The following is a 288,358-nucleotide window of genomic DNA, read 5'->3' as shown; positions in this document are numbered from 1 at the left end:
ACCAAAATAACTAGAGGAAGTGTAAATCAAAAATAATTGTCATGTTGTGTCTGGAAAATACTGCTAAGCTCTGCAAAAAGGCAGATGTTACGAGGTTACCCCAACCCCCCTAACACTGATGCAACCTCCCTTGAACACTGATGTAATTGTGGGGTTTATGGTTTTTGTCTTTTAAAAAAAACTGTACCCCTGAGCTTCAGCACCAAGAGACACTTTGGGGCGTTTGCCTACTCTTGGTCTGGCTGTCATTAAAGGATTCTTAAAATCTTAATTGGCTTAATTAGCGTGGTTGTCAGTAACTATCTCATGTGGATGATTTCAGGGTCTGGGACAGGGAGCCAATAAATTTGAAAGACAAAAGAGTGATAAAGACTTCAAACCATGGAGTCAACACGAAGCAGTGATGCAGCTGACCACACACTGCTTGGGGTCAGCACTTTGGTGGAGTCAGCTGGACGGATGAGGGACTGGAGCTAGAAGCTGGGAAGTTCAGCTCACTTCTTTCTGCTGCGGTGTCTGTAACTGAGGGCCATCTGGCACCCTTGGGGAAAGTGGCTGACGGTGCTTCAGAGACATACTCCCACTCCCAGAGCTGGAAACAGGGGTACTAGGTTTGGGGATATGTGCCCCAGGACCCTGCTTTGACTTCCATCAGCAAATGATAGCTCCTAACCAATGCAGCAACCCCAGCCAGCCAGCCAGCACTTTCCTCAGAACCCAGTCCACATCTGCCCTCTTGGTCCAGAGGGACCCAGCCCTGATAAAGGAGCCAAAGACATCAATTGAAGGGCCAGTGGGAAGTCTCAGTGGGTAAAGGCACTCGGGACCCACGCAGTGGGAGGAGAGAACCACGTCCCACAAGTTGTCCTGTGACCTCCATATGTATACTCTGACACTGACCGCCCCATCCCATCACAAAGGAAATAGAAGTGAGGTTTTTTTTTTTTAATGAAACATATTGAAATTTGCTATTGAAATTGACACCAAAAGAGAACTTCCTCTCCTGCCTCCCATGATTCCCGAGACAGCTTTGGGGGGATCACAGAGGTAAGTCTGGGATGCAGGAACAGTGGGCCCTGGGACACAGGAGCAAGGAGTTCTGTCTTTTGCTGGCTTTGGTGGGTTTCAGACTTGGGGAGAACTGTTCCAGTCCACACTGGAAATGTCGTACAGCCTAGGGGGACCTGGGTGAGGCCAGAGGACTTTAGGTGTGGCATCTGAACTATGAGGACCAGAAAGAGCCACAGCTGGGTCTGGCTGAAGCTGAGATTAAAGGTGTGTGCCACCATGCCTCCCTCCCTCTCTTCCTCCCTCCCTCCTTCCATCATCATCATCATCATCTATCAATTCCTTTTTTTTTTCCCGAGACAGGGTTTCTCTGTGTAGCCCTGGCTGTCCTAGAACTCACTCTGTAGACCAGGCTGGCCTTGAACTCACAGAGATCTGCCTGCCCGTGCCTCCCGAGTGCTAGGATTAAAGGTGTGCGCCACCACACCTGGCAAGAGTGAGACTTTTTAGTGGCTGCTGCTGATCTCTGTGTGTGGTTCCTTACTGCAGTGCTGAACAAAAGACCTGACAAAAGCCACGTAAGGCAGGAAGGATTGCTTTTGGCTCAGTTTGAGGTCCAGTCAGTTCAGCATGGGGGTCTCAGCAGTGGCCATGTGGTGGTTGGTCACAGCAGTTGCAATCAGAAGGCAGAACGGCACGTGCTGGTGCTCAGCTGCTTTCTCCCTTTGTATGACGTCTAAGACCCTGGAAAGGTGCTGCCCACGTTTAGGGTGGGTCTTTCCATCACAGTGAACCCAATCTAGATAATTCCTCCTAGACACGTCCAACGTTCGTGTCTCTTCCTAATTCTGTAGAGTTGACGGTATTGGCCTTACACTCGCCTTCTGGGAGGGTGAGTGGGCACACATTTCCTTATTCCACACGCATGCACAGATGTTATTCAGTTGTGCCTGTGTGGTGTGGACGTGCTGCTGTCTCTGTGTCCTTGTACGTGCAGTGCAGATCATCGCAGCAGCTCCTGCATGCTCTGGTGAGGGTTAAACACGCTTGGAACACTCACAGCAGCACCTGACATATACCGAGTGCTTAATAAATGTCAGCCTCTATTATTAATAGCAGTATTAATGCAGATAGTCAAAAGTACTAGCAGGTGGTATCAACACCTGCTACATGAAAGCCCGTGTCTGCTGTATCCCTAGAGGGAAGGCTGATCACCCCTCAGGAAACTCAATCCTGGAGACCCAAATGCTCCAGCAATGTTCTGAGGTGCTGGCTCCCCACCGCACAGCAACCCGTAGCCGCATAGCAACCCGTAGCCACTCAGCCTGACCCGGCACAGGGTGCCAGCGTTCCCACCAGCTAGTCTCTGTGCTTGAGGAGGGCAGGCTGCACAGGCCTCGGCTTCCTCTTAGTGACTGGACTAGGTGATTCAGCCACAGTCCAATGGCTCAGGAACAGCAAACACAGGACGGGGCCCAGGGTCTGATGTCCTTAGTATCTAATGACTCTGGGCATCTGGGGCACTCTGGGGATCTGGCAAGTCCCTGACAGCCATTTCTGACTTCCAAGCGCTTCCCGTTTGATCACAGCTGCTTCTAGACAGGGAGACAGAGCACAGGGAAGCCTAAGGCCACCCTTCCTTTCATCTGAGGCTGGGAAAAACAGTTTCTTCTCCTGATGACCACAGGCTAGAGGCCACAACAGCCTAACAAGCAAATGATGGGTTCGCATTTCTCTTTGGCAGCCAGAGGGATGCTTCAGATTTGCGTCTCAAACACCAGAGGCCCCAGCCGAGGGACCAGAGGAGAACGGATAGACTCTGGCATTGATTGGTACCCTGAATAATACATCAAAAGCCTATGACTTTACCATAAAGGCAAGTCACCTTCTGCACCCAGACTCCCTGGGGACCAGTGAGGGAAGAAAGAGGGACACCACTGGGCAGATTCTCAAACCTGAGAGAGGAATAGAAATTATGTCTTCAGCCCCACCTCCACCCCATCATGCACGCTGTGGCCTGGGGAGAGGCCCCCACCCTACCAATGACAGTTCCCTGGGAGGACAGGGCTGACCCTGCACTTAAGGTCAGTCACTAACCTCCTTGCGGTCTCTCTAACGTCACCCTTCCCGGAGAAGCACGAAGTTAGAATTATATAGTACATACCCTTTCCAGCCTGCATGTCTCGACTTCTTTTTTTGTTACACATGTAAATTATTTAAAGGGTAAATTCTGTGTCACCCTCACAGACAGGGATTCAGATTCAGGAAGTCACAGGAATATCAGCAAGAACGGGTCGCTCTCCATCCCACAAGTCATGACAAAAATAACAAACTGCCCAGATCAGCGTTTCCAGGATTCTGGAAATCCCGTTCAGGTTTGCAGAATGCCAGAGAGTACGCGTTTGTGGGAGAGCCTAGCAGCATTTTAACTCAGTGTATTTCCGTAACTCCTTCATCAGCTCGGGTTCCTTTGAAAGCCCACAGCCTAGAGTCTCCCAAGAGACTCCACCCAGCATCCCTGGAGGGGACAGAGCCTCAGCTTGGGAAAACTGTCATTGCTCTGTTCCTGGGTGACTCTACTTGCAAAGCTGTCTTCATTTGACCTTGCCCAGTGTGAAAAGTCTGAGTTTTTTAAAAAAATGATGGACTCGTTCACTGAATTCCAGTGAACCACAGCTGACCAAAAGCCTCAGAGAAAACCTGGAAGAGAATTCTCCTGAAGTAGGCTAAGTAGGGCAAGAGAGAGTTGTCCATGGCGGCATTTCAAATTACAACAGGCTCCTGGCTTCTTGATGGCTGTGTGCCTCTAAAGGCTTGGGCACATGCTACGAAGAAACCCAAGAAAGCCCTGCGCTCTCACTTCCACCTGACCCCCAGAGTCTACGCTAGCAGGAAGTAGAGGCAAGCAGGAAGACAGAACCAGTCACTTCCTGGTAAAGTACTGAAGATGTACTCAGCATAGACAGACTCCCTGTCTCTCGGGGACACTTCTAGGCATTTAAGCATCATTTTCCAATAATCAGTTTGTAATCTGAGCAGATATCACAGGGTCCACTGAGAAAAGCATTATACAAGATAGTAATAGACTCAAAGGTAGAACAATAATGCCACCTGAGCGATTCCCTCAACAGAGAAGACCACACCTGGAGGCTGGAGAGGTGGCACAGGGGAGAAGACTGCCTGTGGCTTTGGCAGAGGAGCTGGCTTGGTTCCCAGCATCTGCACCACGGCTCCCAACCCCTGACAGCACAGGCCGAGACAGAGAAAGGGGGACCAGAGCTCAGGGCGTCCTTAGTTATGTAGAAAGTTTGGAAAGGGCATCAGGACCGGCTCAGCATACACCGGCCTTCGGAGTGCTAAGGAGCAGCATTCCCGCGTGTTTCATTCTCCCGTCTATGTGTCCACATCAACAACCCTCCTCAAGCTTAGGCACCTTGCTCTGAAAGTGATGGGGGAGGGGTCACGGCAGAGAGTGTGAGTCACTTCTTCCTGGCACAGACCAGCTGTGTGATATGGGGGCAGCCTCATGTGCCCCTCTGGTCTTAGTTTCCTTCTCTGAAGTACCCATCCTGCAGGTCACCAACAGCAGCCACTAAATAAGGTGGGAGGCACTGTTAGTAATTGTGGTTTGAATGAGAAGGTCTCCCCATGTTTAAAGGTCCCCAGTTGGTAGAACTGGTTGGAGAATTAGGAGGTGTGGCCTTGCTGGAGGTGTGGCCTTGCTGGAGGTGTGGCCTTGCTGGAGGTGTGGCCTTGCTGGAGGTGTAGCCTTGCTGGAGGTGTGGCCTTGCTGGAGGTGTGACTGTGGTTGGGCTTTGAGGTTTCAAAGGCTCAGGCCAAGCTCAGGCTGGCTCTCTCTCTCTCTCTCTCTCTCTCTCTCTCTCTCTCTCTCTCTATCTGGCTCTGCCTGAAGATCAGTGATGGAGGAAGGTCATTGGCTAATAAAGGAACTGCCTTGGCCCATTTTGATAGGCCATCCCTTAGGTGGGTGGAGTAGGCAGAACAGGATTCTGGGAGGAAGAGGAAGTGAGGTCAGTCTCGACAGCTCTCCTCTCAGGAGCAGACGCCTGAGAGAGACGCCATGCCCTGCTCCCGGGATGAAGCTCCGACCCAGGATGGACTAGGCTAGAATCTCCCCAGTAAGCGCACCTTGGGGTGCTACACACAGATGATTAGAAATGGGCTAAATTAATATGTGAGAATTAGCCTAGAAGAGAATGGGCCAAGCAGTGTTTAAAAGAATACAGTGTCTGTGTAATTATTTCGGGGCATGAGCTAGCCGAGTAGGCAGCTGGGGTGCTGGGAACACAGCCCTGCCGCCCTTATTACTACAGATTGACGCCCACGTGGACAACTGAATCCACAGAAAGCCTGAAAAAGCTTGGCAAAGAGTAAAGCATGTTTTCTTGATAGTGACAATTTCTTGGATCTACTCTGCTTGCTAGAGGCAAGCAAGCGCCTCTTCTAAGAGAGGCTTCCTGACTCAGCTTCAGCTGCAAAACCCTGCAGCTCATTAAGAGTTCCTGCCACGAAACACTTAAATGGTGTTGACGGAAAGCTGAACGCATGCTTTTCGGTTTTCAGCCGTAGCAGGAAAAAAGCTGCGCCGTTTAAAAATGCCGGCTTTCTGGGCCATCCTGCCAGGGCAAACTCTGACTGTTTGAGGCAGGAGGGCCGGCTACCGAGAGAGGACTTGAGTGTTGTCTGTTGTAGCTCACTTGCTGGCAGGGACCTTGAAATGCCACACAGTTGTTGCAGTAAACATGGCTACAGCCTGTATATCCGCCATGAGGCTGGAAAGCTAAGGAATGGACTGGATCTAGCTGGCAAAGCCACGCCTTTAATCCTACTGATATTGCTTAGTAAATTAAAGACTCATGTGGTCAGAAAAACAGAGAGAGATACAGTAAAGAGAATGTCAAAGACAAAGAAAATTTTTAAATGGTTTACAGTGTGTTAAAAATATATGCAGACTAAAAGTTGAAGTTCTTAAAGTAAAAAACAAAAAAAAGGAAGAGAGTTGTTGTGTGTGGTAGCACATGCCTTTAATCCCAGTGCCTAGAAGGCAGAGGCAAACAGATCTCTGTGAGTTCAAGGTATAGTAGCTTACACCTTTAATCCCAAAGCCTGGGAGGCAGAGACAGGCGGATCTCTGAGAGTTCAAAGACAGCCTGGTCTACAGAGTTACTTCAGGTCAAAGATACAGAGAAGCTGTCTCAAAAGCAAAAAGTTAAAAGTAAAAAGAAACAAAATAGAGGTTAAAACAAAGCTGTACAAAGATGGAAAATACACAGAGAATCTTGATACTGTATGCTATTATGCTCTCTTTGAATTATTTGAATGCTGAGGAAGGAGCAACAGCTGCTAAAAGATATTTATTTATAAATGCTGCTGAACTAATCCAACATAGATATTTTGAATTTGGATCTAAGGATATGATACTTTGGAAAGGAGTTTCTTATTTTGTTTTCACAGAGGATGAGATGCTGTTCATTTCTTCTATTCCGATTTGGTATGATGGACCACGTCCTCCTGAATGGTTCCTGTGCACGCCTTCAAAAAATTGCTTCGCTCAACTGCCAACTGAGATGAAACTAGCACACAGGTTATACCATGTAAGACCTAATTAACGACGCCCCCATTCAGCAGGAAGCAGTTTGGAGAGAAAAACCTGCGCCCATATTCCCAAATATGGTTTATAAATGTTCTTTTACATTTTAAGGGGGCTATGATATAGATATGAATAATTTACATTAGTATAGATTTTGCTTTATTGATAGAGATTTAAGGTCAATTTTGTTATATGTATAAGTGTTTCTGATTTTGATTAAGGTATTGTGATTGTGTAGTTCATTTAAATATGTACTGTATAATTAAGAAATATAGGTTGTTAATGGGTAATCATCGATAATAGTAAAGCTTGTAGTCATGTTAATTAGATTTTCTAGATATATAGAGATATATTTTAGATAGACATTCTTCATGTCTTTCAAAGATTACAGAATAGGACTTTTCATGACAATGAGACACTCTGCTCCTGGCAGCACCAATCTACTTCAAGAGGAAGATGGGCATCGAAGAGGCTCGTTATGGAGTTTGATAGCCATTTGGGCAAGAAACTGCTCTTGCCTGGACTATTGCATAAACTGGACACAGAGAACCCGCAGAGAGAGGACTACTGAACTTGCCTAAGGTGAGATGATCTTTTGGGGTTCCTGATTCATGAAAGAGTCTGCGAGACATTCTGCAGGACACAACAGATAGTGACTGAACTGACTTTGAATTTTCCTGCTTTATGGAAATGTCTGCTGGATACCATGGGCCTGAAGGCTGAAGATGGATGCCCCAACGGTACAGAGGAACTTTGGATGACTGTCCAGGCAGCAAGATGTCTCTGTCATTTCTAGAGTTTTAAAAGTTGCTTTTTTCTTGTTTGCTTAGGTAGTATTGTATCTTTCTGGAGTCTTTGATGGAGTTAAGAATAGTTAGTTATAGTTATAGTTTTCCTTAGTTATGATAAAGATTATTGTAACTTTTACTTGATAACTGTTTTGTTATATGTAATTTTGCTATGTTAAAGTTAAAGCTTTTTTTTTTGTTTAAACAGAAAAAGGGGAAATGATGGAGGAAGGTCATTGGCTAATAAAGGAACTGCCTTGGCCCATTTTGATAGGCCATCCCTTAGGTGGGTGGAGTAGGCAGAACAGGACTCTGGGAGGAAGAGGAAGTGAGGTCAGTCTCGACAGCTCTCCTCTCAGGAGCAGACGCCTGAGAGAGACGCCATGCCCTGCTCCCGGGATGAAGCTCCGACCCAGGATGGACATAGGCTAGAATCTTCCCGGTAAGCGCACCTTGGGGTGCTACACACAGATGATTAGAAATGGGCTAAATTAATATGTGAGAATTAGCCTAGAAGAGAATGGGCCAAGCAGTGTTTAAAAGAATACAGTGTCTGTGTAATTATTTCGGGGCATGAGCTAGCCGAGCAGGCGGCTGGGTGCTGGGAACACAGCCCCGCCACTCCTATTACTACAGATCAGGATGCAAAGCTTTCAGCTACAGTGCCAGGGCCATGCCTGTCTGCCCCTTGCCATGATGACCGTGGACTAACCCTCTGAAACTATAAGCCAGCCCCCAGTTAAATGCTCTCTTTCATGTGAGTTCTCTCGGTCTCTCGGCCATGTGTTTCTTGTCACCAACAGAACTGTAGCTCAGAGACAGTAATGGAAGTTGTTGGAAAAGCCAGTCATCTCGAACAAGCTGGTTTGCAAAGGTCCTGTAAGAATCCCGTGGGGATCCTGAAACAGTCCCTTGAGATCAATGGGTGTGGTCAGAGAAACTCTTCCAAGGTCCTGGAGAACAAAGGTGTCACCATGTGCATTGGGAGCAGGGAGACTGCCCTAATCACACAGTCCTGTTTCCCCAGCCCTATCTGGGCTGTTGGGTTCAGCCACAAATGGTGCCTGTCAGTGTGGATCCCTGTCTCTCTACCTCCCTGGGCCAGAGGGTGAGGGAAAGGTGAGCTTGGCTACACAGTGAAGGAAAGACCTGGAAAGACCCTCATGATGGAAGCCTCTGGGAATGTGTGGAAAGAAGATTCAGTTCAACAAGGGAGAGCTGGCCTTGGCTGAGGTGGCATGTCTCTCTCCAGCTGTGGCTTGGATGCCTGGGTACTACATGTAAGTTCTAGAGCCTCTAAATCTTAGCTTTCTCCAACAGCAGCCAGAAGGTACCCAAAGGCCAGGCCTGTCCTCGCTGCAACCTCCCAGGCAGATGCTGCTTCCTACAGGAACCAGAAGCACCTTGGAACTGTCATCTAGTGAAGACTGCACGTTCAACTGCCTTAGCATTACTGTTCCTCCGGCTCTGCTGCCGAATCCCCGCCTCCACCAGCAGAGACCCTGGGAGTCAGTTTCATTAGCAAGAGTCAACTTAATTCCAGCCCAGCCAGGCAGCACTGAGCCACGCGGAGTATCTTCAGGAGACCCCCAGTGCCTTTTTGTCGGGGATGAGATTGGATAGCCAGCGGTTATTGACAGCGATGGCAGACGGACATTGATTAGGTGCAGGGAGAGAGTTGCCTTCATTACCACAGACCAGCTACAAGCAGTGATGGACGAGTCCCTGGCAGGGTAGATCCGCCTCTTTCAGTGCTGCTGGCTGGTACTGGAGGCCTGCCTCTGTCTCAGCCTGTCCCTGACCTTTAAAGGGAATGAGACGATGATAAAACTCGGCGGCATCCCTGACGGATGGGTGTGCAGCACTGGAGATGTGAGTCCTCAGTGATGAGAGGGGCTGGCTGGCTGCCTCCTTGGCAGTCTGTGCCTGGACCCCTCTGCAGCCTGCTCTCCTGGCCAGCCAGGGGCTGGGGCTGGGGCTCCAAGGAAGTGCAAGGCCGATCTTCCAGTCCACAGCCTCTTGCTTTGAACCTTCCATAATGTTAGCTGGGAAGTTCTGGGATGGGATGGGAGTGGGTACTGGCACCCCTAAGCTCCTTGACGCCTGCAGTGAGGTCCCTGCGTCCTTCTGGTGGCATAGGTACCCAGACTTGCCCTACATCTGTCACTTTTGGGGGAAGAGCTGTACCTCTATGTCATGAAACCCCACTGAGAACACATCCACTGAGCTTTCTAGAAAGTTCTGGAGAGATCCCAAGCCCATGGCTACAGAGAGGCTTGCCAGTCCTGGTTTCCTTCTGCAGCATTTGGATGCTATTCTGGCCCCTACAAAGCCACCATCCGCTTCCCTAGGGGCTCACACAACCTGTAGGATGAAGACCCACCCAGGGACTCTTCCATGAAGGGTGGAGGCGGACACCTATCAAGACTCCCCTAGACAGTTAGAATCCCAGAGCAGAAAAAGGAGTCTGGGTTACACACTGGAAAATACCCGAGTTTCTGGAAACCTAGAACTGGCTGCTGTTTCCCCTAACTCTGAGTCTTGTCCTGCCCAAAAAGATCATGAACTTTGCATCCGGGGGAAAAGCCACATACTCCTGCATAGCATGTGTTCCTAGCTAAGCAGAGCTGAACGAGTGAATGAATGAATGAATGAATGATCACTTGCTCCATTCTTGCTCAAAGACTTCTGAGAGTCTGAATAGGAATCCCCCGCCCCCGACGGGGCTCCCTCATTCAGCTAAAACAGTTGGTCCACAAAGCCTGTTTCTGCCTCTTTGACACTGGAATTACAAGCTCACACCGTGGTGACAGGCAAGCTCTTTGCCGACTGAGTCTTCTCCCGTTTCAGAGATGAGGTGACAGATCTGTCCACTGAGTGAGGAGACACCCTCAGAAGGCACACACAAACACTTGGGGCCCACACCTACTGGGCTCAGGCTTCTTTCCAGGTGGAGACAATGGTGGCCACTGTGTCATGCAATTTGGGACCCCTGGAGATGTGGCCACGGGCTGCTGTGTTTTCAGGCTGCTCAGGAAGGAAGGGTCTGTCTTTGGGCAGGTTTATTATCCTTGGCAGGAGATAATGAACAGTGTCCCTAAGTCAACAGCGCTGGACGAAGCCTGGCCTCGGCTGCTCTCCATGAAGATTATTGCCATGTATGAATATTTCATAAGCCTCTCCTGACAGCCCTCCCTGCCCACTCCGTGGTCATAAATGTCATCCTGCAACCCAAATCTAAACTCAGCCGTGTCCCCAGTGGGTGGGAGAGCTTTCAGATCAGTCTGGGGCCCACAGCACTCACTTCAAACACGGAAGAGGGAGAGAGGGAGGGAGAGAAAATATACATCATCTCTCAAAAGCCGCACCAGGCACAGGAGTGGATTAAATGGTGCCCCCTCCCCACTCCCCGCCATATTCTTGTCTACAGAGCTTCAAGATGTGTGCTTACACGGAAATAACGGCTTTGGGAAAATCCGGGTATGGTGAAGTCACACTGGGGTCTGTGGACTCTAACTGGCTGATGTCTTGGTAAGGAGAAGTGGCACCCAGGAAGAGGAGGGAAAGCCACATGCATATAGGAGTGCCCTAAGCCAAGGGACAGTTGAGCCTTCAGAGCTGGAGGCGCTCTTACCCAGAGGCTCAGAGATCCCCACCCATCCTTGACTTTGGACTTTTGGCATAAGGACTGGAAAAGAATGGCTTCCTTTGTTCTCAGTTCTCAGTTCTCGCAGTTTGTGGCTGAAGCCCAGGGATTTTCCAGGATGTGGCCTCTGCAGGAAAACAGTCTTTGGAGGGACTGGAGAAGTTCACTATCCTACACACACACACACACACACACACACACGCACGCACGCACGCACGCCATCCTCAGCCTTCCTTGTTTTCTCATTTTTTTGTAACAAGCACCATGGCCAAAGCAACTTGGGAGCAAAGGGGTTATTTTATCATACAGCTTCCAGTTCATCACGAAAGGGGAGAGTTAGGCAGGCGCTCAGGGCTGGAGGCAGACACTAAAACAGAGGCGGGAGAGGGGTGCTGCCCACTGGCTTACTCTCTCCATGGCTTGCTCAGCCTGCTTTCTTATACCTCCCAGCACGGCCTGCCCAGCGATGGCACCATCCGCCATGGGCTGGGCCCCCCACATCAACCACAAATCAAGACACAGTCATGCCAGATATCCCACAGGTCAATCTGATGGAGCAGCTCCTTAGTCAAGGTTCTTCTTCCCAGGAAAACTCCAGTTTGTGTCAAGCTGAGGGAAACATAACAAGCAGCCTCCTTTTCCACACCAGAGATGGCCCTCCCTGCAGGTCTGAGGCAGCAGTTAGACAGCTGAGGTGATGTACACAGAGCTGTCAGGAAAGTGCCTCAACCTTCTGTAGGGTCAAGGTCACACTGGGGCCCGACCTCAGCCGAGACTTCTTGTCTGTGTGACCTTGTAATCCAGTCCTCCACACGGGAAGGGCCCTCTTCTATGATAGAGGGGACCCTGGCCCCACACACTGGGTGAAGTGGATGCTGCTGAGAGTCAAGCTATTCTGACACAGAACCCAGTGTAACTGGACGTTCTGGGGAACCCTAATAGGGTTGTCACATGTTTGGGGGGAAAATGGGTCCTCTCTGGAGTTTTTTTGGTTTGGTTTTGGTTTGGGTTTATTTTATTTTATTTTTGATCTCATTAATAAAAGATTTAAGAACTGACTCAAATGGAAGCTTAAGGACAAGCTTATCAGGTTTGAAAGAAAAATCTCAAAGCAGGCAAAGTGTGAACCTCAGCAGCTGCCCCGAGGAGCGAGATGGAAAAGAGAGAGAGGGACAGCCATGCCGTCTGAGTTAAGTATGAAAGGCAGCCGCATGGCAGACGGGCCCTTGAGAAAAGGTGAAGCTCGAAGGGCTGGGGGAAGCATGCTTAGAAAAGCGAGAAAGAAGAGAAGGGAAAGCTAGGCTTTTCTGAGTCTTCCAGGAAACTGCATGGTTGTGGCTGGTAGAGACTGCAGCAGGGGCTTGGAGAGGGAAATGACATCTCATTAAGGGATAATTATTCCTCCTATCTCTTTAGTATGGCTCAAAGATCCTACCTTGAGTGTGGTCCCTTGGCCAGGTGATTAACAAACCCAAACAGATTGATTCTTCCATGTTTTGGGCAGTTGAGAACGTTAGGTCTCTGCCCAGCTCAGAAATGCAGGTTCTCACTAATGGTCCTCGGCAGAGCCCTTTGAGAAGGCACTGAAACACCAGGACAGCCGGGCACAGCTAAGGGCTTTTTTTGATTTTGTTCCTCCCCTACCTGATTTGGGGTTAACTCACCTGTCCCCAACAGATAGTTAAGTGACTATCATCCCAATCCATGAAGGATAGGTGGACAAGCCAAGCAGAGGCCTCTAAAGGACCCCTCCATGAGGTGGAGCCCCCACCCATGCCCCAGTGATCCCATCTGCCTGGGCCCTCCCCCCATGGATTCCTGCAGTTTCCTTGCCCAAGACTGGTGCTCTCTCATCTCCTGTGCACTAAGTTGTGGACTGGAGAGACGGTCCAATCAGTGACATGATTGCCAAGTACCTGAACCAAAGGTCAGGGACAACCTCCAGTTTGGAGCCCATTGCTTGGCAATCTTGGTAGCATCTGCAACACCGTGAAAGCTAAAGGACTTGCAGGTGGACATCTTTGCAAGTGTACGCTTCTCACAGCACCCATAGGCTTGTGGCCATCTCATCATGGAAAATGCATTCAGTTCAACTTCAAAAGTCGTGGTAGTCCTTCACAGTCTCAACAGTCTTGGTCTGGAGAGACGGCTCGGTGGTTAAGAGCATTGGCTGCAGAGCACCCAGGTTCAATTCCCAGCCCCCACATGGCAGCTCACAATTGTCTGCAACTCCAGTTCCAGGGGATTTGATACCATCACATGGATACAAATGCAGAATTGTTTTTTTTTAAGCCCAAAGTCTCTTCTGAGATTCAAGGTAATCTATTAGCTGTAAAATCCAAAAGCAAATTATATATTATCATTCCAATAGAAAGGGGGCATAGAGAGAAGATGTTAGACCTAAACAAGATTGAAAATCAGCAGAACAAACAAATCCAATAGCTCCATGTTTGCTGTCAAAGGGCTTAGCTGTGTTTGGCTTTTCAGCTTTGCTAACTGCAACACACTTCTCTCTCTTGCTTCCACTCCCTGTACACAGCTTCCCCTGCCAGACATCCCACAGCCTCCGATCTCTGACGTCTTGAGACCTCCAGTGCAAACCCAGGCTTTTCTGTCACAGAGCCACACAACAGCCTCTCTGTGCCTCCCCTCAGTGTCCCCTCCCACATCCTGGCCTCAGCAGCTCCCCTAAGCAGCAAAGGACGATTCCACAGCTCTTTACTCAGGAATCTTCTGTGCCTTTAAAGCCAGGACCACGCAGAGAACACTGCCTAACCGTGTGCTTGGGTTGGAGCCTAGCTCAAGTCACACGTGCAGGAGTCTTTCCTGTGTGTCATCACGTTGTGAGAGCAGAACTTTCCCAGGCTTTCCTCTTTACAAGTTGGAGGCTTAGCTGGGTGGAGACACTCCCTTTCTTTCACTTATGATCAGGCCTCTTGCTTACAATACACTTTCTCTTTATTTAGGCAATATCATATTTTTCTGGGGTCTTTGATGGAGTCGAAGAATAGATAGTTATAATTATATTTTTCTTAGTTATGATAAAAGATAAAGTAGATATGAATATGTTAACTATAATTTTTGCTTGATACCTGTTTTGCTATATGTAATTTTACTATGTTAAAGTTAAAGCCTTCCTTTGTATTTAAACAGAAAAGGGGAAATGGTATGGGAAGTCCTGTATATGTGTTGCTTTTATTGGTCAATGAATAAAGAATCTGTCTTGGCCTGTGACAGGGCAGAGGAGAGCTAGGTGGGGAAAACTAAACTGAATGTTGGAAGAAAGAAAGCAGAGTAGTGAGACGCCATGGAGCTGTAGAGGAGAAAGACACGAGTCGCCAGCCAGAACCTTTCTGATAGGTCACGAGCCTCATGGTAAATAAAATAATAGAAATGGGTTAATTCTAGATGTAAGAGCTAGCTAGCAATACACTTAAGTGATTGGTCAAGCAGTGATTTAATCAATTCAGTTTCTGTGTGATTGTTTCGAGAGTCTGGGGAAATGAACGAATGGCCTCCTATGAGAGAGAGAGAGAGAGAGAGAGAGAGAGAGAGAGAGAGAGACTGAGAATAACAGGAGTCTTGAAATCTCAAAGCTTGTTCCCAGTGACACACCTCCTCCAACAAGGCCATACTTCATGTATTTGAGCCTACAGGGTCCATTCTCGTTCAAACCACCACAGCAGAGCAAACTTTTATGCCCTCAGTTGTTTCTTGTCAGGTATCTGGTGACAACAATAAAAATAAAAAAGACACTAAAATACAAAGTGAATGAAAATGAGGACATCATTGCTCCTAAACTAATTGAGAGATTGAGAAGTTTTTATTGTAGATATGAGAGAGAGAACAGTCAGAGGCATCTGGAAGGGTCCAGACTGAACCGGGTCATGGAGGTGGGTACAAAGAGAGCACATGAGAACCAAGAGACTAAGAGCAGATCCAAGAGGGAGAGAAGAACCAAGATGCCAAGAGAAGGCGAGCCAAGACCAAGAAAGGAGCCAAGAGACCAAGAGACAGACATCCAGGACCAAAAGAGGCGCCAAGAGACCAAGAGACAGACAGCCAGGACCAAGAGAGGCGCCAAGAGACCAAGAGAGCTCATGGGAACCCGGAGAGTTTGTAGCCAAACTGGCTGGGTTATACAGGAATCAAACTGCCCCTGGGCTGGGGAGGTTTAGGGTAGGGGATGGGTGAGAATTGCTGGAAGGAGCCACAGGCACTGAGTAGACCTGCTCTGGGTTTCTTTGGGACCTGATAGTTAAACACAGGAAAGTTTTAAATATAAGATAGAGGAGGCCTGTGAGTGCCAATGGGGCAATGATGGGGATGCAGATCAGAAACCAAACCAGGACCAGAGAGCACATGAGGAAGGAAGGCTTGGTTTCACCCGGAAACAAAGTTACACAGTGGACAGCACCGACAGACACCCGTATGCAGCACCCTAAGAACCTGCAGACCGGTTCCCTCGGGGCAGTCAGAAGGAATCAATGAGGTAAGTCAGTTAAAGCCCAGAAGAAGAGTCCAGTGAAAACTAACAAACCAGTGTCCAGCTCGGGCTGCAACACTGGGAACCCACGCCCAGACAAAGGCAAATCGTTTCAGACGGGCAGGTGACTCCTTATCATTCCGGTTTTTAAATTTTGTTACAATATAAAGAAAAGACGGTTTTAATTGTTTTTATTGAGCTATATATTTTTCTCCGTTCCCCTCTCTTCCTTTCTCCTCCTCTTCTACCCCCTTCCATGCTTCCAGTTTACTCAAGAGATCTTGTCTTTTTCTACTTCCCAGGTAGATTAGACCCATGCATGTCTCTCTTAGGGTCCTCTTTGTTGTCTAGGTTCTCTGGGAGTGTGAATTATATAGGCTGGTTTTTAAAGAAAGATTTTAAGGGACATTTTGCAAAAATAAGTTTGAAATCTTCAATTAAACCAGCAAAACCCACTGACCCTAGAATTTAAAAAATTTCTGAAACTATCAAAGATCAGCTGATGGATAATCTGAAAAACTGAATTTACTCTGTTATACCTACGTGAGTAGACTACCAACCACCATGAATACCAGGCCAATGTGGGTCGTTTATTTAAGCTGGTAGCTCCCACGTGAGAAAGTTCTTCTGGGGCTGTGCTCAGTGGGGGCTGGGGAGCGGCTGGGGGAGTTTAGCTAAGCCTTGAATAAAATGGAGTTACTTCGGATGGCACAACTTTGATTTAGCTTTGGGTTGGACTCTGCCCAGCACACTTTTCTCTTTATTTTTGGGGTGTGTACGTCTGTGTGTGTGTGCACATGCATGCATTTGGAGGCTGGAGGAAAGTGTCAGGCATCTTTTTCTACTATTCTCCCACTTATTTCCTTGAGACAAAGGGTCTCACTGAACTTGGAGCTGTCTGTTTTCCTGGCTAGACTGACCAACAAGGCCCAGGGATCTTCCCATCGCCGTCTCCTCCCTCACAGTGCTGGGGTTAAAAGCAAACCTGGGATTTTACTCCAGTGTTGGGGAACCTGAGGTCAGGTCCTCACGCTGACCTGGCAAGCACCCTCACCCACTGAGCCATTCCCTAGGTTCCCCACAAGCTTTTCCAAGTACATATTTAACTAAAAGGACTCTCAAATCTGCAAGGAAACTGCAGCTCATAGACTAAAGAACTGAACTCATGACATAAGTAGTTTTGAGTCACCCACTTCGTCAAGAGAGACTTTCAGCTAAAAGAGGAAATTCATTTCCATCGAGACAGACTTGACTTCGTCGCTGCTGGGTAATCTAGATGCTGTGGGATACGAAACAAGAGGCTGAGGTCTCGCTCAATGCCAGTCTGCATCATGCGATGCACAAGGAAGATAATAGGGTTCAGTTTCTGGAGTGGACTGTGGGAGTGCCATGGAGACAGTGTAAAATCAACAGACTTTACCACACGAGCCATGAGCCATCCTGAGTTGCTGGATGTGATGAGCCAGAGACAACGAACTCAAGTGTTCTTGTTCATTGGCTGAGTCATGGAGGAATCTCACCGAGATTTTTCTGAAGCACTGAGTCCTAGTTAAGATTTCCCCAGAACAGAAGACAGACATGCCCAAGGGGCAATGATCAATAGCATGCCCAAGAGGCAATAATTAATGACAGACGTGCCCAAGAGGCAGTGATCAATGACAAAGAACCTAGACTCCATCTCTAGGTCTCTCCTTGAAAAATTCATGATGCAGACTTAAGAGCTGAGCCTGAATTCTATCAGCGACCTTGATAGAGGGGGCAAAATTCTTACCTGACAGCTCATGCCTGTAATGCCAACACTGGGAAACCTGAGGCAGGAGGACTGCTATGGGCTCAAGACCAGCTGAGACTACATAGTGAGACAAAACAATAATATCTAAATGTAAATCTTTTATCATACAAACCAATAAACACAATTATTCAGTTTTCCCCATGCAGATTTAAGTTGCAACCAACAGTATCATGCAGATTATCTAAGAAGTAAACAGGAAGTTGGCAACCCCTGTGTTGATGTTGGTACATTCAGAGTTGTTTTTGGATCTATGGCATGCCCCTTTGATTTCCTCCACCGGGACCCTCGATTCTCATATCTCACAGGCTCTGGTTTCATCCAGTTCCTGTCGGCATCTCTTTAAAAATCTGTTTTGTTATTCATTTGTGTATGGAAGGGGTGTGCACAAGGGTAGCTCCTGTGGAGGCCAAGTCTGATCGCCTGGAGCTGGACTCGCAGACAGTTGTGAGCCGAGTGATGTGGATGTCAGAAACCAAACCTGGGGTCTCAGCAAGAGCAGGAAGTACTCTCTCTTAACCATGGAACTCCCTCTCCAGCCCCCTCACTCTAGCTTTTCCTTTAAAGATGAAAGAAATAGAAAACGAAACAGCTTTCTCAAGCAAAATCCAGTTATTAAAACTTCCTGGAATAAAGTGGACATGGTTATGTATTTCTAAAATTGCAAATTTTTATCAAATATTCCTATGGGTTCAAGCACAATGAAATGCAAACAGCTAAACTCAACTCTGCTGTTAAGGATCAAGCCACGCACTTGAATTAGAAGATTTAAACAGAACAAAACAGTGTAAAATATTGCATCAATAACTGTATTCTATGTTGACATGACAGTGCCTTGAACATTAGCACATTTTAAAGTTAACTTCACTGGGTTGCATGTTTCTTTATGTTTCTTTTTCATCATGACGGGGCCTCCCCATGCAGCTCAGGCCAGTTTCAAATTTGCAGTTCTCCTGTCTCGGCTTCCCAAATGCTGGGATTGCAGGTGCGCATTCTTCTGAAATCACGGTGGTGAGCAAGCTTGAGGCTCTGCCACAAGCAGGGAATTGCCCTTGCTTTTGTTTCCAGACATAAGCTTGAGTCCGTTTCAATAAAAGCTGCAAAGTCCGATTAGCCAGTCCACTTTCAGCCAAGTTTAGTGCTGAAAAACACATTTGTTTCTGGTCGCAAACGCCAGGAAACCACACAAGCCTTGAGATCTGGTCGACTTTCGCAGGTCGGTCCTTCCCGGCTGACACTGTCTGTCCAAGCGGTGACACCTGGCAAGAGGACCCACTGCCAGTGTGACCTCATGTGACCCAGGGTGGACCTGTGGGAGAACCAAGTCCTCCGAGGTAGGTGCAGACACTTAGTTGGGAGGAGGGACTTTCTTTCAACAGTTTGATACAACTCAAACGGAATTTCTTCTATGAAGACTAGCTCAGACTCATTGCAAAGGGGGACTTATCTAGTTAACATCAATCTTTGATAAAGGTTAACTAGGGTCATACATACATTTTTTTTTTTATTTACCAGCGTGGCCTTGAACTCAAAGATCCATCTGCCTGTGTGTCCGGAAATAACCAATTCTTTATCTGACCATTCACATGACTGTTCTTCCTAATGGATTTTTTGCTTTAATTTCTGACGATATAGCCCTTTATTGTTTGGCCTATTTATAGTCCTCCTTTCTGATATTCTTCAGTTGACTTACTAGACATTCATATCTCCTTCTTCTTTTTTATATGCGACACAGAACATTTAAGTATATGGGTTTTCCTCTGAACGTGGCTTTGGCTGCCTCCAAAATGCTGCTGTCATAGACTGCTATCTAAATAAATTAAAAATCTATGGTCTTGTTATCTCCTTGATCTAAAATTTGCCGAGGAGAGTATGTTTTTAAAATTTCGCCCTGCAACTTCTTATCGACTGGAAAAAAGTTATGCTTTGACAAATTCACACAAACCCTGTACGGTCAGAAGTGAGAATTGGAATGACGCACACAACACAGGCGGGTGCCCCTGGCATGGGTGAAGAAAACCACAACTTCGGGGAGCTCCCTTCTGGAGCTGTCTCCCTGGCCGCTCTGGGGGTGTCCTCTGGAGAAGGGTGCTGGTTGTGATGCAAGGCAGGTGGCCTGCGGCCGCACATCTGTGAAAGTGTCCTCTGGTGTGCACAGACCATCTTACACTACGTGGTGCTCGGACACACATCCTTTCCCTAAGGGTGAAGATCTGTCCTCACGCGCATCGCAAGGCGTCTAATGTACGTGTCTCAGTTGCTTCCTGCATGGCAGTGGCCGAACAAACATCAAGAAGACTTGAGCAAAGATTTAAGCTGATACTACTGTCTGCCATGGCTCTCAGCTGTGAGTTCTTAGCTCACACCCTCCTGGAATGAGTTCTTAGCTCACACCCTCCTGGAACTGGAAGCAGAGGCCATACAGGAAGCAGAGCTGACCTATGACTCTCGATGCAATACCCAAGTGATTCAAGTCTGCGGTGAGGCTCCACCCCCTAGAGGTTCCAAAGTTTCCTAGAACAGTGCCATCATCTGAGGACCGAGCATTCAAACACACAAGCCCATGGGGAATGTTTCACCACCCCATACTGGCATCATTAGCAGAGAATCCGGCATGTCAGCTACCTCCTTTCTGGAGGTTGTGAACGTTTTCTTCCTGACTGGAGTTATTGCCTCCGTGGGCTCCCCAGGAGGGTATTGCCTTCTTCACCCCGACCTAGACTCAAAAGTTTGGATGGATTTAAATAGGTACCACTCCCAGGGGAGCTGCTGACCATCCCAGTTCCCAGGGCAGGGGGTGGAGGGGGTGAGGGCTCATGAGTGGTCTCTGCCAGTTTTGATGACTTCCTTCCTTGTTCCACATTTAAGTCCACCTGGCATGCTCTCTGTAAACTCTGTGGGAAAGAGACATCTGTTCCCAGGGATGGGAACTTGGGGCTTCTACTTCAGTTGTACTGGCTCCCAACAGTTGGCCTGAAGATGGGAGGACGGTGTCCTGGAAGGCAGACTGAGGCAAAGGGCCCTTTGAGATAGACCACCCTGTACCTACCTTTCCTGGTCTCCCGGAGATGTACCCATACACTAACTCCTACTTTTCCCTTAAAAAAAAGATTCATTATACGTTTTAATTGTGGATATGTGTGTCTGTACACAGGTGTGTGTACCTGAGTGCAGTGCCCACAGAGGCCAGAAGAGGGCGTTGGATGCCCTGGAACTGGAGTGACAGCCTGGCATGGAAGCTGGGAACTGAACTCTGGTCCTCTGTAAGGTCAGCCAGTGCCCTTAACCACAGAGCCAGCTCTCCAGTTTCATTTTGAGTTATGTGATTTTTCTTTTTTCTTTAACTCCTGGTTTCATGCCCTCCAAAGGGAGGCTTTTTGCTTGTTGTAGTCAAACACTCCACCCATGAACCAAGTGGGAAGTTCTATGCAGAGGCTGTTCTATGGGCTGAGGGATTGCAGTGTTTGGATTTGTCCTTAGGAGGCGGAGCTCATTACTGCCGTCTCCTCCCCTGCTTGTGTGATCTATGGAATATGAGAGGAACACTGAAGGCTGGTGCTGCAATTGTGGATTGGCAGAAGCATCACATTAGAGCCTTTCTCCTAGAGGAGATAGTCAGAGTTAGGTTCATAGCCATCATGTCTTCATGGGTAGTGGGTTTGACCAGGGTTGAACGCTGCTGATTTTGCTGGTGGTGCATATTTATCTGCTCATCCTGCCTGTTCTGCCCTGAGTCCCTCCTCACTGCCCCACTTATCCTCTCTCACTCCTCTGGGTCGTTGGGGTGTGTCCCTGGTTGGGTGTTGGTCTCTGTAGGCTCCGCCTCCTGTGAGGAGCACTTGCCATCCCATCTGACATTCTGTTCATCCTATTTTGGTTGTGGATGATGTTTTGGGTTTTGCTCTATTGAATTAATCTTGCCTTTTCTCCCTATTTCCCTGGACTTGGATATTTGAGAACCATTTCCCTTGAAGGGCTACACCAATATCTCTGAGCCTGGATACATCTGTTACTATCAACACTGCTCAGTGGTCAATTTCTAGCCTGCTGCCCCTGCCCAGGCTAGCCCTCTGGCAGCTTTCTACAAAGTCAGCTGTGCTGCCTTATCCATGGCCAGTCTCCTCTGCGAAACCAGCCAGCTCATTACTGAGGATGCCTCCCTTTGCTGCGTCTCTCTACACTGGCCCCACAAGGGCAAGGACTTATCTTCCTCTCACAGCCTGCTGTGGCTGGCCCAGGACCAGGTCTCAGGTGCAGATGCTGGACCTTCACCCCATCTCCTGGGTTAAGAGAGAGCTGGAGTTTCAGCTCGAACCCAGCAGTGTTTTGTCTTCGTTTACACAATTTGTCCACAGAACAAGCTGAGGACAGTTGCATAGTCTCAAGACAGGTGCAGCAGGGGCTGGAGAGATGGCCTGGTGGTAAGAGCGCTTACTGCTCTTGTAGAGGATATAAGTTCGGTTCCCAACACCACACTGAACAACTTACAACTGCCTATAACTCCAGCTCTGAAAGACCTAACATCCTCTTCTGGCCCCCACAGGCATTGCACTTGGGTGAACAAACCCACACTCAGACACAGACACGTATACACATTTTTTAAAATGTTTCAGGATCAGGGGGGCGGAGCCAGCTACTAGTTGACAAGAATTATCCATAGGAGAGGATGGAGGAGCCAGGAATATGGATAGAGAGGCACACAGGAAGGAGTTGGGAGGGACTTAAAGATTCATGATCTTTTTGCTTTGACACTCTCTTGCTGGGTCTCCCACCACAAAGGAAGGGCTGGCTGGATGCTGGTTGCTTCTCGGATTCTTTGATCTAGCAGGTTTTCACCCAACATTTGACTCTGAGTCTTCACTGGCAAATAGAGCAACTCAGCTAAAAACAACATAAAAACATCAATGAGCAGGTTAGACTTGAACTCGGATGAAGTCTCCCTTCTCTATTAGTTCCCTCGCTGCCATGACAACACAGCCGGCTGTAGCAAGTGAGAGGAGGAAGGGTTGGTTTTGGTCTGAGAGGACCACAAATCATGGCAGAGAAGCATGAAGGAACTGGTCGTGTTCCATCTGCAGTCTGGAAGCAGAGGCATGAACGGAAGGAGCTCAGCTGCTTTCTCCTCATTCATTCTGGGACCTCGTCCTATGGCGTGGTGCCACCCACATTCAGGATGGGTCCTCCCTCTGCGGTTAACACGTTCTGCAGGCTCTCTTACAGATGCACCAAAGCTCATTTCCATGGTGACTTTATAACCCATAAAACTGATAATCCAGATGAGCCATCTGACCTTATTATTGCCCCCTCTGCCCCAGCCCCCCTGCCACACACACACCACTGTGATCACTTTCCTTACATCAGCTCAGGAGGAGGCTGCTCTGAGTGAGACCTCTCATGCTGTCATGACAAGCCACCAAGGTTATGGTCCCCATCGATCTGAATGCATCTGGCCCCCCCTTCTCCTCTCTATCACCATCACCAGTTCCATCTTAGGTGACAACTCTAAGGGTGTCCCCTTCTGTTGTGTTAGGAGCGGCGGGCTACTTTCCCGGCACCCGGCCTCCCGCACGGCTAGCTTTACCCGAAATAATTACACGGAAACTGTATTCTTTTAAATACTGCCTGGCCCATTAGTTTCAGCCTCTTAACCCATTTCTAATAATCTATGTAGCACCACGAGGTGCGCTTACCAGGAAAGATCTTAACCTGTGTCTGTCTGGAGTGGGAGAACCATGGCGACTCCCTGACTCAGCTTCTGTCTCCCAGCATTCTGTTCTGTCTACTCCGCCTACCTAATTTTATGTCCTATTAAAGGGCCAAGGCAGTCTCTTTATTTAACCAATGAAATTAATACAAAACAGAAGACTCTCCCCCATCACCCTTCACTCCCAACTAACCCGTCTCCCTTTAGGGCTATTCCATGCCTTTCTTGACCCCTGCACCTCGGGCTGTACCTGGCACACATGAGTTGAGTTCAGTCTCTGTATGTGCATTCTGAACTCGCCTTGTCTGGATGAACGGTCCTCATCCTTCCTAATGCTGGCAGCCTTTAATACACTTCCTCATGTTGTGGTGACCTCCAACCATTAAATTATTTCATTGCTACTTCATAATTGTAATTTTTCTACAGTCCTGAATTGTAATATGATACACCAGAGAGCTGATACGCGGTCCCCCAAAGCGGTTGTGAACCACATGTGGAGAACCACTTATCCAGACCAAGATCCACTTCCTCCAGGTAACCTGCCGCGAATCCTCGCAGGGTCTCTTTTCCATGCTCACCTTTCCCAACTGAGAGACTTCAGTCTGAGAACTGGATGGAATCATGGGAGCCCCTGAAGAAGAGAGCATGCAGGTCAAGACAGCGCCTCTCAAGGGCTGCCCTTCTGTGGTCAGGGTGAGAAACTCCAGCCAGAAGACCCATTGCAAATCTGAGTTCTTTACTCCCTGGTCTGGTTTCTTGCTGTCCTCCCCAGCACTGCTCCCCAAAGTCACTACCCCGCTGCTTCCACGACGGTGCTGCTCAATCACAAGCCAACACCCGCTACCTTCCAGCAACCTCAGGTTTGCGACAGGTTTGAGATCGGCTTGTGTTCAGGAAGAGTGCTCTGCTTTGCTTTTTATTGCTGTGTTAACACACACACACACACACACACACACACACCATGAGCAAAGGCGACCTGGGGAGGAAAGGATTTATTTTCTCTTGCAGCTTACATTCCACCATGAAGAGAAGCCATGGTAGAAGCTGAAGCAGAAGCCACAGAAAGGCGCTCAATGGCTTGCTCTTCATGGCTCTTTATACAGCTTTTTATACAGCGCAGGACCACCTGCCCAAGCATGGCACTGCCCACAGTGGGCTGGACCCTAACATATCAGTCATAATTGATATCACATAATTGAGAAAATGCCCCTGAAGACTTGCCCTGATGGAGGTATTTTCTCAGATGACCTTATCTTGTATCAAGTTGATTAAAATAAGAGACCCAGCAGTAAGGGACGATATGGTCCCTCTACTGTGGCTCACACGTTTGTGGGAAGCAGACCTGGATCCACAAATCCAAGGAGGCACCAAGCCTGTCACCACAATGTAAAACCAGCCACAGAGCACAGCAAGCCGTGGTATCCCAAGCAGCCACTCGGCACTCGCTTTTCAGACCACAGGAGACTGAATCTTGGCCAGAATTCACCGAGAGGCCAGACCCAGGGTTCACAGCCCAGGCTTGAGATTCAAACCGATTCTTGGTCTGTTGCTTGTATGTATTTAACCCAATTAAACACACGCTAATCAAAAGAGTGTGTGTTTCCTCGTGTGAGTAATGAAGGCAATGAGAACAGCCTCCCGACAGTGGGTGTATCGTGTTCGGTGAGCACTGGATAGCGTCAGACCCAGAGACATCCCGAGTGTGTGATGTGTGCAGCCGGCCTTCCTGAGAGTCTGCAGCATGTCTGCACTAATGGGTTCTCCCCTGCACAAATCTCACATCCCCCACCTTTCAGAGTGAGTGCTGGGACAATGTCTAGTCAGCTTCCTGCACAACACCCAACCTCCTTCCTCCCCAAGCACAGACCCCAGGCTGCATTTGGGCAGCACAGGCCCAGATGTGGTTCATGATACACTCAAGCCCACCTGTGCTACTGAGACCCACTTTCCCAGCCTCCTTTGCAGCAAGAAGCAGCCCTATATTCTCAGATGCAGCCTGGCGGTAGGTTTTCTGGGAAACATTCCTTTTTCCCCTAATACATGAATCACGTGGTGAGTTGCCTCTTTACTCTTCACGCCTTGAACGCAGATGCGATGTCTGAAGCTGGAGCCATTGCTGTAAAAGCACGAGGCATCGGGCAAAGGTCAATACACTAAAGATGACGAGACGAAGTGAGAGCTGGATCCTGGGGACGTGATTGACATATGGGCCCAGAACCAACAGCCTGCCTACCCGAGGCTTGGTTGTGTGAAAAACTCCGGGCAGACCCAATGTCTGCAAGCTACAGCTGAATGAATCCATGAGACTCAGCTTCCTGTGGCCAGGAAGAAGCAGCTCTCGGCTCGGGGACATTCCTCAGAATGGCTCATCCCTCCCAGGACACAGAAGCCAATTAGAAGGCAGATACCTGGATCTGCCCGGGCAGTAGGTGGACCCCTAACACAGGGTCCAGACCTGATCAGCCTGGAGTCTGTCTACCTCTTCAAGCCCCGCATCGCACCAAGCTGAAGGAAGATTCTGGGGCAATCAGGTAAACTGCCGCAAGCCTGATCCCCGCCAAGACTCATGAGTAGAGATATAGCCAACCCTGGGACCCCAGAGGCAATCCCCACCTTTTCTGGACGCCCCTTTTCTCACTGCAGGGCTCTCCGCCTTCTGCTAAAGGCTTCTGAATGTTGTTAGTAAGAATTGTGGTCATTAGTCAAGCATGTGGGTTGTAAAATTCTGGGAGCTGGGACTGCAGGGTGAGGGAGAGCGTGCTAAATAATGGTCCTGCTGTCAGGAGAGACAGGGGTGACCTCCTTCTTCCAAAGAGCTCAGGGTCCCACATGCACGATGACCAGGATGTCCTCCACACACAAGCCACCAAAGTTGCTTTGCTCCTCATGTTCCATGTGGCATCCCTGGCTGGAAGGAAAGAATTCCTGAGCTCCCCCATTTCGGTCTCAAACCTGCTCTCCCTAGCCCTTCACTCTGGTCATGAGTAGCGACATCTACCCCGTGATGACACTGAGCAGCCTATGACCTCATTCCAACTTCAAGTGGAATGTCATTCTTTCTCACCGTGTCCCAAACACCTGATGAACAGGTGTTAAGATATCATTACAGAAGTTTAATGCAAATAAAATACCTAATGAGGTGAAATACCTCCACAGCAAAATCTTTAAGTCACTGAAGAAAGAAGTTGAGAAAGACGCTGCAAAAGTGGAAAGACATCTGTTGTTTATGCATCAGCAAGATTAATATCATGGAAATAGCTGCATTGCTGAAAGCAGTGAACCCATGCAATGCAACCCTCACAAAAGTGCCAACACTATTCTTCACAGAAATAAGGGGGAAAGTCCCAAAATTTACATGAAAGCACAAAACACCCAAATAATCCAAAGAATCTTAAGTAGAAAGAGAAATGCCAGGTAAACAGCCGACCATTAGCATCCAGAGTATACTAAGAGCTCAGAACATTAAACACCCCCAAAACAACACGAATCATCTAATAAACAAATGAGTCAATGAATTAAGCATAACATTTCTCAGAAGAAGAAGGAGGAGGAAGAGAGGGAGAGGGAGAAGAGGGAGAGGAAGAAGAAGAAGAGAAGGAGAAGAAAGAAAGAGAGAGAGAGAGAGAGAGAGAGAGAGAGAGAGAGAACAGAGCCAGTTCTGATGGCGCAGGTCTTTAATCCCAGCTCTCAGGAGGCAGGGGCAGGCAGATCACTGTGAGTTCAAGGGCAGCCTGGTCTACACTTCAAGTTCCAGGACAGCCATCGCTACATAGAGAGATTCTGTCTCAAGAACAAAAAAAAAGAAGTGCACAATGTCAATAAACACACGATAAGTGTGAAACATGGTTAGCCGTCAAGGAAAGAGAAATCAAAACTATGTTGAGATGCCGTCTCACTCCAGTCAGAATGGCTGTCATCAATGAAACAAAGGACAAATGTCAGTGAGGATGTCAGTGAGGAAGCTGCGTTGATTAGTTTTAACTTGGCAAGACCTAGAGTCACCTGGGGAGGGACTCTCAAATGAGGCGCTGTCTAGATCAGGCTGGATTGTAGACACGTCTATGGGGGATTGTCTTGATTGTCAATGTAGGAAGACTCAGCCCACTGTTGGTGGCACTAGTCTCTACTCAGGATACCCTAAACTGTACAAAACCGGAGAAAACTTGCTAAGGCACAGTCAGCAAGCAAGAAAGGGTCCATCTGTTCATCCCCTCTGCTCTGGGCTGTGGCTCTGAAGGAACTAGCTGCTTGAGTTCCTGCCTTGACTTTCTCTCAGTGATGGACAGCAATCTGGAGTTGTGGGCCAAGAAACCTTTCTCCCCTAAACTGTTGGTGTTTATTACAGAAAGGAACAACAACAACAATAAAAACAACAATTAGAACAGACCCTTCTACACTGTTGGTGGGAATGTAAATGAGTGTAGCTACTGGGGAGAACAGTCTAGAGGGTCACCAAATACTAAATAGAACTACATTATAATCCAGCTACATTATTTAATCATATACCCAAATGCTGTGTTCTCTGGCAGAAAGGGTGGGGGCAGAGCTGGATGTACGGGACTTTCCCTGGGGATGAGCGGGATGGTAAGTGTTGATGACTGGGAGAACACACACACTGAGTTGGGCGTCTGTTAAAGCAGGATCTCGTTTAGTTGCATCAGGCAGGAACTTATAAAGGCTGAGATGGGGGGGGGGGGGGGTGCTGGGATGGGCTGAGGTGAAGGAGGGAACAAAGGCCAATAATATTCTACCATGTTAGCGGCAGTTGGGCAGAGGTGGGCCTAGGATGGGTTGTGCTTAGTCATTTCCTGTGTGGAAGTTATAGCCAGAGACAGGTCTCCAAACTCGAGCCAGGCTTAGGAAGTTACATTAGACCTCACGCAAACTCAAGTTAGGCTCAGGAAGTTACACTGGGCTCATGAGGCCTAACACCCAAAGGTCTCCCAGTCAACAGTCCACAGAGATGCCCAAACAGCCATTATTACTGTGGTTCTTGTCATTTTAGTCAAGGTACAAGAGAATTCAGTCTAGATACCCATCAACAAAGGCGTGCATAAAAGAAATATAATGTGTACACAGGAAATACAATTCAGCCATCACGAAAAATGCTGTTATGCAGAAAAACGAAGGAAACTGCCTTAAGTTGTATGACATAAGGCAGACTCAGAAACACAAGACAGCATCTGTAAAATCTAGGCCGAAAATACAGAAAAGCAGAGGAGCAATCATTTGTTAGGGAGACGGAGAAAAGCAGGGAGTAGGGAGGGGCTAGACGGGGTGGTGAGAGGTGAATATGGGTGTGACAGGTGATGTGTAAGAACGAAAGCCGTGTGACCATTGCTGCTGTACCAGTTTTCAAGGCTGATGTGAAAAGGAGCAAGCAATAAGAAACCAGAACCACCAGGCTTGGTAGAGTTCAGTCTTCAGGGTTTTGAGAGAAAAGCAACCAGCTGCTTCAGATATGGAGGACGTTGGACGGCTATGATTGTCACAGCATTAACCAAAAGAAAGCCCGGGTTCTAAGCTCTCAGAGGTCTGAAGCCATCACTGGGCTCACACTCTTCATTGGGGGACATTAGGGAGTGAAGCCCTCCAGGGACACACCAGAGAGAGTCTCTTGCTGCCCCAAACATAGTAACTCCAAGGAAAATCCGAGGTGCTTTAAGTAGGCAACCCAGCAGGCATGTTGTAGGCTATAGCCAGTAATGCTAACCCTTCTCCAGGAGGGGAAGTGTACAGGTCACTGGAGTGCATTTGAATGATCAAAATATGGATGCCGGATGGGGAAGATGGTTCAGTTGGTAAAGCACTTGCTACTCAATCACAAGGACATGACTTTAATCCCCAGAACCCCCCTAAAAATGCCAAGCATCGAGGTACACACATGAAATCCCAGTGCTGGGGAGGCAGGGAGGACAGGATCCCTGTTGAGGGAGTTTTCCTCTCTGGGCAGTACTCCCAAATAATCACTCAGAAAGTTAATATTAATTATAACTGCTAGGGCAATAGCTCAGGCTTATTACTAACAAGCTCCTACAACTTAAATGAACCCATTTCTATTCATCTGTGTGCTGCCCTGAGGTTCTATACATCTATGTGTACGCCCTCACATACATACACCCCATCCTGCTGGCTCTTCATCTCCTGGTATCTCTTCTGACTCTGCCCTTCTTCCCAATATTCCCTATGCCCTGAAAATCCTGCTTAGCTATTGGTCAATCAGCTTTTTATTAACAATGAGAACAATGCATTTTTACAGTATTCAAAAGAATGATTTCACAGCATTTCCCCCTTAGAAACGTCTGTCTACAGATCCCTACTTGCTAGCCAGCGGGCCTATTTGATAAGCTTCACTGAGAGACCTTGTCTCAAAGGAGGAAGATGACACACAAGATTGTCTTCTCTCAATATGTGTTCATACAAGTGTGACTATGCGCACGCACACACACACATACACACATACACACACACACATTTAAAAGGAAAAAGCCAAGAGTGACTAGGCAATGCTGCCTTGGAACCCACCAGCTACCACAACGCTTCTGAGTACAACAGTTCCAGCTCCCCAGCTTGGGCCAATGGGCAGCCTGTGCACACTTCTAACATGACCTACCAGGGACATTTCCTGTCCCTCGTAGACAGCTATCTAGGCTGATTATCTGCCTTGGTCCTTGTGAATCATGTTATGACATCTCTGTGGCGTGTTGATGAGTGTCTTCTGTGTAAATAGCCAGGGATGGTACAAGTGAAGTGTGTAATCATCCTCTATTTCATTTCTGAAGAACATTTATGCAGATTTCCTTGCTGACGTCACCTGCTTCGGCCACTTGACCTCAGGCCGCTCTGTTCCCACCCCCACTTACTCTGAGGAAACCAAAAAAAGAGCTGCCTTATACTGACTGCCCCACAAAGCCTACACAGCTCCGGACCCCACAGAGGGGTCTGGGCCAGGCCACATGAAGGGATGCTTCTGCGCGTGGTTTGAAAATGCATGTTTCCAAAAAGCTCAGTGTCCCCAGGAAGCGCAGCTCAGGGCTCCCAAGAAGCACAGTACTCAGTCAGTATGGCTAGAACCCACCAGGAAGAAGACAGGAAAGGCTCTCGCCCAAGCAGGTGGCTAAGGACACCCCAGGCTGTCGCCAAGTGCTGGGCTGGATATGGATTGCTCTGTCTGAGATCTGAATCGTTTGATTGATGAATTTTCATCAAGCAGCATTCAGATGAAAGGGTTTTATTGGAATGAATCAAATGTTCAAGGGAGACGGTACGTACCCTGTGTCACTTGGAACAGAACCTGCCAGCCAGGCAGGAAATAGCAGGAGGCAGGTGTTGATCTGTGTTCCCAAGGGACCTCACATAGACCTCCCTCAGAGCAGCTGTCACCCTGTGTGGCCTTGAGTGAGTGACAAGTTTATCTCCCACCAACTGGTGACCTCAAGAAGCAGGGCCATGTCTCCCTGCTCTGTAGTTCCACTGATGTCCAATGCAGAGCATGAGGCCAGAGTGCTGGAGACATGTGAAGGAGGGAAGGAGAGAGGGAGGGAGGGAGTTCAGAGAAGAAAGAGGAGAGGAGGACAAGAGGAAAAGAGAGGATAGAATGAAGGGACAATGGAGAGGAGCAGAGTGGAAGCCAAGGAAGGAGAGCGAGGCGTGGTCTGCCTACAGACCTAACAAAGCAGCTATGCCTTTGCCCACTGCTCACATGTAGCCCTCCTGTGGCTGCAATTTTCTTTCACCTTTCTGAAGACAAAATCAGCACTTCCTGAGGGATGGGTTCCACCTCAGTGGGATGGTGGAACAGCCAAGGTGACAGGGTCACACACTCTGACCTCCCGTCCTAGCTCCAAGTGACCTCACCCATGCCATTTGCAAATTGGGGTGACTTTACTCCTCTCATTCTGAGAACAGATGTGCATAGAGGCTCATGACACTCAGATCTGGATACCTGGGGGCACTGTGAGAAACGGAGAGCCCTGTGGTCATCAAAGCTCAACCTGGAGACACCAGAGCAGTCACATGCCACCTCCTCCCTTTTGGGACTTGGCATCTTCTCTTTGTCTCAGAGAGAATATTTATGGAAGTCATCCAGGATGGGATAGGGCCAAGTCAGCCTCACAAGGCTGTGAGATGCTCCTTTGTTGTTTTTGGAGGAAGCTTGCTACTCACTACTCAAAAGCCCAGCTCTGAGGAGCCAGCTTCTGGGTCTTGCCACTGTCAGCTGCCTGTGTCCCAAGCAATGTCTCTCCCTCCCTTAGGTGGGTTCTCCATCACTTCCTTTCAGGGCTACCTTGTGCACTGCTCAACAAAACACCTGCAAAAAACCAACATCAGGGAGGAATGGTTCACTCTGTATCAGTGTGAGGGTCCAGTCCATCATGGGGGCGGTGCATGGTGGCAGGAGAGTGACGCAGCTGGTCACATGACATCCACAGGTCAGGAAGCAGAGAGAGATGAACACTGGTGCTCAGCTCACTGTCTCCATCTTACATAGTCCTGGAACACCTACCTAGGGGATGGTTCCACCCACAGATGAGATGGATCTTTCCACATCAATAAACATAATTGAAATAATCCCCCAAAGGCAAGCCTACAGGCTTCTGTCTGCAGATCTAACAATGCAGTTATGTATCTGCCCCTAAGAAAGATCATCTCTTGCATGATTTGAGATTCTGTCTCATCTTATCCTATCCTACCAGACTGGCATCACCAACCATAACATGTGCATGAACATATACACAGACATGAATGCACACACATGCACACACACATGAACACACATACACCCATACACACACATGTATACACACATACACTCATGTAGACCCCCATGCATGCACGTACATGCACACACTTGCACAAACGCACGCACTCACACACACACACACACACACACACACACACACCTGCAGTCACACGAGGCAGGTTGGCTCCAGGATATGCACTGAAGAAAAGTCAGAGGTCCTGAAGATGAGGATAGGCGTGCGTGGTCCTCAGACATGATGCCCTCGGGAAAGAAAGGGTCAGTGGAAAATGAGACGGGGAATGCCCAACTCCTGGTCCGGAGGGACGGCTTCAGATCCATCCTCTGATGAATGGCAGAGACTCCGCACCAGACTCCAGGTTTCACAGACCAATTAGATTCCCCTGGTGAAACCTGCTGAAGCCTCTTAGCCTGGTTCTCTATCCCTTCACTTAGCATGTGACTGTGAACTTCAGGTGTCCAGTCTGCTAAGTGGACATCATATTAATAACGCCTCCTCCGGGCTATGGAGAGAGTTGAGAACAGCTGATTTCTAAACATTTAGTGAGGATCTCCTATAAGATGCTTGCGAAGGAATAAAATGCACCAGCATGGGTGGTGTGTGCCTGTGTGTCTGCTGCATTTCTGGAGACATGCACGCTCACCTATGAGGAGGCCGGAGCTTTCTGCCATATGTCTTCCTTGATCTCTCTCTACCTTATTTCTTGAGACAGTCTCTTGCTGATTCTGGACTCACCAGTAGGCTTTAGCACAGAGGCGTAGGGACCTTCTTGTCTCTGTCCCCAGGTGCTGGGATTAAAGGCGTGCACTGCCATACCCCGCTTTTCATACGAGTACTAGAGATCTGGACTTGGGTTGTCACATTCCTGCAGCAAACATGCTACCAACTGAGCCATCCCTCAGCCCCTAAGATGCACCTGCAAATGCAGTTGTTGGCCCTACCTGGCATTGACACCTGTGGGACATAGAGCATAGCTAGGTAAGGGGCACCATGTGGCAAACCTGCCCCTACCTGCTTTTATGCCAGTTCAGTTGGCAAGGTGTTTTATTATTAATGATTAAGGAAAACAAAAGAAGAATGCTATTCTGTCACCGGGTATATCTGTAAACACAGGTGCGCCACCACAATGTCCCTTCCACACTATCTGTGCTTCTGTGACACAGTAGGAACATACAGCTGTGACAAGCCACGGGACCCGGCATCTTCACCATTCCTCTTTTACAGAAAACTTCCTGGTCCCCACTAAAGGGGGTAAAACCAATGTTGAAGTCTTCTCTGTCCCTTTCCCATTGTGTGTGGGGGGGGGGAGAGAGAGAATGTGCTGGAGGGGAGGGTCTGGTTGTCATGGAGATTGGCACCCCCAAAGAGAGGCCAGATCTGCATTGGAATAAGGGGAAGGTACCCTTAGAGCCAGACCCTACTTGTGGAAGGAAACAGTCTATGAAATGTTCTGCTTCTAGAAAGAAACAACGAACAAGAGTTTCTGCCAATGTCACTCAAGGGGCCAGGAATCTATCTTGAACTGTCAGCTGAACGTGACAGTGTCATCTGTATGATTCTGACTTTAGAGTCATGATGGAGACACTAGTTAAAGAGTAATAGAATCTTCCTCTTCAGTTACAGAAAGGCCACCAAGGCCAGGTGTGTGACAGGGGAGTCTCTGCCTGGAAGCCCTGAGAGGCCATTGTGTGACACTTGGGTTGCACAGACCTCAAGATGTTGGGGATGCCAGAGTTGTGAGCTATCTGCCAAGGAGAGCTGAAGGCAGCTATAGAACCAGCCCAAGAGAAAGAAGGGTGGGGGGAGGGCTACCTACGCCCTTTGACATCAGACATGGAGATACAGGCTATGGAGATTACCCTGTTGCTTTTTTAAATCTTGCTTTGATCCAGTATTTCCTCACTTTGTCTCCTACGAATATGCTGTGCCATTGTATATTGGAAATGTGTAATCGATTTTGTGAGTTTGCAGGGAGTCACAGTTAGAAGCCCGTGTTGAAACTTAGAAAAGACATTGAAATTTTGAACAGTGTTGAGACTGAGAAACTATGGGGACTTTTGAAGTTGCACTAAAGTTATTTTTCATTATGTGGCCTTGAGTCTAAGGGGACCAGGGCATGGAATGTGGTGGTTGTTCAAGACGTGAACCTTCTGCTCTCAGCTTCCATCCCCAAATACCAAGTCTGCTGTCCCCATTATCATGGACCCTAACCCTTTGGAATTTTAGCCCCATATAAACTCCTTCTTTTTTTAAGCTGCTTTGGTCATGGTGTTTTATCACAGCAATAAAAAAAAAAGAAGCCATTATATTCACAGCTAAATTAGACCCTGTCTCAAAATCAAAAGTGAATGGGGAGCTGAGGATATAAGTTAGTAGCTGAATGCTTGCCTCGCATAGGCAAGCCTCTAAGTTTAATCTTCAGTGCTGGAAAAAAAAAAACTTGTATGAGATGCTGTTTAGTCAGCGAAGGCAGAGAAAGAAGTCTCTGGTTACAAAGAGAAAAGTGTTAGAACCACAACTGCGGTTTCTCAGGATAGACCACAACCACTTTAAATGTGAGTGGTTTAATCACATCAACCAAAACCAAATTACCAAAACGGACAAGAAATGGGAGCCAATTGTGCAATAAATTGCATATTAGAAGTATATTTTAAATATAAAAACATGCTGTCCCTAATTTTTGAAAAATGGCTCCAACAATCATATTAATTTTAGGCAAATTCAACTTCATGAGAAGGAAAATTATCACCATAAAATGTTAAAAGAGATCAGCTTTCCAAGAAGTGCAGCAGTCCCGAGTGTGCAGGCAGCAGTCTGAGTGTGCAGGCAGCAGTCTGAGTGTGCAGGCAGCAGTCTGAGTGTGCAGGCAGCAGTCTGAGTGTGCAGGCAGCAGTCCTGAGTGTGCAGGCAGCAGTCTGAGTGTGCAGGCAGCAGTCCTGAATGTGCAGGCAGCAGTCCCGAGTGTGCAGGCAGCAGTCCCGAGTGTGCAGGCAGCAGTCTGAGTGTGCAGGCAAGCAGTCCTGAGTGTGCAGACTGCAGTCTGAGTGTGCAGGCAGCAGTCCTGAGTGTGCAGGCAGCAGTCCCGAGTGTGCATGCAGCAGTCCTGAGTGTGCAGGCAGCAGTCCCAAGTGTGTAGGCAGCAGTCTGGGTGTGCAGGCAGCAGTCCTGAGTGTGTAAGCACCAGTCCAGAGTGTGTAGGCAGCAGTCCCAAGTGTGCAGGCAGCAGTCTGAGTGTGCAGGCAGCAGTCCCGAGTGTGTAGGCAGCAGTCCCAAGTGTGCAGGCAGCAGTCTGAGTGTGCAGGCAGCAGTCTGAGTGTGCAGGCAGCAGTCCTGAGTGTGCAGACAGCAGTCCCGAGTGTGCAGGCAGCAGTCCCAAGTGTGCAGGCAGCAGTCCCGAGTGTGCAGGCAGCAGTCCCGAGTGTGTAGGCAGCAGTCCTGAGTGTGTAAGCAGCAGTCCTGAGTGTGCAGGCAGCAGTCTGAGTGTGCAGGCAGCAGTCTGAGTATGCAGGCAGCAGTCTGAGTGTGCAGGCAGCAGTCCCAAGTGTGTAGGCAGCAGTCCTGAATGTGTAAGCAGCAGTCCTGAGTGTGTAGGCAGCAGTCTGAGTGTGCAGGCAGCAGTCTGAGTGTGCAGGCAGCAGTCTGAGTGTGCAGGCAGCAGTCTGAGTGTGCAGGCAGCAGTCTGAGTGTGCAGGCAGCAGAGCATGGAGACACATGGCAAAGGCAGACGGCACTGGAAGGGGGATGAAGAACACTATGACAGTCGGGGGCTTCCACACCCTCTGTCACTAACTGATAAATCAAACAGACAGGAAATCAATAGGATGGGGCTGACTGGGACAGTGCGGTTGTCAGCAGACATTTGCAGAATTCATCATCTTCATCACTGGCAGCAGTGGAGGCAACGGTGGCCACAGCACACACCCCAGGCTCATATGAAACACAGCACGACAGACCATGTTCTTGCCCATAAAGCACATCACAAAAAAGCTGGAAAGAGGGCTCAAGGAGACAGCTTAATCTGTGACTGGTTTGCTGTACACACATAAGAGCCTGAGTTTTATCCCCCAACAACCACGGAAAAAGCAGGCACAGCAGGACTTGAAATCCCAGTGCTGAGGAGACGCTATAGCTAGCCTGGCCAGTCAGACAGGTTCAATCAGAAACCCTGTCTCAAAAAATAACGTGGACAGCAACAGAGGCAGACACTCAATATTGACCTCTATACATACCACACACATGAGCTAACAAAAACCAGAAACCACACAAAATATTACTGATATGATAAATTAAACTGGAAATCATTAACAAAAGGATAATTAAAAGAGTTTGCAAAAATCAGTTTGAAAAAATAATAAAGACATCAAGTGTTTATATTACTTTAGCATACATATATTAACTGGAAATACCTTGCCCGTGAATATGTACCAATTCTTATTAACATTGGTTTTGGTTGTAAGCCTAGCCTTTAATGGCTGAGCCATGTCTCCAGCCCTCTTACTAATGCTTTTGAAATCTATTCTGCTCATAAAGACTTTAAATAAAATAACAAAGAAATATAAAGATAAACAAAGAGATATTTTAAGTGTTTTGAAGGAAGTGAGACCAGAACAAACTCGTGAGGTAATAGCAAAGGAGAAGTCCAGAGAAAACCTCCTAGAACCACGTGCACACTGGGAAAGAAGGACCTTAGATGAATAACCCAGGCTTGGCACTACTGAAAATTCCAGAAAAATTGAGCAATTTAAGTCTGGTGCAAGCAGAGGAAATGGAAAAACAAAAACAAGGACAAAAATCAATGGCAACAAACACAGCAGAGCAGGGGCTTGAAAGATGGCTCAAGATGGTTCCGGGCCCTGACTGCTCTTGCAGAGGACATAGGTGCAGGTCCCAGAACCCACATGGTGGCTCAAAACCATTGATAACTCCAGTTCCAGGGCATCTGACCTCCATGGGCATTGGGAACACATGTAGTGCACACACACACACACACACACACACACACATATATATATATATACTTTCATGTAAAAATACTCACATAAAGTAGAGCTGTACATAAAACACATGAAATTGAAAGGTGGTTCTTAAAGACGATTATTTTAAGTCAATAAACTTGGCATCAGACTAAAATCTATGAGGACACAAAACACCCAAATCATAATGAAATAAATGGTCATCGCCACTAACTCGGTACATACTAAAAGGCATGACACAAACAGTTCCATCTCAAGGCCTGGGGTTTTTATTATGTAAATAAAGTTAAAAAAATTCATCAAAAGGTCCAGCTACCAAAATTGACACAAATAGAAACAGATAGCCTGAGTAGCCCTGTGTCTGCACAATTAGTTAAGCCAATAGTCAATAGCCTTAAAAAATAAGTCACCAGGTACAGACTGTTTCACTGGTGAGTCCCTTCAAATATTTAAAGGAAGAAATAAGAAGAGGCCTACACTCATTCAGAAAACAGAATCAGGGCCAGCAAGACAGCTCAGTGGGTAAAGACACAAGCTGCCGAGTATGATCACCTGACTTTGAGCCCCAGCACCTCAGGACCAGCTGGAAGGAGGAAACAGACTTCTGCAAGCTGTCCTCTGACCTCTGCTTGTACACCATGGCACATGACCCAAATAGACAGACAAAAATGTTATAAGATTTTAAAGGAAAATAGAATCAGGGAGATCATTGTCTGGTTTACTATACGAGTTCAGGGTCAACCCAACACCAAGTCAGAAAAAGATCTTACAAGAAGGAAGATTTGCAGATGAATGGCTCTCATAAAGACAGGTGAAAGACAGGTGAAAGTGTTCAGTGATCCCAGGGGACATGGCTGTCTGTGTACAAAATGTGTAAAGTTAGACAAGAACACTAACAGATGGAATCTTAAAGAGCATGCACGATCGACTGAGGTTCACTCCATGAGAGCAAGGCTGGTTAAATATTCAAAACTACGTTGATGTAATTCACCCCTGCTAGAAGCCAAAGGTGAATAATGATGCAATCATAAGATTAACTCGGAAAGCATTTGACAAATGAAACCCACACTCGTGATACAACCTCACAGCACACCAGGGACAGAGGACATTTCTTCTCCTTGTGAAGAGCCACATTTTATACCCCAGTTCATATGAATAAACACATTCTCCTATCAGGACCGGGTACTGTCATAAGGACAGCCCATTGCCAATCTTATGTATCATCGTACCAGACATCTCAGCTTGTGCCATAGGGAATCACATTGGACCGAACGGCAAAGCATAAAAAATAATTGCATCATCTTGCATGGAGATGGCACAACTGCCTGTGTGGAAATATCCAGATAGTGTCCCCAAACTTAATAGGATTGTTTGGTAGATATGTCATGTCCTCATGATACAAGCAATTATGTGAAAGTTAACTGCTTTCTTTAGGAACAGCAAAGAAGGGTGTAAATGAAACTTCTGGGGAGAAATACCATTTATAACAGAACCAAGTACTCTTTTAAAAAGTTGAACTCTGGCGTGGAGGTGGTAAAAATGGATGCTGGAGGCTGAGGGCTGGGGACTGTTAGAGTTAAAATCTGATGGCTTGTTTCCTCAGGTGCTTTGAGCCAGCTTCTGTCCAGCTACAAATAAACAGAAAACACCAGAGCTTGTCATCTCCTGCTAGTCTAACTATCCACCCAAACTGCTGAGCTTCCCTCCCGCCCAAACTGCTGAGCTTCCCTCCCGCCCAAACTGCTGAGCTTCCCTCCCCAGCAAAAGTCAATAGCATAAAGCCTACAGAATGAGAAAATATTTTCACCAAGCCCACATCTAGCATAGGGTTAATTTCCAAAAAGAACTCAAGAAACTAGGCATCAAAAAAGAAAACAAATAATCCAATGTAAAAATGGGGCACAGATCTAAACAAAGGAATCTCAAATGGCCGAAAAACACTTAAAGAAATGTTCAACATCCTTAGTCACCAGGGAAATGTGAATCAAAATGACTCAGATTTCATCTTATACATGTCAGAATGGTTAAAATCAGAAACACAAGTGACAGCTGAAGCTGGTGAGGATGTGGAGCAAGGAGAACTCTCCTCCACGGCTTTGGGAGTGCAAACTTGTACGGCCACTTTGGAAATCTATATGGCGGTTTCTCAGAAAATTGGGAATTAATCTAACTCAAGACCCAACTATATCACTCTTGGACATATATCTGAAAGATGTTCCATCCTACCACAAGGACACTTGTTCAACTATGTTCATAGCAGCTTTATTTGTTATCGCCAAGAAACTGGAAACATCTTAGGGGTCCCTCAGTCAAAAAAAGGATAAAGAAAATGTGGTACACTTACACAATGGAGTATTACTCGGCTGTTAAAAACCAATGGCATCATGAAATCAGCAGGCAAATGAATGGAAGTAGAAAAAAATCATCCCAAGTGAGATAACCCAGACCCAGAGAGCAATCGTGGTATGTACTCACTTGTAAGTAGACATTAGTAAACGATAGCCGTGTTACAGTCTGGAGACCCAGAGAAGCAAAGCTAACAAGGAGTCCCCAAGGAGGGGAAAGCTTAGATATCCCTGGGAAGGGGAAACATGATAGAAATTGTGGGTTGACTGGGGGCAGGTGGGGCTGAGAACATGAGCATCAGGAAGGGAGGTCAACTGGAAAAGGGAGTGTTTCAGGATAAGATTAAAAACCTAGCACAAATCCCAGAAATCTTCAAAGATGACCCCAGATAAGACTCTTAGCAATACGAAACCGGAACTCCCCATCTCCTGTCACCACGCAAGACTCCCAGTGGAGGGATCAGGACACCAACCCAGCCACATAACCTTCGACCTACTGTCTGTCCTGCCTATGGGATGTGCTGGGGTAAGGTTGGCGTGGAGGTTGTGGGAGTGGCCATTCAATGACTGGTCCAGCCTGAGACCTATGGGGGGAGAGTGAGCCCACCCCTGACACTGCCTGGAGCACCAGGACCCAAAGGCTGGATGCCCAGAGAGCTAGGATAGAACCCAACATGAATGAAGAAAAAAAAATGTCATTTTAATGATGCCTAATGATATTCTGCGGTACTTAAAGATCCGGGCCTAGTTAATTGTCATTAGGGAGGCTTCATCCAGCAGCTGTAGAAACAAATGCAGACACTCACAGTCAAACATCAGGCCGAGCTCAGGGAATCCTGCTGAAGAGAGGGAAGGATTGTGGGAGCGAGAGGGGTCAAAGTCATTAAAACAAAACAAAACCACAGAATCAACTAACCTGTGCTCATAGGAGCTCACAGACCGAACGGACAACCAGAGAACCTACATGGAATGTTAGACACACAGGGCTCTTCCTTCAATGGAAAGGAAACAACCTGCCATCTGCCCAGAAGGCTGAGAGCAATGTGGCTAATAGCCTGGTGACCTTTGCCCTGTCTGTGTGTCTGGAGAGCACAGCAGAGCCCTATCATAAGCTGGTTTTCCCGGTAAACCTGCAGAGCCCTCTTCATGGACGGCATCATGGGTGCTTTACGTCCAATCTCTGTTTCTTTGGGCTTTATCGTCCACACAGAGCTGTGCTCTGCTTAAATATGCCTAAAACGAGCTACTTGGGGTCAGACTCCCCCAAGTTTGAGCCAACACAGGCTGCTTATCATGTTGACCCAGTTTGCCCTCTTGCCTTCCTGGGATTGTTACTCTGCTGGCTGTGGCGGTCACGGAGACCCATGCACCAGAGGTTCACTACCTGGTCAGCTGCTGACACAGTATACTCAAGAATGGGTGGGAGATTCCGCCTCAAAGACAAGATGTACAGTAATATAACGTCACTCAGTGTCAACCTCTGACCTCCATACCCACAGGTACACATGTACACACGTACACACACATAAACATGTACACGCATACACACACACTCTTCAAGAATAACTCATTTAGGGAAGTCGGGTGCCTGGGGCAGCTGGGAAGGTAGGCTCCCTTCCCAGCTGAAAAGACCTTGACCTCTGTAACCATGGAGATGTGTGGAATCTGCAGCGTGAGGCAAGCAGAGCTGCACCAAGACCTGTGCTCCATGAAGCTCCTCATGCCAAAGTGTTTGCCAACAAACGGAAGAGAACAACGGGGGATGGGGAGGGGAGGGAATGACGGCGAGCTCCGGGCTTCACCCTGCTACAGTAGGAGACGGTGCAGGCAGTCACGGGTTAAATTAGGAGACATCAGCATGAACTTATGTTTGGCTTAGTGTAGACATGGACAGGGGCATGCAGAGGTATTTAGATGTAAGCATTATGGGAGGGTTGCATCTCCTTTCTATCAGCTGAGAATACATAAATGGAATAATGCAGTAACAGAAAGCCCTCCTAGCTTCCAGATATGCTTTATTTTCTTTCCTTTCCTTTTCTTTATTTTATTTTCTTTCCCTCCTTCCTCCCTTTGTTCTTCCAGTACTAATGGCTGAGCCTAGTGCCTCGCACATGCTAGGTAAGTATTCCACCACCAAGCCCTCTTTTTACTTTTTTATTTGAGACAGAGTTTCATCAAGTTGCCCAGGCTGGCCTTGAACTCATGAACTCACTGTATACCCAGGCAAGCCTTGAACTTACCATCCTCCTGCCTCAGCCTCCTGGGTAGCTAAGATGGCAGACCTGCTCCTCCGGTCCTGGAACATACTATAATTCCAGTGTGTGAAGACGGGGTGGGAGGAGAGGGTAAATATGAATTTACCTTGAAGGGCTTTCTGTTGCCAAAGCTGAAATAATTTGAGAAATAAAATAAAGTCGTTAGGGATGAAGTGTTAATGTCCCCCCTTCCAACATGGCTACAAAACAAGACCTGAAAAAGGAATGACATCAACAGACATGCTAACATACATGGTAGGAAGCTCAGGAGTCTCAGCCCTAGACAAAGAACTACAGGCAGCTAAGGAACACTGAGAGTAGGGAATCTTCTCAGGGAAGGGCACACCTGTTGACGGAGATTTCTGTCCTGCCCAGTCCTGCAGCTGTTCAATCCCAAAGAAACACATAGAGGCCTGCATTAATTATAAACTGGTTGGCCTATTAGCTCAGGCTTTATTAATTAAGTTATTAACTAATTCTTACATCTTACATTAACCTATAATTCTTGTCTGTGTTAGCCAGGCTTGGTACCTTTTATCAGTGAGGTGTTCTCCTCTTGTTTCCTCTGCATCCGGGTGTTGACTGCAGACTGAGTCTTCCCTCTTCCCAGAATTCTCCTGTTCTGGTCAACCAACCTATACTTCCTGCCTGGATACTGGCCAATCAGCATTTTATTAAACAAGTACAAGAGACAAATCTTTATAGAGGACAAGAGCATTGTCCCATAACACACACTGATTGGTTATCCAATACCAAATGGTGGCCAGCCTTGGAAACTTGAAAACTTACATACAGTTAACATTATACAGATTGAGTAGGTTTATTTAGGAGTGTGTGTGTGTGTGTGTGTGTGTGTGTGTGTGTGTGTGTATGTGCTACTAAGGAGGAGGAGGCCACAAACTTGAAAAGAGTGAGGGTTTGGGTGCATGGAAAAAGTTGGGGAAGGGAGAAATGATGTAATTATGTTATAATCTCGATCTTTTTAATTAAAAGATGATTGTATGGTTCCCCCTTTCTCAATCCTACCCTTCCTGCACTCACCATCTCTTCCTCCCAAATTTATGGCCTCCTCTTCTTTAACCATTACTATTATACATAATAAAATTAATAAACACTTACATACAAAATAAACGAGCCAGGAACTGAGCCATGATTCTCACTTCAGAAGGTGCCCCACACTCTGGGGACCCAGCCGGTGGTTCCTATAGAGATCATGTGATGTGACAGGACGGGAGGCAGGCTCGTCCTGAGCTAGAAGCTTCCAGATGTGTGGGAGAGTCAAGGCTCTGCTTTAAAGGAGGACCTGGAAGATGGCACTCCCTGGGTGTGGCAATTTCTAGCCACTGCCTCAGCTCTGGTCTTCTTGAGCCCGACCATCAGGAACAAGCTGTGTCCTTACCTTTCCCAATCCACCTCTCAGTGTTTTCTAAAAGCTCTCTAAGGACCCCTACCTGTCTCTGAGCTGCTGGACCCCCATGCTATGCCCCCAACATACACATTCTCCACTTATTCTTAAGGATATTGGGGCAAGATCTTAACGTGATCTCCTTGGCTACGTTTGAGTGGGGCTGGGCACCTTTCCCAGCTCTCAGCTGCAGCCTTGGCCACTGGAAACACTTTGTCTATGTGGTGAGCAAACCTCACTCTCCGCCTGATGGGAGCATGAGATGCAATTCTGACAGGGAATGTGTGAGGCCCATTCTGATGGAGGCTTCTGGAAAATCCCCTCCCCTGCACCCCCATTCCTCCTGTAGGAATTCTTTTCTCTTCATCCCATTCTCTGTGGCACCTAGAGCTTCGGTCGCCACACACAGCGCGTGTCTGAGGCTCGTTCATCGATCTTCTGCTGTGTCAACCGAAACACAAATGTGTCTTAGCTGTCACATCCCACTGTTGGCTCCAGACTCCCAATGGCCCTGGACCCTGTGGGCACCTGACAGATTCATAGTGAATGAGTAAATCACTTGATGGGGCTTCTGGCCTGGGGTGGAAGAAAAATGAGTAAAGCAAATGGAAGAGGAAGAGTCCCTAGCTCGCTTGGAAAGGTGTAAGGCACCTACGGCTGGACGATGTGCTGAGAAGGGGCCGGGGATGAAGGGACACATGGGTAGTGTCTTAGTTGGGGGTTCTATTGCTGCAGTGAAACACCATGACCAATAAAGCAAGTTGGGGAGGAAAGGGTTTATTTGGCTTACACTTCCACATCATTGTCATTGAAGGGAGTCAGGATGGGACTCATGGAGGGCAGGAACCCGGAGGCAGGAGCTGATGCAGAGCCCATGGAGGGGGCTGCTTACTGGCTTGCTCCCCATGGCTTGCTCAGTCTGATTTCTTATAGGACCCAGGACTGCCTGCCAAGGATGGCACCACCCACACTGGACTGAGCCCTCCCACATCAATCACTAATCAAGAAAATGTCCTACAGGCTTGCCTACAGTCGGATCTTAAGGAGACAGTTTCTCAATTGAGGTTCCCTCCTCCCTGATGACTCTAGCCTGTGCCAAGTTGACACAAAACCAGCTAGCGTAGTCAATGGGGTGAGAGCAGACAGAAGCAGTCTGAGAAGATGCCGCTAGGAGGGCCTTATGGGCCTGGGGACAGGAGCTAGGGTTCTGTATCAGGACATTAGCCCAGGAAGCTGGGGACTGTGACTCTGAGTGTAAATGATGCCATCTCGTGCATGGGATCTGCAGGAGGTGTCTGCACCTGTTTGGGGCAGGCCTGATCCTTCCCTGTATTGGTCTCGGGCCACTTAAAATCCCCAGATCAGAGACTCCCGGGTCAAAAGCTTCATGACAAAGTGGCCAGCTGAACTGATGTCTCTTCCACCTTGATGCCTGCCAATAGCTCATTAGAGCCCTCCAGGGTGTTTCCAGATCGCTTTCTGTGTCTCAGCATAGCCTGAGGGACCAACATGTGCATGGCTGGACAGCGATCTAGACCTTCCCATTTGGAAATTCCAGCGATGAAGGCCAGCTCCTCACTTCTTCAACAAATGTCTATTGTGTGCTGTGTGTTAAGCCCTGGAGATAGAGAGGAGGGCAGATGTCCCCAACAGGGGAAGGGCACATGTAGATTGCCTTGGGGTGGGCTACTCAGTCTAGGGGTTGTAACCCACCCGGCAGTCAGTTATTCCAGGGTCCCGGAGAGGCACTACCTGTAAGATATGAGCTAGGAGACAGGAAGGAGGCTAAGCGAGAGTTCTTGTCAAAGCCTCCGTTTATTAGAGATGGGGTACAGCTTTATATAGGGTAAGGAGTTGGGGGATGGGCACAGGGGCCTGGGCTCTTGCTGCGTGGTTCACGTTGGTCACATGGTCTGAGTTGGTCACGTAGGCAGGAGGTTATCTTCAGTCAGGTCACTGTAGGCCAAGAAGTCACGAGTTGACACACCTAGATCCCTAGATAGTTTGGAATGTGGGGTGGGTTCTGCTAACAGATAGCTCCCATTAACAGCCAATTTGGGTGTGGGGTAGGCTCTGTCAATAGAACTATTCCTAACACAATTAAGGGTGTGGGGTTCTCTGCAGACTCCCCAGGGTGATGGTTCCTGTAATGATTTTAGGAGGAAATTGGCTCCTAACAGGCACATAAACAAAGCATGTATACACACACACACACACACACACACACTCACGTACACACACTCAAGCACACTCACACTCATGTGCACATGCACACTGTCACATGCACACACACTCTCATATGTGTGTGCACTCACGTGTGCATACACACTTGTGCACACACTCGTGCACACGCACACACACACACGCACACACACACTAGAAGCTTCTGGCTTTGTGTACCAACCTGAGCCTCTGAGGCTGACAGTGCTGTGACCCCAAGATTCTGAAGTTTGTCTTTTCTTTCTTTGGGTTTCTGTAGAATGCTGCAGCCATCCCTGTGCAACTTAGAGCATACACAGCAGGACCAGGGTCCCTGCATCTTCCTCAGATGAAGCTGTGGTGATGTGAAAGCCTAGAACTGAACTACCTTTTGGAGTCTGGAGAGCTGGAGTTTCCTTTGGCTCTGACAATGAGTAAGTTAAAAGAATTAATGGGAAACACAGTGTTCGTGATCAAATAGACTCCAGAGAGCCAAAAGCAAATTATCTAAAAGAGCCGGGTGGAAACTCAGAACTGAGATATTAGAACGGCTGAAGCTGAGACACACAGAGTACTTAGCATCATGTTGAACATGGCCAAGGAGCTGGAAATTTGAAAGTCTTCAAGCTTAGACAACCTAAAGGACAAAGAGAGGGGGCTGAAGAAACAGGGAGGATGTCACCCCTGGCTCTGAACAGCTGTGCAGAAGTATGGAAAGTAGGAAAGTATGTTTGAGGGGCCCTCATCCTCAAGAACCCAGGTCCCCCCCCCCCACACACACACACACTGCATTATCTCCTCCCTCCATTTCTTCTTTTCTGTCTTCTGACTTTTACTCTGAGTACGTCTGAAAACAGGGCTATTCGGCACCACAATTATAAAAACAAATAAACATCATTGCTTTTTTTAAAACCACAGTTTTCTGTCCTGAAGCTTTCCCAATGGCTGTGCAGTGGGAGCCAGCCCTTCCCTTCAGGGCTTCCTGGGGGCAGCCACAGGTGGACATCCTTCCTAGCTGTCTGTCTGTTTTTCTCCTTTCCCCTCCCCACTGGTCCACCCCACATTCAGACTCTGACAGATCTTTTGGCTCAGGGCTTTGAAGCTGGACTTCTTGGTGGGCTTGCATGAGAAAGGGAAGCCGTCTTTCAGATGGATTTTGTCCCTTTGGGGACTTCTATTTCCAGCCTCTGAATTCCTATGCCACAAACCGCAGTATCACTCCCTCCATTGCCTGAGCTGAGTCACCTTAATTCGGACCCTTGATGCGACAATGTGGGAGATTCTTCAATGTTGAACTCTCCTTTGGAGACCCCAGATGGGATGCCACTGCTACGCTACCATCTCTGAAATACCACCTGAGACCCTCAGATCATTCTGTGCATTGATGTCTTGGGGATGAATATCAGCGACTTCTTGAGTTTTGCCACTTGCACCAAACAGTGAGTTAAGCAATGTAGGACAAGCTAGGCACCTGTCCTTGAAAGTAACTAGGAGAGGGAATTATACCACACAGAAGGGACTGCAAAGACAGCTCAGTCGCTGGAGTGTTTACTACAAGGGTACAAAGGGCTTGAGTTCGAACCCCTGCACCCACAAAAGAAGTCAGGTGCAGTAGTGCATACCTGTAACCATAGAGACAGGCAGATGCCAGACACTTGCTGGAGACCCATGCTGGCCAAATTATCGAGGCCAGGTTCAGTGAGAGACCCTAACTCAAAAAATAATTGGGGGTGGGGGCTGGACCAGCAGTTAAACACATTTAGTGATCTTGCAGAGAACCTGGATCCGTTTTCAGCACCTACTTTGGGTGGTTCAAAACCACCTGCAACTCCAGTTCCAGGGAATTCTACAACTATTCTGACCTCTACAGGCTCCTGCATGTATGTGGTACACACACACACACACACACACACACACACGCATGCACTCACACACGCACACATGCTTGCATGCATCCAGGCAGGCCATTGTAGAGACCGGAAAAATGCCATAAAGAATCAGTGCTTTGGGGGTGGAGAGGTGGGTGAAAGTACTTGTTATGCAAGCTTGAGAACTTGAGTTCAAACCCCTGGCATCCACATGAAAGCCACACTGGGCGCATGCCTGTTACTCCAGGTTCAATGAGAGACCCTTTCTCGAGGGGATGAGGTGGAGAGTGTTGGAGTTGGACACTTGGCATCTGCCTCTTGCCTCCTCCACATGTCCAGGGAGGCAAGGGCAGCATATATGCACACACACATTACACACAAAATATTAATAATAATAATTAAAAATTATAAATAATCAGGACTGTGGACCCTGTCACTTCCCTTGGCATTCTTGGAGAGACAACTCATTGGAATGCACCATTAACACCAAGAGCAAGAGTCACATCTCCAAAAAACCTCCTGTTCAAAGCTCAATCTATTCTACTTCAGCATCACTGAGAGTTCCAGGAGTCCCCTGTTCTCAGCACCAACTCACCCTGTGCTTCCTAGGTGCCCATGTCTGAAAGGTACCAGGCTCACTTGAGGTCACCTCTGAGCAGCACTCAGGTGCATCTGTCATGGTTGTGCCAATTTATGCCAATTTCTGCCTCCAGCCCCACTCCCTTCTGCAGTGACAATGGGACAAACATTTTAGTGTCTGGAAGTCAAGTCCTGAGATGCAAGTAGAGAAGAGACTTTTGATGTTCGGATCCCTGATCCTCCATTCTGCATCTGGACTTGCCTCAACTTCACTAGGTCATTAATCCCTTCCTTTATTCAAAAAAAAAAAAGATAGTGAGAAAGAATGGAGGCGCTTAGGAGGAAAAAGGATGGAGGGGGGAGGAAGAAAGGGAGGGAGAAAAAGAGGGAAGAAGGAAGGGAGGGAGAGAGGGAGAGAGGGAGGAAGACAAGGAGAGAGAGGGGAAGGAGGGGGAGAAGGAGGGAGAATGGAAGAGAGGGAGAGAGGGAGGGAGGATGGAAGGGAGGGAGTGAGAGGAGGGAGGGATGGAGGAAAGGAGGAAGGGAAGGAAGGAAGGAGGGAGGGATGGAGGAAAGGAGGAAGGAAAGGAAGGAGGGATGGAGGAAAGGAAGGAGGGAGGGATGGAGGAAGGGAGGAAGGAAAGGAAGGAGGGAGGGATGGAGGAAGGGCTATTTAGCTGTCATTGTCCACAACTGAACCTCTCTACACATTTCAGACCAGCTCCAAACACTTCACTAGCATGCCCACATAATTAAATCAGAACTGGGAATCTGGGGAGTTTGGCAGAGGAGCATGCAGGTTTGCTTGGATCTGAGGCTCCTCTGAGGGCATGGCCACTGGGCAAGAAGAAGACTGGAGGTTGACTTCTAACAGATTTTGGAGGGGACGACAAAGGGGTATGGCCATATGACTGTTCAGGAAATGTACACCAAATGTCGTATGAGGTGTGATGCCCACATTCATAATCGTGGTACTCGGAGGCCAGCCTGCACCACATATATACCTAAACACAATCTCAAAAGCAAACCAACTAACAAGAGGCTGGGGGTGTGGCTCGTGGGTGGCGGGGCTTGCCTAGCATGCACAAAGCCCTGGGTTCACCACGAAAAGAAAGAAAATCTCAGAAACACTTGAAGCTGTTCCTGCTATACCCAGTCCATGGGGACCCCAAAAGACCACCAGGGAGACGATTCACTGAATGCAAAAAGCAAGGTTTATTGTGTGCACAATACAAGCCAGGAGGAACCTCGTCAGCACAGCAGAGAGAGGAGGTACCCGCCCTTCTAGAGGGCACTGTTTAAAGGAAAAAAAACCAGAAAAGTTAACATTAGCAGGGTGTGTGCTGGCATACCATAGTCAGAACTTAGGAATTTCCTTTGAATGGTCTGTTCCTGGGTGGTGCCTGGGTGGTCTCAGTTTGTGGTCTTTATCAGAAACAGGTATTGCCTCAGGGTAAACTACTGAGACTCAGGTCTCTGTCGAGCTTATCAAGGCTGGGTCCTACAGTTCCTTCCCATTCCCTGTGACTGAGAACAGTCTCCATGGGCGTTGGCCCAGCAAAGGCCTCGCCTGGGGGTCCGTGAACCCCAGCCTGGAATGTAAGAAACCCTAGACTTTTGGCTAGAAGCCAAGGATAAAAGTTCCTCTCTGGATACAAGAAGCCGGTACAGAGGGCCAGAATCTAACCACGCCAGGCTTGCCACCTCTGTTACCACAACATAGTAATGGCTTTACCCTTCCTTTGAAATAAGCATATTTTAAGGGGTTTAAATAAAAGTTTTGGAAAAGGTCTAAGTCAGTAATGGCCCCATAGGTGGGTAGAGTGTGAATGACAGGTTTTCGGAAAGGCATGACAGATGCAAGAAAAGTCAGCTTGGCCCTCCTGCTTCCTGGGTTTCAAAACTGAAATCCCCTCTGCAGTGTTCAAAGAAGGAGGAGGAATGCCCAGAGGTTCATCAGTATCATAAAGAACTCCTCAGAGGGATCTGGGGGGGGGGGGGGGGGGGTATCGGGAAGGTGGAGGTAAATGTGATCAAAACACGCTGGGTACACGCGTGAGATCCTCAAAGAGTTAGTCAGAATCAGTCTCAATAAAACCAGGGGTGGGGGAAGATAATTTCCCAGGACTGGGGAGACAGCTCAGTGCACTTGCCGAGCAATCTGAGGACCCAAGTTTGGACCCCAGCCCCCCAAGTCCTTGTAAAAGTTATGATAACACGTGCCAGATTGCTGAGAATCTCTGGCAAGCCCTAGTGAAACCCAGTGAGCTTGTGGCTCAGTAAGGAATAGCGAAGAGACTGGAGAAGTTAAAAAATGTGACATCTTCATCTGGCCTCTGCGTGCAGACACCTAGGGCCTGTGCCTGCACACACACACGCGCACACACACACACACACACACACTCATAAGCTCACACCCTCACTTACACACAGTGACCCTTTTGGGGAGAAAGACTATGCATCTACTATATTGCACTATGTCATTATTCTAGCGCTTTTATCTGTCTCCAGGAGCGCAGGGTTTTCATCTCTCCCTGTGCTGGTGTTTGTCTCTAACCCTGCTGCATTCTGGAGGTCTGCGGTCATGAACAGTGGAGGTTAAGTTTCCAGTCTTGCTCCAGTGTACTATAGCTCCAGAGGTTTCTCGGGGGCAGGGGTGCATGAAGCAAAGAAGGGCTCTGGATGCTTTTCCTCCTGGGACTTTAGAAGCTGTTTAGTGTCCAAGCGTCGACAGGCCTGGTACCTCACAGTGTTTTGCATAGAACTCGGGGATCAAAATATAATTTCAAAATAATATATTTCCTGACATCCCCTAAGAAAAAAATAATTACTAGTTTCTTCCCTCTAAAAGGATTTAGATGGAGTAACACCTGCATTGAGAATTCTGCAGATACGTTAAACTGACAGGCGGTCTCCCAGGCACTCTGCTCATTAATGTTCTGTGCATAAAATTAAAACTTGAAATATATTTTTAAATCCATTTTGAATCATTTAAGCAATTCTCCCGCAAAGAAACTATTGTACTAAAATAATATATTTGGAGAGAGGAAAATGAAAGGCATTAAAATGTCTTAAGACCCCCTGCCTTTCGCAGGCAGGAGGAGCGGGAGGGGGACCCCTCTTTCTCCTGTGAAACATGCCCTGTGCACAGCGTGCCTGCCTCGGAAGAAAACGACTTCCAAGTAGAGCTTGACTTGAGCCTGCAGGAGCTGAGGGACTTGAAGTTGGATATTGGTTATTCTGTCTCTGGTCTGCAGCTGAGGTGGGGGTGAGGGGACGAGGGAGGTGAGGGTTCATCCAGGTCTCCCCAAAGAAGAGATAAAGGCATACCTCAGAGCCTTGCTTTGCACCAACCTGGGGGGACTTCTGAGATGTCTGTGTTTGTGTGCTTCAGTGCAAAGGATGGCCTTGAACTTCTGACCCTCCTACTCTTCTTCCAGAGTGCTGAGACTACAGGTGTGCACCATTGTACCCAGTTTGTGTAGTGCTGGGGCTAGAACCAGGGTTATGTGTGTGCTAGGCAAGCACACTACTCACTGGGCTACAGCCCAATCCTCCGATTTGGATAGTTGCTTTCAGCGTGTTCAGGACACCATGGGCTGGGTCTTTGTGTAGTAATAAGGGCGCAGGCTGCGTCGCCAGCACCCGGCCGCCCCCACGGCTAGCTTTACCCGAAATAATTACACGGAAAACTGCATTCTTTTAAACACCGCTTGGCCCATTTCTATCTAGCCTCTTCTAGGCTAATTCTCACATATTAATTTAGCCCATTTCTAATCATCTGTGTAGCGCCCCTAGGTGCGCTTACCGGGAAGATTCTAGCCTATGTCCATCCTGGGTCGGAGATTCATCGTGTGCGTCTGCCTGGGAGCTGGGAGCTGGGAGCATGGCGTCTCTCTGAGGCGTCTGCTCCAGAGAAGAGAGCTGTGGAGTCTGAGCTCACTTCCTCTTCCTCCCAGCATTCTGCTCTGTTTACTCCTCCCACCTATCTCTAACCAATGAGAGCCAAGCAGTTTCTTTTTATTTAACCAATGACCTTCCTCCATCATCTTTGGAGCACACTGGCCCTTGTATGTAGCTGCAACAGTGGCCTGATGCACCCAGCCCCCTTCTCTCCCTCATTGCTGCTTTAGCCCTTTTATCAATTCTGTATTAAATGCTAACCGAGAGCCAACTCAGCGAGGACTCTCACGATTCCATGTTGGGGAAGACTGTTCAAACTCCTCAGGGGCGAGCACCATGGGAAAGAGGCACCCGAGCAGGAAGGCCTACCTCATTGCAGTATAGGAATGGGGCCATTAAAGAGGAAGAGCCCAAGGATAGCACCAGATGCTCCCTGGAGAGGGGTGTGGCCATCAGGGTATCCCCAGAGTCCTCCCAGCTAGGAGGTGAGCTAGAGGATGCGCCTTCTCCGTGAGGCTTCCTTTGGACTCTAACCAAGTCTTGGCGTAAAGTACAATGCAGCAAATGTCCGCGGGTGAGACAAGTCAAAAGTCTAAGCAGCTGGGGGACCAGGACTAGGCAAACTAATGACCCGTGGGCAAAATGGATCTTTAGATGTTCAGTTACTCACATGGCCTTCCAAAGGCGGAGAAAGAGGTTCGCTGGGAAATGGTCAAGACTCTGACAGACACCTGCTACCTACCAAAGAAAACTACCTGGGACCAGGAGGCTGCAGCACCCTAAGACCCATCCAGTCACGCTCCTCCTCTCTGTCCCCACTCTTTCTCTACACACAGCTTCAATTGTTCCTGAAGTGTTTGAGCTTCGATTGAGTGGCTTTTCCCGGGAAGGGAGGAATAGGTGTGTCCTTGTAATGATTTCAGCCACATAAGATGATACTTCCAGGTTCTAGAGCCATGCACATGCAGACAAGCCTTCAGACGGAAGTGCCTGAATGTTAAAGGGCCCTGCGTGACCCACTAGAGCACGTTTGGTTACATCCACTATGACACAGCTAAGCCCTTGTGCGCATGCGTGATTACATCCACTATGACCCAGCCAAGCCCTTGCGCATGTGTAGCCCATCTTCTGCGTCATCTGCGTATGACGTACTCACACCAACCCGCGTGCACATGCACTAGGCAGCCTTTATAAAGCTGGGCGTGCAGTCTTTCTCTCTGCACGCGACTCCCCAGGCCTGTATACCCTCTCTAATAAACTCCTAAGCAAGTTTGTTGCGTGCTCTGTGTTACCTTCTCACTCACTCTGGGTAATTTCATTTCTGCCTGAAGGCTTGTCTGCACGTGCATGGCTCTAGAACCCAGAAGTATCAGCCTTATGTGGCTGAAATCATCACAGTCCTTACTCCAGATAAAACGCCAAGGATAGACCAAAGAAACGAGTCCACCGAAGTCCAATCTGGCAAAGCAGTGAGTTTACTGGAGCTACTTACAGGAGTATGAGGGAGGGCTGACTTCTAGGAACACGATGGCATCGGGAACACTCAGGCATGGTCGTAGACTAATTACAGATCATAGCTAACTCAGGCAGGTGCATCAGGGAAAACCCACCCCAGCAAGAGCAGCAGCTCACCAAAGCTGCATCCCTGGAGCTCCCTACCAGAGTTGCAGGCAGCTTAACAGGTAGGAAAGTCTCCCCCATCCTAGCAGCTCTTACTGCTTATATAACCCTGGGGACAGAAGGGCCTGGGGAGTCCTATAAGCTTAGTGACTTCTGAGGCCTTTGAGATGCTTGCTTCCTGGGTCTGAAGGAGCATCCCCCAGGACAGGATGTTTCATTTGGAGCATCCTACACACTGGAGCTTCCAGCTCATCTGTGCTTTAGATGAAAAACATCCTCCAAAGCTCATGTGTTGAACATTTGGTCCCCAACGTATGGGAAGGTTCTGGAACTTTTAGGAGGCACAGTCTTGCTAGAAAAAAAAAGTGTATCACTAGAGGACCTTGAGACTTCAAAACCAGCTTCCTGTTCCCGCCACATCCTTTTCCTTCTGCAGCCATTGTTGCTCACTGTGGTGGCTTGAAAGAGGCAGGCCCCCATAGGTTCATATCCTCAAATGTGCAGTCCCTAGTTGGTGGGCTGTTTAGGGAAGGCTTGGGCAGGCGGCCTTGTCGAAGGCACTAGGGGTGGGCTTTGGGTCAGGCCCAGTCTCTCTCTGCCAGCTCCCTGTGAATTAGGACGCAAATCTCTCGTGGTTACAACTCCAGTACCATGCGCGCTGCCACGCTGCCTATCATGAAGAAAAAGGACTGACCCTCTGAAATTGTAAGCAAGTCCCCAATGAAATGCTTTGTCTTGGTCATGGTGTCTTCACAGCAATAGAACAGTGACTCAGACACCCACTGTGATGGAATAATCCCCTAATTTAGAAGCCTGAAGAAACCCTCCCTCCCCAGTTGCTTTTGTCAGAGCACAGGTAAACTAATTCTGGGCCTGATAGAAGGCAGCTGGGCCATGGACGGGTGTCCCCCTGGGAAGGGACCAGTGTAGCTCTTGCAAATCATAGGTCAGTTCTCCCTTGAGACCCGCTCTCCCTTTCTCTGTCCTCCAGTGTTGTCATGACTTCGGTTACACTCCACTACCGTGACGTCATTGTCCAGGGTGACCTCACTGGAGCTGAGTGGAAGCCAACACTATACTCCTGAAGTTCAGGAGCTATTAGCCAAATGGACCGTTTTTCTTAACAGCTTCAGGCATTTTGTTATAGCAATGAAAAATGGACAAACATACTACCCAAACTGCAAGGCCTGCCAAGCCTAGATCTCGCAATATTCCTCTTTGTTGTTTCTGGGAACAGCCTCCCTGACCAACCCGTAAGAGTTGGTGTAACACTAGTCCCATATAGAACTCTTTGACTGTGCTGTTTTCCTGGGCTGGAAGCTTCTAGGAGGTTGGAACAGGGTCGTTCTGGGCACTGTCAGATGCCAGAGGCCCCGCACATATAAGAGACTCAGTAACATTTGTTGAGAAAAGTATGACGAAGGCCACCTTGAGGCCTCTCTGTGTCACTGAATACAAGACAAAGCATGACACTTTGTAGGGTAGAATGGAGGTGCCACCCGCCTTCTCCCCTGCCAACCACATGACCCTGCTTCCCTTCAAGCATGTCTAACCCTTTGTGGGAATCCCCTCTCCTTGGACTGCCTGGGATGATGAGAACTCATCATTACACAGCCCTCTGGGAGGGCTAACATCATCAACTAAACAAAGTCTGGACTCACCTCGGAGCTGAATCACAGGGCAACAGGTGCTCAGGCAGATGGTTTCCCCAGGACATGGAGGGTACACTGTGTCCTGTGTTTTGGCCTGTTCAGTCTTGCCACCCTGCTGGAGGGTGCCCTAGGTTCCTGCACTCTTTCCTGCCACTAGGACAAATACTCTGACCAAAAGCAACATGGGAGAGAAGGGTTTATGTCAGCTCACACTTCCAGGTCACAATTCCTCACTAGGGGAAGTCAGGGCAGAAACTCAGGCATGCAGACCCAGCTCCTACCAGGGAAGCTAGCTCACTGCACAGTCAAGGAAACGCAGCAGGGCTTTCTAGCTGGCTTGCTCCAGCTGACACTTAGCTAGGACTCCCTGTCTAGGGAACGGTGCTGCCCACAGTGGGCTGGGCCCTTCTACATCAATTAACAAAACAATCTCTCACAGACATGCCCATGGGGTAATTTGATCTGGGCTACTGGCTCTCAACCTTCCTAAAGCTGTGACCCTTTAATACAGCTTCTCATGTTGTGGTGACTCCAGACATAAAATTATTTTTGTTGTTAATTCAGACCTGTACTTTTGCTACTGTTATGAATTGTAATGTAAATACATGTGTATTTCCATGGTCTTAGGCAACCCTGTGAAAGGGTCATTCAGCCCCCAAAGGGGTTGTGACCCACAGGTTGAGAACCTCTGATCCTGCATTTCCTCAGTTTGCAGCTCTCCTTCTAGGTGGCTCCTAACATCAAACCTAACCAAGGTAGAAGGATTGGAATCCCAGGAAGAGTGGCTCACTGCTGTGGAACAATGGCTTCACCCTGTAAAGATTTGTTCCTTGTACTTGTTTAATAAAATGCTGATTGGCCAGTAGCCAGGCAGGAAGTAGAGGTGGGGCGATGAGAACAGAGAATTCTGGGAAGAGGATTCAGTCTGCAGTTGTCATCCAGACACAGAGGCAGCAAGATGTGACTGCCTCGCCGAAAAAAGGTACCAAGCCACGTGGCCAACACAGACAAGTATTATGGGCTAATATAAATTATAAGAGTTAATAAGAAGCTTGAGCTAATAGGCCAATCCATTTATAATTAATGCAGACCTCTATGTGTTTCTTTGGGGCTGAATGGCTGCGGGATCAGGCAGAACAGAAACCTCAGTCAACAGCTCACTAGTAGGGGTTAACAGATGTACCTGACCCTACAACAAGTGATTCTGTCCAGGGAAAACAAGTCCCTAGTCCCGTAATTAAGACGTTTCTTCCACCAGGCAGTGGTGGCGCATGCCTTTAATCCCAGCACTCGAGAGGCAGAAGCAGCTGGATCTCTGTAAATTTGAAGCTAACCTGGTCTACAAAGCAAGTTCTAGGACAGCCAGTGCAGTTAAACAGAGAAACCCTGCCTCGAAAAGCCAAAAGGAAGGAGGAGGAGGGGGAGGAGGAAGAGGAGGAGGAGGAGGAGGAGGAGGAGGAGGAGGAGAAAGAAGGAAAAAAAGGAGGAGGAGGAAGAGGAGGACTTGAAGTTTTTTCCCCAGTCAGCATCAAGGGTATCCATCTTCGTGGGCTTCAGCAGCTGGGGCTAGCCTGAGACGGGAAGCCTAGATATGTAGGGATTGCCCCGCAGCTGGAGGTCTGGACTAAACAAAGAGAGGAGGCGAGCTGAGTGCCAGCCTCCATCTCTCTCTGCTTCTGACTGTGAATGAGGTGTGACCGGCTCCACACTTCTTACCGTGTCTTCATGCCCTGATGGCTGGAAACCACAACAAACCTTCCTTCTGGCAGGTATTCATCACAATCATGGGGAAAACAGCTAATCCACTTTCTTCCTTCCAGTCGTTTGAGTTGGGGATTCGGATCTCAGTGATGAAAAGTGGGGCCAGGAGCTGGCCCCACAGAAGACTCCCAAGCCTGTCCATGGCCACAGTTCCTGCCTATTTCTAGTCCTGGATGTTCCTTAGGGTGCCCTGTGCACAAGGCCACTTCTCCCCGTCTCCACAGAAAATGCTTTGATCCTTGTACATGAGTGGGCAGCTTTCCACATCAGCCCAAGCACAGCAGCCATGGGCTGTGCTTATTCTTAATGTCACAGAGACATCTAGAAGCTTCCCGAAGCAGGAGCAGGGTTTGCCTGACTGCACAATGAAAGAAACGGGTCTTTTTTTCCTAGTCTCCCTCTTCATCCCTCCCATAAAGGCTTCACCAGCCACAGAACAGGGACCTGGGAGAAAGGTCAGGGACAAGACCCGAGCCTACCTGAGAACCCACTCACCCAGGAGCAAGGACACTGGCGGTACTATCCCTTCTCATCTCAGCATGAATACAGGGCAAACCATCGCAGACCCGCTGTCCTTGGGCAGGGGTGGGTGGAATACTGAGCGGGAATAGAAAAGCGAACGGGAGGACTCTCAGAACAACACCAATGACTTCCCACAGACCTCAGCAGACTAGAGAAGCCTGGCTAGACAAGCCAGCCTGTACTAGATCCTGTGGAGGCCGGATAGCTCTGCAGGGAGGTGCAGGGAGGGCTCTAACCTCCTTGCTTGAGGCTTAAGTTTTGAAAAGGGCCAGGGACAAGAATTGGTGGTACAAACCAGGCCATCCAGACTACTCAGGGGGCTGAGACAGGAGCATCTCAAAGCACAGGTCTGCTTCGGTTCCAGAATGAGTTCGAGACCAGCCTGAGAAACTTAAGGAGACCCTGTGAAGGCTGGGTCAGTGGTGGAGCGTGTGCCATGCCCTGGGACCAACTCCCAGTATCAAAACAGAAGTGGGGATGTTGGCGTTAGGTCTAGAGGTCACTCAGAGGGACACGTGACAGGGTAACCACCGGGTGCTTCAGAGGGCAGAGACCAGCAGCAGCAAGTTCCAGGGACCCACCTCTCCTGTAAGTGTACATTGGTCTCCGCCTAAGCGTCATGTGTTACCTGGCAACCGGTCTCCCAGCAACGAAGGTCGAAGGACGCAGAGTCTAGGGCGAGAGATCACAGGTTTGCGGAGACCCCAGGAGCCATGGCGCAGAAGCCGCTCAGCACCACGGCCGCAGAGCGCATGAACCTTGTGGCCCAGGACGAGATCTGGTAAGACCCCTGGGCCCGGCCCTTCTCACCTGCCGAGCGCACACCTTGGCGGCCGGCCTTAGTTTCCCCCGCCAAGACTAGATAACAGCCAATCTCTAGGCACAACAGGAGTGCTCTTATGATGATCAGGAACGTGAAGGAGAGGGGGCAACGTTGGGGACACAGGGACACCTCAGTCTGTACACCCCTCCTTCCTGCCCGCCGCGGGGACTGGAAGAATTTTTTTTTAAGATTTATTTTATTAAGATTTATTTACTTATTTATTTATTATGTATATAACATTCTGCCTCGATGTATGCCTGCATGCCATAGGAGGGCGCCAGATCTCAGTACAGATGGTTGTGAGCCACCATGTGGTTGCTGGGAATTGAACTCAGGACCTCTAGAAGAGCAGCCAGTGCTCTTAACCTCTGAGCCATCTCTCCAGCCCCCCAACAGGGAATTTTAAAAGAGGATAAAAAAATTAAAATGCTAATATTTGACAAACATCGAAGGTTTGGCCTTTCTTGGTTTTCCTTGATTCTTTCAAACAAGAAGAAATGTTAATTTTAAAAGACCCAGGGCTGGGTTTGGTTTCCCACATCTTTAACACAAACACTGGAGGCGCAGAGACCAACAGGTCTCTGTGAGTTCAAGGCCACCCCAGTCTTCGTAGTGAGACCTTGACTCCAAGAGCAGCGACAGGCTATTCTCTGAAGAGTCTGGTGCAGGAAACATTGGTCTCTCGTCCACCCCCACCCCCCAGCACGGGGTATGACTCTGAGGCTTTGAAAAGCAGAGTGCTCCGCTGCTGAGCTGCAGCCCCTCCTCCCTTCCCCCTCCTCCTCTCCCCACCTCTGCTTCAGCCCTGGGTAGGACTCTGGCCAAGCCTCTGCTCTGCTACTGAGCAGCAGCCCCAGCAGCAGCCCCAGAAGCCCCAGAAGCCCCAGAAGCCCCAGCTTTGTTTTTCTGACTTTTGATTTCGAGTCGCCCAGGCTGGTCTAAACTCACTCCTCCATAGCTCAGGTGGGCCTTCAACTTACCATCCTCCTGCCTCAGCCACCGAGTATCTGGGATGACAGGCCCCTGGCTCTCCTCGTAAGCTCCCTAGTAACCATCTCGGTGACTATTCACACCCATGGGGACAATTGATGATGAAGCCTGATGAAGAACCTGCTTCATCTTAGAACTGTTGCTTTGTTTTATAGGAAACTGTATAATTCTCCCAAGTGAAAAACATCATTTCCACGAACCACACAATCTCAGTGTTTTAAAGGTGTTTATTACCACCCAAGAGGAAACATTATCCTCTCCCCCATTCCACTAGACAAACTCCTATATATCCTTCGATACCCAGACCAAAAGGCCCCTCCCCTATGAACTGACCCTCTAGAGCCTCCAGATTCTGGTATCTAACGTGACTTCAGAGTACGGGCAATGGCCATGGTCAAATGTGAGGTTAACTAGAAATGGGAAATTAATAAGTTTCAAAAATTCACCCCCAAAAAAGTATCATGAAAATTCATGAGAGTTGGCAATTTTTACTTCCTTTTTGAGATGTGGCCATGGGAAATTTACAGCCATGTTTGTGGCTCCTGTTTGAGGTTCATGTTGGTTACATTTTTATAAGAGATAGACTCTGGGACTCGGAGGGACAGTTCAGCAGGTGGGAGTGTGACAGGGAAAGCCTGATGACCTAAATTCAGATCCCTAGAACACTGTGAACTGTCCTCTGACTTCAACACACATGCACACATGCAAACACTAAGTGACTAAATGTACTCAGGCATGCACACACTCAAACACTAAATGTACACATACGTACACACTTAAACACTAAATGTACATACACGTACACACTCAAACACTAAATGTACACACATACACATACGAAAAGAAAAACAAAAAGGAATAGACTTTGTCTTCCAGGCTCTGGGCCTAGGTATGTAACTTGGCCAGACCCCAAACATGCAGAGACTGGGGAGGGGTGTAGGTTCTGATTCCCAAGTGAAGGATCAAGTTGAACTCAGTGTTTGCAGAGCCTGACACATCACCTCACCAGCTGCCCCTCAACTCAGCTCACTCGTGGGCATCTAGGAACTGTGTTTAATGTGGAATGAGCAAGGGTGGGGCTGGAGGGGGGATCTGAGGACAACACCCCAGGAAGGTCTGGATGTCGAGTTCATGCTTTTTGCGTCCATACTTGCAGGACTAAGTGTCTTTTTCAACTCACTACCCCAGTCCATGGGTATGTCTGCCTCCGGCTGCTCTTCCTCCAAGGGTAGTGGGGCACCCACCCTAAGAGGGCTAACAGTCACATGCCCCTGCTGTAGTCAGCTCCAGTCCCACCTGCACCATCTCTCCCCACCCCCTCCCCTGCCAGGGTCTCTTCATAAGTTAAGGGAGACTCTGTTGAGGGCACTGACCTCTCTCCTGCTCCAGCCCCACTCAGATCCCCTGCAGACCCACTAGTCAGTGTGCAGGACACAGAGGCAAGCCACCAGGACTCCACAGGTTTAGAGGTTGGCACGGTGGCCTTTCTGAGAGCATCACCGCCCACTTAAGTGTTTCCGTTTCTCAGGAGATACCGTCTGAAGGCTGAATACGAAGCCCAGGAAAACTGGCCGACAAAGTGGGGCTATTTAACGACCTCCATGGAGAAGGTAATTGAGAAGTTCACCAGGCCCCCCACTTCCCCACCCCTGAGTCCAGGCTGTAGCCAGTGATGTCAGGAAATAAATGGCTACCTTCCGATAATCGGCAAGAATGAACTAAAAGAGAGAGACTGAGGAGATGACTGTGTAAGAGTCACACAGTAGGATAGCTGTGTGTAAGAGTCACACAGTAGGATAGCTGTGTGTAAGAGTCACACAGTAGGATAGCTGATGTCCGCTTTGGGCGTTCACATGTGCAGGCATGGGCGGGCACACACACACACACACACTCACAATTTAACTAGCTTTTTTCTGCTCCCCTGAATCCAGAGGTTCCTTTGAGGGGTTGCAGAACACTCTCAAGGCTCAAGGCATGTGCCGGGCATTTCCTCTAAACCAACATTGTGGTTTGCACAGCAGCCAGGCGCGTGGGGCTGCCGCTGCATGCCCACTTTATTAAAAAGGCCAGTGAGTTCAAAGAAGGATGGCTGGGTACAAGACTGGCAAAGCAGGCACAAAGACGAGGAGCCAGCTGGCCTCAGCCTCACCTTGAGGCCACCTGACCCTCTCCCTTCTGTGAAGTGGGATGGTAGCTCTCACGTGACTTGGGGTGTAGGTGAGACAAAGGTCTGTGGGCCCCTTTGCAGGCCTGGAGACAAAGAGTAACTGAGACAGTGCCTTCCCCAAAGCGTGGGTCAAACATTCAGAAGTCTGCTAGGGTCCAGACAGATGATAGAATGAGAGGGGACAAGCATCACAGCCGAGCCATGGTGACATGGGCAGAGAGACAGTGCTGGTCACAGAGGCGGCCACCATAAGCTCAGCTTCTAGAGGGAGTGGGTCCTCATTATAAACAACAACAACAACAAACACTATGCAGACACTCATAGTACCCACAGGGCTTCTGGGCTGGCCTGTTTGTGACATAGCTACCTCTGGCCAGACCCCAGGCAGGTCCCCTTCCTTTGCCGGAACACAGTGACCAGAACCGCATAGTTCAAAATCCTCTAACTCACAGCATCGCAAGCCCCACCCACAGCCCACCCACTGCACAGCTTTAAAATTATGCCATTTGTAATGAGGTTTTTAAAATTCTTAGACAGTTATACGGTTTGAAATTCGATGCATAAAGTAGGAGCCTTAATAATGTACTGTTCGTGAGTGATTCGATATTAATATTGCTCGTGTGTAATTAAATTGGGTTTCCAGGGAGTTTTAAATGGCTCTAAAATCTCCCAGGGTGTGGGGCATTCATTTCTGGTTGGAAAGCTTGGTCTTGGAGTCAGCACAGGCAGTTTTTAGTTTGAGTTCTTGACCAGGGATGTCTCCTCTGGTCCCATGATGGGGTGTTGATTCCTAGGCTGGAAGACTAGTAGAAGGGGCCTCAGGAAGGGCCACTCAGGACTAACTTAGCAGCTCGAATCCGCTTTGCCATCTTCTGCTTGTTCTGGGGCTGTAGCATCTCTACTTAGAACCCCACGAGTGTTCTCGGTCACATGTGAATGAAGGACCCACACCCTGAAGCCTTGGCCTGATGTTCCTGTCTCTGGGGTTCCGTTTCAGCTGCTTGAAGGTGAGGAAGAGCCACATACCCCAAAGCCTAAGATTGAGCTGCCCAGCCACTTCCGTGTCCGGCCGGTGAGCCCCTTGGACAAATATATCAAGGTTTGCAGGCTGTTTTTATACCATTTTCTTAGAAAGAAGCAAGTCCCACTGCAAACTGTGGTCTGTCCACTACCAGGGGTGAGGACAGGGCCATGCTGTCAGCCACAAGAACCCCACAGCCAGGTTGGGAACCTCGCTGGTAAGACACCTGCATGGACATGGTAATCACAACCACATACCTGCACATATCAACACAAGCAGGCATGTGCGTACACACACATGGATTTCTAAACATGCTCATAGAAAACACAGGCACATACAAACATGCATACATGTAAGTATAAACACAAACACGCATGCATGTATGAACACACATATATATACACACATGCGCGCAATCTATGGGAGTAGGTGAGTAAGGGAGGTTCAAGATTTACATTGAGATCTGAGCCTGAGTCCCGCTTTACTGTTCAGCACCTATGTTGTCTTGGACAAGTGGCCCAGAGTTTGTGTCTCCATTCCTTCCTTCGTCACTGTATCTCAGGGTTACTGGAACACCTTAGGGAGCGGGGTTCTATGGACAGTGTGCTTGCAGGACGGGGGACAGACGCCAGCATTTCCAGAGTGGTGACCGCCAGTCATTGCTGCTGGGTAAGCAATCGGAGGCAAACAAGGAAGGGAGTGGGCAGGAGATGTTCCACAGGGTGACCAGAGCCCGTGGGCAGACCCCTCGTGGCAGGCTGTTCCCATTCGAATGTCCCGGACTCATGAGCCACCAGTCTGTCTGAACCAGTGAGCTACAGACTCCGTGAGACAAGGTAGGGAGTCCTTGAGGAAGACACACAACAGTCAGGCTAGTTTTTAGCAACTTGACCCAGCTAAAGTCATTTGAGAAAGGAGACTGTCAACTGAGAAAATGCCTCCATAAGATTTGTCAGTGGGTAAGACTGCAGTGTAGTTTTTAAATTACTAATTGATGTGGAAGGGCCCAGCCCATGATGGGTCCTGGGTTTTCTAAGAAGGCAGGCTGAGCAAGCCATGAGCAACAAGCCATGGGCAACAAGCCGTGAGCGACAAGCCATGGGCAGCATCCTCCACAGCCTCTGCTTCAGCTGCTCCAGCTTCCAGCCCTGTTCTGCCCTAACTTCCCTGGATGATGGACTCCAAGCTGTAAAATGAAACCAACCCTTACCTCCCCAGCTTGTGTTTGATCATGGTGTTTTATCACAGGACTAGAAACCCTAAGGCATGTGTCTCAGCCTCGTCAACTTGTCACAGCCTATAGTCCTCTGGAAGGAAAGCCTAGTTCAGGCTAGCCCGTGGACGTATTTGATTATAAACTGATGTGAGAGGCCTCGGCCCACTGCAGGCAGCGCCATCCCTAGGCAAGTGGCCCTGGGCTTTAGAACAAAGGCCTATAACCCTGACCCTATGAGTGAGCTATGGGTGCACCAACAAGCAGCATTTCTCCGTGGTTTCTACCTCGGCATGCGGCGGTGAATGCCTTCGCTGATGAGCTGAGACTTGGAAGTATAAGTCAGTTTCTTCCCTAGGTGGCTTTTGGTCAGTGTTACCAAAGAAGCAGAATGGAAACTTAACAAACACACAAAAGCCAAACTCCAGCCTTCACACACACACACACACACACACACACACACACACACACACTTCTGCACACACACACACACACACTTCTGCACACACACACACACACATTTCTGCACACACACAATTTCTGCACACACACATACACACACACATTTCTGCACACACACACACACACACACACACACTTCTGCACACACTGTTTAATATTGGTTTTCCTGTCTTCTCTATCCTAGGCCTCATATGGCAACATGGGCACCTTGCAGACACTCCCGTGGCACGTATGACCATTTGCCCCACCATGAAATGCAGGCCTTCCTCCTGTCAGCACCTGTGACTCACCCCTTGCCTTTCTCCTTCAGATCCATCCATCACCTCCAGTCCCACAGACCACCCAGGGCTTCATCGGGTGGCGATCTGGGGTGCCAGGCCTGAACAAGTGCTTGGAGCAGGACACAGAGATCCGCAGCTGCAAAGGGGCTTACGCCCGAGAGCTGCACTGGCCTGAGCAAGGCGTGTACTGAAGGTCACCAGCCTGCGCATCAGGTGGGATGCGCCCTGTACCTGGGCGAGGCTCCCTGAGGACAGCTCCCCCATATCAACGGATGTGTTGAAGAATAACAGTCGGCCTTGGGCATTGCCATTTAGTGGGCTTCCAAGAGTCTTGGCTTAAGTGAGCTAAAATAGATACTCTGGTTTATTTGTCTGTTTGTTTGTGTGGGAATTCTTCTCTATGACTTTGGAAAACAGTCATTTAACTCTTAAGCACACTTGTCTATATCTGGGGATGTTGCTCAGTTGGTAGATGACTTATATACTTGCACCAAGCTCTAACACCTCAGAATACTGGCTATGGTACCAATCACAACACTTGGGAGATGGAGGCAGAAGAAATAAGTTCAAGGACATCCTTGGCAAATCAAGTTTGAAGCTAGTCTGAGTTCTGTGGGATCTTGTCTCAAAAAAGAAAAGACTTTAACACACCTGCCCAGCTTGAGGCACAGTAGTGCAGGCCCGTCATTACACAGAGACTCCAAGATTACCTGGGGAGCAGAGTGAGCTGGGTAACCCAGGAAACCCAGTAAGACACGTTCTGAACATAGAAAGAAGGCTGGAGGTAGGTCTGTGGTAGAGTGCTTGCCTAGCCTGCACACAACCCGATGCTCAGTCCCAAGGAACCTCCTGTGAAAACCTGTGTCAGCTCTCATGGCCTCTCCCAGCCTCCTCTTGCTGGTGAGATTGCTGGTTCGTGGCTTCTGTGTCCAGACACCAGCTTCTCTTCAGAAGGAATGAGATAGCTTGAGGTTTCTTCAGGAAGTCCACAGCTTCAAGGGCAGAGACCAAGCCAAAGCCACCTGGTGGATTTCCCAGAGTCCCTTCCTGAGTTTTCTGAGCACACCTGACCCATTCAACAGCCTGGCCTCCCAACCCAGGTTTTCTGCCATTCTCACCTTGTGGACAACTGTACCTCAGCTAACAGTTCCTTCCTGCCATCCCCTGCTCAGTTCTGCAGCTTTCCACCGGGTCCTCCAGCAGCAGGTGGGAGCAGTTCCCAGGTGACCAGAGAGGAAGAGTATCGTGTGGCAGGCATCACAAACTGTACACTCCAAAGCAGGCAGGCAGATCTTTGGGACACTGTGGGAGCTGTTCCTGGTCTCTGCTGACTCTGAGATAAGATTTTGTGTAGTCTAGGCTGGTGTGGAACCGATAGATATCTGAGGATGACCTTGAACTTCTGATCCTCCCGCCTCTGCCTCCCAGGGGCTAGGATTACAGACATAAATTACCAAAGCAGGTTTCTGTGTGCTGGGAATAAAGCCCAGGCTCCTGCACACTAGGCAAGGACTCAGTCATAGCTCCAGTCCTGGGGTTCAGTCTGCAACTTCTTCAGATCTGGTCTGAGTCCGTCGTCTTCTCCGCAATGAATGACTCTTCCTCCTGTCTATACTGTGGGCAGGAGGTTTTCCATGACTGGCTGATGGGCTTGGAGAGCCTTCATTTGGTGGAGCCATTGCTGAAGCTAGAGTCCCTCCTCTTAGGGAGATTCGAAGACCTCTCCCAGTTCTGAGCACAGGCCTTTACCCCTTCACCCCTCTACGGCCCCCCAAAAAGGGATTTCATGGCAAATAGGAGTCAAACACTGATGGAGGAAGGTCATTGGTTAAATAAAAAGAAACTGCTTGGCCCTCATTGGTTAGAAGATAGGTGGGAGGAGTAAACAGAACAGAACGCTGGGAGGAAGAGGAAGTGAGCTCAGACTCGACAGCTCTCCTCTCGTGGGCAGACGCCTCAGAGAGACTCCATGCTCCCTGCTCCAGGGAAGATGCACGCGATGAAGCTCCGACCCAGGATGGACATAGGCTAGAATCTTCCCGGTAAGACCGGTGCTACATAGATGACTAGAAATGGGCTAGTCCAGGTGCGAGAGTTAGCCTAGAAGAGGCTAGATAGAAATGGGCCAAGCAGTGTTTAAATGAATACAATTTGTGTGTTGTTATTTCGGGGCATAAGCTAGCCGAGCAGGCGGCCGGGGTGCTAGGGACGCAGCCCGCCGCTCATATTACTACAAAACACCAGGGGACAGAATCCCCTCAGCATCAGGGCATCCCCTTACCATCAGGGCTGGGAGACCAGCAGACAAGTTCCTGCCACATGGGGACTCTCCCCTCTCTGAGAACCTCTAGGTGGAGATTTGAGCCAGCATCTAACTGAGCTCTGTTGTGCCAGGGCCAGGCTTCCTCTCAGAAACCTCATTCACCTCCTGGTGGGATAATTGCGACAGTTGTGCCTATGGTCAGGTTTAGTCATCCCAGCTGCTCAGGAGGCTGAAGCAGGAGAGTCACAAGTTCAAAGCCAGACTGGGCAACTGAGAAGACTGCCCCAAAATAAAAAAACTGAAAAGAGATAGCTCAGTGGTGAGCCATTTGCCTAGCATGTCCAAGGTCTTCGCTCTGTCCCCGGTCCCTACAGGAAACAAGCTACATTCTCTTCTGCTCCATTTGCTCCTGTCAACATTTAGATGACTTCGTGTGTTTGTGTGGTGTAGAGTATGTGTGTTATATTTGTCCGTGTGCACATGTGTGTATGCATGTGGAGACAAGAGCTGGAGCTGTATTCCCCTATTGCTATTAATTTTACTTTTTGAGACAAGGTGTCTCACCTAACCTAGAGCTCACAAATTTGGCTGGGCGAGGTGTCAAGAAGGCTCCAGGAATCCTCCTGTCTCTGTGAGTGCCATTGCATCCCAGTTCTGGGTTTACAGATGTGCACCACTGTGCCCTGAGTTTACAATGGTCCTGGATATGAACTCAGGTTCTCATGGTCGCATGGCATCTTCCCAGCCTCTGCTTAGATAGCTTTAGCTAACATCCAGGAAACCCTCGCAGTGGTGGGAATGGTCTGCCTTAGAATTCTTTCTTTGCCCTGTTAAACACCATGACCAAAAGCAACTTGGGGAGGAAAGGGTTTATTTCTTTACATATCCTAGGTCACAATCCACTGAGGAAAGCTAAAGTAGGAACTCAAGCATGGCAGGAACCTGGGGGCAGTAGCTAATGCAGAGGCCACGGAGGGGGCTGCTTTACCGGCTTGCTCCCATGGCTTGCTCGGCCTCTTAAAGCACCTAGGACCACCAGCCTGGGGATGGTGCCATCCACTGTGGACTGGGCCCTCTCACATCAATCAATAGGAAAATGCCCTAAAAACTTGCCTACAGCTGGATTTTATGGAGGCGTTTCTCAACTGAGGTTTCCTCCTCTCAGAAGACTCTAACTTGTATCAAGTTGCCATGAAACTCGCCAGCACACTGTCTGTCTGCAGTAACTTGTTCTTCGACTAGCCACATGTGTTCTTTGATTTAAAGAACTGAGCATGAGATGTCCCTCCGGGTGCCTTGTTTCACTCCTCCGCCGTCTTCACCCACTTGCTTCTCCTTGATTCTTGGGTGACCTCTGGTACAACACAATCTGCCCTGTGCTCACTGGCACCTAACGAGACCCAAGTCCCAAGTCAATGGCCCAGTTGAGACTTGAAGTGGACACCCTTCCAGGATTCAATTCCCTATAACCACTGCAAACTTGACATTTAATCTACGGAAATCCACCTCTTTGTGGGTGTCCACGAAGGCCTATAAATGTGACTACATTTATGTGGTGTAAAATACCATAGCATTTCCAAGGTCAAGACGCAGCTGGGGAACCCACGTGCAGGATGTCAACATCATCTCAATAACGAGCCAACAACTGGGCTCAGTCCAAACGAACTGACCCAGAATGCTGCCACACAGGACTGGATCAGGGACCCAGAACAGACCCAGTGCAAGCATGCTTGAGTCTAACACAAATTAGAAACACCTGTGCCGAGTTAACAAAAACGTATAATTGAATGCAAGCTGAAAACTAGGGGGACCAACTCATAAGCTTTTAACAAGGAGGAATGTGCCCAGGAACTCAGCGTCTCAGGATCCCAAAGCCCCAGAATAGATTGCTTGAGAGATTATAATCAACATATTTCAGAGATTACACATTCTGTATATGCACTCTATAATCCCACTGACAAGGCCTGGGTATCCCCACAAAGCTAAACTCATTAATATTTTAACTTTTTAAAAATGTGTATAGGTGTTTTGCCTGTGTGTCAGTCTGTGCACCATATGCCTGCAGTGGCCCCAGAGGCCAGAAAAGAACAGCAAATTCCCTGGAGTTTCAGATGGTTGTAACCAGCCATGGGGGTGCTGGGAATTGAACACAGGTCCAGCGGAAGAGAGCAGAAGTGCTCACACTGCTGAGCCGTCTCTCTGCCCACCTCCCCCTTTGCTCTGCTGAAACCTAAAAATAAGTACACAAACTCAGACGGAGGCTCTACGGGGTCAGGTGTCAGTTTCGTGGAGTTTTGTCCTCAGATGATGGCTGGTGTCACACTAGATGGACGTCCCTGGGGTTTCGTGGAGTTTTGTCATCAGATGATCGCTGGTGTCACACTAGATGGACGTCCCTGGGGGTTGGTGCATTTTAGAGCTTGAAATCAATGGAAAAGTTTTGGAAATAAAATCACTATTGCCACAGAAGACATTGTGGGAGTCTTTTGTATCTGCCTGCCTTTATGAAATTAGGCAGGGATTCTGTTGGTTGTAAAAGGAAGTAACCCACCCCAAGCCAGACAAGATACAGAGGAATTTATAAACTCATAACTGGGAAGCCCCAGGGGTAAGTAGGCTTCAGGTGCTGTTTGTTCAGGCTTTCAGAGACTGTCTCTAGGACCCAGGATCTCTCCTCCCTGTTCACTTGAGCTTGGTCTGGCTCCAGCTACACGAGACGTATCTCTGCATCGTTAAATCATGGGGAAGTTTCTTAGATCCCAAAGAGGAGGTACAGGGGCACTTGGAGTAACGAGCTAGTCTGATAGCTTGCCTTCAAAGCTCTGGATTTTTTTCTCTCTTAACTGTCCTGATGGCAGCCTCCCTTGGGGATGTAGTGTTGGTGCCCCCAGCAGAGAGGGTCACACACTCTCTGCTCACCTGTGGTGGTAGAAAAGGAATTTGCTTACTGTGTATCTCTGATAAGCCTACCTGGGGGTCTCAATGACTGGGGTAGTGGTTTTTCACTTGTATTTTAATAAATAAAGCTTGCCTGAAGATCAGAGAGTAAAACAGCTGCCCTGGCCAGCCTTACAGACCAGGCAGTGGTAACACACACCTTTAATCCTGGTAGCCACACCAGTTTGCCATAGAAACCGGGCGGTGCATGCCTTTAATCTAGGCCTAGAGAGAATTATAAAATGGAAGGAGACAGTTCTCAGACACAGTCTCATTCTGAGATTCCTGGAGGCAGGACCACCATTTCAGATTGAGGTCGAGGTAAGAGTCAGTGGTTGGCTGCTCTGCTTTTCAGATCTTCAGGTTGACCCCCAATTTCTCTCTCTGAGTTTTTATTAATCATGCTTCAGCTGGGGTGGCTTTTGCCCCTGTTATAGGTCAACCACTACATTAGTTCCTTTGGGCCAACAACCCCTTCCCATGCAACACTGTGCCTGCTGGTAGGAGAGCAGAAAGAAAGACGTAGGGATAAGTACGGTAGTCCCCATGCTGTCACTCTCAGACAAGCTCACAGTCCTCATTGTCACAAGAGGGTTGCAACTGCTCCTGGCTTTCCTTAGTCCGTGTCCAAGGCTATTTCCCAGGATTCCCAAGTGTGGTCTCACTGTGTCTCATCCACTCCAATCTGGTAGCATGTCCATTCCTGAGTCAGCGTGGCCCCCAAAATGTTCGTCAGTGTTAGGTCTCGAGACCCCTTCTCACCCCTTCCCGTCTCTCTCGCTCTCATATTCATCCTCTCAGAGAAACCGTTTGCCATCATGTGTGTATGCTCGGGGCGTCTCCACAGCTCTGGGACGGAAGGAGACCACCATCCAACAGCCAAGGAGGAATGCGGCCTTGGTCCAGTTGCCTGCTGGGAACTGAGTGCTTCAGACAGTGGAGGCGGGGGAGGAGTCAGACCACAGAGCCCTCTGACTGTACCAGTGCACACCCACAAACACAATTCTGGCTGCACACCTCCCACTCCCATGAGAAAAGAAGTTCCGCTTCTATGTATTTCTGGGGCCACGTAGACAAATGGCATAACTTGAGCCCCCAGCCTACAGGCGTTTCCCCCCCCCCCCCCCCGCCGCCCCCTGCCTCAGCTGTCCTCTTCTGCATCCTGGAGAGATCTTATGATGGGTGTTGTTGCCAAAACCAGGCAGTGTGGATGTGGTGGGTCAGATGGAATTCTGACCCTCACAGCGCCTGGGAGCTGCCTTCACACCCACTTCTCCCCAGAAGCCAGATCCCAGCTAACAGCCCTTTTCTGTTCCCTGACAGAAACCTGCACCTCTATCTCTGTCTACTTTTTATTAAGTTGGGGGAGGAAAATGTTTGGCTTAAATTTCCAAGTCCAACTCCATCACTGAGGGAAGCCAGGGCAGGAACTCAGAGCAAAGGAAAGAACCAGGGAGGAAATCCACTCCCAGTCGCTAGTCCCATCTCTTAGACAAGCCAGGATCAGCCACACAGACCAGTGGGGAAGGGCTGAGCCCTCCCACATCAGTCATTAATCAAGAAAACGGCCGGTGGACATGTCCATGGCCCAGTCATGGTGGCAACTTCTCAGCTGAGCTTTCTTCTTCTCAGATGACCCCAGTTTGTGTCAAATTGGTACAAAAAAGCAAACAAACAAAAAACCCAAAACAAAAACCTAACCCACACAGGGTTTGTTAGGCTTATATTTCTGGTTCACAGTCCATAGTGGAGGAAGCAGGATCCAAACTCAAGGCAGGAACTTGAATCAGAAACCATGGAGAAATGCTGTGCGCAGGCTTGCTCCCTGGCCAGCTCACAGACATAACTAGCAGCCTGGGACCAGCTGTCCATAGGCGGCTGCTGCACACGGTGGGCTGGGCCCTGCCGCGTGGAAACACGTCCGTAGGCCAGTCTGACCTAGACCGTCCCTCCATTGAGACATCCTCTTAGACATCTCTAGGCTGTGTCAAACTGACAAGGCTAACCAGAACACCCCACCCCTTGTCCACTTGACTCACAGATGCATTAATCCAGAGCCTCGTTTGTCACCAGGGTCTCATGTTAACATCGTACTCTAGAATAGAATACAACTTTAAAAGTCTTAGCCTTTAAAAAATTCAAAGTTTTAAAAGTTCAACATCTCTTTCCAAGTCCAGAGGCTCGACTATGTTTTCCTACAAAATAAAATACAAGTTACAAATTTTCTCACTCCAGAAGGGAAGAACCAGGGCACAGGAGGAACCAGGTAAAGGTGAAACCAGATTCCAGTAGGAGATCTAGGTCCTGTCGCTGTGTGCAGCATCTCGGACTTGCTCGTGACCTGTCACCAGGGCACGGGCATCCTGACCTCTCAAGTTCTGCCAACCACAGCACACACAGTTTGTCTCGTCAGCTCATTTAGTTTTATTCCTTACCTGCTTGAGATGTAGCTTTGGCCCCCAGACCACAGTTCCTGTGTTCTGACCCCTCAGAGAGATACTTCCCTGAAGATTTCCCCTGAGTGGGGCTGGTGTCTTGTTAATCACAGCTAATTCTTCAGTCCAGGCATGACCAAGCATGCACGGATTATCAGTCAAATATCACACGAATGGCCCTGTCCCGAGTCCTAATTAAGCCCTTGTGTAACCTCACATTTCTCTCACCAGTTTTGTCTTACAAGCTTCCACAATAATGGTCCACTAAGTTCTGAGCTCTCGATGACTTTCCCATCCCAACGTTCCAGAATCCTTGAATAAACCACTCTAAAGGCATAGGAGGAAGCTGTACGCTCAACTCTGTCCCAACCACACTCCACTCCCTGGTACCATGTTCTGTCTCCTATGACAAAGCGCCCGATCAAAGCGCCTCAAGGCAGACAGAGGCTCATCTGACTTTTATTTCCAGGTCACACACTCCATACCTGAGGGAAGTCAGGACAGGAATCAAGGCAGGAACTTCAGACGGAACCAGATGCAGAGACTGTGGAGAAACGCTGTTTGCTGGTTTGCTTTAACGAACTTGTACAGCTCAGGACCACTTGCCCAGGGAATGGTGCCGCCCACAGTGGGCTGGGCCCTCCTGTGTCAATTAATGATAACGGCAATCTCCCTCAAACAGGGCAATCTGACTCAGGCAGTCCTTCCGCTGAGTCCCTCTCAGACGACTCCAGACTATGTCAAGTTGGCCACAAAGGCTGATCAGATGAATCTCCTCCTCACTTTATGAAATAGTTAGAAGGAAGGATAGGAGCATATGGCCTGGAAGGATGGTTCAGGTGTGTCTAGCTTGAGAAAAGGTGCTTGCCACCAAGCCCGACAACTGAGTTCAGTACCCAGGACCCACATGGAAGAAGATAACCACCTCCCCCAAACTTTACTTCTGACCTCCACATGCCTGCCACATGGTACTTGTGTGCCCACACACACACACACACACAAAATAATAATAAATGTAAATCATATGAGCATCTTCAAAACCTGAACCAACAAAGCTAGGCAAGCCACAAAGACGGTGCTGAGGCCTCACATGACCTCTGGCTGATGGAGCAGAACCACCCTCCGCCCGCGTTGTGACTACAGTCTGTGCCCTGGGATACTCAAACTGGAACTTAGTCTCACTACGAGATATTCAGAGTGGAAACATAATCTCTCCATGGCATCTCAAAGCCACAAGGACTACACAAAGTCATCAGCCCCGTGACTGACTTTGGGGGCTTTGTCAGGGGAGGGAGAGAGGCTGACAGACACCACAACACCCTGTGCACACTGTCTCTAGTGTGGTGCCCTGAACAGCCCTAAGACCTGTCATCTAGAAGGCTGTCCCCAGACACAGACCTCCCACCTTGTGCCCCAGATCGGGGAACTCAATAAACCTCTTTTTCTATAACATACCCCACCTGGGTTATTGTGTCTCAGCAACAGGAAACAGACTGAGATATCTCAAACTAAGAGACAAGAAAACAGGGCCGGACCTCGTGGTGCACACTTAGAATCCTAGTTACTTGGGAGGCTGAGGTAGGAATGTTGCAAGTCCAATGCCTACCTGAGTTCTAGAGTGAATTCAAGGCCAGGTGTGGTGCACGATTAATCAAAGCGTTATTAATAAAAACTCAGGGTCAGAAATTGGGGTTCAACCTGAAGATCCAAAAAGTATAACATCTTACCTTGACCTCAGTCTTAAATAGCGATCCTGCCTCTTGGAATCTCAGGAGACTGCGTGACCGAGAGCTGTGTCCTCCCATTTTATAGTCCTCTCTAGGGCTCGGATTAAAGGCATGCACCGCCCAGTTTCTATGGTAACTAGTGTGGCTACTGGGATTAAAGGAGTGTATTGCCATAACCTGGTCTGTAAAAGTGACCAGTGGGGCTGTTTTATTTCAGATCTTCAGGCAGTCTTTATTTATTAAAATATAGTTGAAATGCTACTACGCAGTTGCTCCTTTTTTCTCCCCTAAAGGAAATTGAACACCTTGGGTTTTCAAAATTAAAAGAAAAAAATCACCCAGTTGTTCAATGTTTTTACATTTTTAAATGTTCCAATTCTTATTGAGTGTGGCACAAATGAGATACCCCAGAAACAGCAGCTTAGACTTTCTCAAAGAAACACATTTCCAAGTGCTTTCCCGATGTCTCCGTGTGGGTCAATGATAGCCTTTGCTGGAAAGGCTGTGGAGGAAGGGGTACCCTCATCCATTGCTGGTGGGAATGCAATCTTGTGCAACCACTTTGGAAATCGGTGTTTCAGTTTCTCAGGAAATTCGGGATCAACCTACCCCTGGACCCAGCAATACCACTCCTGGGAATATACCCAAGAGATGCCCTATCATATGACAAGAGCATTTGTTCAACTATGTTCATAGCAGTATTATTTGTAATAGCCAGAACCTGGAAACAACCTAGATGCCCTTCAATGAAAGAATGGATGAAGAAAGTGTGGAATATCTACACATTAGAGTACTAAGCTGCGGTAAAAAAAAAAAAAAAATGACTTCTCAAATTTTGCATGCAAATGGATGGAAATAGAAAATACTATCCTGAGTGAGGTAACCCAGAACCAAAAAGATGAATATGGGATGTACTCACTCATAATTGGTTTCTAGCCATAAACAAGGGTCACAGAGTCTACAATCGGTGAACCCAAAGAAGCTAAGTAAGAAGGTGAACCAAAGGAAAAACATATAGTTGTCCTCTTGGCTATGGGAAGTAGACAAAATTGCTGGGGAGAAAATTGAGATCTTGGGGGTGGGGTGGGATGGGGGTAAGGGGAGATGGGCAGAGAAAAGGGAGAAGGGGGAACTTGGGGAAAAAGGAGGATTGGGATAAAGGAAGGTTGGATAGGGGAGCAGGGAAGCACAATTCTTAGTTAAGGGAGCCACCTTAGGGTTGGCAAGAGACTTGAACCTAGAGTGGCTCCCAGGTGCCCAAGCCGAGGTCCCCAGTTAGTTCCTTGGGCAGCTGATAGGGAACCTGAAATGACCCTATCCTATAGCAATACTGACGAATACCTTGCATATCATCATAGAACCTTCATCTGGTGATGGATGGAGATCGAGACAGAGACCCACACTGGAGCACTGGACTGAGCTCCCAAGGTCCCAATGAGGAGCAGAAGGAGGGAGAATATGAGCAAAAAAGTCGGGACCACGAGGGGTGCACCCACCCACTGAGACAGTGGAGCTGATCTATTGGGAGCTCACCAAGGCCAGCTGGACTGTGACTGAAAAAGCATGGGATAAAACTGGACTCTCTGAGCATGGCGAACAATGAGGGCTGATGAGAAGCCAAGGACAATGGCACAGGGTTTTGAACCTACTTAATGTGCTGACTTTGTGGGAGCCTAGCCAGTTTGGATGTTCACCTTCCTAGAAATGGACGGAGGGGGGAAGACCTAGGACTTACCACAGGGCAGGGAACCCTGACTGCTCTTTGGACTGGAGAGGGAGGGGGAGAGGAGTGGGGGGGAGGGGGAGAAGGGTGGGAGGAGGGGGAGAAGGGTGGGAGGAGGGGGAGAAGGGTGGGAGGAGGGGGAGGGAAATGGGAGGCTGGGAGGAGGTAGAAACTTGTTTTTTTTTCTCCTTTTCTCAATAAAAAAAAATAACAAAAAAAAACAGCTTATCTTAGGAAGAGTGGGCCTGTTGTGTGGTGTTTTACTCTTTTGACTTTTTTTGGCTCTTTTGGAGGGCCCACCACAAGTTCCCAAATAAATCACACATGGAGGTTTATTCTTTCTTATAATTGTCCAGCCTTAGCTCGTCTTGTTTCTTGTCACCTTTTCTTAACTTATTAACCCTTCTGCATTTTCCCTCTGGGCTTTTATCTTTCTTACTTCTGTGTATCTTACTTTCCTTCTTACTCCATGGCTGGCCGAGTGGCCGGGTGGCCGGGTGGCCGGGTGACTAACCCCTGACATCTTCCTCTACTTGTTCTCTCATTGCTTTTTCTCCTCCTCATTTCTCCTTCTATTTATCCTCCCTGCCTGCCAGCCCCGCCTATCCTCGCTCCTGCCTTGCTATTGGTCGTTCAGCTCTTTATTAGACCATCAGGTGTTTTAGACAGGCAAAGGATCACAGCTTCACAGAGTTAGACAAACACAGCGTAAACAAAAGTCACACACCTGAAAATGCCTGGCCACTGAAGGCCTCTGGCTCGTATCTTATCTTGAGCACCCTTTCTTTCACGTGCACTGACATCACTGTGTGTGTTGACCCAAACAAGGTGTCCTCCCCAAAGGCTGCACAGGCAAGGCCATTGGCCTTAGACATCCCTCTCTGGACGTGAGTTAAATGAGTCCTCTTGGTAAAGTGTCCCCCCTGATGACCACAACAGCAGACACCTAAACCTCCTGACCTACAGGTTCCGTGAGGATGGCAGTGGGGACAGACACTAGCCTGATGATGCTAACCCTCAGGGTGGCACACATGACCCGGCTCTCAAGTCATACTACAGAGCAAGTCACCTGGAACTACAGTCTCCTACGCTCAAACAATTCCCCAGTCAAAAGCAAAACACCAAGGAAGACTAATTCTCAGACAGTTTCCCCCTAGAAGGGGGGTGGGGCGGTTTGGGAAGAGAACAGAGGCGCTCCCATGGAAAAGAGGCCTCCTCGCCACCATCGCAATCTTCATGTCTTTATTTCAGAAAATGCCTTGAAGACCAGAAGCCAAAAGAGGAAATGAATGTGACAGCTGTGTCCAGGCGGGCAAGCACCTGAGACAAGAAGCCAGAAAGCACGAAGGCTTCCTTCCTGTCATCTGGCCTCCGTGGTGGGAAACGCTCAGACTAAGCCAGTTCATAGGAACATAACAACAACTGGGGAGGGGGTGGCAGGGCCACCTGGGCACGGGGACTTCTGACAGGGTCTCCTTTCAGGGTGACAAACCAGTTTGAAACTGAGGTGGTGAGGGCTGTACTATAAACACCTAATGATGAGTCCCTCCCTGTCAAATGGCCACTTTGTGTAGTGCAAACTTCTAAAAACGGCTGGGGTTGGTAAACTGTCAATTCTGTGTTCTGTGTTATGTGCAGGCAACTTTTCCCTCGCATATCCTCCCAGTCTCTGGGATACATGTCACTTAATCGTGTGATAGAGGCTATGGTGAGTCCTAGAACCCCTGATCAATCCTCCAGGCTGTGTGCCTGTGTGTGTGTGTGTGTGTGTGTGTGTGTGTGTTTTCTTGTGCTTGTTCCTGTGTGTGCCTGTTCATATATGTACACTTGTTCTTTTATGTGCATATTCTTGTGTGTGCCTGTACATGTGTGTGCAAGCATGGAGACCAAAGAACAATCTTGGGTGTTCCTTGGGTGACACACACCTGGGTTTTTTGACACAAGGTCTATCAGGGACCTATAACTTACCAAGTGAGTTAAGCAGTGGACTTCAGGGCTCCACCTGGCTCCTCCCCGCCACTGGGGTTACAAGCACCAAGGGCAGCTCTTCCCATGGGTCCCAGGCACCAAACTCAGGTCCTCACATTTTCATGGCAAGCATTGTCCTGGCTCAGCTGCCTCCCCAGCACCAGCCTCCAAGCCCTTCCTCGAGTGTCCCTTGAGGCCAGCCGGTCAGCTGGCCATTCAGTCCCTCCTGTTAGCTGTTTGCACCCAAAGGCTCTGTGTGGGAACCTTCCCAGCCTTGGAAAACCTGCTTTGGTGGGGCTGAAGATAAAAATAAACCCACAGAACATGGGGCCAGAGACGCCAGACACTGAAAAGAACGCGCTGTCTGCTTCCATTTATATCAAGTGCGGAGACAGCATCGATCCAAGAGTCAGGCTGGGGTCTCTGCGGGGTGGCAGCCGGGAGGGGCTCAGAGAGAGGGCACCTCGGGTCACATTCTATTCTTAATCAAGACCCTGGGGACCCAGCTGTGTCGAGCCTGTGAAAATTCGCCAGGCTGCACATTCAGGACACTGCACTGAGCTGTTTTCTCGTGATCAGGAGTTTTCAGAGAAACGATTTTGTGTGTGTGTGTGTGTGTGTGTGTGTGTGTGTGTGTGTGTGTGTGTTGGCCATGTTTGAGTGCCTGCCAGACTTTCCTCAGGGGGTAAGATGCCTACAAGGTGAGTCTGGGATCCAAACATCCACTATACGGGATGTTTCTCCAGCAAGCGGCCCGGAGTGAACCCGGCGTAAGCTCCTTCTGGGGATGAAATGCCTAGGGAAGACCGTGCAGGCAGTTGTCACTCCAGACAGTGGACGGAGAGCCCAGAAGCATCCCTCCCCTTCCTGTGCGCTTTGATTTCTGTTCTGTGATGAAATGCCACAATCAAAAGCAGCTTAGGGGTTATTTGGCTTAGAGGTTACAGTCATGGGAGGAGCTCGGGGCAGGATCCTGAACACTGATGCAGAGACCACGGAGGAGTGATGCTTCCTGGCTCAGCCTGCTTCCCTGTCCAGCCTAGAATTACCAACCCAGGGAAGATACCTCCCACAGGGAGCTGGGCCCTTCCACATCAATTATTAATCAATCAATCCAGAAAATGCCCACTGGCTTGCCCGCAGGCTTGCCCGCAGGCAAATCTCAGGGGGGTGGTTCTCAATTGAGGTCCCTCATCTCAGGTGACCCTAGCTTGTGTCACATCAGCACACCTAACTGGCACACTGAGGACATTGTGTTCGTAGGGATATGGGTACAAGCAGCCCAGATAAAGGTTGTTAACCCACTTAAACAGCAAGACACTTGAAGAGAACTGACTTTTCTATAGCGCTCCAGAAAGAATTCCCAGTCACCCCCAAGGTGTTCCTGATTCCTCGAAGAAGCCACTGTCCCCACCCGCCCCCTCTTCCTCTGCTGTGGCCCTTCTGGGGGCCTACTTCTCCCTGAGCACAGCCAGTACTACATGTCCACCCTTCCAACACCCTCCACACCAGCTCTGGGGTAGGGGTGTCAGCTATGAGCAGCACAGCCTCACCTCACCCCTTCCAGGGTATGGAAGGAAAGATGGGGGGGGTGAGGAGAGAGGGAAGGGGGGAGGCAAAGAGGCAAGAAACAGGCAATTGTGGAGATGCTAAACACACACACACTGCTGGACAGAGATGGGAGGAGGAGGCTAGGGGAAAAGGAAGGGAGGACCCAGTTGCTCTTCTGATTCCTCCAGTCCAGAGGAGAGCGAGGATGGGGAAGTCTGAGCGTAGCCACCATCCTACGTACAGGGGAATGGGCCAGAGAGCCAGGCTCTATGGGTTCTCATAGCCACGCCCTCCAGCTCTCCCAGGTGGATGAGCTGCCTCGGTGGGCCTAAGTTCCCTCCACTCCTCCTGTGGAGCACCACACCAAGCAAAGACAGTGCCACCGAGACCCTGCTCCGTGAGGGTCTACGAACACAATGTCCCCAGTGTGCCGGTTAGTTGTGTTGATGTGGCACAGTGATTCCTGTATGTAGCATCCATCCAGGGCAAAAGTGTCCCAGTTGGTAATGGGTCCCCGTCCTGGGCAATGAGAGAGCTGAGAGTGGAGGTCACCAGCCGGGAGCTGGCCGGGTTCATATGACCCCTCCACCATTTATTCAAACGAGGCTGGGTACTGAGGGGTCAGGCTGGGCTCAGGCACTGGGACCTGGAGCTAGGCTCTGCACATAGAGACCCAAGGCTGGTGCTCCTGGAGAGTCAGTTTCCCTAGAAGGACATCTGGGTAGAAAGTCCCTACCCAGCTCCCTGATCAGTCATAAAGGTTGCAGACCCAACTAGAGGCCCTGGGCCTCAGTTTCTTTAAAAAAAAAAAAAAAAGTTTCTCTAACACACGGCAGAGCACTCTAGGATTAACTCCTGGGATGACTGGGTGACTCTCCTCAGGTGACAAGTGTCCCCATGATATCCTTGGTTGAAACACGGGGTCTCACCACAGCTCTCAAATGTCCCATCAGTGCTTCTGCACATCTCCCCCAAGGGCCCGGGGGGCTGGTCCCCTCTGACTCCTCTAACTGGCTTCTCCCCGAGAGTCTCAAGGTTTTCACAGGAGCCCAGCCTCCAGGAACGCCCAAATCTACAGTGCCCCCTGGTCAGTCACTGTCAATACAGACAGCCAGGGCCAGTGCTGATTGCACACCTGCTGCATAAGAGCTATTGCTCGAGGCACCCCGAGCTTAGCCCTTGCTTCAGATGGCAGGCAGGGACTCGGCAGCCTGAGTTTACACAGCAGGACAGCAGGACACAGTGGGGAAGAAGGGGGCACACTGGGGAAGAGGGGGCACACCGAGGCCCCAGCAGGCTGAGCCTGTGGCAAACCCAGGTGTGGCAACACTCTGGCCCCCAGGCTTCGATCTGCAGAATCAAAGGGCCTTGGGAGCAAAGCTAAAAGGTGATGTGGATGGGGCTTTGGAGCAGTGGGGCCTTGGAGCCCAGAGCCCAGCCCCTCAGGTGGTCCCGCAGGCATCGTAGCCACCTAACCCTGGGGACCCTACCCCAAGTTGGTGCCTTTTCCCCTTACTGTCTGTCTCTTACTGCCCCTCCAAAAATGTGCTTTTGTGTAGAAACTCATTGAACTCTGTTTTCTACTCTATCCATTGCCACAAAAGCCTGAGGTAGGAGTCCAGGGAGGGGACAGGCAGCATGCATACACGGGCCCACATGTGAACAGGTACACACATGTGTACACATTCACACGTGCATAAGTGCAGGCACACTGGTACATACACACATAGTTACAGGTACATACATGCACACATGCTCACAGGTACACATGAGCGCGCGCGCACACACACAGGTTGCTGGATAGCCTCTCAACAAATAAGCAGGCACACAGGCATTTTCTGAGGACACTTCCTCTGGAACCCGTCAGGTCTCAGCTTGCAGCCGGCTGGATGCGCTTTTCACATCCAGGGACAGCAGGGGCCTGACATTTCGCACAGAGGCGGCAACTCCATCTGATGTCTCTGAACTGCGCCTCGACAAATAGCAGGCACTTCTGAATCCACTCCCGACAAAAGGTCACCAGCCAGACACCCACAGAAAACCCAGCCATCACTGTCACCTGCCTGGTGCCCCCACCCCAAGGTCTCTCCAGATGATTTCCTTCCTCACTCTGCCTTCTTTGCAGAGCTATGCAAAGGGAAAGAGGTGCCAGCCAGCTAGGAGCCCCGCCTGCCAGGGCACGTCACCTGCTGCCTCCCGGCATCCTCTCTCCCACTCCTGCCACACATGCAGGACCTGGGTCGCATCTATAGGATTGCCTCAAAGCTGCGAGCCCCAAGTCTGTGCTGAGCCTGCAGCTGAAGCCCTGCCCTGCTGAGAAAACACAGCAAACCCAGTCCCTCCCATGCTCTAACTCCAATGTCCCTCACCCATCCTCAGCCTTCAACAGAGATCTCAGGGCCATGCTCCCAAGCTCACGTGACCCCTTGGCTTGGACAATCTTCAAAGCTCTGGCCTCCGTTGTGATGTAGAGCAGTACCTGGGGCCTGGGCCTATGAAGGAGGAGGGCTAGACCTCCAACCCACCAGGAAAGGAAAGGTCTCAGAAACAGATGGGACAGCCAGCTCAAAGACCCCAGCTTATCTCCCTGTGCTATGAGAGGCGGGGCTCTGTCCATGAGTTCAAGCATCGTCCTTCAGCTGGCAGAAAGCTCAGTCCACCAGCTGAGAGCGAGCTCAGGCCATCTCCCCTCCAGGAGGGACACCTATATAGGTGGGACTGGAGGCCAGACCTGTGCCTGCTTCTCTGTTCGTTCCTCCTCGTGCCTTCCCCACTCTCCCAGAACAAGATGACAACAGAGCTGATGCTCCTTTGAAGACAGGACACCAATAGCCACAGACACCGAGATGGCCACAAACTGCACCACACCCTAAGTAAGGGAGAGCTGCAAGAAGAGAAAGGGCCCTGCTCTGGGAAGGAACCTCTGAGGACCCCTGCTGAGGTCACTGTTGAACTGAGAGTATATCAAGGGACAGAGACAATGACAAGCAGAGAGGAGTCTGGGAGGGTGGAGGGTAGAGAACCCCTCAGAAGAGAAGTCAAGGGTCCCACAGTGTGCCCCACTTCAAAGCCTGCATCCTGCACACCTATCCATGTGGAACATGGCCAGGGGCCAACACCACACTGAGGGGTTGGTGACTTAGCCTCTCTGAGCTTCAGTTTCCCTGTCAGAGATGGCACAGGAGGGAAGGGCAAAGCTAGAAGCCTGAGTCTCTTCCCCCATCCCCTGAAGGACACTGCTTGGTAACCTCAAAGGTTCTGGCTCGTCAGCAGTGAAGACAAGCTGGGGAGAGTACCAAGGAACCCTGAGGGCAGCATCCTGAAGGGCATCAAGAGCTGGCTCTGGGACAAATTTTGAGTCTAGTGTTTCTGTGTTGTGTGACCTCAGTCTGCTTATCTCTGGGTCTCAATTTTCCTATCTGAGAAAACACAAAACCAGTGACTTCCCTCGCAGGCTGACCGTGAGGATCAAATGTGTCAAAGCCAGCAGGACTCTGGCTACAGTCACTGCAACAAACTGTGTCGCTGCCGTGGGGACGGGGGCAGACACTAGATGCCAAGCTCTGTCACCTGCAGGTCATCAACACAGAAGCTTCTTGCAGCCTCCTGCTGAGAACTCATTTATGTCTGAATGGGTTTTTTTTGTCCAAGTATCTTACCTTTTCATGACTTTCATTTCAAATTATCAAAGAATGTGCTCTTGCCGACTGCAGAAAATGAGGAAAAATGTGCCCTGCACAAAGAAGATGAGGTCCTTCCCCGGAGTCAGGATGCCTAGGCAATGGCCACTTTCAGGGCATCGTGGTTCCCTAACGTGCCATATCCACTCCATCTGAAGCAATTACCCTGAGAGGAACTCAGCCCTGAGGGAATTCACCCCACTGTTCTCCCACCTTCATGAGACCGCACCCTCCAACCTGGGCTCACAACCCAGCAGCCCTGTGTAGCCGCTGGCTCGCCGTCAGACATGGCTCTGGAAAGGTGAGCCCCACAGAGTCTTTTCCACAGCTCCTGGCTCATAGTCGGCACCCCACGAACACTGTGGCGGCCGAGTGCCCTCTGTGCCTGTCCCTTGTGAGGCAGAAATGTCATTTAGTGGGGAAGTGTATCAGCAAGGAAGACCCAGGAGACTTACGCTGGCCCAGGTCACGGCATTGTGCTCCATCATGACCCCAGAAGAGGCAGCAGGCCCCTGGGTGATGTCACCTGCCACCTGCTTGCTAGGGGGCTAGAGGGCTCTGTTGAGGGCTTGGCAACTCTTGATCCCCACTGCTACACACAAGGCAGCTCTGAGAGACAGGGAACAGTGCCACCCCAGTGGATAACAGTGGGCAGAAGCCAGCCCACACCAGCCTCTATTCACGAGAGACTGTCCAGTCCAGAGTGGCAGTGCCGAGCCTGGTGTGGCCCTAACAGTCAATCTTACACAAGGGTTCCTTCGTTTTGTTTTCAATTCAAATGCAGTAAAACCACACAGCTCAGTGGGACTAAAACTTGGAGCTCTGCCTCCCACCCCCGGATGCAGAGGTTTTCGGCAGCCTTCTGCCTCCCTCGCTTGTCTGCGGGACTTTTGAGGGAAGGATAAAACCCCTGGCCCAGGCTGGACTTGAGGTGCCATGCTGCCCCCTGCTGGGCACTTGTGGCACCGATCGAGCCAGAGTCCTGAGGTGAGGGGGTGGAGCCTGGTAGGGAACGCTAGCTACCTACAAGACCGCCAGCGCCACTCCTGTGGGTTACTGGTCCCCCAGTCTGCCATCTACCACCAAGCATGGGGTAAAATGGGTGGAAAATTAAAGCAGATGCAATAAAACGTCAGCACTCAGATAAATAACATTTTTTTAAATCCTAGAATCAATGTAAATATCTCCCCGTTCTATAAAAATATCGAAGCTTTCAGTAAACATGGGATCCTATCACTGATTTCTTTCTGTCGCCTCCAGCTCCGGTACAGCTGAGCACAACACTGTAATTTGTCTGTCTTTATTTAAAGTAAAGCCCTGATGATTTGTTTGCATGGCTTTTTGGCTTTAATTTTGATTTTTAAAAATTGCATTAAAATGTCATTTATCTTGATTACAGGTATGGTTTTCTGCTTAGGTTCCTAGTTGTTCTTTTATTTCATTTCAACCTTTTCTTATATTTTGAGCCCAAGGCACGAAGTCCCTTCTCTGTGGTAGCCTTGGCTCTGTCCTGGCCCACCTGGCTTTCTGCTCTTCTCCCTGTTACCCAGAGGAGTCTGTCCTGCTCCTGACCAGGGGGTAGATCCTTCTTCCCACCCTCTAGAAAATGGAACGGACAGAGGATGGGCAGTTGCTAATATATTATGATATTATATTATAATATCCCTTCCTAAGGGGAGATATAAGCAGTCCCCCTTCCTAAGGTCCCAATGGCAAACTGGGACACCATTTTACCAAAATTCACTCCAGGGAACCAATGATTTTTTATTAGACTTTCTTATACAGCATGAATGAGACATTACTTACAGGAGTGTGGGTGATCCCCCCAAAAAAGGCGACTCTGGGAAATCTTGGCCCAGGGGATGACAGCTGCCTATAGCTACATGTATGGAACCCCCTTTCCTATTCTTCTTGGCCTGTAAACTTTAGACCCTCCCTGAGGCCAGGAGCAGTTAGGTTTGAGTTGCATATGACAGGTGGCGTGGAGACAGCAACTGGATGACTGGGTGACTTACAACCCTTCCTGTCCCTCTGAGAGGACTATGTCGGCAGCCATTCACCAAGCCCAGCTGGGCTGGTCGTTCGCAAGCAAACACAGCTGAACTCCCCAAGACAGCAGTTGTTTCACTTGGAGAATGGTCATATGTGACAGGGGCTGTCCCCTGGAGCCTCCAGGAAGGAACACAGCCTTGCCAAGACCCAATCTAGAGGAGCTCCCAGATGGTACCCTCTAGAGCTATGAGGCCATGTATCTTGTCTAAGACCCTGAGTTGGTGGCAGTTACAGCATCACAGAAGCCCAATAGAGAGATTTCCAATGTCCCCAAGGAATGTTGGAACCCCCAAGATGGCTCCAAGCAATTGCTTCATCCCTTGCTGGGGTGGATTTCCCCCACAGCTGTGTGAGAAACATCGAAACTGAAGGCTTAGGACAGCAGAACCTGACTCTCATAACACGGGAACAGAAGCCGGGAGCCCAGGCCACAGCGGGGCTCTGCCCTTCTTACAGCCCTGGGTAGATCTTGCCACATTCAACTTCTGGTGGTGCCAGGCATCTCTTGCTTGACTCCTGGCCTCATTGTTCCTGTCACCTAGGGTCATGTCCCTCCATCTTCCTGTATATATGAGATCTTTCCTCCCTTTTAAGGATTCTTGCAATGGTATTGCAGTCCACCTAGGACACTCACCCCATCTCTGGATCCTTGACTTATCCAAATCCAACCTTTCCCTGAGTAATGGAATTGGGGCATGCGATCTTTGGGGCCGTCACCCTGCCTTCCATAGGCTCTATGACACAGTAGCTACCCTGTGGGATGGCCAAGGGGTAGCCACTTAACCCAATGATGAGGTCCAAGCAGAGCTGAGAACAATCCGGTTTCAAAGCCACTCCTTAGCCCTGCCAAGCCCTTACAGCAGGTGCCAGCAATTCTGAACCTGCTTCCTCCTTGATCCCGGGAACACTAACCATGTCCCACTAGTCGTCACAGCAACAACTTACAGAGTCCCGCCTTCCCTAATGCCATCCTCAGTGACATCACCACTCGGGGCCTGGAGTTAGGTTGCTCCTGATCAGGTTCCCACTGCTCAGCTGCCTGGGTGTACCCCCGACATGCTCGCTGAAAGTTCAAAGCAAGGCGATTGCTGTTCAACGCTTAACCTGCGGGCCTGGGGAGTTGGCCTTTCTCTCCTGGAAGTTGATCTCTCCCGGCTCCCTGCAGCCTCCGACAACACCACATCATTGTCCCTTATGTCACATGGTCAGCTGTCGGGTGATTTCCGGCGTTGGGAGCCAACCCCACAGGACTGCCACCACTCTTGGTGGTTTATCATCCCCGCAGATGGAATTAGAGCTCTGGCACGGGTAATTGGCCACATATTATCCCATATTTTATTTGTATTTATCATTACAGCTAATTATATGGGCCAAGCCTTGTCACCGGGAAAGCATATAAATTATGTCTAAAGCATTTGTGCAGAGCCGATTTCCAAAGAAAAGAGTCAGCAGACCCATCTGGCTCCAGGATGGGGGGTATGGTCATGTGACTTCTGCAGTGTGACTTATACATCTAGCTCACCTATTAATCACACATGGGCACAGACACTGAAGCCTTATGTACTAGTGTCTACATATAAGCATATATATGTACAGTGGATCTCCATGGATCTTGAGGTACATCTTCAAAGGAAGACAGAAAAAGGCTCCTTGAATGTCAAGTTGGCACCACTATGGCCCCCATCAGTCAATCAAACAATAAATTTAAAAGTGTTGAGCTGTTATTTAAGCCCATCATCTGCTGACCTTATGGAGATTGTTCTGGATATCCTGGGTAGGCCAGGTCCAACCAGGTGAGAGGCCTTACATGCCTCGACTCCCCTGAAGAAGCAGAACTCGCCCCTGCGGTCACAGTGGCAGTTAGACCAAGAGGCCAGCTTGCCCTCAGGGTTGGCTCTGTGCGTTTCATACTTGTCCAGGTGGACCACACCTGCCCAGCCAAATCCCTCGAGACAGACTTCCTTCTGCCTTGTTCTTCTGGCTGAGCTTGGCTTAGACAAGGATGCGGAAGTGTCCTCCGTCAGCCAACCAGCCAGGGTACTCATGAGACCAGAGCTGGTACAAACATGTTTAGTGACCTGTTGGGTCCTTGGAGCCAAAATGTCTTTCTAGGTCCAAAACCATCGCAAAGGGACCCCAAAGGTCAAAGCTTGAGGAACAGCCCACAGGATTCTTTGGTTCTTTCTCTTGGTAGGGAAACTGAGGCTCAGAACGGGTGCTGCAAGAGAGGTCAGTACTGCTGGGCCTCCTATGGTCCCCTCTCCCTCCCTTCAGGGTTCTGGCAATGCATCCAAGGAGCAGAGTCCTTCTCAGAGTGAGGCAGAAAGGAGCACAGCTTCTCTGAGAGCATTGGCAGGGAGGAGGGGGAAGGCTCTCTAGATGGTATATTCTTTGTATTTTAATAAATAAACCTTGCCTGAAGACCAGAGACAAACCTAAAGCCACTAGAGGTCAGGCAGTGGTGACACACACCTTTAATCCCAGGTTTTGGGAGACAGAGGCACAGTGATCTCTGTGAGTTCAAGGTCACCCTGGGCTACACAATATTTCAGTGCAGAAACAATTCCAGGTGGTGGTGGCTCACACCTTTAATCCCAGCACTAGAGGGAATATAAAATGGGAGAAGAGAGAGGCAGAGTTTAGTCTGTGGGTACCCAGCCTTGGTAGAGGTTGAGACTTCTTTAGTGGCTAGGCTACCTTGTTTTCTGGTTTTCAGATTGATTTGTTTATTAAAATACAAATAATATACCACTATGGTCCTCTGCCCTGGCAGATGTTGCCACATAACTGGGCTCCTGGTAGCCAGGCATATGAAAGTCCTATGATGCAGCAGTCAGGTACCTGGGTCCAAGCACCTGGGAGAGCGGGCAGGGATCAGTAGCTGGCCTATGGGGTGATACTATGCTATAGGTGTCTGAGGGATCTCTGGGTCTCCAGATACTCGAATCCTGGGCAAGGCAGTGACCTTAGACAGAGGCTAGGCAAACACAGGAAGGTATCAACTCAGAACATTTTATAAGTTCTTCACAAAGACAAAAATCTATTGACATTTTTAAAGAATTTTGATTTAAGTGACTTATACAAAGTTGGCACTAAATTAATAAGAAATGTATTAATTTTTAAGTATTCAAAAAAACAAGAAAAATGGTAGTTATGAACCCAGGGGAAGCACAGTTGGTCAATAAAACAGAATCTATGTGCTTTTTACATGCCCCAAGGAAGTTACAAAGTGACAGTATTGAAAACGCTCTAACTCGGTCATCCTCCATCCTGGAGTGAAACACCCAAAGGCAGCTAGAATGTACACAGGGAAGGGTTCTTGGGCTGACAGATTGGCAGGTTTGAAGTCCAGTTGAGATACCTCATTAGCCTATCCTCTGGTAACTAGGGAGAAATGGTGGCACAGCATAGTAGAAACCCTTGACAAAGCAGAGAGAGGGCTGTCCCACACACCCGTCCAAGGGCACGTCCCAGTGACAGGATCTCTCCCAAGGCCCTGCCTCTTGCATAAATTCTCTGTTCTCTTTCCTCCCCCTCTCATTGTGTTCTCTCTCTCCTCTCCCCTCCCCCTGACCTACCCTCCCTCCTCCTCCTCCTTCTTCTTCTCCTTCTCTCCCCCCCCCCCCCGCCTCTATCCCTGTGTCCCCTGCTAGGTGGAAGCAAGCTGTCAAGACAATGAATTGTGTCATTGCGCAAGCAAGCAAGCACAAGACAAACCCTCCCTGGTCTTCAGATGAGGACCCTGCCCTGACATTGACTCAGCTTCTGAGACCCTGGAGCAACACCAGCCCAGATGAGCTGCGTCCGCACGTCTGATCTAGGAGTTACAGATGACAAATGGGTGTGGTTTTAACCCACTAACTGATATAATGAGCCTATTAAAACCTCTTTAAAATGCCATAAGGAATGCGATTCCCAGTGACAATCACCGGCTCATACCTAAGGACAAATGGGGAGCAAACCTCACAGGAACAAACTTTCTCATGGGGTAGTCGGCCAAGGTTCTGCCTCCTGTACTCTCCTAGGAGCACGGGGACCCAAGCTGCCATTGCTCAGCCCCCGGAGGAGACAGCTGTGATGCTGCTGGTGGGGAGGGCAGTGGAGGACGGACATGAGTTTCCAGACTCACCCTTCGTGCTGGACATTAAGGGTTTTTAGGGGTGTGTGTGTGTACACGGCATGGCTAGGTGAATATTGTAAGTGGGTCTTTGGCTGTTTCAGCTACATCTCTTTGTTTTTAGACCTTATTAGGCCAGCAATAGAGTCTTCTTCTGTCTAGGATCTCCACATACGGTGTTAGCTTCTGGTGACTTGGGGTGAACCCATTACCTGGACTCAATGGAGAGGTACAGAGGACTCAGTCACCCCTAGACTCACCTGTTAAATTAACCCTAAACATATCTGAGTGTTTCCAGAATCCCACGAGCCGGTGGATGACAGGGACTTCAAGGTAGTCCTTGAGCATCACGGAGGTTGAATAGTGGGTCAAAAAAGACATGTCTGCTGGAAAGGTATCCACCTAGAGCCAGGGCCCTCACACAGACTCAAACTCATGTGTCAGAGGGGCTCACCCCTTTCCCCAAGGCGCCTACCCTTGCAGATTAAACTGACTCTCAGCGTTTTCCGCCATGGTAATGAGAAGTGGCTCAGCCCAGGCTTCGGGAGGAGTCTTATCAATACTGCCCTGGTGCTACATGGGATTGTGTCCCTAAGTCTCCCTCCCTAGTGACCGAAAAGTCTACTGGGGTGATGGTCAGAATTAATACTGAACCTCCTGTGAATAGGCAGCTAAAAGCTAAAATGACGTGCAAGGAAATTACTGTCCGGCTCTATCCTTTTCTGCTCTAGTTTATTTTGCTCTAAGACCCTAACGCTACAAGATCTGTGCAGGTTCTCGATGTTTGGTGGGAGCTACAAGCCTGATTTCTGGAGTAAGCCGAGCAAAGTGACACACAGTGTGGTCTGTGACTATAAAACAGTGTAATACGAGGGGAAATGCATTCTCTGCTCCTCCCCTCTAGGGCTCCTACTGTTGGGTCAACAGTCAATCAGGATACCCTATCCCTCAACCCACTACATACACAAGGGAAGGCCATTAGCCAGTGGCCAATCAGAGCAGCCCGTCCTGCTGGGGCACAGCACTGTTTTGTGTTTTGAGTTTGGGTCTCCTTAGGTAGCCCGAGCTGAACTGAAAGTCACAATCCTCAGGCTTCAACCTCCTTAGTGCTGACTGGGATTGAATCCAGGATGAGCAAGTGACCCAGGCAGCTCGATGGAGACACGTCTGAGATCTGATGGAGAGAGAAAGGGGGTCACTCTGGGTCTTGGGCTCTGAGGACCACCTGCTGGAACTTCCTGAATCAGAGGTTCAAGAACACATCTGCCGGAAAAGAGCACGGATGAGCATAGGAGGACAGGGATACCCAGTAGTATCAGTTATTCCCTGGAGCCCTGAAAGCCCAGGGTACCCCTGAAACTGTCAAAGTTTCCAAGAGTCAACAGTAACCTCTTTATACTTTAGCAAGTTTACAAGGATTTTCTGCCAGTTATACCCAAAACTGTCCCAAGTGACTCAGGGGACTTCTGTCTTTTCCCATGCATATATACATACGTGCATATGCATACATTCACTTCTCACATAAGAAGGCTGGTCCTGGGCCCACAGAAAAGGGAGCTGAATAAGGACAATAGCCATTAGATAAACACACTAAGAAACAGACATGGGTGATGTATCCCCCATGGGAACATATTGGGGACTACACTGAGATTCCCCCAGATAGTGCACAGTAAACTGGTCAGAGATGCTCTCACCCCAGCTTCTTGGGTCCTGGGGGTTTGCTTTGTCCCTCATGTTCCTAAGTGGTAACTGGCCTGTCATTCTTCCCTCCAAAGAGCAGGCAGGAGGACACTGGCTGCCAAGCCTCCATCAAAAAAAAAAAAAAAAAAAGTCCCTCAAGCTCTGGCTCACCTGGCCCACTCCCTCTCCCCCAGAACCTCCCAGTGGAGAAAGAGTCTATAGACAGTCCTCATTCTACTTGCTGTGGGTAACCAGCCTCACAAGTGCCCACACTAGCGGCAGCCACGTGTGAAAAGCCCACGAGGGAAATCAGCCTGCAGGAGCAACAGAGCCAGCAGCTCTGGCAAGCTGGAGAAGTGCCTGGGTCCTGCTTGCCACAGCAGCTACCCTGAGCTTTTGTGGGAACATCTGAACAGAGCCCTGCCACTCAATACCAGGCCCTTGCCAGACATCCTCCCAGCCCTGCCCTACCCTCCAGTCCCTCTTCCCTCACTTGAGGAGGAGGAGAAAGAAGACGGGTGGAGGAAGAAGAGGAAGGGGAAGAGCAAGCGACCATGACATAGGAAGAGCACCCTCCCTCTGAGCTAAGCAAACCCTACTGCAGACCCCTATGCTACAGCCCAGTGACCTTGGGCCATAGCAGAATCTAGGGACACCAGCAGAGGGCAGTGGCAGCCAATATATCCACCCTCTCAGAAGCATGTATGTGGCAGACAGGAAGCCCTAGAAATGTCTGCGGTGGAAAAGGTCTGTGGGTTTTTCTCGGGCTCCAGGAGGACCAGTAAAGAGAGCAGGACTTGGTGGCATCTGGGCTGTGAGTGTGGGCCCCACTCGTGCCCACTGACTGGTGAGCAACTAGTGGCATAGATGTTATTGGCAACACTACTCATTCCAATGGACAGAAGAGGTAGGAGAACCTAGAGGGGCTTTGCCATGGGAGTGGGCACTCCGCACCCTCACAAGTATATCCTGTGCAGGAATAGTGGCAAAGGACCCAGAGAAGATCTGTCTCCGTCCAAGAGAGCTCTATACGCTGCTAGCCTAGTGATAGACCCTGGCATTCCTATCCTCCCCCACCAGGCCTGGACACACAGTTTAGCACAGGGGAGATAAGGGCTGAATAAGGACCACAGATGCCTGGGGCCAGCATCTCCTGGAAGCCCTAGTGTGGATGCAGAAACTGTGTGACATCATCTCTGTGTTGCTAGAGGTCTTGGAATCCACCCGAGGTGTCTTCGAGGTGAGAGGCAGGAAGAGGAGAAGGGCGCCCTGTCTGTGTCTGACCACTATCCTAGGCCACACCTGCCCTGGAGAGCAGTGGCCAGGGTCCCAGCCAGGCTCTCACACCAAGGACTCAGCACCAGCCACCGTGCGGCTGCTGACAGGTGTGAGAAGCTGGGAACATGGTGCCTCTGCCCCAGAGCAGCTGCAGGAGTTGATGAAGACCCTGCCCCTCTGGCCACAGGCACGGCGACGTGTCTGGGAGGAGGGAGAGCTGAACACTACACTGGTCACATGCCGGGCATTTGCCTGAATCGCCACCATCACTCCACTGCCATGGTAAGGCTCTGGTCAACCCTGAATGGCTGTTTCCTCCAGGATGCTCCCTGAGCTGAATTCAAAGCACCTCACTCCTAGCTGCTGTTAATGTTCTCTGCCCATAGCCCCTTAACAGTAAGTACACCTGGGTGCAGGCCAGGCTGTCTTCCTCTCCGCCCCCACTACAGCAGCCACCAGTTGCTGGGGCCTATCACAGACCCTCCTCCCAAAGTCCTCCTGCCTCTTCTTATCTAGTTAGTCCCAGCGTACTCTCCCCATCTGCAGACTCTTGTTGTCTTCCCAGCTGGTTTCCCATCATGCTTTGAGCTCAGATAAGATGCCTGGAGACGAGGCCGTCGCTTTAGCAGATACGTCCATAACTGCAAGGATCCCCACACATCCGTAGGTTGTTGAGGATTCTACTAGCAGTAGCTGGGTCTGAGGGTTCCTGTTCCTACATCTCTTTCCCTTCCTTCCTGGGCGGTCGCGTGTCCTTCGCACAGCAACAGCAATGACACTTGGAGAAATAGGAGAGGAAATGAGGGTTCTGGAGTCCAGACTTAGGACAGGTGTGTCGCCCTTTTCACCTCAAGCTGGAGCTACACACAGCATGATGCAGAGGCTGGAAAACAGGCTCCACCCTCAGGGAAACCTGCAAAGTCAAGGGTAAACGTAGGAATTCGGGGTACAGAAGGAGCTGACACCAGTCATCTCCCCATTTTCTTGAGCTCTGTCGCTAGCTCATACCTCTCGCAGGAGCCTTAATGAGATGGAGCAATGTCCATCATAAAATAGGGAACACAAAACCACACAGCACAGGTGAAGTCTTGAACATATCTATGAAGATATTTGTGTAGAAGGAATATCTATAAAGAAAAACTAGGGTCATTAGAATCTGGCTGAAAATAACAGAAGAACCTACTAAGGTGACTTTCGGAAAGCGTAAAAAGGCCACTCCTGCTGGATCACAGTTCCTTTTTTTTTTTTTTTTTTATCTTGAGACAGGGTTTTTCTGTAGCTTTGGGGCCTTCCTGGAACTAGCTCTTGTAGACCAGGCTCGCAGAGATCCACCTGCCTCTGCCTCTGCCTCCTGAGTGCTGGGATTAAAGGTGTGCTCCACCACCACCCAGCGGAATCAGAGAGTTGGGATAGCTGTAAATTCCTTTGTCCTAAAGAGAACAAGATAGCTGCTCTGTCTGCAGCCATCACTTTTGAGCTGAGGGTGACAGCAAGCAAGCTGAGAAGGGAACAGAGACGTTGAAGTTGGGAGCAGTTAGACCGGGAGAGGCAAGAGAACCCAGGGTAGTCAGAACAGCCTGTGGAGGGGCTGATATAGGAAAAACTCGAGAGTGCACCTTCCTGAGATCCAGAGTGAAACCCACAGCGACGTAGGGTAGAGAGATGTAAGCTTCAGTGCTGAGTTTAACTTTATCCAAAGGGCAGCTGGGAGTCATGGAAGGTTCCAGGCAGAAGAGAAACATGCTCTCACATTTCCACAGAACAATCATTCTGTTGGCGAGAGGTGAAGCACCAGGGTCCCCCAAGGTTTCCTGAGAGACATAGGGCAGAAAAAGCAGGGAGGCTTCCCCAGCCCTGGGAAGCAGCTTAGACACAGGAAGGGGCCCTGAGATGGGGCGAGTAGTAGGTTGGGTAGCCTGAGGTAACGGGGCTGGACTCTGGCAGGTCACTGGGCTACCTGATCCAGGGCCAGAGCAGACCATCACTCCCAGAGCAACTAGCTTCAGGCTTCATAAGCCAGGCTCTCTCCAGTCACCGGCCTCCCAAGGTGATTGTGACTGAGAACAGAGATTCCTGCCACGACATGCCCCTCTTCCAACATTCTACCCGTCCAACACATTCCACTTAAATGTTTGCTAGAGCCTGCGTGCCCTGGGCTTGCTTTAGATCCCATCTGACTTGTCTGCCTGATTGACTCCTAGGCCTCAATCCACTCAGCTCTGGTTGACAGGCTTATACAGCAGAGAGGCGCCTCGGTGACTTGAGAACTCAATGTTGCCCTGTAAGATCCCCCCACCCCAATTCGTGGGTTCAACCTCTCTGAAGAACCAGGCCACAGAGCCTCTCTCTAGACAGTCCAGGGCCCCAAACCCCGCTCCCATGTGCCGCAGGCTAGCCTTGACCTCTGAGCGCTCAGGAGGAAGGGAAGCTCTACAAAGCCCCAAGTTCGCACGTCCATCTGGCCACCAGCTCTGGGAAGAAGGAAGAGATGCTGGCGCTGGCTCTGCGAGCATGTCTCATGGCATCAGGGTCACTGTCTAAATTTGATCTTTGTCTGTCTTCTGGACTTGTGAAAACAGGACGCTGGGATTCTTGTTCCCAGGGAATTTGCAATTCTTTGCTAAATATATACATAGATCTATAATATATACAGTAAACGACATCAGGCAAGATATTTTTCTCCTCAAAGGGATAGTCACAGGGTCTGAAGGGACCCCAGGAGGTCAAGAACTTCCCTCTGGAGATGCCTCTGGCAGCTTTCAATGGTCATCTCCAGTTCTAATTCTACACTTCCTGGAGGAGGGAGGGCGCCCCCGCCCCACCCAGAGCATCATCGAGAGCCTTTCTCAAAATAAATCACCCCCGCTCTGACGGCAAGGGTTGGGAAGATATTAAATCATTTGGCATCCCTGTGTTCTTCACTTCCTCCCCTTATGGACTTGGAAGCTTGTGGAAGGAGAGGCTGGAAGCACTTGACCCTTCTTCAGTCCTTGATGCCTTCCGAGTGGAGTCCAGGGTATGGCCTGGGGGATGCCAGAGGCACCAGCAAGTGTGTTCAGGACTACCTCAGCCATTGGAGTAGTCTTGAGATACCAAGGTTGGCACACATGTCCATAGGCCATGCAAGAGCCAAGTGCGGAGACTTCACCTCCCAGACTAGAAGGTGCCCAGTCGTCCTGGCACTGGGCACAAACCCAGTAGAGTCTGGATTCCTTCTGCTGTCCTTGTCCCTCTGCCCTGTGTCCTCCTGTGAGACAAGCATCAGTCATTGGCACACACCCACACACACCCCTCTACATGAGCACCCAGGAATACAATCAACTAAACAGAACTCTGGCTCCATTGACACGCAGTTGTTCACTTACAGGGCACTTTTGTTCTCACCCGGTTCAGTGGCCGCCCCTTAAGCAGTTGCTGTCCTAAGGAGCAACTGCAGCCCCACAGCTACGCAGCTGTTCCACCGCGAGGGCTGTCATCCACAGCGGGAACTCTGCTCCCTCGTGCACCGGCTGTCCCAAAGACACCAAGGGAAACTTCTTCGACATCTCTGCCCCTCTGTAGAACTCAGGATTCAAGGGTTGAGGTGAAATCCCGCTCGCTCAGAGAGGCTGAGGAGCAAGTACCTCCCCTTATCTCCTTCCTCACATCTCCCAAAAACCCACGAGACCGGCCGTTCCGCTCCCACTGAAGAACCCTCGCTATACCTGGTTCCTCCCTGACACTTCCTATCAGCCAGTTGCTGACACAGCTTCCTGCCCACAGGTTAATTTTATTTAATCAAATAAGTGGAACATGATTTTGCATTGTAAACAAAAGCAGTAGGAAGAAATGTAACACACCTTAAAATAATACTCCACAACAGGGCACAATCTAAACCAGTCACTTCCATCAGAAGCCCTACAATCTGCACCCTGTCCACAGGCTACTCCATTTCACTTCCCGTCTTGTCTCCTCTGGCAGCCCCTCCCCACTGGCCACCAGTATTAAGGTCCTGTTGAGGGTTTATCTGTACCTAGTAACTGGATTTGACCCACTCACTTGGGTTGAGTTAAAAATTGTTGCCTTTTCGCAGGTGAGTAATATTCCTCTACCGAGTGCCTCAGATTGGGTGGCTAAGCTGCCCTGCTTATGTAACCAAAGCTGCCCCAAGCATGTCCATAGATGCTTTAGGTTTGGGAGTATAGTTCAAGTTCTCTCTGGGCTTGCAGGGCCTCACAATCACTTTGTGTGTGACATCCGGAGATCTTCCAGGTTCTTTCCCAGTGTCTCACTGTTTATTCTAGCAGAGCCTGGCCAGATTTCCTGACCTTTCCCACCAGCACTTGCTGCCCTCATCCTGTGACCCAAGCCCTCCTCCATACCATGCTTCGGTGCCTTGCTTTGGCTTGCTTCTCCTCCGGGTCATGTCCATCCTCCCCGAGCCTACTGGGGTGGGCTTGTGTAGTGGTGCCTTTCTGTCTCTACTGTGTGAACATTAGGTTCTGAGCTCGGATCCATAGTGCCCATGTAAACTGTGTGTGACAGCACATGCCTGTACACCAAGCTCTGAGGAGACGGAGACAGGAGAATTCCCTTGTTTGTCAGCCACTGGAGCTGAGCCAGTAAGCTTAGGGTTCCGAGAGACATTCTTTTTAAATTTTTATGTTACATTTTGTGTGTGTGTGTGTGTGTGTGTGTGAAAGAGAGAGAGAGAGAGAGAGAGAGAGAGAGAGAACAGCAAAGAGAGAGAAGAGCAGAGAGAGAGAAGAGCAGAGAGAGAAGAGCAGAGAGAGAGAGAGAGAGAGAGAGAAGAGCAGAGAGAGAGAGAGAGAGAGAGAGAGAGAGAGAGAGAGAGAGAGAATAGCACATGTATGGAGGGAGATGCTCCTCGGAGGACAACTTGTGGAAGTCAGTTCACTCCATGTACCATGTGGGTACCAGGGATCAAACTCAGACCACTGGGCTTGGCAGCAAGATCCTTCACCTTCTCAGCCATCTCGCCAGTGAGAAAAAGATAACCTGGGCCTCCATGCACGCCTGCACATACTAACACTCACACATAAGAACACACAGAGGGCAACACAGAAAGACCAAGGCAGAGAAGACCATGTGGGAGGTAAAGCGGGAACCTGAGAGGGTCAGAGATGATTCAAAGAAGCCAAATGGCTAGTTTTGTCTATGAAAGAAATAGCTGGAAACTAAGGAGGGTAACAGAGCCCCAGGAAGGCCCAACATGCCAGCACTGAGGTCGGTACATATCTTTCATCTGTTGAATAGCAATCTGTGAGTTGGACGCCTCCTTGCCCAGAGTTCAGGGCGCATGCCCACCTGCCTGGGCTGCGTTGTCTCCAGGTGGGATGCATTCCCTTTCAAAGCCCGCTTCTATTTGCGGGCTGGAACACACACTATGGGCCCATTTCAGAATTCCATCTGGATGCTGTTCCTAAATCTTCACACACTGGTGAAAGCAGTGGTTCTGTGGGGTGCGTGCCTTAGACCCCAGCCCTTTCCTGCCCACACGGTTTACACTCTGCTGAGAACCATGCTCGGCTGTCGAGACGTCTTTCTTGTTGCACTAAAACGTTCACTGTAGTTGAAAAGTCTTAGCCAGCCCTCTGTTCGGAGGTCAAAATTTGGATTTATGAACCTGGCATGGTGGTGCACGCCATAACTCCAGCACTTGGGAGGCAGGGGAAGGTAGAGTCTGTAAGTTTGAGGCCAGCCTGGTCTACATGTTGAATCCCAGGATAGCCAAAGCTACATAATAGTGAGCTAGCTACCTCTCACTCTTGACCCTGAGACCATGATGCCTAAGCCCCTGGAAGGCCATTGAGCTGGAAGACATGAGTCTGGGAGTCAGGTTGCCTGAACTACATGAAACGCTATCTCCAACAATAATTTAAAAATACAAAGTTACATGCTTTTAAAAATATTTTTCATCTATGCAAAGATGAAAGACGTAGATAAGAATCAAGTGGGGAAACCTGGGGCAAAAGGGTCTAATTTAGGAGACAGCAGCTAACTGGGAATCCATTCATGGTCTCCAGGCGACACCTGGTGGTGGCTCCATTACGTGTCTGCAGTAGTGGTTCCCAACAGCGCCACCTATCAGAATCCAACTCCAAGCTAGCCTGGGAGAGTTTCCTTTCGAAATCCAGGAAAGGGGCTTTAGGTTCTGGGACCTTTGTGGGCTGGGTCTGTAACTGTCTTAGAGACCCAAAGGGAGTGTATGGAGTCTGTGCGTCCGTTCATCCACCCTTCAGTCTGCATTGCATGATGATGCATGACTGCAGGCATGTTTAGGGTACCCTGGTTGACTGGGACACCCTTAATGCTTTCAAAGACTATGCCCCCTACCTCAATACTTTGAGAATACTCATACAATAGTCCAATCAGAATATCTTGGAAGGGCTCAATGAACCACTGACGACAAAACTCTCCAGCTTTGGAGAGCTATGGTGGGAGGGGGTCTTGTTCCTTTCTTCCCCTCTGTGTGTGTGTCTGTGTGTCTGTGTATGTGTGTGTGCTCATGCAGGTGCACACACTAACATACATTGTGTGTGTGTGTTGTGTGACTGTTGTGTGCATGTGTATATGCTTGTGTGTGTTTGTGTGCATTCACGTGTGTTCAGATGTATGCACCTGTGTACCCTGTTTGTGCATCTACGTGTGTACACTGTGTGCATGTGCCATGCACGCACCTGTGGAGGGTGAATGTCCACAGTAGGGTTTCTCCTCAGGTGCCATCCGTGTTCCTTTCTGAAACAGGATCTCTTACTGACCTGGGACTCACATAAGCAGTCCGGACTGGCTGGTCAACAAAGCTCGGGGGTGGGTCCGGTCTCCACTGCCCAACTCTGGGATCACACTCGGGGGTGGGTCCGGTCTCCACTGCCCCAACTCTGGGATCACACTCGAGGGTGGGTCCGGTCTCCACTGCCCAACTCTGGGATCACACTCGGGGGTGGGTCCGGTCTCCACTGCCCAGCTCTGGGATCACACTCGGGGGTGGGTCCGGTCTCCACTGCCCCAACTCTGGGATCACACTCGAGGGTGGGTCCGGTCTCCACTGCCCAGCTCTGGGATCGCACTCGGGGGTGGGTCTGGTCTCCGCTGCCCAGCTCTGGGATCACATATGCTACCGTGGCTGGCTTTTTACTTGCTTTCTGGTAATCAAAATTGATCCTCAATGCAATACTGATGGACCTGACTCTCCAGCCCTCAGCTTCTTTGACATCATTCTCTGTGCTCAAATCAACATGGAAGGCTTGAGCAGAGTGTCTGTTTACAACTGTAACTGGGGGATCGTGTGTTTATTTCCAACCCTCGGGCCACAGCCTGGACAATCTTGTGACTACCGCTTGGCCTGTACTTACAGCATACAAGGTAAGATCTTCTTTAAAAAAAAAATACAATGAAACAAAACAAACAGAAAACCAGGGGCTTGTGTAGCTCAAGATAAGTTGGAGCTCACCACGTAACCGAGGATGTCTTTGAACTTCAAATCTTCCAGCCTCCACTTCCCGAGTGCTGGAATTACATGTGTGAGCATCCACCCCAGTTTTAGAGTGCTCGGGATCAAACCTAGGGCATTATGTAAGCTCGTCAATAACTCAATCCACTGAGACCCTCAAATGATTTTTTTAATAAAAGGTGTGTGTGTGTGTGTGTGTGTGTGTGTGTGTGTGTGTGTGTGTGTGTGTTTGCGTGTGTGTAGTTCGGGGAGGCTGTGAGGATTGGGGAAGTGTTTGCGGGGTGTGTTTGTGGGTGTTATGTGTGGGGGTGTGAGCTGTCTTTTTTAAACTGCGCAACACATGCAGTGACCTCAGAGCCCGGCAGAGGGCAGCAGATCCTGAAGAGTTGGAGTTACAGGTGGGTTTGTTTATTTTTTTAACAGTTACGCAATGAATTCTGGCTCCTCACGTCCCTCAAACCCATGATCTTTCAACAGCTGCAAAATGTGCCCCCAACATCCCTCCTAGTAGCACAGGGACTACTTCTAAGGTCTTACCATCATCTTAAGCAGCTGTTTCAACATGTCCTGTACCCTGGGACTTCTACAAAAGTGGGGTGGCTGGGTCCAGGTTGGGCATTTGGACAGGAAATGGTCAATTATAACCTTCAAGGATATGGAATTCTCTAAACACCCGTGACATTCACAGGCGCGCGCGCGAGCCCCAGATGTTATCGGTATTTATTTTTTCCATTTTAAATTTAGAACATATAGCAATCAAACAGGCAGATGACGACTGTACGGGGATACAATGCCATGTTTTCCTGGGCAGCTGGGCCCCAGGAAACTGGGCCTCCTTGTTCCACGACCAGATGTGGACTCCAGGAGGAAGGGAGGGGTACAGACCCCTTTCCGGTTGTCATGAGGGCTATACACGTGTTCCCTAAGCCTGTTATGCAGAAGGTTCCAGAGCTCGGGCAGAAACGCCACCCTCGAGCCCCCCAGATTGAGCCCCACTCTTGAAATCAGGAGTGACGCAGTTAGCAGCATCCCTGACATTTCCGCAGAACACAAACCCCGGGTTTTTGCGCCCTCTGCTGGCTGCTTCTCTATTCAGTGCGCACTGCAGAGGAAAGACATAGCGACTGGAATTTCCCTCTGCCTGAGCCTGCTGTTCCCCTGTGGCAGCTCTGGCCTGAGGGCGCTCTATGAGTTGCTGAAAAAGCCTTCCACTTAATGTCCAGACCAGCAAGTTTACGGGAAATTATTAATCTCCCACTTTGGGAATTATTAGTTCTGGATGGAGACTCTTATTGTATAAGGTTTGCTGAGAATTTATGAGTCTCTCTGGAATCCAGGAGGGGATCGATTCTCAGCGAGTAAACACTTTAAGCAAATTAAGTGCTGGTGGTATAATAATACAAATAATGCTTGCCATTTTTCAAGTGTCTGCTTCATGCCAGGCGTTTCATCTCTCTGGTGGTGACAGGGGCAGGTTTTATTACCCCCAAACACTCCACGTGAGGCAACTGAGGCCCCAGGAACTGCCTCTGATAGGCCTACTGCTACCCATTTAAAGGCAGAGGTAGTCTGCAAAGCACATTTACTAGACCACAAAGCCAGCCCTCCTGCTCATCAAGGGATCGGTACGGCAGGCAATTCCCACGGGCCATTTCTTCCACCAGCGTGACTGGTTGTGTATGGGAACAAGATCTCTGTACAGAATGAGTGGAGGGAGCTAAGGGTATCAGGAAGCAGCCATTGGTCCACAGCTGATGATGGAGAAATGGCTTCATCAGTAATGTCTACTGCACAAGCAAGAGGACCTGAGTCTGAGCCCCAGAAGTCACATGAAGGAATCCTGTATGGGGACGGGAGACACAGTTCAGTGGTTAAGTACACTGGCTGTTCTTGCAGAGGACCCAAGTTCAGTTCCCAGCACCCATATGGTAGCTCACAACCGTCTGTAACTCCAGTTCCAGTGGATCCAACACTCTCATCTGGCCTCTGCAAGCACCAGGCACACATGTGGCATATATGCTTGGTGACAGCAAAACACCATATACGTTAAATTAAAAAAAAAAAAAACCATCGTGATGGTAGGCAAAGCACTAGCAGTCCCATTGCCAGGGAGGCAGAGCCAAGCAAATCTTGAAGACTTGCAACCAGTGTGGCCCTATTTGGTGAATTCCAGGCTAGTTAGAGACCTTATCTCAAAAAATACAAAAGTGAAAGTAAAAAAAAATAAATTTAAAAAAAAGGTGTATGGTCCCTAAGGAACCACACATAGAGGCTGTGCTCTGAGTGTGGTCCCAAACCACCCACACCTGCTTGTGTATACACACACACACACACACACACACACACACACACAAAGGGTTGGGGTCGGGGGAACCACAATTCTAGCCCATGGCATGCAGAAATCAAGGCAATGTTAGAGCTGGCAGAACACTATTGCCTGTGGGAGTCAGCTCTTCTTGGGTCTCAAGGGGAGGCCAGACAGGTTTGGAGGGCTCCATGTAGCCTAACACAGAGTAAAGTACTTTAGGTCTATACTGCACAACTTGGAGAAGCTGGAATGGGGTCAACCTGTTCACCTAGTGCTCAGAATAACCCCTGGCAGGGTCAAGAGGGACACTTTCCCCAAACTCTAAAAACCCTGGACTAGTAAACACAGAGGGAGCATCCAGGTGTATGATGCAGGGTATTGGGAGGTCAAGGGACCCAAGTACACAGGAACAGCTGTGCTCTCTACTCATGACACTTGGGATGGGGACACCAGAGGCTGGAGTCAGGAGACTAGGTCCATCATCTCAGTCCTGAGTGAGCCATACAGGCTATACTCTTTAACCTATAGCTTGTCTTGCTGTCTTTAAACTTTCCACTGTGTTGGCTTCCATGACAGACACCAGCTGCAATGAGCTCTGCAGGGAGGACCCAGGAGGAGAGTCTGGAGCCTCTCTCAGGGAGGAGAAGGGAGGAGAGAGCACACTGGTCACTGGACACTGACTTTGAGAGCCCTCATAGCCAAGGCAAATGGAAACACGGTGGTCAATGCAACCATCATTTTTGCAGTGTCATCCTGGTGGAACTGGTTTTTCCAGAGCTGTTTTTTCAGGCTGCCATGAGGCTCAGCAGTGAACAAACTGAAGAGATGGGAAGATCATTTTGCTGTTGCCTCAAATGTCATCAAGGACACATAATAGCACTTCCCCAGAGCACTAGGGCCCAAGGGCTAGTTGATCATCAGAGTTTGGTGGCCAGGACTGAAGAGTGCCCAGAAAAGACAGCAAGAAGGCCTTCCTGTTTCTCCTACCCTCCGTGGTCCAACCATCGTTTCTTGTGCTTCAGCAATGCTTGCAGCCAAGATCTCAAACGACTTGCTGGGTGCTCCTCAGTGGGGACTGGGTACAGGAATGGCCTTCCTTCCTCTACAGGAAACACTTGGCTCAGAGAAGCAAAGACCCACCCAGAAACACGAGCCTGGAGTGCCGAGTGGGGGTACTCAGCCTCCAATTCCACACAAGTGAGGTCCCTGGAGAATGGAAGGTCAGTCCTATGAGGGTACAGAACAAATGTCCTCTCCGTACAGAAAGCGTCACATCATCAGGATGTGGCAGACCACAGTTCCCTCAGCATTCTAGACTTGCTCCAGGGCATGGGGCAGCAAGGATCTTTTTTTTCTTTTTTGCTTCTACAGGAATACTGAAGATGAACCTTCCCTTGATTTCCCTTTGTTAGCTCCTGATTATGAACAGCAAAACACTCTTCAAAATAATCATGGGAAAAAACAGCTTCAAATGTAACCGTCTATTGACCAGAGGCAGATCTGTTGGCAAAGCTGCTGACATACCCCCACACAGCCCGTGATGTGGGGTTGTTTCTATGTGATATGCAGGTGTGGTGTGTGTGTTCACAGTAATGGGGAGTGAACCCAGGGCCTCGTGCATGCTACGCAAGCCTTCCACACCTACATTGTAACCCCAAGACTCAATGCAAGGTACTGAGATTTTCTCTAGTGAAGTGTCCTCAGAACCCAGGAGAGTGTCCAAGTGGCCCTGCCCCAAACTGAAGAAAATGTTACCACAGAGAGCTTGACACTGCCAGATGCCTAGCCAAGTGTCTAATTAAATTGGGGGAAATGGAGTGCTCGTCCCCAAAAGTGTGGGTCTTCATGCCAGGCCGTTGACTCTTCCAGGAAGAAAGACAGCTTAGCAAGCTCTTGGCAAACACAATACTTGGAGGGGCTCCACTTGTTAAGTTAAAAGGGTATCCGTAAGCCAACCCCCTCCACGCACCTCATTAGCTAAGTGACCTGACCCCATGTCATGTGGGAGGTCCTTCTATATGTGTTGCTTTACTGGTTGATGAATAAAGCTGCTTCAGCCTATGGCAGGGCAGAAAAAAAGCCAGGCAGAAAATTCGAACAGAGATATAGGGAGAGAGTAGGCAGAGTCCGGGAGATGCCATGTAGCCGCCAAAGGAGACAGCTGCCCGGAACCTTTCCAGTAAACCACAGCCTCGGGGTGATACACAGATTAATAGAAATGGGTTAATTTAAGATATAAGAGTTAGGGTGGGCTGGAGAGATGGCTCAGAGGTTAAGAGCATTGCCTGCTCTTCCAAAGGTCCTGAGTTCAATTCCCAGCAACCACATGGTGGCTCACAACCATCTGTAATGGGGTCTGGTGCCCTCTTCTGGCCTGCAGGCATACACACAGAATATTGTATACATAATAAATAATAAATAAATATTAAAAAAAGAGTTAGGGGTTGGAGAGATGGCTCAGAGGTTAAGAGCACTGGCTGCTCTTCCAGAGGACCTGAGTTCAGTTCCCAGCACCCACATGGTGGCTCACAGCCATCTGTAATGAGATCTGGTGCCCTCCTCTGAAATGTAGGCTTACATGCCAGCAGCACAGTGTATGCATAATAAATTTTTTTTTTAAAAAAAGCAACAAAACAAGAATACTTTTTGAAAAGATATAAGAGTTAGTCAGGAATATGCATAAGTATTAGCCAAGTAGTGTTGTAATTAATATAATTTCTGTGTAATTATTTGGGTCTGAGCAGTCGGGAAACGAAAGAGCAGTCTCCGCCTACACAGTGGATGGGGGTTGTTTGATATCTGCCTATTGACTTTGGAGCTTGCCTGCCAAAAATAAGATCTCAGTTTGACATCCTCGATGCTGAGATGTCTTTTCCTAACTCTTATTTGTCAAACAGATGGCCGAGCCCAGGCACAGCCACGTAGGCTGGTGTAAGACCATTGTCAACAAAGGTCTTACTTGCTGTGACACCAGGAAACACAGGCCATTAATTTTAAAGGTCTAGTTGTTGGGACATTGCGAAGAAGGGCAGCCAGGGTACGATGCCACTCTGACCAGCTCCCACCCCAAGCAACGTGATGAGTGACCAAGAGACCTTTGACGTATACATGGACTCCAGAACTTGTGTTGTGGTTCAGGGCTTCAGGGAAACATATGGCCCACCAGGAGGAACATTATGTGTCACTACAAGATTGCAGTTGTAGAACTGGGGATCATCCTAATGAGATCCAGGTTCCTTCTGGCACTTTCCCCCGAAACAAACAGTTGAGTGGTTAGCAGCTGTCCCTCGGGCTTGCTTTCTGCCTTTCTACTTCTTCAGAATTTCAAGGCAATATTTTAAAGCCAGGAGTTAAACTGTCACGAAAGTCATGTTTTAACTCTGGAACATCCTAGAACAATCTAGAAACTTCTGCCTTGCCTTTCTGATGGAGCTGAGTCCCCACGTCCTTTTTCCAGGCACCGGGCCTCAGCTTCAGCTTCTCTGCTTGTAGTCTACACTTGGATCACTAACCCCCACTGCAGGGTCTCAGGTCTAGACTCAGGCAGCGTGTTGCATGGCACCAACAGCAGGGACTCTGAGCTAGTCAGCTCCCGGGGAACGGAGGTGCTTAGGAAAGTGGGAAGGAGCACAGAGGTTTGTGGGTACCACTGGATTGGGACCATAGGAAGAGGCTGCCAGCCTCTCTCTCTCTCTCTCTCTCTCTCTCTCTCTCTCTCTCTCTCTCTCCTGTTTGTCTCTTCAGCTGTTTCCTCCACCCCTAAGGCCACATGAGCCCTTGCCACAAGGATACGAAAGCAGCCCCTTGACAGTCCCCTTGTTTGGAGGCTTGTAGGCCCTGCTCCCAGCTTCACCTATGCCTCATACTCAAGAAGCAGACCCCTCCGAGCTGGCTTGACCAAAATCGTGTCACTCCTGGCCACAGAAATGACAAATTCACAACCTACGCTGTGCACGACCTCCTGACGCAGGCCAGTGCTCTCTCTGCATGATAACAGGGGTGCTATTATCATTCCTGCTATTGCTCCTATTATGCGGGTGCATTAGATGGCCTCAAAAGGGAGAGATAATTGGCTACCATCACCCCAACCAGTGTGATTGGTGCCACGTACAAAGAACTGAAAATTAAAGGCTGGCATTGTCGGGCCTGGTGGGGACAAAATGGATTACAAAAGAGACAAGCTCACCTGCTCCATTACACCCTCCCAGAGACATTGGTAAGAGGACAACCAATTTGGTGTCTGATTTAGATCTGTTCCTTCTTTTGTTGCCTAATGAGTGCCATGGGGGCCACTGTGGGAGCTGCAAGGTTGCCTCAGAGCAGGGTAAGGGGCAAAGGCACTCAGGAGAGCATTAAGCTCTTTAACACGGCCCCATGACCCCCTGGAGCCTCCCTCATGACCAAGTCGGTGGGGTCCTTGTTCCCAGACTTGATCATCCAGTAGAGGAGGAACATCCTGCGTTCAAAATTTCTGCGCTTCAGGCGCCGGGCAATGGTGATGGGTGTTTCCCCCTTGGCGTCTCTGTCGTGAATGGAGGCACCACGTTCCAGTAAGGGCCTGATGCAGTCCATCCTGCCCATGGCTGCAACCACATGCAGGGGCGTCCTGCCCAGAGGTGATTTGCCCAGGCAATTTGCTCCTGTAAGATAAAAAAAAAGACCCATTGGAGTAGTCTGCTCTCCCAGGCGGGAGTCCCACCATCTGACCCTGAGGTACCTCAAGAAGGGGCCAGGGACTATAGTAGGGATTAAGGGAGTGTTGACACTGCTCCCAGGGACATGGTGGCAGTCCTTATCTTATCATCTCTCCCATCCAGTCTCCTGTTCCAAGTCTATCACTGAATCTTGCTGTCTGGGGAGCACTCTTTGATGTCTTTGTCTGCCTCTTACTACACTGCTTAGTCATTCCAAAGCTATCCCCACCCCTTCTTGTGCTTTCTACTGATTCCCTTTGCTCCCAAGGCTCCAGGTCCATGCACTTCCTGTCTTTACCCATAACTACATCATTCTGCACCTGCCCCAGGCTCTTTGCACATACTATTCCTGTTACAGACTACACTTGCATTTTTTTTTCCTTAGGATTTCCGTAATTTCCTTAGCTCTTCCTCTCTACAACCTTTACCCCAACCTATACAAGCTCAGTATGCACAATGTTTAATGCATCCCATATGTGGCTAGCTATGGAATTAATCATTTGTAATCCCTGGCTAGCTTTCCCACCTAAGATCCATGCTGGCTTTTTGTCCCCAGCACACAGCTAGAGGTTCTGGGGAGGTGACAGGGGATAACAGCCTATGCATGGAGAGATCTGGGTTCTCTCTGCCTCCTGCAGACAGATGGGCTAATGACAAGAGTCCAGCATGGACTCACGGGGTAACAAAAATCATGACACAGAACTTGGCAATTCAATTCAACCCAGTCGGCACTGCGGCTGCTGCCACAGTCCGACTGAGCTATGGCTGGCTGACGAGGCGAAGCTCAAGTAGGCTTCCAGAATGCGGGCATGACTCTGTACCTCCCTCTGTGGTGGCTGCAGAGGATGGAAAACTTTGCAAAGCTGGCTGTCATTTTTTAACTGGTGCCTTCAAATACATCACGGCTCTATCAGAGCGAAGATGACTTTTTATGAGCTTGAAGGACTGCTGGGCTGTGAAAGGCCATCTTTCACTGTACAAGAGAGTGCAGAAAGGCAGTGGGGAATGGCAGAGAACATGGTGTTATCACCCAGCCATCCCTGAGCTCTGTAGCAGAGATGTGACATGCCAGGCTTCTGCCCTGGAAAGTTGAGGTGTCTCCCACCCTTCCTGGTAGAAGGGGGGTGATAGCCAGGACTGAGCAATACTGCAGATGAAAACGACAGGGCTGGAGGTGGCAGCTTAAAAGGCCAGAGGTCCTTGCTAGTCCTTCCTTTTCCCAAGGAAGTCAGAGCTCTGGGTGGTCTGAACCTGCGGCACTGTTTTTAGTGGATTGTCTTTCAATCAGGGGTGCCATTCTCCCAACCAGGGAGAACAAAAGATCCCCTGACATCTGTCCAGACACAGTGCTGACTACAGCTTTAAACAGAGGGACAGACGGACAGATGGACAGATGGTCACCCTCAAGGGGAGACAGGAAGAAAAGGAGGAGCGGTGAGCATCTTTCTGAGGATCTAATTTGAGAGGAACCTCCAGCCAGCCTGTTGGCCACTCCTTGTGATACCCAAGGTGAGGTCCACTGCATTTCTGTGGGGCCAGGATGAAGACAGACTATGGGCTACTCGGAAAGGACAAGTTTGGAAGTCCTGGACACCCCGTGTCTTACTGTCCTATAATTTTGGTCCTGCCACAAGAGAATGTTCTAGAGATCCAGTCCAGAGATGTGCAAACCTCCATAAGAGCCCCGCAGGAGACGTGTTTGGTGGGTGAGGACTGGGGTCTAGGGAGCCACTGCTGAAGAAACAAGATAGATCACTGTGTCCTCCCAACCAGACCAGGTAGTGCTTTCTGCGGAATTACCAAGTCCTAGGAGATACTGCATGGCATTCACGTGGCCTCTGTGTGCAGAGATGTACAAGGCCACAAACGCCCTCTGGGCGGTCCACTGCCTCCACTGCTCCCCCTTAAAGTGCTGTGAGTTCGCCGTCCGGTAGAAGGTGTCCTCGCTGATGCCAAGACAAGACAGCTGGATGAGAGAAACAGGTCAGGGTCATCTCCAGAGCGTGACCCACACCCCAGGGTGCATGAGGTCCTACTTGATCCAAACCAGGGAGCACAGTGGGAGGAGGGAGATGCTGACAGGGGACACTGTTCGGTGACCTGCATGCCCTCAGGAAGGGCAGCCACCCCTGGTCAGGCAGGGGACACAGGATGGCCTTCCTGTCAGGTGTTCTGAAGGGAGAAAGTAACTTTGCTAGTGTTCAAAGGAAGATGTTTGTGGCCCTTTGGAAATAACAACACAACACGGTATCCTGAAGGAGCTCAAGAAGAGGGAAGTCCTCTTGGAGCTGTGATGGATTCTGCATTCCTTTCCAATCTACTTCCGTGCCCACTGTCAACTTCTTGAAACTTTCCGAACTCTGCTGGGAGGTAGCTAGCGTGCCATAGAACCTTCTTGGGGATGGGAAGAGGGCCATGGGTTACCACAGTGAGGACCGTGCTTCAGAGGTCCAGGGTCAGGGAGGGGGTGGGATGAGGAGGGGCAATGGGGTCAGGAGCACAGGGAGCAGAGGGCAACAGTTACCTCCTCAGGCAGGAGGGGATAAGCCGAGGCAGTGGCTAAATTTCCAGGAAAGAAGAGAAAAACTGGGAAAGGAGAAATTGGGGATGTAGAAAAATGCCTGGAAAACATACTACGGGTGGGGTTGGATAGACCTCCCTCCTGTGTCTCAGGCCTGGGGTCTGTGATACAGAGACTACCACCACCCTCCTTTCCCCAGATGCACCCAGCACTCAACCTTCCCTTGAACCCTGTCCCACCAGGAAACTGCCTCTTCCTCCCCAGAATCTCAGAGATCTACCCCTCAAAGTCTTCAGAAGGAAGAGCACACACTTGTCCTGGAGCCAACCATTCATCTTCACAGAGGGGGTGAGCATTCCTGTCCTGGTCTTCCTTCCCATCCCCCCCCCCCCCAGCAGAGACAGCGGGTTGCCCAGCAGGGGGTCTGGCACACAGGCTGCTGTCCAAGGTGACCCCATCCCCCTAATCAGACAGAACCTCCTAGGATATTTCTGCTCAGTTGCTCTGGCACACAAGTCTCCGAGCATGGAGCTACAGCCCCGTTCTTAGTATTAAAATTTCATTGTCAACTTGACCAACACGTAGATATTCGGAAAGGCACCCCTTGAGCTCCACCGCGGGTGAAGTAAACACATTTCTAAGCTGTAAAGAAGTGAACCCAGGGGACTCAAGTCCAGAGTGGCTGGAGATACGCTATTTTTCTTCCCTACTCTGAGGCCTTTATTCAAATGCTCATGTTAAAGATGGGGGGGGGGGGTCCCTCAACCCCTAATATTGAAAGAAACATGAAACCACCTTACTGGGGTCCCCTTCCACGGCTGCCAAGACCAGTTCTGTCCAACCATCGTAATGCCATATACATAATGAAATCACTGCGTCAGGGATGACATCGTAGAACCTCAGGGTGGCATCGTCCATCAAAATCCCTGTGGGGAACAATTTTTCCTTTTAACAAAATTAGGATTTAAAGAGAAATCACTGTATCAGTTGAGATAGTGTCTGACCTTGAATCACGCAAAGATACATTTAAGATCTTGAGCAAAGGGGGGGAATGTCTCTCCCTTGATGGCTGCACAGGAGCCCGTTTGCTGCTTCTAATGCTCTTTAGAAAATTAATTTGGCTCAGCTCAGATCGAAGCTGGACCCAGAAAGAAAAAAAAAACATACACAATAGCAATGATTTATAAAATTTTGTAATTACAGCTTGTCCTGTTGGGGAAAAATACATGAGTCAGTGAAATCGTTTTATGAGGCAAACTCTACAAATAGAACTACTTAAATTTGAGCTATACATCACAGGCCCGACAGTGTACTTAGCAAGTTATATACCTTCGACTCAATACCGAGTTCAGGGAATGCTGCCATTAGCTGGCTAAACAGATGACAGTGACGCACGAAAGGCCTTGCAGATGACAGATAGCCCTCGTCAGGGTTTCTCCACGTCGTCTTAACTGACACTCTCAACCAGGTAACTAACCCTCTCTACCCCACACACCACAGTCTCCATGGCTTCTGTCGTGACACATCAGCCACACCCACGGCTAGCTCTCGCAGTGAAGGACGTCCCCCAGACATTGCCCCTGGTGGGGACACATTGTCCCCATATAAGCCTATGGTAACATCAGAAGCAAAATATCAACACTCACTGTATTTGGACCTGAGTGTCAAGAGTTCTCGTCTGACCCAGCTTGGCGTCTTGAATAAAATGGATACGTGAAGAACAGAGGACCTAGGTAGGCCCCTAGGCCCACATACATAAACCAGCCAGGCTTAGTGGCGCACACCTGTCATCCCAGAATTTGGGAGCTGGAGACAGGAGGACCAGGAGTTCAAGACTACCCTGAGATATATGAGAGCCTGCCTAAAAAATAAATAGATAGATAAATAAATATATAAATAAATAGTTATAAATAAATAAATAGTTGAAGGGGCCTTATGTAGGGAATGTTTTTTGAAATGTGGTGGTATTTAGTTTCTCTTAAAGAAACACATACACATGTTTCTTTCTTGGTCACCTACCATCTTAGGGACCACAGAAGACTTGGGTTGTCTATAAGCAATAATGGTCTACCCAAGCTATACCGGGACTCTCTCAATTGAGCAGAATCCGTGAATGTTCTGGTTTCTTGCCCCTCCAGCCTCTGTGGCTCTCCCTCCAGGGGAGCAAAGTGAGGCTGGGCCCCCGCTAGGATGTGAGTGACAGAGCAGACTCCCCCCAGGCTCGTGGGTACCACTTGATGACCAGACTCTCAGGAGGAGGAAGACAGAAAACTCTGGCCAGCAAATCTGTAAGTTAGGGTCTTATTTGTGGCTTGAACATGGGAGCCAGTCTGTCACTAGCCTAAGACAACTTGACTTTCTAACCTCTTTGTACATGTCCGGGAAGAGATGGGTTTCTTCACTCACAGTCATTCCTATACAATCGCTAGCACATTCCCTCTGCAGACAGTCAGCCACTGAGACAAAAGCTACTAATTATCAACAGACACATAAATGATTGGCAGGGGCACTGCTAGCCCATGAATTCACTTGACTTGTTTTGGCCTGGCCATCGAGACACTCTCCCGCCATGATCTCACTTGCCCTTCCTTCCCTCTGCCACCTTGGAGGTGGGCAGATGGGCCAGCCAGTTATTTATAGGCAGGGGCCCAAATGTCTCTTAGCGACAGATCGGCACCATCTCCACCGTGCCAGCCGCAGTCAGCCCAGCCCAGGGGTCAGGCCTCCAACAGTTGCTAAGTGACTGCTGAGTCTCAACACTGTGACATCAGTGTGAAGTCACCCCACCTCTCATTCCCTCTTCAGCTTGCTTGAATTTCTTGCTCATTGGTGAAGACAAAAGAACCAGCAAGTGTCCAGAGTTAGGAGGATACATAATTTTCAAATTCCTTGTTCCCCCGACTATGCCTCATCTCTTTCATAACTTGTCAGCTATAGAATGAGGCTCAAAACACAGCTTAGAGCTCCATAAAGCTTCAAGAATATCGAAAGCATCTTTACACAACTCTAAGGAAATATATGTGCCATGGAAAACACTTAGCCTATTTTTTAAGAGCAGCAAGGAAAAGTGTTTTGGCCTTGCCTGCACACACTGGCAAACTGCAGAGTCATTCCTGTCCACCGGGGAACAGCACAGAGAATTCTGGAGCTAATGGGGCTCTGCTTTCCGGATTAGGAAACTGAGCCCAGGAAGGACAGCTAGAGAACGCTGAGCTGAGCGTGGGGACAGACTGCTTTCAGAGCTGTCTCCATCGCTCCAGGCCCTGCAGTGCTCTGCAGTGTCTCCGGACTACCGGCTGTTCGTTCCCCAGGCAGCCTAGAGACTCTCTCTCTCTCTCTCCTCTGTCTTTCTCTCTCTCTCTCTCTCTCTCCCTCCCTCCCTCCCTCCCTCCCTCCCTTTCTCTCTCTCTTTCTTCATTTTCTTGAAGGGTTTTGCGTTGATTTCCATCGGGTGGGAGATGATGGAGCCCAAGGGGCTTTGATCCTGTTCTCATATCCTAAACATTGTAGGGAATGGGGCCAGGGACAGCCGCGTCCTCAGGCTGAGGGAAGGATCTAGATGGAAGGTGAGCCTCTCACCTCCACTGGGTGCCTCCCCATGGAATTTGTGTAGACCAGGGTTTATGGGGGTTCTGATTCAAGAGAGCTGTAGGTATTAGGTTCTAATTTCGCTGGGCTCCCTTTGAGCCCCCCCCCCCCCCCAATATGGGAAAGGACATAGCTTGGACCTTGGGGTTTAGATAGACTAGTAGTGTCAGAGTTAGGGGTCCTGATGCTTTGAGTTCTGGGGTCCTGATGAGGGCAGGATTTACTCTGGACTTGGGGTTCTCATGACAGCAGGGGTTGCTGGCTGCTTAGGGGTCCTGGTTTAAGAGCAATCTATGGCCGAATTTAGGGTCCTTTCATGGACTGGTTTAGGCAGCTGAGAGTGAGGAGTCAAACAGCTCTCCCCTGAGAGTTAGGGTCCTGCTACCAACAGAGTTTGCCCTAACTTTGGGGTTCTGCTATGAGTAGGTTAGGCTAAGGGATGTGTATTGAGTTTTGGGGTCCTCATGAATAAGGGTTACTTTAAACCTTTGCTTCCTCACTGGCACACAGCCACATCAGCTTTGAAATGCTCCTAACACATGATGTTGGTGGGGGTGGGAAATCGAAGAGAGGCAGGCTTGGCTTCACTCTGGGGGGTCCTGCTGTAGGCAGGCTTTATTTAATCCTTGGAACCCTTAGGAGACACTTAGCTTGGACTGGGATCCTGCTGTGATCATGCATAGTTTGAGGAGTGCCTTTCAGAGGTGCACAGAATTGGCTTTGGGTTTGGGGGTCCGGATGTGGGCAAGGTCCTTGTGTAGACTGGAGTTTGGCTGCACAGATGAATGGTGAGCTATGGGGGGAGGAGTGTCTCAGAATTGGGTACGTAGGCTTGGTGTTGATACTTACGATGTGGGTGGAGTCTGCTCTGGGATTTAGGGTGCTGGAGTGGCCGGGGGCAGCTTTAGAGCATTTGAGGTTCAAACACAGCAGTGTGTGGACAGATTTTGGGACCCTGAGTTTGTCTCAGTCTTCAGTATCCCTTTGTGGACACAGCCATGGAGGATTCCAGGTCCTGAGGATCATGTGGTTAGCCTGGGGACTTGGGGCTCATATTTGACCAGGTTTGTTTTGATTTGGGGATCCTAAGGTGGGTAGGGTTGGTTTTGAGTTTCAGTCTCTTTATGTAAATGCAGCTGCTGGAGGATCTGGGGTTCTGAAGGAGTGACAGCTAGTCTGGAGACCTGGGGTTCAGTCTTGGGTAGGTATATTCTGGATTTGGGGATACCAGGGTAGGAAGGAAGCATTTGGTTTAATTTTGACATTCTTATGTAAATAAGTTGTTGAAGTAGTTGGGGTTCTAAGAGTGATGGCTAGCCTAGATACCTGAGGTTCAAACTTGGGGTTCGGGTTTGTTCTGAGTTTGGGGTCCCTGGATAGGCAAGGTTTGTTTTGCATTTTAGCATCTCTATATGCACACAGTAAGGGTTTGGGGGGCTACAGTAGTAGTTATCCTGGGAGAGTTGGGGGTTCAGCCTTGGGTAAATAGGTATGTTTGTTCTAGGCTTGGGGTTGTAGGATGGGCAGGTTTTATTTTAAATTTTAGCACCGTTGAATGAATATATACTTGGTGTGAGTTGGGGGGTGTGTCTGTGTATTAGTGGCTGATGGGGGGCGGATTTGGACATTCAACTTTGTTCTGGGTTTGGGGGTTCCAGGATGGGAAGGTTTCTTCTGAATTTTAGCATCTGTATGTAGATACAGTTGATGGAAGCATCTAACAGTCATGGTAAGTCAAGATTTGGTCATGTTTGCTCGCATTTGGGTGGGGGGTCCCTGACGTGGGTAGGATTTAATGTTTAGTTTCCTTGAGTGACCATTGGGGGTAGAGGAATTGGGTTTCTGAGGCTATGATAGATAACTAGGAATCCTGAGACCTGGAGTTTAGTCTTGGCTAGCTTTGTTCTGGGTATTGAGGGTCCTGGGACTGGCTGGCTTCTTTTGTGTTTGTGCAGTCCTGTGTGGATACAGTTGATGGAGTTTTAGGGTTTTGACCTAGTTATTGCTGGCTTGCAGATTTGGGGTTCAATCTTGGGCAGATGTGCTCTGAGATTGGGGTTCTAAGACCAGCAAGGCTCATCTCAGCTTCTGGAATGCTTGCACAGATAGCCTGGCTACAGAATTTGGGGTTCACTACTTAGGGTTGGTTTTGGATTCAGGAACTCACAGGGAAAAGGCCTGTCCTTGATTGGGGGGTGGTCTGTTGAGGTCTAGTTTTGCTTCAAGTGATGGCTTGCTTGTGTTCCTTATAAAGACAGAGGATCTGGGCTGCCAGGAGGGTCTTGCTGTGGATTGAGAGTTGAGATTCTGAGTAGCCTGAACTTGCTCGAGGTTGGCAGACTGGAGTCAACAGACAAAATGTTTATGAACCAGGTCCACCTTTACATTTGGGGTCTAATGAGAAACCTGTGTGTTTGGAGTTGGGGGCTCTTGAGTGGCCTGCGCTCCAAGGGGCCCTTCTAGATGGGGTCCAGGGTGATTGGAGTTGACTTGGTCACTTTGGGACCTCTGGTAGTTAGATATATTTTGGAGACCCAGGGCAGGAGTGGGCCGGGGCCCTTGTGTGGAAGGAGCTCGTGGGTGCCGGAAGGGACTGGGCAGGGGCCACCTTGGTCCAGGAACTGCAGCCGCTGTAGGTTGAAGGGGATGCCGACCATCAGGTCCAGCTCCTCTTTGAGCTCCCGCACCGTCATGTCATTGCGGCAGTTGGCCACGCGGAACAGCTCCCCAGTCTCCTCCAGTTTCACCCGCAGGAAGAAGACGTCAGGGGCCAAATCTGGCGATACAATGGAGGCGCGCGGGTCCCCTGATTGTCCCTTAATCCGCGCGCGGGCATGGCTCGTGGGATGAGCGGTGCGCGCGCCCGTCTTGGGGTCGTGCCGAGGGGTACCCCCCTGCGGCTTCCGCGGCCGCACGCCCGCCCCCGCCACGTCCGCCGACCTCCGCATGGCCCGCGTCATCCCGCGCGTCATCACCGCCCCCGCTTGGGCCCCCGAGACGGGAGAGGGGGCGCCCACGCTTCCGGTTCCCCGCCACCTCCCGCCGCAGCCCTCGCCAGCCTCCTAGCGCTGTGGGGAATCGACTTCCGTCTGTCCAAGGCAGAATGCAAAATCAGGGAGAACCATCCGGAAACGCTAGGCCCACCGTTTCTAAGGTGGGCTCCAGGACTAACCCCATGTGCTTCCAGAACACAGTAACCCAAGCAGACCTGGACCACAAAGGAAGTGACCCAGGCCTGCGTGGAAACGGCATCAAGCCCATGCATCCTGACACTACAGCATCCTCGAGGGAGGAAAGTATGGAATACATTTCATGGGACAGGCTAGGCTAAAACCTTTTCAAGTAGAGCTCACACGGGGGGTGGGGGTGGGGACCTCAAATATCAGACCCCAAGTAAGGTCTTCAGGGGTTGAAGGAAGCACCAGGGAAAGGGCAGGAGGCCAGAATACCTTTGGAAAACTCTGTTGTTACCAAAATAAAATATAGCTTGAAAAAATGCATTTGGTACAGCAGTTACAGAAATATGGGCTGAGAGGCACAGTGGTCCAGGCCACCCACGCACCTGGGGACAGGGGTAGGGTTCACGATGACATCCTTGACTACACAGTAAGCCAGTAACACAAAGGGGGAGGGGCTTAATCCTTTTATATCGAAGAGAGGTTCATTCTAAACAACAGATAACTCATTTGTACAGCGCCCAGGGTGGCCCTTTTTCCTGCAGAACTGGGATCTGCAGAACTGGATCCCAAGGCTTCACCCAGGCAAGGTTAGCTCTCTACCTATCACAGAGCCATAGTCTACACAGGAGGCTGGCCTTGTTACCTGAAGGAAGTGTTCACAATGGATCTCAGTGCCCAGATTCTACCTCAGAACACCGGTCTTTGTTCTTTTATTTTTGTTTATTCAAGACAGGTTTCTGTGTAGCCCTGGCTGCCCTGGAACTAGCTCTGTAGACCAGCTGAGCTTAAACACAGAGATCGGCTTTCCTTTGCTTCGGGAGTGCTGGGATTAAAGGCGTGTGCCACCACCGCCCTGGCTTTTTGTTTTTCTTTATAGAAAATTATGCTCTGTAAAGAATCCAAGATTCCAGCTGATTTTAATAGAGCTATCTTCATTCACTTCGTAGGCAATAAAAGCTTGCTTGCTGTAGAAGCCCAGCAGTATGGTCTGTCTATTTGCTGTAGGCACACAACCTAGACTGTTCTTGTTTTTTTTTTTAAAAATCTTTTGCCTCTAACTTTGATAAATTAACTCTGCCAAAGCAGCCCAAACGTCGTCTGTGCTTGCTGAGTTCTTTACACATTTCCCATTCTGTTTGGCAGTGTAGATTCTTCTTTTTAAATAACAAGATCAATGGCATTTGGGGACCTACAGGGGTATTCTGTATACCAGGAAATTCAACATATAAGTTTACAGGATTTTTGTTGTTTTGTTTTTTAAGCTCCTGGGTCCCATGGGTTGCTCTCCCACCTTTGCCATGTTAAAATCAGAAACAAAGCTGGGGTAGACACAGGTATAGAGCCATACCCAAATGTCTACAGTATACAGATTAATGAATGGAAAGCTTTTTAATCTATACAGCATCTTTCTGTTTTCTGTGTACTTAAACCAACATAGAGTACCTAACTCCTCAAACCAATGTTGCCTGGAGAAAGTGCTGGTCAAAATTATGGCTTCTTTTTTCTTTTGAGTCTAAAGTGTAAGTCAATATCCATGCATCTCAGCAGTCAGCCTCCTTCCCCCACCTGAGTCCCTATTTTTGTTTGTTTTTGTTTTGTTTTTCGAGACAAGATTTCCCTGTGTAGCTTTGGAGTCCATCCTGGACTCACTCTAGACCAGGCTGGCCTCAAACTCACCTGCTTTTGCCTCCCGAGTGCTGGGATTAAAGGCATATGTCACCACTGCCTGACTGAGTCCCTATTAAAAACAACCTATGGCTCGCTACTCTCAAAGACCAATACACATTTCTTCCCATCTCTGAAGGGAATATCCTGAGTACAGCAGAGGACACAGTTCAAAGGTCACCAAAGCAGCTGCATGGAGCTACATGTGCAACAGTTCCAGAGCAGGTCACAACTTCACATGACATGTTTGTCCACTGTTGGGAGGCTAGTGTTACAGTCATATATTTTCTTCCTGTCAAGTTATTTACATATGTACAGTATTTCAGCTGGAGATAAAATACAATGCCATAAACTCCATTTTCTCAGAAAGGATTAGGGCAAGCCCAGAGAAAACATACAAGCTTTTATTAAATTACTTTATTGGCAAGGGAAGCTGTATTTACGTTTGGTTTCCTTGGATAGGCAGGCCTGGAATTCTTTAGATTGACCTTGAACTCTTGATCTCCCAGTCCCAGCCTCTTAGGTGCTGGGGTTACAGATATGAACAAACTATACCACACTCTGGTGGCGGGGATGGGGGGTGGGGGTGGGAGTTTAAGTAACACAGTCTCTCCTAAAACACAAACGGCTGGTCACAGCTGATCGTGTGGAAGCCAAAGAGTCACTGGTGCCTAGATCCACAACCTTTCTAAACTACAAAGAATCAAGTCTGCACAGGTGGGAAGCACAGGACTGCCCTATCACCTGAAATAGGCCTCCTTCAGAAGCTCCAATACAATTGGATCCCCTTCAAGTGACAGGCATGTGTACACTGAAGCCATCCCTGTGCACCCATGACAAGGTTGTGTGTGGCTTTACTTTTCCAGTATAGTGGTGTCTATTGCAGTCTGCATCTTTGGTTCTAGGGAAGCAAAAAATGAAACATCTTGGTCCGGGTCAGACTGCAGAGCCAAGAGAGTCTCTTCAACAACTCCAAGATGATGGTTCCCGGCATTTCTAAAATATGCTAAGGAGAGAAAAGTTGGAGTTATATGTGCCATGAACTGTGTTCTAGAACATATTCTAATTTTGTTGTCTTTTAAGCCGCATGTCAAGACACTGGATAAATTTTCCATGAATATCCACATACTTAAGTCCTTTCAAGTAAGAAGTGCCTTATTCCAAAACTATTTCAGAGATTTTAATGGTGGGCTGCCAGAAGTGATAGCGGCTTTAAAAATTATCCCTTTGGATGCTCCTTGTTCTGCGATGCATGAGAACTGGCATGTGTGATCAGCAGCACGGGGAGAAGGCTAGAAATGGACAGACAGGCCACGCAGTGGGTGGAAGTAAGGCAGCACAGACACACAGCTTGCACCCACTATCACTCAAGACTAAAGAGCCAAGTGGAGTCACACTGCAGTAGCACTGAGACAGACTTTGGGCTTTCTTTCCTAGGAACTGGAGCTGATAAATGTGCCCTGTCTAGAGAGTGATAGATAGTTTGTATCTGGTGTGCCCTTGTTAAACAAATGGGATTGTGTTCATCTCTTTAGCTGGCTTGTGCCTCCAGTGTGTTGCTATGCAGCCTGCTATAACTCCTTGGGGACCTAGCTGCTACCTGCCACAGCTAAGGTTAACTGAGAATCCAGCAAGGCCCACACACCCTTCTCCAGCAGTGTCTGCCGCAGGGCCTTGGCCAGCAGAACCCTCACATTTGGCACAGGATCCGATGCCAGGCTCAGGAGGCTGGGAAGCAAGTGCTCCACAAATTGGTCCACAGGAACAGACTCGTCATTGACCACGGCCTGCAGAAATAAAAGCCACAGCCCAGCAGTGATTTTCTCAACATTTCAAAGCACACATACTTCTATAATTCTAACGATATCACTTTGGAACCTGTAGGTTTGAGAGCAGTGCACATGTGAACTTTTACATTTCAAGAACTAAATTTAGTAATAAGCAGTGGCTAATTTTCCTAACACCCTTCCAAAGAATGACTGACAAGAGCACAGGATTTAGAGGGAAACATGGGTGTGGAGCCTGGTCTCCTTGTGGCCTCAGGTAAGTTGTTTAGCTTTTCTGCACCTGGCGTTTCTCAACTGCACAGTGGCTGACCCTTTGTACCAATCACGCAGCACAGTACCACCACACTGTACTTCCCTGGCCAGTAAGAACTTGTTCAGAACCCCGCCTCAGAGACAGGGACCCAGATGCTAGCCCAGGCTTGGGTGTCTGTAAGAGCTGGCCATGTCTGTTTGAGCACAGCAGCAGAGTATGTGCAGTACACCCCTCCTTTCTTCTCACAACCGACCCTGGATAGCAAAACTAGCCTTGTTTTATGGGAAGAGTGCCACCAATGTGGTGGTGGTGGTGGCACTGAAAGTCTTAGGACCAACAAGTGAGTGGGGACTTTAGCCAGGTGTGTGGCTTCTGGGTCCTGTGGGTGTTCATGGCAAGGCTAGCATCATTGCAACAATGTATAAGGCCATCAAGGGGCTCTAGGTGCCAAGCTTGCTGTAGGCAGCTGGACTGCATCAGACCAGCCAGCCTGGAACAGCACAGGAGGATACACTTTACTGTGCAGAGAGACTTGGTTGCGCAGGCCACTGGCAGGGAGCTCAGAGAGAGGTTCTAGGCCAACTAGGTCTCAATCCAGACCTGTCTTGTCACCCTGGTACCTTCTTCCCAGAGCTGTGTTCAGATCAAAATTAACAAGTCTCTGAAGTATGCTATCTCCTGAACATCCTTCCCTTGTTTTGTGTTTTTCTTGATTTTCTAAATCTTTAACATTAAGCTTCTTTTTTCTTAAAAAAAAAAAAAAAAGATCTTGTTAGTTTTTCTTGAACAAAATGGATTGGAATCATTTCTTGGTTCTCACATTATTTTCTACATTCTAGATAAATAATTAAAAACATAAAAGAAAAATATTTCATTTCTGCTTTTGCTACACAATGATGTGAATACTGGTATTTTTCTTCACAGATGGCTGTGCTGCGGAAAAATACTGGCTATGTTCCTCTAGACCGATAGGGGGCGCTGGTGAGTCTTCTCGCTGCAGTTGTTTTTGAGGCAGGGTCAAGGGACTAAGTAGAAACAGACAGGGCCCCATCAAAGTCAACTGTGAGCACAGCTGGGCAAGCAGCTCCTGGAGATGGCGCCCCAATCCCTTTGCATTTATGGTGCCAAAAGACAGCATGATGAAACATCAGAATCATTATCCTTATCATTACCCTAAACATCATAACATTATCAAAATCCTCAAACCAAAACCCACAGCTTTACACTTTAGTGGGATCCTGCCTAGGTCACTTGACTTCTCTGGCGTTTATGCTTAACCTAAAACAATTATCCTTAAGGGTTAACAAATGTGCCATTACGTTCTACCGTGTTCCACTGGGTTCCATACCAGGAGGTCTTACTGGAGAGCCAGATGTACCAAGATGGCTGACATTCAGGTGAACTTCAGTCATGAGGAGGGGGTTGTAGAGGAGACAAGGAGACATAAATTCTAAGCCTGGGGCATGAAAAGGGGTTTCTGCATCCTCCCCCTGAATGAAGTGTGACAGGAGTGGGCTGGGTCTGGAGGGAGAGCTGGCTGGCTCTTCACTGATTTCATCTCCACGATACCCAGTACACAGCAGGTATCAACTGTGTGTGGGGTGTGAACGAGTACCCAGGGTGACTGGACAAGACATTATACCTCCCAGCTGTTGAGTCTCCTCTAAGGTGAGGAGCCTCAGTAAAGAAGCCCAGCCTCTGCCAGGGACAGGAACCTGTGGCTGTGCTGACCTGACAGATGCAGGCAAAAGCTTGCCTTCCACCCCACTTAGGGCAGTGCCGGAACCTGGAGACGAGCTCCTGCATGAAACTGAGCCCCAGAGCACACACGCCATGGGAGTAGAACTTCCGCAGCATGGCCACCACCTGCAAGCAAAGTGAGAGAGCCAGCCTGAGGCAGGGCCCAGCAGAGCTGACTCAAAGCAGCACTCTCCACGGCAGGGGGTGGGGGGTGGAGAGTGGAGAGGGATAGGGGCGGCCATTCTAATGTTCTTGTCCATCTTTCCAATGGATTTACCAGCAAGAGAAAGTAGCTCAGTTCTCACTGAAACACACACATTTAAATAAGTCATAATACATACATGCACACAGAACTCTGCAAGGGCAATGTAAACAGAGAAGGGGATTAACAGACAAATACATCAAGGAGAAGGATCCAGCTCTTAAAACACATCATCTTGTGAAATGTTGTAAATTATTACCTTTGAGGATATGGTACTTTTATAAAATTTTAATACCATCAAGGAATTTAAAAATCATTATTTTCAGGTAAGACTGTCTTTCTCTCAGGGGGCTGGAGGCTATACACACAGAACAGGGTCATCTTTTCTAACCAAGGCCCTCCCCTTTATGAATTATTCTACAAAGCTGTATAGAATTCAACAATAACAACAAACACACACACACACATAAACAACAATAAAACCCTAAGCTATTATTTAAAGAGTTTCAAATACAAAATGATTCCTGCACATTTACCATCATGGAAGCATAAAATTAACAGAAGGGTAGCCTGAAAACTGATAAAACAATAAAGCTTCTAACTTCAAAAATTAAAAAAGCTGGACTTATAGAGAAAACAACAAACATCCCAGAAAAAAAAAGTGTTAAGATGGGAAACAGATAAGAGTGTGCTGTTTACAAGAACGAGCTACGGGAAGGCTGGCTCCTTACTAGCTTGAAGGAAATCCAGCGCACTTGAGAAACTTTGTCCGCACATAACTTCAGGGCAACGTGCCTCAGGTAACCATGAACGTCGCTGGCGCTGTAGAGTTCCAAGATGAGGATCAGCTGCCTACAATCACAAGCAGGGGGACCCCTACCATTAGTTACTAGTCGATTCCGCTCCTTCCCTTCGGCGGCCACGCGGGCGCAGCAGCAAGGGCCAGAGCAGCGGGCGTGCTGAAGCCGCTGGCACCGAGTGCTTTGTAAAACGGGTTTGGGAGTTCAGGGCGTGAGTACCGAGGTTCCAGCATCGGGCTATGGTTGAAAGGCACACAAAGCTCTGCCCTACAACACACACAATGTAAAAGCAGCCGCAGGCCTGCACTTCCCAGGCCACACCAAGCATGGGTCAGCGGGAGCGAGAGCCGAGCGACGGATGGCGCCCTCGCTCTTTTTCCTGTGTTCTTTCGCCTCCATTTCTTTTTTATTTTGCTCACTCTTTCCTTAGCTTTCAACATCGCTCTTTCCCCCTCGTTCTTCTTTCTCATCCGCTTTCCCCTAGCTCGTTTATGCCCACTCTTTTCAAACCGTTTGCATTTTACTGCTCGCTTCATCGCGGTCCCCTCTGCACCAGTCTGCGGGCAGCCCTTTCACTCTCGCTCTTTCTGGCTAGGTCTTCCCTCACTCTCCAGCCTCCCTCGCTTTTTCGTTAGCTCTTTTTCCCTTGCTCTTTCTCTCTAGCTCCCCCCCCCCCCCCGCCCCGTTCTCGTTAGTTTTTTTTTTTAATCCCCCTTGCTCCTTCTCACTAGGTTTTTTTTCTCCTCGTTCTTTCCCGCTAGCTTTTCCCCCCTTATTCTTTCTCGCTGGCTTTTTCCCCCTTGCTCTTTGCTCGCTAGGTCTTTTCCTCCTTGCTCCTTCTCGCCAGGTCTTTTTCCCGTGTTCTTTCTTGCCAGGTATTTTTTTTTTTCCTTGCTCTTTTCTGGCTAGGTTTTTTTCCCCCGTGCTCCTTCTCGCTAGGTTTTTTTCCCCGTGCTCCTTCTCGCTAGGTACTATTATTCCCTTGTACTTTCTCGCTGAGTATTTTTCCCTCGCTCATTCTCACTGGGTATTTTTCCCTCGTTCTTTCTCGCTAGGTCTTTCCCCCTTGTTCTTTCTCATTAGATATTATTCCCATGCCCTTTCTCACTAGGTATTTTTCCCTCGCTCTTTCTCACTAGGTATTTTTCCCTCGCTCTTTCTCGCTAGGTATTTTTTCCCCTCGCTCTTTTCTAGCTGGGTCTTCTTCCTTTGCTTTTCCTCGCTAGGCTTTTTCACTCGCTCTTTCTCGCCAGGTCTTTCTTCCTCGCTCTTTTTCCCCTCGTTTTTTCGATAGGACATTTTTCCTTGCTCTTTCTGTCTCACTCGCCGTGGCCCGAGAGCCCCCGCTCGGCTCGGGCGGAGAGTGGTGTGATTTGCAGGCAGGCAGAGGAAATGAAAAAGGGCGGGGAGGAAGCGGGCTGCGGCAGGCTGTTTCATATCGCTCCCGCGGTTTGCGGCGGAGGCAGTGGGGAGGGGGAATGAATATCGCTCCCCGCACAGTCCTTATCGCGGCCCGGGGCTGCAATAAGCACAGTGATGGGAGATAGGGCCGGGCCGCCGAGGCCCAAGCCGGCTCCTGCCGCCAGGGGGAGCACGGCCGCTGCGCCGGGCCCAGGCTTGTTTTTCTCAATTCTTTTGAGTGTGCTGAGAACATGACATAATGACTAAACCTCAATCTCTCAAATTAAGCATAATGATTAAAGCAAAAAGAAAATCTTCCAGTTTGCCCCTGGCACAGGCCAAATCATATCCTGAATAGCTGAAAATGCCAGATGTATTTCTTCAGAAAGATAATTATTTGAGAGATGACTAGTTGTGAATAATGAAAATGAAAACTAAAGATACTAAATAGCCCTCAACAAAAGCCCAAACAAGCACCCCACAAACAATCTCCCCATCACTAAAGTACATTCTCCACTTAGAGAAGGGGGCACTGAACTGCATTCTCCTTCATTATGGGTAAAGCCTAGAACATTCTTTGTGTTGACAGCAGATAGGAACTGAAGAGTGCTCCACATAGGCACGGCACAGCCGCAAGCCTCATGGGCGGGTACTTCTATTTAATAGCTGTCTCATCCAGAGGAGACCTTTTCAGACCTCAATGCTGCCCAACATTCTTTGGCTATTCAAGTGCAGGAGGCACCATGTGTCCTACGGAGAAGGCAGTACACAGAATGCTCAAGAAGGCTTTGCAAAACCACTCTGATTCAGGGGAAAACATTGAAGAGTGGATGATTCATCTTTTATTTGCTTCAAATAAATTGCCTTATAGAACTGCAGAACACTCCAATTCCAGAGTGACTCTAGCCCTGTCTTCATGTGAAAATGGATGTCTCCCCAGAGACACAGGACATATATAACTCAGAGCTTCAGAATCCCGTTTATACCTTAACAAAAACAAGCTCTCTTTATCCAAAGGAGCACTGTGCTGCTGCTTCAGATGTCAGCTACAACGAGGGAAGGAGGCAACTTCCCAGCTTGTCTCCCAGGGCCCCACTTTCACTCACTCTGCTAGTTCGTACCGGAACCTCCAGTTCCTGCTGCTGTCTGTCACTACAAACTCCTGCAGCTGGCGGAGGTGCTCTCTCCTCTTGTCCTCATGGAGCAGCTGTTGAAAATACAGCTCCATGAATGACATGCCAGCCTCAAGGTGACTCCAGCACTCCCTTTGTTTCTCTGCAGGCTATAAGTTTGTTACCAGCCAAAAGCCTGTGTGTCTCCATCATACCTAGCCACCTAGGACTCGGTGTGGCTGACACCCAGTGAAGCACCCCATGGACAACTGCTGCCTTTCCTCTTGGGGGAGGGTGTCCATGTCCCTGAAACCCATGGGCTTCCCCACCCCGAGGAGGTGTGTCTTTGTGTTCAGTGGATGATGGCTCTGCTGCCCCTGCAGGGTCTGAATGGGGTCAGTGACCACCAAAGTCCCTAGAGTGACAAATGAGTTTTTCTAAGTAAGTTCTAAGCTCTTGTTTTTATACCCAATCACTTCCCTAGGGGAAGGAAAAGGCAGGAGCAGAAGCGCTGCAGTGACTTGCAGGAAAGGTCTTCCTGTGTGCAGGGCTATGGTTTTATTTGGGCCCAACATCTTTCTACAGGTGACCCCTGGGTAAGCCAGGTCACCCCTGGGGACCTTGAACTTTGCCATCCAGAACCCTTCATAAGAAGCACAGCCCTACTGGGTCCAAGCAGCAGCAGAGGTATGAATGTCCATTTTAGATTCCGGGTGCGTTTCAACCGCAGAGTGCGGCTTCTTTCACTGCCACCAAGCTGCTAGCCCATGCTCAGTGGCAGACTGGGGAAGGCCTGCGTGATTTCAGCTTTCCCACCTTTAGGAAGTCATACAGGTGTTTAAGGACTCCTACACGCACTTCATCCAGATCCTTTAAAAACCCACTGAAGATGGGAACCAGGTCGGCTGCTGTCAACTGATCCCCGAGAATCACTGCCAGCTCATGAATGGAAAAGGCGAGGGTCCGCCGGACCTTCCACTAGGGGTGACAGCAGACACACGAATCAGCACGAGCAAGTGTAATTCAATGTTCCTAGCATTTCCCCAGAGGACAGTAAACAAGCCGGCTCACAGTCACAGGCAAAGTCAGGGCGACAAGCTGTGCTGCAGCCCCAGGGCCTCCTGCTCTGAAGCTGCCCTCTTTCTGTCTGTGCCTCCCGACCAGACCCTTTACCTGACCATCAGAAGCCAGAGTTTCATATGTGTCCTTCAAGCAGTGCCAGTTCTGCCGGCCGAGGGTCAGGGCCACCCCAGGGAGGCTGTAGGCACAATGCTTGGCGATGTCAGTGTCCACAGTCTGGGCTCTAGCTGGGTCAGTCATGGACACGAACTGGTCGAGCAGAGGCTGAGGGATTATATCCTGAGAAACAGGAGAAAGGAAATCATCACACTGGCAAGGAGGGCCAGCGACAGCAGTGCAGGCTCTCACAGCCTGGGCTGAGAACAGAAGGAAAACAGTACCTAGAGTCAGCTGCCTCAAAGGGGCACCTAGGCCACACAGAAGAGCCCGGAAAGCAGAGTGCATGACACAGCCACCCAGTGTGGAGACCATGCTCTCCAACAGCCCTGGAAGCTGGGCCCAAGGCTACCCCTGGGATTATTATTTCTCCTTTCCAACGGAAGAGAGGCCTCCCTGGTACAAACAGTACCTGTTTATGCCTGCCTTTGGAAGAGCAATGTGTACCAATGACTTAGAATATTTAAGGAGCATAATATTTGTGTGGCACAAGGGCCAGTTCACAGGAGAAACGCACCCGACAAAAGAAGCCTACAAAATTTTTGTGCCAAAAAAAGTCATTGTCTAAAACATCAGTCTGAGGTCATTTCCCCCTTGTTTAGCTTTATTAATAGACTTTGAACACTACTTCATAATTCTATTAGAGAAAATATTACCAATGCAATTAACTAGATAAACAGTCCTGAGAAAAGGGAAACATGGCTTCAGTGGCTGCCGCAACGCTTAACTTAAGGAAGATGAAAGGCTAATCTACTTTGTTTTCTTGTTCTTTCCTTTTGCTTTAAGAAACAAACAAACCTGTACTTTAGATCTGTGCTCCTCAAGTGCCGGAGGTCCCTGCCTCTGCTCCGTCTCCAGGTGCTCACTGCTTCTATTCTGAGGCTCAGTTTGATCCTGTAGAGTTGATGGGACATGTCACCAACTGACACCAAAGGAGGACAGTCTTCATCCACCCCCATCCAAGGAACCGTCCTTCATGTCAGAAACAACAAGTGCATTTCCTGAGGGGCATGGCATTTCTCCTGACAGCAGAACATGCACTTCTGCATAGCGGCAGGCTCTGCACACGGTCCAGTCTCTACCTGTGCTCTGAAGAAGGAGCTCACAGCAGCTTCAAGGCTGCCTTATAGGCAGCCATGCTGACTGTTAAAGCCAGTGAGGAACAGCAGTGTGGGATGTCATCTGCCACTCTTTTAAGGCCTGGGTCTCTTGTGTGTGGTCAACCAGCAGCCTTCAAGACAGCTCCAGAAAGAGGGGTAAGGATGGATTTTCAGAAAGGACAGAGCAGGACCTGCAGTCTTGGCTTGGAGTCAGGCTGCAGTGCAGGTGGCAGGCATGGCAGTGAGGGAGGTTCGGCTAGCAGGGGACTATTGACTCAGTAAACTCTTCTGTGCTCGTACATGTGCAAACTCTCCTAATGTTTGCTGATGAACCTTTGCATTAGGTTAACAATTAAAATGAGCAACAACATTCAATGGTGACATATCAGTCTTTGATCATTGATTAACATTAACTGAGATGGACCTGACCTTCTCCTTCAACCATAACACGGATGTTCAACTTGCACTTGAAATGTCATACTGTCTATTGTGCTAATGGATTCTGACAAATCAGCTCAATATATGATCCTGGAGTCAATTAATACCCCAATAAATGCAATGTTTGCTCTGAGCATGCCACAGGACCTTAGTGCCCAATGTTTACAGAGAAACATGCTGTCTATCTGAAGAGGAAACATGATGGCAGTAACATTTTGGTAGGGCACTCAAGGTCTCCTTTGGGCATGGTGCCTCCGATTCTCCACATGAATCAACAACACGCACTAACACGACATGGCTCGTATCAAATTCAGCACTCTAGGAAGGAATCCTGTCCAAGTCTTGAATGAGCTCACTGTGGAGCACTGGCTTCAGGAGTGATCCATCCTGACCCAACACCACAAGCCCTGTGAGCTCACTTCTCCAAACAGCCCTGGAGCAGGGTGGCATACTGAGTGGTGTGAGGCACCACACCTTCCTGAGGAGAACCTGCGAGAGAGCCCTAGCTCTTCAGGATGGTCACGTTTCCAACCACTCTGCCATCTGCACCTCCCCTCCCCCTGCAGCTGTGGCCAAGGAGAGCCAGGAGGAGAGCAAAGGCAGGAGGACTTCTGGGGTAGGGTTTCCTTCTTCTGTTGAGCACCCTATGCTGACATGGACAGACAGCACAGAGGTATGATCCACTCTGCCTCTCTTGAACATTGTGGGACAGGGGAACTCTGCTGTCCACGTGGTCTCAGTATTTGCAGCTGAGGCCCCTGGCTGACCTCATCTGCGCTCCAGGGTCAAGCTGAGATCCACCAGCTTAGCTTTTCACACATACCTCGGAAGACCTGGCTGAGGCGCTCTGCTGCCTTTTTCCAGTTCTGCCTCTGATAAAGAGGCCCCAATACTAACACACTCCACCAGGGACAATGGACTAGACTTTTCTCCCCTATAGATAGGGATTCTACAGGCAGGTAACAAAGGAAACAGGTCCGTTTTCTTGGCATTTTATAGAAGCAACAAAGGCATCCCATCCTTTCTTACTAACCTAAAGGCACCTTTGACAATTTAGACATTTGAGATTAAGATTGTGCCAGTCGCTTATTTGAACAGGTCGGGTGGGGATGATAAATTAATAACTACAGTCAGAATTTCAGTCCTGTCAACAGCAGTGTGCACTTGGCTCCTGAAGACCATGGACTTGCAGAGTCTGGTCACGCTGATTCACAGTGGCGAAAAGGCATCAACTTACCCGAGGCCTGGGCAATGAGAGACCCCAGTTTAAACTGGGCCAAGTGAAAGCTAGGGGAACGGGAAGGTACATGGATGCCCAATATCAAGAGGGTTAGGAAGCTTCTAGAGAGTCAGGCAAGGAGGAAGTTCAGGCCCTTCTGGTTTCACTTGGGGCCCTGGTCTCACAAGGGTAGGAGAAAGCAGGTGACGTGGGCTTTCTCAAGCCTCCCCTCTGAAAAGGACCAGCACCAAGCAGCTGGGGATAAAAGGATGTCACTCTCTGTGGCCTTCGTCAAGTTAGAATTCACCCTCTTCTGTTATTAAAGACGTAAGTGACCGCCAGAAATGACCAGGACATTTACACCGTTAATCCCCCAGGAGCACTGCCTGTCATCCCCCCCCCCAGGGGGGGTGGTTGTTTCTGGTGCCCACCCTGTTCCCAAGGAAGGGATTCAGGGTGATCAATCACCTGATTGATTGGTTGTCTAGTTATCCAAAACATGACCTTAAGAATGAAATGAAATTTGCCATTTATCTTCTCTGTGGGGATGTATTAATAAAAGCAAGCATGGCTTTGTGATTTCTGTCACATCCTCAGTGGCTGAGGGACAGGGCAAGTACTTACTGTGCTCTGTAATATCCTGGCCACGGAGAGCTCATTCTGAGATGATGAAGCTGACAGGAGGATATGATTGTCGGAGACAGGGCTGGGATCTGAAACGGGCTCTTCGTTTAGACCTTCTGTCTGCCTGCCCTCGGGTTCATGAGTGGAGTCGAGCTGTGTTGCTCTCAGTGCGGCAGATAATACCTGAACTTGAGCTACAAGAAGAGAAGTAGCAAGAATTTTAATAACTATATGGGGCTGGATATGTGGTTCAGTTGGTAGAGTGTTTACCTAGCATTCAGAAAACCCTGTTTTGGATGCCCTGCACCCCATAAGATGGGTGTGACAGTGCTTACTTCTACATAATTCCAGCATGTGGGAGATGGCAGCAAAAAGACCAGCAGTTCAAAGTCACTCTCTATTACAAAGCAAGTACCAGACTAACTTGGGCTTTGTGAGAGCCTGTCTCAAAAAAAATTGTAAAAAAGATTTTAATAATTGAATGTGGATCCTGGACTGACTTGAGGGGTATGCACCAAGCCTTGGCCTGGGAATGGGATTCTCCCTAGAGGCACATATGTGCACCTTCTCCAGAACTGGAGACTGTCTAGCACCAGACTCTGGAGTCTAAACAAGATCTCCCAGCCCAGTGTGATGCTGGCCATATCAGCCACACTGAGCGCATATCTGGATTCAAACCACATTTGTCAGGAAGAATCAGTTGAACTCTATTGTCTCTCACAAAAGAACAAAATGAGGTTACACAGGGAGAAGCTGGGAGGCCATCCTCCTTGACAAGGGTTGTCCCACTACCCGTTTATAAAGCAGGACGGCTGCCTCCCTCCCACTCAGGCATATGCATGCGCATACATCTAAGTCTATTCTCACACTAGTGTGGTTGCTCTATGTGAACCTACAGAGTTTTCTACATTCCCATCTCCAGAGCACTGGGCACATGCACTACCTATCCCCCAAGTGCAGCACACCAGGCCCTCTGCAATAGCCAGAATATAAAATGTGTCATTTGTTTCTGCATCTCTGGGGGTACTGACTCCTTTGGGATCTGGGGAAAGCTAAGAGTCCTTTCTTACTGAGAAAGCAGCTATGTAAATATGTGCAGAACACTACAAACAATGGCTTTTCAGGAGCAGGAAAAATACCTGTGGCCTATCCCTTGACCTCCAGGGTGGGGATCCCTCCATTTTCTCTGCCCCCAGGAATGAGCAGCTTCCTGCCCTATGCTGCTTCTGGACACCTCTCTGTCATTCCTCACTACACCCTAGGCAGAGCTGCCTATACAACCCCCTCTGGCAGATGATGTCAGCCCCAGCAGCTCTTGTTATGGGAGGAAGGGAAGTGTCAGAGCAGCTACAGGAATGTGCTGGTCCAAGTCCAACCCTCTGCCTGTAGCAGTCAGGCAGGGAATGCTTGTTTGTCCCTTGAACAACCACTGGGCTCCTTTACTTAGTCTCAGGGACAAAGACTAATCATGGGGCAATCTGAACCTTCACATTTCCTTTCCCCAAAGCATCACAGATCTTTGCCTTGTAACAGCAGCAAGTCTTGCTTTCCCAGTTTCTCTGACTCAGGACAAACACAAGTCTAACACTGTTGATTGGCTGAGGACTAACTGGGGTATGCACGACACCGGGCATGGATTAGGAGACTGACTCCGAGACCCCACATTTGGTGGGAGCATTAGTCATGACATAAAAAACACCTCAAAAAAGTTGTACTTTCAGCCGGGCGGTGGTGGCACACGCCTTTAATCCCAGCACTCGGGAGGCAGAGGCAGGCGGATCTCTGAGTTCGAGACCAGCCTGGTCTACAAGAGCTAGTTCCAGGACAGGCTCCAAAACCACAGAGAAACCCTGTCTCGAAAAACCAAAAAAAAAAAAAAAAAGTTGTACTTTCCCTGGTTGCATAAGACAGAAACTTTAGGACTTAGTGAAGGCCTGAGGCAATGGGTTCCAAAAGGAGGGCCTCGCAGGGAGTATGAGAAATGACATCACTGTCCCTGGAGCTAATAAACCTTCCGTAACCACAGGTATGCCCAAGCACTGTCCCCTGTTCTGTCAGGGTTCCCTCCAGGCTGTGCACACACTGTCTGGAAACCCTCTTCACACAGTTCCTGTTTGGAGATATCAGACTGGACTAGGCATGACCCTGAGTAAGGATAGTTAAGAGATTATACCGACAGACATTGCAGCATAGGGGGCTGGGGGGAAGGAAGCAGTCCTGTGCCATCCACAACACAGAGACATCCTGTCTTTACCTTGAATGTCTGGGTCCTGCAGCAAATGCCTCTGCAGACTCTGCAGGACTTTCTGGATTTCGCTTCTGACCACACAGCTGTCACATGTAGCCTCAGGTCCACTGTGACTCTTTTCCAGGGGTCCAGCCCCACTCAGAAGCACCTCCACTTCTTTGCTTATGTCAGGCAGAGGAGTTCGCCAATACAGGAAAGTACTGAATGTGTCCTCAGAAGTCCCTGGACCTGCTTCATGGTCACTGTTGCTGGGGCAGCCACTGCCCCCTGGGAGCTCTGGGAAAGCCCCAGTCCTCTCAGCTAAGGTTGGAGAAGAGCTCCGTGGCTGGCTCTCTGCTGTGACTGCGAAGGAGCTGCTGTCATGCCGGTGACCCGTCCTGACCAAGGCCTCCTCCGGAAGCAGGTCTGGCTCCACGTGCACTGCTGCTTTGGGACTAGAGCAAAGAAGGGAGCAAGCTCACAGCGCCAGAGCATTAGCGAAGGAGGCAGAAGCAGGGGCCTCCACCCTCCTGCCATTGTGTCAGAAGACTGCTACCTCACAGCTGCACTCAGTACCACTCTGTCCCCTGGGAGAAAGGTGTGTACTGAAAATACCCCTAAAGTTTATCAGTACCCCAGGAGGGGCAGGCTTTGGAAAAAAAGGCTCAGGCACCAGCAAGAGCTGACTGTGTGCCATTCTCTTGGAAAGCCTTGATGAGGAAGACCTGGTCCCGGGAATGGCAGAGCACAAGCACTGTGAGTGCAGGAAGAGAAAGTATGGAGGATGGGGACACTGAGTGCAGGAGGAGGAGGAAGAGAAAGTATGGAGGATGGGGACACTGAGTGCAGGAGGAGGAGGAGGAGGAAGTATGGAGGACGGGGACACTGAGTGCAGGAGGAGGAGGAGAAAGTATGGAGGATGGGGACACTGAGTGCAGGAGGAGGAGAAGGAGGAGGAAGTATGGAGGACGGGGACACTGAGTGCAGGAGGAGGAGGAAGAGAAAGTATGGAGGATGGGGACACTGAGTGCAGGAGGAGGAGGAGGAAGTATGGAGGATGGGGACACTGAGTGCAGGAGGAGGAGGAGGAAGTATGGAGAATGGGGAAACTGAGTGCAGCAGGAGGAAGAAGTATGGAGGGATGAGAAGGGTCTATATGCAAAGGTGTCAAGTGCCCACACAGTCCTCCCTCACACTTTTGCATAAAGGGGTGCTTAAAAATTACCTCAATATGGTCAGTCCATGACCACAATCTTCATAGGGCAAGCTAAAAAGCCAAAGATCAGACTTCACACTAGTAAGACAATGAGGGTCAACACAGCACACAGGGATGGGGCCTTTGTATATACAGAATGTCCCATGTCACAAATGTATGTCTGGAACACTTCACGTTTTTCCCTGTGTAAATTCTCCAAAGAACTCCATTACTCGAGGAGAGAAAGAATATTCTTTACAGGTCATCATTTCATCCCCACACTCCGTGAAGATCTGATCTAACTGAAGAGATGTGGTAGCTCTGTTATTTATAACCTGGCAGTCATGTTTCGAAATCATTATTGCAATTACTTTTTGCTTCTTTACATAATTAAAGCTCTAATATTCCATCTTGCCCAGAAGGTCACTATTACTAAATCTGGAGATGAGATAATTGCTAGAATTCTAGATGGATGCTTGAGGTGAAGGGGGAGGGGTTATGCCAAGTATCCTGGCTGAAGCTTACCCGTTTGAGGAGTCTGCACTGCAACTGGTGGGCCTGGGTGGTCCAGAGGCAAACCCAGAGTCCACCTCTTGGCTTGGTGGCCTGATGCTCAGGGTGCCATCCTCCCGAATGGACAGGCCAGCTTGGGGTGGGTTTGCAAACGTGGAGATAAAGGGGCCGAGTGACTGAAAGGCCGCTTGGCGCACCTGGAACCAGAGCACACAGTGTTGACCTGCATGCAGCAGGGACCAGATCTGACACCAGGGAGGGACAGAGATGGCGGATCGCAAGTTTGCTACTTTCTAACCGCCCACTAAAAGCCAAGTAAACCATTATCAATGGAAAAGAGGAACATTTAACCCCACATCCTAGTCTTCATGTTTCTAGACTGTGAATTCCACTTACCACTAGACTTCATGAGGTCTGTAGGAAGACCTCACAGACAGTGTCCAACTTGCCTATGGCAGTATAGGAAAGAGAATAAAGCACTTAGAGATTTTTCTTCTCAATTCTGGCTTCTACATTGTGCACTTTCCCCAAGTGTTGAACTGTGTGCCTCTTTCTTAGTATTTACCCCAAAGGCTTTGATATTTTAGTTACCCTAATTTTGATCTCACAACATCTAACTCTGACTACAGCCATCAATGAATAAAAGGGAAAAAAAATATATAAGCCAGAAACCAAGACAGAAATTGGAGACAGCAGGACAGATGGAGAGATTGACACTTGGAGGCCAGTTGTGCAAGTACTCACCCATCGACAGGGATCACTGATGAGTCTGATGAAGAGGGGCGAGAGCTGGGTCCTACGGACCTCAGGGGAGGTGTTGCAGCTCACAGCCATGAAGCACTCCGCGCATGCTTTCCGCATCCCCCACATGTTATCGGAGCAGAGCTCAAAAAACGTTGGTATCTACCAGACAAGCAAAAGCTACTCAAATATGAGTACCTGTAGATGGTCAGGACCTGTCCCAATAGCCTATAAAGGCAGAGCCACAGGGGCATAACAAAACAACAATAAAAAGATAACAGCAAAACATTCTCTAAAGGGATCACATAAAAGAAACAGTAAGTAGGAAAAGAAAGCATAGCTCTTTCACCACCTAACAAGTGATTTGGTTAAATTTAAGAATATAATGGAGAAAACAACAAAGAGAAGGGCCAACACTCCTTTCTCAGCTAAATTAGACCAGCTCAAAAGTCAGAGACTCGGTGAATGGCAGACTTACCCAGCCACGGGCACTGTCTTTGACCAGGGTATTGTCAGGCTGTGGTAGCGGAGAGTAGACATGGGGCTCACACCTGTAATCCCAGCACTCAGAAGACTGAGGTGGAAGGATTACACATTTGAAGCTAGTCTGGGCTACACAGACTGTGAGAATATAAATAATTCCTGTCTACAGACATGCAAATTATGTCCAGAGGAAGGTAGATGACCTCTCTATTCCTCTGGAAGTCACCTGGATTCTGTGCTCAGACTGTGAATGTGTACTGTGGGGCTCTCCATTGAAATTGGCTGTTATATTTTTCTGGTTTCCTTTATTAGCAAATGACTTAAATATAATTTTTTAACCTATGTTCATTTATGTCCACATGAAGTTGGCCATTATATCTTTAAAATTTTATCTTTTAAAGAGCTTTGATTTTAATATCCTAATGTAAAACACTTAGCTGAAAACGTTTCACAAATGGGAGCATGGTGTGACAGAGGGAAGAGCCACCTACAGGAAAATGGCTGTGCTGGCCACTGCTGCCCCCACCAAAGACATCAACGAGATGCTCATGTTCTTGGGGCCTTCAGAGCAGAAGCCCAGAATAAATTGTCTTGGCTTACAATGGCGTTGATGTGGCTTACACTTTAAATAAATAAAATGTGCTTCTGAACTGAAATTTAAAAATCAATTTGGAGATGATCCTCTTTGAGGTTAAATTCCAACCGCAAAGCTAGAGCATTAATGAGAGACAGGTGCAGTTTGAGAGCCCAGCAGCCGCCCAGGCCAAGATAACCCAGTACAATCCCTGTCCTAGAGGTATCCATCTGTGAAACCCTCACAAGAGGTCCTATGAACCAAAGGATACAGGGGGTGAAAAAAAAAACCTTCTACAGCATGTGGGCAGGTGAATCTGGGCAAGACAAGAAGGCCCGAGTGCATTCCAGCTGAGCTAGCAGCGTGTGAGGGTCTCTCAATGGACAGGCAGAATGGTCTTAAGAAGAGCCACTGCTTCACAGGAGTAAAAGTCATGGGGGGGGGGCACTATAGATGTGGTGTTCCATTGGCCACACCAGTCACATGAACTTTGACTCCCAGTTGAGATGTGTAGTCAGAGCTGAACTCAGCCAGACCAGCACAGTGGGACAGATGTGGGGTAACTGCAGGCACGGTAGAAGAGATACTTTTTTTTTTTTTTTTTTTTTTTTGATTTTTCGAGACAGGGTTTCTCCGTAGCTTTTGGTTCCTGTCCTGGAACTAGCTCTTGTAGACCAGGCTGGCCTCGAACTCACAGAGATCCGCCTGTCTCTGCCTCCGGAGTGCTGGGATTAAAGGCGTGCGCCACCACCGCCCGGCGAAGAGATACTTTTTAAAGAGACCTGAATGGTGACAAGGCTCTGTATTTTAACCCAGAAACCAAGAAAAATATGCCTAGTGTTTGCAGGCTCAAGGGCAAGAAAGAGCACTGGAAGGGGTGGTGAGGAGGTAGCAGAGAAAACACAGACAGAGGAGGCACAGGAGATGTGACCAGGAGTGGGAACAGCATCAAGGTCACAGGGCACAGCACAGTGTCTGGGCTCTCTGTGCCCACCCACTTGCCGACAGACTTGTGGCAGCAATTACGATTGGCAAAGCTTCACATACCAAAAATTGCTCAGTGGCTTCTTGTCCAACAGCATGACAAATATCACCAAAATGCGTGGCGCATACCTGTGAAAGGCAAAGGCCTACCCATCATTTCTTTTTCTTTCTTTTTGTCTTAACAAATTGTAAAGCCTAACAAGCAGGAACTCTGAGAGCAATTATCCTTCTAGTCAGACAGCTAACAAGCCTGTACCAGGCCCGTCGCCCACACAGCACCATGCCAGGTGCCTGCTGCATTGAAAACAGGGATTTACAGGAGGTTGCCCACTTCTTTGGCTTCCTGGCTCCTAATTGCTCTTGATGCATAATGCATTTGGTAGTGATAAGGCAGAGCCTGTTCGCTTCCCTGCATAGTGAACGAGACCCCCAGTCCTGACCATGCTTTTCACATGGCCTGAAGAGCAAGGTAGAAGCTGGGGCTTCACTACCTCTAAGTAGGGCTGAGAAAGCTAAATCTTGAGCAATCCAAAGGGAAACCAGGAATAGGGTGGAAGGTGCAGAGATGACAAGAGGGTTCTGGAACTAATCATTACAAGGAATCAAAGAACCTGTGAGTCTGTCCAATGTTACCCACCCAGCAGTGGCCCTCCCAAAGCTGACTAAATAAGTAGACAGGGACACTAGAGGGACAGACTGCAGTCTCTTATGCTCCCACCTTTCGAACTTGGAAGAGTTTCCCATCGCTGCACAGTTCACAGAACCGAGGCAGCAGCAGGCGCTTAACTATGTTCTTCTTCAGCATGGACGCCATTCTGCAGATTATCTGTATGCAACAAGAAGAGCAGGATGGCCTGACATACCAAAATGTCTCCATCACAGGGATAAAAAGACATGCATTTGAAATAGTCCTCAAATACCCAGGAAGGAAAACACAGGATACCTTTGAGTTCTGTCAAGTCAGATGGTCAGCAGAGGCCAAAGGTGTCCCTAACATTACCCAAACATGAGCTCTCCTGCAGCCCCATCAGTAGCTGCCCAACCCCTACCATGCACCACCTGACTGATCTTCACTGGCTGTTTTACCTCCAGGATGGTCACTGTCCCACTTTTCAGATGAGGAAACCAGCACAGAGACGTGTCGAGTGGTGTAAATACAAATGAAGAGCCTTGAGGTGAGACACACCACAGGACACACATGTAACACTGCTCCACACGGCTGTGGGTGAGCAGGCTTCACACTCCACCCCTGAGCTGAAAACTGAGACCCCAAGCAAACACTACAGGGTTATTGGTTTGAGAATTCAGGTTTGAGCCTTCCAGGAGGAGGCCAGAAGGAAGCTAAGAAAGAAGAGCTCACCATCATGATGCGATCCTATCTGCCTCACTAGACAGTCTATGAACTGGGTACATACAGAGAAGATGATGAGGGTCACATGACTGCTGCCTGGAAAGCAGGATCTGGAACACTTCTCACAGCTAAGGTAACACTATTCAAAGGAAAGTAAGAGAATCTACTTTCTATTTTATCAACAAGATACAAAACAAAAAATTGCATAGGCATGGACCTAGCATCATTAAAAAATAAATAAAATGAGCATGAGACTAGAAAGTGTGATCCATAGTTTAAAAAACAAAACAAACAAACAAAAACCAGTACTCAGAAGTTAGAATTTACAAACTTTAAAAAGAACATAAAGCAGTCATTATAAACATGCTTGGGAACTACAAAGAAAAGATAGTTACATTTAATGAGCAGATCGAGACTCTCATCAAAGAAACAGAAACTACAGAATAGAATCACACAGTAACAGAGCAGCTTTGAAACAGGTGCCCTTGAATGGAACTGGACTGAGAAACAGCAAGTTAGGGAAGGTGTCAACTCTGGGTGTGCCTGTGTGAGCACCTCCAGGAAGAAGCTCCTGACCCAAGAGTGCTTTAATCCACTAACCGGGGTGGTGGGGCCTGTCTGGGATGAAAGAGGTAATGGGGGCATCTGGGACTGGATCTGGCCCTGGCCTCTCCTATTCCTGTTCTCTTCTGCTCCCTGTCCTCCTTGATGTCAGCCATTCTGCCTAATATTTCCAATCATGAACAGATGACAACCTCTGAAATTGCAAAAATAATAAAGCAAATAAGTATTTCCGTCTTGTGAGTCCCTTTCATCAGCCACCATCACAGCAGTGAGCTGCAGCTGTCCATAAGCCTTGGAGATCAACTGCCCTATGGATAACAGCTACGTTAAGTTCAGCAAACTCAAGAGTCAGCTATTTGAAAGCAGTGAGAGCCAACCAAAAGGCAGAGATTGTATGTCTAGATGCCCTTAAAAGATGAAGGCCAGCCAGGAGTGTTGGCATAGGACTTCGATTTTGCACTCAAGAGTCTGAAACAAGAGGATTATGAGTTATGGTAAGTTCAAGACCGGCTGGGCCTACACAGTGACATTACCTCAAAAAACTAAAAAGGAACTGCATTGCAAAGGAAGGAGTGTGTGAAAGAAAAAATCCCCAAACTTCCCAAACCCTGTAAAATCTAGGTTGCTCAACAAATAAGGAGTAGGATAACAAACATTGTTAGGATCCATTGTGAGAAGTTGTTTTTATGTATTGACATATATTGTATTGATACATATATATATATTGTATATATTTACCATATTGCAATGTATATTTGTACAGTGTTTATATTTGGAGGTCATTATCCTCATTTGTTACACAGTTGTTTATTGTCTTAGTCTTTAAGTTAGATAGATATTGAGAATTATATAGATAAATAGTCATCTAAGTTTGTCATTTATAATTAGACTAATCAGGTTCTCTAGATATATAGAGATTATACTCAGTATAGATAGATAATCTTCGACCTCTTCAAAGAGCTGTAGAAAATGGCCTTTAATCTAACTCAAAGTTTCGTGATAGTGAGACACAATTGCTCCTGGCAACACCACTCTATTCCCGAGAGAATGTTGAGCACCAAAGACACTCCATCTGGAGCCTTTCTTTTTGGCAGAACTGGCCTTTGGGCAAAGAAATGCCCATACCTCAACCACTGACAGAGATACAGAGCGTGCATCAATGGATAAAACAGGACTGTCATATCCTGCCAAGACAGGGTAAGATAGTTTTGAAAAGTTCCTTGCCTTTAATAATGGTATGTCAGTTATGTTAGGCCTTAGCCAAGGCAAGCAGGGAGGGGTTAATTGCTCTGGCGAGCAGGCGGGGCAGAATGGGCCTGTGTGGCCGAGTGTGTCTCGGGACTCGGCACTGGGGCCCGAGTCACGAATTAAAAAACAGCACCCAGGAGGGTGCTGTGTTAGCTAGCGAGCTACCCGCTTGAGTCGGGGGCAAAATAGCCCCACGTTGGGCGCCAAAATGTAACAGCGTAAACTAATGCAGACAGATTGTAAAAAAATATATATCTATAGCTTTAATGTATAAATAGACTTACAGAACCACTGTTCCTGCGGAGACCAGAAAAGCAGAAGCTACGGCTGGGAGCATGCTCGCCAAATTTATAGGCAGACATTAGCCCGAGGCGAACACGACCCCCAAGGGGCGGGACTTATCCCTACAATTATCTTTCTCTTAGTAATTTCTTCAAAAGATATAACTTTTTAAAAAAATTATAAAACTGATGTGGAAGTCTGCTGTTTTGTGTTGATTTCATTGGTTAAATAAAGAGACTGCCTCGGCCCTTTAAGAGGACAGAAAATTAGGTAGGTGGGGAAAACAGAACAGAATGCTGGGAGAAAGAAGCTGAATCAAGGAGTCGCCATGATTCTCCCACTCCAGGCAGACGCAGGTTATGATCTTTCCTGGTAAGCTAGCTTGTGGGCTACACAGATTATTAGAAATGGGTTAAGAGGCTGGAACTAATGGGCCAGGCAGTGTTTAAAAGAATACAGTTTCCATGTAATTATTTCGGGGCATAAGCTAGCCATGTGGGCGGCCAGGTGCCGGGAAAGCAGCCCGCTACTCTAATTACAACATAAAACTACACTTTCTGATTTATAATGTAACACACAAAACAACAGCACAGAGGGTAAGAGCGAGTGATAGACTATGCTGATAAAGAAATCAAAATGTAGCCCTAAAAGTATTGTTACCCCAACACACAAAGAAAGAATTAATAGAAGAACAAAAACTGGTAAGATAAATGTAAAACAAATGGCAAAAGGGTGGAAATAAATCCAAACATGTCAACAACAATATCAAGCAAAATGGATTAAGTATGCCAATTAAAAGGCATAAGCAATGAGGCTGGACACAAGAAACCCAATCCTGTGCCCTTGAAAAAAAAACCTTGTAAACATAAATAATCCTTGATGATACGTTAGTAACTCAGACGGGCATAAGCTTTGAACCTGCCTCTTTAAATACAGCAGAAAAGATAGGTTCAAAACCACTGCTTCCTTTCTACAAACCAAACAGGCTGAACTCTAGAAAATAGAAGGGAAGGAACAAAGTAGAAAGTCATAGCAAAGCAAGCAATTGAGAAAGTAAGGTTTAAAACTGTGTTGAAATGCTAAAAGAATTGACAATCATGAATGAAAAGAAGCACTAGAGATCTGTCAGACAGTGAAAGGGTAAGTGAGCACTGCCAAGAACTCTGTCCTAATAAATCTCCGTTCAGATGGAGAAAGTAAGTTCTCTTAAACGCTGAACAAAAATGAACTCTTCATGTGAATTGAATTTATCAAAACCATGTCATGCCACAAAGAAAACTCTAGAGCCATATTTTTGACTGGTGTGCTCTAACAAGAATTTAAGAAGAGAAAAGGTCTCTGATCTTAAACAAAACTGCTCAGAAGGGTCACTCCACAGCAGGATGCCAGCTAGGCACAAAGGCCAGTGGGTAAGTCCCAGGAGGAGGCCTACTGCACACTCTCCTTTCTTCTTCTTCTTCTTCTTCTTCTTCTTCTTCTTCTTCTTCTTCTTCTTCTTCGTCTTCTTCTTCTTTTTTTTTTTTGGATTTTTGAGACAGGGTTTCTCCATAGCTTTTTGGTTCCCTGTCCTGGAACTAGCTCTTGTAGACCAGGCTGGCCTTGAACTCACAGAGATCCGCCTGCCTCTGCCTCCGGAGTACTGGGATTAAAGGCGTGCGCCACCATCGCGGGGCTTTCTCCTTACTTCTGAAAGGACACAGCAGCTGAGAATTTGGCAGACACCATCTCTGACTATGTCAAAATTAGCATAACAGTATTTGAGTCCTCAGCTTCCTGCCATGACATACCAAGAACATGTTTATGTCTATGACATTCCTGTCAGAGAAACAGAGGCTAACACCAAAATGGAGGAGACAGCAGGCAATGCTAAGACAGAAGACACTCTACAAAAGAACTGGCCTAGACTGTGTTGAGATCTCCCAAACACCTAGGAACCACCTAAGATCAGGAGAGCAGAGACAGGATGACTCAGGGCCGAGAGACTGATAGGCACGCAATGTCAAGCTAGGTGACATCAGCACTCACTGAAATGTTCTGACTCCATCCCTGTGCTATCTTTGTGTCAGGAAACACACACCCAAGTCTTTCAATGCAAAATGACCAAGTCTCCAACTCATTCTCAAATGGCTAGTGTCTATGTGTGTGTATAGACACACATATATACATGTGTATACATACATGCATATATACAGATGCTTTGCAGAATATATATGCACACATGCTTTACACACATATGCATTTGTCTGTGCAAACAGAAAAGAAAGGATGGCACACATAAAAGTGACAAGCTACAAGAGAAATAGGAACAAGGGCACATAGGAGCTCATGTTTATATTTTTCTAATTCTTTTGCAAGTTGGAAATTAAAATAATAAAAAGCTACCTCCTTTAGGAAGAATATTCCAATATAAGTAAACAGGAAAAAAAAAACAGAAGGAAGGAAGGACAGACATTCTGTCTCCAAGCTCTGTCTCTCAGGGACACAGCACTGCCATAGTACAGTGAAGAATTCTGGGTAGGTAATATAGACATCATTCTGTTGAGAATTTGTACACAGACAGGAGAATGGGGGAAGGGGGAGAAAGAAACACAAAGAAACCTAATTGGGGTGAGGGAAGGGTAATCCAAGCCCAGAACACAAATCAGGCAAAGGCCTCTGTCTTCAAACTCTGAGGACACCTGTTTCTGATGTAATGCTTAGCTGAGTGTACACTGACAGCCACAATAAATGAGGATGTGAGACCTCTGTATCCAGGGCAACGGGGAACTAAAGTGCTCCCTGTATCTCTTTCCACTCCTCCTCGTCCACCACACCCACATGACCTTATTACTATACCATATAAGACAAATCCAGAATCATTAAAAGGCAGCACACAGTGACAAGAAATGAGATTCCAGCAGCCCTGGGAAGCACTTGTGTGGAATGACAGTCGTCACCAGTTGCTCGGAGCCAACTATTCTTTACAGCCCACCACAGCATTCTCTTAAATAAATGCACAAATAAAAAATGAGCTCAAAGCAGGGATGACGACAAAAAATGAGGAAGCCTTACTGTGAAAACGTGTTGAGAGAAAAACAGGCTTCTGACAATTAGTTATCATCGCAGAATGCTAATGGCCTCCCTGCAAGCAAGAGGAATTATAATTGGTCTCCAGTGGCCTGTTTATCCTGTTGAGATATAATTACAAGATACAGCGCTCACAGTTTTTACCAATCCATTCATCCAACAACTAACATTTATTCGGCACTGACTCTGAGCTTGGCCTTGTGTTGGGCGCTGATGGTGCGACGAGGCCACAGTGACCCTAGGTCAGAGCTCACTATTTCAAGGGACAGGTAAACGGAACTTCATAACTCAACTGCTAAGTAAAAGGAGATGGACATGCAGCAGCCTGTGATCACAGAGAGGAGGCATCACTAGCAGTGATCAAGGTATAGGGAAAGACGTCAGCAAAGCAATGTGCCTATACATGGGATAAGACACGACCTGAATCCTGTCCCCACAGGACAATCAGAACTGACTGACTGTGACTCCCGACGAGAACTGAAGCTGAGGAAGAGAGAGATGTGTGTGTCATCCATGTGACAGGCCATTTCCCGCGGAACAGCCTTCTTCTGAGCATCTGCAGAGCCACAGCATTCACACACACGGCCACAGAGTACAGAATGGAGAGGGTATTGTCCAGTCCAACACGCTATTATTGTAGAGTTTAGGGTACTGCCCACTGAACCAGACAACAATTTTCTTGGGGAGCTTCATAACATACATGTAGTCTTTTCTTCCTCAAAATAAAATCACCTACATGCCACATACATTGTCATTTCCCAGCTGAAAAGAGGACAGCCTCACAGCTCTTGGTTTCCAGGGCCTCCTAACTTCCAGGATCCAGGGAAAGAAATGGACCAGAGCACAGTCGGGCCATAGAACAGCATCTTCTGCTCCTGTGGGATCCACAGAAAGACAAGCAAGCCCTCCAAACATAAGATGACAGAGTTGCATGACTGGTCTGGGCATGCACAGTAGGGCTTCAAATCACAAACCAGAAACCAATTTAGTCTGCAAATGGCCTGTGGGGATTGTTTATGGAAGGCTTGTTATATTTTCCAAATAGTCCTACCAAAAAGAAAAAAAAAAAGGGGGGGGGGTGGATACCACTGATAAGAATGGAGTGTTTGGAAACAAAATAAAAATTCTGCAGAAATGCCTTCAGCATTATTCTCTGTGGCATTATCAGTCTTTAGGGATAAGATTCTTGGCTGCCAGCTGTAACCTTGGAAACTCACTGGACCAACTTGCAAATGAAAAAGAAGATCTACTTGGCAAAGTTCACTGCTCCACTGCCAAACACCCTGGCTAAATGCTATTATCCAGGTTCATTTTGCAAAGTAAATTAAATTTCTTGTAGAGAAACTTGAAATTTATAAAAGAACCCTGGAGAATTTGAATTTTAATAATCAATTATTCCTCAGACTGATTCATCTTATAAACATATGGAATATGCAAAAAATTAAATTAGTTTAAAAATCCAGACCTTTAACGCATAGTTGAAAAAAAACTTTTATATAAATGAAGAATAATTGCCAAACGTTCTGACTCTGCAATATAATTTTTTAGCTACATGGCGTATAATGCTTTTGCATTTTGGGAAAAAAAATAATTCCTTCTTGTAACGTCATTCCTTTCTGAACAAGAAAACAACTATCTGCTCACCCGGCATTCATCATCCAGGCCGGGCCGATCCCGCAGCTCTGAACTGGAACTCCCAGAAAGGGTCCAGCACACAGTCTCATCTGCACGGGCCAACAGAGGGGAGTGCTTGAAGGAAATGAGGTGGACCCATGATGGTCCCTGAACACATAGGAGGAGCAAGGCCAGGTTGTGGCACTGGGCGAGCATAGCAAAACCCAGCAGTGCTCACCATCAAATAACGAGAGGAGGAAGCCAGGACTACTATACAGCCCATTACTAATAGTATATGTACCTGATACCACAGGATGCCAAACCAACATGGCAGGGCAGAGGCTGAATCTCCCCTCTCTGCTTCTGCCAGTGTGCTGCCACACCCACTTGTCAGGGATCTATCACTGCTTACACACCTTCTTGGCATTGACAGAAGACATCAGGTCTGTTGAATTATTCCTGGCCCATGACTGGGAGAAACAAGGGTAAAATCCCCAGGCTGAGGAGTTTTGCCATGAAAATGGAGATCCTGAGCAGCAGTGGTTTGAGTCAGTGGTTGGCAACACTCACATGGCTGGGACTTCTCCAGCCCTGGTGCTCTAAGAATGAGCATGTCTAAAAACAGGTTCAAAGCTACTAGTGGAACTGTCTTGAATGAGCCCTGGCCACCTTACTCAGGGAATGGTGCTGGCCAAAGTCCAACTCTTGTGAGAATTCAAGTCCTACATTAGCCACCAGGTTTGCAAGCCACTCCCAGGAAGACTTACACTCATGGCCTCTGCTCTGCACTCATGGTCGCGGTCAGGAGCAGAGCGCTCCAGCAGAATGCGACACACTTGGCCTTCGATGCCGCACTGGGAAATGAGACCTCGCTCCACAAGAGCCGGCAGCACCTCCTGGCTGGATTTTCTGACCTGGAGGGAATAGAAGAAGGTGAAACAGGAGATGGGGAGATGTTTTCTCAGGATGGAGACAGCTCTCCCCCAGTAGCCCTCCACTTCCTCTGGATCTACTCTTTGCTCCACTTCCGGAGAGAGCCTCAGTCTCCTGGTGGAATCATTCCTCCCATATGGACATGTTTTGGGTATGATTCCTAACTGTCATGTGTCTTCCAGAGGGTGAGATTGGAGGGCAGTCCCAGGTCTGAAATGCCTCTTATTCTCAGCACACCCTTAGTACAAACAGCAGGTAACACAGAACATCTCATTCTGTTAGTGCTGGTTGGATGGACGCACATCTGCCCCACTGGCATAGGTATCAGAATGAATGCCAGCATCTACTCCTGCTCCTATGCAAACCTGGATCACCACATACAAGAAGACCTGAGGTGGAGAGCACTGGCAGAAAAAAGATGCTTCTTGTCCTTGGCCATTGTGCAGTGAGCCAACAAAAGGGTGTAAAGGGACCAAAAGAAGCTAAAGAGGCATTTTTTTAGGAAATGAAAGCACTTGAATTCCCATTTATAGAGAGAGCAATGAAATATGCAGTCCATTGTCAAGAGAGGAAGGCAAGAAAATCATAATGCGCCCCAGAAGTGAACAGACATTGTCACCAATGATCAGCCCATAACAGGGTACAAGAGGGCAAGCCCCGAGGCTGTAGCCACAAAGGATACATGGCACCACGGCTTCTGACCCTAATGCAGGGAGGGAAACTGTGCTTCAAAAAGATGGCTCTGGTTGTAGTGCTCCAAATGAATGGCAAGCAATGCGAGACAATACAGAGGGCCTGCAAGGCATCAAAGGCAGAACCCAGTGCGGAGGGATGAGACCCCTGCTAAATTGGCTGTGTCAAGAAAGGTGATGGCCTAGCAATATTACCCAGCATGGTGACAAGACTGGGTCCTGCTACAATGTTCAGGTGTCACACTGATTGAGGAGCAGGCATGTGCCAGGAACTAAGGACATGAGACAAAGAAACATTTCTGGGGTAGCCTGGACGGAGACTCCTCCTTGGAGGTGGCACCAAGTGCATGCAGAGTGCACCAGGAGGGAGCCGGGACACTCACAGGCAAACACTAAGGGTACACAGAGCACAGTGGGGCCTTGGCCAGAATAAGTGGCCACCAAGGATGTAGAGAGGACAGCAGGAACTGCAGAGTCAAAGAGGAGACTTGGAGACAGGTGTCCAAAGAGAGGCACTGCCAAGAGCGGTGACGAGTTAGCGCTCTCCAAAGGCATTTATTTCTATGTCAGTCTCTGGAACATGCAGCTACTAGTGGTAGTGTCTGGATCTTGTCTATGAACTGAAAGGTTCAGTCCTTGACCTGTGGCAATGACGGAAGATGTGGGGGACCCTTGGGTCAGGGGGTAAAAGCCTAGCAGAAGAAAACCAAATCACTGGGTCTTTTCTGGACTCTCATTTTTGCTCCCTGTCCACCACGAGTGAGCTGCTCTGCTCCATGCATGCTCCCTGATATAATGATCTACTCTACACAGATCCAAAAGCAACAGAGCCGACTACATGGCACAAAACTTCTGAACCCAGGAGTCCAAATATACCCCCCTTTTTGTTTCTGCTTGTTTGTTTTTCGAGACAGGGTTTCTCTGTGTAGCCTTGGCTGTCCTGAAACTTGCTTTGTAGACCAGGCTAGCCTCAAACTCAGAGACCCACCTGTCTCTGCCTCTCCAATGCTGGGATTAAAGGCGTGTACCACCACCGTCAGCTTAACCTTTCCTCTTGGTAACTGGGTTATCTGGTATTGTGACATAATGATGGAAAATGAATGGCCACCAAAACTTCTCTAAAGAGGACCTTTGAAGATGTGATTAAGAGGACCCTAATGCCAGCCAGGATTAGCCCAATGGTCATAAATGTTATCACAAGTATGTATTATGACAAGAGAAAAATGGGAGGAGAAAATGTGACGAAATACAAGTGAAGGGTCAAGTGACACAACCAGCAAAAGTTGGGCAGGTGAGGGCGGGTGGACCAACCCTGACAACACTTTTGTCCCAAACTGTGAGAGTAAAGAAAGGCCCGAGGCTTAGAGCTGCCAAGTTCCTGGCACTTTGTTGCAGTTGCCCAGGGAAACAACACACCAGCAAGGGAAAGGGACCTCAGGTCCCCAGAAGAGCATGCTCAGGAGAAGAGGGAGATGAAACCTGGGGACGTGACAAGTTCCAGGTGACAGAAGCAAGGGAAACCTTCATGGAATAGGAACTGAGGGTGAGCTGAAGAAAGCCCAGGAAAGGCTGTCACAGTGAAGCCCTCTGGGGAGCAGTGAGTGCCACCGAGGGCTTAAGAGCACAGGAGTGACAGATCATGTTTTGGTATGAGTGATGATAACAGAGTAGCGACCTGGAGTGGAGCCAAAGGACAACCATGGGCAAAGAGCTCCTGGCCCTGCAGACAGGACAAAGGGGGTAAGAAAAAAGGCTTAGGAAGGCCATTACCTCGGAAGGTCAGAGAAGCAAAGGGTGACTGCTGAAACTGCCCTGGCTACTGACGCCAGAACAGAAGAAAGAGGAAAAAGAGCAGGCAGGGTAGAGAGAGCAGGGCCAGTGTAAGGGTCTGGTCTCTCTGGTCTACAAAGCAAGTTCTAGGACAGCTAGGACTATTACACAGAGAAACCCTGCCTCTAAAAGTAAAAATCAGAAACAGAAACAAAGATAGGGGTGGTTCATCATCCCTGTACCTGGGATGCTGAAGCAACAGGATCACTGTGAGTTCCAGGCCAGCTCAGGCTACAGTTGAGATCTTATCTCAACTCAAGCAAGCAAACAACAATGCATTTACTACATTTAACTTACTAACAGCCTGGCCAACCTCAAATGTGCTGAGTGATTACATTAGCAACAGTTGGACAAGATCGCCTACAATAACCCAATCTAATAGTAAAGTTCTGTATAACTCAGGTAATTGGCTGAAGGTAATAATGAGAGTAAAAGCCAAAATAGTCATCTGTATACACCACCATAAAGAATCAGACCTTTAAGCCATCAGAGGCCTGACCTAAGCATCAAAAGCCTCTCAGGATGCAAAGAGCTGAGAACAGTAGTTAGCACACATGGTGCTCAAGTAGAAGCTGGCTGTTGTTCCCAAAGTTTCCACTGTCAGAGCCCAGGACCCCGAGGGGATCAAGGGATGCATGTGGTCCTTTTTCCTTCATACCATTTGCATGGAACAGCAGTAAATGGCTGACAGGCATCCAGTTCCCATCTCAAACACCCAAAGTGGCAGTGGAGTGCAGTGTGGATCAAGCAGAAACCAAAAGAGGCTGCCAACAGGTGACCTGGATCACGGTGGGGCTGGGTGGTACAATGCAATGGTAAGCACACATAAAGTGAACAGCTGAGCCCAGCACAGGTTAGTTCAATAGCCTACAACAAAAGGAACAGGAGACCATGGCCCAGAAAGCAGAGCCACACAGTTTATGTGATGTGCTAACAACCCCACTCAGCCACTCTCACAAGTGGGATGCCTATGACAACCTGCATGCAAAGGATGGTGGTACTTTGGAGCAGGAGAGGGGTACAGAGCACTTGGAACCACTACTGTAACCTCAAAAGCAAAAGCAAAGAGCTGTCAAGCAAACTGCAAACACTTGTTACATAAAGCGGGTGGGATGAGACGCGTGTTTATTTTATGATCCTTCTCTCAAGTGATTAAATTTGTCAAGATAATTTTAAAAATGAACGTGTTTTTAAAACAAGAGTACTGAATCTTCCAAATGAGCTGATTAGCTGAATTCAAGGCCAAACAGCTCCATGTCTACCAGCTACCAGGAGCGGAAGCCCAACAGAGGGAGAGGAATGGCCCAAACTGAGTGGGAGTGTGTGGAGGCTGCAGCAGATCCTCCAAGGAGATCAGCTGTAGGAAATGGGACCAAAGCCAAGAAGCAAAGAGGAGGGAAACTGAGGCACAGAAACAACACAAACTGAGAGTAGACAGAGCGAAAACACTTCTTTAGAAGATGGTCAGCCAGGGCAGAAGGCAGGGGGCGAGGCCTGCTGAGGACAGAGGTTTCCCAGCTTCCTGGCTCACATAACTTCAAAGGACTGCAACAAGGTACCAGGCTCTGGGGCTAGGTCACAAAGGTTCCTACAGGGAAGGACTCAGATTTGATGACAGGCAAGAGGTCCACAAGAGCCTGGACAATTCCGAGACAGACAAGTGAGGCTCAGGATCCAGGTCTGGTATCCAGCCATAGCCTCATTTCCCACACCTCAGCCTCCTCTCATCAGACACAAGAATGAAGAAATGAATGTCATGTGCTATGCAGACCCGGCATGCAATCACAGCTGCAGGATTTAGGTATTACCGCAGGGCTGTGGCCAATACTCCTCAGGCTCATCAATCTGACAGAATAAGGCACCTATCCTAGGCTGAGGCAAAACCACCCATGTTTGGACTAGAACACTGACTGACTAGGACTTCTAGGTACTGCCAGCAGCCCACTGCACCTGATTATGAGAGGTAGACCTGGACAGGAGAGAAGGGCATTGGGAGGAGGAGGCTGGCTCCAGTGAGCAGGCCCTCATGAGGCTTACAGTGGGGATGGAGGAGGCAGCCTCGAGCCTCTACCCAGTGTACTCAACTTTCTCATAGCTCTGTTTTTGAAGATGGAAGGGCAGGAGGAGAGGAGGCCTTTGAGGTTATGCATTTATGATGGAAACAATGGATATGTGGCACGGGTCTGACTGGATGTGGAGGTGAGGGGGAAGGGTTTCCAGAGTTCCCGGGCCATGGCTCAGGGGAATTGAATATCTCAGATGGTGGCTCTGTTCACGGCAATAGGGAATGAAGATTGAAGGCCTCTATTTTCTCCGTGATGTAAAATGCAAGGTCACTTGCTTGGCGAAAGGCAGGGCAGGGTGAGGGGCCTGATGAGAATGGCAAAGGTCTAAGGGAACAGCCAAGGATAATGGGAGAAGCAGCTGATGAGGGACGGGGGAAAGGATTGCCGGACAGTACTGCACATCCAGCTGCGACTGGAGCCCATAAATTTCCAATGGCACCAATCAATGCATGACAGGATACCCTCCCACAGACTGAGCTCAGCAGGCAAGACTGGAAGAAGACAGGCCTAGCTAGGTAGAGCCAAGGTAGCAGAAGTTCTACCAAAGGGCAGGAACATGGAGGTGGATCTGAGGGGGTAGCGGGAGAGAGCACAGATGCAGAGCAGAGATTACTATAGAATCAGACATGATGGAGCTGTAGATCCAACGGTCTGGAACAAAATATACAGAAAAGACAGGCGACAGAGGTCAGGAAAAAGGCAAACCCTTGGACAGTCTCTCATTTTCAAGAATGCATCAAAAGAGAAAGAAAAAGTCAACAGAAGAACAAAAGTGGATGCCCGCACAGTTCACAGAACACTCAGACACATGTCGAGCTGAAGATGGGGCACACGACAACATTAAAACCAGTGGAGATGATGAAGAAACAGGAGAATGTCTGTGGCCCTCAGACGAGCTTGCTGAGGGCAGAAATCTGCCCTGTTCATCTCTTCATCCCCAGGCACAACACACCAGGCTTGGCTCATAATGGGCACTCAGAAACTGTCAGAACAAATGAACGAATTGAGGAAGCCGCCCCGCGTTATGATCAGACGCGTGTGGGAGAAAATGCAAAGATAATCAAAATATCCATGGCAGGAGAGTGGAAATGGGATGGCTTTTTCCTTATCTGAAAACTCTATTCCGCCCTGTCACACTGTGTAACAGTTAAAAATGACTGTCTGTCCTTTTTAAGAACACCAGATCAAGAAAAACACAAACTAAATTTTTAGAATTTCTTGAAAATAGTGGTAATCTAAACATGGTATGTCATTAAAAATTTAAACACTTTCACCCTTTACAGGAAGTCATCTCTGAAATACGCTGATACAAATACAAAGGACAGAGACTTCCTTCACAGAGTTTGTGTGTGTGTGTGTGTGGGGGGGGGGTACATGTATTCCATGGCGTATGTGTGAAAGAGAACTTTTAGGAGTTGGTTCTTTCTTCCAACCCTGTTTATGAGGCAACCCCTCTTGTTTCTGCCACTGGGCTGCAGACCCCAGGCTGGGTGGCCCTCAAGTTTCTAGGTAACTCTCCTGTCTCTGCTCCCATAACGAGCAGGAATGCTGGACTTACAGATGCGCTCCACTGTATCAAACCTTTCCACATGGCTTCCAAAGACTGAAATTTGGGTCATCAAGTTTGTGTGAGAGTCCCTGAACAGTTTCCCAGACCCCTTCAACAAAGTCATAGGTACTAAAGTTTCCCCAGTGTCCAAAAGCATATGTGCTATCCCTAACCTCAGAGGCTGACACTATAGGAAATTGGAGCAAGACCCACCTTGAGTCACTGCCCCAAGAACAGGGCATATGGCATGAAGAAGGCAGGAGGGGGCACAGCCACCTGAGAAAGGCCAGGGTGCAGGACACAGGGCACTCTCTGGAGAGCAGTAAGACTGATACCACTTGAGGAAGCAGGCCCAGAAGAAAGGGAGTCAGAAGGGAAGGAAGGAAGGAAGGAAGGAAGGAAGGAAGGAAGGAAGGAAGGAAGATAGATTAGACTTCCCCAAATATACTGAGAGTTTTAAGTTTGGGAATTGGGTGAAAATTTTCAATGCATCAGAGTCAGAATGACAAGAGCTACTCCTACTCTTGAAGATAAACATGTTCAGCCACAGCAGAGCACTGGAGCCCAGGAGTTCAAGGCCATCCCGAGCAACATAGTAAGTCCTTGTCTCAAAAGAGCAAGAGACTATGCGCGCTATAGATTATGCGCTCTGTAGAGTCTATCTAGGAATGTACATATGCATCTACAAAGAATACATGCAATAAATAACAACTGGAAAAAGAGACAGTGAATTGGAAGGAGACTGGGGAAAGGTAAATGGGAAGGTTTAGAGGGAAGAAAGGGAAGGAAATGTAATTAAAACACAATCTCAAAAATAAACAAACAATAACACAGTAGATGAAAGCCACTCAAGCTAGTCTGGTATGCCTATTTTCTCAACAGCCTAAGGCAGAGGCAAGAAATCCAACATTAAAGTCAGGCTGAGCAACTTACACCCGAAGTAAAACAAGGATGAGGATGTAGCTCATCCATTGAAGAGTCCGTGTCTAGCAAGCAGGAGGATCTGGGTCCCACCCCAGCAACACACACACACACACACACACACACACACACACCTCAGTGTAGTAATGTGGATTAAACACAAACATACCAACTACCACATGAGACTTACACCGTACAAAGTGAAAAAAGAAGATAAAATAGGAAAATGAAGTAAAAGCTATCCTTGATAAAAGTTGGATATACCGATAAACCAATGGGCCATTTTATTTTTAAAAACTGCCATCACTAGAAGTAATGGCTGAGTGCATAGCCAGGAGCACCCTGGTACCCATGTTCTGGTTTCTCATCATTTCCCCAGCTAAAGGAGCATTGACCCTGTGAAGAAGCAGTCAGTTTCAGCTGGAGGTAAACTCTCAAAGTCCACTAGACATGTCAGGAAGATTCTAGAATAGCTCCCACAAGCCAGAGTGAAAAACAATTACCAAAAAAGAAGCAATGCTCACAATGATGGGAACACAGTCATCACACTAAAGCCTAGCTGGTCTCCATAATTCTGACAGCCAACCAATGACAGAGCCTCAGCGGTCATCTGTAGACAGAGCATGACAATTAATTATCCTGGAAACCAGTAAATAAAGGAAGAACATAAAGAACTGATCTCAGCTGTCTATGTGGTCTGCGTTCTCAAACAGACAGTAGGAAAGCTCTTCACTGAAGACTTCTAGGCATTGGCCCAGAGAGCAATGAATGACAGAATTCAGCCTCCAAATCATACAGTCTCCAAGGAAATAGTGTTCTCCATGAGGACTACCCAGGTCTGCTCCAAGAGATGGGCACCTTCACATTAAACTTCAGATGGCATATTACCTGGAGCCAAGCTCAGCATCCGACAAAGAAGCTCCCAGAGCTTCTATACTTCCTACTCAACACAGAAGGGAGGTCCCAGCTCAGAAGTACCCTTGTGGAAACAGAAAACTCATTTCTGGTTGAACCTCTAGACTCAATGCCCAGTTTATAGAAAACACCTGGAATGAAGGAGATCTTAAGGCTAGAGATATTACTGCTGACCCAAGGTGGAAAAATCAACAGCACCAATGTCCTGGGCTCTTTAGTTAATACACAGCAAGGAGAGGAGAGAGGCACAGCTCGCGCAAGCTTCACAGACTTAAGAAAATCCATGTGCCAACTTTGTTTGTATTTACACCCAAATGGGTCATCTAGAAAAGTCATATTTCTTGCTATGTGTGGTGTTGCTGGTCCATAATTCAGCAATGAAGATGCTGAGGAAAGAGGAGCCAGAGCCAGCATGGTCTACATAGCAAGTGGAAGACTAGCTTGCCTCAAAAACACAGACCCAAACAGAACACACACTGACAAGAAACCAGGACAATCTAATTGGCAGAGCTGACTGGGTCAAATAAGTAATGGTAAGTTTTAAAATAACGGTATCTCTCTATATATATTTTTGTCATGCTAAGGACTAAATGTAGGAATTGTACACTAAGCAAGTGTCTACCACTGAGCTACACCCTCAGCTCTTTATTTCTTAGAGAGCCATGCTAAAGCTTTGGCAGTTGAGGGATGCGGTGTCGGGAACTACTCTCCTGTGACGGAGTCTCTCTGGATGAGATCAACAGAGACGACTGGTAAAGTGGCAATGATGGCTGAAGCAGTAGAAGGTTCGTGAACCTCACTTTTATGTTCTACCCATTGGTGTTTGAACACATCCATAATGAAAAGTTAGAGAGAAGAATCCTCTGCAGTAAGAAGGAATACAGTCTGCTTCTCTCGTGAGATGAGAGGTCTTATTTCATGCAGTTAGCTCTACCAAGGCTTTTCCTGAGCTATAGATGAACCAGAGAGAGTGTGCTGATGAGACCTTGGTGGGCATGCTCACACCTGCTTGTCTGGATCCACGAGGTACCGCACTATAACAGGCACGAGGTACTGGGAGACCACCACAGGAAAATCCAATCTGCTTTCTTGTAAGAAAGCGACGACGGGCGGGATCTGCTCCATCAGCTCAGTTCGCACTGTGGGCTCTGGAGCAATGGGACAGAGAGTTAGATAAGGAGAAGTCAAGCATCTGACATGGTATATACTAATGGTTTCTAGCTTTGCTTACTGAAATACTTCATCAAGAAAATTAGACAAATGCAGTTTAAAAATCATTTCCCATTTAGAGTATTTATGCTACAGACAGGCTTAAAAAGCTAGTAAGGCACAGAGCAATATAAAAACATGAAAGGAAGAGAGGATGACAACTCTATTATAACAAGCCATATACAAATGGAGAAAGGACCGAGAAGTCTGCATGCTGGGCCAGCGTCCAAAAGCCATTACAGCTAATGGCTTCTCTGTCAGACCTATGGGTTGTGCTTATTTAAATTCCAGCCAGGATGTATACATTATAAATAATTCTTTCACAAATGCACTCCCCCACAATCCACGCATCCCAATTATTTCTAAGGCAAAGCATTAAACAAAAGAGCGTTCAAGCTCCAGTACACCACATTAAATTTAACACAAATATATAATTGCCGCAGCACTGTAAATGGTGATTCATTTCCGAAGAGAATCCATTCAAAGCCTGAGAACGTCCACTTGGGCCTTTTTAAAAGCACCGTGTCACATCCACATGAATATTTCAAACTGATAGCAGAGCTACATGGAAGGCTTCTTTTCTATCTTCAGCTAAAATGATCAAATTCTAAGGCCTCAGATTTCTGGAACTTTCTGAAGCAGCTCGCCATTCATTATGAGTGCAAAGAAGGGGGGCTGCGGGGCAGCTGTCAAGACTGGCAAGCCCACTACTCATTCATCTTCCTCATCTTTACAGGGTGGCGGGGGTGGGGAGGCAGCATCTGCTGTGCTGCAGCGTGCTTTCTTCCAGAATAGCAATCACAGGGAGGCAGAGAGAACAGGAAAAATCAAGATCAGTCCACAGAGATCACAGGTGAGAGAAACTAATGACTGGATTGTTCTAATCCAAAGAACTGCTTTTGATTGGGTATTTCTTAGCAACCAGCACTCTGGCAAAACTCAAGAAATACAAAAGGCCTAACTGCCAGGGCAAATGGCCTCCATCACATTAGTCACCCCGATGTTCCAAAAATAAGGGCAATTTGAGTCATTCTCAAGTAAGACGTCTGTTCTTCGTGACAAAATCCATCCACAGTCAGACACTGTCCAAAGCTCGCTGATTAATATGAAGGCCTTTCAATCTTAGCTAACACTTGTACCATATAATTTTTAAGAAATGTACAAGTAAAAAAGTTACAGAACTGAACAAACCTGCATCTTCTGACAGTCGGACTGCCACCTCCATGACTGCCAGTATGTCCTTGTCACTGTGGCTGACATCCCGGAAGACATCCAGTAGTCCTCTGGCGACAATCTGACTATAGGGACAGAAGAAACCACATGGATGTTAGCTGGCAGGTGCTGACCAAAGGATGCTGCACTGCAGGTACAGTGCTTAACATCTAGCAGGAGGGTCATGGAACAAAGAAAAGCCAGCGTCCATCCAGGACAGAGACTACCAAGACCCATCAGAGATGGCCACTCTAATGCCGATCAAAGTCCTGTAAGAATTGGGACTTTATCTCACAGCCTGAAAGTCAGAATAAACTTGACACAGAAAGCCCTTATTCTCTTTGGTTTATTACTGCTTTGGGCTCACACAGACTTGGAAGAAAACCCTTGGATCATTGAGATTATGGGGGCAAGTGACCAATAAACATAAGTAAGAGACCCAGAGAGCAGCTGCTGGTCCTTCAAGGTCTGGAGAACGAGGTACTACATACAGACAGAAGTCCAGAGATAACTGTTTTAACTAAGGTTCTTCTCTGATTCTACTGGCTTATTCCCCCCATCTTCCCATGTCATTAACACTAAACAGGATGGACCCATAACACCTGTTTGGAGGGAGCACAAATGCTACAAGTAGGCTTGGTCAAGATAACAAAAGGTGAAGGGTAGGGTCAGTGGGAGCGACTATTTAAGGAGAGGAAAAGCTATCACTGGGCCCTGGGACAGCAGGAGAGCAGTGAGCCAGCCTGCAGCCAATGAGCAGCACAGTGACTAGGGAACCTTCCATAGGCAGCGGCCAGCACTAAGCCACATTCCAAACACTGGAGGGTTTCACCATGGGGCTGTAGAGATGGGACTGCTACTGCAGTCTAAAAGATATACCTTGTAGGCATCTCAGACACCGGGGAGAAACAGATGGCCATTAAAGTTTACCTGAGAGCAGGGTAGAGACCTTCCAAGGAGCAGGCCTAAAAACCCAGGAAGTCAATGTGAACTACTCAAGACAAGGAACCATAAATAAATGCTTTATTAAACATTAAGAAAAAAAGCTTAAATTATAAGAAACAACCAAAGAAATCCTCCAAGCAGGAAGAAAATGACACTAGATAGAAACCCAAATTTACATACATGAACAAAAAGGACCAGAAATGATAACCACATATAAAGATTGATCTCATTATTTATATCTCTTTAAGAAACAATTGTTAAGCAAAACTGAAAATGAATTGTGGATTTATAGCATATATGTCTGTGTGTGTGTATGAATATACATATATGTAAAGTGAAAGACAAAATAGCACGAAGACCAGGAAACAAAAATGAGAGCATACTACTGTAGTTTTATTACATTGTGTAGTAGAAAAATATCACTAATAAGTTAAACAAACACTGAGACAGCTACTAAAATAACAAAACAAATTATAGCTAATAAACTATCAAGACAAACTGAATTCATAAAAAAAATTCCATTAAACCAAGGAAAGGCAGATGAAGACCCAAAGGAGAAGAATGACAAGAGATGAGCTCAAGCAGGATGATGTCAGTTTTAGCAGCAGGGAGTACAAAGAACATAAATGCTCTGAACACTTCAATGAAAACACCAAGCTGCTGGAGTAAACAAGATCCAACTATATACTGCTAACAAGAAACACACTCTAATATACATATGTAAATACATACAGAGTGAAAAACTAAAAGTGGTTAAAGAGAGCTAGGGTGGCTACCTCAATATCAGACAAAACACATTTCAGACAGAGAACATCACTATGGATAAAGTCATTTCACAGTGATAAAGGGGTGAACTTGTAAAGAAGATATAATAATCCTAAATGTCTATCTATGTACTAAATAACACAGCTTCAAGCTACAGAGTAAAAAAAAATCAATAAAACTACAAGGAGAAATAGATAAAAGTCACGGTGGGAGTCTAGAAATAGGACCACACATACATCACCAGTGAATTTTCACAAAGGTCACAGGGAAAAACCAGGCTTTTCAAAAATGCTGCTGGAATGCGCAGACACTGGGGAAATGACCCTGACTCTCACCATGTGCCTTGCACAGAGATTGACATGAAATGCATCAGAAGGCTAATGTTGAGATCTTTACCATAAAACGTCCTGAAAGAAAAAGAATCCAGGAAAAAAAAATCTGTGTGAGCTTTAGTTAGCAGTATTTCTGAAGCCTCAAAATATACAAAGCATAAAAGAAAATAAATAATTTTAAAATGTCATTAAAATAAAAAACTCTTTCCCAAAATCATACTACTAAGGAGGGTAGAGGAGACAAACCACAGAATGCAAGAAAATATCGGACAAAAGAGACATCCAGACCTAGCTTTGAAACTCCGTTCATAAGCAATTGCAGCAATGTTGTTCAAACAGAAAATAACTGAAAACAACCCGAATAATTATTTGTTGCCAAGCAGGTCAACAAAATGAAGAACTGATATGTTCTACAACATGGATGAACCTTGGAAACAAACTGAGTAAAGAAGCCACAAAAGCCCACAAACCACATGAATATAACTGCTACACACAGTGGAAAGAGAAATTATGTTAATGGCTGCTTAGGGAGAGGACAAAGGTCACTTGAGCAGAAATGTTCATGACAACAGAGTTTCTTTTGGAGGTACTAAGAAAATTTCAAAATTCCTTGAAGAATGTTGTCTAACATTCTGTGAATATGTTAAAATCTATCAATATGAAATTTGAAAGTTGTAAACTGTATGGTTTGTGTTGACAGAGGTTTCTGTCCCACCCAGTCCTGTAGCCGTTCAGTCCCAAAGAAACAAACAGAGTAGGTCTACATTAGTTATAAACTGGTAGGCCTATTAGCTTAGGCTTCTTATTAACTAATTCTTACATCCTATATTAACCCATAATTCTTGTCTGAGTCAGCCATGTGGCTTAGTACCTTTTATCAGTGAGGCATTCTCATCTTGCGTCTTCTGTGTCTGGGTGACGACTGCAGACTGAGCCTTTCCTCTTCCCAAAATTCTCCTGTTCTGGCCACTCTGGGTTTACTTCCTGCCTGGCTAATGGCCAATCAGCATTTTATTAAACCAATACAAGTGACAAATCTTTACAGAGTACAAGACCATTGTCCCACAGCAGGATTGTGTAAAGACACTATAATGGTAAACTCTACTGTATGTGTTAGAATAATATATTGATGAACTGCACGGTATGGCATAATGTAGTGGACATTATACTAAACCGTATGATATATTATCTTGGTCAGTGTTCTATTACTGTGAAAAAACTCCATGATCAAGACAACTCATAAAAGAAATCATATAACTAGGGACTTGCTTATAGTTTCTGAGGTTTAGTCCATTATCATCATAGTGGGGATCATGGCAGAATGCAAGGCACTCGAGCAGTGACTGAGAGCTATATCCTGATCCACAGGTCAAGAAAGAGACTGGGTCTTGCATGGACTTTTGAAGCTTCAAAGCCCACCCCCAGTGATACACCTACTCCAATAGGGCCACACCTCCTAATCCTTGTAATCCTTTCAAACAGTTCCACTCCCTGATGACCAAACATTCAAGCATATGAGCCTATGGGGGCCATTCTCATTCAAACCACCACAGATATGTAATGGACACCATACCAGTAGATTGTCATATGTTGTTTGAGTTCACTGAAAAGCTGTCTCTGGAAGCAGGATTACATACATGTGCATGAGCACACACACACTTCAGACCAATCATTTTTGCTTCAATGTGTCCTCCAACACCTCATGTCCAGGAATGGGGTGACCATACCCCCCAATGGGATGACCATGCCCCCCAACTGTGGCAGAAGAGAGAACACTAGAACAGCCCAAGAGTAAAACACAGAGCTCCTGAGGACAGACAGCAGAGGCTAAGGGTGCTCACCTCATGATACGAAAGAGTCTACTGTAGGAAAGAGAGGCTGTGGAGTGGAAAAAGGAAATCCCTCCTTCTAGGACTCTCAATCAGTAAATTTAGTTGACAACCTCTGCTTGTCCAACTGGTTTCTGCTGGATGCTGTAAGCCCCTGACTTAGTAATGTTGCCTTTATATGCCGCAATTTGTTCTCTAACTCAGAAGTCTCTGCCTGGACCCTAAACCTTGAGCTGCTGCCTCAGCAGGCTTCTCTAGTCCTTCCTGCCAGAGGCTGGAGCCCCAGTTGATGTTGCCTTTTGTCTGCTCTCTCAACCAGGCTACTCCAGCTGTCCACGTGGATGCTCTAACTCCTGACTCGATAGTGTTTCTCTCTCTCTCTCTCTCTCTCTCTCTCTCTCTCTCTCTCTCTCTCTCTGCTGTCCCTATCTGTTCCTTGTTATCAGTTTCTGAGCCTGTTTGCCCCAGGCTTAATAAACTCAAACTCACCCACTGAAACAGAAATCAGCTACTGTACATCATTTTCTTGAAAATATAGATATGTAAACTAAAGACTGTCAGACTTTTAAAACTGTAAGACTATAACATATTGTGTATGGATTTGATTCAATCATCAGGAAAGAGTTCACTTCACAAGTCTTTGGGAACACAAACTGCAAAAATCCTGACAGACACCACATAGACAGCATGGATAAGGAGGTGTGTCTTCCTACAATGCAGGGAGAAGGGTGTGTGACTCTGAATTACACTGCCAAAATTTTATGACCCCAACTACCTATGAGAAAGTATCAACCAAACCCAGTTGGGGAGAGAGTGTAGTAGGAAGATGTTTATTTGTTCCCAGCTGCCCAGAACCAAAATAACCACACAGAAACTGTCTAGAATTTCTTTCCAAGTCCTCTCAGGTTTTAAGTGGATTTAGCTAGTACACATTGGAGTGCTAATTTATTGTAGTAATAAAGTTAAAGCCTTCCTTTATATTTAAACAGAAAAGGGGAAATGGTGTGGGAAGTTTTTCTGTCTATGTGTGTTTTTAATGGTTAATGAGTAAAGAAACTGCTTTGGCCTATAGCAACACAGAACAAAGGTAGGTGGGGAAAACTAAACTGAATGCTGGTAGAAAGAAGGCAGCGTCAGTGAGAAGCCATGTAGCCCTGCTGGAACACCACCTGGTAAGCCACAGCCATCTGGCAATACACAGATTAATGGAGATGGGCTAGTTTTGGATATAAGAGTTAGCCAGAAATACACTTAGGCTATTGGCCAAACAATATTGCAAATAATATGGTTTCTGTGTGATTATTTTGGGGCTAAGCAGTCAGGAACAAACAAGCAGTCTCCTACAACAAGAGAGTCTATGAATACCTCACTACTATTCTTCAAAAGTCATCAAGGTCACGTAAGACCAGGCTAGTCCAATAAATTGTCAAAGATTTGAGGAAACTACAGAGACACAACTAACTGACATGCTACTCTGGGTACAAACCTGGCATAAGAAAGAGATTGCTGTGGAAAGCTGTGATGTCTGTGGTTATTAAGCCACCCTGGACCACAGCTACAGTTAGTAGCTCAGCTTTCTTTCTTTGCTACACACAAGCACACATATTCACGTCTGACATGCACAACTACATTTGAGAGCTGACAATTCTCTGCTGGGGGACCATCCTGTGCATTACGGGGTACTTACTAGCAGCCCTGGATTATATCCACTAGGTGTCAGTAGCATTCCCTGACCCCCAGATGTGACACCCAGATATGTGTCTGAGACACCTTTGGAGGTCTCCTGGGAGCAGACTCTCTTCTGGCTGCAGGCCACTGCACTAGAAGAAGCTGGGCACATGCTACAGAATCTGTATACCCATCAGTTCCATTGTCCATTGCTGTCATCAAACCGTTGACAGAAGCAACTAAAGAAAGGAAAGTTTATTTTGGCCCACAATTTGAAGAAAGAGGCATTATGGCCAGAAAGTGTTGGATGCAGGTGCATAAGGCAGCTGGTCACATGGCATTCACAGTCAGGAAGCAGAGAGTGATGAAGACTGGTGCTCAGCTCACTGTCTCCTTTTACTCAGTTGGGAACCTCAGCCCCTGGAAAGGTGTTGTATACATTTAGGATGGGTCTTCCCAACTCAGCTAATCAACTCAGTCTAGAAAAGCCTTCACAGACATGCCCCGAGCTCTATCTCCTAGGTGACTCTAGGGTCTGTCAAGCTGACCATTATATAAACCCTTACACTACAATTCATCTGCAACTAATTATCTCAAAATCAAAAGCTAAAAGATGAAATACACTTACACACACACATACACAAAGAGAGAAGACAAAAGACTACAGTTGGATAGTACTACAACAGCTAGCACATGAACTAGGATGACAATCCAAGTACCAATGAGGACACAAGCATGAGGAGCTGCAGATACTGCTGGTGTCTTAGAAAGCCAACTTCACTTCTAGGTGTCTAGGCAAATGAAATGAAGATGCATCTATCTATACACAGAGGCTGTAAAACATATACACAAACATCATTCATGAAAAAAGTCCAGTCCATTTGCTAGTGAACACATGTGCAAAACAAAGTCCGGGAATCCCTCATCAGTCTCCCTAGTTCTACTGAAATAAGATGAGAAAACAACAGGAACCATGACAGAGGCTGTGGGGACCCCAGAATCGGGCAGGAAGAACTGACCATGAGGAACAAACACGGGAGCCTGTTGGGTGACAGAGGTGCTCAAGCTACTGTAGTGACAGCTGCATAACAGGGCACACTGAATGCTCAGGGCGAGCAGCTTGCATGGTGTGCACAAATCTGCACAAATCGACACAGGCAACCAGACAACAGTGTCAGAGGAACCAACAGATCCCCTCTGCCAAGGGCCTCACTGCACACAGAGAAGCAAACAAAGTAGACTCACCTACTCCGATTTTCAAGAAAAGAAGACAGCAAATTGAGGATTCAAAGTGAAGCCCTCTGGCCCAGCACAATACAGAAGAAATATGTCAACACAAAGCCTGGCCGATGAGACAGATGCCACCCTGGGGATAAAAGGTTGAGATCTGGCAGCCAGGAAGCTTGGGAAAGTCGAAACAGACACTATGGAGAAAGAAACTTATTACCTTTCCCTGGACCTCATTCACACCAGCCTCCCCAGGGAAATCAAAGAACTAAGATCCCAAATCTGCTGCTCTGGCCACAGAATAGATGAACAAATCTGCATCTGATCTCAAGAGGGCACAAGGGACCTGCCCTCCCTAGGACAGAGAAGAAAGGGATAAGAGAGACCCCAGGGCAGGACAGTCTACTGGTGTGAATACAGATGGAAAGGGCTGCAGGCAGATAACGGGTCCCATGGTAGTGCTTTGGAAAACCTGCTGCTTTCTGTGGCTATGCCCTGGGAGAACACTGGGGATAAAGTGAGCCAAAAGCACAGGCTTCAGGACCGTCTCAGTTAGCAAGACTAACAAGACAGGGAAGAACATGGCCTTCTGGAAAGACTGTACCTGCCAGCCAACCAAGCCAAGTACTAAATGATTTGGAGCAGCAGGTGCTCAGTACCCAAGGGAAATTGGATCATTTAACAAGCCATACTGACAGAAGCATTAATGGCAGTGATCTATCCAAGGGGCCAGCCTTCTGATGCTGGAGAGAATGTTATCTATGAACATGGCAGGCAGCATTCAAAGCTATTCTGGGGCGTATGGGGTCCGAGGACCACAGGTTGGATTTGCATGATCAAATTAAGAAGTAGAGAACTGTACCAAAAAGCAAGATGTGTTCATATACCTCCCACAGTAAGTATAATTGAAATTTTGAAGGTTATAGGTTCAAGTATATACAAATAAATACAGTACAAAATCAAAAGAAAGCTGGACTTCATGCATTACTATCAGACAATGTGAACTTCAGACAAGGGGATAAATAAAAGAGCCAACTTAATTAAAAAAAAAAAGAAGAACAATGCTAGTAGGGTACAACTCCCAACATCTAAACTTCTACAAGGATAGAAAAATCGATAACGATCCTAGCTGAGGATATGAACACTATTCTCTTCTCAGTAACTACCCACATAGGTGCATAAAAAATGAAGGCTATGAATGGCTCAGAGGTGCAGAGGGCAGTGAACGGCTCAGAGGTGCAGAGGGCAGTGGACGGCTCAGAGGTCAAGAGGGCGGTGGACGGCTCAGAGGTGCAGAGGGCAGTGGACGGCTCAGAAGTCAAGAGGGCGGTGGACGGCTCAGAGGTCAAGAGGGCAGTGGACGGCTCAGAGGTCAAGAGGGCAGTGGACAGCTCAGGGGTCAAGAGGGCAGCAGACGGCTCAGAGGTGAAGGTAGAAAGAGAGCCCAGCCCTGCAAGTTGTCATCTGATCTCAGTACAGGCACTGTGGCATTCAGGCATCTACTGACATATGCACACTAAAAAATCAATTTAGTACAGTAAATAAATAAATAAATAGCACGAAAAATCTGGAAAATGCCTCCAATCACCTTAACCCAATGGATACAAATGTATGTCTAAGGCACTCTTCCCCAAAACTCTAGCATACAACATTCTTCCAAGGAAAAACACATTTTGAAACATAAATAAGTCAGCAAACTTTATTTTTGGGTTTTTTTTTTTTTTTTTTTTTTTTGAGACAGGGTTTCTCTGTGGCTTTGGAGCCTGTCCGGGAACTAGCTCTGTAGACCAGGCTGGTCTCGAACTCACAGAGATCCGCCTGCCTCTGCCTCCCGAGTGCTGGGATTAAAGGCGTGCGCCACCATCGCCTGGCAATCAGCAAACTTTAAAAAAAGATATTCTCTGACAACAAAATAAATGAAAGCAAAGATAACAAAGATTTTTGAAAACTGTTTTAAGATTTAAAAATGGCAGAGTGCATTTATGAACTCACTGGTCAATGGGAAACTCATCATGGGCATTAGGGACCCTGGTGACAATGGGTCAAATGCAGATCAGCCGGCACATTGCTTGTTCAGCAAGCTGATTGGTGACTTCAAGGCTAGCTTGGGATACCTGATACCATGATACCATATCTCAAACTAAAAATAAAATAAAAGGCAGCTGTAAATATGCCTTATGTTCATTTGTGGGTCAACCACCCAAGGCTCTATTAAAACAAACAAACAAAACTTAGGTAATATCTACACACTAGGATTTGTGTGCCAGCTTGATGGAGGAGGGTCATCTTTCTATCTGTCGTTTCATTGGTTAAGTAATAAAGAAACTGCTTGGCCTCTGTTAGGACAAAAAATTAGGTAGGCGGAGTAGACAGAGCAGAATGCTGGGAGAAAGAAGCCGAGTCAGGGAGTCGCCATGATTCTCCTGCTGGACACAGACGCAGGTTAAGATCCTCCCTGGTAAGCCACCAGCTTGTGGTGTTACACAGATTATTAGAAATGGGTTAATCAAAGATGTAAAAATTAGCCAATAAGAGGCTAGAACTAATGGGCCAAGCAGTGTTTAAAAGAATAGAGTTTCTGTGTAATTATTTCGGGGCATAAGCTAGCCGTGCAGGCGGCTGGGTGCCAGGAACGTAGCCCACCGCTCTTATTACAACACCAGCTACTTGCAAGAGTCAAAGTGTCTGGTGTGTGGTTGTCAGCATGTGGTGCTCTCAGAAGTGGACTAGTTAGGAAGAAAGGCTTAGTGGAAGGAAGTTACAGCTTTGGGGATGCAGCCTGGAATGAGACCGCACAATGCCAGGCTCCTTCCTTTCCTGCCCAACTATCATGAGGTGTGCAGCTTTGTACCAACGTGTCCTCCATCATCTTCTGTCTTAAACAGTGGAGTCAACTGACCAGGGAATACTCCTAAGCCACAGATACATCTTATCTTTACATCAATTCTTCTCACCGTAATTCTGTCACCCTAAGAAAAGCTGACTAAAGTTGTACAATATAAAAATGCAGATATATTTTTATATGCAGATGCTACCAAAGGAAGAACACCAAAAAAGCCCAGTATAGCTTTCTCTTCCTCGCACAGGTTTTTATTGGGACATAAAAGAAAACCTACATAAATAAGAAAGGCAGGCCACATTTATAGATTGGATTCTCAATACTATAGAATGATGTAGGTGGGCCTTCTATCTATGTGTTACTTTCACTGGTTAATAAAGAGACTGCCTTGGCCTTTTGATAGGGCAGAAAATTAGGTGGGTGGAGTAGACAGAACAAAATGCTGGGAAGAAGGGAAGTGAGTCAGACGCCATGGAGCCAGCTGCCAGGTAAGACATGCTGAATCTTTCCTGGTAAGCTACCACCTTGTGGTGCTATACAGATTATTAGAAATGGGTTAAGCAAGTTATGAGAATTAGCCAAGAAGAGGCTAGATACAATGGGTCTGGCAGTGTTTAAATGAATACAGTGTCCATGTAATTATTCTGGGGCTAAGCTAGCCGTGGCGGAGCTGGGCAGGACGAAAAGCAGGCCTGCCCGCAGCTCCTTCTACAATAGAAAAGACAAGGTCCTCCAAATTGGCCAACTGGTGCTATGTTTTGTTTTATTTTGTTAGGATCTGAGGGGCTGGGTTTCAGATCTATGAAGGAGTCTAAAGGACAGAAGCGATCAGCAGTGTCAGAGAAGACCAGATGAACATAATTTTGCACTGTAAGGAACAGAGTTGGTGTTGCATGGCTACCCTGCAGGCTGGCTCCAGTGGAAAACCTGACAGCACCATCTCTAGGTAAAGTGTGAGGCACAGGCAGGCTATGCAATGAGATATGCGGTCTGCAAAGACAACAACATCCACTCAAGCACACACCTCCCCTCAATCCTTTCACAGAGGCGCCAAAGGGAAACTGATGCCCAAGAGTCCAGCACCTGAAACCTCCCTACCCTGTCAACAGGCAAAAGTCAGTGTATTCCAAGAAGAGCTTCAAAATATGCATGCCCATGCTAAGCACTAAGCCCAAAAGCCCCATCTCCTATATAATTTCACATATTTTAAATAAAGAAAATTAAAAAATTTTAAGGTGGATACTTGGGGCTAAAACTTGGCAGAAAATTAAGAATGTGTTTCACATGAAAATGAAGATTAGTGACTAGTGCTTGGTGAGGGGGAAGCCATTGGGAGGGACAGGAAGGGCTCTAGGATGCCAGCCACTTGATGTAGCCGGAACTGCTTGACCCGAGGACATGACTGCAGGGTACCGGCCTCATAAGAATGCTTTCAACTCTGTATGTATACTTCATCCCACTTCCTATGTATCATACTTCACAGCGCAAGAAAGCTTTTAAAGGTTTCTTTTTATTTTGCATGTATAAATATTATGCTTGCATGAATGTGTGTGCACCTTGTGTATGCCTGGTACCTGCAGAAGCCAGAAGGGGCAGCAGATCCCACAGAGCAGAAAGTGCTTCTTAGCTGCTATCCAGTTTCGCAATGCAAGAAGTTTTAAAGAAGATTTTTAAAGAGATTTTTAGTAGAAAATAAAACAAAACAAAACAAAACAAACAAACAAACAGAAACCCACTGGCAATCTCAAAAAAAAAAATCAAAGAAGTATGCTACAGAATTCAGACCTATGAGCTGACAGATTTGAGAGCCTGTCAATCAAGATCATTTTATAAAACAAATGTTAAAATCAGCAGGCATGCATAGCTTTGAATCTGTGAGGCTGAGGCAGGACAATCACCATGAATTGGAGGGTTTCAAAAGAAGAAAAGATAAAGTGAATGTCATGAGAGGTAAAGAAAGGGTGAGACACTTGGGATAAATGGGCGCCACAGGAGTACAAAGTTGAAAGAGAACACACAGTGTTGAGCTAACTCCTGGACAGGCAAAGTAATACCAAGGCATTATCGGGAGAGTTTGTGCCGTTTTACTAACGTTTGTATACTAGATTGACAGTGTTAGCCGGGCAGGGCGGCATCCTCTCATCAGCACTTAGGAGGTAGAATGAGATGGTTCTCCAAGCATCAGAGGTCAGCCCACTCTACACAGCGACTGCCAGGCTTACCAGAGCTACACAGTGAAAAAAAAAATGAATTTTATGCCCTGGCAATGCTGAAGCATGCATGGGCAGTCCGTAGATGGCAGTTCTGTTGAACTGGTACATTTTGTGCTTCATGTCTAAGTTGATGAGGACGACTGACCAGGTCTCTTCCTCAAGATCTCATTACAGATGGTTGCGAGCCACCATGTGGTTGTTGGGAATTGAACTCAGGACCTTTGGAAGAGCAGGCTTTGCTCTTAACTGCAGAGCCATCTCTCCAGCTCCCTACACAGTGAAACCCTATCTCAAAAAAAAAAAAAAAACCCTAAAATTACTAGGTGACAAACAGTATTGTATCAGCTGCATTTCCCATGCATGATAATCACACTGTGTGATTACAGGAGCGACAAAGAGGAGGGTCTGTGTTCTTAGGAAACTGCAATTGAAGCAAGGTATGGCAAAGGCAAGGTCTCCAGGCTACTCATAGGGTCAGAGAGAAGCATACAAACTTGAGGAGACAAAGGTCCTGAAGGGGACAGGGCAAAGTGCTGACAATGTGACAGCGGAGGAACTAAAGTCGAGGGCACACGAGAACTCTCACTGCTACTCCTGAGGCTCCCCCCTTCTCTCCCTCAATCCCTCCCCTGTGTGTGTTTAATTTAAAAACCATCTTTTAATGAACCATAAACACAAGCTTTCCACTTAAAATGTAAAGTAAGGAAAGAGAAAACAGAAACGCCATAGAGAACCAGGAGACTCCACAGAAAGCAGGGAAGTTAGAATTAGTATCAACAAAGAAAACAAAGCTTAAAGCCGATTTCATTCTCATATGGCAGCAGCAGCTAGAAAGGTCACGGATGGTGCTACTACAAGGTGCACAACTGCAATGCTGTGCCTGGGAGAGAGGCAGGAAAAGCCCATGTTCAAGGCCTTCCAGGCTGCACAGCAAGTTTGTCTCAAAAAGGTTTATAAAGGAGAAGACCAAACCCAAACACCTAGAATTAAACCTGACAAGAGGCAGGACTCTCCACCAGAAAAATTATGCTCTTTGGCTCCACAGTTGTATTAGTGTGTGTGCACAGATACATGTGTGTGTTGTGTGTGTATGTGTGTTGCACATACACGTGGACACATATAAAGAGAAAGTAAAGAAAAACTTAAAACGCAAATAGAAGGAAGGTCTGGAAGAACCACACACTTCAGGGCCTGACTGGTGGGTGGAAGCTGCCAACAGGAGCGCTACAGGCTGCTTAGTTGTCCTACTTCTAGGGACTGCTGAGCCCCTGCAGAGCGTGTGTGGGAATGAGACAGCGAGACAAGACAAAGCACTCTTGAAGAGTGGTGTGGCGCGTCTCGCTGTGTCATGTCATGCCTTTGATGATCTAGTTAGGGCAGTAACAGGTACTAGATTCGTGCGGACATGTGACTGAAGAAAGTGGTAGCACAAGACACAGAGAAGACAGTGCTTTACCCACACACTGTCCAGACAACAGCCACGACTCCAGGTCGACTGGAAACACAAATGCGAAATGTAAAACTTGGGAAAACACCAGCAGAGAACAGCTATGGTTCCACAACAGGCAAACATTTCTGTTGTTGTTTCCTGAGACAAGTTCTCAAAAGTAGTCCAAACTATCCTTGGACTTGACACTGTTGTGCCTCAGTCTCAAGTACTGAGATGAAACGTGAGCCACCACATCTACTGCAAACACCGTGTTTACACAACACAAAAGCCCTAACCAGGAAAGATAAAGCAAGCAAGCTGTGAACTACATGAAGATGAAGAATGAGGACCCCATTTCCCTGCTTCTAAAATGGGAGGACACTGGGCTCTCCCCGCTCTATGACCTGCAATGTAAGGTGGGGCTTGTGCTTGACCTAGAACGTCATCCTAGAACAATCAAGCAGATGGTGAGGACAGATTGAGAAGGCCCTTGGCTCTCTTGAGAGTAGTAGTACAGTCAGGGAAGATGAGAGGATAAAAAATGACAGAAGGAGAGGACCAGTATACCAGATAAAGATTCTGGGACAAAGGTATTCCTGAACAGGTGGGCACAGAGGATGGGAAGTAATAAGGCTAAGGGCAGAGCCAATGGATAAACAGGAAGGACCGGGTGAAGCTGTGCAGGTTCCTGGGTAGTTTGGACAGGGTTAGTTCCTGCTATCTTCAAAAAACCAAACCAAGGTCATCACCGAAAGCAACATAGAATGGTCCAGGTCAGCGTTACTATGGCATGAGAGTAGAGAAAGGCAGGATGGGGTGACAAGGAACTCGGAAGTGCACAGTCCAGCAATTGTGTGCTACACTCTACTGTACACATAGGACAGAATGCCCTCTGGACCATTTCCTCCTTTGCTTAGCTGGCAGATGATAACAAGAGCAACGAGCAAGGATGGAGCTGCAGCTCAGTGAGAAGGAGCCGGAGCATCACACACAGGGCTCTAGATTGGATCCCCAGCTCTACCAAAATAACAAAAAGCCAAGTGAGAAAGCCTAGTAAGACAGGATTCTGCAGAGATAGAATCAAGGTCTCCTGGAAACAGTAGCCCACCTTACCCATGAGTCCCCCGGAGCCTGCTGCAGCAGCAAAAGGCTGGCAGTGTGAGGATGCTGCTTACCGGCTGAAGACATTCTCGCTGAACGCGTGCTTTTCCAAGCGAGTGAGCAGGGGCAGGTTATCATGGCCAGGGATGTCCAAAAAAGCCGTGACCCTCCCGTTGTCACAGTCTGGACCACAATCTTCAAATCCATCTAGACAGGAAGAGGAAACACTCTAAAACTGCATCTGTAGGTGCCGCCAACATTGATGGGGTCAGTCACACTGAGGCAGACATGCCCTGTGACTGGGTCGTCCAGTACAAGCTCCTGGAAGTCATCCACACTGGAGCCAACAGCTATGGAACTACAAAAGAAGGGTGGCAGGGACCAGAGTCACAGAGAAAACTGGTTTTTATCAACAACTATGGTAACCACTCATCTCTGTGGAGAATATGTACCTCTCCTCCAAAATGCTGAAAATGGTCAGCTAAGAAACATTTTTCACCCTGAAGACAAGCATCCAACATCAGGTTCCCCTCACATCATGTCTGCCTAAGGCCTTGGTGAGCAGTCCCACCCATCCACACCCTGGCCTAGCAACACTCAAGAAGGCCCCTCCCTCCAGTTTCCTTAGCTAAGAACTGCACTGAGGGATCAGGGTTCGGGAATCCTGGGGCCAATGGCCCTGGAACAGAAGGAATCCCATGACTCCCTACGTAGCTATGTAACCAGAGGACATCACTGGGCCTCTCTGCACTTCTCATCCTCAAGTAAACCTACCTTGTGCCATCAGGATGGCAGCACATGAGTTTTCGCACAAAAAGAGCTGTGAGATCTGCCCCAAGCCCTGTGACCTGGCCAACTCTGACCACAGGTCCCCATTCAAGGTGCAGGGAGTAAGAGACTCAGGAATGCCAAACGTCCATGGGTCCTGGGGATTGAACTCCAGTCCTCATGCTTGGACGGCAAGCACTTTACTGAGTAAGCCATTTCCCCAACCCCTAAATTAAATTTATTTTTATTTTTATGACTACCTAAGAGCTCTTCTTACTATCACCGTTCTAGAATGGTCTCTTAGTGATAAGTCTTTAGTGTATGTTTTATAGAAAGATTTTATGGAAAGATTATGTTAATTTGGTGGTTTAAAGTTTCCTTAGAGAGATACATAGCTATAGCATGAATTTGCTCATCATGTGGTTAAGAACCAAACCATCTACTGTGCCCCAGGCATTGTGCTAGGCATGGAAAACTGGGAGTGAGTGTGTAGAGAGTATCTGTTGCTGAAGACCTCACTGCATTGTGCAGAGAACTGAACTGGAGCAGGTCAGCCAGGTTGGCACCACTGGAACCTTTGACATGGGACATGGTGGGCACGGGAGGCCTTCTAGAGATGCTGCACACTAACCATGACCGAAAAGCCCAGGACAAAGGAGATGAGAGACAGTGTCTCACTTTACTGAGTAAGCCATTTCCCCAACCCCTAAATTAAATTTATTTTTATTTTTATGACTACCTAAGAGCTCTTCTTACTATCACCGTTCTAGAATGGTCTCTTAGTGATAAGTCTTTAGTGTATGTTTTATAGAAAGATTTTATGGAAAGATTATGTTAATTTGGTGCCAGGCATGGCCGGGCTGTGGTGGCGCACGCCTTTAATCCCAGCACTCGGGAGGCAGAGGCAGGCGGATCTCTGTGAGTTCGAGACTAGCCTGCTCTACAGAGCTAGTTCCAGGACAGGCTCCAAAGCCACAGAAAAATCCTGTCTCGAAAAACCAAAAAAAAAAAAAACAAAAAAAAAAACAAAAAAAAAAAAAAAAGCCAGGCATGATGGAGTACACTGTAATCTCAATGATAAGGAGACAAAGACAGGTAAATCCCTAGGGCACAATGGCTAACCAGTTGTGGAATATTACTATAACTATGTTAAGATGTGTTACATTTGTTTATATTGCACTTGTTTAATTATGCAAAGATGTGTTATGTTTGTTTATGCTGCATTTATTTAAGGAAGAAAAAGGTTATTCTTTGCCTGCCTAAGGGAGCTGATTGGTCTAGTAAAAAGCTGAACAGCCAATAGCTAGGCAGTAGAGGTGGGGCTGGCGGGCTGAGAGAATAAACAGAAGGAGGAATCTAGGCTCAAGAGAAGGGAGGATAGATCCAGGAAGTAGAGTGAAGAATGGGGGAGAAAGAGAGGAGATACTGGGGGTGGGGGGGGAGCCAGGCAGTCATCATCCAACCAGACATGGAAGAAGCAGCAAAGTAGGACATACAGAAAGAAAGAAAGAAAGAAAGAAAGAAAGAAAGGAAGAAAGAAAGAAAGGAAGGAAAAAAGCCCTGAGGCAAAACAGAGATGAAGAGAAACAAGTTAAATTACATTATAAGAGCTAGTGAGAGAAGCATAAGATAAGGCCTAGCATTCATAACTAATAATAAGTCTTCGTGTCATAATTTGGGAGCTGGTTGGTGGTCCAAATGAAAGCCTGCTACAAATCAGTCTATGCTACTTAGCGAGTACAAGGGCAGTGAGGGACCATGTCTCAAAAAACAAGGTGAGCAGCTACTGAGGAATGACACCCAAGGCACACCTCTGGGCTCCACTGACGCGTGCATGCACACGCACGCGCAAACACACACACACACACACACACACACACACACACACACACACAAATAGCTTTTGTCTCTTAAGCACCTGTGATGGACAGAGATAGAGAAGAAGTCCTAGTAGGCATGACTCAAGTCTTTACTTTGCCTTGGAGACAGGGCATTTGTCACTGGTCCAGTCAGTGAACTCTGGGGCACTGCATACATCCCAGCCTTTTAGGTGCTGGGGATTCCAGCTCAGGCCCTTACGCTTGGGTACTATACTGATAGAGCTCCCTCTCCAGCCCTTCGTGGTCTTTAAATTTTTTCTTTTGAGAATTTCATATTGATATACAAAAATATGACATCTATCCAATTTTCCTCCTTCAACTTCTCTTATATCCCTCTAACATGCCCTTCTCCTAACTTCTTATCTTTTTAATTTTTTTTTTTTTTTTTGGTAACCCTCGAAGTCCAGCTGGTAACTATCAGTATGTGAATGGATGGAGGGCCAACCCTGGAGCATGGGAAACCTACCAATGGTCAACATATCCAGAAGAAAGATGACTCATCCCTAGGAATTACTCACTGCCAGTAACTTCCCAAAAGGAGAGCATCTACCTCATTTCCGGGATGCTGTCTGGCTTGGTCTGCCTCCTCTTTTTTCCTCTGTTTTCCAAGTCTTAGTGGAGGTGATAAGGACCCACCATTCAGCATTCCTCCTTGCTATTGTTTCAGAGATAGGAGCTTATCAGGCACGCACCTGGCTTGTCCCCGCCAGCAGCGGGCTCACACGCATGCTCACAGCCATCTCTGCTCTCGCCAGTTGTCCTCCTCACTTAGGGAAGCACTGTACAAACAAATGACACAGGACCATCAGAAAGACTTATGTACCTGCATACGAGCTCGTGTTCCTCAGAGGGTCCATATGGTGAACTACTAGAGCCCTGCGACAGCTGACTTTTCCTATAGGCAGCCATCTTGTCTCATTCCTGCTGAAGAAAAGGGTAAGGCAGGAAGAGAAGGACCTGGATTTGAAATCCAATTATCACGAGGGCTCCCACTGTTTCAAAGAGAGCCCATAGGTTTGTGTACAACGAAGAGAAAAAGACACAGCAAAGCCCTTCTGCGCCCCTAATCCCCTGCTGAACCTTTTTATTTTGACCAAAAAGAATAAAGATGAAGAAACAGGCAGCCGGGGCCTCCCAGAGGCTAGTTTTGGCAAGAGACTTGCCTCCCTGGCCAGTTCTGGGAAGATCAATGGCACCTGCTCTAGAGGTGCCGATGCCCCCTGCTGTACTGAGCACTGAAAATTAGATGTCTGAGCCAGTTACACTACAGGTGTGAAGAGGCAGAAGAGTCCCACCTGGCAGACAGGAAGCCACGGTCAATTTAGGAATAATTGATAAGAGTTTAAAATAGAGATAGCAAGCTGTTGCCTAGGTGCTCACTATTCTCTGAAATTCTGGCCACAATTTTCTCAATTCTTTTAGTTATAAATGAGAGTTATTAAAAATTCAAACTGGCTAAGGGGATCTTACTAAAGGACGCTATGTGCATGTGGAAATGCTGAATGTGGACATGCTGGGTGTCTTCCTCAGTTGCTCTCCATCTTATTCTTTGAGGCAGGTCTCTTGCTTAAATTGGAATTAACTGATACAACTGAAAGAGCTGGACAGTGAGGCCCAGAGATCCTTCTGTTTCTGCCGACAAGGCTCTGGAATGACAGGCTTTTATGTGGGTGAGGGGGATCAGATTCAAGTTCTCATGCTTGATGAACAAGCTTAGTTCATCTCCCCAGGCCTAGTTAGTATACATTAGCTTTATAAGTGTGTGTGTGTGTGTGTGTGTGTGTGTGTGAGAGAGAGAGAGAGAGAGAGAGAGAGAGAGAGAGAGAGAGAGAGAGAGAGAGAGATACAGACAGACAAAGCTGAATAGTCCTGCAGGGGTCACGAACAAGTACTTGATCATGGCCACAGTACTTGATGTGCATATCCAAGACCCTGCCAGGGTCCAGAAACTGCAGCCCTCAGCCTACAGGAGAGCTTCTGCGGATCCTGGCAGAGAACAAAGAGCTCGTTCCTAAGCTCTGGGACTTACTCACGGCTTTGGAATCCACAGAGACTGACCTGCAGACACAAGGAGAACCTCACATGCAAAAGTGGAGGCTTTCACGGGCCCTTGGGACCTACCCTATGCTTCATGGGCAGAGAATTTGCTGTCTTAAAACTCTGCAAGAAACACTTTCTTCAGAGAACTAAAGACCTTGCCAATTAGTCCACAGAAGAGCTGTTACTGCAGAATACTAATGACCCTACTACAGAGACATATAAAACAAAGGAATAAAAGCTATAGGTCATACGGTATTGAATAATTAACCCTTAATGGTTACCTCCAACAATCCAGGAACTAACCACACAAACTTTGTTGTATAGTTTAAAATGTTTTGATGTTTATATTAATTTTTTTAAAATTTCAGACTATGTACTGCAATCATATTTGCCTCCTTCTCCATCCTCCCCACTACCTATTCAATTCATGTTTTCTCTGCCTGTCCGCCTGCCTTTAAACTCAGAGTCCAGTTTGTACTGGATGACCACTCCTGGGAACGGGGTCGGTTATATTATACCAGTGAAAAACCAGTCTTTTCCTCTCCAAGAAGCAATTCCATGCCAAGGGTTCCTCAGCTAGAAGTGTGACGTCACAATCCCCTCCCTTGCTCCGTTCTGGTATTCTGTCAGGCTTGAGCTTCTGCCACCTTGTTGAGTTCCTATGTGCAGTTGTCCTGCTGTGTACTGAACCATTCTCTATCTTTCCAATTTCCACGGAGATCCAGAGCCCTGAGGGGAGGGGTGTGACAGAGCCAACCCTTTAGGTTTGGGCATTCCTGAGTCTCTTACTCCCTGCACCTTGACCTTCTGGGTCTCTGTTGGAGGAATGAATGAGGCACTGATCTAGGGTGCAGCAATATATCATTAGCAGTAATTTTATTGTTATGTTCCTTTAGCAGAACAGTCAGCTGTAGTAGGTTTGCCTGGGGTCCAAGACATATCTAGTCTCAGGTTCTTAGCCCCATTGACAGTGTCAGTACAGGTTCCCTCTCCAATCAAAATGTGGTTGGTTACTCCGAAACAGTTTGTATCAGCATGAATATCTGGCTAGGCGAGACATTATTGTGTCTCATAGCGCTCACAGCTGGATGAGACAGATGAGTACTTTTCTCCTCCAGTACAGTGCATAGTACTTTCTAGTACAATGAACATTAGCCAATAGGAATGAAGCCTCTAGAGGAGCACCAGCTCAATTTTTCCACATCCTTTGACTCAAAAATGTGCCGCCTTCAGCACAGGGTCATACTACCTAGTCTGGAGCAAGTAACCAAAAGCATAGGCAATAGCCTATAATGTTTAGAAAGGGGTTTATGGAACCCTCATCAACCAACAACTAAAAAATAGGTAAACCATTCCTGGCACTGAAAGTTTTATTTCGTGGTAGTGCATGGTGTTCAGTTGGGATACTGTTCCCTGCTTCCTCAGTGTCTTAGTCAGGGTTTCTATTGCTATGAAGAGAAACCATGACCACAGCAACTCTTATAAAGGAAAAACATTTAATTGGGGTGGCTTACAGTTCACAGGTTTAGTTCATTATCATCATGGCGCCATATGGTGGCATGCAGGTAGACATGGTGCTGGAAAAGGAGACAAGAGTCCCATATCTTGACCCACATGCAACAGGAAGTGGTCTGAGACACCAGGTGTAGTTTGAGCATATATATATATATATATATATATATATATATATATATATATATGAGACTTCAGAGCCCACCTCCACAGTGACATACTTCCTGCAACAAGGGCATACCTACTCAGCAAAGCCACACCTCTCAATAGTACCACTCTGAATGAGTTTATGGGTATCAATTACATTCAAACTACCACATTCCACTCTTTGGCCCCCATAAGCTTGTAACAATATCATAAGGCAAAATGTATTTAGTCCAAATTCAATAAAGTCCCATAGTCTATCACAGTCTCAGCAATGTTTTAAAGTCCAAAGTTCAACATCTCTTCTGAGATTCATGCAATCTCTTAACTGTAATCCCCTATAAAATCAAAATAAAAAAAAAACAGAGCACGCACTTCCAATAAATAATGGCACCGTATATATATTACCATTCCAAAATGCAGGGAAGGAAGCATAGTTGAGGAAACACTGGACCAAAGCAAGATTGAAAACCAGCTGGACAAACTCCAAGCTCTTCATCTCCATGTCTGATGTCAGAGTACTCTTCAGATCTCCAACTCCTTCCAGCATTGTTGACTGCAGCACACTTCTTTCTCTTGGGCTGGTTCCACTCTGTTAGTAGCTCTCCTCGGCAGGGATTCCATGGCTCTGGCCTCTCCAACCTCTTGGGGTCTCCAAGGTAATCCAGGCTTCCCTTTCACAGCTTCATGCAATAGCCTCTCTAGAACTCCATGCAGGGACATCCCTGACACATGCCTGACACCAGTGGCTTTCCCTAGTCGCTCAAGTGCCAATTTCTGCTGGGCTGGAACATGGCCCCCTTGTTCAATTACATCTATTTTATTATTTATTTATTTATTAAAGATTTCTGTCTCTTCCGCGCCACCGCCTCCCATTTCCCTCCCCCTCCCCCAATCAAGTCCCCCTCCCTCGTCAGCCCAAACAGCAATCAGGGTTCCCTGCCCTGTGGGAAGTCCAAGGACCACCCACCTCCATCCAGGTCTAGTAAGGTGAGCATCCAAACCGCCTAGGCTCCCACAAAGTCAGTACATGCATTTGGATCAAAAACCCATTGCCATTGTTCTTGAGTTCTCAGTAGTCCTCATTGTCCCCTATCTTTAGCGAGTCCGGTTTTATCCCAGGCTTTTTCAGACCCTGGCCAGCTGGCCTTGGTGAGTTCCCAATAGAACATCCCCTTTGTCTCAGTGTGTGGGTGTACCCCTCACGGTCCTGAGTTCCTTGCTCATGCTCTCTCTCGTTCTGCTCCTGAATTGGACCTTGAGATTTCAGTCCGGTGCTCCAATGTGGGTCTCGGTCTCTGTCTCCTTTCATCGCCTGATGAAGGTTAATATTCAGGAGGATGCCTATGTTTTTCTTTGGGTTCTCCTTCTTATTTAGCTTCTCTAGGAACACTAATTATGGGCTCAATGTCCTTTACTTATGGCTAGAAACCAAATATGTGTGAGTACATACCATGTTCCTCTTTTTGGGTCTGGCTTACCTCACTCAGGAGAGTGTTTTCTATTTCCACCCATTTGCATGCAAAATTCAAGAAGTCCTTGTTTTTTACTGCTGAGTAGTAATCTAATATGTATATATTCCATATTTTCTTCATCCGTTCTTCCATTGAAGGGCATCTAGGTTGTTTCCAGGTTCTGGCTATTACAAACAATGCTGCTATGAACATAGTTGAGCATGTACTTTTGTTGTATGATAGGGCCTCTCTTGGGTATATTCCCAAGAGTGGTATTGCTGGGTCCAGGCGTAGGTTGATCCCGAATTTCCTGAGAAACCACCACACTGCTTTCCCAAGTGGTTGCACAAGTTTGCATTCCCACCAGCAATGGATGAGTGTACCCCTTCTCCAGCAAAGGCTATCATTGGTGTTTTTTATTTTAGCCATTCTGAAAGGTATAAGATGGTATCTTAAAGTTGTCTTGATTTGGATTTCCCTGATTGCTAAGGAAGTTGAGCATGACCTTAAGTGTCTTTTGGCCATTTGAAGTTCTTCTGTTGAGAATTCTCTGTTCAGCTTAGTGCCCCATTTTACAATTGGGTTGATTAGCCTTTTATGGTCTAGTTTCTTGAGTTCTTTATATATTTTGGATATCAGACCTTTGTCAGTTGTGGGGTTGGTGAAGATCTTCTCCCAGTCAGCGGGTTGCCTTTCTGTCTTGGTGACAGTGTCCTTTGCTTTACAGAAGCTTCTCAGTCTCAGGAAGTCCCATTTATTCAATGAGGACCTTAATGTCTGTGCTGCTGGGGTTATATGTAGGAAGTGGTCTCCTGTGCCCACGTGTTGTGGAGTACTTCCCACTTTCTCTTCTATCAGGTTCAGTGTGTTCAGGCTGATATTGAGGTCTTTAATCCATTTGGACTTGAGTTTTGTGCATGGTGATAGATCTGGATCTATTTTCATTCTTCTACAGATTGACATCCAGTTTTGCCAGCACAATTTGTTGAAGATGCTCTCTTTTTTCCATTATATACTTTTAGCTCCTTTACCGAAAATCAGGTGTTCATAGGTTTGTGGGTTAAAGTCAGGGTCTTCTATTTGATTCCATTGGTCGACTTCTCTGTTTTTATGCCAATACCAAGCTGTTTTCAATACTGTAGCTCTGTAATAGAGTTTGAAGTCATGGATGGTAATGCCTCCTAACGATCCTTTATTGTATAAGTTTGTTTTGGCTATCCTGGGTTTTTTGTTTTTCCATATAAAGTTGATTATTGTCTTCTCGAGATCTGTAAAGAATTTTGATGGGATTTTGATGGGGATTGCATTGAATCTATAGATTGCTTTTGGTAGAACTGCCATTTTTACTATGGTGATCCTCCCACTCCAAGAGCAAGGGAGATCCTTCCATTTTCTGGTGTTCTCTTCAATTTCTTTCTTCAAAGACTTAAAGGTCTTGTCAAATAGATCTTTCACTTCCTTGGTCAGAGTTACCCCAAGATATTTTATGCTATTTGTGGCTATCGTGAAAGGTGATGCTTCTCTGATTTCCCTCTGTGTTTCCTTATCCTTAGTGTATAGGAAGGCAACTGATTTTTTGGAGTTGATCTTATATCCTGCCACATTACTAAAGGTGTTTATCAGCTGTAGGAGTTCTTTGGTAGAATTTTTGGGGTCGCTTATGTATACTATCATATCTTCTGCAAATAACGAAAGCTTAACGTCTTCCTTTCCAATACGAATCCCCTTGATCCCCTTATGTTGTCTTATTGCTATTGCTAGAACTTCAAGCACTATATTGAAGAGGTATGGAGAGAGTGGACATCCTTGTCGTGTTCCTGATTTTAGTGGGATGGCTTTGAGTTTCTCTCCGTTTAATTTAATGTTAGCTGTTGGCTTGCTGTAAATAGCTTTTATTATATTTAGGTATGACCCTTGTATCCCTAATCTCTCCAAGACCTTTATCATAAAGGGGTGTTGAATTTTGTCAAATGCTTTTTCAGCATCTAATGAAATGATCATGTGTTTTTTTTTTCTTTCAGTTTATTTATATGGTGGATTACATTGATAGATTTGCGTATGTTGAACCAGCCCTGCATCTCTGGGATGAAGCCTACTTGATCATAATGGATAATTTTTCTAATGTGTTCTTGGATTCGGTTTGCCAGTATTTTATTGAGAATTTTTGCGTCAATATTCATGAGTGAGATAGGCCTGTAATTCTCTTTCTTGGTTGGGTCTTTGTGTGGTTTTGGCATCAGGGTAACTGTGGCTTCATAAAAGGAATTTGGCAATGACTCTTCTGTTTCTATATTGTGAAATACATTAAGGAGTATAGGTATTAGCTCTTCTTGGAAGTTCTTGTAGAATTCTGCATTGAAACCATCTGGTCCTGGGCTTTTTTTCGAAGGGAGATTTTTGATAACAGTTTCTAATTCTTCGCAACTAACAGGTCTATTTAGATCGTTCTCCTGGTTTTGGTTTAGCTTTGGTATATGGTACTTATCTAAAAAGATGTCCATTTCTTTTGTATTTTCCAGTTTTGTGGCATACAGGCTTTTGTAGTAAGATCTAATGATTCTCTGAATTTCCTCTGTGTCTGTGGTTATGTCCCCTTTTTCATTTCTGATCTTATTTATTTGCGTGTTCTCTCTCTGCCGTTTAATTAGTTTGGATAGGGGTTTGTTGATCTTGTTGATTTTCTCCAAGAACCAACTTTTTGTTTCATTGATTCTTTGGACTGTTTTCTGTGTTTCTATTTTGTTGATTTCAGCCCTCAGTTTATTTCCAGTCTTCTACTCCTCCTGGGTGAGTCTGCTTCTTTTTTTTTTTTTTTTTTTTTTTTTTTTTTTTTTTTTTTTTAGAGCTTTCAGGTATGCTGTTAAGTCCCCAATGTATGCATTCTCCATTTTCTTTAAGTGGGCACTTTGTGCTATGAACTTTCCTCTTAGCACTGCTTTCATCATGTCCCATAGTATGTTGTCACTTTATTTTCATTAAATTCAAGGAAGACTTTAATTTCTTTCTTAATTTCTTCCTTGACCCAGGTGTGGTTCAGTAGTTGACTGTTCAGTTTCCATGAGTTTGTTGGCTTTCTGGGGGTAGTATTGTTGTTGCCTTCTAACTTTAATTTGTGGTGATCTGATAAGACACAGGTGGACACTGATATTTTTTTGTATCTGTGGAGGTTTCCTTTGTTTCCGAGTACGTGGTCAATTTTCGAGAAAGTTCCATGAGCTGTAGAGAAGAAGGTATATTCTTTCCTATTTGGGTGGAATGTTCTATAGATGTTTGTTAAGTCCATTTGCTTCCTTACCTCCAATAATTCTCTTAATTCTCTATTAGGTGTCTGATTGACCTGTACCTTGGAGAGAGAGGTTGTTGAAGTCTCCTACTACTAGTGTGTGTGGTTTGATGTCTGCCTTGAGTTATAGTAATATTTCTTTTACATAAGTGGGTGCTTTTATATTAGGGGCGTAGATATTCAGGATTGAGACGTCATCCTGATGAATTGTTCCTGTTATGAGTATAAAGTGTCCATCTCGATCTCTTCTGATTGATTTTAGTTTGAAGTCAGTTTTGTTAGAAATTAGTATGGCCACACCTGCTGTTTTCTTAGGACCATTTGTTTGAAACGCCTTTTCCCAACCCTTTACTCTGAGTAGATGTCTGTCTTTGTGGTTGAGATGTGTTTCTTGCAAACAGCAGAATGTTGGATCCTGTTTTTGTATCCAATCTCTTAGCCTGTGCCTTTTTATAGGTGAATATTAAGTGATATTAATGACCAGTGGTTGTTTACTCCGGTTATTCTTATTGTTTTTGGTAGTAGAGTTTGTGTGTCTCCCTTCTTTGAGTTGTGCTGGTGAAGGGTTGCTAGATGCCTGAGTTATTGTAGGCAGTGTAGGCTATGGTGGATTCCTTGGGTTGTGATTTTCCTTCTATTACTTTCTGTAGGGCTGGATTTGTGGCTATGTATTGTTTAAATTTGTTCTTATCCTGGAATGTCTTGTTTTCTCCATTGATAGTGAACAATAGCTTGGCTGGGTATAGTAGTTTGGGTTTGCATCCATGGTCTCTTAGTTTCTGCAGTACCTCTATTCAGGACCTTCTGGCTTTTATGGCTTCCATAGAGAAGTGAGGTGTAAGTCTGATCGGTTTACCTTTATAAGTTACTTGGCCTTTTTCCTTTGCAGCTCTTAATATTCTTTCTTTGACCTGTATATTTTGTGTTTGGATTATTATATGGCGAGGGGATGTTTTTCTTTGAGCCAGTCTGTTTGGTGTTCTGTATGCTTCTTGAATATTCAAAGGAATATCTTTCTTTATGTTGGGAAAGTTTTCTTTCATAATTTTGTTAAAAATATTTTCTGGGCCTTTGAGCTGTGACTCTTCTCCTTCTTCTATTCTTATTATTCTTAGGTTTGGTCTTTTTATTGTGTCCCATATTTCCTGAATGTTTTGTGATGAGAATTTGTTGGCTTTGCTGTTTTCTTTGATCTGTGCGTTTATTTTCTCTATGGTGTCCTCAGAATCTGAGATTCTTTCTTCTATCTCTTGTATTCTATTGATTATGCTTGTTTCTGTAGACTCTGCTCGTTGACCTAGATTCTCCATATCCAGCTGGTCCTCAGTTTGTGTTTTCTTCCTTGCTTCCATTTCAGTTTTCAATTCTTGAACTGTTTCCATTACCTGTTTGATCGTTTTTTTCTTGGTTTCCCAGGGTATCATGTACGTATTTACTCCTTTCTTCAAACTTTTTGTTATACTTCTCATCCATTTCTATAAGGGCGTTTTTTACATGTTGTTTAAGGGACTCTATTGCTTTCATAAAGTCAATTTTTTTCCAATTCTTCTGTGTTAGGGTGTTCAAATCCTTCTGTTGTAAGATCATTGGGTTCTGGTGTTTTCATATTGTTTTTCAGATTATTGGGTGAATTCTTGCCTTGGCGCCTGCCCATCTCCTCCTATCGATGCTATCTAATGGGTCTTTTAAAACCGGATCAGGTTTCCCTGCTGGCCAGGGGCTCTGCTTACAAAATGCCCTCGCTCTGTTTCCTGGCTCCTGTCGCAGGCCAAGATCCTTCTCACCCCTCAGAAGGGTCTTCAGGAACAGGAACAGGCTCCCCATTTGCCAGGGACCTCGCCAACAAAAGGCCTACCTCTGATTTAATTGTTGTGGGGCGATCTGCTCTCGGTATTGCCCACCGCTTGAGTCTTCGCCACGCAGGTCCCCACCGCCTGCGTCTGCTGCCACCTGTGTCTGCCACTACTTTTCTTCTTGCTGTGACCAAATACCTGACCAGAAGTGACTTTCTCAGTGGGGCAGCTCACATCTTGCTTCTTCGGTGGTCTGGGCAGAACTCTTCAATTACATCTTCACCAGCTTTCTGTTTGTAATGGTTTCCCTCACTGCCTAAGCTTGGCTGTTCTGGAACTTGCTTTGTAGACCAGTCTGGCCTCATCTCAGAGATCTGCCAGCCCCTGCTTCTGGAGTACTGGGATTGAAGGTGTGCATTACCACAACTACTTCTAAACATTTCTATAATTCCTTTTCATAAGTTGGAAACTTAACTGGATGGGATCTTGCCCTGAAATTACCATTCTCTTTGTTTCATTTCTTAATCAGTTTATCTCCTCGAACACAGAAATTTCACGACTTGGTACTCTTTTTCTCCTCAAATTGTACATTTTATATTTTTTCTTTCTCAACTTGTTTCTTTCCATTATAAATCTTCATTAGAATTAACACTAAAAACCACATGACAGACTCTATACTAGGAGATTTGAAGTTTTCTTTTGCCAACTGAATTAATCCAAATATCTCCAGTTTAGCCTCAGGCAGACTCATTGGACAAGGGCAAAAAGCAGCCACATTCTTTACCAAAATTGCACAAGAGTTCTGGGCAACATATTAATATTCTTCTCCTCTAAAACCTCTTGAGCCAGGCCCCCACACTCATCAAGTCACACTCAGTACCACTGTCTTCCACACTCCTACTAGGATGTCCTATTAAGCAGCCCTTAAAGCATCCAATTGCTTTTCTAATCCATAGTTCCACGGTCCACATTCTTTCAAACAAAAGCATGGTCAGACCTATCATGGCAATACCCCAGTCCCTGGTACCAACCTCTGTCTTAGTTAGGGTTTGAAGAGAAACTATGACCACAACAACTCTTATAAAGGAAAAGTATTTATTTAATTAAGGTAGCTTACACTTTTCAGAGGTTTAGTCTGTTATCATCATTGGTGAGATATGGTGGCATATAGACAGATATGGTGTTAGAGAAGGATCTGAGAGTCTTACATCTTGATCCACAGGCAGGCAACAGGAAGTAAACTAACTTACTGGGCATGGAATGAGCATATATGAGACCTGAAAGCCCACCCCCAGAGTGACACACTTCCTCCAACAATGCCACACCTCCTAATAGTGCCATTCCCCATGAGTTTTTGGGGAACAATTTCATTCAAGCTACCACACCCATTATAGAGCAACTCCATTTAGACTCTTTTCCTAGGAATCTTCTGCAGTAGGAGGTTTCCATACGGCTTTTTCAAAAGGCCTTTAGAACACATAAAATTCTTAAGGTTCAAAATGCAAAAGAATATTAGCAAGCCTGAAAAGAAGTCAAGCTGATAATAACCAGAAAAAAAATGAATACACAGAAGTTGCCCAGAGCTGATGGGATTAATAGAAAATTCTAAGCATCAGTTAAATGAATGTTTTATATATATATAATATATATTTTTTTTCCAGGAAAAAAAAAGAGGCAGAAATACAAGGAAGATCCAAGTGCATATCTGAGTGAGAAAAACATACAAAAGAAACCAAAAGACAAATGGAAATAAGTTAACAGGTCAGATAACTAAGAAAATGGATGGCTCAAAAGATACACCAAGACGGGCTATACTGGCTGCTCTTCCAAAAAAACAGAGTTCAGTTCCCAGCACCCTCTTGACAGCTCACAACTGCCTGTAACTCCAGTTCAAGGGATCCAACACGTCTTTTTGCCTCCATGAACACCAGACACATGGTACAAAGACACATATACAGGCAAAAATCCATACACATAAAATAATAACATTTAAAAATTAACACAGAAAACTGCCCAAAATAAAGCAACGAAGTCTAATGGCAAGAAATAAAAAGATGCATGGCAATGCAGCGCATGCGCAAGTAGAGATGCGACGAGGCACACTGAAACTGGAACAACTGCAAGTCTTCAGACCCTAGAAATGCAAACACTCTTGCTCTGTGCAGAACAGCACTACGGAATGCGATGACAGCAAGGCATGCCACATTCGCCAGTTAAAAATCAGGGACCAAAGCACCTTTTATAAAAGTTCCTTTTTGTAAATTGACAAATAATAACTGCATTCACAGGGAAAATCTGAATGCACTTGAAGATGTGGGGGCGGGGGGGGTGACACTAAAATGCAGAAACCAAAAAAGAGGCCAACTTCTCACCAAAACCCATTAAATAAGGAAATGGAAGGATACTGTTACAAAACTGAGACAAAGTCTCTGCCTAGAGTCATGGCTTTCAAGATGTAAAGTAGTAGAACTATCTCAAGAATTTAAGATGTTTTTAAAAGTCCACTAGTGGGCTCTCAAGTGGCAGGCGGTTGTGAGTCGTGGGGTGTGGTGCTAGGGAGTGGACACAGCTCCTGTGGAAGCACAGCGACTGCCCTTTAACTACTGAGGCATGTCTCCAGCAGCCAGCAAACACCAGAAACCAGCCTGGTGCCAACAGATTGCACGGAAGAACTGGTGGGGTTTCTGCAGAGAGGCCATGACACTGACAAAGCTCAGAAGCCATTCCGGTGAGAAGAATGAACACAGGAAAACAGAGGTAGGGGGTTGTTTTTCTCATTCGACAAAATTTCTCTAAAATACAGATAACTGCATGCTTGCGAGAGGGCTCAAAGGGCAAAAGCACGTGCCATGCAAAAGCATGACAACTTGAATGCCCTGGACCCATAACAGAAGAAGAGGATGGGCTCCCCAAATCATCCTCTGCCCTACACATGTATACCATAGCAGAGCCACACCCGCACTGTCACGTGCATGTAAGTACCTCATACACAGTAATAACGAGATGAACAAAAGATAACTAACGTCTAGAGCAGAACTCCTGATGACACAATATGGGGCTTATGCACAGAGTTGGTAGAATTACCACATGGCACCAAGACCAGAAAAAAGACAGAAGCATATAGGCTGGCAAGAAAAAAAGCAGAACTGCACACTGGGTGGCGGCGGCGCACGCCTTAATCCCAGTAATCAGGAGTCAGAGGCAGGCGGATCTCTGTGAGTTCCAGGCCAGCCTGGTCTACAAGAGCTAGTTTCAGGATAGCCAGGGCTACACAGAGAAACCCTGTCTCAACACCCCCCAAAAAACAAACAAACAGAAAACCATGGTGAATGTTTAGTAGATGATAAGAAGAAAGAGTTGTCTGCAAACCTTGAAGTCAGTTTTTACAAAGGTTCCAAGGTAACTCAGTGGCAAAGGACACACTTTCCAGCAAACAAAACAAAACAAGAAAATCAATGTGGAGAAGATGAACCTTGGTCCTCATGTGCTGCCAATATAATTAACTTACAACCTGCCAGATAAATATGAAACAAGAACACGAAAAACTCTAGAGCACAGGAGAAAAAGCATGTGCCACAACAAAATGACCAATTCAGCCCCATCACAATGAAGAGCACGCTCTCAGAAGAAAGAAGCAGCCAGATGGGGTACCCCATACCTGTACCTCAGCACTGAGAAGGTTGTGGCAGGGGGACTGCCATGAATCTGATAGCCTGGGCTAAACAATGAACCCCTTATTTTTCCCCTCACCACCACCACCCAACCCAGAAACAAGATGAAAGCGGAACACCATGTCACAGACAGACCTCAAAAAAAATTTGCAAAACTGGTATTCAATGGAAGATTTGCATAAAGGTTATACATTAAAAAAAACCTGACAGCTCTGTACAGGAAATGTTGGACCACATCCTTGGTAATTATGCCCATGTCAATTAAAACCACAATGAGACCACACTACACACCCATTAGAAAGATGTTTTTAACTGACTGTATCAACACACTAGCAAAAGTCTGCAGCGATGGAACCTCTCATACATCAGAGACAGAAAGGCGAACTGGTACTGCTCCTAAGGCAGTCTGGCAGTTTCTGCACAAAGCTAACAGACGTTTACCACGTGACCCTCTAAGCCCTACTCCCAGGTATTTACCCAAGAGAAATGAAAACACGTTTGTTTACACAAAGGCCTGTATGTTCAGTTACAAATAAAGGAGAACAACCTCTCCCTGGGCCACTGGCACTGCTCGAGTGTTGATGAGTCCGTCGTAGTCACTACCAGCACTCATGATAAGCTGTGTAAGTGTGTGTGTGAGCACTCCTGACACTCATTTTCCTGTAAATAGGCAAAGCTGTTGGGATGAGGCAGTCTCCCTTCCTAGCAGCTGCTGGACTCTGCCTGGCTGCTGAGAGTAATGCCATCCACCATCAACACCTCAGAGCTGTGGAGACAAGTACATAAAGGTTGCAGCTGGCTGCCCTGGTCCTAAAGGCAGTCTAAGCCAGGACAGCTGAGACAGCACCCAATGAAGTCCAGATGAATCTGCAGCCATTTTGACCTTGTAGTCTAGTACAGGGACTGTGATGGCTGGTACAGAAGTCAAGGCTGTGGTTTGTTTGGTCCAAAATATAAGCCTTAATGACGGTGATTGGTATTAAGAAGTAAGGTTGTGATTGGCCTAAAAAAGCAGCAGTAACTGATCCAAAACAAGGGGTGGATGAGTCCAGGCAAAGGGCTGTGGCTGTGTAAATGGTCCCTGGGGCTGAAGAGGCAGGCAGCTCCAGCTCACTGGGCAACAGGCATGAGGGACTTTTCAAGCATTAAAAATGATCTATTCTGCCAATGGTTATGTATTAAGACTGACTTTAACAAATTAAACATTGGTGAGTTTCACTGAATGTAAATTGTACATCATCACTAAAAGTAATTTTAAAAAATTAATATGAGCCTTTAATCCTAGCATTTAGGAGACAGAGGCAGATAGAGCGCCATGAATCCCAGGCAAGTAAGACAAACAACGAGAACATAGTGAGACCTTGTTTCAAAACAAAAGCAAACAACACTACACCTTTTTTTGTTTTGTCGATGCTGCCAAGCCAAGCTTTACAGGGCCAAAAGGTCTTACAATATATAACTTGAATTCCATATGGTGCCCAGGCCAGCCTTGAACTTCAGATCCTCCTGCCTCCTCCCAGTGACTAGAATTATCAAGATGTGTGCCACTAAGTCCAGCTGAAAACTCAGCACATGAGACTCCTGTGCTCTGATTCTGTGTTTGGGAAGTGACTTTGTGAACCCAACCCTCTCCTTCAAAACCCAGCTGGGATTCAAAGCAAGCACAATAGATAATAGCTAGGAAAACACAGGGAGATGGGCAGCCTTCAGGGAGTCCTTCAATTCACTGTGATAGAGATACAGTCTGCCAAGCCATTCATGTTGTTGGTCAGTAAGTGCTATTTGTCCCAGTGGTACTGGAAAAGCCAGTGAGTTCTTACCACACAGTCTAGCAAATGGGAAATGACCAAGGCTAACAGAATGAATATCCTAGGGACTGATCTCTCTACTCTACATCAGTTATGTTCTTCTATCCCCCAGGGCTTTGGACCACAAGGTTCAACCTGGTTACTAAGGTTTTCAGCAACATGACAACAGAGCTGAAGAAAATGGAATCCCTCACCCCACCTACACCACAGCAATTTCAGTAACGTACTCACAGAAGCGCAGAGGGATGGGAGGCAGAAGGAGCTCTCCTAAGGCCAGGAAGGAAGCTAAAAACTAGCAGGACACCCAGGGGCATAGTGGGTCACACCTGCAATCCTAGCACTTGAGAGGCTCAGACAGGAGGATTGCCAACTAGGCTATGTAGTGAGTTCCAGGCTAGTTAGGGAGTGAGACTTTGTCAGAAACAGAACAAGACATAGGGAAACATCTGTTCAACACAGAGATAAAGCACGTGGTCAGTAACTAGGAAACCAAGATACCAATAGGAAACAGCTGTGGGCCAGCGGGGAGGCGTCAGTTCATCGATCAAAAGCATATACATAGAGAGCACTAGGAGGATGGCTGCCCTGATCCATCGAAATCCCAGGCGCTCTAGCAGAAGCAAAGGAAGAACTATCCCAAAGAAACACTTTTAACTCAAGATGCAGAAACATACCAAACCACCCCCAAAGAGAACCAGGTAACACATCTCTCAAAGCACACAAGACTGCAGACCACTGCCAGGAAGAATTGGTACACAAGGCAAATGAGCATCGTCAGTCCAGCACCAAAACATCACAAGACCCGAGAAAGTGACTGAGGAGTCTGTTAGAAATGAGCAACATCTTCAGAAATAGGCATCCTGATGAAAGAAGAGAACAAAAACAGGCAAGGAGGGACGGGCATTGGAAAAGAACCGTAGACATGAAAAATGGGGACTGTAATTAAAACTTGAGCAAGCAGCTTAAGTGGCAGTTTAGACACAGCTCAAGAGAGAGTTAGTGAGCTGGAAGATTGAGCTGACAAATTGCCCACAACACTGCGTGGAGAAATGAAGATGGCAACAGAGGACAATTAGGACACCGAAGATGAAAAGCTAAGGCCTGAGGTAAGTCCAATAGGATTCTAGAAGAGATTAGAGAAAAAGGAAAGAGATAGTGGCCGGAAAAAAAGATGAATAGCCAATCTGAGGAAGTACAACTGCATAATTAATAACAAAGCAATGCAAGCATTATGGAGTACCACAGCAAAGAAACCGAACAGTGACGTCCAGGCAAGGATCGTTCCGGAAAAGGCCTATTAGAAGAATAATAGCCAATCAGCAAGAGGGATGTGGACTCTGACAGCCTCATTAGGGGCGACCTTGGCTTTGAGCTTCCCTTTCCCCTGTGTGACGGAGCGGAGCAGTGCCCACTCCCATGACTACTGCAGCAAGGACTAAGTGACAGAAACAGATGAATGTGGACATAAAAATGACAGAGGCAGAAATCCCTATACACAATAGGGGCCCCACCAACTGGGGGCCTGGCCTGCAGCAGCAATTAGAGCCTACCTCTTCTATGCCTAAGATTTAACGTATTTCACTGCACACAAGACAGATAACACTGAAGTCATAAGCTTACATGCAGGACAACTCAGTTCATGAAGTGCAAGATCAGGACCTACTGTACTGCATGACAAAGACAGCACCTACTCCGTCACCGCCTGTAGGAAAGCTACTTCTCTTAAAAACATCCAAAACACTGGCAACTAGATCCATAAACATCTCATAGGTTGTTTAGAGTTTGTGACAACAAAGCTGAAGAAATCAAATTTAGACTCATATCAACGCTTTACAGACCTGAACCTTCAAAAAGGTGGCCATAGCTGCCTGACTTGTCTCCTGCAGAGCACCGGAGGCTGTGCTCTGGGAGTGCGGATCTATTTCCAAGTCCTGAGCAGTTTCTCTCATCAGGCGACAGTGGAGTTTGCAAAGTTCAGTGGGTTTTTGATAGCATCTTAATTCAAAGTGCCACGGTATCAGGCCAGTAATGATGTGGTTTCTACACACACATACCCCCACCACACACACACACACATATGAGGGTGCACTCTCATGAGTGACTGTGGTAGACGGTTGTTTATCGGGGTGGATTTCCCTGCTTTGTACGATCATAGAACAGACCTGCTGATGTATCCATCCCCCTCCTTTGGCTGAGCCTCACTCTTGATGACCTGAAGACCCTCATCTCAAATGGCCAATCTCAGGAAAAGATAAATGGTAGTTAATTACCTAACAAGATGTGAGAAAACCACTGATCTATCCAGATAAGATCAAGAAACTTGCCGTTCCTATAAGAAAAGAGCCCTTTCCTATTCCAGAGGAGACCTCTCTCACACACAATCCACAGCTGTTTTATTTACTAAACCCTTCTCTGTCTGCTCTGTAAATATTGTCACTCCTGGGCCTTCAGTTTGCTGTTCCTAACACAACAATTTCCTTGAAAAATACTAGCTGCTGTTACTGTTATTAAATCACCGCTAGTGCTGTTCATGCTTCTCTGGCCAGAGTTCAAGGCTAACCACAGCATTAGGAGTGTGGAGAGGGAAGGATTTCCAAGGGAAATCCAGAAAGGAGAGTTGGCAATAAGCTCTTCCAATGCCTGGGTTGATGGCTGAGTCATGAATCCATGGAAAGCCCAAGCTGCACAGGACGGTTGGAGACCGGGTAGAAAGACAAGGAAACGGTCTCACATCTCAGCCTGCTGATTTACATGTCTGCTCAGTAATACTGACAAAAACAACACTCTGGGGTTCGGAAGTTCTACAATACACAGCATCCTCAGCATAGAGAGAAGATGGGAAGACACGAGCAAAACCCTAAAGCGTGTAAGAGGACCCGAAAGCTAGGGAGTGCAAAGGATTCTAAGGAAACGCTAGACTCACTACATAAAGATGATCCGTGAAGAAGAAAGGGTCTCAGCAAAGAAGTGTCCTTTGGGAAGAAGACGGTTCAACAGGTAAAATCGGGAGTATCGCAAGCCTGATGGCCCACGTTACCACAAAACCATGTAGTTGGACATGGTGGCTTATCTGTGATTCCTTCACTCCTGTGGCAAGACAGGAAAGAGACAGCAGATTTCCCCGGAAGTGTGCAGGCCATTTAGCCTAGAGTACACAGTGCAGGGGCAAAGCAGACATGTCTCAAAGTGGAAGGAGAGGGTGCCCTGGCCCTTACACATGCCATAGCATACACACACCCGCACATGCAAACACATGTCCAAGCACACATACATACGTGAGAATAATTTTTCCATTTGAAAAAGCACCAAGCAGTAATTCTAGAATTGAAAACATCTGAAATTCTAAAACTCACTGAAGATGATAAAATTCTCCAAATTTCATTAGACCCTTGAGAACCTTAAGCTCTCAGTAAACCCCAAGAGGGCAAACACAAAAATTTTACCTGACACATCATCACTATTGGTCATCAAAACCAAAATGGACATTTTGGAAGCAGCATGGAATGAGGACTGGCTGTCCTCTCCTCACAGGACAGGGGAGAAAGGCTGCATCACCCAAGACTAAAAGAAAAAGCTGTCAATCCAGAGCTCGGTGGCCAGTGGGACCGCCTTCAGGAATGAGATGAAATAAAGACACTGTCAGATTAAAAAGAAAAATGTAAAAATGTGCTCCTAACACATCGCTTTTAACACCAGACAACAATAAATGCTGGGAGGAACAGCAGGCTGGATGGAGTGAGACCATTTAGAAACCTTTGTCTTCAAAGGGAACAAAGCCTATTGGAAACATAGAGACAAACCACCTTCCTCTTTATTGCCTTCAATTACTTTAAAGTGCACGTTATGGTTTGAAGTGAAAATGAGCACCTGTGCTGTAGAATCTGCACCCCACAGATGTGGGCAGTGGTGACTCGAACCACACCGGGGGCTGCAAGGAGCTTCTTCAGGTGGACTTAACACCTCACCCCACACAGACAGCAGCGGTTCTGCCAAGGCCTGCTCTGCCTCCAGGGCTAGGCCTTTAAACACTTGCCCTATCATATAGTGCCTGGAACACTTCAGCTCGTTTCTATAGAAATCAGTCCCCGGAGGCTTTGATTAGCAGCATTCAGACAGCGGGGCAGCCTCCAAGAAGGCGAGAATCTTGCCTTCAGAAAACCAACCTGAGGTGCAGCATGCAGCCTCACCACCTGGGGAAAGCAGGGATCCAGCAAGCACAGGCTCTAATTAATGTGCTTCTGTTTGCCAAACAGAGACAGAAAACAGGTCAAAACTACCATTCTGCTGCTAAGTAAAATAAATGCTAACGTTCAATATAATGTGGATTAATTTGTCAAGTGTCAGTCACTAACAATGGGCATAGTGGAATGAAATCTTGATAGCTCATATTAGATATGTAAAGAAGGAAAGGCAGAAGTTTAAAATTTAAAAAAATGACCTAAAATAGCAGCAAATCTAAATTATAGTTTAGCCTAGGTTCAGAACAGGATTTATAATCTTGTTCTACACACAGTAGCATCAGGCCACGGCTACAGCCCAAATCCACTGCTGGGGGGTCACATGGAGCCAGGGAGAAGCAGCAGCTGGTGTGCCACAAGTGGGCTTGGCACTCTCACTACAAAGCAGCCCTTCAGTGCCTCAGAGCACACATGGCTGGGGGCAGCAGCTCCCCATTCACAACACGGGGAAAACACATTAAACGCTATTAAACTGCACGAGGGGAAGTTATTTCCTTCTTAATTCCCTAACGAAATCAAAGAAAGTATCCTTTAGGTGCTAATGTGTCTCAAACAGTTCTATAAGACTAGTTATCTGTGTTTTATTTTGTTTTGAGTCAGGGTATCACGTAGCTGAGGCTGGCCTCGGACTCACTATATAGCCAAGGTTAGCCTTGAGCTTCTGATCCTCCTGAGTTCTGGGAATAGAGGGGAACTGTAAGAGGTCCTTCTGTTTGTGGGTTGCTTTCACTGGTTAATGAATAAAGAAACTGCCTTGGCCTAGTTGATAGGGCAGAACTTAGGTAGGTGGGGAAGACAGAACTAAATGCTGGGAGAAAAAAAGGTGGAGTAAGGGAGAGACACCATGGAGCCATCAGAGACAAAATGCTGAATCTTTTCCAGTAAGCCACGACCTTGTGGTAATATACAGATTAATAGAAATGGGTTAAATCATGATGTGAGAGTTATCCAATAAGAGGCTAGAGCTAACGGGCCAAGCAATAATTTAATTAATACAGTTTCTGTGTGGTTATTTCATGGCTAAGCAAGCCAGGCAGCCAGGACAAACAAGCGGGCCCTCCTCCTTCAGGGAAGGAGTATCACCATCACAGAATGGCAAGTCTTCCTGTTAATATAAAGTAAGCTGCTGTCAGAAATTTCTTGCAGACAAGGTGGATGTAGCAGCTTTTATCCCAGCACTCGGGAGGCAGAGGCAAGCAAATCTCTGTGAGTTCAAGGCCAGCCTGGTGAGGACAGCAGGACAGCAGGGCTAGAGAGTCTGACCCTTCTAAAAATAAAAGAAAGGAAGGAAGGGAGGGAGGGAGGGAAGAAGGAAAGAAAGAAAGAAGGAAGGAAGGAAGGAAGGAAGGAAAAGAAAAATCTTGCAAGCAACAGTGTCTATCTAGGATTTAATAATATTATTTTATCTCCATCATATTATATACTTGTTAAATTTCACTTATAGCCACCAATACAAGTTCCTCAAAATGATTTCAAATGTACTTGATATAAAGAAAACTACGCATTATACATTGATAAAGTAAAATGACAAAAAATAGCACACAAGCGACTGATTTCTGAATTGATGTAATCCAAAGAAAATAATTTTACTAATAATATCACATTCATACCTAAAAGAATAGCACCTCTTATTTCGAGTACTAAAAATCCATTTTCTTTTATAAAAATAAAAGAAAATGGGAGCAGTCCCTGGCCTTCTAAGCATCCAAAGCCCCTCCCAGGGCTGAATTACCACCATCCTCCAGGCGGTGGCCAATGCTTCCTTGCAAATGGTGCATCACATCTGTTTAAACTGGGAGCAAATGAGTTTGAGACTGCCCATTCTCACGGTGAGCAAGCCAGCAATGGCTTCAGTGTGGATGGCCAAGGTGTGCTGACCAGGTGCTCAGAAAAATAACCTTGCCTGTGACATTTTACTGTTTCTTCTCATTATGTCTTCAAAGACAAACTCAATCAATCAACAACTGATGAGCTGAGTAATAACAAAGCAGGCTGTCTCCACCCTGATCCCTCTGAGATCTGGACACCCTGCTGTGGGCCTACTGCTTCAGCAGTACTCTGTGTCTCACACCCCACATGCCAGGAGCATCCCTTCCCTTTCAGGATGGAAGGAGAGGATGGCAAGATGTCTGTTGTTGAGGCACACCTAAGGAGCCTGAGGTCTCAGCATAACTACCCAAGAAGCCTCTGGCCAGTGGCAAAGCCTTCACCTCTCTACTCATTGTTCGAGCTGTCCCCAACGTGCTCCCATCAATGAGACTTGGTTCCATGCCTAGAACACTCTTCCTTTGATGTCCTCTCAGACAACTTTCTTGAAAAACAACAACAATAAAACACCATCTTCATTCTCCTGCCCTATCTCCTTTTCTATTTTTCCAACAAACTCCTCACCTTCAGAAGGAAAAAGCATGTTTGCTGTTCATCAGCTGTGTCCCCTCCCCCTCCCTCAAGCCCCGAGTAAGAAGCTCTGATGAGCTCATTGATATGCCTGGCACACACAGACACTCAATAAAAGGTGCGGAATGAATGAGCGAATGGTAAAAACCTGTGTCCCCTGGCGAGGAAAGCAGCACGGAAAGCAATGGAGGCTCTTAAAAGGATTTTCTAGGATTTACATTTCCGGCCACTGCTAAGATGGCATGCTGTCTGGCAACTGTTGACAGGGACTATGGGTGAGGATTACATGATGGTATGGGGCAGTCACCTCTTCTGGGAGCCAACAAGTCCAGGCTGAACATAAACACCGAGTCAGGCATGAAATATGAAGTAGTATATGAATAATTCCTTGTTCAATTGTTTTCACTGTATGTTTTGCATTTGGGAAATAAAAGTTACCGGCTCCATTCATGAAAGCTTAATACAATGCAGGGAAGCAAGGCCTGCTGGAGAAAACAATTCCTATTAGTAACTTCACATCAACTGGTCCAATTAAGAGAGCAAATAAACCAATACTGATCATGTTTTAGTTCATTTGCCATCAAGGTTAGGATAAACTGCCAGTGCCAGGTTCACATAGGGCACCACTACCTCTGCAACAAAGGATAAATAATTAGATCCATCAAGAAGCAGTTGGAGAAGAGCTTAGAAGTGCTATTGTGATCTTCAAGTATGCTTTTCTTCCCAGAATCCCACGTGCTCAGCACCCAGTCTCTGTCTACTGCATGGTGGTAGGTGCGCATGAACATACCACACACACACACACACACACACACACACACACACACACACCTAAGCCTGTTTCTACTGAATTGTGCCCAAGGTCCCTGCTGTGAGCAGCTGTGGCTGTTACTTGCCTTACAGGGAAGAATCCCAAGTTCAAGTCTCCACTTCAGTAACTCATACAAACATCTCATTTCTACCATTCAGCCAAGTCAACATGGTTCTGAGCTCTCACAACCAAAATGAAGATGTTTTCATTTTGCAAAGAACAAGATTTATTTTCCTTTGATCCTAAAGCCAGACAATTACAAAAAAAAAAAAAGTTTTAAAAATCAAGAACCTTCAACTCAGAGAAGGGGAATTAGCCTTCACAATGCTAAACAAGTTAGTCACTCAACAGTTGTCTAAAAAAAATGACTACTGTCTTCACCATCTTTACCATCCAACAGGTGGAATGAAGGGCAAATGGGACCAGGAATTTCAGTGACCCGACATTGTCCCTAAGTGCCTATGCGAAAGTCACTGCCTCTCAACTTCTTACTGTAGGCTGTATAGGAGTAAATATTTAAGCCTCCTGTTAGACAAATGTGCTTCACAGGACCAAAGAACAGATCTAATCTACAGAAAGAAAAGAAACCCATCAGATTATTCACAGCAAGAAAAGCATCAAAAGCTCAGTATGAAAGCTGTTGATAAGCAGCAAAGCCATTGTGAAAACACCCTCTCCATCCACAGTCACCCAGAACTCAGCAAAGTCCTGCAGTCCCCAGATGTATAGGCTCCTGGGCACCAAGGCCATCATCTAGGAACCAGCATTCAGTCCCAAATGGAAGAACCAAGGGAAATGCCACACACAAACAAGAGGTAAGCCCATTAGGCAAAGAGAAGCAGAAACGGCTTCCTGAAACAATGATCTGAGCTGGGCCCTGAAGAACAAGTGAGAATCTGTCATTGGGAAGAAAGCAAAAGTCAGAGGAAGAGAGAAGAACATTCAGGATACACAGGAAGAGCACAGCAGAGGCAGGACAGTCGGCCATCTCTGGTCCAGGGGCTCAGGAAGTTTCATAGGAAGCCACCAGGCCCTGACTGGGTAGCCACAGTCTAACTGGTTTTAAGTGGAAAGGTGAGGAAAACTAACCACAGTAGTGCACAGCCAATGAGATGCCTTTATTGGTTCAGACATGAGCAGAGCTGAAGCTGCAGGCAGAATGTTCCAGCACGTCCACCCCAGCAAGCATTTTCATTAAGAATCCGTTCTCCGGGCAGTCCCGATATTTACGACTCTCCATTCAACATGTCATCCTGTCACTATAACTCTGTGAGATATGACACCCAGGGCCAGACCAATTATCCACACGATCCAATGTTCTGCCTCTGACATAGCACTAGGGGACACTGGGTGGAGAGCATGATGGACATGGTCCTCTATGTTTACTTCTGGCTCAAAATATTACATTACTTGACTGAGGCCAAGGTGGTTAACCTTATTCTCAAAATCTGTACTTAAAAAAGAGAAAAGGGGGCATCATTTGGAATTCAGGGAAACAATAATTAAATATACAAAGGTTTCACTAGTCTCTCCCTGAACAATCAGTTTCTAAGAGTCTGGAGTGATTTGGGGAGACTTGAGTAGCCATTCCCCATCCTGCTATTCAGAGGGTCTCCTTCTCCTTAACAGGTTCCAAGGATGAATACAAGACCTTAAATGGTGACTACTTCTACTAGCTAGGCTAGACCCACCGAATCTCAAAGAACATTTCTGATTGGTCACTCATTTGGGGAAATGACCCTTCACAGCAGGACCCTGTTGACTTAACTGAATTTCAAAGGCAAGTTATACCAAAACAAAGTGTCTGTATCAGCGTCCTCCTCTAACAAGCCCCCACAGATGTATGAGCCCTTGAAAGAGCCCATCCGTCGACACAGTGCTTCATATGGCAACATGTCTGAGGGCCACCGATGGTTAGAGCTGGCACCATGCTCTGGGCTGGCTGGAAAGGCCAGTTTAATTCATGAGCAGCCAGCCATCCTTTCTACACCATGCATACATGGAGATTCTTCTTTGATTTGTGGATTTAATCACAGCTTCCAAAACCTGTCATGATTTATGACTGTGACTTTTACACTGACGGTCAATAGGAAACATTTACTCGGGTTAGCTGATTGGTGAGACTGCTGCATCTAAGCAATTCCTAAGCCTCCCTTCAGAGTGACACATTTCACCTTGTCAGCAGACCCATTGGCCGAGGGCAGATCTGGAGACAGTGATTCCTCATTGACACAGTACTGATAAATAGAACAATTATTTAAAGAGGCAATGAATTCACTAGTCAGACTTGAAACCCATTCAAACAGATAAGAAGGACCTAGAAGGACGCTCTCTGCCTCTATGCTGGAGATGTTTCTATCTTCTTCCTTTTAAAACTATTTAAAAGCACCAAGCAGCTTTGTCCCAATAAAGTTGTTTCTCTTTGGCCAATCTAATAGTGGATCACACTTTTCCCAGATAAGAACAAAATCTTCCATAGACAGACTGGAGCTTTATGGCTCATGAAGTCTGTGGTATTTTAAATAAGGGTGGCCCCATAGACTCATATATTTGAATGCTTAGCCCACAGATGATAGAACTGTTTGGGAAGGATTGGGAGATATGGCCTTTTTGGAATAGATGTGTCACTGGGCATGGACTTGGAGATTTCTAAACTCAAAGCCATTCCCAGTTCGCTCTCTCTGTTCCGAGCTTATGGATCAAGATGTGGGCTCTCAGTTGCTGCTGGAATGCCACGCCCGCCTACAGCCATGTCCTCCCCCCACCCCCCATGATGGTCATGGACTCTAAGTCTTCAAAACTGTAAGCCTTTGATAAATTCGTTACTCTGTCAGCTGCCTTGATCATAAGGCCTTGTCACAGCAGTCGAGAAGTGGTCCAAGCCCAAGCTTAGCCCAGCTCCTCCTGCTTTCTTCTCTTTTCCCTTCCAACTCCTGAATCTCTGGGCACTCCTCATCAGCCTGGATGTCTTGGTTTTTTGAGAAAAGGTCTCACTATGAATTTCTGGCTGGCTCGAACTCATAGCAATATGTCAACCTCTGCCTCCTAGATGTTGGGTTAAAAAGCGGTCTCACCACGCCCAGCTGGATTAAAAGGTGTTTGTCACCATTCCTTTTTTAAAAAAATATAAAGTAGCATACAGATAGAACAGTGCTCTAATACAAGTACACCCGAAGGGTTTCACACAGAACATGCCTATCCAGTGAGTGCTCCAGGAAGTCAGAGACCTTCCCCAGCAGCTCCAAACTTTGCCTGGCTCCCCCACCCTTCCTCCCTCCACACAGCCTGGACAACTGTGCCAGCCGAATCACTCCGTGAGCCCTTACATTCTGGCTTCTTTTACATTCCAGACACTCATCGAAATTGGTGGGGAGGGCTCTCTAGATTTCTGCTAAAGCCAAAGCTTCCCACTGTAACTACACCAGTCTACACCTATTCTGCTCTCCGTGGATATCTGAGTAGGCTCAAGTCTAACTCTGCCAAGGAGCTGTTATGAAGAGAACCCCTGAGAAGCACTCTCCACCTGGCATACAAGCAAGAGTGGGATGTTATAGCATTCAAATCTTTGAGGAAGGAGTTGTTTATGGTTTTGTCTTTTCATGAAATTTTCAGAGTAAATACAAAGAGTACTAATGTGTTCTGGAATCTTCCATTCACAAGGGAAAGCCTTCTCACCCAGCTTCTTGAGTTGGTGTGTTTTCTCCTGCTAGGTTTTGTGTCCTGCAACATGTCCAACACTCAGCCACTGCCTGGTAAGTGCTCAATGGGTAGCCTCTGAGCAACTGGCCTTGGTTGCCCTGCTGAACTTCCCACGCCTTCCCAACTCACTCCTATTTCCCTCTGAGCTGGGCTGACCTTGCCAAATACCCTGAAGTGTTTCTAGTTCTCATCTTAGCTAACCCCTCTGAAGCAAGTGGTGTCCATTCATTTTACTCCAGCACCCAAAGCATTCTCCAAGCTACCTGGTGCCATCTGCTGCACTAGACCACAGCAATAAAAGGTCAACACGATGCATTCTGATGAGCAACAGAGCCACTTGGCCACGCCCATGTCAAATGCTACCACAGAGTGGTACAGAGTTTCAGAACAAGGAGAATGGGCATCTAGCCCTATTTGTATTAATTAAGAGCAAACAGGCGTCCCACAAGCTCTAGCTCTGAGGTCACTCTTCCCTGATCATTAGGAACTGCTATCAACCTCATCCCCTTGTGTGTGTCACACCTAAATCCTTTACTAGCAGCCTGAGAGCACAAGGGACCCGTCCTTCTCTTGATTTGCAGCTCTTCTCACACCTCCTTTCCTGAAAGCATGCTCAGCTCTAGTCACGCCCTGGTTCAAGCTCTCCAGCGGCTCCCCAAGAGTTCCTGAACAAAAAGCAAACACTTCACCTTGCAGAGGGGCTGAAGGACCATGTGGGGTGGTGCTGTACCATGTCTCTGATCTCTTCTGTTTATCATTCCCTGTGTGTCAGACATACAGATGCTCCGCTGGTCCTTGACTTGGAGGGGCCATTTGTGAACTATTTCTTGGTCTCTTCACATGAAAACCTCCACCTTCACTCCAATCTCAACTCAAGAGCCCCTCCACAAAGCTCCAGAGGATTGTCTGGCCATTTGACACAATCAACCCCTGCAGTCCTCCAGCACTGTGCTGGCACCTTCTCTTTTACTGCCTTGCCCCTGAGAATCTTACTCGGAAGTCCAGGTAGACTGGACTTGGGATTCTCTTGTCTCAGCTTCATACATGCTGGGACTTCACATGCAAACCACCGCACCTGGCTGTGCTGGCACTTGGAACAACATTCATGATTGTCTGTCCTCAAGGCATCTACCACAACCTGAGACTATGACACTGGCTTGTATTAACCTGCTGAACATTGGGCTCTGTTACTGAACTTGCACAGTTCTGAATCTATAATGCCTATAGTAGTACCCACGACTTAAGGGGCCTTTAGTAAACGCCCAGCGAATGGATGGAAGGATGGATGGATGTCTCCACAGATTAGTGTCTGAGACAAATTCTGCAGCCAGCTCCCTGGTATCACTCACTAGATTGTGTACATTATTTTGGACAACTTATGTAACCTGTCTTCACCCCTTGTCAGCCTTACTCAGCAACAACACTGGGTTAAAAGTGTTTACCTCTTCCAGGGCTTATATGCAGTTTCTATAATAAAATTTCTGCCAGCCCTAGAGGAGTTATATCTTACTCATTTTTATTGACTGTGAGTTGATGAGGGCTTGCATATGAACCGTGGTGCACATGTGGAGGTCAGAAGGAAAGTTGTAGGAGATGTTCTCTCCTTCCACTGTGTGGAACCAAACAGAGGTCAGCAGGCTTGGCAGCAAATACCTTTATCCAAGCAATCTTACCAGCCCTGCAATTAAGTAAAATGCTAGAAATATTCAGATCAGAGCTTCACATCGTTAGTCCTAAAGAAATGGTAGCTTCGGGCTAGAGAGAAGACTCAGCAGTTAAGAGCACATACTGTTCTTGCAGAGGAAGAGAGTTCGATTGCCAGCCTTTACTCTGGGCAGCTCACTGGTCTTTTTAACCTCAGCCAGAAGGAATCTGATGACTCTGGCCTCCATGGGCACCGTACTCAAATGCACGAACCCACACACAAAATAAGCAAAGAAATCAAAACTAAACAGTGGTTTTGTACCACTGCTTGAGTAAGTGAGTCTCCTGCCTCAGCCTCCCATAACAGAAGCTGAAGCAAAGCATTCAGAGCCGTCTACTGTCTTCTCCTTAGCCCTGAATATGACTGGTCAGGTTGTAGATTCTTCTCTAGCAGTCTCCAGCCCTATTTCCTAGTGTCGCCCCACCCTTTCCACAGACTTCCCAAGCCTCCCATGTTACCATCTGAAGACAAAGCACGCCATCTGGAAACCCAACCGTTAGATTTTCTTGGGTAACTTAGGGAGACCCTGTTGCAAAACTTAAAAGTAAGTAGGTTGGTGGGGGTGAGAGTCAGTAGCAGAGCGCATGCCTAATGTGCAGAGGCCCCACCCTCAGCACCAGAAAGAAAAGCTACTGCTTTTATTATTTTTAGTAATCCTTCTTTAGATTTGCCTTATTATTTTATGTGTATGTGAGTGTTTTGCCTGTGTGCACATTCATGCATCACGCCCACACCTGGTGTCTGTAGAGTTCAAAAGAGGGTGTTGATCCCCCCAGAGCTACAATTACAGACTGGTGTGGGCCACCACCCAGGTGCTGGGAATTGAACCTGGGTCACCGCAAGAACAAGTACTCTTAACTGCTAAGCCAACCCTCCAGCCACAAAAGGCTTTCTTTTTAATTAGCTTTTGTTGAAAATTCTGTTTAAAACTTTACTAAAGTTTCTTTATGATACGACTTTACTTGTATTTTCTAATGAAAGGTGCACGGACCCAAACACTGACAACTCTCCAGGACGTGCTGACATCTACCTGTTTGCCTCATAAGAACCCAGGAATGACAAGGCACCAGGCTGGGAGGGGAGCCACTCTGGACTTCCTGCCCTGCGCATCCACCAAGAGGAAAGAGTGGATGTCTTCATCCCCAGCAGCCACAGGAAACCAAACATCAAGTATGAGTAACTTGTTCAAGGTTATTCAACCAAGCAGTGGTCCTCAAAAAATATTCTGCTCACAAACCCAGCAGGAAAGACACCTCGACAGGTTGGCCCAGCTCCTCCACAGATGACAGAATTCACTGCTCCAATGTGACAGTTTCATTTCATGGGGGTGATCAGCAAACCACTTGCCCTGAGCCAAGTTCAGCTCTCTCTTGCGTCAATAAAGCTTCAATAGTGAAGTAATAAGGGCAGCGGCGGGGCTGCTCTCCCCAACACCCCAGCCGCCTGCCCGGCTAGCTTATGCCCGAAATAACAACACACAAACTATATTCATTTAAACACTGCTTGGCCCATTCTCTTCTAGGCTAATTCTCACATATTAATTTAGCCCATTTCTAATCATCTGTGTGTAGCACCCCAAGGTGCGCTTACCGGGGAGATTCTAGCCTAGTCCATCCTGGGTCGGAGCTTCATCCCAGGAGCGGGGCATGGCATCTCTCTCTGAGGCGTCTGCTCCCGAGAGAGCTGTCGAGTCTCTGACCTCACTTCCTGTTCCTCCCAGCGTTTTGTTCTGTTTACTCCTCCCACCTATCCTCTAACCAATAAAATGGGCCAAGGCAGTTCCTTTATTAGCCACTGACCTTCCTCCATCACAATAGCACACATCCAGGCCCAAATACATGCACATCTGCACATTTGCGGCTTATGGTCTGTGTGTGGTTGGTGATGTGTGTAGTTTACGGGCATGTTTATATGATTTATGGTGTGTATGTATGACTATGTATTTGTGTGAACTTTATGGATATATTTTGTATGGTTGGTGGTGTGTGTAGTTTATGGTATGTGTATATGTATATAGCTGTGAGGTTTATGTATGTGTTTGTGTGCATCTGTGTTCATATGGTTTACATTATATAGTTTGGGGCGTATGTGTATTATGTATGTTTCTGATTTACAGTTACTTCTCGGGAATATGTTGGGGAAGGAGTATGATTGCTTTCAGGATGTGTATATGTATGTGTTTGCATCTGTGTTATTTACAGGGTGTGGGGATACGGCTGGTGTGTGTGTCTATATGTGTGTATGTGTCTGTGTGGTTTATGGTTGATTCCAAGGTGTGTGTGAGGGTGTGTTTGTAGTTCACAGTTGGTCCAGTATGCAACTTCAGAGCTTACAGGTGCGTCACATACCTTCTGGCCTGAAAAGCTCAAAATTATTACCATCTGAGCCCTCATGGAAATAAATATATATTGGTCAACTTCTAAGAATGGTCTACTGTCTGAGGTTTGCTCTACAAGTATTAGAATCCTCAACTAGCTCTTGATTCTGTTCAAATTATTTCACTTGACAGGGAGATTTTGGTAAACAATAGTTGCCAATATTTGATTCACAGTCACACTGTACAAAGAAAAAACTCAATGGCTGCATTTATGGTTCAAGTAGCACACTGTCTGCAACTGGTGCAATGCGGGTATAGAGTAGCTGCAGTTCTTGGAAAGAGACTGTCACAGACAGAACAAAGTGTGTAGGTGAAATGCGACGTGTTTTCCTCTGGAAGTCTTTCATTCAAGGTTGAACAGGCACCACCCCCTCCAGTGTTCTATATTCCACCAGCTGAGCTAATCCTATTTTCACCAAAGATCCAGATATCATTTATTGGCACCTTGCTTTTCTCATAAATAGAAGCATGCCCTCTCCCAGGTTCCTTCACTGATACCTCTTGAAAACTAAACATCTGAAAAGAAATGTGGTCTCCTGAACACTGATGTATTTTTCACCAGGGTCTTTGGAAGCTAAATGCATCCTAAAATAACTTACAGCATATTCAGAATTGAAATCCAGCCTTCCAACTCCTCCTGCAAAGGTCTGATCATTTGTGACACTTTCATCTCATTTTTTAAAACCTTTTACTATGGAAATTTTCAAATATGCAAAAAAATGAAAGGATAGTCCCCAGCCACTAGCTTCTACAAGTACCAGCATTCTGCAATTTTTCCAGTGGATCCCTCCTCCCAACGTTTTGTTTGCTATTTGTTAGAGCGTTTGAAAGCTCATTTCACACACCAAGTCATTTCACTCATGAATGCTTATTTCTGTTAGGGCTCTTCCTTTGAAGAAAAACATGATACCATTATCACCACCAAAATAATAAATAATAATTCTTAATGTTATCTAATATTCAATCTCACTTCAATGTCTTTTATTTTCATACTGGTTCTGTTCAAGCAAGGATCCAAATATGACCACATACTGTGTGCTCAAGATTAGTCTCTTAAGTCTATTTCCAAGTGCCATAGAGCCCTGGCATTCCTCAATCATCCATCCCTGGATGAACAGCTCTCATCAACAGTGACACCTCTTCAGCCTCTGCGCACTGTAAGCGAACCCCGACTCCTTTAGAATTCCCTAGGCCAACCCTAACGGCCCTACCGCCCACCTGCAACCCCAGCTGAAAACCAGAATGGAAGACTACCTCCCTCCCTCATGCACTCAAGAGAATTCAGATGGCTTCAACAAGCCAGCCCCAGAAAATCCCATCTTTTCTGGGCCGCTCTGGCCTGGAGAATCTGGAAGGCTTAAAGCAAGGCACCCACTCATCACACCTTCGTTCTGAGATCAGCCAAACCTAATCAAGGATCACCAAGCAAATCAGACATTACTGTTGTCAGTATCGATATGAATTTGCACCTACACCATACAGGACATGAGGTTATGAAAAGGATGGCCAGAGTCCCTGCCCACAGGAACCTGACCTAAACCTAGAGTCAGTGGTTCTCAACCTGTGGATCAATTTGGGGTCACATATCAGATCCCCTGCACGCCAGATATTTACATTCCGATTCCTAACAGTAGCAAAATTACAGTTAGAAATGAAGTAGCAACCAAATTAACTTTATGGTTGGGGTCACCACAGCATGAGGAACTATATTAAAGGGTCACGACATTAGGAAGATTGAGAACCACCGATTTAGATAAACCGCCCAAATCACCCAAGGAGACAACAGATAAAGGAGCACCCAAACTGACAACCATGCCCCAACTCCTGGGTGAAGAGTATCTGTCAGGTCAATCCACACAGTGAGACAAAAAGACCAGGAGTTAGGAGGAACAAAATGTGTCTTCTTTACCATTTTATGCCACACTAGATCTTAAACGCTCTGACTCCCAGTCTTATTTGTAAGCCAGGATAATCCCACTTACTTCCCAGGGGAACAGCCACTATTTACTGAGTGTTAATGGTGCACAAGAACTCATGTCACCTTCTATGGGGGGTTAATCCCTCACTATGCAGCCCTGGCCAGCCTAGAACCCACCACGTAGAGCAAGTTGGCCTCGAATCCATAAAAGACTTATGAGGTGGGCAGTTGTTATTCTCATCTGCAGATGAAATGACCAATTAGGCTCTAAGTGGCAGGGTGACCTGCCCCGGATCACAGCACAGCTACAGTGCCACTGGATGTCACCTGGCGGCTCACGGACTCAAGAGCTAGGCCTCCTCACCATTGACTTCTATTTTCTCTTCAAGTGTCAAGTGACATTAATAAAGTTGACTCCTTCTGGGTAAAGAGATAAAATGTGCTCAACACTGCAAGGTCTACCCAAAATTCTCAGTCAACAGCAACTCTTATCACTAGGGATGTGCCGGAAGGGAGGGAAAAGGACCAATGACCAGGAAGGCCCATCTGACTATGGCTACTTTGGGGACTTGTGCTGGCCTCATACACCAGCAAGCCTCCCTCGGGCCTGTGAGGGAGATCCGGGGAATAGTGGCTGTTTCTAGTTCATCTTTGTTACCGCTCAGAAACCCATCAAATGACCTGGCCAGGAAGAGGTAGGCACTGGGGAAAAAAATGCGTTGCCTAGAAAAGCCAGCCAAAGGTTCATTCATTCATTAATCACACATTCGAACTCGCATGTCAAAGTAGTATCTCTCTCAGCTACTGTCCCTTAAGAATAATCCCAGAAAAAAAGAGCAGGCTAGAAGGGTCAAGTGGGAGAGACCCACTCAAAACGAGAGAAGCAGTGTGCCCCAAGAAGAGATGGAGCTGGGGCCACAAGTACAGGAGGCTCACACGCCCTGACGACTTCTCTCAGCTCCCAGAGCAGCTAAGGGAGAAACTGACAGGAAGTCAAAGTTTCCAACAGACCCAAGTCCTGGCCTTGGAAGCAGTGTCACCTGAGGAAATGGGCTCATAGGGGAAGGAAGGCTCGACCTGAGGTTCCCGCCCCGTCTAAGTGCACCCTACAATCCTCCAAGAGAGACCCAAAGAGGGGCGGGGCGCCCCAACTGTTACTTACAGTCGTCTAAGTCATCCTGCAAGTCCACAAAGTACAGGGGGATCTCTGAAAAATCAAAAGGCACACAAGGAGTTACGCGAGGCGGTGCGGGCGGCGAGTCCCGGGCTCGCGGAGGTGGGACGGGGAGGCTCCCGGGGAGGGGGAGGGGAGCCGCTCGGAGACCCCGGAGCCTGGACCCACTCACCCGCCATCTTGGGAAGGGCTGGAGGGCGGGGCTGGAGGCGGAGCGAGACCGAAGGTCACGCCCCTCCGCCGCGCTCCGCCCACCCGCCTGGTCCCGCTTACCCGCCATCTTGGGGATGGGTGGGAGGTGGAGATAGGGGCGTGGCGATGCCATGATTACGCCCCACCCCGTTCCGCCCCCTCCTCAGAGGCGCCCGGGCCGAGCTGGAGGGCGGGGCGAGGCTGAGGCTCCGCCCCTGATGCTCCGCCCATCCGCCTGGGAACCGCGAGCCGGCCGCCCCGCCCTCGCGGCGAAGGTGGCTGCCGAAGTGGGCGGGGAGGTCAGGTGACCCTGCCGGCGTCCCAAGATGGCGGCGGCTGTAGAGCCCGGGAGGCCGAGGGAGCGTCCGGGCTGTTGAGGTGCCTTCGCGGGGCAAGCGACGGGTCGGCCGGACCGAAGGGCGGCGGCGGAGGCACGGCCGCCCCGCGTGCAGAGCCGGGGCTGGGTGGTGCCACCGGCAGCGGCGCCGGGGGATGCTGGTGTTGGGCAGGGCCTCTCCCTCAACTTAGGGCGGCGGCAGGCCCGCACCCCTGGTCCCTGGACCATGGCGCTGAGGGAACTCAAAGTGTGCCTGCTGGGGGTGAGTGGCGGCGGGCCGGGCCCCGAGGGCGGCGGAGGCCAAGTGGGCGGGTCCCGGCATCCCTGGGCCCCTTGCACCCCTTCCCGCCCTGTGCGGGACGCCGCCCCTCCGCAGACCCCTGGGCCGTCCGGACCCCCAGGCTGTGCCCCACCCAAGTCGGGGTGGTCCCCGGCGCCCCAGAGAGGTGTCCTCTTTCCATCCCACAGTGAAGCGGCCCGCGGGTAGTTTCCTTCCAACTTTGCGAGGGACTCCTTTGAAGTTGGCCACGTCTCTCAAAGTTAACCCCCTAGCAGGTCTTTAGGTTTTTATAAGCGCCCTTGGCCTGCTTTCTGCAGTGTGGGATACTTTTGAACTTTTGGAACGTCTCTGACATTTCTGCAAGAGTTACTTTCAAAAGTTTACTCTCCTAGTGGAGAAAGGAGGAGTCCATACCAGGAAGCTTCCAGGTCTTTGAAGCTTCAGCTTCCGGTCCTCTGTTGGTAGTTTGGCCATTCCAAAGCCTTCTGATGGTCTCCTTCCTGAGTTTCTGTTTTAATGACCGACTGAAAAGAATTCCAATAACTAGACGTTTTTTACCCCTCTACTAGGGTGGGGCTAGGGTTCATCCGGGATTACTCAGGCCCAGCTTGGAAGCACAGAGTTTCCTGGTATATGTGAAAAGGCCTTCGAGTCGGCACTTTACTCAAGAAGCAGAAGCATGGGGTCTTTTTCTTCGTGGATGGAGGAGGAGCATCCTAGTTACTGAACCTAAAACTTTGTACATGCTAGGCCAGCCTGTCCCACCCAGCTTTGTGTATCCCTAGCTTGTTTCTGTTTTACAGCAGGATCTTAAGGAGCTGCCGAGGCTATCCTTGAAGTCTCTGCATAGCCTCAGCAAGCCTTGAACCTGGAACTCCCCCGCTTCAACCTCCCAGATTTGCTGGGATTGTAGGCCTGTACCACTAGGCAGGCCAGCCTGGGTCTTTCAAGAGGTTCTAGTGTCTCTTAATCTTAAAAACTACAAAACCCTTCCATAGTACTTTTTAAATATTTTTTTTAAAGTTTCCCACTGTGTAGCCATGACTGGCACAGAATTCGCTTTGTAGGCTAAGAAATCTTTGTACCACAGAGATCTGCCTGCCTCTGCATCCCAAGTGCTGGAATCAAGCATCCACTACTGGGCCTGGCCCCAGTAATACAGTTTGAAGTAAAATTACTTCACTGACGCATTGCAAAAGCCTTCTTTGTGTCCCTCAACTTAGAAAATCGACAGATGTGGGTACTTTTTCTAAAATTCCCCACTTTATGCCACAAAGTGGGTTTGGGCGTCTGCAGATAGCAAGCTTTTCCTCAGTCACACATCTTACTCTCTTTCAGGATACTGGTGTGGGTAAATCAAGCATCGTATGGCGATTCGTGGAAGACAGTTTTGATCCGAATATCAATCCTACCATAGGGTAAGAGAACAAGTTTACTTAATATACTTCGTAGAATGCATGAAAAGTCATTTCAAGGAAAAAAATGTGTTGCTAGTGTAACCCATGTCATCTTGAGTTCAGTGAAATTTTGAGTTCCAAACCCTCTTGAGCATTGTAATACTGGTGACAGTAATGAAATCATAAAGTAACTTCAAAATGCTAGGTATTTTTGTTTTTTGCTTTTTCGGTCTCTAGTATTTTTGGTCAGTAAAGTTGACTGTCTAAAGAGATTTTGAAGGTCTGATTATTTTTCATTCGGTGTGTGAATGTCAGTGTAGTGCCCACCTTGAAGGCCAGAGGAATCAGATGCCCTCGGAGGTGGTTGTGAACTGCCTGCTGTGGGTCCTGGGAACCAAACTCAGGTCCTCTGGAGAGCACTGCTTTTTACTGCTGAGCCATCTCCCCAGCCTCAGAGAATGAACAAAAATCTTTTCTATTTAAATGTCATAGGGGTGATAATGGGATTAATTCTAATTTTTCTGTGTGAGAACTTGAGAGCTGTGTAGACTCTACTATTAAATTAAAAGCTTAATTTAATTACAATTAAATAATGATTATGTACTATTTATTCTGAAAATCCTGCCAGTCAAATGGTTTCCTGTCTTTAAAGAAAAATTGTGTGTGGCTCATCATCAGGCTATGCTGTGTCTTGGTGGTCCTGTGAAGACCATTCTCTACCTCCTAGGGAACAGCTTCACTGAGAATTTGTTAAATCTCTGGGTTTCTTACACATTGGAGAGCATGCAGATGAAATCCACCACTCTGTCTATAGTTGCAATAGCATACTTCCAGAAGAACTGGGTGTGTCCACATGTTTGGAGTTGTCACCTCCCACGTCGGGTCCTCTTGGTACCTGCATTACAAAGTGACAAGTGTGGATGAGTCAGTGAGTGACATACTTCATTCACACCGAGTCACAGCTGGAAACCCAAGGACCACAAATAGTAAATACCACCTCAGTTCCTTTTGGATGAGTAGAGAGAAGTCCACGCCACGCCTTGGCCCAGTCAGGCTTCCCCTGTGTCGCAGGCTATTATCTTTGCTGATATTTTACAATAAAGACTATAAAGCCCCCTCCTTCTTTATCCTAGCTACCTTTCTGCCTCTGACTTCCTCTCCCTTGACTAGCACCTCTCTGGAGTTCTGGATCCCCAGCTTTTCTTCACTTTCTCCCCTATCCTGCAGCTCTGCTGCCCATGTATCCTGATGAATTCCAGCAGCATCCCCTCCTCCTACCATCTTGCTACTTAAGCTGGAAGAGAACCTGCCACTTTGTCATCTGTCACTTTGTGCAGCCCACTGTCAACACAATTCCACCCCACCCCTCATGTCACTAAATCCACCTCTGGGTACTAGTCATGGTGGGAACACCACAACAAACCCAGTGGGTATTTTTCCAAAATGTTGGGTCTCAGCCATAAGGTGTTCGGGTATAGCAGGTGTTCTGGATGCTGGTGATTTATATCTGACTTCAGCAAACTGTAGCCTTGTGTCCTGCCTGCTTTGTTTGTAAATAAAGCATTGCTGAAGCAGTCACACCTGTCTACTGTTTCCAGGCTGTCCTGACCAAAGGCAGGGGTCCTGTGGCACAGAAAGCCAGGATTTGCTATCTGGCACTATGGCACTTTTATTTATTTTTGCAGCAGGCAAAAATATTTAGGCTTAGGTAGGACTAAAACTTAATATGTAGCCTAGGATGACTCAGTCTCCTGAGTGCTGGGATGAGCCATCATATGTCTAACCTGGTACTTTTCAGAATACATTTACTGAATCCTGATTTGGACATACTCTGTTCATATCAAATAGCTTCCCTGTGGGTTAAGAGAGAAGCAAGTTCTGTAACTATTGTGTAGAAAATGATTCTTTAGCATATCTCTGTGATGTCAGCACAAAGCAGGCCCTGACCTGCCTAAGGTTGCCTGATTCCTGCGGGTCCCATGGAAAATGGGAAGCACTTAATAACGGTGAGACATTTAAATACTGAAAGATGAGTGGATTATACTTTGTAGGAAGTTAAGAAACTGTGTTTGCAGAGGAGTATGTCAGTTGGTAGGGGTGAGAGGTGGCAAGAAGTAATCTGCACAGCCCTGGGAGTTTGAAGGGCCAGCCAGGTGGAAAAGGGTCTGAATTGAGCCAGGACAGAGAGTAAGACCAGGAAGAGTGGCCAGCGAGGCTGTTGAGACAAAGATCAGGCAAGGAGCCTTAAATATGGGGAGTGAGTCACCATGATAGGTGCAAACCAGATGTAATGGAATGAGGTCCCTTGTCTTCTCTGGTTCCTTCCCTCCACCCGAGGCTATCTCTTTCACTGGGACTGCTTGGCCTCTCCTACTGCTGAAGTAAGCCTTGGGCTTCTTCAAATCGTGTCCTCTTTGTTCCCAAAACATCCATTCACCTGGGTCATGTGACCCAACTTGAGCTTCTCCTAGCCTTTTCCTTGGCCACTGGTCCAAAGCTATGGTTTAGACTTAGCTCCCTAAAGAAGTGGATGTCTCTCCCCTGCTCCTCAGTGTCTTCTTCCCTGATGGCCCAAATGAGTTATGGAATAGGGAAGAGCCTTGGCCTCAAGAGAACCTTCTTGTTTGTGGACTTGACGTGGGACCTCAGTGAGTGTCCACAGTGAACACTGGCTGGGAGAATTTCCACTCCAGTGGGCAGGCTGCTGTTGGATTTGTCTGGCTCGTACCTGCTTTGTGGGTTTGATGAAGAGTCACTGAAGATTCACTTGTTTAGCATAGGAAGTATTGTTAAGTGTTGGCAGTAGCTGATAAGACATCAACCACATGCTATAATTCCATCCCTCAAGGAACACAGGAGGATGAGGACCCCATTAGAGTCACCACTGTGATGAGCTTAAATAATCCTTGGAAGCTCATTGTGTCCCTTGGGTGTGCTGGAATAGAGAGGTTGCCGTCACTGTGGGCAGGTGGGTGGGTCCCACACTGTTAACACCAAATTCTCTCCTAAGAGCCAACCTTGAAGAGATTGTACTCACCAGGTAGCCTGTGCCCATAGGTGATCCACAGATACCTGGGAGCTCTGCGTGCTTGTGACTGTACTTGTAAGCAACCACTGGAAGGCTTGGACCCCTGTTCCTCTTTTCCTGGGGAGGGAGCAGGACTAGCATGTCCTCAGATACCAAAGTCACACCTTCTCCTCCCAGCCAATCACCACAGTTCTCATCCAAACCTCCACAGTGTCACCTGACATGGAGGACTTCAGAATGAAACACAGACACTTCTGGATTGTGGCTCTGCCACTTGCTAGCCAGTTAGTTAGCCAATGGCAGTCAAATCTATAATCTGTTTCTTCAACAAAGTAAGGGTTAGTGGAACCACCCCCTTATTGTTGGGAGGATTCAAAATAATGCAGGTTAAGTGTGAAGCAAAGAGCTGTAGAGACATTGGAGTCAATAAATCACACAGCTGTTACTATATCTTGTTTTTTTTGTTTTTGTTTTTTTTAATGCTTTATGATTGAACAGAAGGACTCAGCGTTCTAGGCAGGCATCCTGTAAGTTGTATCCCTGGTGTGCTTGGTCTCTAGGAAAGTGAAGGCAGGAGGATGGGAAGTTGCAGGCCAGCCTGGACTACATAACAAGCTCCTCTAGGACTGGGTGGGGTGGAGTGGAGAAGAGCAGTAGTTTTACAGAAAAGAATGGTGTCCTAGGGCTTTTAAGTTCATCTTACAGCCTTGTCTACTTAGACCCATTTCTTAGAGGCAACCGCTGTTGCCATGGTGTGCAGCTATTTTCTGATCTCTCCTTCAGTTCCTCACAGGCACACACACACACTGCACCCCTCCTCCCACTCCCACCACCAATTTTAGACATTATCTACTGATTTTCTCTTTAAAATGTGGATCCTAGCTTTCCTCCCACCTCCTGTACATTTGTCTTCCCTCCATTTTGCTATTACATTCTGTCCTCGAACCACAGCATGGTGAATGTTTAAACACATACCCTCACACACTAGGCCAGCTGCGTATTTCCCAGCTCTCACTGTACTTAGTTATTGTGGGCTTGTTAAATTATGTAAGCTCTTTGTGCCTGTATTTGCATATTGGGAGTACTCTGTGATACCTTATAGAGGTGGTTGTGAGAATTGGGTTAAAGCATAGAAACATGGTGCAGAATGGCACGTGGTGTACAGTAAACATCTCAGCAGTCGTTATTTCATAATAAACCTGTAAAGCTTAGAGTTTAGGTGAGCGGAATTAGACTATGATCCCACTGCTTTTGAGTATTGTGAGAATAGTCTAGCAGTGTGTACATTGTAGTTCCTGTTGGATGTAAAGCACAGTTGAGGTTTGTGCCGGATGCTGTGTTCTCACTGAGGACTGTTACTTAGAATTCTGTGGTGAACATTCTTTAACGTGCCAGGGGCACACACACAGGCACATACAGCCCTTGCCGTGACACCACTGCGTCACAAAGCTGTGCATCTTCAGTTCTAGTGAGTATCTTGAAGTATTCTCATCCACCGGCAGCTCTTGGGTGCTTGGATGCCCCGACCCTCCACAGCTTGTGTAATATGGCTCTTAACTAGCATCGCCTAGTCGATCTTCTCAGGTCGAGGGGGCTGTCTTGTTCTAGTTTCTGTTTCTCTGGTGACTGCAGAGACTGGATATTTCAGCATTGTGTTCAAACCATGGACAATTTGCTGGTCACTCACTGCTTTGCATGTGTCACTCTGTCATCTGTCTGGCGGTTTTGTGTCCCGTTGTGTGACAAGCCTTTGCCATCTGTGAACAGCTTTCTGGTGAACAGAGTTCTCTCCTTGATTGTGTTCACCCCATCACTTGACCTCTGCAGCTCCACCCTTGTACCTACCCAGGCAGCTACTAAGAAGCTTCTATCAGTGTTCTTGATCTTCAGATAATTCAGCTGCTGGTTATATACTTCTAATAATGTTTTGTCTTGAAGACTTTTTTTTTTGAGATTTAATCCATATTACTAAATGTATTACTAGCATGTACCTTTATATTACTAAGTAGTGTTTCATTGCATGGGATATACCAAAATGTATTCACTGGCTAGTTGATAAGCTAAAATAGAGTTTACAATTTTTTGCTATTATTAATAAAACATATATATTTGGACATAAGTTTTCTTTTAGATGTATATCTCAAGTTATATTATCTAGAAGTGCCATTTCTGGGTCATGTACTAAATATTTATTTAATTTTCATTAAGAAACTTTAAGATTTTTCCAAAATATTCATATCATCTAGGTGTGGTGATACACACCTTTAATCCTAGCAGGAGGGGTAGAGGCAGGAGGAACAGTGGATTCAAGGTCAGCCTGTAAGTAGTAAGTTCAAGGCCAGCCAGGGCTGTGTAGTAAGACCCTGTCACAAAGCAAATACTCATTTTGTGTTTCATCCAGGACACTGTGTAAGTTGGGATGATTCCACAGTTTTCCAAATCTGTCAGTCCTCTCTGAAATGCCAGCCACCCTCTTGGTCTGTGATGCACTTCACTGGTTTTGATTTGCAACTCCCTACTACTGCCCAAGGGTGTGCTCATCTTGTCCTGCACTTATATTGGTCTAGTTCGAAGTGTGTTGTTTCATTTCTACCCATCAGTAGTGTTTTATGTCTTACCAGTATCTTAAGAAGAACAGTTTCTTTCTGTTCTATTCATGGCATCAGCTTGTGTCCTATATATCCAAGACCAGGATTTTCTCCTATGCTCTAGATTTTGATTTTTAGTTTTAGTTTTGTTTCTGTGTTTTAAGACAGTCTTGCTAGGTATCCCTGGCTGACCTAGAACTCAGAGATCCACTGCTTCTGCACACATTTATTACTGGGATTAAAATGTGTGCCGCCCAGCCCTTGATCTAGAATTTCCGTAACTTTGTTCTAAGATTGACCTGTGGTCTGTTTGTCTTACTGTGCTTGCTGTGTGAGGTAGTACTTTCCCCATGGTCACTCTGGGCATTGGCTGCAGGGAGCTCAGCATCTGTTCACGCCTTTGCACCTTTGTCAGAAATGGGCTGATGGGATGGGGGTTGGTTCCAGTTTTGGAAATGTGGCAGTTACTGAATTGTATTACTTTTCAAATTTGTTTTGTTCTTGTAGGCACTTTGGATATGTGTATAGATTTTTAGGGACACAATGCCTAATTCTTTGAGAATCTACTGAAAATCTGACTGGGAACCTTCTGACTAGTTTGGGGGAATTGATAACCTAATAGTATTTGTTCTGCTCTGACCATGAACATGATGATTCCTCTGTTCCTTAGGTCTCAGAGTGTATGCACTCTACCTCTTTCGTGCGCTCTCTCTCTCTCTCTCTCTCTCTCTCAACACATGGACAGACAGACACACACACCTTATATTCACCTTGTAGTCAAAGCTGATTTTGACTTTCTAGTCCTATTCTCTCTGTCTCATTAGATCCTTTTATTCCTGTTAGCATTTTTAGTTGTCACTGTACATTACATGCCTTGTATATATTTTACTAAGTTTATCTCAAAATGCTTCATGGCTTTTGTTTCCTTTGCTTTGTGATTCTTTGTTGGTTTGGGAACAAGGTCTTGATGTGTATCCTAAGCTGTCCTAAAACTCATAATCTTCCAGCTTCGGTTTGCTACTATAGATAGTCTTCATTTTAATTGCATGCTGATAACATGTAGACACAAATTGCTGTGGCTTTGCCTAATTGAGTTAGCTAAGGCAACTTTTCTGAGAATTCCTTGGGCTTTTCTCTGGTACACAGTTAGTCACTGTGGTCAGGCACTTCTGCCTTTCTGGTTCACACACATTTGCTTTTTCTTCTACTTCCTTACTACACCAAGGAGATAGATGCAATAAAGTTAGGGCCCACCATTGAGGTGTAGACAGCCAGGCCCTTTGTCTTCCTAACCTTGTAGCAAAAGGGACTCATCTGGCCTTTTTATTGTTAAACTCAATGGCTGCTCCTGCTACAGACTATGGATGCCTTCTCTACCCAGAGTTAATAAGAAATTGATTTTGATTTTATTAGGATATACATATGTATTTCCTCTTTTTGGCCTAGAACCTCCTCTATCCTAGAAAAGGTTGTGTGTTTACTATTGTGTGAGGTGTTGGATGAATGGATGTTAGCAAAGACGCGCTTATTAATAGTGGTGTTTGTATGGCCCTTCTTCTGTTGCCTGCACTGAAAGGAGTATTTGAACTCTGAATGATGGTAACCTTTATTTTTTGCTTGGAGTGTTGTGAAGTCTTTGTTCTGAGTGTCTGTATGTACCATGGTTTCTTGATATGCACCTCAACCCCACCCTCACCTCCACGCCCAATAAGAATGCTTGGTCTGAATCTGCTTGGGTATAATTTAGGCTCCCTGCATTCTGTTTGCATATCTTAAACTTAACCTGTTGATAGGTAGGTATTTCAAGCAAGCATCTTACAAGTCTCATTCAAGTAATTTTGCTCTTACATGCATTCTGCTAACTTGAACTTAGCCTTTATGGCTTCATGGAGTGCCCCCTTTTACTCCGAGTGTTTAGACCTATAGTAGCTATGTAGTAGAGTTGCTACTAACCACATGTAAAATTAGGGTTTTCAATCAATGCTGTCTACATTTTAGTCCTTGTCAGGAATGCTGTGGTACTAGTTTAGACCCTAAATGTATGGTAGCTGTCAGTGTGGTTTGGTTTAAATTTGCCATCTTGCTGCCTTTTCCTGTGTCTACAATTCCATTTTATTTCCACTGCCATCTTGTCTGACTACCTCCTATACAATAATGAAGATGAAAACGGTTGTTGCCTAGGGTTACAGTCTCTGAATCACAGTTTGTGTTCAGACAATAGCATGGCTTTGCATGCTTTGTAGGTGCCTATAAGCACCTTCTGTAGCTTTTGTGCTTTGTTTTCAAGGGACTGCAGTGAGCTTGTTGTGCAGTAGTGATCTTTTATAGATGTCATTCATCTTTTCCGTTCTCCATCCTTGTGCCAATAGTACAATCCCTCTTTTTTCTTTTTAATCTTCATAAAAAGTTGCCATGTCCAGTGTTAGTTGAATGTTATGTGATTCAAGAATGTCTTGGCTGCTTTGGGTCTGTTACATTTCCATATAAATGTTAGCAATCATATCATCTGTTTTTGCACACACCAACATGATGACCCTTACTGTGGTTTTTGACTAGCCTTCCATTGAATTTACAGATCCATTTAGAGAGAAATGACATGGTAATACTAAACGCTGTAGCTTATGAATATGGATTATCCTTCTGTTCCCTGGGCTTTTGTAGTCTCTCTCTGTTTTCTCTGTAGTGGATTTGCACATCTGTCATTAGAGTTATTTCAAGGGGGTTGATGTTTTTAATGCACTATTTTGCTGTGAAAGTGGTAGCTGATTCAAAGTTTATGGCTTCTTGTTGTTGTTGTTGTTGTTGTTGTCTTCTTTGGTGTGGTGGGGTTTGGTGTGTAACCTTGAGCTTGGAAACATCTTACCTTAGCCTCCAACGTGCTGTGAGAAAGGCATGTACCCCCACACATAACAACATCTTGGGTTTTGAGCTTCTCTCCAATGACCTTCCTGAATTTGCTTATGAATTCACTTCCATATGGACATGTTTTGTGTTTTCTGTGCACATTTTTCTGCCATCTGGGAGTGGGGCTTTGTTATAGTAACTCCTAAGCCTTTGACTTGTTATTTCTGTTTTTGTTGGTTTCAGCGGATTTCCTTAACAGTGTCGATGAGAATGAGTAGTAACTGAGTACTCTGACAGCGCTGTGATGGTGCTGGGAGAGCGTTCACTGAGCTGCCATGCGATAGGTCGTTCACTAGAGGATTTTTCTGTGCACATCCTTACCACATTGTTCAAAGAAGATGTTGTTCACTAGGATCTTATTAGTTTGGTAGTATTGACTTTGTGAACATGTTTTTCTATCTCTACGAGGCTGACCACATGATATGTAATATCTTGTTAGATTTTGTGGTTTGATTTGGCTTGATTCTTTTGATGCAGGGTTTCTTTGTGTAACAGGCTATTCTGCAACTCATTTTGTAGACCAGGCTGTCCTCGAACTCATAGAAATCCACCTGCCTCTGCCTCCCAAGTGCTGGGATTAAAGGCATGTGCCAACACTCTCCAGCTCTTTGAATTTTTATAGGATTCATCCATGCAATTTTTATATGTCACTGGTGTCTTAGTTGCTTTCCTTGCTCTAACACATTGGTTCTCAACCTGTGGATCACAACCCCTTTGACAAACATCTATCTCCAAAAATGTTTACATTATAATTCATAATAGTACTAGCAACAATTAATTTTATAGTTGAGGTCAGCACAGCATGACTATGTAGAGGGTCTCTGTATTAGGAGGCTGACGGCCACCACTGTTAACAGAATCCCTGTCAAGAAACATCTTAAGGGAGGAAGAGTTGGTTTCAGCTGTTTAAGTTGATATGGTCCGAGATGATGGAGGAGTCATAGCAGCAGCTTAGAACAGCTGATCACACTGCATCTACTACAGTCAGGAAGGAGAGAGCTGGTGGCCTTCTCACTTTCCCTTTTCTTCAGTCTGGGACCCCTTCATGATTTTCCATCCTCAGGTAATCCAATCTAAAAGCTCCTCATAGCTACGCCCATAGGCTTGTGTCTGTCAAGTTGACAGTATTAACCATCACAAGCCCACCCCTGGACAACTTGATACCCAAGCATAGTACCTTTAAGCTATAACATTCCACCCTCTTCCCATAGACTCATGGGCATCTCAGATGCAGAGTGTATCCAGTCTAGCTTCTGACGGTCTCGTAATCATTAATAGTCCCAACAATGCTAAGGGTCTAAGTTTCTTAAACTCAGGGCAATTTCTTAATTGAGAGCTCCTAAAAAATAAAACCAAGTTACATAGTTCCAATATCCAGTGGCATAAAGTAAATAGTTATAATTCCAAAAGCTGGGAATGGGAGCATAGCAAGGAAGGGCCAGGTCAAAGCAAATCCAGACCTAGCATTATAAACACCAAATTCTGAAGCCCATAACGAAATAATATCGATTCGAAAGGACTTGGTTAGCACCACTTCTACCAATCTGCTGCCTATAATACACATAGCCTCTCTATTTGGCCAACTTCACACTGTAACCTGCACCTTTCCTCTGTGGATGGTCTGTTGCCTCTTAATATCTTAGGATCCATTGCAACTTCAGGCCTTACCTTCACAACTGATGCTGTGACACATCTGGCCTTGGTGGCTTTCTGGAACTTTGGTAGAGGATTCCATGGTCCCCCCTTAGTCTTAAAACACGGACATCAAATATAGTCTTGTTTCCTTGAACTACAGTTGCTTTAGTCTCTTGTCTACTGACCCTGGGGGACACGTCTTATTTTCTAGGAGAAAACCCCTTTAGACATTCTTACTTTGGGCTTGTATGTGTATGTGTGTGTGTGTGTCTGTCTGTCTGGCCATATGTCTCTCTGAATGTCTGTCTGTGTCTGTGTGTAGTCAAGGCTAGCCTCATCTTCAGCTGGCTCAGCACCTCCTTGTCAGCAACACTCCTTTCCTTACTGAACTTTGTGTTTTTCATGTCTCTGTCCTCACTCCCTGCCTGTCCCTCCCCCATCTGAGTAAGAGCACCAAGAAGTTGTCATGCCACATCCTGAATGTTCCCTTGTCTTGAAATTAGTCCATTATTTTCAAATTCAGCCTCAATAAGATTCTCAGTACCCAACCAGAATGTAGCCAAAATATATCTTTAATAGCCTGTCACTGTTTGCATGACTGTCTGTACTCTGGTCTACTAGACACCCAGTAGGCTCTGCACAGCTTCTGTGGCACACAGCTGCAGACTCCCTTTCCTCCTGCTGATAGTCTCCAGAGCCTACAAATCACGTTGTCAAATTTATCACAACAGCAAACCCATTACTCAGTACCTTTTTTTATTCCTTTCTCTGTTGACATTACAGCATCCCTGACAAGAAACAGCATAGTGAGGAAGAGTTTATCTCATCTTGTCATTTGAGGAACTGTAGTCTGTGATAGGGAAGTCACGGAGGCAGAGCCACAGTGCTGCTGCTGGGGCACTTCTACCTTTGTGTTTGTCACCCCCATCAGCTAACCCTGTCTGCAAACTCCTCCCATCTTGTCCAGAGGCTTGTCTCCTAGGTATCCAGTTCCTTTTAAGCTGATTGTCCTAAGCATCACATTTGACTTCACTTGCCTGTCACTTGCTGGATTTGTGTGTATACAAGTGAGACTGTGATGTCATCCATTTTGGAACAAATACTTATCAGGTTTGTATCAAGGTTGTGATTATTCAGTAACCCTGCTTGCATGAAGCACTCCTAATTCCTCAAATTATTAGTAAAATTTGTCAGTGTTTCCATCTGAGCTTCAAGCACTGCTTGTGTAATAGAGTTAATTGAGGAGTGAATTACGTTCATAGTTCTAAGATTGTTCATATGCAAATTAATCTGTTACTTCTGGCTCTGGTTTTGGTAGATTGCATTCTTTAATGATTTTAACTCTTTTGGTTTTTTCGAGACAGGGTTTCTCTGTGGTTTTGGAGCCTGTCCTGGAACTAGCTCTTGTAGACCAGGCTGGCCTCGAACTCACAGACATCTGCCTGTCTCTGCATCCCAAGTGCTGGGATTAAAAGTGTGCACCACCACCACCGTCAGGCAATATTCAGTCTTTTGTTCCATATTCTGCTGGCTAATTTTATGTCAACTTGATCCAGGCTAGAGTCATCTGAGAGGAGAGAACCCCAGTTGAGAAAATGCTTCCATAAGATTGGGCTCTAGGCAGGCCTGTAGAACATTTTCGCAATTCGTGATTGATGGGGGAAGGGCCCAGTCCATTGCGGGTGGGATGGTGGTCCAGATTCTATAAGAAACCAGGCTGAGTGAGCCATAAAGCAGCACCCCTGCATTATTTCTTGCCTCCAGGTTCCTGCCCTGTTTAGAGTTTCTGTCTTGACTCTTTAGTGACAAACCTAATCCTTTCCTCTACAACTTGTTTTTGGTTGGTGTTTCATTACAGCAGTAATGACCCTAAGACACACACCTTACAAGGTAAACCTTAACTAGCAAGGCTTTTCTTTTTAATTTATTTTTATTACTGGGGGAGGGAGCCAGGTATGTATATATGACTGTAGGCTCTGCAGAGGCCAGAGGTGTCAGATTCCTATGAGCTGCCTGCCATGGATACTGGGAACTAAACTAATGTCCTCTGCAAGAGCACTATGCCATCTCTCTTCCAGCTCAGTAAATTTTTGTATTTTGTTATCTTATTGCCATTCAGTTCTAAGTATTTTCTGATTTATTATTGGCTTTATCTTTGATACAAGTGTCATTTAAATATGTGGTTCTCAATCTCAGACATAGAAATAACTTAATTTTTTATTGGATTACTGACAAAATTCTTGTAAAACAGGAGAACATATTTTCCATAACTCATCCTTTGGATCCAGTGTGATCTGCAGTCTCTCTCCCATCATGTGGTCCATCTCAGCAAGCATTCTAGGTTTCTTGGCAAAGCTTCTGTGCTCTTAGCTGCTGGGGCGTGGCCTGCGATTAGAATTTGTTTTCTTTTTCTTTCACATTCATCTCTGTTTTCCTTTGTTGGCATTTTAACAGAGAGAATGGGTTAAAACCTTCTGTTGTTGTGAATTTGTCAATTTGTCTCTCATTCTGTGAGCTTTTATCATTTTCCATTTAATAGCACTTGAGTCAATGTTGTTCCCATTGAGTCTTTTGTCCCTGAATATGTACGCCCCCCATATCTTAAGCATTTTCTCTGTACTGGTTTATAGGTTTTGTTTGTTTATTTTTGAGAGAGCGAGAGAGCGAGAGAGAGAGAGAGAGAGAGAGAGAGAGAGAGACTATAGATCGTGTAGATGCCCACTTAGACTAGAAGCCCTGGAGCTGGAGTCACTGGTGGTTGTAAGCTGAGTGGGTGCTGGGCACTGAACTTGGGTCCTCTACAAGAGCAGTATGGGCACTTCACCACTGAGCCATATCTCCAGCCCTTTTTTACAGTTTGTAATGTGAACAATGCTGGAAATCTTTTTGATTATTTTCTTAATATTTGATGAGTGTTTTAGCTGTTGTGAATGAAAATGGTTTGTTTGTTTTTTCATTTTTGTATACAATGTTGTTGGTTTTTATGGATTGGCCTTATCAGCGTGTACTCCTGGTAGCCCATTTATTCTCAAAAGTGTGCTGTGGGCTTTTGGGATCCTTGGAGCACATAGTTATGATTTCAGAGTGGGGTTGTTTTACTCTTTGGTTAGTTTGGGTGGTGGTTTAGTTTGATGATTTGGTTAGGTGTTTTTTATTGTTGTTTCCCCATGCCTTGTTCCCCAGGACTTTTAGCTGGAAACAGTGGTGAGAGCTGACATGTTTGCCTTTCCTCAGCCCTGATACTGTGCTGTTGGGTGTTTTCTGTAGTACGCAGGGTGACTTTACCCACGAAAGTTGCCATTTACGAAGAGAAGGAAGTCTCTTGGTATTTCTAGTTAAATAAGCATTTTTGTTAAGAATAACTCTTGAGTTTTTTCTTGATATTTTATGTTCTTAGATGATAATTCTTTTGTCCTTTCTGTGGTGCATTACTGTATTTATATATTGTATGGAACAGTTATCCCAAGCTTTTGGTACATCATGTTTTCTGTAGGTTAGTTCGCTGTGGCTGGGCTCAGAGTCTGTTCTGGTTCAGTGACACATCAGCCAGGGCTAAAGGATGCTCGATGACATGGCTGTGGCTGGAGGCCCTTGTGTATCTTCCTTGTTCTCTGCCAGGTAAGCCTACCCCAAGCTCTTAGAGTGGTGCCCTCACACAGCATAGAAGAAGGAGGGGGCAGGGTAAGATCTGTAGTGTCTTCTCCAGCCTCTTGAGAGTCTTCGGCAATGGCATCTGTTAAGAGCACAGTTTTACACACTTTAGGACTGTCCCATGGTGCAGAAAAGAGGCGTGTCTTAGAATCTTCATAAACTGAATTTCTTATAATATAGCCCCTGTCTATCTTTGTTACAACTTATATAATGACATCAGACAAACCAAGATTGAGAAACATTGATATGACATGACAGCTTGTTGGTCATCTCACAGGCTGACAGGTGGAAGAGATGCTGAAACGTTGACAAGGCTGAGGAGAGGAGTCGTGCTGAAATGCGTGGCTTTGAACTGGGATTTTTTCCAGAAAGACAACATCAGGACCATTGTCAGAATTCTAGTGGGGTCTGAGGACTAGCTGCAGATTCTACAGGAAAGTGCTCTGGTTTGTAGGAGTCATACTAGCCTTCAGGGTGATGCAATGTACCGTGAAGGGTTGGGATAAATACATGCAGCTTCTTCAACTGGAAAATAAATTGTTTTTAATTGCACTTAGCATCTATTTCTGTAGGTTCAAATTGTTTTATTTTGTTGTTTAAAATTGTTGTTTCACTGTGAAGTGTTCCCACACTCTGTCTCAGTGTCATTAAAAGACAACTAACTACTTGATGTATTAAATGAGAGTAGTGGGTATAGTGCAGTGTGGAGCACAGTGGGGAGGTGGGGGCTATGGTGGGACACAGTGGGGAGGCGGGGGCTGTTGTGGGACACAGTGGGGGGAGGTGGGGGCTGTTGTGGGACACGGTGGGGAGGTGGGGGCTATGGTAGGACACAGTGGGGAGGTGGGGGGGGCTGTGGTGGGACACGGTGGGGAGGCGGGGGCTGTTGTGGGACACAGTGGGGAGGTGGGGGCTGTGGTAGGACACAGTGGGGAGCCGAGGGGGCTGTTGTGGGACACAGTGGGGAGGTGGGGGCTGTGGTAGGACACAGTGAGGAGCCGAGGGGGCTGTGGTGGGACACGGTGGTCAGGGACAGTGGGGGACTGTGGTGGAGTACAGTGGGGAGATAGTTGGGGGGACTGTGATGGGATACAATGAGGAGGCAGTGAGGGTGGACCATAGTGGAACACAGTGGTCAGGGGCAGTAGTGGGGTGGGGATTGCTGCATAGTGAGAGACTCTGACCCTTTACTACAGGAAAAGCCATTGAGTTGTCACCTGCTCAGCACAGACCAGCACCCCACTCCATCTGCAGGAGTTCATCAGCCCGCTCATTGAGACCTGTGGCCAATGTGACTTTACTTACCTCTCAATGAGTAGTTACCTACTTAAACTATCTCATGGAAACTCTATTCAGATCAGGAAGAAAAGAAATAACTTTTATATTCCTTCTTGTAAAATGGAGTTTTCCTCTGATGGCTGACCCTTACTTATTTTATAGACCAGCTAGCATTTGATGTAGGGCTATTGTGCACAGGCTTCCCCGATCATGATCTGCTGTAGCCTGCATTGCATCCTCACTCCCTTCAGCCTTCCCCCAGGACATGTTTCATTTGCCTTTTAGCCCTGAGCCTGAGTATTGAACCCAGGGCCTCACCTATTCTAAGTAAGTATTATGCAATAGGTTATATCTGCTATTCCCAGAGTCTTGTGTTTTTATTTTGAGACAATTTCACAAGTTGCCCAGGTTAACCTTAATGACTCTGTAGCTCAGGCTGACTTTTAACTTATGATTCTCCCAAGTAAATCCCAAGAGAAATGAGCAGTCCTGTGCTAGCATGCTGTCGTCTTCCTCACTGTTCTATTGCTGTGAAGAGACACCATGACCAAGGCAACGCTGTAAAAAGAAAGCATTTAACTGGGGCTTTTCAGTTTTGTAGTGTTAGCATGATCATCATAGTGGTAGGCAGATAGGCATGGTGCTGGAACAGTAGCTGGGCTTAGTGTGGGCTTTTGAAACTTCCTAACCCACCTCCAGTGACCACATCTCTCTCCTCCAACAAGGTCACTCCTCCTAACCCTTCCCAAACAGTTCTACTAACTGTGGACCAAGCATTCAAACATATGAGCCTATGGGGCCATTCTCATTCAAACTACTACACAGGCCTTTTTTTTTTCTTTGAAAGGCAGATTCTCATACTGTAACCTAGAACTATATATGTAGTCCATACTTGTGTCAAATTCATGATGGGCCTTCGTCTAGCTCCATCCTCAAGTACTGTGACTACAGGCATGAGCCACCACTTCCACCTTTATTTACATAGAAGACTACCTGTAGGTTGGGGTTACAGCTCAGTAGCAAAAATACTTTTCTGGAACACCTAAGGCCTGTGATTGTACCCATGCACGTGTGTGCCCGCACGAGCACACACGTCTGTGAGTCACATCCAAACTTCGTCTCCTTTTTTGTCGATTTTGATTAAACTTAAGTACATAGTTGATTAGCCAAAGACTAATACATAATATATCCTGTGTGACACACAGGAACACTCTTTAACCAAACTTCATCGCCCTTCTCCAATGTTTAATTGTAAATACAACTGTCAAACAATCTTCAACATCTTTGTTTTTGCTTTTGAGACAGGATCTCTCATTGGCATTTGAGGCTTCCTGATTATAGGCGAGGCAGGCTCCCATGTATGCCAGAGATTCCCCCAGCACTGTGATTGTAAACTCATTCCACCACACCAGTCTTCTTATGTGGATGGGGTTTGGCGGGACAGATTCTGTACTTGTGTGGCAAAACCCTGACTGACTGAATAGCTTTCTTACCACCCTGATCGTGACCCATGTTATTGTTGCTGTTGGTAAGGGACTCTCAGAGCACACACACATGGAAGTCAGAGGACAGCTTCCTAGAACGGTTCTTTCTTTCCATCTTTGCCACCTTTACCTGCATCTGGATATTGAACTCAGATTGCAAGCTCATGTTGAAATCACCTCTACTCACTGAGCCATCTTGCTGACCCCAGACCTGAGAGTTTTTGATACTTATGATCCAAAGACACACTGCTTCAAAGTTAACACTGTTTGGGAAGGCACTCCCTGTACCTGCTACTTTAAATAGTTTGAGCTGCAGCTTCTTCACTGGGCAAGCTGGAGAAAGCATACCATTTATGGTTTTTTTTTTTTTTCTGCAGTGTTTGACTTTTTAGAAGACTGTTCCTTCTGCCCTGTGATACCTCTTGGCTTCTTTCACCTTGTAAGCCTAATTCTGTTCTGAGTACTTCAGATGTATGTTGTTTTGATGTTTAGGGGTACTTTTATGTTTTTTTGTTTTTTGTTTTTGTTTTGACAGTGAGTTCTACCGTGTAGCACACACTGATCTGAAACTGTTTATGTAGCCCAGGCTGACTTTAAACTCACATTTCTCCTGCCTGCCCTGGCCTTGAGTGCTATAGTCGCAGACATGTGCCACCATGCTCTGGACTTGTGTTTAAAGTGCCTTAGCAAGAGAAAGATTGTGATACATAAGGATATTAAGGAGATGTTAAATATGTTCTTGGCTGGGTCATGTTGCCAGCTACAGTTATTTCATTTAATTGCATTGTGTTACTTAATCAAGACATTAATGTGAGTAGGAGGATGTTGATTTAAGACAAGTTTGAGATTCGCTAAAATTAATTGTAGGTTTGTCCTTCAAGCCCCATGTTTTATTTGGGCCTATTAGTTCCTGAAGTATAGTGGCTAACCCTGTGTGAGTTTTGCCAGCATTGATGAGCTCCACCACCCTGGAGCTGTTTCCCTCCATCCTGTGGAGGGTTGGTTAGAGTGCGGGTTGTTCTTCCTTGCAAATCTCTGAGAGGTGCTTTGCTGAATGCACATTCCAGTTTCAGGCTCTGTATTCCCTTCAGAGTTTGCCTTTATGCTTTTATCCGATGCCTTGTAAGTAGTGATTTAGCTCCCGTGGACTCCATCCTCACGGCCTGTAGTGCTCCCCTCCTCACTTTGTAAGTAGTGATTTAGCTCCCGTGGACTCCATCCCCACAGCCTGTAGTGCTCCCCTCCTCACTTTGTAAGTAGTGATTTAGCTCCTGTGGACTCCGTCCTCACAGCCTGTAGTGCTCCCCTCCTCACTTTGTAAGTAGTGATTTAGCTCCCGTGGACTCCATCCTCACAGCCTGTAGTGCTCCCCTCCTCACTTTGTAAGTAGTGATTTAGCTCCTGTGAACTCCGTCCTCACGGCCTGTAGTGCTCCCCTCCTTACTTTGGAGGAGTGTCTGTCCCAGATGTGTACTCCAGCTGTGTACTCTGGCTTAAGCAGTCCCCTGTTTGCTGCTTCAAGTACTTTGTAATACACTGTTCAATTGAACCCTGGTACCTGTGTTTCTGTTGAACAGCCCACCCCTACCTATGATGTCTGTGTATGTAATGTGTGTCTTTAGTCTCCAGCTGCTTCAGAGGCCTGCTGTTTATCTGTCTGTCCCGTTTACCATGATATGCAAAGTACATAATATCCCTTGGGTTCACCAAGATTCTTGGACTTGAAATTTGACTTTTACTTCAAATTTATACATCTGGATCCACCAGGAAGTGAACTGGCTTGAGCTTCTGAAACCTCAAAGCCCACCCCCTAGTGACACACTTCCTCCAACAAAGCCACACCTACTCCAACAAGGCCACACCTCCTAATAGTGCCACTCCCTGTGGACCAAGCATTGGAACACATTAGTCTATAGGGGCTATTCCTATTCAGACCACCACACTTTTGTGTCACACATATAGGTCACAGCACATATGTGGAGGTCAGAGGACAGTTTACAGTTCCTGTGTGGGTCCTGGGGATGGAATCAAGGTTTTAAACTCTGTGTCAAGTACCTGTGCCCACTCAGCCATCTCCCTAGTCCTTATCTGTTTCCCTTTTGAAACAGGGTTTGAGTTTATTAAGGAAAGTCTGAATGTTAGATGTGTAAAAGAAGAACAGTAGTGCACACTCCAGAGCAGCTACCAGCTCTCTCCAGAGCCACAGTTCCATGTCTTAGCAGCTGTTTATATGGACTTCACAGCTTTTGAAGTCACATTCACTTACATTGTTCAAAGACTTAAAAAATTGGGTAGAAATGTTACTCATTCTTGTTGTTGACTGTAAGACTTTAAAGTGGTTTATGAAGTGTATGGTACAGTTTCACAGGCCTTGAGATAAAATCATGGGTCAAAGGAAGCCTTGGTTAAAAACTTATGTCACAAGCCAAAACATATTTGACTGTAAACATGGCTCATAATCTTGCTGAAAAGACCTTCTCAGCAACAGAGATGAGAGACTCCCTGTTCCCCCTATTTCCCCTTAACTTTTCTCTATCTTTCTCCTCAGCCTCAATTTTTCCTTCTGAGACTTAGATTATCTCTTTGAAGGTTGTTGTCCTTAGTTTTTAGACAGAGTCTCACTCTGCAGCCCAGGTTGACTTGCAACTCAACTTCGTAGCCTAGGCTGACCTCAGACTTTCCAGTGATCCTCCTGCCTCAGCTTCCCAGTAACAAGGATTGCAGTTGTGAGCCACCACACCCAGCTTCCAGTCCCTTAATCTCAAGGGATGATGTTGGCTGAATATGCATTTTTTGAAGCTTCTTCCTGTTGGAGACTCTCTTCTCTAGGTGTGGAAATTCGACCTGTCTGATCTAATGGGCATGAAGAATGTTCAAGCTTGGAGACTGGAGGGTCATCATTTGATTGGCATCTAAAAGACAGGATATCATTAGTCAGGATATCAGAGTACACACATAAGCATTGCTAGGCCTGATTGTAAGAGTAGCACCAGAAACACATACTATGTGCTTTTGCATGTGGGATCCAGAGATTAACACAGAAAGGCTCCTTCAATTTCTTCCTGCCTTATCTTGTGAAACAAAATCTCTCTTGGAACGTGAAGCTCACCAATTTGGTTAGATTAGCTAGCCAGTGTGCCCTAGGGATTCACCTGACTCCCTCTTCTTAATGCTGGGATTGAGGGCACACCCTGCCACATACAGCTTTTACATGAGTGCTGTGCATTCAAATTCAGTTTCTCATGCTTGTTTAGTAAGCACTCTACCAACTGAACCTTCTATCTATTGCCAGCAGGACTGTTTTATACTGTGAAATGCTTACAATTGGGATTCAGTTGCTAGATCTCTCTTCTAGTCTTTCCATCTTCCTGAGTAAATATATGCTACATATGTGGGGGTGTCTGTGGAGGCCAGGAAAAGGTGTCTGATCCCTGAAGGTAAAGATACATATGGCTGTGAGCCATTTTTAGGGGTGTTGGGAGCTGAATTGGGGTGCTCTGGAAGAACAAGAAATGGCCTAAATAGCTGAGCATTTCTCCAGCGACCCCCCCCCCACTAGTTTTCTTATCAGCCCAGCTCCAACTGTCTAGGAATGATGTTACCCACAGTGGGATGGGCCCTCCTACATCAATCATCAGTCAAGACAGTCTTTCACAGCCTTATCATTTTAGATTACTCTGGGCCATGTCAAGCTTATAATCAAGGCTAACCAGAGCAATACCTCAGTAAATTACAGTTTTGTAAACCCCCATTGTGTTAGTCATTGTTCTGTCACTAGAACAAAATAGCTGAGGTAATTATTTTTTTTAAAAAAAAAAGAATGCTTATTTTGACTTTAGATTTTGGAGGCTGCACTGGCTGGTCAGTTGACCCTGTTGTGTTTCTTCTCAGTGCTATGCTGAGGCAGAACAGCAGGGTGGGTGATTGTAGTGAGTAGGCTCCATGTCCTCATGCTGAGAAGCAAAGCAAGAGGAGACTAGAATTCTCAGTCTCTTTGGAGAGCATACCCCCAAGACTAAGGCCCTCCTTAGGCCCCACCTGTCGGAGGTCCATTGCACATCTCAGTAAGGTCACCTGGGTACCAACACTTTAAATACCTGAACCTGTGGGAAAACACATATGAAGTCATTTCTCGTTTTCACATGAGATAGTTGAAGTAAAGAAAGGTGAGTTGACTAATCTTGTGGCACATACTATCAAACCTGATCAGCCACGCTGGAAAACTCCCTCGAAGGTCTGCTTCTCATCCAGTGCATATTGTCTATCTTCTTCAGTCTTGCCTGATGGCTCCACTTCTAGGACTCTGTCCTACAGATAGCACCTGTAAATTTCAAACTACAGTTAACACCCGTGACACTGTTCACTGGGGCTGTTCTGATCGTATTAAGTACAGTGATGCAACTTGAATACACATATTCATAATCTATTGGGTGAGGTGGGTGCAGTGTAGAAGGGAAAAAAGATCAGCCTGAAGTATTACTATCAGTGTTTCAAAAATAAGGAGGGTTTGGTAGAGACTATCTTATATTCCTATAAACCTGCAGTACTTCTGAGGAAGCTGATCAAGTTGAGTTTCCAGGAGAGGATGCAGCTGGCCTGAGAAGCAGTAGGAGGAGTTTATACATAGGAGGTACTGAAGCATATCAGTATTCTATCAGAAACCTGAGGACCACAATTGCAATTTGGAAATTGCTGAAATATTTCATCGCATATGTGCCTAAGCACATGAAAACCTCCCTCAGACTTACTGAGACTGCTCCTGTCCTCATCCCAGTCAAAGCCCTGTGACTTTTGGATATCAGTCTTCCAACTACCCCTTCTTCCTATTAAGCTTGCCCATCTTTGTCCAGGATCATTGCAAAGGTCTCTTAGCCTTCTTTCCCTTGTTCTCCTTCTGTCCTGTTCACTCTGTCCTGTATGTATTCTTGAAAGAAAGAAAAACTATGTGCATATGTTTGTGCTTACCTGAGTTTATATGTATCATGTGTGCAAACCTAGTGGAGTTCAGGAGATCCCCTGGAACTAGACTTAGAGATGGTTTGGGAACTACCATGGAGGTGCTAGTAGCTGAACCCTGGTCCTCTGGAAGAGCAGCCAGTACTCCTACCTTCTGAGCCATCTCCCCAGCCCTAGCAACTATATCTCAAACTCACTTGTGTCTCTGCCCTGCGAGATCTGTTACCCACACCATGGTCCACTCTAAGGACATTAGCTAGCATTGCTCTTTTGTCATGTGACCAATCCTAGCTCTCATTTTCTAAAGCAGTGCATGCAGCTGAGTTCAGATCATACACAAATTAAACAATAAGTGAAGTTCATCTACGAAACCTGCAAGTGCTTGATTTTACCAACACCATGCTTAGGCATAGCTTGGTTTCAGAAGAGGGAGTAGTTTGTTAGTATGTGCCTTCAATAGTAGTACAGAGTGTGGCCATGGCAGAAAGATACCTCTGTAGAGGGGCACTAGCTCACAGAATGCCCTCATCCCCAGTGCCTTCCTGCCCAGAGCCTTCTCTGTGGCCTCCTAACATGGTACCCACCCCCCCACCCCTCCACCCCCGTCTAGCCCAGCTCAGGCAGGGCTGCTGCTATGTTCTTAGTGCTCTGCTTTGGCCCAAGTTTGCTCTCTATGAACTTGCTCTTTCCACTATCTACACTGTCCCTCCTGACTTCCAAGAACAACTTCCCTCACTCTTCAGAAAGTCTGCATGTGTTCGTCTCCCCCAGCTGTTGTGACCAATCACTGCAACACCTTGAAGAACACAGGTGTTTTCACCTCTAGTCCAGGAGATCAGAGGTCCCAAATCAGCTTTCCCTAACTCTAAGCTCAGGATGTCGGCCATGCTGCTTCCTTCTAGGTTCTGAGGGGAGAGCCTGTTGTCTTGCCTATTACAGTTTCTAGTGACTACGATGGCTTGTGGCCTCCTCTGCCATCTTCAAGGCCCATCACTGTACTCTCTCTTTCCATCTTCACATCACCTTCTCTGGCCCTGGCCCTTCATGGTTGCTCTTGTAGAGAGCCTTGGTGTGAATATCTCCAGAACAGCTGTCTTGTACATTTCTGTCCCTGGGACCAGCCCTCCCAGTTGGGTTTCTCAGAGGCAGTGATGTGGTTACCCCTTTTGCCTTCCAGTCAGTGTTCGTACAAGACTTTGGAAGCCCAGGTGTTGGAAAAGACAGCTGGGATCCTACTGGCTGCCCTTGGATCCCAGCAGTCCCATTCATGGCTCTGTCCTGAGCAGTGATGATGAAGGCTCACAATCCAAAAGCTCACAGTGCAGCTAAATAGGTTCACACATGAACAGATAGGAAGAGAATATGACAGCAGTCAACACTTAGCCGAAGCAGCTAGTTTTGTTGTTATTGTTGATTATTTTTGTTTATGATGTGAAAGGGTTATAAGTTATTCTTAAAGTTATAGGAAAGGAGAAGCAAAACTCTTTAGATATTTTTCTGTTTAAATAAATATTTTCTTAGATTTTCAATATTTATTTTGAATATATGACCAAGGTAGAGAATATAAAGAGCTTGTATGGATTTAACATGACCCTAGAGAACAACCTTTTGTGTGCCTGCTGATGTGAATGGGTGGCAGCGATAGTGTGGCCAGCTAGTCTTTATGCATGGCTAGGCTCAGATGATGAGTAAAGGGAAATGGTGAGAGGTCTATCACTGGAGGATGTATGTACATTCATGGAACTTGTGGATACTCCCTTCCCATCTTAGTCTCCCAGATTATAAGCATACACCACCACGCCCAGGCAACAACATCTAGGCTTTAAAGACTTTACCCTAGGCAGATGTTCTCTCTGTTCAGCAAATTCTCAGAGCCCCAAACGGTCTTTGCACTGCCCTACACCTTCCCAAGACCTTTGCTGTCTCTGTTAGAGGACCTGTAAGGGTCATCTGTGTTTGTCTCTTCACGTCCATTTTGGTTTGTGCCTGGCAGTGTGTCATCAGCACATTTAACCTTCAGATCCAAGTTATGGCCTTTTGTTCATTTAAAGATGTACTGAGTTGTTCATCTTCAGAATGCACAGTGGGGGGGTGACTGCACCTCTGGAGCCCAGAAAGGTCTCAAAGGAAGCAGTCTGCGGTGATGTCATTGCACAGCAGTATTCCAGAAGAGCTAAACAAGTTGCTGAAGTTAAAGAAGAGATGATTTTAAAACACCTTGTAGCGAGTATTTTCATTGGGAACTCGTACTCTGACCAAAGATCGTGACTGCTTGATGTGCGCGAGAGTCATATTTTTAGAATGTCATGAAAAATGGAGAAGCATATGAAAGGCGTTCTAGCTTTAGGAAATAATGCTAGTAGGGATTTTAGATTAAAGAGGTAATAAGATCTGCCTAGGCAGACTGAAGAGAGACAGTTTAGTAGTGAAAAATAAGGTTCTCAGACAAGTAAATGGCAGGCTGGGAAATAGAAACGTATCCTTTGAATGGCAGGGAGCCAGTGCCTGTTTTTCAAATGCAAGACACTGAAGCTATCGTACCCTCTGGATCATTTAACTTGAATGTTAAAGGAGTGATCCTAGAGTTGAAGTAATGATGGCAGATAATTGGAGTAAAGCCACCCCAAGATTAGGGGTCCAATTTATGAATTTATTTCAGGGGCCAAGGTTTGGATGTAGATTAAATATAAAATGAAAGAGCCAGACAACTCTACTACAAAATTGGATGCAAGTTAATAAAAGACAGGTATAATCACATGGTGTTAAAGGGAGGTTTGGTGTCTGTGACTGACAACTTAGAAGTTGGGACCAATGTGGGGTTAGACACTTGTGTTCTGTGATAACGTGTCTCTGTTGTTAGCTCAATTTTGAAAAGTGCTGTCCTCAGTAGACAGCACTATAGCTTTGGCAGGAAATTATGGTTGAGTCTGGTAGACAACCTCTGTCCTGGTGCTAGCCAGAACCTACCAGGGACTACTGAGAGAAGCAGCAGGTAGTGTTACTCCAAAGTCTGACTCTGATCTGTAGTACTGCTACTACAGGAGGAAACCAAACCTGTGTATCAGGGATGAAGTGATTTGAGGTAAATCAGTATTTCACTCTCTTACAGTGAATAGGTATGCGATGCTTGGTGCTATAAAGTAAAGAGACCAAAGGAGGAGAGGTGAGAGAGTGACAGACTGGGACTAGGAGGTGGGAAGAGGCTCCTGGTTCAACCCATGAGAGAGCAGCAGACAAACCCCATACGGTACTATGACTTCTTCCTAATGAACTGCAAAGGCCACTGTAGTGGGGGAGCAGAATGAGTGTCTGCAGCAATCCCAGGTTTTGCTTGACCCCTGCAGCTAGTACAGGAGTTGAGGCTGGTAACTGAGCACAAGGCAGGTAGGACCCTCAACAAGGCACTCCTGCCCCGCTGCACCATTTCCTTCTGCTGCATTCTGGCCAAGCTAGAGCAGCCTTATCTGCCTCTACGTATGAGTGACACTTGTTCTTTATGCTGTAATGGTGTGTGTGTGTGTGTGTGTGTGTGTGTGTGTAATGGACTGCCAAGTAGTCTGTGGGCAACCACAGTAATTGTTGACAAAGTTCCAGGACAACAAAGAAAAGCTGCAGACAGCGTCCTGCTACAGAGGAAGAGCTGTGGGTAAACTGGGAGGATGTACAGTGAGAGCTGTGTGGGTGCTGGGGCTTCTTTTTAGACACTGCAGACCTCAGTGCTGTGTTTGTGTTCTCTTACTCATGGAAGCCTGTTTTCATTCAAGGAAACTGGTTGGAGGCAGGCTGGACTTGGCGTGAGTTCTGAGCTTAAGGAAACAACTTTTGATCCCTGCATCTTCCTTCCTCAGCTTTCTGTCCACCAGAAGTGCAGCCTGGCCTCTCTGTCCTCCAGTCACCATCTGTCTGCTCCACTTGCTGTCATGCTCATGTAACTCCACAGTGCAGTTGATGAGAACTGAGTGCAGTCTTTGAGGACATGTTGGAGAGTTTCGACTGAACGTTTCCTGAGCTGCCTCTGACCAATAACACTTGTATAGACCTGTCTTCTCTCTTCGTCTTCTCCAGTACTGTGGCTTCTGACTGCCAGATCTTTCCGAAGTGAGGAATCCTGTTGCACACCATGATTTAGTCAAAGTGACTCTCCAAAAGCTCCTTACACTTGAACTTTATAGAGAACCTTTACCACAAAGCTTTTCCCTGGGGCTCCATGGAGCAGATGGCACCCACAGTAGCCAGGTCTTGCTTCTCACTTTCCATTCCGTTAGCCATTTGGGAGGCTGCCTGCTGGGCCATGAATTTACATAAGTGTTTCTAAGAATTCTGATTCTTGAGGAGCTCAGTATTCTTCCAGAAGTCCCCTTAATGCACTCTCTTGAAGATCACCTCTGATTAAGGCTCTCTCGCATGTCTGAGAATGTCTACCCAATGAGTTCATTGTCTAGATTGCAGTGATTGGGGTGTATTTTAAGAGTACAACTCGGGCTTGGCATGCTGACTCATACCTAAATCTCAACTCTCAGAAACTAAGGCAGGATTGTGATTTCAAGGCTAGCCTAGGCTACAAAGGGAAACACACCTTTTAAAAATACACAACTTGGTTGTTTACCCCAAAGGGCCATTTCTGAGTCCTTTGAAGCAAAGTGAGAAGACAAGAACCTTCACAGAGGACAGAAAGCAACACTGGAGCCAGGCCTGCACCCCAGAACTTGAGAGAGGCAGGTTTGTGCTGTGGCCTTGGGGCTCCTCAGAAACACACACGCACCTGGTAGTTTCAGAGTCCTTCAAAATGCCTAAGGCCCCCAAATAGCAGAAACGGAGTGTAACCGTTGGTTGGGAAATGTCCCATGGCAGACGCTGAGCATCAGGTGAGAAGCTTGTGTTCCAGAAGCAGTGATCATCCAGTACAGAGGTCATTGTCGCCTTGATTCAGCTGTCCCAGAAGCCATCCTCGTCCTCTTTTGTTTTGGCATCATAATTCTATGAACTCCAGTGTTACCCTGGTTCTTACTTGGCTATTTATGTGGCACGTGGTTTGAGAACTGGAAGAGAAACGCAAAATGGTCTGAGTTGCTTTAACTAGTGCACAGGTTCCTGAGCATGGTGGTCTTTAGACTGCTTTCTCATGGGGCAGTGAAATGGTTCAGCAGGTAAGAGTGCTTGCCTTGTAAGTGCGTGGGTGCACAATGATAAAATAAGCCTTATTTTAAAGAAAGCTTTCCTGTGACACCCACCTGTGTGAGTGACAGCACCGTGAGTTTTACAAGGGAAGCTTACTGGTTCTCAGTTCTTTGATGTGGAACTCAGGCTTCCTCTTCTGTCAGGCAGATGTGCCTAATACTTTATTTTGACAGAAGCTGCAGCCAGCGTCTGACTATCCCTGAATACTCCAGAGAGACATGGTGAGGATGTAGTGGGGAACTGGGAGTCTGAGTGCAAATCTAAGTGATGATTCCAATTGGGGCTGGACACGGGTGTTAAATGACTGTGTTCTGATCATTTAGGTCTCTCTTTATAGGGCATCTTTTATGACCAAGACTGTCCAGTACCAAAATGAGCTACATAAATTCCTAATCTGGGATACAGCTGGACAAGAACGAGTAAGTCACTCTTTAATTTACTATGTTTTTCTGAGGCCCAAACCAAATTACAGCTCCAACTAAACTGTCAGCATCTCTGTCGTCCACCATTCCTCACTTCTGTGCACCAGAGACGCATTTGCTTCCATCTGCGTGGGCCAGCCTTTTTCTTTTCAATTAGAGCCACAAAGTCCACTGATGGAGAAAGTGATAATGGGCACTGAGGGCGTTTTTATACTTTTTAGTGTCTTAAAGTAAATGCTGACTAACAGGCCTGATAAAGTTCCTTGAGCAGAGTATGTGATTTGGGGCTCTGCCCTCTAGTAAAGATGTAAAAGAATTAGTGGTAGAAAGGGGGAATTAAGCACAGCTCATTTATAGCCGCCTTTTAAAAGCTAAAGAGGGAACTTTACAGCATATAAACTTTAGGTTTAAGTGAACAGATTAGCTAATGCAGTGCCATGCAACAGGCTCTTAAGTGCCTGACAGGGAGCCTGTCTGTAGCACAAGGTGGGAACTGGGGAGTTATGGGAATAGACAAGGAATAGGGAGCAGAAACAGAAGCACGCCCTCAGCCTGATACCATTCTGGCACTAAGTCCAGTTTCCCTGGTGAGGTCCTGCAGCAATCATCACATTATTCAGCTACAACTTAATTTTGTTTTCAAATGATTCTATGCAAACAGAGCGCCTGACAGATGCGCAATTCTGTCCTCGCCTCCTCAAAGTGCAGCAGAGGGAATCAGGAAAAATAATTTGGCATCACACTCTATCTAGAACAACAGGTAGAGCCTGACAGATGGAAGAGCACCAGGCTAGGGTGCACATCTGAGCAGAGGTCATGTGCCTCAGCCTTGCTGCTTGCTACCTTTAGTTTTGAATGCTGTGTGTCACTTATGAGAGCTGCCACCCTTTTGTTGGTGACCTGTGTGCATCTAGAATCGGGAGTTAGGACAGTGGTTCCCTTTGTAACCATCACTCTTCCATCGTGCAGAAGCACTCTTCCCCAAGTCCTACAGATGGATCTACACACGGCCCTGGGACTGTGCTGTTAGCCAAACACATGGACTTTCCCTAGTAGTGATAGATGTGCCCTTCTCCTGGACCCCAGGTTTCTATTACCCTTCAGATATATTTGATGCTCACATGCTGCGATTATCACAGGCTCCATTATCATGTAACTTGTTTGTACCATGAAAATAGAATGAATGCTTAGGCATGAGCCTCCCTCAAGTGGTCACAGGAGCCTGAGGACTGTTGTATGCTTTGCCTGCCTCTTACTTGCCCACTTCCAATTGGTTCTTCAGCAGAGAGTGCTGCTCTGTTGTGCAATCTGGCCTTCCTTGACTGAAGTACCATCTTGCAGCCCAGAGCTGGGCAGGTGATGCTCAAAGTCCAGGCCAGGGACAGGGCCCTTGACCAGGAGACCCTGAAACAGGAAGAGAATCAAGAGAGGAAGACGGGGTGTGGCCAGTTGTCATTGTGCAGAAGGACATGCCCAGGGATCCATATTTTAGGGTTCATTCAAGGATTTGCCCATTCATTTAGAGCTAGATCTTCTAGGCTCTGTATGGGAGCTATAGCTAGACGCCACTCCACCTCTTCCTGTCTGCTCTGGAGCTGTAAACGTGCATTCTTCTCCAGTGTACCACACAGCTCTACATTCTCTTGTCTGTCTTCCCATATTTGGCCCAATAACTATCCAGGCTTTGGAACCTACCCTCTACTACCTGAGAGGAGCTGTCCTAACCACCCCATTGCCATAAAGTTGTGCTTCTTACACTCAGATCTAGAGGTCGCCTTGTGTTCTTCCTGACAGCTCTGGTGGCCATTCAGTTCTTTGGCTCTCCACTCACCTGGCTTCAGCTGCCTTCACTGTCTCTCAAGTGTTCTGCAGCCCTTGTTTTTCTCCTCCCAGTTCTGACCTATATCACTACTCCGAGAACCCAATGTATGTAGTAATAGGGGCAGCAGGGCTGCATTCCCAGCACCCCAGGCCGCCTGCCCAGCTAGCTTATGCCCAAAATAATTACACAGACACCGTATTCTTTTAATCACTGCTTGGCCCATTCTCTTCTAGGCTAATTCTCACATATTAATTTAGCCCATTCCTAATCATCTGTGTGTAGCACCCCAAGGTGCGCTTACCGGGGAGATTCTAGCCTAGTCCATCCTGGGTCCGAGCTTCATGCCGGGAGCGGGGCATGGCGTTTCTGTCTGAGGCGTCTGCTCCCTAGAGGAGAGCTGTCAAGTCTCTGAGCTCACTTCCTCTTCCTCCCAGCATTTTGTTCTGTTTACTCCTCCCACCTATCCTCTAACCAATAAAATGGGCCAGGGCAGTGCCTTTATTAGCCAATGACCTTCCTCCATCATTTCCCCTTTTTCGGTTTAAACAAAAAAAAAAAAAGGCTTTAACTTTAACATAGCAAAATTACATATAACAAAACAGTTATCAAGTAAAAGTTACAATAATCTTTATCATAACTAAGGAAAACTATAACTAACTATTCTTAATTCCATCAAAGACTCCAGAAAGATATAATATTACCTAAGTAAACAAGAACTAAGAAACTTCAAACTCTAGAAATGACAAAGACATCTCGCTGCCTGGACAGTCACCCAAAGTTCTTTTGTACCGTTGGGGCATCCATCTTCAGCCTTCAGGCCCATGGTATCCAGCAGACATTTCCATAAAGCAGGAAAATTCAAAGTCAGTTCAGTCACTATCTGTTGTGTCCTGCAGAATGTCTCGCAGACTCTTTCATGAATCAGGAACCCCGAAAGATCATCTCACCTAAGCAAGTTCAGTAGTCTCTCTGCGGGTTCTCTGTGTCCAGTTTATGCAGTAGTCCAGGCAAGAGCAGTTTCTTGCCCAAATGGCTATCAAACTCCATAAGGATCCTCTTTGATGCCCATCTTCCTCTTGAAATAGATTGGTGCTGCCAGGAGCGGAGTGTCTCATTGTCATGAAATGTCCTCAGTTATTAAAACATTAAATGTCCTATTCTGTAATCTTTGAAAGACATGAAGAATGTCTATCTAAAATATATCTACGCACATCTAGAAAATATTAACTAACATGACTACAAGCTTTACTATTATCGATGATTATCCATTAACAACCTATATTTCTTAATTATACAGTACATATTTAAATGAACTACACAATCACAATACCTTAATCAAAATCAGAAATACTTATATATATATAACAAAATTGACCTTAAATCTCTATCAATAAAGCAAAATCTACACTAATGCAAATTATTCATATCTATATCATATCCCCCTTTAAATGTAAAAGAACATTTATAAACATTTTTTGGGAATATGGGCGCAGTTATTTCTCTCCAAACTGCTTCCTGCTGAATGGGGGCGTCGTTAATTAGGTCTTTCATGGTATAACCTGTGTGCTAGTTTCATCTCAGTTGGCAGTTGAGCGAAGCGATTTTCTGAAGGTGTTCACACCAACCCTTCAGGAGGGCGTGGTCTATCATACCATATCGGGATAAATGCAATCCACAAGGTCTGATCCTCTGTGAAAACAAAAGAAGAATCTCTTTTCCAAAGTATCATATCCTTAGATCCAAATTCTGAAATCATACCCTCATGATATCCGTTCTGGTTCCACTTGGCAGCCCATATAATGAAATGTCTCTCTGTACTTAGCTCCTTCACAGTCAAAAATTTTAAAGAAAACACAATGTACATAATCCAGACTCTCTGTGAATTTTCCATTTTTATGTGGCTTATTTTTCTTTATTTCTTTTAATCTCTTAACTATCTGTACTCTGTCTCTTTAAAGACTTTACTTTTACTTTTTTAAACCATTAACTTTATTCTCTATATTCTTTTTCTTCTCTCTCCCAAGCCTACGTACATTCATCCACAGTGTGACTCATTTAGTGGTCTGAATCTGTCCTATTGTGAATCTGCAATTTTTTACTATCCAGGGGCACTTTTGATTTGCGCCTTTAAATCACTAGGCGCTTTAGAATCTAAGCTGTGACATTCCTAGGTTAACTTTTTGCTTTTTGAGCGTATATCTTTGACCTGGAATATCTCTGTAGACCAGGCTGTCTTTGAACTCTCAGAGATCCGCCTGTCTCTGCCTCTCAGGCAGTGGGATTAAAGGTGTTTGCTACTACACCTTGAACTCACAGAGATCTGTTTGTCTCTGCCTTCTAGGCACTGGGATTAAAGGCGTGTGCTACCACACACAACAACCCTCTTCCTTTTTTTTTTTTTTTTTAACTTTAAGAACTTTAAATTTTAGTCTGCATATATTTTTAACACACTTCAAACCATTTAGAAATTTTCTTTGTCTTTGAAGCTCTCTTTACTGTATATCTCTCTTTTTCTGACCACACGAGCCTTAAAATTACTGAGCAATATGGGTAGGATTAAAGGCGTGGCTTTGCCAGCTAGATCCAGTCCATTCCTTAGCTTTCCAGCCTCATGGCTGAGGTACTGGCTGTAGCCACGTTTACTGCGACAACTCTATGGCATTTCAAGGTTCCTGCCAGCAAGCGAGCTTCAGCAGCCTTTGCTTGCAAAGGGCACGAACCGCCTGTGTAAAAGAGTCAAAATTTGCCCTGGCAGGACAGCCCAGAAAGCTGGCATTTTTAAACGGCGCAGCTTTTTTCCTGCTATGGCTGAAAACTGAAAAGCATGTGTTCAGCTTTTCTTCAACACCGTTTAAGTGTTTCGTGGCAGGACCTCTTAATGAGCTGCAGGCTTTGCAGCTGAAGCTGAGTCAGGAAGCCTCTCTTAGATGAGGTGCTTTCTTGCCTCTAGCAGGCAGAGTAGAACCGAGAAATTGCTGCTACCAAGAAACCAGGCACAATGCTTTCATTTTGTTCTAGAATTATTTCCCAAGCTGTCTCAGGCTTTATGTGGAAGCAGTTGTCCACGTGGGCGCCATATGTAGTAATAGGGGCAGCAGGGCTGCATTCCCAGCACCCCAGGCCGCCTGCCCAGCTAGCTTATGCCCAAAATAATTACACAGACACCGTATTCTTTTAATCACTGCTTGGCCCATTCTCTTCTAGGCTAATTCTCACATATTAATTTAGCCCATTCCTAATCATCTGTGTGTAGCACCCCAAGGTGCGCTTACCGGGGAGATTCTAGCCTAGTCCATCCTGGGTCCGAGCTTCATGCCGGGAGCGGGGCATGGCGTTTCTGTCTGAGGCGTCTGCTCCCTAGAGGAGAGCTGTCAAGTCTCTGAGCTCACTTCCTCTTCCTCCCAGCATTTTGTTCTGTTTACTCCTCCCACCTATCCTCTAACCAATAAAATGGGCCAGGGCAGTGCCTTTATTAGCCAATGACCTTCCTCCATCAAATGTAGAGAACATTGATTAGACTCTGCTGTCTTCTTGCTGACCCTCACCTCTATCTGCTCCACTCTTCTCCCTACATGCTGGCCTCCATGCAGGTCCGTATACGCATACCTGCCATCAGGCCTTCACATACACTGACTCTTCTCACTGGCATACCCCTCTATCACTCATAGGCTCCTTACCAGCTTTTGGCCTCAGGCTAAATGTCATTCCTCAGGGCTTCCCTACCTCCCTGTATCTGAGCAGGGCCTGGTTCATTCTCTATCCTTGTCAGTATTTATTTTCAAGATGCTCATTTACAAGTAGTAATGTCTGCTTATCTGTCTACCTTTATTGGCAACTTCTACCAACCAAGATGTAAATGTCAAAGTTAGGCCTGCAGTATCTTGCTTACTGCTAGTCCCAGTGTTGGCACAGTACCCAGAGGCAAACTAATGCCCAAGGGTTAGCTGGTTGACAGCAAATGAACTGTGTCTTGCAGTCTTTGCTTGCCCTTGGCCATGGGATTGTCACCGATTTTCTTACTTTTCTATCTTCCATTTAGATTGTGGCCTCTTTCAGGGGCAGGGACTGCCTTTGCATGTGCTCCAGCCCTTGACACATGGCATTGATGTTTATACTTAGTTGACTGGTTGGTAGCCCCCCTTCTGACAGATAAGGACAGAGCCTCTCTTCCCCTGTGGGTAGTGCATGACTCCAGTGATAAGTGTCTATGGTAGTGTGTTTATTGCTTAGCACTCTGTAGGGTAGAGTTTTGTGGTAGGGACCCAAAACCATTGCAGAATGGAAAGGCTTTTTGATGAACTGAACAAACGTCCTCTCCATTTGACCCTCACATCTCTTGCCATGTGTAGTTCTGAAAGAGGGGTTTTCTGACAAGTTTCCAATGATCGCAAAGTGATTTCGCTAAGTTGATGGAAGCAAGTAAGAATTGAATGGAATGTGAGTCCCTGACTAGGGAGCTTGTTACAGGAAAAAAGTGCTGAGAAGACAGTGGTTTGTATATCAAAGGGTTAAAAAGCGCCCAGGAAAGCAGACTGGAGCTCTCAGATGTTTTTTCAAAGCAACTGTCTCTGTGAGGCCCACGAGAGTCCACTGTGAAATGAAAGGTCCCATGTGCTCTCCTCCATTTTGAGCAGAAGCATCTCCCCAGGCTGTCTCCTCACTGACTCAGACTCCTCTAAAAATCAGCTTCTGCTGTAAAGATAAACCTGGGTTTCTCAAATGCCAGATTAAATGAACTTATTTTCATGATTAAATATATTTTCTTAAGACTGAGCACTTGTGAGTTCTTTCTCCACTGTTTGCAATTTGAGTGAGCTCATCTTGTCACCGTTTGTCCCACTTACCCTTAACTAAGACTCCTGGGGTGTGTCAAGACAGCCCCACAGCATGTAAGCAGATGGCTACCATGAATGCACAACACAAGTGCAGCGCAGCATCCCCAGTGCCTCCTAACTGTATGACAGTCTAGAAGGCTTCTCAGCCACACCGCTAACAACCATTTTACAACCCTGTGTTTTCCTGTACTTGTTCTGCCTTACTGTTCCACAAAGGTCAGAACAGCATGACGTCTTATCAGTTCTCGCAGTGTTCATAATAAGCAGTTGTTGTTAGTGCTTAAATTGGGACAAGGACAGCTTAAGAGCATCCAGAGCTGGGATTGCCAGACCATGGGCCATGTTGAACCAACCATCCACTCTTATAAATAAAGTTTTATTGGAACACGGGCATGCTTATCTGTTCATTTTTGTCTGTGCTTTACTCTACAATAATCCTGGTCCAAAAACACAATAATACTATAACACAAAACAGAGGGCCACAGAGCTAAAGCTATTTCTTGTCTGGTCCTCAACAGCGAATGTTTGCTGTCCCCTAATCCAGAGCCAGATTTGAGGTACAGATGTGATGACATATTTGGACTCTTCTTATGTGTCCATCTTCTTTCTTCACCAGAATAATATGGGAGACTTTCCAAGTAAGTATCAGGGGTGTTGCCCAGAATGGCCACCCTGGCTAAGTCAGCAACAGGAGTGTCACCCAGAATGGCCACCCTGGCTTGTAAATGTTGGATGAGACTGTATAAGTAGCCTTTTGAAAGTGCTGCCAAACAATTAGTAACTAAGGCTGAAGCAGCATCGCAAGGTCATAATCCAGGCCTCACAGGCACGCCCAGTTAGTGTGCCACAGAGTAGCAAGGAGCTGAGCAGAAAATATCTTTATGCCGGGTGGTGGCGGCGCATGCCTTTAGTCCCAGCACTTGGGAGGCAGAGGCAGGCAGATCTCTGAGTTTGAGGCCAGCCAAAGTTACACAGAGAAACCCTGTCTCAAAAAAAAAAAAAAAAAGTCTCTAAGATTACGATACGGAAAGATGTTGTCCGAGAGTGCTAGGGCACTAGACAAGATCAACAAAGCCTGGGGAGACACATCCCAGAAAAGAGAACCCTCAGTCAGGTCTGTTGAGAAGCCCCCCTCATGTCTAAGTGAATATGCAGAGAGGACATTGCAAAACCCAACCGAAATCAGCAGGATGACCAGACTGAGAAGAGACTCACTGGTGCTTCTTACAGCAGCGCTGGAATTTAAACCCAGTCTGCCACATTAGAGGGTGTTGATTAACTCCTTGATGTGATGCATTTTGATGAGGCATCTTAGTCAGAGGAGAGACAGTGTCCTGGAACCAACCCACATAAAGCCATCCTAGCAGTGCACAAAATCAGCTGAAGTGATAAGAGTTACCGCTCTTCAAAACGGCAGTGTGGGAGACATGGCCAGAGTGCCATTGTAATTGTTACATATATGGAGAAATGAGAACAGAGGATGACCCTGCGATGAAAATATACAGCCATAGAATTTAAAATATACCTTTAAGTATGTCCAAAGGTTCAAAGAATGGCAGATTGACTACCGATGGGAAGCTTATGCAGAATGGAGGTTCATGAAGTATATGATGAAAATACCAAGATTGAAAGCCACACTGTCAGGAAGCAAAGGTGACTGAGTGGACGGTAGAACAGATCATTTGGGAACCAGAGGAGGAGAAGCCAGAAAAGTCTCAACAGTCTATGGATGTGGTTGGCCGAGTAAAACAGAGCTGGCACCCAGAAGGAATGAAGAAGGGGTACAGGTTAAAGACAATATTTCTGTAATTGATGACTGAACTCTTCCAGTGTTTAATGAGACATCTACTGTCAAATCTAAGAGTTTCAGTAAATCTTTAAGTACAACTAGGACCCTAGTCAAACTGCCAAAAAGTGAAGATAATGAGAAAAATCCTCAAATAGCCAGAGATATATTGTATACAGGAGAACAGTAAGAATGGGGTAACTTCTTACAGAAGCAGTGAGGCAGGCCAATAGACAGACTCTTTAGCATGCTGTGGGCATGCAAACAAGTCAGTCTGCCTAGATAGTTTTCCAGATACAAAATCAAAGTAGTCTTAGAAAAAGTGGGAACAGAGAGTTCAGTAGTAACAGTCACAGAGTGGCCACTCATATCCTACAGAAATAAATAATGAACTGAGCAGTGGTGGCGCACGCCTTTAATCCCAGCACTCAGGAGGCAGAGGCAGGTGGATCTCTGTGAGTTCAAGGCTAGCCTGGTCTACAAGAGCTAGTTCCAGGTCAGGCACCAAAGCTACAGAGAAACCTTGTCTTGAAAAAAAGAGAGAAAGAAAGAATAAGCAGTACAGGTGATAGAGGGTGAAGAGCATATTTTTTTCTTCTCAACTCTGGCTATTTCACTCAGCAGTTAGTTTGTGCATTTCAAGCATTTAGCAACAGCAGCCAAAGAATGGTGAAGTAGACAAGGTTAAATTTATATAAGGTTCTAATAGGCAAGGTTAGATTCATTTAAGATTCTGATGTTTTATAGGAAGCATATATTCAATACATTTAAATTAGAAGTGTATTGAGAAAAAAACTTATATCGTATTTGTAAGAACAACCACCTAATAAATAATGCATAAAAGTATAGTAAAAAGCTAAGAGAAGGGGGCTGGGACCAGGCACAGTAAACCGTTTGATTCCCAGCACTACATAAGCCAGGAGCCCTTCACGCAGGAGATTGAGGTGGGAATGTCAGCAGTTTAAGGTTATCCTTGGCAACATCAGGAATTTGAAACCAGTTAGGGGTACTAAAACTTAGTCACTGCAGAGAAAGGAAGAAAGGAAGGATGAGCATTTTTTAAATTTTGAACAAATTTGCAGCAAAGCCCTAGACCTGTGTCCAGACACAGCGTATGTTCTTAGTTGTAAAAGGACCAAGCACCCCACTGAGCAGGCAGAGGTGGCAGAAGTGCCACGTGACAGACCTTATCAGTGGTGCTTAAAGAAATGTACACACCTCTGCACAGAGAAGAGAAAATAAGAGACTAGAAAAGGGTATTCTATGCAGATTATAAGCACAAAGGGGGAAAAAAAACAATACTGTGGTTGTGTTCCTTCTGCAGATGGACTTGAGGGCAAGTATTATCAAGGTTAGAGATCTTGGGAATTGTCTGTGTTGACAGAAATGCTTTGTCTTTGTGATGTACAAGGGGATTTACATTTGTTGGCTTACACATTATAGACTTGCAATCTGCTTTTCTTGGTGTGAATTTCCCCTTACAAAACTGTAGAGAAAGAAATGACCCTTTAAAGGATGTTGCTATCACAAGTACATCCATAGCCAGGCAGCTAGGGCCTTGATCCTAGTTCTACCTACATGCCACTGTCTCATTCTCTTTCACTGTATAAGTCAGTCCACAGTTTAAATGTTTGTCGGGCAGAAAGGACTGAACTGGCTTGTAGCTCTTGGTTATGCTGTAGTGCATGAGATCCATTCCAGGCCCTAGCAGTCATGATGTCTTCCCTCATGGATGTTCCAGTTAGAATATCACTACTTTATCAGAAGGTTGACTGTGAACTCAGAGACATTCGAGTGTCACAAGCAGGCTGTATGTGTTCTCATGTATACCCTGTGCTCTCTAAGGATAGTATCTGCCAGCTAACCACTGCAAAGGGATCAGGATACAGTACAGGAACTTTGTATCACTCTTGGGTACTAGATTTCAAAGTCAGGGTATAAGATGAAGACATGACACTTGATGGGGGGAAGCCACACTAGAACATTTGGCCAAGACCCTGATTTGAATGAGGAAAGAGCTTCACATTTTCTATCCCAAACTCCTCCAAGGAAATGTCCTGCTGAATTACCCTCACTCTGAGGGTAAGCCTTTCCCTAAGTCCCTCTCTAGTGTGTGGGGAGAGGAAGCGGAAACTGCTTGCAATATGACACTTGGAATGCAGTGAGACATATGCATGCAGATGTCAGAAAAGCAAGTTGCACACTCACTCTAGTAAATTCAAATGTGCATTCATGTCTAGAAAAACTGTTTACAGCAGTGGGTTCTGGGGGGGGGGTGTTTGTTTTGTTTTTTAATTCATCTATTTATTTTACAGCCCGGCAGCAGCCTCCCCATCCTCCCCTCCCAGACCCTCTCACCCCACCCCACTCCTACTCCCAAACCCCCTCTTCTGTCTCCATCCAGACAAGAGCAGGTCTCCTATGAGTATAAATAAAACATGGCATATCAAGTTGCAGTAAGACTAAGTACCTCCCCATGTGTTAAGACTGGCCAAGATGACCCAGTATGAGGAGTAGGGTCCCAAAAACCATTAAAAGAGTTGGAGACAATCCCTGCTGTCACTGTTTCCCACAGAGGATCAAGCTACACCGCTATAACATATATACAGAGTGCCAAGGTCAGTCTCCCTGGTTGTCCGTTCAGTCTCTGTGAGCCCTTATGGTCCCAGATTAGTTAATTGTATGTGCCTTCCTGTGGTATCCTCGACCGCTATGGCTATAGCAGTGTTTTTATCTCCTTAGTTTGGGAAACCAAAGTTTAAAAGACTATTAAACAAATGAATCTGGGGAATATAATGTTGAGTTCAATTAAAAAGCTTTCTTAGCTGAAACAATTGTTTATAGTCCCATATTCAATTCCTATAAAGCTGTTTTCTAGACTATCTTCTGGGACATTCCAGCACTACCATCAGTCTTGGCCTTTAGTAATTACAGGTTTGTTTGCTCCGAAGCATTATGTCATCTTCTGTGACTTCAGAGAAAGATTACCTTTTGTGCAGGGATAATGGACTTCAAAGTCTGCTAAGAGGACATCCTTAACTGGCTGTCGCAGTTTCATTGCTTCTTTCCCCTCTGCAGTTTCGTGCATTGGCACCGATGTACTATCGAGGGTCAGCAGCAGCCATCATCGTTTATGACATCACAAAAGAAGTAAGACTTTTTATTCATTTATTCTTAGACACCATCATTTGTTGCTCAGGCCTCTAGCTACTCACCTTTCATGTTGCAGGAGACGTTTTCAACGCTCAAGAACTGGGTGAGAGAGCTCCGCCAGCATGGCCCCCCTAGCATTGTTGTTGCCATTGCTGGGAACAAATGCGATCTTACTGACGTCAGGTGAGTTATTAGACAAGAGATTCCCATACCGATTACATGTTCTTTTTCTAATGAGCCACATCCATGGTAAGAGTCTAGCTTTTATTTTATCTTTGACATTGAAAAATGTCTTGTGTTATGTGGTTGGCCCTGAAGTTTCAAGCTAAAATGAAGACTAAAGACATTTGGAGTTAATTATATTACATGTAGACAGGCGTGTAATTTACTCAAACCTTAGTGGTATCACATATGACATTATCTGAGATCATTGCCTCTCAGGCTGCTATAACACAGAGTAATAGAATACAAAAAGTGCATTTTATTGGTAGTTTCAGTGCACCACACATTTGATTCCCAGAGCAGGGACCTTGTTTTGTTGAGGGGGAGGGCTTTTTAATATAGGGGTTGGAGAAAACCTTGTCATAAAAATCATGTAACTGGAAGGACTGTTTGGGCTCATGCCGTGGATGATCCTTCTGTATGGGTGGGGTGAGGGAAGGTCTTAAGGGACAGACCCTCTGATTAGCAATTGTTGCCTTCCAGAGAAGTCATGGAGAGAGATGCTAAGGACTACGCTGATTCCATTCATGCCATCTTTGTAGAGACCAGCGCAAAAAATGCAATAAACATAAATGAACTCTTTATAGAAATTAGTAAGTATCCCTGCATTTTGGGGGTTTCCTCTGTTCAGGGCAAACAAAAACAGAATTTTCTTTTTGGTTAGAACCCAACTTGTTTGAAGTAGTCTCTGAGATTGTGTCCTTGAAAGGAGATTTGAGCAGATGAGGACAGCCAGAGTCTCTGTTGCAGTGGGGTTTCTGGAGAGATGTTGCTTGGTAGATAGTGCCTTTCCAGAAAGGATGCCTCTCAGTGTCAAAACTGCTTTCCTCTTTCCTCTTGTAAACGTTGTTCATCCAAGGCCATCAGAAATGAACAGAATAATCTGGAGAGTCGGCTTAGCAAGGAGGAGCATACACTGTTCTTCCAGAGGACCTGAGTGCATTCCCGGCACCACACTGTGCTCACAACCACCTGGGACTCTGCTCCAGGGGGCCCAACACTTCCAGCCTCTGAACTCAGTTGAACTTGTTTGTTCATGCCTATACACAGATATACACAGGATTAAAAATAATAAAGATTTCTAGAAGAGAAAAAAAAATAGCTCAAGGGGGATGCCATGTGGGTATGGTCTGTCTGTAAGAAAACCCACAAACTTAGTCCTTGGCAAGGGAAGGGTCAGACCACTCCCCTTCTCCTCCTTCAGAGAGTTAGCATGTTGACAGTGGGTGAGAAAAGCTGCCTGGTGCCTTTGGGATTCTCTGCAGATTGGTTCTGTGTTTATTCATTTCATTCAGATTCATCAAAATATTTATTGGGAACTGTTCCAGACTCAAGGGAGCCAGTCTAAAGAAGATAGACACAGCCCTTGCTCTCTTGGAATGCTTGTTCTGTTGAGCAAGTCAGGCAGTGAACTCCAGATAAATAGGATCATTTCACATAGTAATAAGAGACATGAAGAAAGCAATGAGATAGATGTAAGCATGTGTGCAAGGTGTCCAAGAAAGCCCCTCTGGGGAAGAGCGTTGGAAGCTGAGGCCTGATGAAGGACTCTTTGAGGCAGTGGGATGGGGGCTGAGGCCTGACAGTACAGGCCTCAAGCTAAATAACTTGCTTTCACAGAGCATAGTCAGCTCCCAAATGAAGGGAGCACCCATCCAAGCATAGTACATTTACCTATTAACTGCCCTTAGGTTGAAATCCAAAGTAGCTAGAAGCTATAAGAGCTCTTGGCCTTGGTGAAGGTGAAAGTCATGAATTGCAAGACCCCCCCAGATCCATTCAGGGACTGCCCAAAGGGAGCAGAAGTGGTCCCCCATGGGCTGGACCAATCAATTGCAGTAATTGGGGTCACCCTGGGTTCTAGAGATTAGGCATGCTTTGTTCTCATTTTGTATTTCCTTTATGAGGCAGGGGCTCAGAGTCTCACTCTATAGCCCAGGTTTGAACTCACAGCAGTCCCCTTCCTCAGCCTCCAAAGTTCGAGAATTGACAAGTCTGAATCCACACATCTAGTACTGTGATGAGTTAGATGCTCAGAGATCTGGGTTTTTATGCATGTGTTCCATTGTTTCAGTTGACCACTAATTTAAACCTTTTCAGAGTCCATGGCAGACTCAAGCATTTCTCTTCATTCCAGGGGTAGACATGGTGCTCATAGCTAACAGGTAGCCAGGTCTGTCGGGACAGTGTGCCGTGTGTTGAGACTATTGGTTTTGTTGTGGGTTCTTTCTCTGTACCATAGCAATTTTAAAAATAAACAGGTTTACGAGCAACAAATCCTTATGCCAGAATGTACATAAACAGGGTGCAGCGCTGTGATTGTGACTTCCCTGACATGTTCAAAGCCTTAGGTTCAGTTGCCAGCACTGCAAAGACCTAGTGCATACTTGTAACTGAGAAGAATTGAACATGGCCACAGAGATAGAAACCAGACAGAGTTAGAAATCATCTTTATTTTTTGTTCAGTGAGTATTGTCAGTAACTTATGCCTAGACACGAACTTTGGGTTGAAGCATAACGTGCATATAGGAAAGGGCAGTTTCAGAAGCACAGAGGTACTCCCAGGTTGTCTCAGAAAGAACAAAGCCTGTGCTCAACACTCCGGGAAGCACAGTTGCTGCCTCCCCACGGGTAACCCATCCTGATAGCCGACTTCAGGTGCTTTTGTTTGTTTTATTTTTTATTTTTTTTAAATATTTATTTATTATGTATACAATATTCTGTCTGTGTGTATGCCCGCAGGCCAGAAGAGGGCACCAGACCTCATTACAGATGGTTGTGAGCCACCATGTGGTTGCTGGGAATTGAACTCAGAACCTTTGAAAGATCAGGCAATGCTCTTAACCACTGAGCCATCTCTCCAGCCCCCTTGTTTTATTTTTTGAGACAAGCTATCACTATATAGCCCAGGCTGCCCTGGAACTCTATTTGTAGGCCAATATGGCCTTGAACTCAAAGAGATCTGCTGCTTCTGCATCCCCCATGCTGAGATTAAACACTGCACAGCACTTTCTTACTGTTTCCTCTGTTGTTCTCTGTCTCCATCTTCTGTAGCCGGCCTGACCTCACACGAGCTCTGTGACTGATGACCTCCTTTCTCTCCCTTCTCACCCTAGAATATACTGGCACCACCCTGCCTGTTCGGTGCTGGGAATTGAACCCACATATGCTAAGCAGGCATTCTGCCAACTGACCACCCTATTTACTCTTCTGTGTCTGGCTGCTACTCTATATCACATGTTTAAATTGTCTGTACATCCCATACAGCTGCAAAAGATGCAATCACAATGCTAGTGTATGTTAGTGTCAGATCACAAAGTTGGAAAATGAAGAAATGGATACTGTTTACTGTATAATTGTCCCTTCTGTTGTTGACAGACATTGGGCAGTTGTTTCCAACTTAGGGCAATTTCAGACTGCTGTATGAACATCCTGTGTCCTCTGGGGAACATCTGGATGCATTTTTTGCTCAGTATCTCTGTGCCCAAGAGAAAAATGGCTGGGTCATTAGGTTTGCATGTGTTCACTGTGACTTTACTGCCAAACAGTTTACAAAGTTGTACTTGTGCCAGCTGCTGCCCACAGCAGTGGTGTACAAGATTTCTTCCCTGTCAGTCTGTGGGAGAGGCAGGGTCTGAATCTCCGTGTCTGCCTTGAAGCTGAGCGCCTGTCCGCATACAGATTTCCACCTGGATAGTAGCTGGCATCCTCTTCTTCAGAGTTCTTAATCTCTTGCCTGCCTCTGCCGAGTCACCACCCCCCTTCCTAATGACTTGTACTTCACTCTGGATGTCAGTCCCTGGTTGGTTATGTGTGTTGGAAATATCTTCCCTTAGGTTTGACTTTGATTTCTGAACCAGTCCTTCAATGGACTGAGCTTCTTAACCTTACCCAGAGTCCCTTTGTACTCACTTTCCTTTATACTCACCATAGTTCCTGCTTAAGAAACCATTGGTCATTCCCAGACCATCAAGCTGTCTCCTGCTTTCTTCTAAATCACTTCGTCACATTTGAAAATCTTCTGTCACATTTCACAGTTGCCTCTGTGGTACCAGCTTCCGTTTATTGAGAAAACCATAATAACAAGAGTCTTCGAGAGACTTAACTACATTGGTGATTTATTCACAGCAGTGTCACAGCACATTTGGACAGTCCAAGTGGAAGTCACACTGTGTGCTGTCTACACAGGTTACCGCCCATGGGGGAGAGCCCTCAAGATTCTGCAGCCACACCCAGGGGGTTGTCAGGAATTTTTCTCTCAGCCTTGCTGATGTCAGATGTTCCTGTCTGTTAATTCCCTCTTTAAACAAGCAGACAGAAAGCCTTTCTCTGCCTGATGCTATGCCACAGAGATCAGAGGGTGCCAGAGCAGAAAACAGGCAAGATTGGAGGGCCCAGTCTAGTACGAGGATGCCAGCCACACAGAAAACAAGTCCAGCATGATGCTGATGTCTTGGTGCTTTGTGATATGTGAGGGTTAGAATAGAGCAGGAGGAGGAGGGCAGGAATGCCTTTGTACAAGAAGCAGCCTTGAGCCATGTCAGCCAGGTGGGTGGATGGTGATTGAAGCTTTTCTCAAAATTGACATTAGCCTCACAGAGCAGTAAAGTGAAGCCTGTCCCTCTCCTACATTGTTGTCGATGATAAAATGCCACAGCCTCTTCTGAGAGCAACTTGGCAGCATCTGTCAAAAGCTAAATTGCAGTAGGTAGTCACTGGGAGTTTGGTGCATGTGACAGATACACGCTCAGGAGTGGAGCAGTGCCCTGGCTCCTCTATTCCAGTTTCTTAGTCCCCCCCACACACAGTTGCTCAAAACACTGACATCCTGGGGATTGGTGTTGATCGCTAGAGACAGTGCAGATGCTCAACCATTCAGAGACACAGCATCCCACTGTGTTCTGTGAGGGACCATCCTGAGGGCAAAGGAGCTGAGTACATCTGGGAGTGTCCACATGCCTGTGATGACTTCTGCCATGAGACATGAAACCAAGCTTGTTGGTTGTCTTTTGTTTTTGTTCCTAGGTGTGTATGTTTACTGGCTCAAGAGAAAATGTTTTTAGTCTAATTTTTGTATTTAAAAAGCTTACTAAATGCTGTTTATTCTTATTTGGATCCTGGAATAGAAGTATATTAGTTTAAGAACTAGTGACATCTAAAAGACTGGTGACTTCTGCTGCCATAGCAGTGTTTGTTCACTGTGGCGGGTGTCTTGTAGGATCAGGGTTAGGTGATGCTGGGTCACTGTGAATAGGCACACTCTGTCCCTGTCATCTTCCTTGTCTTACCTCAATGAAACTGACATGTTGCGTTGCCAAAATTGTGTATGAGAAGGAACAGATTAGGAAATCAAAGCTTGTGCCTCCTCTCCTTTCCTCTCTTCTCTCTTTGGTGTAGGCCGAAGAATTCCATCCACAGATGCCAACCCGCCGTCTGGCGGCAAAGGCTTCAAACTCCGAAGACAGCCATCGGAGCCAAAGCGAAGCTGCTGCTGACAACCCGGGGCCCCACACTAATGAAGAAGCGGGTGGTCCTGGATGTTGCAGGAGGGCCAGTTCCTGCCATTGGCAGCCGCCTCGTGCCCTGGAGTCTTCTTCATGCAAAAAGGACTCAGAGGAACTGGCTGTTGGGTACTCTTGGAAGACTGAAGCAGGTGTTTGTAACTGCAGACTTGTGTCGCGGACTCTGGTGTGCAAAGGGACCACATCCTTGGCTGCTGACTAGCTGAAAGGAGCATCTGATGTATGGATGGTAGGACTGAACTGCAGGTACTTTTGTAATCAGGATGTCGTGTATCATTTGTAAAGGGAAACGAGCACTTTTGTGGATCTTAAGGGAAAACGCTGTGGAGATGGCCATCTCCTTGGTCCTTGTCGCTAGTGTCAGAGTTGCATCATTTAAGATGTGGAAAATGATCACAAGTGGAGGGACGGTTGGCCCTGGAACAGTTTCCACCATCTCTCAAGCACTTTCATACACAGTAAATTAACGCCACGGCGGCGGCGGCCTGGTTCACCTCGGGTTTCCTTCCGACCCAGTATGTGTCACCACACATTAGTTTTATCATTACCTTTCTCAGTAAGCGCTCATGGTCCAGGTGATGGTGTAGAGATGTTACCTGGAGTCAGTTGAGATAAGCAGTGCTTTAAAAGGAAGAGAGAAAGAACAAAGGAAATGATTTTTTTGGTTTTTGGTCCAGGTATTTGGTGGAAAAAACAAAAACAAATGTGTGCTGCCTAGCATATGTACATTTGTAGTCTATATTTATGAGACCATTGCTTAAAATTATAAATTATGTAAATACATTAATAACTTTTGAATTCCACATTTAGTACTCCATTTAGTCGTGCACCCACTCATTTTTCAGCCAGTCCACAGGAGATTTTGAAGCGCATTCACCTTGTGCAAAAGCATGGAGCACTTAGCTCACAGCTCCTTCCTCCTCCCCTTGCCCTTCTGCATCCCATCTGGAAATGGTAATAAAGACATATGCCTCCTTGACAAGCTGACCGGTCCTTGCTAGCCTGGGGCAAGTGAGAGCCTAGCACCCAGCACTCACCTGGCCTTAGCAGTAGGGAGCTCAGACCAACTGTGTTGACAGTGCTTTGCATAGAACAGCCAGTTCGCCTCACCTCCTTTATTCTCTCTTGCCTCTGCTAGTGCTTTGCACTCTTTTCCCTCAGGAGCCTAATGAGGTTCTTAATATAATCTAAAAATAAAGCCCCCAAGTGAAACTGCTGGAAATTTGTTCCTGGTCTAATTTGGCACCCTTCCAGCCCAAGTATTGTAAGGGAAGGAAATTTACAAGATTAAATAGGAAATGAAACAGCTTGAATTTCAAACCAAATTGTGTTTTCAGAGCTGTCCTTAACTAAACAGTCAAAACTTTTCAAAACAACTGTTACTACTTTGCACCCTCCCATACATGCTCCACATGGAGAGGTTTTAGCAAAAGGGCAGCCCAGATGACACAGACCTGGGTGAGGCCTCGTGAGCGTCTCAGCTGTTTACTCTTACTCAAGTCAGACTGGGAGCGCCTTGTGTGGACTCATTGTCACCTCGTCCCTGAGCCTCCTGCGCAGCATTAAATTCTCACACGTGAGAAAACCCTGTGATTTCCCAAGACTGAGCTGCTTCCACCTGCAGTGGCTTGATACGACTTGACATACACCTGCAGAAAACAGCACTGCTCAGCTCATGTGGACGAGGCTGCCCATGTGAGACCCTTTCTGTCTCATTTCACCAAAAAACGGTATAAATTCATGATCTGAACAGTCCAGTAAATTCTGGAAGTCGTGGGGCATGCAGTGACTGCTGTCCTGTGGCACCTGTGACTTCTCTAGCTGATTCCCTCTCATGCCACATGGAGGGAGTGACTCTGGCCATGGCTGCATGTCTTCCCAACAGAATGAGCAGCATGACTCATGGTCATGACCCTGTGTTCATGTCTTTCTTGCCCACTCTGTCACCAGTCTGTCCAAGAAATGAAGGGGGCTGCCCTGCCTGTGGTGTCGTGTACTGCTTAATGGCAGTGGATTGCAGCTGGGCCCACACTCCATGGTCAGTGAACACAGGGAGGTCTCCATGTCCTTTCTTCCTATAAAATGTATATTAAAATGTAGGCAGACATAGTGCTTTATTCTGACCACATTGTCTCTTGGTTGTTTCTTTTTTTTTTTTTTTTTTTTGATTTTTCGAGACAGGGTTTCTCCGTAGCCTTTGGTTCCTGTCCTGGAACTAGCTCTTGTAGACCAGGCTGGCCTCGAACTCACAGAGATCTGCCTGTCTCTGCCTCCCGAGTGCTGGGATTAAAGGCGTGCACCACCACCGCCCGGTTTCCTGGTTGTTTCTTAAGAGAAATAGCCAGACTCCAAAGGCATTGAGACATTGCTCCTCCAAAAAAAAAATCTTTGGTTCCAAATGATGCAGGGCCATTTTTAAAAACTTTGAAGACTGAACAGAAGGGGCAAGATCTTTAATTAACTGCCAGTGTGTATTGATTTCTTTCAGAGAAATTGAAATAAGCTCCTTGCAGGTGTCCAATCCTAGGAGCCACTGGTCTCTCGATCTCTTCTTTTACATAAGTGTTTTTCTGATTCTGTGATAACTAATTAACTATCATTTGGTGATTAAAAGAACATAAAGTGAGAGTCTGATTAAGTGTCCTTCAGTGTGAACTCTGTGAGAAGTGATTGGAGAGAAATACCTACTGCAAGCCTTTCTGGTTCCCAATGAAATTCCATTGCCTGCTTGTCAGCTGCAGCCAAGACAAGCACTGTACATGGCAGTCGGGAGATTTATTCCTTTTAAAATAACCTGGGTCCTTGTTCCCCATTTATGATGATATTTGAAGTGCCCACCTCTTCTCATTGTGCTCCTCTTCCTTGGATGCCTACCCAGGTCAAATGATCAAGATTTTCTTATGAGAGACATGGTTATATCAAGAGGCCAGTATCGTTGTGAAGATTAGCTGTTCTCTGGATTGTTAAATATGTGATGGGGGCTGGCAGTGACCCACATTTAATTTCAGAACTTAACCTATAAGTCTTACATCTGTTCCTTGTCTCCAGGGGGAAAGTGGGTTTGAGGACTTCTAAAGCTCTTAAGATATACAGCTGAGAGTGTTCTGTAGGTTGCTGTCACCCGGCACCCAGGGGGCTGCCAAACCAGAGGGTCTGCTGCTGTATTTCAAGGTTCCCATGTTTGAGTGGGTGGGTTCAGTTTGGGGTACACTGCGTGTCAGTACATCGGCCTCCATGTCCCAAAAGGCAATAGTTCGCTGCCTTCTGTCTTTTCTATTGCAAAAGAGGCTAATGGGGTTCCGTTTAACATTTCTCACCCATTCATTCAGAGACTGTGACATGTGGACCCTCATACTATGTGATCTCTGCAACTAGCCCTTAGCCACCCATGTGTCTGCAAGACCCTGCAGGAGTCAGGAGAGAATCCTCCTGGGGAAAGGTAGCTGGGAACCCTTAGCTCTTCTCTAACGGCCAGTCGTGCTTCAGAGCATGGCAGCCAGACAGGTGGCTTGGACCACAGAACTTACCAGGCTCTTCAGCCTGATTCTGGTGAGAGCAGAGTGGTCATGGAATCCCTTGTAAGTTCTTACTTAAATTTATTTTGAAGGGACAAGCAGCACAATTTTTGTTCATTGTTTGATTTTTATCAGTTTTTAAGGAAGAAATGGGATATACTTTTAAGATTCAAGCTGTTAACTATGCCTTCATGGGGGGGGGGGGGGGTGATGATAAAAGATGTTGGTTTAAGACAACCCATGAATGATTTTGATTTTTTTTTAATGAGGTTGACGAGATGGCTCGGCAGGTAAAGGCACTTGCTTCTAAGGCTGATGACACAAGTCCAGTCTCTGGAGCCCACAGGGTAGAAGGACAATTCCACAAGTTGTCCTCTGATCGCCACGTGTCCTCCTACACCACACACACACAAATAAGTGTCATAATGTTTAAAAAATGTTCTGTGCAGTACATTATCTAGAAGACAAACAGAGCACTGTGCAGTTTAGGAAAAGGAGGGTCAGGTAGAATTTAGCCTGAGACTTAAAAGAATGACCTCGACAGATTTCCTGTGACGGCAGAGATCTTGTCCAGGGATAGAAAACCAGGCAATCTGATTATCTGATTTGCAAGAAATGTTAATGGAATTCCAGGGCATTTGTCCTGTTTTATGTGAAAATGAAGCTCTAAAAAATATTAGAAGGGTATTACCCTTCTCAGGAGCCTTCCTTCTGCACCTCAGAAGGTGATGAGTTAGGGGCCTACACTGATGAAGTTCATTAGACATGCTGAGAAGGGCAAATGAATAGAGCTTGGAATCACTGTATTTCTCAGCTCGTCCTTCAGGATGCTCCGAGCATGTAGGAGTGATTTACTATCTGGAACTAGGACTTCCACCAGCATAGATCAAGTTTAATTTGATGGTCTGTACCATCAGAAATAACTAATATCTGTGTTCTTTCCTCTCAGAGGGTAATCAATTAGAGATGTGCTAGAATATTTTTGGCTTCAAAACAAAAGGATTCAGAAGTTTAATAAAATAGAATCTCAGACCTTCCATCGATTCCTTTCATTATGTTGAACGTTTTAGATAGCAAGATTAGAATATATAAATAGTAGATAGTAAGATTGAAACCATAATGTCCAAAAAACTTGCAGGGAAAAAATGTTTTAATTTGCTGTGAGTTCATTTTATGGTGCCCAGTGCCTCATCAAAATGCTGCATAATTACAACAAGCAAAAATCCGGGTAGGTCTCCACAGACACGACTTAAAAAGTGCCAAGCTCTGTCTCCCAATTAATGGGGAGTCTAAGACAGTAATGTCTTTTTTAGAGCCTTCTTTAATTGACAGTTTTCAAGCGTGGGTCTTAATGTCCTCCTTAATGGCACAGTAGAGATGGCAATCTGCTGCTGTCCTCGTACCACTTTTGATTCAGGAACTGGACAGTGTTTAGAGGCAGGTTGTGGACAGCAGTCCACTGAAGGGATTCATCTTTACATAGAACTAACTATAACATTGTCAAGGAGGCCCCCAAAGCATCTAAAACCCAGTGTGTGCTTCATCCACTGCTCCACAAAGCAGGGCTTTAATTACTTGCTCAGCCAGCCTGGAGTCCTCCCCATGCTCGCCAGCTCCAGATCACTGCCAGACTCCTCCCATTATACTGTTTGCTTTTAGGGCTTGTCTTAACATTGTTTGACCACCATTAGCACTTGGCATTTACACTTTAATTATCCATTTCACCCCTTGGAAAAGCTTGGAAGCAAGGATGGAGCCCCTACCTCCCAAATCCCTTTTTGTTGTTACTACATGGTCATGAAATTTTCTCAACTTGGGTCATTCCCCCACGATGTCAGAGAGACCAGTTAGATTGGTGGGGGAGGATGAGTGGCAGCTGGGTAGTCAGCAGCTGATGCGGCTCTGTTTTTAAACCATTGGTTGTGTTCTGTAGACATAACTTTATTGCCCTGGGAAGGATCTTTTTTTTTTAATGTCCCACTCAGTCTTTCCATCATTTTACATCACAAGTCACTTATACCATCATCCATCGCTGCTCTGACCTTCAGAAATTATGGCCTGCCTTCCTTATGATCGACACTGAATTCTTGCCTTACTCTCATTTTCTGTGGGCTCTCCCTCAGGCACTCTGCCCCAGCGATCTTGGCATGTATGGTATGCCCTTCCCTGTGGGGTAAAGAGCCCCCAGGACTTTCAAAAGGGCAGTAGGCAGCATGAGCCTGCAAGGCAAACACAACTGAATGACGAAATGGGATCTGTTGTGGGTGATAGGGTGGTGGACTGGAGAATCAGCTGCACAAAGTTTGAAGGAAAGAAAACCTAAGCCCTGTACCAGCAATCCTTTCTGCTCCTGAGAGTGCCACCCCTTGTCAAGACCCAGTGGAAGGAGTAGCGCCCTGTGCCTTTTTTAATAGCATCTGTATGAAAATCGAATTGTTCCTGGTTTCCCAAGCCTGGTAACACTCTAAACGCCTGAATGAAAAGCCGTGGCTTCACAAGCCTGTATGGATGTTTGATGACCATTTTTGCAGTCTGACCTTTGGCTGGGCCTAAGTCTGTGTTTTGTTTGTAAACGTTGAAGAAAGGAAACTCCACCTTTTCCTTCTCGTTGTAAGATTTTTCTTTTGTGACCTGTTTGCAGATGGTAAATCTAGCATCCTTTGGAACAGTGTTTCTTCAGCTTGACTTGTATTGTATGCTTTTATAGAGTATGGCATGCTCCATCACTATAAGATTTATGTCAGGAGAGGTGTAAACATTTCGTTAATAAAATGCTGTGTTTACAGATGCATGATTTAGACTCTGGTGCTTTTTCTCTTCAACAATATTCAACACAATTCTTTTATTTATTGAGATGTTTTCTTCAAGTTTAACCCAAATATGAATTCAGCCAAGTACTGCAATTTCTGGTTATATGTACCACACCCACCGCCCTTCACATCACTCTAACCACTTACTCCAAAGGCATTCCTAACAGGCTGAGGGATAGAGTTCCAAAAGATTGGGCTGTCTAGTAAAAGGTTGGAGTATCTGTGTGGTGTCTGCTGAACATTGGTGTATCTGTAATGCCTGGTGTTTCTGCGGTGTCTGGTGGAAGGTTGGTATATCTTTGTTGTCTGGTAGATGATAGTGAATCTGTATGGTGTCTTATAGTATCTTGGTTTATCTTTGTGCCGTCTGGAGGAATGCTAGTGTTTCTGTGGTGTCTGGTTGAAGGTTGGTTGGTGTGTATGTGTGGTATTGGCTGAAGGTTGATATATGTGTTTTCTAGTGGAATGTTGGTGTATTTGTGCTGTGTGGTAGGATGTTGGTGTATCTTTGTTGGTGTGTGGTTGAAGAATGGTGTATCTGAGTAGTGTCTGTTAGTATGATGCTGTATCTAGGTGGTATGTGGTAGAAGGTTGGTTTGTCTGTGTGCCTCCTGGAATGGTGGTTTGTCTGTGGTCTCTGGTAGTATGTTGTATCTGTAGTAGTGTCTAGTAAAAGTTTGGAGTGTCTGTGATGTCTGGTGGAAGGTTGTTATATCTATGGTTTCTGATGGGAGGTTTGTGTTTGGTAGAAGCTTGGTGTATCTATGTGGTGTCTGGTGAAACACAGATGTATCTGTGGTATCTAGTAAAAGGTTGGTGTATCAATTGTGTATTGTGGAAGATTGGTACATTTTTGGTGTCTGTTAGTGGGTTGGTTTAATTGTGTGTTGTTGGGTACAAAGTAGGTATGTCTGTATAGTGTCTGGAGGAAGGCTGGTATGTCTGTGATGTATTGTGGAAGATTGGTGTATCTGTGGTGTCTGGTGGTGTTTTAATGTATCTATTGGGTGTAGAGTAGAAGGTTTGTGTGTCTCCTGTTTCGAATAGACAGTTGATATATCTGTGGTATCTGGTGGAAGGTTTTTGTATCTTTATGATGTCTGGTAGTATTTTTGGTAATCTATATGGTGTCTGGTGGAAGGTTGATGTATCTGTGGTAGTGTTTGGGGGAAGTTAGAGTATGTGCTGTCTGGTAGAAGGTTGGTGTATCTATCATGTCTCATAGTATGTTGGTGTATCTGTGGTGACTTGTGGAAGATTGCTGTATCTGTGGGGCCTTTTACCATATTGGTATGTCTGTGGTAGTATCTGAAGAAGGTTATTATATCAGTAGTAAGTGGTAGTGTGTTGGGATGTCTGTAGTGTAGGTAAAAGGATGGTGTATCTGTGGGTTGTTGTTGAAGGCTGGTGTGTCTGTGGTGGTGTTTGGTAGAAGGTTGGTGTATCTGTATAGTGTCTGGTTGAAGACTAGTATATGTATGTATGAACTACTCTGGTAGTTTTAGAAGGTTGGGCTGTTTGTTTAGTGTCTGGTGGAAGACTGGTGTGTTGTGGAAGATTGGGGTATCTCTGTCTGTTGGAAAATTGGTGTGTCTGTGATGTGTTGTGGAAGACTGGGGTATCTGTGCAGTATCTGGTGGAAGACTGCTGTTTCTGTGGTATACTGTGGAAGGTTGGGGTGTCTGTAAGGTGTCTGGTAGCTGTTAGTGTACCTGTTGAGTGTCAAGTGGAAGGTTTGTGTATCTGTGTGGTTTCTGGTGGGAAGTTGTAGTGTCTGGTATAAGGTTAGAGTATCTGGTGGTGTCTGGTGAAAAGTCATATACATAGTGTCTGCTGGAATGGTTGGTAAATTTGTGGTTGAAGGTGTGTGTATCTTTGTGGTGTCTGATAATATGATGGTGTATCTCTGCGGTTTCTGGTGAAAAGGTTGGCGTATCTGTGGTGTCTAATGGAAGGTGTGTGTATCTGGTTTCTGATGGAAGGTTGGTGTATCTGTGTGGTGTAGCTATAGTGCCTTCTGGAAGGTTGGTATATCTGTGTTGTGTCAGGAAGTATGTTGCTGTATTAGTGGTGTATACCAGTATATTGGTGTGTCTCTGGTGGTGTCTGGTAGAAGGTTGATATTCTGTGTTTTATGCTAGAAAGGTTGTGGGTATATGGAGTTTCTGGTTGAAGACCAGTGTATCTGTATGGTGTCTGGTAGTAAGATGGTGTGTCTCTGTAGTTTCTGGTGTGAGGTTGGCATGCAATCTTTGGTGTCTAATGGAAGGTGGGTTTATCTGGTTACTGGTGGACCCTTGGTGTATCTGTTCTGTATGGTAGTATGTTGGTTTATCTCTGGTGATGTCTGGTAAAAGGTTGATATATCTGGTGGAAAGAATGGTGTATTTGTAGTGTCTAGTTGAAGGCTGATGTATCTGTGTGGTTTCAGGAACATATTACCTGATAGTGTATCTCTGTGATTTCTGATGGAATGTTGTGTCTCATGAAAAGTTGGTATAACAATAGTGGTGTCTGGTGGAAGGTTGGTGTATCTGTTGTGGTGCCTGGTAGAAGATTGGTGTATCTGTATAGTGTCTGGTGGAAGATTGATAAATCTGTTTGGTATCTGGAAGTATGTTGGTGTATCTCTGGTGGTGTCTGGTAGAAGGTGATACACCTCTGTGTGTCTGGTGGAATAGTTGGTGTATATGTGGTTTCTGGTGGAAGGTTGGTGTATGTGGTATCAGGTGGAACGTTTGTGTATCTGTTGTGTCTCATAGAAGGCTGGTGTATGTGTGGTGTCTGGTGAAAGGCTGGTATACCTTTGGTTACTGTGATGTTTGATGGAAAGTTAGTGTATCTGTGTAGCGTCTAATAGTATGTTGGTGTATCTGTGTGGTGTCTGGTGGAAGGTTGGTATGGTTTCTCATGGAAGGTTGATGTATCTGGTTTCTGGTGGAACGTTGGTAGGTTTCTAGTGGAAGGTTGGTGTTTCTGTGATGTCTGGTAATGTGTTATATCTATAATGTATGGTAGTATGTTGGCATATCTCTGATGTCATCTAGTAGAAGGTTGATGTATTTTTGTTCTGTCTATTGAAAAGGTTAGTGTATCTTTGTGTGGTGTGGTAATATGATGGTATGCCTCTGTGGTGTCTGATACAAGATTGGTGTATCTGGTGTCTAGGGGGAAGGTTAGTGTATCTGTGGCGGTGTCTGGTAGAAGCTAGATGTATCTATGTGGTGTCTGGTGAAAGGTTGGTGTATCTGTGATATCTGGTAGTATGTTGGTGTATCTGTGGTGTATGGTAGTATATTGGTGTATGGTGGTGGTGTCTGGTAGAAGGTGGTTATAACTGTGTGGTGTCTGGTTGAAGGTTGGTGTATCTGTGGTAGAGTTTGGTGGAAGGCTGGTATATTTGTATAATGTCTGGTGGAAAACTGGTGAATCTGTGGCAATAATGAAATTTTTGTGCATCTGGTTTCTGGTAGAAGGTCGGTATGTCTGGTGTCTGGGAGTATGTTGCTGTATCTGCAGTGGTTTCTTGTAGAAGTTTGTTGAGTATTGTTTGGTACTATATTGATGTATCAGTGGTGTCTGGTAGTATCTTGGTATATCTGTTTGCTGTCTGGTGGAAGTTTGGTGTATCTGTGTGGTGTCTGGTTGAAAGCTGATATGTTGGAGTCTGGTACTGTCTGGTGGAAGGTTGCAGTATCTGTGATGTCTTGTAGAAGCTTTGTGTATCTTAGGTGGTGTTTGGTGGAAGGTTGATGTCTATCAGTGGTTTTCTAGTAGAAGGTTGGTGTATCTGGTGTCTGGTATGAGATTGCTGTGTCTCTGGTTTCTGGTCATATGTTGATGTATCTGTTGTTTATGGTAATATGGTGGTGTACCTGTGTTGTGTCTGGTGAAAGGCTGTTGTATCTATGTGTGGTGTATGGTAATACATTGTTGCATCTGTGTAGTGTCTGCTTGAAAGTCAGTGTTTAAGATTGTGCTAGGTGGAGTTTTTACTGCTGTGACGGGACACCATGACCACAGTTCAGTCCATTATCATGACAGAGAACATGGTGGCATGCAGGCAGATGTGGTACTGGGGTTGAGTCCTTACATCTCAGGAACAGGAAGTCAACTGAAAGTCACACTGAGGGAAGCATGAGCAAAAGAGATCTCAAAGCCTACCCCCTACAGTGACATACTTCCTCCAACAAGGGCATATATCCTAATAGTGCCAATCCCTTTGGGGGGGTCATTTCCTTTCAAACCACCATATCCCACTCCTTGGCCCGCAAAGCTTATAGCCATATTGTAATACAAAAAAAAAAAAAAAAAAAAGGCATTTAGTCCAACTCCAAAGTCCCCATAGTCTATAATAGGCTCAAACTTGTTTAAAAGTTCAAAGTCTCTTGTGAGGCACATGTCAGTCTTTTAACTGTCATCCCCCCAGTAAAAATCAAAATCAAAAAACAGATTACATACTTCCAGACCATTACAAAACACATGGAAGGGAGCAACATGAGGAAATACTGGGTAAAAGCAAGACCAAAATTCAGCTGAGCAAACTCTAAACTCTGCTTCTCCATGTCTGATGTCAAAGTACTCTTCAGATCTCCAACTCTGCAGCTTTGTTGACTGTAATACACTTCTTTCTCTTTGGCTGGTTCTACTTCCTGTTAGCAGCTTTGTTGACTGTAATACACTTCTTTCTCTTTGGCTGGTTCTACTTCCTGTTAGCAGCTTTCCTTGGCAGGGATCCTATGACTCTGGCATCCCTAATATCTTGGGTTCTCCAAAGCAATCTAGGCTTCAAGAACTTCACAGCTCCACTCAGTGACCTCTCTACTAGGCCTCCATTGAGGGACACCCCTGACACATGCCTTGCCTCAGTGGCTTTCTTTAGATGAGATGTAGCAAGTCTTTCTCTGGCCCACCAGTCAGCACCCAAATAATGATACAGAGACTTATTATTAATTATGAAAGCTCTGCCTTAGCTTAGACTTATTCCTAACTAGCTCTTATAGCTTATATTAACCCATTTATATCATTATGTTCTGTCACATGGTGTTACCTCTCTCCTATCTTGTACCTCCTTTTTCCTCCCTGTGTCTCCTTGCATCTCCCACATGCCTAGAATCTTCCTGTTCTTCCTTTCTCTGCCCAGAAATCCTGCTTATACCTCCTACCTAACTATTGGCCATCCAGCTTTTTATTACACCAGTCACAGCAATGTTTTCACACAGTATACAAATATCCCACATTCCCCCCTTTTGTCTAAGTAAAAAGGAAATATTTTTAACTCTAATATGTTAAATTATGTACAATAAAAACAATTATTAATTATTACTTTCACAATGTCTAGTCTCTCTGTATTTGGCAAGTTCAGAGAAAATATTCCATTAGTTTTATACCTGATTTACTTTGTATCCTAACTACAGAAAACTGTAACTATAACTATCTAATCTTCAACCCCATCAGAGACCCAAGAAGGATATAATATTACCTGAGTAAACAGGAAGAGTATAGACAAACAACTTCCAAAAGTATAGAAATGACAGTTGGCTTCCTGGACAGTCACCAAAAGTTTCTCTGCAATATTAGAGACATTTATTTATTTATTTATTTATTTATTTATTTATTTATTTGCCTACAGGCCTAGAATATATGACAGACTTTCTTTTTGTGAAACAGGAAATATTTGAAGGACTATCCTACCTTGTCTTGGCATGGAGGCAAAGTCCATAAACCATTTATTTTATCCTTAACTCTAAAGCCAGAACCACATGGCTGAAGCTGCCAAATTCTGCTGCTTCCTGGAACTGAAACATGGCCCCCTTGTTCAATTACATCTTTCTGTCTTCCACTTTCCTAAACTTGGCCATCCTGAAACTTGCTCTACAGACCGAGCTGGCCTCTGCCTCCTGAGTACTGGAATTAGGGTGTGCCCCACAACACCTGGCTCTAAGCTTTTCTTTGTTTCATTCTACAAGTAGGAAGCTTAGCTGAGTGGGATCTTGCCCAGAGGTCACCACTCCCTTTATTTCATTTCTTTTTTACTTTTTTGGAGGGTGGGGTGGGGAGGGTTTAAGGCAGGGTTTCGCTGTGTAGCTCTGGCTGTCCTGGCATTCAGTAGACCAGGCTGGTCTGAAATTCACAGAGATCCACCTGCCTCTGCCTCCTGAGTGCTGGGATTAAAAGTGTGCACCATCATCACCCAGCTCCTTTATTCTATTTCTTAATCTGTTTATCTCCTTGAACACGCAGAGGAGTTAGTTCCGGTCCACTTCCTGGTGTTCTTTTTCTCCTCAAAATTTACATTTTGTAATTTACCCTGTTTAGCTTGCTGTTTTTCATTATAAATCTTCCTTAGAGTTACCATTAATAACTACCCATTAGAGTCTATACTAGACTTGAAATTTCTTCTGCCAATGGAATTAATCAAAAATCTTCACTTTAGCCTCAGGTAGACTCTTTGGACAAGGGCAAAGGTAGCCATTTTTTCACCAAAATATCACAAGAAAGATCTCTAGGCAACATACTAAAATTTGTCACCTCTGAAACCTCTTGAGTGAGGCCCCCATAGTTCAAATAACTCTTAGCATCATTGTCCCTCTTGCTCCTACCAGTACGTCCCAGTAAGCAATGCTTAAAGCATTCTACTGCTTTTCAAACCCAAAGTGCCAAAATCCAAACTCCCAAACAAACACACGGGCAAGCCAATGTCAGCAATACCCTAGTCCCTGGCACCAAATTCTGTGTGACAACAGCAGCCATTATAACTCTTATAAAGAGAACATTTAATTAAGAGGACTCACAGTTTCAGAGGTCAAGTCCAATATCACAGCAGGGAGAATGGTGGCCTGCAGGCAAATGTGCTGGAGCATCTTAATAGGAAGGCTACAGGAAACTAACTGAAAGTCACACTGAGGGAAGTTTGAGCAAAGGAGACCTCAGAGCCCACCCACAGTGACGTACTTCATCCAACAAGGCCACACCTCCTAATAGTACCACCCTCTTTGGGGGCTGGCCATTTTCTTCAAACTACCACAATGGGGATGTATCTGGTTTATGGTAGTGTGTGGTGGAAAGGTAGTGTATCTGAGGGATCTGGTAGTATGTCAGTGTATCTGTGCCGTGCCTGGTTGAAGGTTTGAACATCTGTGTGCTGTTGGTTGAAGGTTGGTGTAGCAGTGGTTTCTAGTGGAAAGTCAGTGTCTCTGTGTGGCGTCTGGTAGTATCTTGATGTATGTGGTTGTCTGGTAGAAGGCTGGTGTATCTGTGGTAGTGTTTGGTGGTCGGAAGTTGATATGTCGCAGTAATGTCTGGTGGAAGGCTAGTGTACCTGTGGTATTCATGGATTTTTGGTTTATCTTTGTTTCCTGGCGCAAGACTGGTTTGTCTGAGTGTCTGGGAGTGTGTTGCTATATCTATAGTGGTGAATTGTAGAAGTTGTTGAATCTGAGTTGTGTCTGGTACTATATTGGTGTATCTGTGGTATCTGTTGGAACTTTGGTGATTTGTGTTATGTGGCAGAGAGTTGGTGTATCTGTGGTGTCAGGTAGTATGTTGGTGTATCTGTGTGGTGTCTGGTGGAAGGTTAGTGTGTCTGTAGTGCCTGGAGGAAGTTGGACTGTCTGTAATGTCTGGTAGTATGTTGGTGTATCTGCCTGGTGTCTAGTGTAAGGTTGGTGTATCAGTGGTATCTTGTGCTATGTTGATGCATTTGTGATTTATAATAATATGTTGTATCTGTGCCTAGAAGTTTGGTATATATGTGGTGTCTGCTGGAAAATTAGTGTATCTGTGGTATTGGGTAGAAAGTTGTGTATCTGATTTCTGGGGAAAGTTTGATGTATCTGTGTGCTGGTGCATGGTTGGCATATTTGTGATGTCTAATGGAAGGCTGGTGCACCTGTGGTTTCTGGTGGAAGGCTGACGTATCTGTGTGGTGTCTTGTGGAAGGGTGGGATGTTTTTTGGTAGAAGGTTTCAGTAATAGAGGTATCTCATGGAGTTTGCTTTATCTGTGGTTATGTTGTTGGAAGGTTGGTGTGTCTGTGTGGTGTCTGGTGGAAGGTTCATGTGTTTGTCATGTCTGGTAGTATGTTGGTGTGTCTGTGGTGTCTGATGGAGTTTTAGTATATATGTGGTATCTGGTAGCATGTTGTTGTATCTGTGTGGTATTGGGTGTAATATTGGTGTATCTTTGGTGTCTGATGGAAGGTTGGTGTGTCCGTGGTGGTGTCTGGTAGAATGTTGCTGTATCTGTGGTATGTGATAGTGTGTTGTGTCTTTGTAGTATCTGGGGGGAAAGTTGGTGTATCTATATGGTGTCTGGTAGAAGGTTGGCGTGTCTGGTTTCTGGTGGAAGTCTGATATATCTATAGTTTCTGCTGTGCGGTTGGTGTATCTGTGGTATCTGGTAGTATGTTGGTGTGTCTGATCTGATGTAAGGTTGGCATTTCTGTAGTATCTTGTATGTTGACATATCTCCAGTTTATGGTAGTATGTTAGTGTGTCTTATCTATGTGGCATCTGGTGGAAGGCTGGTGTATCTGTGGTGTCTGGTGCAAAGTTGTTGTATCTGGGGTGTGTTGTAGAAAATTGGTGTATCTGTGCTGTCTGGTAGTCTGTTCGTGTATCTGTAGTGTTTGGTGGAAGATTGGTGTATCTCTGGTGCCTGGCACTATGTTGCTGTATCTGTGTGGTGTCTGGTGGATGGTTCATGTGTATGTGGTGTCTTGTGTGTCTTGGTATTTCTGTGTATGAGAAGCTCAATAGAGGCCTGGGTCTCAGTAGTTTTCCCTAAGGCAATACCTGGTTGCAAGAAAGACCACAAACTGAGACTACCCAGGCACCACTCAGGAACAGACCATCCAAAGGAAATTCCTAATGTTCCAACCTACAGATAGGATCACCTGCCAGCCCATACCCATCGCTTTTCACCAAGACACCCCTAGACAAATGTCAACCAATCAGGGGTCCTAAACCTTAGAAATCCTTGACCCCCGCCTTTGCTACTATACAAACCCAACTCTAACTGAGCTCGGGTTCTCTGGTCACTCCAATACATTGGACATATGGAGAGACCAGGTTTGCAAACTTGTGTAAGGATAAAGGCTCTTTGCTTTTACATATAGGATTAGGTCTCTTGGGTGGTTTTGGGGGATTCTCTGTGATCTGGGCATGATATCTGGGATTTCCCCCCACCAAGCCACCAGGAACACCACCCTAAAGAGTCTTCAGCTGACCAGTGTGTTTTCTGTGTAGACAAACAGGCAGGTCTCGCTGCAAAACAGTTTGAGGCTGTCTTCTGCCAGTTTTGCCTCCAGGCGCCAGGAGGGGTCTGTATTGTTTTGTGTGTGGTTTTGTTTTGTCTTCTTCTGTACGTCCTCTTTCTGATTTACAAGACTGACAATGGAACAGACTCAAGGTACGACTTCTTTGACTTTGATATTGGATCACTTACAGGACTTTAGAGACAGGGCCATAAGCATAGGGCTGTATTTTCCTAAAAGGGATAAGACAGACAACCTCTACCCACCTTAAACATTTCAAGGAAAGGAGTCAGCCTTGGCCTGTAGTGGGGGAAGGGGGGGCGGGGCACAACGTGGGCAGGTTTGCCATACTAGCACCAGGCTGCAGGGCAGCTCGCTTTTATGGATGGGTGGCTGGGCTATACAGCCTTGTTGTTACAAGGTAGCCAGCCACAGTCATATGGGCAGATGTGCCCTGTAGGATTTCAAACACTGAACCGAGTGTCTGGGATTAATTGCTGTGGCTGGAAAAGTTAACTATCTTTTTCCCCCAATCCGCATACCACCCTGCCCCCTCCCATGCTGGTGGATGGGTTCCCTCGACCTGCCCTGGAGGCTGCAGGGCCTCGATTTCTAGCCAAACCTGGCCAAGGTTTGGCTCCACAGACCAAGGGCAGTGAGTCACAGCCGCTGGCTATAGGTGTTAAGCTGTGATGGCCGTGTTGTGTTGTGACACTATAGCCAGACTTCCCTCCACCAGAGCTGCTTTGGTCATTCAGATCTAGTGTGTTATAAATGTCTGTCATCATTTAGAGGGGATGGTTACAAATTATTATTGATTAGGGTATGGAAAAAAACTATTGCTGGCCTCTCAAATGTTTTACTCTGGTACAGGATTTTATGTGATACAAATTTAAAGTTATTTTTGTTATAGTATCTGAATGTTTCTGTTCTTGTCTAAAATATTATAGCCATACATTATATGCTATTGAGGGAAACCACAAGAAAGACTTTGGTAAGAGTTTGTATGTTGTCTGGAAAGCGAGGGAGAAAACAGGAGGTTGAAAGGACGAAGAGAGGGAAGCCCGGATTAAAGCTATATAAAAAGTTATAGAAGGCCAGAAGGGGATTCTCATACCTACAAATACTGAATGTGCTTGTTTTGCCGAAAAGTTTGTCTATGTAAGTTTTCTTGCGAGCATGGAGCTGACAGAAATGGTTTGGATATGTTTGCTGTCTCTGCCCCCCATCACTGCTGTGGCCACATTTCCGCCTGCCTCTGCCTCCCAAGTGCTGGGATTAAAGGTGTGCGCCACCACCGCCCGGCCCGGCCTTGTTTATTATGTATAAGAGATTTTAATTTTTTTTAAGAACGGTTAGAACTATGTGGGACATTGGTGCTTATAAAATGTTTTGTATTGTTAATGTTTAGACTTAATAAAAGGCTAAAAATTAGGTTCAGATCCACAAGCACAAAATGCTAACCAGAAACTGGATGTTCATTTCTTGTGATGCAGAAGACAATGACCTAGGCAGTTTGATAGAGGGCTTGGAACAGCATCCAAGCCTATGGGTCTCAATCCTTTGAGAATTGTATAGGAGTAGCCTAGGACCACCTGCATGTCAGATGTTTGAATTGAGATTCACAACATAGGCAAAACTGCAGTTGTAAAATAACAAGGGAAAAATTTTGTAAAAGAGTAGCACTATTACATGGGAAACTATATTAAAAAGTCATAGCATTAAAATATTAATTAATGGTTTAAAATGTATTTCCTTGTTCAGGGTCTATTCAGGCTTAAAAATGTATGTTTAGCCTCCTTGTCTTTGTTGGGCTTAAGCTATTTGGATAAACTGAGTCATAAATTTTTGTATCGCTACTAGAGGAACTTCAATTGAAAAAATTGTTTCCTAAGGCTCATACTTAACAGAGATAAACCCACAAAGTCCTTTTCCCAAGGTCAGTCATTGGGTAAAGCTCCCATTCCCTCAGATTGCTTGGAGAAAGTTCTTACTCCCTAAAAAGGATGCTACCCTCCTTATCTCTGGCAAAAGGGAACTGTGGCTCTTCCCTAACGAAGGCTGTGGTGCCTTAGTACTTGTCAAGAGTAATGCTAGCTCCTAGGCTCCCTCCTGTTCCCATTTCCCCCTGGGACCTTTTCCTTGCCTTCCCAGAAGACAGCATTAACAGCTGGATACAAACTTGTTCTCTTTTACCCTCAGAATGACTCTTTATTAGCTATAATTCAAAATCATTACTTTCTTTTAAGGGTAAACCTGACAGGATGTAAAGTTTTAGTCTTATGAAAGCTGCTAACTTATTATAGACTGTTAGGAAATAGAAGTTAGTCGGTCATCCTTAAAGTACTGATATAATTAGTTACAGGAATAAGCCTTATTTAGTCCCCTGTATATATTTTCAATGTCAAACTTAGAATAAGTAATGAGAAACAAAGTTTGTCTAATCAGACATACCTAGGCAGCCCTCATACTTCAGAGATCTGCAGAATATGGCATTTGAGATAATGATTAAAAAGCTTATTATATTAGACAGAGACTCGGAGATCCTAGCAGTGACCCAATGGCTCCACAGAAGATTATGGGACACCATGATGTCTCCACCTGGATTACGATGATGCTGGCCACTGGGTGAGATGCCCCAGTGCAACACTTGCTGCCAGGACCCGATCCACACTGTGGACAAACAGCAGGACATGGGAGAATTGATTGCACCACTTTTGCCTAGACAAAATAAGGTCAGTCTTTTCCATGGCCCTCTTCCACAGGAAAAAAAAAATCACCTTATAGGCCTGGGTAAGACTGTAAGACTTCTGTTCTGGATACTTCTGCCTCCAATGCTATGGAGACCCGGGTATGATTAACTGTATATGGACTCTGATCCCTGTCATTTTTAATAGATTCAGAAGCTGCTTGGTCTGTACTCAGGTATAATTTATTTATCCTTCTGGGATCTCTGATAGTATTGATGGCTAGGCCAGCTGTAATGTTGTCAGTTTAGCAGCAAAAGGTATCTACAGCCTTCCAAAAAGCTATAGCCAGCTTGTTAGTTCAATATATATTTATGTTAGTTCAATATATATTATGTTATATAAAAATATAATATTATTTATATTATGTATTATGTTAGTTTTATATATATATATATATATATATATATATATATATATACCAAACCTTGATTTTTATAAAGCTACAAGGTCTCTTGATTAAGGAAAAAATGTTTTAAGATATATAAAGCTCTGAGGATATAAAAGTTCGTAAGCTTTGAGGGTCTAAAAAGTGATTTACAATATAAATACAGGTTAAGATATGGGAAATGTTTCTGATTTCTTTCCCCTTCTATGGTATAGTTCTGGTAAGCTGATAGAGCAATGACTACTTACTGTTTGGGTCACAAGTTCAAGATTTTAGATTTTTTCTGGTTGCCATTTTAGTGTGAACTTGAAGATGTTTCTCATCAGGCCAGAGGCATCTCTGTCCAATCCATACGTGGTTCTGTGGACAGCAGAAAAAATGTACATGCTTCTAACCAGAATCTGTAGTTTCTTCTAGGACTCAAAGGTAGGAGTCTGTTCTTCTGTTTACAGATACCTGATATCTGCTCTTTTTCTACAATATGGGTTTTAGTATGGGCCCAAAAGTTTCAAATGTATTTTTTTTCTTTAAGTACATAAATTTTAACTTCTGTTCCTAGTTTAAACTTATCTCAATAGGTTTCCACTTGGCTGGCAGACACATCTAATCAGTTACTGACTATAGCCCTGGACTTCCTCAAAGCAGATGTGGACCAGTCCAGCTGATGTGAATGCTCCCTGTCTCTTCAGCAGAGCCTGTGAGCCAGATGCTTCTGATGAGTGCCCCATTGCCTGAGTTCCCTCCTTACCTTTGGCTACCCTTGGGCCCTGATGCAAACGCCCCAGTGTCAGTTGAGGTACTTGCAGAAAGGTACACGCCGTCCCATGCTCCCTGCCCAGACTAGGTTGAAATGCTGAGACAAGGGGGGACTCCTTGGCGTGGGGGACAAAATGACTACCTATGGTGCCCATTGATATACCAGAAAACTAGGCCCAGAGTTGTCAATTAATTTATTAGCTAAAATGGTCCTACAATAAAAAGACACTTTGGTTCTTCTTGAAGAACCACAGAACCGAAGAGGACTTCCAGGATTATCATTACAGTGTGGTTGTACTGAAAAGACCAGAGCTACAGGGCCCGGTAGGCTGGCCACTGCCCTGGAAAAATCTGTTAGCTAATGGTTCTTAGGTCCCAATACTATCTTCTTAAACCCATGGGCAAGCAGGACCCATGATTGGGTCCTGTCATTGGTACTTGTGAAGGGGGAAATGTAGGGCCCAGCCATGACAAGCTCAATAGAGGCCTAAGTCTCAGTAGTTTTCCCTAAGGCAATACCAGGTTGCAAGAAAGACCACAAACTAAGACTACCCAGGCACCATCCAGGAACAGACCATCCAAAGGAAATTCCTAATGTTCCAACCACTGTAGATAGGATCGCCTGCCAGCACACACCCATCACTTTTCACCAGGAACCCCCTAGACAAATGCCAGCCAATCAGGGGTTCTAAACCTTAGAAATCCTTGACCCCCGCCTTTGCTACTATACAAACCCAACTCTAACTGAGCTTGGGTTCTCCGGTCACTCCAATACATTGGACATATGGAGAAACCAGGCTTGCAAACTTGTGTAAGGATAAAGGCTCTTTGCTTTTACATACAGGACTCGGTCTTCTGGTTGGTTTGGGGGGACTGTGTGGACTCCGTCATCTGGGCATAACGTGTAGTGTCTAATGGAAGGTCTGTTTTCAGGTGGGAGGGTGGTGTGTCTGTGGTGTCTGGTGGAAGTTTTGGTGCATGGTGTCTGTTGTGTCTGGTAGTGTGTTAGTGTAGCTGTATGGTGTCTGGTGGATAATTGTCTGTGTCATCTTGTGGAACGTTGCTCTATCTTTGCTGTCTGGCAGAATGTTGGCCTAGCTGTGTGGTATCTGGTAGAAGATAGGTGTATCTGTGGTTTCTGGTGAAAGGCTGGGTGTCTGTGTGGTCAGGTAGAAGGCTGATGTATTAACCAGGAGTAAACACACAGGGAATATCTCTGTCCTTACGCTGTTGTGTTGAAAGTTCCCTATTACTCAGGTGACTGTAATTCAGGGTGGGTGACTGGCTTTGTTTTCATTTGTAAAATACAAACATCTTCAGGAGATGACACAATGTGTCCAGCCCAAACTGTGGTGTGTGTGCTGTGTACATCCCAGAAACATTTCTGCCATGGCGTGTGTGTGTGTGTGTGTGTGTGTGTGTGTGTGTTGGTCTGTTTCTCTGTGTGTGCTCATCTGTGTTTACTTGCACAGGTACATACAGAGGCAAGAGGTCTGCATTGAATGTTTTCCTACACTGTTCTCTGGTTTAGGTTTTGAGAGTGGGTCTCTCAACAAACCTGCAGCTCACTAATTGGTGAAAGTGACTGGCCAACCAATCACAGAGATCCTCTTGTTCCCACCTTCCCCGCATTGAGATTGCAGGCACATTCCGTGTCCTTCCCACGGGTGCCAGGGATCAACCATGAGTCATCACGCCTGCAGAGCAGCCGCTTCACTGGTGGAACATCTCCCCAGCCCTTGTTTTTCTGGCCACAGAATTCTTTTGTCTTTGTCGTTTTTGATGTGGACTGCACGCAGCCGTGTGGGTGTACTGTTGGGTCTGGCCTTGAGTCAGAATAGCACAAAGCACTTTGTTCGCTCCTGCCTACACCCCTGTAGAGTCCTTGCCAGCAGATCCTTGCCATGTGTCCGTTCTGGACCCGTAGGCATCGAGCTGCTCTCAGGCTTCTGCTGTTGTGAATATACCGTGACAGAAAGTCCTGGTTGTTTGGTTTGTTGGTGCTCATTTTGGCTGTCACTCTAGGCCTGAGTGTCATGAAATTCTCTGTGGTTCTGGCTGACCTGGAGTGCACAGAGAGCCACCCACCTCTGCACGCTGGAATGATGCCTCTGAGCCCCCCCCCCCCCCCCGCTGTGGCCCACATTCTGTGGTCCACACATCACACTGCTCTTGGGCATATCCTCGGGGTGTGGTATTTGTACACAGTTTTTTGCTCTTTATTTTATTAGATGCACTATTCTAAGGTGGGCCCCTGCATAGAACCCACTAGCAGCACAGGAGATTTTTCCACTGCTCAGTCTCCCCGGTTACAGACTACAAGTCCATGCCCAGCTGCCAGCAGTAGTCATTTCTGGGGAGAGAGGTTGATTGACACCTGCTACTTTGTGAATAATTCTGTACTTGTTCAAGCTCCTGCTGTATGCATAATCTTCCTTATTTTCAAACAAGCAGTGGAAGGAGAGAACCCGCTCCTGGAAGATGACTTCTGACCCCGCAGATGTGCCCGTCCTTCTCACATAACAGCACCTTTGTAAGAAATCTGGTCTGTCGTTTGTGTCGCTGCCGTGCCCACTGCTCGCTGTGCAGTGGACTGAACAAACTTGTTTTCTTTCTGTTCTGGTCTAAAGAACAAATCCTCACCAGTTTGCCGGATCCTCACGGCACTCTGCAGGCTTCAAAGCGCTTACACAGCCTCTGAAGACAGAGAAAACAAAACTTAAAAAAAAAAAAAAAAAAAACTCCTGCCTTCAGAACGTTAATGAAAATCAATCGATGCACAGAAAGTGTGGCTGACTGGTTTCTTCCAGCGCACAAAGCCCTGGGTGCCGCACACCTGGAGGTGCTGCACACCTGGGATCTCACCACCCACAGGAATTGGAATCAGGAAGATAGGGAGTTCACAGCTGCTTGGCTGGAGGCACATACATTTAATCCCAGCACCTGGAAAGAAGAGGCACACAGAGCTCTGAATTTGGGGCTAGCCTGGTCTACATAGAGAATCGCAGGCCAGCCAGGGCTGCATAATAAGACCCTGTCTGAAAATACAAACAGACACCAAGCAAGCGGTAGTGGCGCGTGCCTTTAATCCCAGCACTTAAGAGGCAGAGGCAGGAGGATCCCTGTGAGTTTGAGGCCAGCCGGGCCTACAGAGTGAATTCCAGGACAGCCAGGGCTGTTGCACGGAGAAACCCTGTCTCGAAAAACCAAAAAATGAAAAGAAAAAAAAAAAAAAAAGGATAAAAACATGGGTCTGGGGGCCAGGCGATGGTGGCGCATGCCTTTAATCCCAGCACTCGGGAGGCAGAGACAGGCGGATCTCTGTGAGTTCGAGACCAGCCTGGTCTACAGAGCTAGTTCCAGGACAGGCTCCAAAGCCACAGAGAAACCCTGTCTCGAAAAAACAAAAAAAAAAAAACATGGGTCTGGGAAGACAGCTCAGTTAAATACAAGGACCTGAGTGTACTCCCCAGAACCCACTTGAAGTTCCATGTGGCGGTCTGTGCTTGTAATCCTATGTTAGGGAGGCAGAGACAGGCAGATCCCCGCCAGTGTAGCTTACAGTCTAGGCCAGTGAAAAAAATCTTCTGTCCAAACAACAGAAAACAAATCAGACACCCAAGGTCATGTTTGGACCTGCACACACGCATGCATGCACCCACCCACGTACATGCATGCACCCACCCACATACATGCATGCACCCACCCACGTACACGCATGCACCCACATGCTCACGTGCAGCTGCTTGCACACACTGAAAGTGTTTGTTGTTTCACTTTAAGGTGGCTTTGGAACAAGTGTAAAAGCTTTACAGGGCACCTTTATTTCCATGTCTGTTTTTGCCTTAGATCTTTCCAAGCCACCTTAAATCCTCATGGAAGAAGGGCAGGGAAGTGTAAATGCTTACTAAGAAGGCAAATCAGTCTCTGGCTCTCAAAGCTGCACTATGTAAAAGCCAGCGTTGTTTACAGATGCCAAGAGAAACAGGAGGAGCCCAAGCCAAAAAGGAAGGAACCAATTACCACCACTCCAAACAAGCCGGATGTCTTAAATGCACACAACAATGGCCTGGTGTCTTCACAGGCAGCTGGCCTGGAAGCCCAAGGCAGCTGGGTTGCCCGACCAGGTTTCTTGGCAACCGCTGAGTTGCTTCTAGATAGATCTTTCTTCCATTGGAACATAAGTGTACTTCCTTTGAGATGATAAATTACAAAACACTCATCTCTGATAGGGGGGTGTTCTTTTAATAATAATGGCCAACATGATGACCCCCCCACACACACTGAAAATAACTACAGTCAGCTAGGAAGCCAGGCATCTTCAGGCTTCAAGAATTTACTCTTCAAGAGTATTAAATTACCACTTTTCTTTATAGTGCTGGTCGAGCCTGGAAGAAGGGGGAGGGGGGGGGGAGGTGGAGGCTTTACAGCCAACACCTTGTCAAGATGAATCACTTGGTTAATTATGATTTTAATCAGACCTCCAGTCACTTTAGATTTATTTTCATTGTCTCCTAGGAAACAAGGTAGGAACTTGGAGACCACCTTTCGCTAAGTGTACGCGGAGGTGCAGCAATCCCTAATACCACTGCTAATGGGGTAGGAAGCGGAGCAGGGGGTCACTTTTCTCTTTATTAATATTTATTGTAGAACAGAGCTTCAGGCCTCTGTGAAATCAAATATATGAGAAAGAAAATGGAAAAGCTACCAGGGCTCCAACTCCATTAGAAAGGGGCATTTTTTAAAGGAGAAAATTGAGGAGTTGAGAATGTTAATTTGAGGTTAATGTACCTTGCTGGGACAGCGTGGCCCTGTGGTATACTATCATCCACACTGGAGACCCCACTCCGCCCAAACGAGGGGGGTCAGGGCATGGCTTGTTTGCATATAAGTGAGAACCTTCTTAACCTCACAGTTGCTTTTTTTTTTCTTTTTTTTTCTTTTTCTTTTTTTTTTTTTTATGTTTTAAGCCTTTTATTTGCGTAGTAGCCTGATGGTAGGAACAACCAGAATGTTTTCAACAGGCTGGGTTGCTGTTGTAATCAGTCTTGAATAGCCAATGCCCACTCATGAAATAACCCATCCAGAGCGTTTCACCTGAACTGATTTTTATACATCTTAATAGCACTCTGATGAACCCCCACATAAGGGAATCAGGATCCCAACAGGCTGGGTTGCTGTTGTAATCAGTCTTGAATAGCCAATGCCCACTCATGAAATAACCCATCCAGAGCGTTTCACCTGAACTGATTTTTATACATCTTAATAGCACTCTGATGAACCCCCACATAAGGGAATCAGGATCCAGATAGACTCGCTTTCCTGCTCTTGAATTCCTCCTGCAGGTCACAGGCAATGAGGATGTGGGTGTCTGAGAGCCAGTGTTTGTAAATGGCCTGGGAGTGAAGTGGCGACTGGATGTCTTCATGAGGATGGCATGAAGTCCATCTGCTTTGCCCCCAAAGACAGCCACCTGGAGGCAAGGAAGAACCAACCAGAGCCAACCAACCAGGTCCTCCTGAGAGCTCAGCAGGCATGAGGTGTATGTCTGTAATGTCAACATTGGGAGGCTGAAGCAGGAGGATTACCAAGAGTTAAAGACCAACCATTTAAGCTCCATAGTGTATTCCAGGCCAGTCTGGACACCATAATGAAACACTGTCTCAAAAACCAAGTACACTCATGGACTCAAGACAGTACCAAGCAATGTCCTTCAGCTAGCTGGCTGCAAAGTCCCCAGGAGAAAAATGACCTAAATCATTCATCTTAGAGACCACCCCAAGTCCTAGTGGCTTTTCCCGTTGACTTCTAGGCTGGGAATCACCTAAAGCATGTGCACTGTTTTGGAGTAGTTACTGTAGACAAGTCCCTTTTCTGTTTTTGAGGTAGGGTTCACAATGGCCTCGAAGTCCTGCCTGCATCTGCACCCTGAGTGTTGGAATTTGGGCTGTACTCCCAAACCCACCCTCTTGTCGTCTTCTTCTTCTGTGACTTGGTGTGTGGATGTTCCCTTCCCTTTTGGATTTTTGGGACAGTACTCAAGCTATTCTGGGACTCACCGTCTCCCAGGTAGGCTTTGTTTGAACTTGTGGCAATCCTCCAGCCTCAGTCTCAGTCTCCCAAGTGTAAGCCTACACATCTAACTTTGTTTGATGGTTTAATTTGCTAAATGAGAAGGATTTAAACTTATGACAAGAAGCCAAGCTTCTGTCAACCAATGCCATTCCCTGCACACACAGAGACACACACAGACGCACAAATTCTGTTCTCAGCCCCAACATTGCAATTGTTTGTATGTGAGCCATATACAGTGGACACCTGCCTCTTCCACCGTGGGTCCATTGGGGGACTTTTTTATTGGTTCTGTATGAGCCTAAACAATATGAAAGCTTGTTCTCATTTTTCATAATGTCTATTTTTTTAAAGATACACCCACATAGGTATGTGTAAACACACAAACACAAAATAAATAAAAGATAAATGTTGAAATTGCCGAGAAAAATGACAAAAAAAGACAAAAGACTTTTTTTGTAAGAGAGTAACAGGATCAGGGAAAGGGTGTCATCGGGAGACCTGGGTCTCAGAGCAGGGACAGAACAGCTGAAGAGGCGGGGAGCTCTGAGAGGACAGCAGCTGAAGGTCACCTCCCTCCCCGCCCTGGTGCCATCTCTCCTGTACTGATCCCGCCTCCCTCCCCGCCCTGGTACCATCTCTCCTGCACTGATCCCGCCTCCCTCCCCTCCCTGGTACCATCTCTCCTACACTGATCCATCATCGTTTATTATTTGGTTTGTCAAACGTTAGACTGTCCCTGCCGCTGCAAAGTCCTACATCTTGGGCTCAGAGGAATAAATAAATGAGAAATCAGGACAGGGCTTCATGAGTCCAGACAGACATCGTGCATTATCAGAACAGAAACAAATCAGGGCCCCCCTAGGGAATTAAGCTTCTGGGAAATAAAGGGAAGGGAGACAGCTCTGTTGTGGGCCCTCTCCCTAGAAGAAAATAACAAGATATTTACTACTTGGTGGTTCCTGCTGCTACCAGTTAAGAATCATCTGCTTCTGTTTAACAGCGTTTAAAGGTTGAGGAGGGAGGAATGTCTTCCAAGCAACGCTGCCTTGATGCCTAGACGCCTGGATACTGACGGTGTGTTTGGGACCCAGGGAGGTGCCCCACCAAAACCGGGGAGCAAGGTGACAAATGACTGCCACACTCTCCCCACTAGGGCTCCAGTCTCCAGGAGTGCAACAGACCCAGGCTTACACCTTGAAGCTCCGCCCCCGCCCCATGCTGGCAGGACTCCTGTTTATACTGTCCCAACACCCTGGCCTCTGTTCCCTGAGTGTCCCTGCCTGTCACACACATGAGTTCCTGTGCTCCCCTCCACATAACTGGTGAGACTAGGGGAGAAGAAAAACATCCCCCGGTGACCCCAGTGGTGTTCTCTGACCCACAGAACATACACAGTATATGTCACAGAAGGACACTCTGACAGACTGTCAAGATAAACACATGATCCCCCCCCCGCCCCCGTGATCACCCCTAAGTCCAGAAAAGACGTGGTGTAAATGCCAACACAACCACACAGCCCAACAGCGATGCCGCCATCTTCGTGCTAGCCATCAGCTTACTCTTGTGTCTTAGACTAGGTCTCACTGTGCAGCCCTGGCTTACCTTGAACTCAGCAGGTAGACCAGGCTGGCCTTGAACCCATAGCTCACTCTGACCTGCCCTAGGTGGTCCGAGCAGAGTGTTGGTCCACACCCTCACAGGGTCTAGATCTAAACAAAGTTCTGCATCCCTGGCCTTTCTGCAGCTGCCTCTAACAACTGCACTCCGTTTCTGTCATCGCCCCACGGGATGCCCCGCGTTATTCTCCAGCCCACACACACCTCCAGAGATCTCAGCGGGCTCCCTGTCTGCAAAGCATTACAGAGACCTAAGCAGCCTGTCTAGGGGCAACTGTTATTAGGCCCGGGGACAGATGGGGACTAAGACAGCTAACACCCACTCCTGCTCTTCCAGGACAGACATGGGAGGGTTTTCTGCTGCCGAAATCTGGTATTGGTGTCAATTGCGTCATCTCTGGGCACCTGGACTTCCCTTCGGCAGAATGTAGAATGGTTAGCAGCCACTGAGCAGTGACCTAAACCTTCCTGGGAGCACAAAGACTGGCAAGGAGAAAGCAAACTTTAAAGTTCCACGACTCGACACATCATACAACTTCTGTCTGTCCTGGTCATTCTCATTCCTGTCACTGATGTCTGTGTGTTTGTCTGGGGTTCTCAGACACTGGCTACCCTTCGGAGGCTGAGGGGTCAGCGGCCACTACAGCTGTTATCACTGGTCGTGTGGCCATCCAGTCAGAACACAGGAGGTGAGGGCTGCCAAAAAAAAAAAAAAAAATCTGAAAGTAGGATCAGAGTGACAGTTCTCAGTGGGATCTGTGACTGTCATCCTCCTTGGACCTCAGTTCCCTGATCTGTAGTCAGGGAGACTTTCTTCAGTGTTCAGTGTTCATTCTCTCACTAGTTATATAACCTTTATTTGAAGCCTTTATGCGTTATTGTCATGCCTTGAATGTGGTAAGGGAGGGGCAACAGACAATGGGTGCAGGTCTAGGTCCTGCTCCCAGCCACTGGGAGGGACCACTCAGATCTCTCCTGTGACAGCATAGGCCCCCTCAAGCGCCAACACTATGCATAAGGTCCCCAGGGTTTGCCCAGCACAAACGCATGCGTGGGCACATCCCTGCTTCTCAGCACAATAGCAATCTGTGGGGCCCTGAGACCTCGCTCCACAATGATGCCCACGCTTGCTTCTGCTCAGAGCGTTTATCAGGCAGGCAGCTCTGGGTGGGGGGAACCAGAGAGGTAAACACACCACCCTCACCCCTAAGGAGAGAGAATCTAATTATCATCTGGAGAGTCTTCGGGGATCTGCTTAATAAATCAATAGGAATGATTTGTAATTAGAATATCAATTATTTGTATGCAAATGTGGCCTTCTGGGTGCTTGGGACAAATTCTAAGGATTGAAAGACTCCCTCCCCCGCCCCCTCTGATTCTTAATTACATTATTTCATTCCTTCATCAAACATTTATTGAACACCTTTTACGTGCAAGGCACAGAGATTTGGCCCAGAAATCCGTCTCTGCTTTTTCTCGGTTAGCAGTAAGGGTCCAAGAAAGCTGGATGTAGGGAAGAGCTTCCTTCCAGAGACAGAGAGCCCCAAAGTTGCGGACAGCCGCCTAGGCCACCAAGACCCTCTCCTGAGGAGAAACCCTTTTCAGGCCTCCCGCCCAGGTCTGAAGGGGCCTCCTCTCCTGTAGCAAGAGTGGCTCATGTGGCTGCACCCCTTTTTTCAGAGATTATGAAGCATCTGGATGTAATCACCGCAAAGCCCCCCAGGCTTGTTCTGTGTCAGTAGGTCTTTGAGGTCCTAAGATATAGTGTGCACAAGTTCATCCTGACACTTCTACCCTGGGGCCCAGAATGTTAAGTTTTATTGATTGCCGTTTGTGTGTGTGAGGGGGAAGGGCATAGACCTGGGTACTGTGAATCTGTATCTCTCCTTCTTTCCTTCAGAGGGTGTGTGTGTGTGTGTGTGTGTGTGTGTGTGTGTGTGTATGTGTGTTTGTGTGTGTGAGGGGGAAGGGCATAGACCTGGGGACTGTGAATCTGTATCTCTCCTTTCCTTCAGAGGGTGTGTGTGTGTGTGTGTGTGTGTGTGTGTGTGTGTGTGTGAGGGGGAAGGGCATAGACCTGGGGACTGTGAATCTGTATCTCTCCTTTCCTTCAGAGGGTGTGTGTGTGTGTGTGTGTGTGGTGTGTGTATGTGTGTTTGTGTGTGTGAGGGGGAAGGGCATAGACCTGGGGACTGTGAATCTGTATCTCTCCTTTCCTTCAGAGGGTGTGTGGTGTGTGTGTGGTGTGTGTGTGGTGTGTGTGTGGTGTGTGTGTGTGTGGTGTGTGTGTGGGGGGGGGGAAGGGCATAGACCTGGGGACTGTGAATCTGTATCTCTCCTTCTTTCCTTCAGAGGGTGTGTGTCTGTGTGTGTGTGGTGTGTGTGTGTGTGTGTGTGTGTGTGTGTGGTGTGTGTGTGTGTTACATGTGCTCGCACGTGAGCTTACAGATTTTAGAGGATGATGTCGATTGCCCTGCTCTGTCACTCATTGCCGCCTCCTCCTCCTCATTCCCTTGAGACAGGGCCTCTCCCTGATCCTGGACCTAGGTTAGCAGGCAGCAGGCCCCAGTGAGGTTTACAGTTGAACTCTGTAGGCCATGCTCAGATTTTTATGTGGGCACCAAGATCTGAAATCAAGACCCCTTGTTTGTGTTCCAAGTGCTCTTACTGACCGGACCATTCCCCCAAACCCATCCTTTCATCCCTTCCGTCACTCCTCCATCCACCGAGTATCTGCTAGGGTGCAAGCCTCCATCAGTGCTGAAAATGGGGAGGGATGATGGTAAAATAAAGGACAGAAAAGCCAGACATGGAAATAGAAACCTATAATCCCAGTGAACACGGGAGGATCAGGAACTGAAGTCTAACCTTGTCTGTATAGTGAGTTCAAGGCCAGCCTGAGCTGGATATATGAGATTCTGCCTTATAAAGCTAAAAATAAAGCAGACATGATGGCCCCTCAGGAGCCCATTTCCTGGCAAGCACACAGATAATACATAAGTACATGCCCTGCTTCTGAAAAATGCACCCTCTTGCCCCACAGCCCAGACCTCAGCCCCTGCTTTCAGGTCCCACTCCCCTAGGCCAGGTTATGGAACTTCCTGCACCTCAGGTTCCTGATCTATGCAGCAAGGAAAAACAACATCCTGCTCTTCTGAGAAGTGTGTGCAATGGCCCGAAGCTCTCAGGCAACCACAGTCCCTGCCGGATGTGGTGGGTGGGTGGCTGCTGTTGTTATGACGACCTTATCCAGCAGTCAGCTCCCAGGGCATCTTCCCAAGAGAGACATTGGTAAGTGTGTGCGCCTGGATCCTGGAACAGAACAACAGCAAAGTCAGTGGGCAACCAGTGGCATCCAAAGCCCAGAGTGTGGCTGACAGTACCCGGCTGGTGGTAGCATCTCTGTGCACACATGCAACAGGGGCAGTGTGAAAACCACATGAGGAAACGCTGGGCGGGGGGGGGCGGGGGGGAGATGCCCAGGCTCACGGCTCTCTTCTCAATTTTCCTGTAGATGTAAAAATATGGCAGCACGAAAGCTGCTTTCACGTGGCAGACATGAAGGGAAAGAGGAGGGGTGCCAGCATGGTTGGGGGCCTCGCAGCATGGAGGTGACCCCTCTGTAGATGTCAAGAAATGCGTAGTGTTCAAGGAATACTCCACGCTTGCTCCCGGTGTATTCATTTCTTATCTTGTTGCTGTGATGAAGCACCTCACACAAGCGTCTCACCGAAGGAAGGGCTTATTTCGGCTCACAGTTTGTAGGTGCCATCCCTCGCGGCAGAGCACTCATGGTCATGCTGTGTCCACAGTCAGGAAACGGAGATGCTTCTGGTGCTCAGCTCACTTTCTTCTTTCTGTTCAGTGCAGGACCACAACCCAGCGCATAGGGCTATCCACATTCCAGATAAGTTTCCCTTCTCAACTCACCCAACGAGAAAATTGCCCCCTACATTACTCTAGATCTGTAAAGATGACACTTTAGCCATCACACAGGGTCAAAACTGGAAGCTTCTGTTCCATTTCCCAGCTGCTAGATTCTTACCAAGAAAACCCACATGCCCGCCAACACATGGGACATGCCAGGAACACAGAGGGCTTTCTGAATCCGTTACATGAAACTAGCGAGACAGAGAAGAGAGCCGAAGAGAGAGAAAGGAGCCTGGATCAAGCCAAGCTCCAGTCCTCTGCTCAGAGAAGCAAACTGAGAAGCAGGAGGAAGCCTGTGCTGTGCTCAGGGCGAGGTATGGAAGAGACTAGAAAACCCAGGGATGACTCTGTGGCCCTTTCCACCTCACAGGGAAGCATTCGTCACTGACCTTGGAAACTAAGCAGGGTTGGGATAGGCTATTGCTTGAAAAAGGCACCCGTGTGCAGGTGTGTTGGTATGTGTGCACACGGGGCCATCTGCCTTGATCTTTAGAAAAGGCATTTTACTGCCATCTGGGGCTCACCTATCATGGTGGGACATGGTGGCGTGCAGGCAGACATGGTGCTGGAGAAGGATCTGAGAAGGCTCCATCTTGACCCAAAGACAACGGAAAGTAGACTGAGACACTGGGTGGTATCTTGAGCATAGGAGACCTCAAAGCCTGCCCCCACAGTGACACACCTCCTCCAAGAAGGCCACACCTCCTCCAGGAAAGCCATGCCACCTAATAGTGCCATTTCCCATGGGTTTATGGGGGCCAGTTACATTCAAACCACCACACTCCCCTTCCCACATCCTGTTTTTTACCCCTATAAAAAGGAAGTGTGTGGCTATGAAGCTTGTGAGCATTCCTAGAGCTGATAACTGAGGCTCCCCCAGAAACGTCCACTCTCATCCCCACACCCATGACTCCAGTATCATGTGTGGGAGGTGTGGTACCATTCAGTGTCTTGAGGTCTAGGGAGATGAACCATGATTGTACAGGTGAGTCCTTCCAAAGGGATGACAGGGCTGGAAGATGACAAGTGTTAGCAAGCATGAAGACCGGAACTTGAGTAGAACACACACCTAAAAGGTGTGGGGGCAGGCTGGGAGCAGTGGCATGCTTGTGATCTGAATGTACTTGGAGAGTGAAAATGCATATCTCCTGGGGGCTCCCAGGCCAGCCAGCCTTGGCACCTCAGTCAGTGCCAGGCCACTGAGAGAGCCTGTCTCCAAAAATGGGGCGGTGATGCCTGAAGAATAAATCTCAAGGTTATCTTTTAGCCGACACACACATACCCAAACATATGTCCTATATGTGTGTGTATACTCTGAACACACATGAACATGCATGTGTGTCACACAGATACTCATCTGAGGGGCAGGCAGGTACTAACATATCAAAGTAGAAGCTAATGTCAGTGCTGGGCAGGTTCTTCATGTCCTAGGCTGCAGAACAGACTCCGAAGGCAATCATGGGGCACATAGTGGCCAAGGCAAGGCCATGTATATGGACCGGTGTCTGGTCCTGCTGTGTGTCGTTCCTGACCTGAACTTCATAATCCTGTAGTGCACACCTGTACTGCAGCACTGTGGAGACAAAGATGGGGATCCTTAGAGCTTGCTGACCAGTTCATTTCTAATTCAATTGGTGAGCTCTAAGTACAGTGAGAGACGCTGTCTCAAAAAACACTGTGGAGAGTAACTGAGGGTGATATCCAGTATCAACCTCTGACTTCCAATATACAGCCACATACTCACCTCCCCCACCCCCAACACATACACAGTGGAGAGGGTGTCAGAGGAAGGTCAAGGCAAGGAAGGGTGTATAGAGGTGTGGTGGTTGAATACAGGTGAAAGAAGAATCAGAGTAGCCACACGCCTGGCTTCTCACAAGTGGTTGTGAACCAAGGAGGTGGTGACAGATGTGTCCTCGAGGCTCAGACAGGCTCCAGCCAGCCAGCACCTTGGTTTTAGCCTCATCAAACACAGTCGTGGGCTTCAGGACTTCACAACGGTAAGATGATCCATGATCTGAAGCCATGTGGATGGTTTGGCATGTTCAAGAAGCCACCCCAAGTCAGTACACATGCTAATACAGTGCTTGACACAGTACAGGGCTAAATAATGTGACAGCTGCCTTTGCCCATTGCCTTTCTTCAAGCAGGTTCCTGGAAGCTTCTGAACCTCAGGGCCCTTGCACAGGTCATTCCTCTGCTTGGAGGACCCTTCCCTGTCTATTCTGTCTAGCAAGACCTTTATTTTATTTTTCTGTGACAGACTCTAACTATATAGATCTGGCTAGCATAGAACTATCTGTGCAGGCCAGGGTGGCTTTGAACTCACAGAGATCCTCCTGGCTTTGCTCCCCAAGTGCTGGGTTTAAAGGCCTATGCCACCTTGACTGGCTTATCTTGTAATTTTTGAAATTGTATTTATTTATCCCATAATATAAAAGCACTACAGTAGAAAGGGGAACTCAGAAGTTCAGCCATGGGGAACTCTCCCATAGAAAGCGAACTCTGCTCTGCTCAGACTCAGTTCAAAACTTAGCAGGCTTCCCCACTCATTCCTGCTGGATGCCAGAACCCCAGGTGATGTTGCCCTTTGTCTGCTCTCTCAACCAGGCTGCTCCAGCTGTCCACGTGGATGCTCTAACTCCTGACTTGATGGTGTTTCTGTCTGTCTCTCTCTCTCTGCTGTCCCTCTCTATCTGCTCCTTGCTCTTTACTTAATAAGCTCACTCACTCAAAAACCAAAAGCACAGGTATCATAGATCATTCTCTGCACCATACAGAGCATGTATGTGGGCATGCGTGTGCGTGCGTGTGATGGAGGCACAACTAGACCCTTTACCCTGCTAAGCCATCCTTCCAGCCCTTTCTCCTGAGCGTGTCTTTCTCCCAGGCTCCAAGGTGAAGGGTAGCTATTCTTTCTAGTTCTCCTTCATCCCCTTTGCCATTCATCACAGATTGTAATTATGTTTTTCTTTACAGGAACTCTCACCGGTAACCAAGCCTAAACACATCTACTGTTGCTGGGGTGTAGCTCAGAAGAGCATTTGTCTACAGGCACAAGGCCTTAGATTCAATTCCCAGTTCTGCAAAAATAGAATAAAATAAACACAATAAATGCGTGCACTGCAGGATGTTCAAACAGTAGATTCGGAAGCAATGCAAACAATAAATAACAAGCCAGATAAATAAGCATGACACAGGAGCAGTGCTGAAAACATTCTATTTAAGGGCTCTGTGGGTATGCATGCCTGATGGTTTCAGTACGAGGCCCCCAAGCCCACGCAAAGACAGGCTCCACAGTGTTACAGTGTACCTCCGCTGGGAGATGGAAGGCAGAGACAGGAGGATTGATGGGAGCTCGTCAGCCATATATCCTGTCATAAAGAGCAGTGTCTCAAACAAGGTGGAGGGTAAGGAATAACACCCAAGGTTATCCTCTGACCTACACACACACACACACACACACACACACAGAGAGAGACACACACACACACACAGACATGCACACACACACTGACACACACACAGAGAAACATACACAGAGACACACACACAAAGACACATACATACATGCGTGCCCATGGACACACACACTGACATATACACACAGACACACAAACACACACATACATGCATGCCCATACACACACACACATTGACATACACGTGCCCATGCACACACACACACATACATGCATGCCCATGCACACAATGACACACACACAAATATATACAGAGAGACACACATACATGCGTGCCCATGCACACACATACTGACACACAGAGAAACATACACAGAGACACACACAGAGACATACACACAGAGACACACACAGAGAAGCATACACACAGAGATACACACATGCGTGCCCATGCACACACACAGACACACACACAGAAACATACACACACAGACACACATACACTCCAAAATTCACACCGCCTGTACAATTCTGCTTAAAATCTTACTGAAAACTCAGATGAAGGCAAGCAAGCACAGTGCCCTGCACCTGCGATTCCAGCCCTCAAAAGGCAGAGGGTAGGATGATTGCCCTGCGTATGGGGCCAGCCTGGTCTACATGGCATGAACAAGGACAGCTTGGACTTCAGAGTGAGACCCTGTCTCCAAACAAACAAATAGGCAACTAAAAACCTTAGACAAGTAAATGAGTGGGTGAAGACTGAAGGAGACTGTGAACAGTGGGGCTGGCTTTTTCGAAGGGGAAGACGAGTTGAAAGCAATGATAACAGTCACCTTGCCTCCTTGCTGTGGTTCAGCCCTGGTCACTCAGGGCATCAGAGGGCCTGACATAGGCCAATGGTCACCCGTTGTCCTTGTAGGAGAATGGAAATGCCATTAAAGAGATGGCGGAGTCAGTGTAGCACTTGCTACACAGCAGGAGGGTGTATGCTGGTACCCAGCAAGCAGGTTAAAAGGCCCAGGTAGTCAAGGATAAGAAAATGAAAACCCCCTCAGCCGGCCCTGTCAACAACAGTCGCTCGTGGAGTTGGAGGAAAAGGCAACCCTTGTCTGCTGTTGGTAGGCGTGGGAACTGGTGCGGCCACATGGAAACAATGTGAAACTCTCTCAGAAGATCAACAGAACTGCCAAGTGGCTAGCTTTGCCACTCCTGGGCATACCTAAAGGACTTGATATCCTCTGACAGAGACCCTTAAACTCCCATGTTCATTGCTGCTGTATTCGTGACAGCTAGGAACTGGGATCAGCCAACATGTCTATCCACCCATGAAAGACATGAACATGTGGTCCACACACAGTGAGCTTTACTCAGCTGTGAGGGAAAAAGAAATTCACAGGAAAATGGATGGAACTAGACAACA

The 288,358-nt window shown here is 46.8% G+C and overlaps 4 protein-coding genes across 13 annotated transcripts; 2 read left to right on the top strand and 2 right to left on the bottom strand.

Annotated features, from left to right (window-relative positions):
- The first annotated feature begins 57,568 nt into the window (after positions 1-57,568).
- On the top strand, positions 57,569-64,024 carry CUNH20orf85 (chromosome unknown C20orf85 homolog). Its single transcript, XM_041641661.1, has 4 exons — positions 57,569-57,657; positions 60,218-60,299; positions 61,854-61,955; positions 63,863-64,024. Exons 1-4 carry the CDS (start codon positions 57,590-57,592, stop codon positions 64,022-64,024), a joined length of 414 nt encoding a protein of 137 aa, XP_041497595.1. The 5' UTR covers positions 57,569-57,589.
- A 44,964-nt stretch (positions 64,025-108,988) lies between these two features.
- Positions 108,989-114,501, bottom strand: Ankrd60 (ankyrin repeat domain 60). The gene is made up of 2 exons (XM_041641941.1): positions 114,417-114,501; positions 108,989-109,146 (listed from the first exon to the last, which is right to left on the bottom strand). The coding sequence occupies exons 1-2, from the start codon at positions 114,499-114,501 to the stop codon at positions 108,989-108,991; spliced, it is 243 nt and encodes an 80-aa protein (XP_041497875.1).
- Positions 114,502-117,086: 2,585 nt separating this feature from the next.
- Positions 117,087-205,847, bottom strand: LOC121440805 (serine/threonine-protein phosphatase 4 regulatory subunit 1-like). Of its 8 annotated transcripts, none has more exons than XM_041641728.1 (18): positions 205,742-205,847; positions 169,156-169,288; positions 154,713-154,819; positions 144,174-144,320; positions 136,000-136,107; positions 135,345-135,410; positions 133,244-133,402; positions 132,512-132,696; positions 130,819-131,246; positions 128,565-128,758; positions 125,982-126,077; positions 125,121-125,306; positions 124,764-124,925; positions 123,942-124,042; positions 121,366-121,486; positions 120,424-120,558; positions 118,298-118,439; positions 117,087-117,658 (listed from the first exon to the last, which is right to left on the bottom strand). In XM_041641728.1, exons 2-18 carry the CDS (start codon positions 169,286-169,288, stop codon positions 117,507-117,509), a joined length of 2,622 nt encoding a protein of 873 aa, XP_041497662.1. In that variant the 5' UTR covers positions 205,742-205,847; the 3' UTR covers positions 117,087-117,506. The 8 variants fall into 8 exon arrangements, with proteins under 8 accessions (XP_041497662.1, XP_041497665.1, XP_041497663.1 ...); XM_041641731.1 differs by having other exon boundaries at positions 118,347-118,439; XM_041641729.1 differs by having other exon boundaries at positions 123,957-124,042.
- Positions 205,848-206,212: 365 nt separating this feature from the next.
- On the top strand, positions 206,213-258,732 carry Rab22a (RAB22A, member RAS oncogene family). 3 transcript variants are annotated; one of them, XM_041641679.1, is made up of 7 exons: positions 206,221-206,544; positions 207,901-207,980; positions 234,999-235,080; positions 246,605-246,676; positions 246,756-246,862; positions 247,385-247,494; positions 252,299-252,544. In XM_041641679.1, exons 1-7 carry the CDS (start codon positions 206,509-206,511, stop codon positions 252,394-252,396), a joined length of 585 nt encoding a protein of 194 aa, XP_041497613.1. In that variant the 5' UTR covers positions 206,221-206,508; the 3' UTR covers positions 252,397-252,544. The 3 variants fall into 3 exon arrangements, with proteins under 3 accessions (XP_041497612.1, XP_041497613.1, XP_041497614.1); XM_041641678.1 differs by lacking the exon at positions 247,385-247,494 and having other exon boundaries at positions 206,213-206,544; positions 252,299-258,732; XM_041641680.1 differs by lacking the exons at positions 234,999-235,080; positions 247,385-247,494 and having other exon boundaries at positions 206,495-206,544; positions 252,299-258,732.
- The last annotated feature ends 29,626 nt before the right edge of the window (positions 258,733-288,358 follow it).

This window comes from Microtus oregoni, unplaced genomic scaffold (genome assembly GCF_018167655.1).
Source record: "Microtus oregoni isolate MIOR12 unplaced genomic scaffold, Mior012 000071F_ref0000514, whole genome shotgun sequence".
Classification (NCBI taxonomy): domain Eukaryota; kingdom Metazoa; phylum Chordata; class Mammalia; order Rodentia; family Cricetidae; genus Microtus; species Microtus oregoni.
This window is presented reverse-complemented; position numbering and strand designations above follow the sequence as displayed.

What these genes read in the sequence shown, in the direction of transcription:
- Rab22a (XM_041641678.1), top strand. Translation starts at nt 206,509, where the DNA reads ATGGCGCTGAGGGAACTCAAAGTGTGCCTGCTGGGG. An exon ending in AATATCAATCCTACCATAGG is followed by an intron (nt 207,981 to 234,998) that starts GTAAGAGAACAA and finishes CTCTCTTTATAG; the next exon opens with GGCATCTTTTATGACCAAGA. An exon ending in ATACAGCTGGACAAGAACGA is followed by an intron (nt 235,081 to 246,604) that starts GTAAGTCACTCT and finishes TCCCCTCTGCAG; the next exon opens with TTTCGTGCATTGGCACCGAT.
- Ankrd60 (XM_041641941.1), bottom strand. Translation starts at nt 114,501, where the DNA reads ATGACGGTGCGGGAGCTCAAAGAGGAGCTGGACCTGATGGTCGGCATC. An exon ending in GCTGCAGTTCCTGGACCAAG is followed by an intron (nt 109,147 to 114,416) that starts GTGGCCCCTGCC and finishes TGTTCCCCACAG; the next exon opens with GGATTTTGATGGACGATGCC.
- LOC121440805 (XM_041641728.1), bottom strand. Translation starts at nt 169,288, where the DNA reads ATGGATTTGAAGATTGTGGTCCAGACTGTGACAACGGGAGGGTCACGG. An exon ending in CCGACTGTCAGAAGATGCAG is followed by an intron (nt 144,321 to 154,712) that starts GTTTGTTCAGTT and finishes TATTCCCTCCAG; the next exon opens with GTCAGAAAATCCAGCCAGGA. An exon ending in GCAGAGCAGAGGCCATGAGT is followed by an intron (nt 136,108 to 144,173) that starts GTAAGTCTTCCT and finishes TGTTGCATACAG; the next exon opens with ATAATCTGCAGAATGGCGTC.
- CUNH20orf85 (XM_041641661.1), top strand. Translation starts at nt 57,590, where the DNA reads ATGGCGCAGAAGCCGCTCAGCACCACGGCCGCAGAGCGCATGAACCTT. An exon ending in GTGGCCCAGGACGAGATCTG is followed by an intron (nt 57,658 to 60,217) that starts GTAAGACCCCTG and finishes TCCGTTTCTCAG; the next exon opens with GAGATACCGTCTGAAGGCTG. An exon ending in CCTTGGACAAATATATCAAG is followed by an intron (nt 61,956 to 63,862) that starts GTTTGCAGGCTG and finishes TTTCTCCTTCAG; the next exon opens with ATCCATCCATCACCTCCAGT.